The following is a 253,857-nucleotide window of genomic DNA, read 5'->3' on the forward strand; positions in this document are numbered from 1 at the left end:
ACAGAGAATGCTTTAGTAGTGAGAGCCCCTCAACTGCCAAAAAGAACTAATGAATTTCTCTTTCCTCTTTGTTTTGAAGAGGTGCCGTGAAAGTGCAATGTATAGAGCAGGCAGAGCAAACTAAGCCGTTCAGAGATGAAACTCTTCAATGTGAGACGATCTGTCGTCCTCACGCACTCTGACTGCAGCGCTTGGTTAAAGCACAGTTCCACATTAGACCAGAGCGGTGAAACAGTTTGATTTGTGCAAATAAGATTCATACATAAAAAAATGATCATGCTGTTAGTAATGTTTTCCTTTTTATGGAATCCGAGGCACCGGAGGTTATTTTACAACTGGGACTTTTTTCCTGAACGGGTTGTCGAATAAGCCTTATATAAAACCTCCCCACACACAGCGCATGAAAACATCAGTAAATTTTAAATATTTATAAATCGTTTTACTGAAGAAAAGCTGGTGGAGCAGCGAGCTGTCAGCAGATGTGTCGGTGGCTGAGAGAATAGAGGAGTTTCCTCCTCTCTCGAGGGAAGACAATGCCGAAGTTCTTCTGAGGGCCATGGTTTTCATCAGCTGCTTGCTGCACGCCAGCGGCAGGCGCACTGGTTTGGCCCGATCACTAGACAGGAGACAGAGGGAGGGCAGGTCATACATTTCTATTAGTTTAGGATTTCATACATCGTTGGAGAATCGACTGAATGTATTTATCCACGGCCGCTGCTCTGCCAAGACGAAGCCCCCGACTGTTATGCAACCTGAAAGACGGGACTGATGGGAAAGAGGATCAGTTTATTCACTGTAAACACAAAACAAAACCACTTGTTGTAATATGACATCTCCTTAATTTTAACTTTATTCTGCACAACACCACTAACAAGAGCAAACTAAGAGGAGATTATTCAAGTCTTGTGCGAATTTTGCTAATTTGAGGGAAAGTTAAACCAACAAACGTGAATAAATAAACAACCCTGTTCCTCCAAAGACTCCATTCTTCTACATTTCAAGCACTGCGGTGGCTAATTATAGCCTTAAGACAGGCGCTTTGATGCATTTTCCCTCAGCGGGAATCTCTGGCTTCTCTTTTCCTGAAAGCGCTTTTCTGTTGCTCCGGAGGTAAACTGCCTGATGGCGCACAGCAGGTTCTGATCACTCTGAGCATAGAGTGCATTTATCTGTGTGTGTAAAGCAGAGCAGGCGATTGAGAGAGAGTTGACCCGATGTGGTCTGTGTTGTGTAATGGCAAGAGAACTGACACTTCCCCCGTCTACTTCTTTATGCCCATTCTAGACGTTTGAAGCCCTGGAAAGGCAAACCGCAACCCAAGCTGGCAGGGAGAGCGCGTCTCCACAGCAAAAAATAAAACCTTCCTGGTTAAACTTTGCGGACTGTCAGCGGTGTGGCCCTCCACGTCTGCCATTGGCAGGCCGTTTAGCGTGTGTGCAGCGCGAGCCCAAGATCAACAGCGAAGAAGGGGAAACCACCCCGGGTGTCGGCAGACCGCTGCTGTTGGGCCCGTCACACGCAGGAGGGTTGCTGCTGTCACACTCGAATGCACGAAACCGTAAACTTGTCTGGCCCATATGAAATGCTTGGGAGGGAGAGAGGAGGAGATTGGGGGGGGGGGGGTCTGGCCTTGTACTCATGCAGGGGGGGAAGTGTATACCCTGGGCACTGCCGTTTCCTCTTGGCTTGCTTCCCGGCCTGTCTTCCAGCCCACGCCTCGCACAGGAATCCAGGCCGCCTCACTTGTGAAGAAGTGTGAATATAGCTGGGGGGGGGGGGGTGCTGGGGTCACCGTGAGGCTAAAAAGCAAAGCAGTGACGCAGCTCCACCGTGCTCCCCTCTTATTAAAGCCAACCCATGGGTGACATATGACATCCAGACATGCAGGGAATAATTGTTTTCACTGATGCTCCCTGACGATGCCTGGTCCGTGTATGAGGCTCCTTGTCTCGACGGACCGCCGCTCATGTGTTTCCCATCAGGGAAGTCTGTGGTTACCTTCCTGATTTTGCTGGACTGGAAAAACATAGCTAATATGGTGTGATCTGGAAAAAGCTTTGATGCAGGGGCTTTACAAATAAACCTCCGAATGCCATATGGTTTGCATTCATCTCTTAATTTATTTCCTATAAATGTCTATTGAATATTCTGTGGAGCCAACATGTGTGTAACCAGTCTTGGAAAACAGAAGGCCGGGGGGAGCAGTTTGTGGCAAAGTGTGATTATTACGATTTGTCCTTTTTTTTTTCTTCTCCTTGCTTCATGATAGATGAGACGCAACAGCTTCTTCCAAAAGAAGCAAATAAGAAAACATGCAAACAGTTTCCCTCTGAGCGTCACCTCACCGCTCCAGCCCAGACACAAAGGAAACCTGAACTCAAGCTCGGGCAATTAAAATGTAATGATTGTCAGTTGACGATGACTCATCAACTGACTTTTCCCCAGGAAGCTGGATATTGAGTTACCACTGACAGAGAAGTCAACAGACAGCAGGCGTCCAGCGGTGGAGGACATGGAAGTGAGCTTTTTTCCAAACGCAGCAGAATTTCCAACGGACGCTTCCAAACCAGTAAAGATATAACCTGCTTTCTGTGTGAGGCCTCGCTCCAACTGTAGGGAGCCCAACATTTGTCATCAGCAGCTGCCTGTGTGGGTGTCAGCTTCATAAAACACACAGCATTTTGTTCCTTTATTACGCTCGGGCCATCTCTGCAAAAAACCCAGAGGAACAAACATGTCAAACGTTGATTTCACAGTTGCAGTCAACAGTAAATTAAAAACAGACAGATTTTCCACTTGCTTGACTTTTTTCCACGGTGACGTGTTAAATGTGTGCGGCTGTATGAAAAAACTCACAGGAAGTAGCTCGAGTGTCAGACTTTCATTTTCTGCTTGCTGATATTTCAGAGACGCACAGCGAGATGAACCCAGAGTGTGGAGGAGGGGGGAAAGGGGCAGTGGGTTTAGACTAACAAAACAAAAAGATGAGCGTAGACGGAGTGAGAGTGCCGGACACTGAACAGCAGCCTCGGAGGACGTGTCACGAGCCATTTGGTGGCCACTTTAAGCCTAAACAAGACGTTTTGAGCACGTCTGAGGCTCCTGGCGGTGTCAGCGCCACACTGTGCTGTACTCGGAGCAGCGAGCTATTAAAGGATGCATTTGCAGCATGTGACACTTAGCAGCACATGGTAAATATGTACCAGGCAGAATATTCATGCCTATCCCTGCAGGTCCGACCGAGCGCATTTCAGAGCGAGATAGTGGAGTCCAGTATTTACTTTCAGCGGGGTGAGAGGAGGAGAGGCTATAATCACTGATTGAAATGTAAATGTGAGGTAGCTACCAGAAGTAGCAGGGCGGGCGAGCGCGCAGAGTGGGGATATGAATTACAATCTGTCCGACAAATTTTTCTCATCGGACATTATGTAAATGTGGGATAAGTGACTGGTGGTATTTGAAGCAAAAATCAATGCAGGAGGCGATAAGTGAGAGTGGTTGACAGAGTGGTTGTGAATATCCACGTATACTTTAAATTCAGGGAGGATAAATTTGATCATGTAAAAATATGTTCATTACATAAGGGTCTCTACATGCAAATAGAAGAGCGGCCGTTGTTTGAAGTTAATATTTTGTGCAGCTTATTGTTTTTCTGATTTACAATTATAACTGTAACTTTAACCTTTTGGGCTCTGTTCTAAAAAACATCATTCTTGTCATTATATATTACAAAATAAAGCATTATATATCTATATTGTTGATTTAAATCACTACTTCTAATAATAATAATATTTATTCACATAGCACATTTCAAAGCATACCTTCAAGGTGCTTTTCAAGTTAAGAATAAAAAAAATGAAGGCAAATAAGGAATTATTAAAAAGCAATTAGATGATCACACAGCATAAGAGAACAGAAATTTAAAGGTGCAGTGTGTATGATTTAGGTGAAAGGGACTTATTGGCAGAAATTGAATATCAAATGATCAGAGGGATGTTTTCACTAGTGTGTGTTTCATCTAAATTGTACAATTGTTGTTGTTGCTTCTTCAACCTGAAATGGACCCCTTTATTTTTAAAGTCTTTATGTAAATTGATTTTTACAATCGTCCAAACTGGACAAACTCAACACCGTTATAAGACAGCTGAGGCCGGCCACAGGTTCTCCTTCATGTTTGGAAGGTGAGGGGGAGGGGATGGGTATTCAGCTGCAACATTCCAATTCACCACTAGATGTCACTTAATTATACACACTGAACCTCTAAAAGATTTACAGATGAGAAAAGAGTAAAAACAAGATAAATTATTAAAATGGCCAGTATGATCAGAACTATAGGAGAAAGCAAGCCTATAAAGAAGGGTTTAGTGATGTCAGGACTTTGGCTCGCCACTTAGTGAGTATCTTTCTTACAGATTTGATGATGGGTACTGTAATTGTGTTGGTTCTTTTGTGGGGGTGGGCAGGACAAATACATAGTTATAGCCTTAAATCATAGTGGCACTTAATCTGGTTTCAGACATGCACTGAAGTCTGGATTTTCCTGAAAAGTGTCCAGAGCTGCTATGAACACTAATCAGAACTTTTCCGGCCAGCCCCATGGTAAAATGTCTGGAAAAAAGTCAGAGTGATACTATGTGAGAAGACGGCAGAAAAATGTCTACGTTTCTATCACTAGCAAAAGCATTGACAAACTGGAAGAAAACAAATAAGTCAGGATGAAAAAGAAGTTTCATATACACGTAGAAGAGTTGTCAACTTGGAAAGATGAGATTCCAGAGCTTTAGACATTGTGCTGTAAACGACATTGTGTGATTTCCACAGTGAAATGTCCACATCATGTCCTGCCTCCTGCTGCTCTACCCAGACGCCACCCCTCACCTGAATGTTCTCGACATTTTCCTGTTGTTGTGAAATCGTCTGACTCAGACAATCTCCTGCTGCGTTTTTCTAACGTTAAAGGCAAACTACGTGTTTTTGAGAATATCCAGGAGTTAATGTTTGAAAACAGCTGTACACAGCATCAATGTTCTTAGGATTCACAGTGTTTTCACTCAGTACCAGGTCCCTCATGCTATAAACCATAGACTGTATATAAAGATGGATAAGATGACGACTCCCCCGAACTGACCCTTAAGTGTTTCATTCGCCCCCTGGTGGCTGCATAGACTTTGTCCCCTAATGAGCAAGATGGCAGCGTTATTATCTTGGATATTTTGGCTCCATTTCTTAATAGCGGGAGGACGTTGAGACACGTCTAGTAAATGGCATAAACTCACCAAGAGGTTTAAGGCTTTTTACTAAAAACTCTCCACTTATATCCCACAGAAAACAGAATGTAAATCTCTGTTCATATTTAAGTGAAAAGTTGTGTGGGCATTTGCTCATGAGAAATTCTGAACATCACGTAATATTTGGAGGAAACATGAAAACAGATGCTGACCCAAAATAACATCAAAGTAAACTCCTGCTTCACAGTTTTATATTTTTTTGGCCTCTGTTTAGAAATGGAGCGGCCTTGACAGGGGGTGGGGGGGTAATCTGGGCGGACTAGCCCGGTCTGCACCAAGCCCTGTTCCCTGGTCTGTAAACAATAGGGGTGTGGATTAGTTTGGAAACAATGTGTTTATTTAAGAAGCCCACTTCCTGTATGGACTCAGCAAGTCTCCCATTAATTTTATTGGCGGCGGCTCCAGCTCTGAAAATCCAATTGTTTGGAGGGGGGGGCAATACAAAACACACAAGGCAAAGAGGAATGCTTTGCATCTGTGCTCGGTTCCTGTGTGATAGGACGACAGCACTAATAGAATCGGTGCCCACTATTTGTGTTTTTTAATCATCTGGAAGGATCTGAGGTTCAGAGGGAAAAAACAAATGAGGAAACATTTCTCTGTTTTGTTGAGGCCGCTTTGGCACGAGCTCACTGCTGCGTGCACTACGTGTACAAATGCGAGTTTCGTGTAAAAGGAAAAAAAAAGAAGAAAGCCAAACAGTTTTTCTGCTTAGTCTCAACTGCCATGAGCGGTCTACAGAATGTGCCTGCAGGGGCTGAGATTCAGCTGAGGGCTGTGGAGCCCAGGAGCGACGCCCGCCACCCCCTGACTGCCCAAAGCCACATCCTGTCCAAAAGGAAAAGACTTGCACTTTCTCCTCAGGAGGAGCACTCGCTTTAATGTGATCTCGATTACCCATAAAGCAGTCCTGCAGCAGCGCTCGACACCTCACGGCCTCGTTCGGCATCACTCACATCCTGCCGTGCGCGTGTGCTTTAATTTGTAGCTGATCTGAGGTCTGCTGTGGGGAAAGTTGTGAGGCCTCCGGAGCAGGAAACAAACAAACCTCCCGACGTGCTGTCACGCTGAACCAATTTTGTGACATGCGGCGAGCTGCCCCGGTGGAGTTTACGGGTTCATTTCTGAGACTGACAGATATGAGCGGGGATGAAAAGGCATTAAGAATAAGCAGTGCAACCTAGCCCATCCAGGCTCGTGCTCACGGGCCAGAGAGTAACAGGTAAACTGGAGGAAGGGTGGTTAAGCCCTAGTTAGGCATGTAAATCCCACCCTTTACAGGCAAAGCGCTCCAGTAGATCTCTGTCAATTTCCTGCAGCTGTGCTTGGGCGGATTTACATGAATACACTCTATCACCAGCGCTTAGCCTCCTGTGTTATGCATTTACTCACTTTTGGGCGGTTTATAAAAATTGGGTATTTTCTTTTGACACAATTTTTTGTGTGTTCGGTCGAGAAAGAATGGTTTTATTTACGAGCCAGGCAGCACGGCTTCTTTTGTAAATTGACTCCTCAGTTTTGTCAACGGGCCAGGCGTAAGAAGGTTAGCTGCCTGTTCCCTGATAAGCTGGCAAAACCTATCAACCCCGGAGAGAAGATAGTGCTCTGTATTTCTGTCATGCTTTATCATCAGCTGGGGTGAAACTAAACCGGTGTTAAGCGAGAGTAGAGGGACCATTTCCCTGGATTACAGGCGTCAACTTTAATTTCAAAGACCAGTGGTGTATCCAGGGAAGGTGCAGGCTTCACTTGCCACAGATTGGCAGCGGGCTCCTGATAAGGACCGAGTAGCGTTGTTCGCATTCACCACGGGGGCCTATTGATCTCCAAGCCGCTGGTTCATTTCATAAAATACGAGGTAAATGGTGTTTCGGGCGGCGGCGCAGCTCCGCATTCACCAGACACACTGCGTCCTGTGCCAAGTTGTCTTGGCTCGGTGCTGTGACCGACAGGAAACGCTCGGCGGGAGGACGGGTGTTTGTCAGGAGTCATTAAGGATGGAGGGGACAGGTCAAGCTTTTTGCTTTCAGGACACAATGAGACGAGCTTTAGAGGAAAATACGATTTCTCGTAGCAACAAAGCCGAGTCAGGTTACAACCCAAGTTTAATTCCGAGACTGAACCTGAGCTTACAGCGGCGTTATCTTTCACAGTATCAGTGGAGCGCTCACCATCTGAGTGTAAAATTCATATCAACATATTGAGCACTTATTCATACTGAAATACCCCCCTCCCTCCGTTTTTCCAAACGGAATTTATGAAAAGCATAATCACAACATGAGGGCCCTCTTATTTTATTATCAGTGGGTGTTATTATTAGAAAACCATTTCAAATGATATGTCACATGGGAACAAATATCATTTACAAACCACTAATGACTTGCAAACACTCCTCTAGCCTCCGGTGCAGAATGACGCTTTCACACAGTGTGTGCTCTGCTCGCCTCTCTACGGGGACGTGCGGTGGGATGCTGCACGCGCTCAGAATCAAACAGAATAAACAGGAAGACCTCTGTCTCTGGGCTCAGGCCGTACAGTGGCAGTCACACATTAATTCTTAAAAATAAGCCCATTTAAACCTGTCATTACCACGAGCCGTCTAATGGTTTTTAGGTGTGTGTTTGTTGCAAAAATTCAAATGAGACACTAAAATATGTACATATTCTCTGCAGAGATGGATTAGGTTTTGGGTATTAATAATTAAGCAGACATTATTATTATTACACTTTGCATCTTCTGGGTGGATCAAACTCACCTCACCGCCGAAATGCTAATAATGAGTCATCAATAAAACATTTTCATAATGTCAGAGAGACACTTGTGTAGATGCACGGCCTAATTTTACATGGGCTGACTTGGTCATTAGTTCAGTATGGCGTGAACGCCTCGCCATGCAAAACACAGAGGAGGTTACAGAGGTGGCCTGATGTGGCCTGACAGTCAGTGCATCAAGCCGCTCCTTCATTAATGTTAATCATCTTGAAATTGGGAATAACCAAATCAGAGCACCTATATGCAAATATTTAAAGCATTTTACTTTTTAATGGAAAAGGTGTTTTTGTTTCCAGCGCTGTCATTTGCATAGTAATTCTGTCTATTGTGTCGTGTTGCTTTAACCTCAGACTGGCCTGAATGAACGCTGGATAGTCGTCTGTGTTTGGAATGGGGCTGCGAACAATATAAATAAAGGATATAGCGCACAGAGAGGAAAGGAAATCATATCAAATTGCAGTTAAAAGTCCAAGTAAAAAGTTTCCCTCTTCAGATCAGGAGTCATGAAGACGCTCGGAGTGGAAACCTCCCAAAATGTTCACAGAGCTGTAATGAGAAACTGAGAAAAGCAGAGAGCATCGGCAGAGAGCTGCCTTTATTGCCACCCAGATATAATAACTTAATGCAAATTGCAACTAGTTAAGCACAGCAAAATAATATGATACCATTGTCTGCAGCAGATTGGTATTATAATGTTAGCATGGGCAAATAATCACATTTTCCTCCTGATACAATTACATTATTTGTTCTGGTTGTATCATACACCAATAAAAGCAAACATCATATTAGGATTCATGGCACTTTTCGCATTGCGTTATCAATATGTGGAAATAATTGTCTGCTGAGAGATTAAATTACATTATTGTGTATCTTTTTCATGCCTAATAAATAATGATGGATGGCTCTTATTTTCATCACCACCTGCAACCATTTTGTCTTCTTCCCCCCTGCAAGTTAAAAATGAGAGAATAAATAAAGAAATAAAGCGGTAGAGTGAAGAACCTGGAGCAATACCAACCCGGAGGTTTATGTCGCTGAAGTTTTCATCATGGCATCAAGGCGTGGGGAACAGCAAATACAAGGTAGTCTGACTCCCTGAAAGTCAACATGCCTCTGTTTGTTCATTCATACATCTTTTGGCAAGAACACACTTTGAGATGATGAATAACTGATTGACAGGGGAAAAGCCTCGCAGGGGATTTGCTCTTTATCATGACTTTATCAAATATTGTTCAGGCAAACTGCAGCATATTTCAAGCTGCGTCACACAAACCTGCTCCAAGTAAACATCCGCTTATTTTCATTGTCATCATTTATGTATATATAGTGTATTTATTTCCCATAGTTTAGCAATAGTCTTGATCATTTAATCCCTCACTGCTTCCTCTTCCAGTGTGTGAGAGCAGTTCACATGTATAATGTAGATTCCTTATCACCGTCCTATATAGACAGACTCCCTAAAAGTCAACATGTCACTGCTAATGTATTCATACATCTGTTGGCAAGAACACACTTTGAGGTGATGAATAACTGATTGACAAGGAAAGAGCCTTGCAGGGTATTTGCTGTTTATCATGATTTTATCAAATATCGTTCCTACAAAACCGCCGCATGTTTAAAACAGGCGGCCCCCGAGGCATTCAGACCCCATGAAAAAGACTGAAACAAGAAAAACTCTGGATGATTTAACCCCATCACACACTCCTCACCCAGTGTCCGTCCTGCTTCAGCTGTATACTGTACTAATTTAGTATGGATTTACAACATAAATCAATAATATATTAATCAAAGTTTAAATATAAAATCAATAAATGCAAACAGTTCAAGATCACAGTCATCTTTCAGTATGAAGATGTGAAATATACATTTATCCTCAAACTATTTATGTAGCAAAATGTTAAATCAGTCTAAATCTAGAATAATTAGTATAAAGGATAATCTAAATGTAAAAAAAAAAATGATTCTAATGTAAAAAATGCATTGATTAATAAGTAAACTTATTAAAGAGTACACTCGCACATATTTTTGCAATTGTAAATTGGGAAAAAGTCGTTCAGGTTCTCTAGCACGTACGCAATTGACTCGGGCAACACCCATCTCTGAATTTCAAAGTCTACAGTTTCAGAGAAGTTTTTGTATTATATATATTATATTATATTGTGTATTATGGTTGTTGTGTGAATTGTTTTTTTCTAGTTTTCTTTCATTTTCTCAGCATGGTGTTATTGTAATTGCATATATTTTTTAAAGCAAAGATATCAAAGTTTGCCATGTGCACGAACAACTTATCAAATTGTAGTCTTTGAATCTAAATAGCAATTAGACTTGAAAATCTGAATTTGTAACATTGACAAATAAAGTGGAAATAAAAGGAAAAGAAAAACAGATACTGATTTGATAAATGCCAGTTTACAATATCAAAATCAATTTTGCAAACAGAAATTGGAAAATGGGATATTCAGGTTATGCAAGAGCACATCAGCTCAGATTTATGTCAAAGAGAAATCTATATTTACTTTACTTTGTTTCAAAATTAATTAATCAGTGATGGTTGAATTTCACTGTTGCAGAAATCCAAATCAATAGGAGCTTTCTTTGTTACCAGTGTGAGTGAAGCAAACCTCTGACGTGACAAATGTCAGGAGATAAATCTTCACGTTCAGCAGCAGCCAGCTGTGCTGCCGATCGTCTCATTTACAATTCACTTTCCCTCCTTGCTTTTGCATAACCCTAATTTTAATCACTTCATTTGCACTTTGTGTGAGATAAGAGAATTGATTAGCTACCAATCTCCAGGAGGCTTCATGTTGGACTTTCTCTTTTTTTCCTGCAGTCCACCAATCTTAGCTGTCAATACCTGAAACTCCTGTTACACCAGATGCATTTGTTGGCTCGCTGTTATGTGGCGATAAAACAAGGTAAGGACATTATAGTCTCCCCACCAGTTAATTGGCATCAGAGAGAGAAACGCTGTTATAACTTCATAACTTCTTAGGTCATGCCTTGTGCACAGCTAGACGTACAGCGTTGTCAAAAATTTACATTTTAATGAAATATTTGAATAAGCACTTGAAATTCACTCTTGCAGCTCTCGCGGTTCTAAAACCAACATTTCATGTTTGTGTTTTGAATGGCAGCGTCAGAGAAATGAGAATGCCAGTCACACAGATTAGGAGGGCATCAGTGTAAAGGCACAGGCTTCCTCAATCAAGGTTCAGTGCAGGTAAACACCAGCCATGTTTAAATGATAACTTCTCCTCACAGAGGAGGAAACGCATGAACCCGACAGAGGATCTGAATCAGAGCAGGAGTGAAGAGAAATTCTGAGGCATCTGCATTAATACACTGCTGTTTAAGTCGAGCTGTCAGCGAGACACCAAAACACCATTTAAATGTCAACATGCGATGCTTCTCAATCTCAAAGTACAATTAAAGCTTGTGTGTTGTGTTGCGTGCAGCGCTATCTAAGGAAATACGGACTGAATAGGCTGCTTGTTAAACCATTTTGGAAAATACTTTCTCTCTTGTAGTAAGATGAGGAGAATGACCGTGTTTTCTGTACTCTTAGTGTAAAGCTACAACCAGCGGCCCATTCGGTTAGCCTAGCCTAGCTCAGCCTAGCGCAGAGATGAGGTAAACAGGGGAAAACAGTGCTAGCCAAAGTGTGACCAAAAGTAAACAGTAATCAGCTGAAGCTCACTGATGAAAACACTGAATCTCAAACATTTCCCCAGCTAGCCAGGCTAACTGTTTCCATTGTGCCTGCAGGCTTTATGCTAAACTAAGCTAACCGGCTGCTGGATGTGCGCTCGCATTAGCCTACCGAGCGAAGAACCATAGTTGGCTTCTTTCATCATATCGCACTGCAGTCATATGTATAAAAGCATAATTCAGTCTTGAAACATAAGTGTTAGCATGGCGGACAAACTGTGTGCATCCTAACAAATAATCCCTCTGCTTGTTTTAATACACTGGGTTTATTTCTCTCCTGATCATAAATCATAATATTTAAAACCCCTCCCAGCAGCAGCCACTTCTGTGTTAATTCACCATGACACAAAAAGTGTGAGAGGCCGATGTCCTAATTATTCATGTTGTTTTGCATCTCTTCAATTATTCAAAGCAAACATTTCTAATCGTGATGTTGGCTGCTGCGACACGAGTGAAGGCCGGACATCTGCAGCTGAGTGGAGACCATGGTGGAGACCTGCAGGACCCTCCACCATCACTGCTCCCACTGTGGGCAAAGGAGCAGGAGCTCCTCACTACACAGCAGCAGGTTACACACACAACTCTCAGCTGCAACACTGCAACTGGCCCAACCACACAAACAGGATTTGAGTCCGTGGGAAGTTGTCTCTGCTTTCTTGATATATATTTATTGCATAAGATCTCTCTAGTCGCTGGCGTGATGGAATCACATGACTGGTTCAAGGCGTCAGAACGTATGAAGCAAACCGATTTCTGTTATCAACTTTAAACTCTTTTGTAAAAGAAGTAAATAATCTTTGTGATATGATGATAGAGATTTCATGTAAATATTAAAGCCAAACAAAAAGTATGCAAGGGCCAATGCAAGGTATATATGATGGCTGGAAGAATGGATGGTTGGATGATGGATGGATGGAAGAATGGAAGGAATAATGGATGGTAAAAGTATGGCACAGACCTTGCATTTAACTCTTATTGAGAAACACTGGATGTAAAATCACGTTCACAATCGTTTCTTCACAGTTACGACCACAATTACAGTTTTGACTTTGAAATGCTTCATTAGGATGATTGTATTTTTTAAAGTAAAACATGTTTTTCCATATCAGCTCTTATCTTTCTTAGGAATGTTTGGATGCACTGTGTTGATATGTTATGTCAAATTACCATGACATGGTTAAAACATTGTTATGTTTAGTGTTGTATATAAAGGAAAATTTGAAGGCATTAAAACAACCAAAATAGCCCAGGACTCTTAAAAGGATGAAACTTGTTCTACAATTCCTCTTATTTTCAGGGATGGTATTTACAACCTAAAATGAGTTTAATCTCACTTTCTAACCTCTCTAAACTGTATGTGGCTCAGCCTCAAGCCCATTGATTCCAAATGAAGAGACAAATCAAATGGCTCATAGATTAACAGTTTCATTTTCAAACAGCCTCTGTTATTCCCTGTATCATATCAGTGCTGTAGTTTTTACCAGACATGAGAAAACAGTCTATATGTTCCAGATTATTTTCAGCAGTAGATTTATATACATCTCATGCTCGTCTGAGTACTTAGTGTATGGCAGCAAGTCAGTGAATGGCACTGAGACTAAATAAACCACAGTGAGTGGGCTGATGGTAACGAAGGAACATGTGACCCAGTGAAGCTGTGTGGCTCACTGAAGTGTTCCGTATGTATACAACAAACATAAGTACTGTTTGATATTCATAAAATAATGTTCACTGCTTGGCCTTTGTTTGTATTTACTGTCTTCAGCTCAACTGAACTGGGAAACCAGAACAACACTCAATAGAACACAAACCTCCACCTAGGCCCAACAAGCTGCACCAATTTACACACAGTCATATATATTAGTCCTCTCAATGTTTAAAAAAAATCATGAATCATGCAAAGTTATCTGGAATTCAGGTAAATATGTGAAATTGTTGAAAAAAGACATTCTCGCAATTTTAAAGAAATTGAAAATTAAATTCCTGGATCCGCCCCCTGACCCATAATGCTAGATCCTTCTACCAGGGTGTTTTTTGTGCAATGCCGCTTAATAACAGACAAGCTAACAAACAAATGTCAATGAAGACGTCGCCTCCTTGGCAGCGGTCAATAACATGAGTGAGTCTAAAGGTGTTCTCAGTATATAACAGGATCTCAGTGTCAAAAGATCTATCTCCATGACGACATGGCTGACTCTTTGGATGTTCATGCTCTTACACTGTTTTTAAAAAAAGCCTGTGATTGAACTTTAAGTTGAAATAGTTTATTTAAATACGGTTTTTACTAAGGTGAAGAACATACTGGAATGTTTGACATAAGACTGAGTTGGGTCCCTGAATGCAACACGGGAGGCGAACAAAAGTGTAAACTGTCGATTTGGGAGAAGAAAAAATCCACAGAGTTCACGGCCGAGTTTCAGAGAGGAGAAGTTCAGGTTGTGATAATCAGTGAGGGTCTTTAACCAGCAGTTCATCTGCATTCAGCTCCACACGGCTCCTGCATTGGACAGTTCGACATGTTTAGTTAGTGAACTCATCAGTGGATCCAGCAGCTGCCCCACCCTTAACCCCCCGTTACCAAGAGAAGGCGACATCAGAGCGTCTCCGCTATTTACTCAATGAGCGTAATTACCAGTGGCTACTCACACGAGGCCCGCTAACTGATGTGATAAGCACCTTTATACTTTCATCTCGCTTCAGTTCCCTTTTTAATTGCTCGCAGTGTCTTTGAAATGTAGCTGCGCCTTCTAAAAAAGAAGAAAGCGAGCCCAGCTGTGAACCGCTGATTGTTGTGTTGGAGCCGAAACCGGCCTTGTGGTATTGTTGTGTGTGTGTGTTTTTGTGTGTGTGTGTGTTTAGTGGGAGGAGGATGAGGGGGGGGCAGCGAGGCATGCCTTTTCAACAGCAGGTGGTAATTGAAACAAAACAAGGGCTGATTAGGGAAGCGTCTGGCAACTCATGATCCAAACAGCGAGCCGCCGAGGAGCCCCGAACACGAGAGCCCTGGAATAAAGTGGTCATCATCTAATTAACAGAACACATTTTAATTACCGGGTAAACCAAGCAGTGCACTGTGTCAATTTAACTGATTTGGTAAGTGCCAGTTTACAATATCAGAAACAGACAAATAATTGGAATCTAATTACAAGCGGGTCTGTTGCACACCAGCGCCCGCAGCCCGTCTTAATAAACAAATTTTTACATCAAACCGTGAATAACAAACACTGCAGGACAGCTAATTGCCTCGCTGCAACGATGGGATGTTTGCCAGCTTTCCACTATTTGACTGAAGCTCTCGTGTGAATGGATGGAGGCTGTGACACTCCGTAATTAGAATCAAGTGAACGGAGAATCCACATTTGTTTTCTGCAAACGAACGGAGCTCAATAATACGACTGAGAGCCGCCTGGAGTTTGTACGACAGCAACAGCAACATCTCTCTAAAGGTTACACACACAGCAACACACAGGAAGCCAACACTGATATTTTAAAAGTTAAAGGGTCAGTTCACCCAGTTTTCAACGTACCTGTAATGGTATGTAGCCATATCGTTTTTGTTTCGCTAAATTGTATAAACCCGAAGAAATTAATGGAGAAAAAATCCTGCCATGTAAAAAGTGTGGCTTATTAATTGGGTATGATCACAAATTGAAATTCAGAATAATGGGATCTATTGTATGTGTGAACTTACACAACTGGAGATATGACCCCAACATCTGCTGGTGGTCGCTAACATCCGATAACGTCAACTGGTGGTAGGCATTAATTAGTGCAGTAGAACATACTAGGGCTATTTTCTACCTTGTCCTATGTTCTAAAATGGGACAGTGCTCAGTTTAAAAAGGCATAGAGATAATGATGTCTGATCTACTGAGCGGCCACATGGCTTCTTATAGTGCTGCCATACAAGCCAGTAGCCAGTCAGATTCACCTTTAACCTCAGCATTCCCTCAAGTTCGGCCTGTATCATTGATCACCAGTCCAAAACACTTGATGACGCTAATGGAAGTTATGTCCCTAACATCCGCTGGTGGCCAATAACACCTGCTAACATCTACTGGTAGTTAGAAACTGAAATTGTGCAGAAGACCTTCAGACGTACAAGGGAATGTTTAACAACTTGTCCTATATTCTAAATGTTCTACATGTTTTTTTATGGGCTTGTTACGTGTCACTGTCCCATGTCTGATATGATCAGTGATAAAAACAGGTCGTCGAGCTCGATGATGACTCCTGGGTTGGAGAAAATAATCAACCAATCACAGCTTTGTGATTAGACTGGGATCAGACCTTGTACATCGCTATACTGTAAGACAGCAAGAGTACAGCCAAAGTAACGCTTATACTACATTTCTTTAATAAAGATGAAAAATGTTAAAATCACCACTCCCCCCTATCCGAAAAGAAGAACACGTCTTTCTTTAACAAGTTAACAACAGTTTTTTCCTATTTCAAAGTTATTCAGACAAAGAAACAACAGTGATGTCTGCGGATAAATTGAGTTGTTGTTTCAACATGCTGTGGATTTTATGTTTAATGTCTTAAGCTCCACGAGAAACAAAAAAATCTATATCACCAGATACCAATTCCGTTTTTGCATTTTTTCTCAGGTCATTGACTTCTCCACGGTACTGGCGTGATGCATTTTGTTTCAGTGAGGTTAAACATGGACCTGTTTTAGAACTGTCTCATTTCACAGGCATCAAATAACACAATCGTAACTTAAAATGCCATTTTGTGTAAAGCTCTACAGATCAATTACCTTCAGTTAATCTTTAGATTTAAGATAAAATACATTTCTGACTGAGAGAATTAAACATGTTTCATCCAATGTGGTAAATTAACGTCATGACAGATAATTGGGATGAATAAAATATTTTCAGAGGCAGCATAAATGATGCATCTCATAAATCATGACACGTCTCTGTCTATGATGGTTCATTAGTCATTTTTATGATTAAAAAAAAGTATTGGTATTGATATTGATGATTCTGCCTGTTGTATTACTTGGTATTTCCCACTTAAGGGAGCAGGTGGATAAATTAAATAAAACAGCCAGTAAAGTTAAGTGAAATAACACATGAATGATAAGTGATTAATATGGGAACTGACACTAAAAGCGATTAGAAAAATAATAACTTTAACACAAGCTTGTTTTATTTAAAAGCATCTTTTCTTTCTGGAGTTGAAAACGATAATTAATCACACAGAAAAAAATGTTAGTGTGGAGGTTGTGTCATGTCAGTGTGGTGTGTTGGCGACAGAGAAATTCAGATTAATGTGTGGAGGGCCAGTATTGGCCGATCATGTCTCTGTGTCAATATATCTACACTGTCCCCATAATATTTCATCCACCTTTATGGACCATAATAATATCATATGTTGCAGATAATTGATGTGAATGCGTCTGTTAATGGCAGATTTTTTTTCCAACACAAACACTTTCCAGTGCGTTCCCTCTGACTCGCTGTCGTCTGATCTGGTTTGTGATCAGTGTCATGAAAACAACACGGATCCACACGGAGCCCGAGCGTCCAGTGAAATACTGCCCACAGAGAGATTGCTTGTGATTTTATATTGTTTCCATTAAATCTTATCTTTCAAAGGCCTTAATTAATAATACACTTGACATTTATGTTTTCCAGCAATAAGCTCAGCAAGAAACGATTTATGTCGCCTAAAGCTTTTTAACAAATCAATGCAACTATTTGTAATTGCTTGTTTCACAAGATTAAAAGTGCTTAGACTTGATCTTTGTCTCCTGTTTAGTGGCCAACATGACCCGCGCCTCTGTCGTAAAAAACCCTGAGTCCTGGTCATCAGCATTAGCTCCCGTCACCAAATCCATATCGCTATTATTTCTGGAATTTTTAATGCTGTTACAATTTATAGCTTATCAAATGCAGTTACCTAAATTGCTGTTAGGAAAGGACAGTTTAACTGTCTCTTTTTAATTACGATATAATTTAATGCAGAGGCCGAGACGAGGGTCCTGCAGCAGATGACAAACACAGGTTCAACTAGTCTGCAGGTGGAGAGATTGAGGAGAGAACCGCAAATGCAGCGTTAACCCATAAACGTGGAAAATATCAGGCTATATTATTTTGTAACTGTGATAATTAGTTTTTTACATGATTTGATGCATTCACAGTTGATAACAGCAAAACAAATGAAAGCTGCATTTGCTATTAAGGCCTTATGGAAGCTAAAAAAATCTCAATCTCAATTCAACTCTAGAGAACTACCTAATTCTGTATCAAGTATTCTTCTGTCAACACTGGAGAATGATCACATGTTATGAAATACAGACATCGTGCAGCTCGTATTGCCACACCAGACCAAATAGATAACATGGAGAGGCCGGAGGAATTCGTCTGAACAACCAGCATTTTATTGCATGTTTAGAATGCTCACGTCAGTCATCGCAACTGACTACAACAGAGTGGTCTGCATCAGACACACGAGGAATGATGAGGAGGTTACACACCGATGGAAATGATGAGCAATAATATTTCTCTATAAAAAAAAAAAAAACTACAGAGTACATCTTCAAAGAAGAAAAAGAAAGAAAGAGAAAGAAAGACAAGCTGCTGCTGCAGGATGAGAGCACCCTGACAGCTCCTCGGCTGCTACTCCCACCCCCCCTCTCCCCACCACCTCCTCCATGTGGAGAAAATAAAGAGTGTGATGTGAGAGAAGGAGAAAAGAGGAGGAGGGGGGACGGAATGACAGCAGGCTGGATGGTCGCTGATGGTTGAGACAATGGCGTGTTTTGGCTCGGGTGCCAACGTGTGATGTCGGGGGGCTGTGACGCCACACAGCCTCAGTTTGCAAGACGTTAGACTCCACGTTAGCCTCCACCTCTGACCTGCCCATCGGCTTGCTCAATTAAAAAAAAAACATATATATATATATATAAATAAAACCGTGTCTTTTACCTGGATGAGGAGACAGATGATGAGGAGAACACGTCTCCGATAAATGAAGGACATGAAATTGCGCAAACAACAAAGAAAAGGAAACAAAAAAAAGCATTTAAGGATATTCTTTACATCTTGGCACTGCATATTTCTTCTTCTGTTTCCTATTAATTTCATATAAAATATCATTAGATTGATACACCCTTATATTATTACTGACCACTTAAAACATTACCCACCCACCCAACATGTCTGTGACCCTGGTATCAGTCATGCAAGATACCACCGTCTCGTAGAGGAAATATACCTGTGTGCCCTTTTTTCTCAGAGCAGTAATCTTTCACATGGAGCCACAGAAGGCAGTGGTTGGACCATCAAAAGGAAGTATCAAAAAACAGCTTTAACACAAAGAGGGGGGGAATTCTGTACAAAATGCTTCGGTCAATGATAACAGAGAAAAGTCTGTTTTTTATATTACAGTTTAAAATCCAAAATGGGAGATAATCTCCCCCCCGGCCTGCCCCTGCCCAGCTCACCCACATGTCTGCAAGGATGATGTGATTTTTTTTAATTTCTTTTTCTTGTTGTTTTTTTTTAAAGCAAGGATTACTAAGTAAAATACATTTGCAGCACAGTTTGCTATTCCAATACATACAGCAGTTTTTTTTTTCTCATAGCTTTTTCATAGTTAATACAAAGCAGTGGCGATAAAGCAAACATCATAACACAAATGTATTTCTTTATCTTAAACAAAAGAAAAGAGGGCGAGAGAGAAAAAGGAAAAGACAGGAGATAGAGGAGAAGACAAAGGCTACAGTGACATGTATGTACAACCTAATATTGGAACGCCCTTAAAACCACCCATCAGAGGACAGACAGGATGAATGTGCCACACACAGCTGGAGGATATCTCCACCAACAAAAGGCCTGAGGTTTGAATTGGTTTGGCAAAAAAAAAGGATGAAACCTTTTAAGATAAACAAGCTCTAATTTCATTTTTTTATTTTCTTTTTTCTTTCTACAGTATCGGACTACACATGCAAGACATAAGACTAAGTGCAACTGAGTGAAATGTTTGTTTATTTCTATTTATTTTTCTCTCTCTCGTTTAATTGAATCATTCCCTATAGGTTTGAAATGAGGTATGCGTACTAACGGCTTTTTCTCATGCTGTTATCTTTAGTAATGTCAGGCTACACATGCTGAGAATGTTCTAATCTACCAGCGCTGGTCCTCCTCTCTGAATACCAAATAAACCAGCCTGCATGATGACTAGGGGGGGGGGGTGGGGGGGAAATTGTGGATGAGCTCGGCCCCCGTTCTCACGATCCGAGCCCGGCTGTGACTGACCCATCCCACATCTGCCTGGATATTAAATACATCTTCTGGAAACCACAGATTGCCCCTTTTTAGTTAATGAGCGGTGAACACAAAAATAAAAAGGATAACAATAACTGCCATAAAGTACCTTGTACCCAGCTTATTAGTTGACAGGAGTGTTTTTTAATATAAAAAGTAATAAGTTGACAGAAACTAAACACAATCATAAAGTCTTCCCTCATAAAGACACTAAAACCCCTAAAAAGTGGCATACAATCATTTCAAAGGATACAAACATGTAAAGAAAGAAAAATGAAGAGAAACAACAAATCATTGTGTGGTCCAGTTGAAGTATAGAATCCATTTCACATTGTTCTCTGCAAAGCTTTTCCCATTTGCCAGTACATTTTTTTTTCAGCGTTATCTACAGTACACACCCTTGATTTTGCGCACAAATCTGTTCCTGACCAAAAAGCTCCCTCTTTCCACTCACTGGCCCAAAGACAAAAAAGTTTCCCTAATTTGGTCATCATCATGGAGTCAGACTGTCAGCACCTCCCGGTCAGATTTGGTCACTGCCAAACGCAGCTTGTCCTGTCCGGGACGCCCCCCTTTGGTTCTATTTTGTCCTTTTCTAATAAAGGTGAATGAGTTGGAGGAGCTTGGCCCTGGATCCAGTCTGCCACCGGCTCGACCGCAGCCGCTGAGGTCGTCCAGCGGGAGAGAACGGAGGGGACATATTTGGCCTATCTGCTATTGCATGGAACACACAACATTGACTTTGTAGTTTATCTTTGGTAGTCACAGAACACGATAATAAAACAGATGAACAACAACAGAAAAAGCCAAATAAAACATAAAATGATCATAATAATACTAATAATAAATACAAATTTAAAAGTGGTTGATTGCAGTCTTGAAATTCATGGTCTCTTTCAAATTTGACTATCTATCAAAGCTGGAATTTTTGCTGCTGCATCATAAAACCACATGTGGAAATCACTCAGTTCAAAGTGGACTAGAACTCATTGGCTTTTTTTTTTTTTGGGGGTGACACTTAACGTCGAGGTATCCACACTCTCTAACACGGCATGTACTGTACGTCCGGGCGCTTTCACGGTGGCTGTCAAATGCTGGAATGTGCAACGTTTTCGGTCTTATTGCGAGTCTCTGGGACTTTGTTCCCTTGAAGAAGAAGGAGACAGGGGCATTTTGTCATGTGCATTTACATTAACAATCACTAAAACTTAAAAAAACGATCAGACCAAAGCGCAAGATACAAAATAAAACTACGTGGGAAATTATCTTCAAGCTCTGAATGAAATTACAGAGTGGAAAAAGCCAGACATAGTTTGATTAACAATGACGGTTGTGTTCTGAAATCACAATTAATTGGTGGAAATCTTTATCTCGCCGGTGCACACCTGACATTTTCATTTTACATAATAAAAAAAAGACCCCGGAGCTTGTAAGTGATCAGAAATTGTGTTGCGGCTAAGCATGCTCTGTGGCGAGGGCTGTTTTAAAGTAAAGGATAAACCATAACCTGCATGATTTCTCTGTCATTCATTCGCATCTTAAATTAAGCTTCATTGATGCGTGGAGAGAGCCTTCATTATGAGTAGTGCATCGCCAATGGACTTCATGAGGAGGAAGAAGAAGAAGAGCGGGTGAGGGGTGGGCTACATGTCAGAGCGGTGACTTTTTTTTTTTTTTTCATTTCCATGATGATATTTGGAATAAATGACAGAAAAATACTGCTCGGTATCAGACATTCTGCTTCATGTGTGTGTGTTTAAAAAAAGAACAAGGTGAAAAAGAAATCATAAACATTCATCATCAAGTGCGGACCACACAGAATCTCCACAGCATGGGCATGAGGTCTGATCAGTTTACAGAAACAAAAACAACAACAAAATAGATGCAACATCCATATCAGCATTGAATGATGAAGAAAAACACATTACGTTGATATTTTATAACCTCTCACCCCCAACACAAAATACACCCGAATAAAAGCAACATCCCTCCCACCCCAGATGGAATCAAACCAATGAGAAGTGTTGAAGGCAGTGACAATGAACAGAAGTCTGCACTCGCTCTCCCTCACACACACCTACGCACACGGTGTAAATTAAACGTCAGTCATTGTCCGCTCTCTCTCTCCTCAGTTTGTGGTAAGATGTGTGTGTCTGACAGAGGGAGAATGGAAGAGAAGAAGAGAGATTGTGGGGGTAGGTGGGGGAGAGACGCAATCCCTCTCGCAGTCCGCGGAGCGCAGCGTGTCCTGGCTGCGCGGCAAGGGTCTGGGTCGGAGCGCGAACGCGTCGCCCCCCCGTACCAAACAAGTCCATCCGACCCATGGGTAGAAAGGAAGATTGCTTTTTTTAAGCTTTACTTAAACCAAAAGTACAAAGGAATCAGAAAAAAGACGCCTCGTGTGGGCTGTATTCTGTGTTTCTGTTTGTGTGTGTGTTTTTGCTATGTATTGTAATGGCACTAAAAAGTTGACTCGGAGACATTTGAGAGCTGTCATCAGTGGCTGAGACTGCAGTTCAGTGTTTGTTATCTGCGGAGCGCTTCTGTCTCCCAGATGACCCAGACTGCCTCGGCCTCTGAGGCTGGGGAGGGGAGGGGCCGCTCTTAGCCTTACAGCATGTCATCGTGGCCCTGGTCGTCGTCATAATCTCTGTGGTGATCGAAATCCGGACTGTGATTGGCAGTCGTTACCAGGGAGAGGGGCCCTTCGTGGTCTTCGGGGTCCAGTGGTTCCTCCTTAACGCTGATGTGATGCCTGGAGGAGGAGAAGAAAGTAGACATGTAGCTCCAGTTCTTCTTAACTTTGTTACGTACCCATTTTTTATAACACACGCCAACTCAAAGTGATACAGACCTGAGCTGATTCTGTTTATAAAGAAGGAAACAAGGGAACAAAAACAAATGTCTGGATACGGTGAGACTGTGAGTGGGGGCCTCGGCGGTGCAGATGATAATTTCAGCTTTCTTTTGAGGTATTCCAATCCTGGCAAAGCTGCAGGCTTTTTATTTTCATGGCAACCGACAACAGGGTATTCACTTAGAATTGATAAATGAGGAAGATTAACAACGTGAGACGAGGAGAGAAGAGAATGGACTCTGCAGAGCGAGTGGGCTGCCGTTGTCAGCCTCCTGGTGGCTGTGGATCAGTGGCGCGCTGTGTGTTCCCCTTCCTGCTCGTTAACATGCACAACCTGCGAGGCGGGTCTCCAGAGGACGACCCCGAGCCGGCTTCTATCATTAATCAACTTCAAGCAAACACAGCGACCAGACACCGCCATACATGCTTTAAACTCTAGAATTAATGCGAATTTTCAACCAAGTGTCAATAAGGGAAGAAAAGCGCTGGCAGGAGAGGCGCGAGGAGAGCGGCAGCGGCGCACTCGGCACAACACTGTGATAAGAAACAGAGCCCTTATGAGAATAATAACGCTGTCACTTGTAAACAAGGCAAAAACATGAGCCCCCCCCTCCCCTCCCAGCTTACAGCCTGGGCAAAAGAGCCACTAAAGAGATGAGATCTGCCAAATTTCTCATTACAGAAACAGAGCAGGAATAAAGCATACGGGGAGAGGAGGCCTGGCTGTGGCTGAGAGGAGGAGAGAAGAAAAAAAGCATTACGAGCAGCTGCAGGGGACTCGCCGCTCTAACCTGCGGTGCCAGGCTGCCGTAGCGGAGGTAGAGCGGTGTCAGGATGAGGCACCGGGCTCATTTACTACAACAACAAGGGCGAACTGGCACATTCTTCATCACCAAAGCCCACATTTGATTTATTCACGCCGGGATGTCTCATGTAATTTGCAACTGTTGTGATGGAGACGCTCGTATGCTAATGAGCTGACATATTGTGGCGTAAATTATAAAAAGGGGGGAAAAGTAAAGTCAGCTTTTCTATCATTTTCACATCAAAGTAACTCCACAAGTGCTGTTGCCTCAGGTCTCACTCTGTGGCTGCAGGGCAGACATGAAATTGTTATTATTATTCTATTGAACTGCATGCTGATTCTACACTTTGCTTATAATTAGCCTTCTCTGGATACCTAACTCTCTGGTTTGGGAGAAGTGCACTGGGTTTTTCTTTGCAGTGTTAAAAAGCTGCGTGCTGTCCAGCAGCAGCACACAGGCACATGTGGACAACACATGTTCCTCAGCTAACACAGTGGTGTTGAACTTGTACAAGCCAGAGCACCACAAAAGAAGAAGAGGGATGTGTGAGGAGACTTCCAGAAACGCTGCTACTGTATGTAACACTCAACGCTCAATCCGAGGGCATGAAACATGAAACAGCGGGTATGTTTTGTTAATAAGAGAATAAAGTTCTTTAAAAAAGCTAAAGAAAACAGTTTGATCTCATTTTGTACTTGCGTAAAGCTTATAGACATAATTATGGAGAAAGAGTTGGTGTGCTCTATCAGCCTAAAGATAGAAGCAGAGGGGCAGAGGGAGAAGCAGGCTGCCTTTAGGCCAGCACACCCATCCTGTCTCTGCCTTTCCTGTTCCACAGCCACGCTCAGAGCTATGTTCACAGTGATTAGGGATGGCACTTTTCATCCATTTGGCCAGGAGCTCATTACTGCACCTTTTTCTGTTTTCAGGCAGAATTTCCCCCAAGCTCAGACGTTTTTCAGGAGGCCATCCCCGAGTCTACACATCGGTGGTCTGCCCCCACATCTGGAAACGATGCAGCGTGTGCTGTATTATTTTAGGCTTCAAACAACTTAGCAGACACTCCTATACAACAAGTGAACGGGGAGCTGCGGTTTCCAGGCCGACCGCAACTTTCCTACATGAGAATCTTGGATGATCTCCTCCAGACTAATTATCCTTTTGTGTTGCTTTTCTTTCAGCGGCTCAGAGGCGTTTCTGAATGTGTTGGGGCTCATGTTGCACCGCGTCGGAGCCAACAGCTCCGTCGCTCTGCGTTCTGGCATTTTATAAATATTTTAACAAATTGGAATGTTGATTATGGCGAGACTGACACAGACAGCAGGACACATAAAGGAGAGTTCATAAACTCGCTCTTAGAATAACAGAGGGGCTCCTGCCTGGTGATGGAAGCTTCGAAGAGGTGGAGTTTCCCTTTCTGCACGGAGGCCAGCCACAGTTCTGGCCATGACCCTTCACACGACTCCAATATCATCCCTCGTCAATTTATTTATTATCCTCTCTGGCATTGTTTCTCTTTCATCTGATGCCATGCATTAGTTCATTTTAGTGCCTTTTGGGTGGGCACTGCAAAGATTTTCTGTCAACATCTATTTAGAGTGTTATGTCTCAGGGAAGTTGAAACTCTTTCTCTTTTCTTCTCTTTTCTTACACAAACTGTATTGGTGATAGAAAGCGTGTGTACCACTCACATAGCTGGCAGGGGCGAGCGTCCTGGGCTGCTGTCACTGCCGTTGCTGTTTCCATGGTCCATCGCTCCATTCATCTCCTCGCGGATGGCGTTGGCCAGGGAGTTGAGGGTAGGACTTCCAATGGAAGCAGTAGTGTATAGAGGTATGTTGTTTTCTGCCATTGAAGCCTGAAAAGCAAAGCCCGAAGCATTAAATGTGAAAAGGAAGAGAGCTGTCAGCACTTCCTCAGTCGCCCATCACTCTTCTCATACCAGCACATTCCCTAAAAACAAAGACTGGGACACTGGACACATGAAACGAGGGATTTTCATGAATTTTTTCTGACTGAGGATGAATTCACATTCGATTTTTACCTGGAAGGCAGCAGAGAGGGTCGGACCATAGCCCAGGCTGGTCTGAATGTTCTTCACTAAGGCTGGACTTCTGCAAAGAGATGAAATCAAATTACAGCCACAGACTTGTGTCTCACCCAGCATGCATTGCTCAGCTACAGTATCTTATTAAATAAAAATAAATCAATGCACTTTGTATAAGAGCTAACTACATTTACAGTTGTAGTGATATTAAAGCCATAGTTGTGAGGTGTTCAGTCACTTGACGACATCACAACTATCACCATTTTACATTGCATGGGAAGGAGTTGATATTATGAAAGCATGATGGATGGCAAGCGCAACACACAAAGCATGATGACAACACAGTGGATGTGGGGGGGGACATGCAGGTGGGGCGGGGAGGCCTCTGGAGTTTGGAGGCAGAAGTGCTTACTGTACGAGCAGCTCGTCAAAGTTCTCGTCAGCGGTGTATTTCCGAGGGCGGCCTCGCTGTATGTGGCGGCCGCGCTTAAACTCCTCATCATCAACGGTCCAAAAGGACCCAAACTCATCCTCTACTCTCACAAAGCACTTATGCAGGGATAGGTTGGTGCGAATGGCACCCTGGGAAAGCAAAGCAGCAGCGGGGAAGGGGGGAGGCAGGGGAGCCAGATGCAGATGCAGTGATGGACAGGACAGACAGAGGACGCACACACACGGACAAACACACGACACAGGGAGGAGGGGAGAGTGTGAGGATCAAATTGAAAATAAGCCATTGTGGGTTATGAGCCATCACCAAAAGGCTTCTGAAAAGCATGAAGGGGAGGCACCCAAAGCAAGCAGGGACTTTGGACGTTACGGCACACAGACAATGAGATGGAGCAGCAGCAGCCTCTTCAGTCAGCGGTGAGACAGATGCTAGTCGGCGCTAGAGAGGCTGAACCTACCCACTGATCTTTTGAGGCCGTCTCTTTTGGAACTCTAGTTCGTCGACTGTCCACACAGCCCCTTTTACGTTTTCTACTCGCACAAAACACTTGTGAAGACTAAGATTATGCCGGACTGCATTCTTCAGTTGGTGTGAAGAAAAAGAGAGAAAGAAGGTTTCTATCAGAACAGTATATATGCCTGCATGGGAAAAATATGTCAAACACAGTCTCTGGTAGAAACCTGAATTTAAAACAAATAACACAGAATGCTATTCGCATTAAATGATCCTTGAGTTTCAGAAGACTTTAACAACACATAAATATTTCTTGGTCTCCATGGCAATATATTATTCCCAAAGCGGCCTTTTCTGATCTTTCAGAAAAAATTGACAGTGTGAGATGCTGAAACTTAACCTTAAATTCTCAATATTTGACTCAAAAAAAGATCTGGTTGAGTCGGTATTTCCCTTCATTATGTGTTCAAATAAATATGAAAAGTTTAATTCCGCATCAAGATCCAAAACCATTTTGGCAAAGTAGAAAGTCGGCCTGCACGTATCATCCCCTTATGCATGTTTATATTATTTCATGTTATACTGTAAGTGCGCGTGTGTGTGTGTGTTTGTGGTCTGATAGAAAACAGAGTGTTCTCATGTGAAGTGTCAGGGACTCAGCCTGGAGTCTCTGGCAGAGCACTGCGATGTTTAACTCATGCCACCCACCAACAGAACATCCCCACATTTTACAGGCTGTTCGTTTTTTCTTTCATTTTCTTCTTCTCTCTTTCTTTTTTTTATGCAAGAATTCACATATTGCTCTCCTTGCGTGTTTCAATGTGCTCCATATGTTTGTTTAAAGGGCGGTTCATTTGGACAGGATAAGAGGGGATTGTTATGCATTTGTGCAAAGGTTCATTTCTGAAGGTATTACAGCAGGCTATCATTTAATTCTCTCTAACATCAACACAATGTCTCCTTCTCTGGGTTAGGTTTGAAAAAGAAGAGGGAACAGCAAGAGTTACCTTCCACGTCGCTGCGTTGCGTCTAAAATATGCAAACATTCGTGTGAACCAGTTGTAGATTTCGTTTAGTGTTAGCTGCTTTTCTGGAGACTCCAGAATTGCCTGGATGAGGAACAGTGACAGAAACAAACATTTACAATTTTGCTCCCATCACAAAATGATCAATAATTCAGAAGAAGCGTGCAGGTTTGTTTGTTCTCTTGAGGAAAAACACAGACAACACTTGGGAATACTGTCTCCTTGTTTATAAGAGTCTTCAGAACTTTTGAGTCAAAACGGCACATTTAAATATATTTTCTTTTTTGTGGGTGTAAATGAAGGGCGAGCAGAAAACATATCTCAGGCAGATTACACGGCAGCAATTACGGCCGGCTCAGATTAATTCCTGAGATGCCAGATTACTGAGGCCAAGCGATAATTGACTGGCCATCTTAAAACAGGTTCATCTCTACTGTTGTGTGAAATGAATTTGGTGATAATCACGGACACTGAAACGCTTAATCGAATGCAATTGTCGTATCTGAGTGTTTTTTTGAATCCCACATGTATTCTTTCACTCATTTGAAGACGGTTAATCATCTCCTCTGTTTAAATTGTGTTCAAAGTGTAAGAAGAAGCGAACAGAGTAACAAGTTAACCCGAAGCAGTTTGCGACCTTGTGAACAGCTGCTGTATTTCTGAGGGCTGCAGGATGTTAAATGTTCTTACTTTATAAATTATACAGATTAAAAGCTCAAGCTAAATTCTTACCTGTCTTATTAGCGAGGCGTACGTGAACGGTGGTCTTACTTCTGCGTTCATGTAAAACTCTTTGTTCTGAATGATATCTGTGTAAAGGGACCAAACAGAAACTGTGTCAACGGAAACATCCAATCAGAAGCTGATAATACAAATTATAGCAACATTTCATGGCTGTGTGTGTTTGTGTGTGTACACTTGGTTATGTGGTTATTAAGCTGGACTGATGAGTGTGCTGTTCCATGTGTGTATTTGTGTACATCGCACAGTACCTGGAGAGATGGGCATGTTGTACTTTTCCGAGTAGCGCCGTCGCATGGGGCCCACGCTGTGGAGGCTGTTGGCTGTGATGACTGAGTGGGTCTGGGATAGGGGTGTGAGGGGTGTGGTGGGTGTGGTCGGTGTCTGGGGCAGGCTCAGAGGCGGGGAGGCCTCATGGGCTGACTTGGACAACGTGATGCTGGACACAAGGTTGAGCTGAGGAGAGGAAGTGAGACCAAACACACACAAACACAAACAGACAGCAGTTCAGTTAGTCCTCTAATTACTCCCATGTCTCAGACAGCTCATTGACTATGCATATCTCCTCTCTTATTGCAGGCAGGACCTGAGATGATCCATGAACGTTTGCTCAGTGTTTGAAAAACAACCCTGGAGCCCCACTTTCACTCTCCACCTCCTCCATTCTCCACACTCAGCTCTCTCCTCCCTCCCTCTCCCTTGCTGACACGTCAGGCCTGCTCCCAGCTTTCTGTTTCGCCGCCTTTGTTTAGTCTTTTGTCCCGTTTGGACAACACCCCTTCCACCCACTGTGGCTCTGCAGCACGTTAACAAGTGAGGGCTGAGTGGCAAAGGGAAGACGGGGCGACCCAAACCGCTCTGGAAAATAACAGTGAGATTCTCTCCTACCCCTGAGCCACCCTGCTAATAAGGCAGCCAGAAGAAGACGCCAATCTGGGCTAATTACAAGCTGAAATTTTATAATGAGGAGTCTAATTAGGAGCTGTTTACAGAGGTGATCTGATGATTAACTACTGTATCTGATTGACCTCCATCATCAGGGCCACAGCGGCCATGGTAAAGATGGCCTCGTAGTATTCCCATGGACAGCCCTATGTAGAGAATATTTGGTTTTACCACTTAGGCCTGCGTGTGAGGACGGGATGGGCGGGCTGAGGAGAAGGAGGGATTTAAGTAATAATGGCTACAAGGTAAACTAATTATGGCAAGTGCTCCAAAGGTACAGCATGGCTTCCAGCAGCTGTGGCGGCTCGGAGCCAAGTGCCAAGCCTCCGTACTGAAGCAGCAGTCAAGTGGAAAATTCTCGCCTGACCCCCTGCTCCAGCTATTAATTGGCAGGAAAACTAATGACACATATACATATTCCCGCAAAATTGTTCTAATTGCTAATTTGCCGAAGGAAGGCAGTTTTCAAATTAAACATGACTCCGGACTGTGAGAAAAAGAAAAAACAAGAATACCCAAAGAGGAGTATAGAGAGAGGGAGGACAGTGTAGCACTCTCTCATCTTTGACAAGTGTTGATTACGAGGGATCAGATGTCTAATTTCTGCTGATGATGGTGGGGAGGTAATGGTCGTTTTTAACATCTGACTCTACTTAAAAAATGCAGAACCCATTTATAACTAATCACATTATTAGCACTCATCACCAACAGGTCTTACAGAGATATCAGAAATATAAGACGGAAAATCCGTAGAATTGACATGGCACTGTCATTACTATATTTCCTTCTTTTAGTTTATTTTAAACATATTTTTATTTAATAAAAATAGACATTTCCTAATAGTCATCATGACATTTGTGTTTTCTAACTCTCCCTATTTAAACAGACGTGTGTTCAAGTCCTCACAATGTCCGTTTATGTTTTGGAGGATGAACTCTGCCTTTTTGGCATCGTCTGCCCAAATAAATGGATTTTTGCTGGGATGCACAAGCGCAAACTACATCCTCACCAACAGTAGCCGAAGACGTGTTATTCTGAATCACGAGCAAAATAAATCACACTTTGCTCTTGCGTGTTTCTGACACAATGCTATCAATAGAATGGGGCTGCGGTGTTGACTTCTCTTCCTGTGGATTAGCAGGCTTTGTTTCATGTTTCATCCATATTCCCTGGCCATAAACACAGAGAGGCTTCAACAATAGGCCAGACAGGCTGGTAATAGCCTTGCCTTTGTCTGCCTCACCATTTGGGCTCACTCCAGTGCCTAGACAAAATGAGACTTCAGACTGAAATTAATTAAATGGTAATTGGTGATCTAATTATACTGGCTTTGACTCGGCAAGCTGCTAAAGAAAATAAACAAAAAGTCCCCCCTTAATTATGTATGGCGCAAAAGGTCAGATTTCTGACAAGAATGCTTAGTGACACCGAGCGCAGACACCCAGCCACACACACAGGCAAATACAACACACACACACACACACACACACACACACACACACACACACACACACACACACACACACACACACACACACACACACACACACACACACACACACACACACACACACAGACACGTACTGCTAATGTGGCACCTTTTGTTTTGATCTCCACCCACTGCCCCCATCCAACTCAGAAGAATAAAATGAATCCCATTCATTTGACGCTGGGCATGCACAATATCAGTTTGTTTGTCTTTAATTATAACTAAATGTAAACCAGCAAATTCGTTTGAGCTCCTTTGCTTTGACAGCTGGCTACTTAAACATGCCTTTATTATATGCAACAGCAGAAAAGCAGAGCTAGCAATTACTGCAGGAACACAGTTGTTTCTTCTCCTTCCTGTCAGAGCACAGAGAGACTTTCTTTCTGCAGCTACTCAGAAGAGGGTTTTTTTTGGTGGACACCTCCAGTGCCACAATCTCACTAAAGCCGCGTTGGGGCGGTTGGCTTGACCTGTGCAAGTCCACCACTCACCCAGCTGAAGCCAGACATATTTATCATTTCATAGCAGCTCCCAGCAGGCAAAGCGGCATTGGGGAAAAGGGAGTCTATTTATTTGAATAAAAATCCCAGCTTGCCCCCTTGAGAGAGCTAATGCTGTGCTCTGACACAGCCATTCTCACAGGCCCCGGGGAGAGAGGAGAGGTAGCGAACTCAAGATGCTATCTGCCGCCCCTACCACTTTTCATATACAAATGTCCCTGTGTCAGAGCCCTCGTTTTGCACTCTAATCTACACCATCAGTGTGTGTGACACGGGCGCAGCTTTAACAGACAGCCTATTGTCGACATCTCCAGGCGCTTTATGTTGACTGGCTGCGCTGTGTAGAGAGCACACGCAGCCTCCGCCCGTCAATAGCCGCCTCTCTGGGTGTAAATAAATGATCCAAGCTGCACAGTGTTCAGAGACAGGACTCCTGCATGCTCAGTGTATTGTGCATGTGCGTGATTTCAGATTCACTCCCTGCAGTAAAATGATCTTCACACATTTGGCTCTGAGAAGGAACTGTCACACAGACTGAAATATGGTGCAGAGGCCCCTTCTTAAACATGACAAAATAGCGCAGACACTTAAATGCCATATGTTAAGCCCTTGCTCCTATAGGAAAGGGATTAAGCAGTGAGCTTTATGGCATGGTATATATTAGGAGTGATAAGCATGATGCTTGGAATATGTCATAAAGATAATAAATTGATTTGCTATTACATTTATTAAAGATTTATTTGTTCACTTCTAGTATATTCCAGTGAATCACCAGAATACAGCATATAATAAAGACTTTTGTTCACAACCTGCAAGATACTTTTTAATTACATTTGTTCACTGTCCAAAATGTTTAAAGGGCAATCGGAAATTTGGGTCTTAACTCTAATGCCAAACGCATATATAAATAAAAAAGTTAAAACTGAAAATGTTAAACTAAAGTGAAAAATGCTGTTGTTATTTTTCTTTTTTACCTTGACCCTTAGGATTGCTCCTTCTGAAGAAGAAATTATTTAATTCCTGCCAACTTTTACAGATGAGAATTGAAATGTCTCCTGTGAAAATTACCAGGTGCTACTTCCACCTATAGTACGTTTTATTTAATATCAGTTACCAATTTCTGTCTACATATCAGTCTTTAATATTGTGTGACAGGGACATATATTGCTATTAAAACCACTACAAACAGTAAAACATTGTATTATATAATACAATATAATACCTGCTATCTAATATTATCATTTCTATTTTCCAGTGCTCTCTCATCTCTCAGACTCTTGTTCTCTGAGGCTGACGAGGGGGCTGTTACACAGTGTGCATTCAGTTCATCACAGACACCAAATTGAATCTCGGATGTCAGCAGATGTGGTCCAAACAATATTTACTGCCTCCCTCCAGAGAACAGCTGTTTTTATTTAGCAGATAAATAAGAAGATGGAGGAAGGGATTAATGAATACACGTGTGCCAATTAAGACAAACAAAAGGATGGGGGAGGGAGACAGAGAGACGTATGACAGGGTTGCTGCTCACCGGCTGTGGGTTGGCTTTGGGCTCCGTGGACTTGACATGAAGGTGCGTCATCATCGCTTGCAGACGCTCTTTGTCTTTCGATAGCTGTAATGAGGAAAGAGAACATGTTATTAATGAATTCAACATTTTGATTTTTACACTTAATTCATTCCATACATCCCTTTGCGGTGATGGATCTTTCTCAGTGAGTGTGTTTGAACAAATTGATCTTTTTGCTATTGGGACCGTCTAATTATTTGTTTCTAAAAAGGTTTTTAGATCTATCTAACTAATGTTTCCAATTGAAGGTTAAAGTATGTGGCGTCTCATTGCCAATAACAAACCCAGACCCTTTCTACCTGTCTGAAACTCTGAACCGTGTTAGCTGCCAGCTTAAATTATGGTGATAGGCTGCATGCAGAGGAAGTCTGTCTCTGATAAACCTTCGCTCTGTCCCCCTGGATAACACAGCATCAGAGCAGAAATAACAGGATGTTGGTGCGGTGTTATGTTTGAGAAACTCTACTCTCACTGTTTAAGGTGAACATTCTGTAAACCACAACTGCTTTATAGTCATTATCAAGTCATTTTCTGAGGGGAATTATGTGGCTAATATGTGAAACCACAAGTGAATATTGCATGAAATGTGGAATACATTACATTTGATCTTTCTTGTATTTGCTTTGCAACAGTAGAAGCCACTAATTAATAAAAACAGAGGAACAGTTGGTTTTTATTTCCCCTGAAATACTAATAAATAAGTGCAGTCTAACATTAGCAGAGTGGTCATGTTCACCATTTAACCCAGAACCGTCACACACAGACACACACATGTGACTCAGTGGCCGTTATAAAGCCTCTCTAATGGAATGACAGTGAACCTTTTTCCATAAGTGCGTTCTTAATGCACAAATGCATATTTTTCTTTCTCAGATGAAAAAAGACCACTCAAGACTAATAATAACTGACAAAGTAATAAAACTACTGATTACTGCATCAACAGTTTTCTATAGTGGGCTACAATAACCTTTCTGTTCTTTTAACTCACTCTGCCGAGTCATTTCACTGAGTGTTTTATTGTTGGTGCCAAATAGTTAAAAGTCATAAATAACTTTAAAACCCAGTAAAATTCAAAATGTAATTATCTCCTCTACTTAGCCCCGGGTCCTTCATATATCTTTCCTCGGCTGCATACATAACACATTTTTAATGACTGGTTACTTGCAAATGTATAAAATTATTTCATTCCGCTCCCACCACCCACCCCCGCCCCACATGTGAATGACCCCCATGGCTGATATCAGATGGACAGGGAGGGGTTCGGCAGACGCTGAGGAAGTGTCAGGAGAAGACGACACATAAATATTTGGGCCAAAACAAACGGCGAGACAATACCTGCAGCTCCAGCTGTTGTACGACCTGCATTTGCACTCGACACTGGGCCGTGCTCCTGTCATCCAGGGCGTGCTCATTGTTAAGATGCCTGGAAAAATACAAAAAGAGAACAGACAAAAACTGATGTCAATTTGACTTTCACCTTCTGCAGCCTTTTAAGATTGGAAGAAACAAAAGGCCCTGCGATATCGGCTTTAATGACGCAACCTGGTAATTGAGTAAAGCAGAGTGCACAGAGAATATGTGGTATCACTTAGGACAATATCATGCAGAGTTTCAACATAAAACAAACAGCATATTGCAAAGATTACACATACAATGTCTGCAGAGCCAGAAGAAACACTTCTTTTACCGTACGAGAATGACACTTAATATTTCATGACAGTCGTGTCTGCTTCAACTACAGCTCACAGATAAGAAGAATGATTGAAGAATTTCAGGTTGGACTCCTTTGCTAAATTATGCACCACTTCCCTGATGCCATTTCTCCTCGTCGCAGGTTTCAACTGCCACTTACTGAATCAGTCCTGTTGATTTTGTCATTAGAATTAAGGCCATAAAGCCAGTCCAAACACAGAGGACAACAGGGCGAGGAGATGGGATCTGTCACAAACTTGAATTATGGATATAATTATGCGTGATTATTTTATACAGGGAAGATGTTCTCTTTTCCTGTACATTTATAACTAATCTAAATAAGTAGCTTGCCGGGACGCAGACAGGTTCTTTTTTCCCCTGTGATTTATATAAAATGGTGGAGATAAGGTTCACAAGTGAAGGAAATATGATTGGGGGAATTTTATCAGTCGCCGCATGAATTACTGTTTGAAAATGCTTATGCAGGGGCATTTCATTAATCATTTAATCATAATCCGAGCAGGATGTTTGAACTGATTTCACAAATACCCTTTCATTTCACTACTTCATTATGCTCGCTAATGGATCCAATATATTATATATATCATAAATTATATCACATCTTCGGTGACCATGTAGGTCACTGTCACCAGGCTGGCGCCGGCAGATGGGGGAGAGGTGTGTAACGCGTCTGCCTTTTCAAATGCACTTTTTCTGTCATTTACTGCAAATCAAAAATAGCCAGAGTCGGTCTGTGAAGGCACGATGGCAGCGCTGGTGTTATGATAGCCCAATAAATGTCATGCCGTTTCTTTATGTACAGACAACACATTTGTGCGCGAAACACCACACACAACCTCAGAAAACAGACACACGTGAAAGGAAGGGAAAATTGATGGCGCTCGGCTGGAAATGTGGAAGTTTCTCTTCAGCTGCGGCAGTTTCAACCTTGAGGTGAATGATTTAAATCTTTATGGGAACCGTCGTCTATTCCCCCCTTCAGGTCTTCCTTTTGTGTCTCGATAACACATTTTTCAAAATGACTGCGATATACATTCAGCCCCTTGATGTTAATTATTGTGGGGAAAAAGAAATTAAAAAGGCACATTTAAAGGAAGCGTGGGCAATAACCCCCTTTTTTCCCTGAAATCAATTCAGACTTCTTTGGGCTTTCCATTTGCTTGAATCAAATGAATGCCCATTTAATTAAGTAGCTGGGAAAATGAAACTGGTAAACATTTCAGGACATCTTACTAAATTTCAAAGAAGAAAATAATAGGTAAAGACGTTTCAGCTTCAATTTAACTGGCACAGACTGAATTTTCAATGAAGGGTGGCCTACGTGAGCAGCTTTGGAATTTCTCTGTTCATAGGAGACATGTGCCCTGCTTCTTTTCATCCTTTGTTACATTCCACTTTATTTCTTCTAATGACATGGAGAGTCACAGTGCATAATTAATAGGAAATAAAATATTCAAATGGCCCTAATGCAGCCTTGAGAGGAGTGTCTGGACACGGGAGCAGGGGATACGGGGGAATTGACATCGAGAGAGACTATGAACGTTGGCATGTGTCACTTTCTGGACTTCAAATGAAGCCACTTTTAAAACCTCTCTGGCAGAATGACAGTCCCTAATGTAAATTACCACAATAAAACAAGTTAAAAAGACATTCCTGTAACAGTCGGCTTTTTACATATCAGTTAGTTAGCCTGCTGTCTTTTTTTCCCCTTCTTTACAATTTCTAATTATATGGACTGGACACAGAGCTTAAGGCTGTCTCTGAGGAAGGTTTATCTTCTTCACTCCTGGGTGGAATTTTAAATTAAACGCACACATCTTTACAGATGTATTTACATTTAGAATATATTCAAAATTTGATGTCTAAAAAACAATTACCTCCTTTATTTTTAAATGTTTAATTACCAATAAAAATAAAAAATCACAAAAAACATGTATATTTCTTATATTTTACATTATTTGAAATTTGTTTTTATTTTACAAGTCTACATGGTTCGCAGGGGTCCAGTGCTGCATAACTCACAGAACAATACCTACATTGTGTGGAGGTGTGAGAGTCTCTGTGGTTTCAGCAGACAGACAGTGCAGCACTAGAGGGCACTGCAGTGTTTCGCTGCCTCTGACCTCTGACTGGACACTGAAGAGAAGGGTCTTGACCCCCATAAAAACACCAGGCCCTGCTTTGAACCCTACCACACCCTTCTGTCCGCTGAGCCCGAAAACAGGAACCCTGATTTGGCGCTTTGTATTTACCAAGATAGTGCATGTAGGTATGTAATGTTTTCCTTAAAAGATAGAATAAATACACACACAGTTTAAAACAACATTCAGGCCCATGTTAGTTGTTACTGTTGGCATGTGGAGCTGAAATCTGGTTGACGTTAGCGTCCCCCTCACCTTTCTTTCTCTCTGGTACACAGTACACTCTGTTCTGCTGACTGCACACTCACTCACACACACTTCTCCTCACTCATTTCCAACATTTCTCCGGACCTTTTGGGAGACGTTAGTAAAGCATTATAAAACGCTTGATGTATTCTTTGTTTTTATTTTTGATTCTTTTCGGAGGCCTGCAGTTTCAGTTGCTGAGTTTCATGTGGAAGTGCTTAAGGGTTTGAGAGTTAACACCTTGGTGAGCTGCTCGCACTCTCGTCTGCCGCTAAACAAAGGCAGCTTTGTGGAGACTCTCCCCAAATGTTTTCTTAACATGTTCCAAGCAGTTTGAGCAGGCAACTAAAGTAAACAAGATGTTGCCATGATAAAAACACTTGTAAAAACAGAGCAGAGTGCACTTTGAGACTTTTTCAGGCAAAGCTCTACCAGGCGCACTGAATTTAATTCCCCTCTCTTCTATAAACAAAGGGTGAGGCAATGTCAGAATACAATAAATAGTGATGGATTTAAGAGGTCACTCCCAAAGCTGAAATGTGTGTGAAAGTGTCTGTGTGTGTGTGTTTAATAACTCAGTGTCTCAGGATGTTTATTAAATTAAACGTAAAATAAGGAACTGCCTCCTTTTCATCTGGAACAGAAACAGCACTTTACAATCTACTGTGATAGGTTTTTAAAATGCAAAATGTGTACACAGTGGATTTATATAAACGATCAGAAGGGGGTTCAAAACGTTGACAAAGACAGTGAAAAGTTTAAGCAACCCGCGGCAGCACCTTTCTCTCCTGCGTCTGTGAGAACGCTGTGTGTTCGCCCAGTGCTTGTTTTGGGATAATGGAATTGTGTCATATCTTGTTTAAAGTGCGACTAATCTGGGGTGACAGTGAGCCATTGATCTGCTGCCACGAAGCAGATGTTTTCATCCTCTACGTAACCATGGCGCTGTTATGTGTTGGATTACCTAGAGCGCACTGCACACCGGCTTGATTAGTAAACCGGGGGTCTGACTCAGCCCAGGGAGTCATGGTGCAAAACAAAGGGCAAGTGTCAGACTGGACAGAGTAAAACATCCTATACTGAAGAGATGCACGACCAAGCAGGTGCTGCTAATGTAGCTCGAGATCTCCAAGTACACATACAAGCTTGGCGTGTAAACCAAAAAAAGGAAGAAAGGATGACAAAAGGATGAGGAAAAACAAATAGACGGCCAGCGGAAGGACAGTAAGAGCTGAGCAAGGCAATCAGACACACACACAAACACATCCACCAATCCTCCTGTACAGTGACAAGGGCAAACATGCAGAGAGCCCTAAGTGTGGGCTGACACAGATAAACATCCTACGGTTGTTTGTTTGGGGAAAATGGCTCCCTTCACCATGGGAACTGCACTTATCACAGGAATTAGAGGCCCATGCCGTTCTCAGAAGGAGACCCTGCCCCAGTCAGTACCCTTGTCGAGAGAGGACCGACCCAGGCACTGACACTCTTCAATAACAACCAACTGCACCTGTAGTGCCTCTGAGTTGCTGTAATCAACCTAAACACGAGGACCCGCAAAACTACGATGGAAACACCCCTCTGGCTAGATCTTTAACTTACTTGAGGAATGAGTAGAAATCGTCAAACACTGCCTCACATCCGGGCCACTTGCAAACACCGTGACCGTAGAGAGGGTGACTGTGGTGGGAATGCTCCTCTAGCGTGGTTCTGGAAGAGAAAATCACAGGAAGAGACGTTTATCAATAAAAAAAGATCACGACTTTATTGAACATAAACACACTTAGAGGCCCTGAGGTCACATATCATGGCAAGGGGTGTGTATTCTATGTTGTTTCCACTTTGACTTCTACTTGATCTAAGAGCCTCGGCTAGTGTGGAATCAGTGTACCTGTGTGCTCTCTGCTTGCTCTTCTCTTAAGGAGCAGACTCATGCTGTGAAAGCACAACTAAATCAATATGTAATTATTTAGTAATGCTCAGCCATGTTGCAATTCTCTTTGATCAAGACAGCAAGGGGGCTCCCCCCAGTCGCTGCTGTTCCTGCGCTGCTGCCCACTGCAACATGCCTCCCGAAGCCCACCTGGAGCAGCATGTAGCACAACATGAGACTCCCAAAGCACCAGGCACTTTCACACTGTGCGCAAACCATAAACACCGCCCGCCTGGTATCAATTTATCTATTGACCAATCCGTGTCACCGGGGGCTGACGAGGCTTGCATCTACCGGGAGCGTCTGGCTTCGTACAATCAGTCTAAATAGCAGCAACAAACTTTACAACATCTCTTCCATATGGCGAGAGGCGAGCAACCACAGCTAACCACAATCAGCCCTGAGAGAGAGAGAGAGAGAGAGAGAGAGAGAGAGAGAGAGAGAGAGAGAGAGAGAGAGAGAGAGAGAGAGAGAGAGAGAGAGAGAGAGAGAGAGAGAGAGAGAGAGAGAGAGAGAGAGAGAGAGAGAGAGAGAGCTGTGTGCAGGCAGCGTCTGCTAAGAGTGCGAGACAGGCAGCCATATGGACACAGGCACTATACAAGACACACAACTTTGAGCTACAAGAGCCTGGGGGACTGGCCTATATCGCTACCACCTGTGCTTCTGGTGGCTCGTGAGCAGAGCACTGCTGCTTCTCCTCCAGTCTGAGCCCTGCTCTTTAGGACTGCGGACTAAACAGGGAGATTCATTACACCACAAACTGTTTGGGTTGTCATGTGGGAGTAACTCCAGCCACTAAAATCTCATTCATATGCATAGAAATAATAAGAGATCATGTCTAATACTTCTACTACAGAGGAAAAATTTACACTGCAAATAACTAAATATTGCGTTGCTTAGCCAATCATTCATCTGCCAGGGTTTCAAAATGTAAAGCGAACAAGGTAAAAATAAAGAAAGTAATCTAAACGTGCTGTGGCAATTTTGCAGAATTAAGCGAACTGATGTTCAGATTAAAATCTCATTTGTATCAATGTTAGTAAAACTGTACCTCAAGTAGGAAATTTTAAAGGTCGTCACAGGTTTCCTTGTGTTATAATTATTTGCTTAAGAGTTCACATTGTTCATAACATGTGATAATTGCACTGCAATTAGGAAGCAGTCAAGCATTCATGAATGTGGTTAGCAGCTCTTTTTTTCTCCCTCTTTTAAAAGTCAGAATTTTTTAATTCAATTATGAATTATGCATTCACATTAAGACCTCTGTTTTGATACTGCTAATAAATAGATGGCGGAAGACCTATAATAATGAGTTTTTAACAAGGAAATGTGTGGACTGGTGAAGGTAACGCCAGTTTTAATTTAAACAGATCCTTTTTTAATTCATTGCGAGCGGGCTTGTTGGTTAATTCTGTATTAATAAGATATTGAAATGTGGAGTGCGCTGGGAATCAGTAAGCACTAAGCGCAGTGGGGCTGGCGGCAGAAGAGCCCTTTTAAACGGTAGATGGCTAAACAGTGGTAAATGACAGAATTTACACCAAATGAGCTACATTAGTGTAATAGGAGAAGAGTGTAGGATTCATCGGGGCTTTCTTCTATTTGAGAACATGTTCAGGAGACAAAAAAAAAAAATGCTCTGCAGCTCCCTGCACTGAACAGTGTTAAATTTGACTTGCACCAATGACAGGTCTGTCAGGATGTTATTATTGTCAGGCAGCCCGGGGGAAGAACACTGTAATGATCTTGTAACAGCGATGAGGAAAAACCGTGTCATCAGCTTCCTTCAGAAGAGAAAGAACATTAAAGTGCCTATAGAGCCGAACTGGAAACGCGCAAACCTCTCAGGTGTTGCTCTGTGTTTATGTGGAGACAGACACAGAGATGGCTCCGACAGCTGGTATCCAGTTGTTTTCTAGTTCACTTCTTTTGATGAGATGCTTTGGGCCATAAACAAGTCGTGATCTATGGCATCGTGTGCTGATGGACTCAATCTATCAACAAAAAGTGGGAAGATTGATGTCTGCCGTGCTGGGTCAGAGTCTGGCCACAGTGTGTGAAACCAGTCACAACACTCTCCCTCATCGTTGGTACTGATTTTAGCCTATTCCCTCGTGTCCTCCCCCCTCCACCCTCACCAACTCCCCTCCCCTTTTTAACTCTATCCTTTCCTAACGTCGTCTCTGCCACTGCACGCCTTACCCTAAATTATTTAATTATCAGTTTTTTCTAGTGTAAGACAAATGAAAGGCAAGAGAGAGATGGGAGAGCTGTGCCAAATCTGATTATTTATCTCTTTAACAGATTGCTGCGTTACAGTCCCCGAGCTGTGGTTACTGATGGTTGTTGGGAAGTAAAGTGGGCCAAGTGCTTTGTGAGGATGCTCCCCCTTACAAAGCTGATGCAGCACTGCATTGGGAATTTGTGTCAGATACAGATCAGGCACATTTCATTTAAATAAGCAAATCATTGAATAAAGATGACCTGGCTCACAGGGGTATATCTCTATCTCTGCATCACAGTTTCATGGGCTGGGAAACAACAACGCGCCGACAGATTGAGTGACTCAGGTCCTGGTCGTATCAGCGATGATATTCAGACAAACAGAAATCCCAGCCTGCCTTGCCAGAGTGTTCTCTGAGACAACTAAAAGCAGGAACGCACGCCTCGTCTTCGGTGTGTCAAGCCGGCAGTGATTGAATTTCTCCTCCTTCCTTAAGACGGAAGTGCAAAGCCGGTGAGTGATTCCTGTGGATGCACTTAAGGTTTTAGTTGCAGGCGTCGTTGTGCCTGGGCAGATTTTATATGACACATGAAACTAACTACATGGTACTTAGGGCCTGCTGTAAACCAATCTGAAGCCAGCCGGGAAAACAGGCCCATCAGCAGAGAGGCTTGTTTCTGTTGCATGACAAAAGGACTTGCAAAACCGCATCAATTAAAAGTTCATTAAGTTCAGCGCTGGGAGGATGAGTGGATGCTCTCTATTTACGCCCGGGCCGGCCCAGCCCATTATCTTCAACCTGATTATTCAAATCCCTGGATTATAACACAGACGTTTTCTCAGGGCCTTGCTTAGAATAATCATACTTAATAATATTTCATTCTTCTTCCCATGGAGTCTGATTAAAATTGAGACTGCATCTTCAAAAGAGAGGAATAATGCTCTTGATAGTTGTGCAATTTAAAAGTCCCAATAATTGTCACGATGAAGGATTATTGGTTGTGTGAATCAAAAGTTGCTATATTAAACATTTAATAAAGAATGTTTGAGCTCGCTTTGTATCAGTTGTCTGGTCTTAGTAATTGCGCAGTTGAAACTGTGCGTAGGTAATCCACGACTTCTTGTAGCAGATGGGGTGGATGAGAATCACCTGCTCGGTTTTTCTGACAGATCTAAGATACCGGGAGAATATTCAGACAGAGACTGCCTTCCTCACTTAAGCTTGTGTTAAACTGCTGTTGACATCCTCTTTAATCTCTGACAGTCAGCACGAGGCAGAGGGGCTGCCAGCTCTTGTGTTATGTCTTCTCCGATGTTTCATGGAGCCCTCAGATGATGGTTCTCGCCTTTTTCGCTGCTGTCGATGCTCACCTTGTTTGCTCGCTTGCGACAATGTGTGATGGAGTGAGCGAGTCAATCTCCCCTCTGCAATTTGTCTTCAGCCGTGCAAAAAAAAAACAACCTTTGAGCCACATGCTAGATGAAGAAGTGCAAGCTGAAGGATACTGTTAACTGTGGGCGCAACTAACGCCCAGTTTATAATTTTTCTCCAGTGAGGTTGCTGGAAGGCAGCGCTGAACCCCAGTGAAGGAGGATAAGTCTGCACAGGTAGTATGTCATCAATCCATTTCAATCTGACAATGCTACTTGAAAAGAAATAGCTGCTTTCCATTTGTATCACTCAATCACTGGATCAGAGCATTTCCTCTTGGTGTCGCTCAGATCCTCTCTACAAGCCCCTCCTCACCTACAAAGGCCCGTTGGTTTACTGTGCTAAACATGTTCTCATCTGCGTTGCTTTCATAATGACGTGCAGGTTTTGATCACTGGAACACAAGTCAGATGTTACGCAGTGAGCTCATTGTGCCTGGAGGCTCCTCACAAGCAGTTCAAAGATCAGGCTTTGGTGCAAGAAAACAAGCAAATGTTTTAGATGCCAAATTAATTCCTTCCTTAAAGACACACACACATACATAGCTCAGAAAGCAAACACGGCACACAAATGATTCACGTTGAAAATATGATACGCCCAGTGTTTTTCTTTTGGTGTATTATGACTTGTTGTTCTTGTGACTTTTCTTTTCTTCTAACCTGACAGGTTGATTCTGTGAGACAACAAGTTCCTGGAACACAAAGGAATGTTTTCTCTGAAAAGACAGAGATGATCCGAATGTTCTCAAGGAAATGCAACTTCGGTCACAGCTGCACTAGCAAGAGAGGGGTCTTCGCCCTGACCCCACATGAAGTGCATGGCGATCCTATTAGGATACACATTTTTCCAAATCACAGATTTCCTTCCCGGTGCTCCTCTCAAATCCCCAGCTACATGAACAGTGAATCTGTGGTTTGCATTAGACAAAGATGACAGTGAAGTTAATTGCTTCTGTTTAATTACCACTTGTATTTTACAAATGATTTAAGGATCAGGTGTTTTGGAAAACTTTTGTTGCTGATGTAATGTCTTAAATGACTCATGTTTGCATTGTGAGAGCATGCAAAAGATGTAAGAAACACACAAATACAAGAAAGAGAGCACTAAAAATAAATGATAAAAGACCCTGCAGATATAGTGGCTCACCCTTCTCTCTTGTGACTCATATACTGCCCGTTGGTGGAGGAGTGCTGGTTGAGATGTGGGTTCTTTGGCGGTGCCGGGGAGGACAGGTCAAGGCCCCGGTGGCCGTTGTTGCTGCTGCTGTTGTGCTCCTCCTTCACATGAGCGTTCGTCACCTCCTTCCACAGTTGCTGCAGCTCAGCTGGAATCATGCCTGAGACAAACAAATTGGTTAATTAAATCAATTAACAGCTAATCCAACTCTCTTCGTCATCACTTAATTATATCAAAGGGTCTGTAAACAAAGCTGAGTATTAATTAGAAAATATTCCACTACAGGGTAATGAACTGAGAGCTCTCGTATTCCTCCGCCTCTCCCCGCCACCTCCTTCTCTTTCTCCCGTTTTCCCTGTGATCTGGAGCGTGTTTGTATACACAAATCCCTGGCATTCACGCAAATTTCATGCCCACAGTAAATAATTAACATCCAGACAAGGCATGAAATCTGAATAATCACCCTCATTTTCTCTCAACAAGAGAGATGTGTAGAACACACACAACAAAAAGTTTACAATAGCAACACTAGAAAACATCCCACCCCTGCCTCCTTTAGAAACAGGACCCTGGGGTAATATTCTCAAAAGCGCATTAATGTGCAAAATACTTAAAGCTCTGCACCGCCTCCAATTGACACAGAAGACTTAAACCTCATTTAACAAGTCAAGCACACTGCAGCTCACACAGCCCTTTGAAAAAAATCCCTTGAAGACAGAAGACATTTTCCCGTATGCTGGAAACATGTCTGTAGAGTGTGTGTGTTGTTTCTGCCTACGAATGACAGTGATCCAGACACCCAGGGCCAGAGTCAGGATGAAGAAGGATAATGCTGCGTTTGTGCACCCCATTTTCCATGTCTGAGAGAGGAGAGCCTTTGTTGGCACACAATGTACAGTATACGTGTCCATCTATGGTGTGTCTGTTACTGTGCAGGAGAAGTCTGTATCACTTGACACAAATGAGGATAAAGCTGGTTCAGTATGTAAAATAAGATTAAGCCTCTTGGGTGCAGAATCTGTTGCTATTTGTATTTCCAGCCAAAAGAGAACACATCTGTGCTGGCTACCTCTGATATTAATGGCATACTGAGAGATATAAAATATGTGTGGATTTGTATCGAGTATGCAGATATGCGCTTAAATAAGCCGCATGTTTTAAGCGTGGTGAACGAGGCCCTCGGATATGTGTTGAGTTTATCCACAGAACAAACCGGCAAAGACCACTCGTTTAACATTACAATTAATTAAATCCATTCTCAAAATGAGCACTGGCAAATGGAAGATGATTTGCACATGCTTATCTGCTCGGGTTTATATTCTCTGGATCCCCCTCCCCGCCTCCCCGTTTCTCATCACCAGCTCTATAGATACCAGAAGTGCTCCTTTCAAGCACCAGATTGTAATACATTGTGTGCAAAATGCTTAGTCTTAATTTATTCCTGTTGTGGAAAAATAACTATGAGGTGAAGATCTCAATACGATCAGCAAAAATATTTTTAATTTGATAAGCTACTAAAGATTTTAATTATGCTGGTAATGGAGAACATTGGCCTAATGAGGCGGAGGACTCCAGAGAGACGCAGGGGCTAAGAACTGTGAAATGAGTCTGATAGGATTGCTGTAAATTCACACTAGATCGTTTGCATATCAAAGAGCAGGAAATGATTGCAGGACAAATCAATAACCTTTCCACGTTCCAAGGAGCGTCTTTCCTCATTCAGATATTTCAACACACTTGCTCTATTCTGCCTGCCTGTTTTCTCCCTTATTCTCCTCAATGCCTTGATGTGCCCTAATCAAAGTGCACGTCCATGACAGGCTAAACATGCTTAATTTTGCGGTTTGTGTTACAGCATGCTAATCCAATGCTTGCCAATTGGTGGAGGCACATTCTCAGAAGGCTCCATTGTTGTTTTTGATGGCGGGCTTTGGAGACTTTGGAGCAAAACTTATTTTTATTGTTGTTTCTATTTCTTTTGCTGTGATGGTGGGTTTGGAAGGGGAAGGTCACTGGTGATGCGAGTGTCCTGCGTTCCGACAGCGGGACCAATCATTTTCCCCCCACTTGGTGCCCGATGACAGTGGGCGATGTATTTTTAGCCGATGTGCTTGACAGGGCGGCCCGCACTGGCTCAATTACCCAGCAGTCCTGGTGACCCCGACACCACTGTTTACTCAGATGAAACCGCAGCGGATAGACCGGTCTGATGAGAGAGGTAACGGAGTGGGACAAAGCTGTCTCTTTCTGGATCTAGTCCATAGTTTCATTGCCCTCTGTTTGCCTCTTCCCTTGTTCTTCTCGGGTCCAACCCTAACCTCTTCCAAAAACAGCTGAGGCTCATGATTCACATAAATGACAATAAAACACCATTACACGAGCGTCTCAGCAGGTATTCTTTTTTGTGTTTTGACAAAACGCATTGAGTTCCCCTCCATCTGATTACTGTGGGAAACGTAATGACATTGATCCGTAAATCCTCTTTCTTGGGTCCCCAGTTTGTCCATCCTTTAAACGCCAGATTGGTTTATCTTTCCTCTTTCCATTTTTCAGCACAACTATTCCGCTCATTACGATGGGGAAATACAGACAAGCACTTTAAAAAATGTATGTTGTTGGGACACTTGATTGATCACCGGCCTCCCAACTCAATTTTACCTCCGCAGGTAGCTCTGGCACCGAGACAGGCCGAGCTCTTCAACCTTTTCCTGTCCTTGTCCCCCTGTACCCAGGTGACCATGTTCAAGCAAGCAGAAAGTTGATTTAAGGTTCATAATGACATCAGTTGCAGGCCATCATCCCCCAAATAAAAAATGGCCCTCAGTGCTCCGGGCTCTTTAAACCGAGCTGTTACTTCTCACACACAGCGCCGGTGCCATGGGGGGACAGTGACATCGCTATTAGTTTATTGTTCCGTCAGGCTGGGACCTTTACTGCACCCCTGTTTATGTTACCGTAATCACTGGCCTGCTGATATGCACCCCTTAGGCCTGAAATATGTCCTGTCCTAATGCTGCAGGAACTATTACCCGTAGCCCACCGCTGGACGTATCAATCACTGACAGGTCAGCCGCCTTTCCCACCGCTGTCCCTGATGTGCTGCTGTTCTGTGAGCACTTCATGGCTCACCACATTCTTTGCTTTCATATTACCGACAAATTTGTCTTGTCACTGTCCCCCCGGCCGCTCCTGGACAGCTTAAATGATGTAGTGCGGCTACAAGAACTCGCTCTCGTGCAGCGCAACCTCGGAGGGTGAGGGGGGCCATTTTATCCGGGATGTGCACAAACAGTATCCCCCTATGTGATACACACACACAACGTGAGCCTGGTCTACCACTGACTCACTTATCAGGTCAAGAGGACATGCTTTTTGTGGGAGGGGGTGTTGGGATCAAATTTATATTTATGAAAGTTATATCCTCCCCAAACACATTGTTGTAATTTATAACAGATACCGTCAAGCCGCTTCCAAGACTTTGAACATTAATGTCAAAGGAATTTACGACAAGAGAAACAAATTACGCTCCAGATAATGTGACGATTGTTTTTCACTCAAAACTGCTATCTACAAGTTTATACTTAATTAGTGCTATCACATTTTTGAAAGGCTAATTTACACACATTCCTCCAGTCCATCGCTTTGACGTAAAGTGACAAATCGGTCTCAGGCAACAATTTAACAAAGCAGGAAATTGAAAGAAAAATGAGTCCTTAAGTGCATCTTAGCAGCAAAACCGCAAATACAGATTGTACATCTACTTTCCATTCCTTACACTGTTACAGTGACCTATCATTTTGAAAACCTTTTTGTCCCCTTTGTTGTCTTGGAAAATGGATACAGTGGATTTCACGTGGCCTTTGAAAAATAATTATATTGTTATCTAAATGAAATGAAACACATAAAATCATCGGTTACAAAAAGAAGAAAAAGCCTGGCCAATTTACTGCCCCCAAGTTTGAATCTGTAATCGCTGAGACCCAAACAGAGCAGATCAACTCATCACTTCCGACGCAGTGTTAACTGTTAACTGAATATTGCAGATTAAATCTGAGCAGCAGAGGCCTGGCCCGCTGATGCATGAAAGAGTTTAGTGATGTGGAAAACAGAAAGGTCATCAATAACTTCAAACAGTCAAGCAGAAAATATGTAGAATAGAAAGACTAACTGGGGGCCTGCAGCACTGGCCTAAGTGTTGTAACAGCTGTCAGAGGCACAGAGTTAATCATCGATGGATTGCAAGGGCAAACGAACCAGGTTTGACTGGTTGTTGCAACGTGAAACAATCAGCTAATTGTACGTGGGGAGATCCAGTTCCTCATTATGATTGTTGACTGTAAAAAACACCTCAAAGAAACTATGCTGTAAGTTTCACATACAAATCGTTTTACTGCATTTTTAAGGGTAAAACAATATCGTATAAAAATAAAATAATTCCCTCAAAATTATAAGTGCGATTTTCTGTCATGCTTCTTTTGGGAATACATTTTTTCAAAATATTTTCTTTACAGTTCCATTGTGTCTGTGGTATCTTATTAGGTGGTGAATATTTGATAATTTCTTGCTACAGCTTCAGGGTAAACTGAGCATGTGCTGTGATGCTTCAGAGCTCTATGTTAATCCAAATAATCTATCTCAACATTTTGAGACAATAAATTGTGCAGCCCGAACAAAGTGCATCTAAAAAATGATTAGGTAAAATAATGGCATTACTTCAATACAACACCACTCTTAATAAGTTAAGTTTCCTGGGAACAACATTAAGATGACAGTATAAACAGGATATTCTGGTGCTGTTGTGAAATCCATCAAAAGTACAGTCCCTAGTAATAACACCCATATAATGCTTTACTTAAGGGGTGTGTATGTGTTTGCCAGACATCTGACACAGAGCAATTCAGTGGAGCACATTCACAACACAGCGGTGCTCCACGCCTGTGCCCATGGCAATCGTCTGCGAACGGATGAGTGATTCCATACCCAGTCCAAACAATAACACCACTGTACAAACCGTGTTTGTGTTTGCCTATTACCTAAGCACCCCCCAAAACCCTCCCATTTTTATTGCCCTTATCTTGTTTTTTCAAAACTGTTTGTCTTAGCTGGGAATGAATAGTCAATGTCATGTTCTAAATCCCTTATGACGACATCTTTGTCATGAGGGGACCACTCCTTAACAAAATATTAAAGAATAAATAAAGAAATAAACTTCCTGGCCAAACAGTTAGTATTGACTCCATTGATGGAGTAACAGGCAATTTCACTACGACAAGTTCACTGGCAGTTTAAGAACAATAGATGCTGTCTTACTCCAGGCTCAAGGTGGCTCTGACCAGGATACCAATCACAGAAACAGGACAGAGTCGACGAACAAAGTGAGGATGAAAAGAAAACAAAAACTCCACCTTTACTGTCTGTGACGATAATAAACCGAATAAAACCTACAAGAATTAAACAACAAAGGTTGAGTAAACAGTGGCTTTTCCCAGACAAGAGAACATGCCATTTAGTAAACTAAAGAGGTGTTGAGTGAGGATTTACTATAGGTGTGTCCTGCCTCAGTGAAACCATGTACAGTATGTGGTTACATACTTAAGTGGTGCATTTGTTCACTTTGATTAAGCAAATTTGTACAGGTCTTGTAGCAGGGCTACAACAGTGGCAAATCAAACTAATCTGAATAATTATGGTGATACACTTTCATAAGCCACAATGTAAATTAATAAACTGATGGCAAAATTGGTTCCTACAGAACAAGAAGTACATGACACACCAATGGCTGTGCATGGTAGTGACATGAGTGACATAAGTCTGATGTCCCATGTGTCACTCTACCTTTTACATCTGATTGAAATCCTCCCAGTCTTTGACTCTATCATTTATTTAGATATTTAAAAAAATCTTTCTTATTCTGAAAACACAAAACAGTTGTGTTCAGGAGGGAATATCACCTGTAATAACAGATGAAGGACTTCAACTTGCTTTCATATACAATGCCAGGATCATCCAATATAGCAATAAACAATCTTATCAGTACGACCCCATCACCATTGTTTTTGTCTCATGACCTCGACTCAACTATTTTCTCAATATCATCAGTTTAAATCCACAAACAAACTTAAACACTTGTGAAAATAAAGAGGTGTCCCCAAGCACTGACTTGTAGTGTTTTCTTACGACCAAATTCTTCCACTGAGCGATAGCGGACTGGTGGACTTGATATCTAATTGTTGTATAGTCCAGTGGTTGAGGACAGGGCTCTGATATGAGGTACTGACCCTGAGTGAGGGAGTGCAGTGGCAGGCCGGTCTGTCCGGGCTGGATGGTGAGCAGACCCTGCCTCTGAAGGTTGAGTAGATGCTGCTGCTGGACCTGCTGGACCTGCAGGAGCTGCTGCTGGAAGGCCAACTGCTGCGCTGACACCTGCTGCTGTTGGCCCAAACAAACAGACACGTACATTAAAAAACAAGGACACACCATCAGCTAATATAAAAAAGGTATATAGAAGCATAACAGCCAGAGCAAACATGTAAAGATGAATTGCATGTTTGCATATAACTGTATTCATGTAAGGCTGCTGACAGAAACATTTGAAGCTCAAAGCTCTCGAGTTCACGGTTCAAGTTGTAAAAATAAACACTTTAGAACGTCATGTTCATTCATAACAACAGTTTTAATGGACTTTACGTGTGCTTACGCATAAAATACCTCTGTATAAGTTTCATAAATTTTGCCTTAAGTGTGGCTGTGCCAGCGCCCACTTAAGACAGGTAGACTATACATCTCTCTCTCTTAATTAATGAGGAGTCGGGAGGCAAATGACAAACAACGAAACAACATAGTTAATCATTCATAATAAGAGCCACAGGAATTTAATTACAGCCATTCATAATTCAGCAAACAACGTGTGACTAAATCAAAGTGCTTAATAACCACCCTGGCAACTCTCACAACTCTCCCAGGCATGGCGCTGAGCTCAGGGATACACTCTTTCCCCAAACCAGTGCTGCAAGCTGCGTTCAATCACACACTGTGGACTGACAGAGAGATAGTCGCTCTGTTGGTCTCACTGAGCTACAGCTGTTTCATCGAGACAGATTTAATGAAATGCTGGTGTAGCTTTACTGATTTGTGGGGGTGTTTTGAGAGAGTTGGGAGTTTGGCTCTGAAAAGTGAAACGTGTGAACTCTGATATGATGACAAAGTGATATGAGAGTGCAGAAAGAAAATGGAAGTGAGAAGATGACTTGAGAGTCAGAATAATAAATAAAAGGAAATTATCTAATATCCCCAATCTCCTATGAGTCAAAACAAATGAGCGATGCTATTTAGATAACGGGGGGCACGGAGGAGAGAGATGACTTTTCACCTCTTCATCAACCGTCGCTCTCAACAAATTCACAGTCAACTCACTGAGATGTCCCAACAGGATCTATCAGGGCACCGTCTGTATTTCCAACAGATAAGGATAAAATATCCGTGTCTAAGACTCAACAGGATGCTGGGCCTGTTTATGAGTATACAAGGCCAGTTGTCAAGCGGGTGGGAAGAGAGGAGGGGGCACTAAAAGCAGTGCCGGGGCTGCCAAGCTGTGCACCGCACCCTGTTACCAAACACAGGATACACCACTTTTGTTTACTTCTCACAATTGAGCGCACACAAAAAAGGTCTTAGTACAAGGCGGCTGTTAGGTCACTTGCTAGAAGCTCTGAAACAGCCAGATAAACTGCGCCGCCCTCCGTCCACCCACATTCGCCTTGTCAAAAAGGGGTCGGGCGGCCCTCCTCTCCCTTCCTCTGCCTCCCTCCTGCCCCACACCCAGTCTGCTGCTCCAGGAATAAGTGCTGGGCAGCGCAGGTCTATTACAGCGAGAGAGGTCATCTCATTGGATCAATCTGGGGGGAAGAGGGCGATCTGACAGTTGCGGAGGGTCATAATTGAGCAGTAAGCACACATTAATTCACAGGCTCATTTGTTATCTAACCCAAAAGTGAGAATGAGAAAGATAGGGGAGAAACAATGGACGGGTCACAGAGGTCGCAGTGAAATTTTGGATACAGGTGGTCTGTGATTCTCCCTGATCCATCCTATTTCTGTGAGGCTATTGGTGGAGAACTTTCTCGTGTCCTCAGTGGTTTTCTGTTCCCTGACAGCCTAAGACGAAGATAATAGTACCACAGGGGTGGGAGTTCACAAGCAACAATGTCTTTTCTTTTCTTTTTTTTCTTCAAAACGCAAAATAAACAGAGGGCGGGTTTGTAGACAAAAGAAAAAAGAAAGAAAAATCAAGTATTGCAAATTAATCTAACTCCTTTCTCCCTTGACATTTTGTTTCTTCTGGTCCCATCAGCTGACAGCAGCTCCTGTGCGCTCGCAGCATGCAGAGACATTAAAAACCCAGACCCAATAGACCAAATAAGAGGTTAACAAGAAGTGGCACGAGGGAGAGAAAAATACAGTCCCTGACAAATGATAAAGAGTGGCACTGGCAGGCCTTTATTGTCAAGCTTCAGATATAAAGTTAAAGATCTTTGAAAAACTAAATTTTGATGTCTTTAAAATAAAAGAGGCACAAAGCAACAACAGGGGGTTATTGTCTGGCAGCCACAGGGGAGTCACTGCATAATTCTTATTCTGTCTTTTGATGGCTGCTCGAAATGCGACTGAAGAAAAAAAAAAGAGACAGAGAGCGATGGGGAGAGAAAGAAAACATCGGCGGAGAGGGGGAGAGCCTCTCGAGGCTGCATCCATTTCCTGTGATCATACATAATATGCTTCAAAAGTTGCCTTTTCTTTTATTCTCATGCCCCATTCAACTGATCAATTGCACCTCCCCCCACCTCATCTCCTCCCCCTCTTTTCTCCCCCTTGCTCCTCTAGTGTTTACATCAGATGCGAGTTGGTGACAGGCCCTATCTGAGGCCGAGGAGCTCCGCTGTCATGTTGATTTATGGGAGCATCACGCCACAACTTGTCCAAACTGAAGCCCGCAGTTCATTAATTAGGGAGCTACGACTTTGAAGTTGGGAGCTTCGACAGCACGCGGATGTGTGTGAGTGTGGGCATGAGTGGATGTGTGTCTGTTTTTAACACTGGGCTTAATTTTCTATGCTTACCCTTCTCTCCAAACACGGAACTCAATGGGGACAACGGCAAAAAAAAATCCCAGATTGCCTTTGAACTTCTTTTGACCGCACAATAATAATTTTGCTTTGTCCACAGTGATGCCTGTATCCGCCAGTTATTAACACGCATTAAGCTGCTGCCTAAAGCAAGCCCCACTGTACTGGAGGAAGCAAAGGAGAGATAGAGTGAGAAAGATAGAGAAGACAGAGAGAGAAGGAGACAGAGAGAGAGAGAGAGAGAGAGAGAGAGAGAGAGAGAGAGAGAGAGAGAGAGAGAGAGAGAGAGAAAACTCAACACAGGCAACAAAGCTGAGAGCGCTCATTGCACTGATATCTCACAATTACATGCCTTCTCTTCCTCTATCATTTCCATGTTAATTACTGAGAAAAGCCTCTCAGATTTATATGCTCCGTGTTCCTGCCTTTCTCCCTTCTGCCTTTCATTATGTCCTACACGAGGCTCACAGGAGCGGCCATCTCTTTGTTGCGCAGGACACTTGTTTACTTGGAAAAAGGAGAAAAAAAATCTAGAACAATGAAGTAAGGCTCAGGCTCTTTAAAATATTACACGCTTCCAGAAAAGGAGGCTCTGAATTCTTAGCACAGTATCAGTCAGTTTTTACCATTTATCCAGCGAGTCTGACATGCTAATCAGAAGCTTGAGTGCACTTGATTCCCCCCCCACCCCCACCCGCTCCGCTTTAACCACAGTCTGGAAGCAGATGGAGTTAGGAGGGGGTGGAGGGGTGGGTGCACATGACTCCCATATTCTGTCTGGCCAACGGCTTTGGTAATGGCAGGCGGCTGGAGTGATGTCAGCCTACCTCTTTACTCTGCTTGCTGCCTGCATGCTGCTGCTGTAGGAGCTGGAGGTGGAGCTGTTCCTGCTGCTTCTTGTAAAACTCTTGGAGTTGCTGCTGCAAAAGAGACAAGGAGGCAGCTTGTGAGTCAAAGTCTGTCAGTCATAGAAAACTAAGCAGTGAGAACTTTCAATACTTTGAGGAATGCTATCTTTTGGGGCTTAAGGCAAAAAAATTTAAGAGCACTTCAAAGAGATTTATATTTTTTTGTGAAACAATATACACCGATCAGCCGCAACAATAAAAAAAACAGTAACTGGTTTTAATGTTGCGGCTGAAGGGTTCATGAGAAGACATCCACCATCTGAAATGGGATGTCTGACATAACCAGTCGAGATGACGCGTTGTACATTACCTGTTGTAACATGAGGGCCTGCTGCTGCTGGAGAAGAACCTGGAGCTGCTGAGGGCTCAGGACTTGCTGCTGGAGGATTTGCTGCATCTGCTGTGGAGTTATCACTTGAGGTGTCATCATAGCCACTGACACTGGAACCTGCACAGACACACAAAGCGAGCACAGAGATGTCAAGAGACAAAATACAGTAACGTGTCAGGGCACAATGACTCCTTATTCTTGTGTATAGTCACAAGTAAAAACTCTAATAACATGAGTATTATTTTAAGCTAGGTATATAAGCGCACTTTGGTTTTAACTGGATTCTATATTAATCTCAAGAGTCATTCCCTCCAACAAACACACACATATCGACCCCTCTAACCATTATGATACCACACCAGACTAAGGAGGGCTACAGGACAGTTGGTGAAAGAAAGGAGCCAGCTGTATCCACCCATACCGCCATCCTCTGACTTTCCCTTCTCACAAACACAAACCCTTTCAACGTCATCAGACATGACCTGCTTCTGCCGAGAGGCTTCTCAGGGCCAACCATATAAACGTGGCAAAGATGCCGTACCTGCATTTGGACGTGCTGGTTGCACAGGCATGTCATGTCATGTGAGAACATTTCATTAGGAGACGCTGTCAACAGCCATCTATTATTGTGAAGATATGGAGTGCCTGGAGGAGGGGCCACGTTGAAGAACACGCAGGCCACTAACTAACTCCCTGTAGAAAGGTGTGAGTGCATGACTCCTCAAAACAAGTGATTTGTTGTGACACTGAAGGAGCCCCCACAGTTGTCAGGGTGCCTTAATTGCTCCGGCGGCGTAGGGGACTCAGAGTGTGTCTGGATGCTGCCACTCAACGCCATGATGTGCAAGACAATTAAAAGCTCCTTCCCTTGACATTTGTATGACAAACAGCAACTAAGATGTACGCGATAGTGCTGCCTCTTTGCAATTGTTAACACGTCTAGGAAATGGTTCAGTGTACGTGCACCATACATTAGTATGTACAGTATGTGCCTGAGCGTGTGTTAAAATGTGCTCTCTGTCTCTAAGGCTGATGTCAGCAGTTGATAGAGCGGACATAGCCGATGACAGTCTGTCTTCACCAAGGTTACCCAAATTGTGTGGCCACCTTATAGCTAATGACACCCCTTTGAATTTTTCATGCCCCTCTGAATGTAATTTAGCTGTTTAAAACCTTGTCCGGTAACTAAGGGGCTTTTCTTGACACACGCCCTGCATGCATATTACCTTATTCATTCTCCCCATTGTAGCATAAAACAAAAACAAAGCGCTGCCATAATGAACAGCTTGTACTGCTAATGCAGAGGAAAGGGCAGCGACGTCAAATAGGACGGAGCGGCTTTGATGCTCTCCGTTAACTTTACTGTGAACAGTGCCAGACCATATTGTGCTGTGTTCTTCTGGCCCCTGAGAGGATGAGGGAGGCACAGCCGGCCCCACCCAGGACTAACACATACATTTCTCATTTACAGCACAAGGCATATAGGAAGAAAATGCTATATTAATTCCCCATTGTATTAAGTCTTAATATGCAGTTCATCTTGACTTTTGCACATGACTTGTCTTGTCATTTGCATAGCCGCGGCCTCCCATTCCCTAATTTCACAGTCATTATCCACTGAAGTCCTTTTTTTCTGGGCATCGCTAATTTTGATTAAATATTTTGAAGGTCAACTCTCTGCTCTGAATTGCTGCATGCAAGTGTCATACATGCCAGCATCATACGTGATATGATATATAGTTCCCCTTTAAATATGAGCCCCCCCATACACACACACACACACCAAGGATAAATAATAATGCCAGCCTCCTTTTTTGAAGCTTTACTTTAACCGCAAGCGTTAGAAATCAACGCCATATTTGTCATGCTCTATTTTTACTACCATGTTAAAGCTGTAAATTTAGTCATATTTTCAAATGTATAATCATTTTGTCATGCCACATTATTCAAGAGTGTTGACATGCAAGCCTCAACTTATCACAAAGGGTTTACACACTATAGCAGCTCACAATAGCCGCCAATTTCCTCACAAATTACACTGAGATTTTTATTCTATTTAAGCGTCTTAATTCTTTACACTTGAGGTGTGTGTCTCATCATGGTTTCACACTTTGCCTTGTCTCGACCGTCTGGCTCACAGTAACTACAGCTAGAGCAGCTTCCTCTGTGCACAGCCCCAGTAAGAGGCTATTACAGCCCCCCATTTTATTACCCATTACTACTGAGGTCATTAGCAGTAAGAGGGATTGTATGCTTCTTAACCTATTGATCAATGTAACTACCACCATTTAATCCTGTGCTGAAGGAGTGAAAATCTGCCTAAGACTGGGTCCTATTGAGAGTAAAGGCGGGAGGGAGCACTTTAACTGAAAAATATTGCCCCGGCTGTTGTATCGTTCCCATTTAACGCAAACACAGGACGCCAGTCACCATTTAGAGCACTCCCATATGGTGTACTCCCTTATCTCTCAGATAACATCATGAATCCAGATGATCCACAAAAATATATGACCATCTAAAGATAGTCTAAAGAGACGGCTCGCACTGGGCTAATAACTGGAGGGATCCAGTGAGCCCAGCTCTAATCTGCTCTACCAATATGACGGTGTTAAAAAAAGAGGACATTCTGAGGATGCCAGAAATAGCTGATTTTTATGAATTTCACAAAGGTGTGGTGCTCTCCAGTTGCCTTCCATGCATAAACATTCAAACCTGGAACACAGCTGCAGAGTGACTGGAGGCAATATACTGTACCAGCACAGGCCTGCTGGCCAAACACACAAACGCACACACAAACCTTAACTGTGGCATGTTAACTGTCACAAGCACATACAGGTACATGTGCAGCCCGTAACACACAGTATATGAGGAGTAAAACTATATTTCCCATACAGAACACCTAAGTCTGCTGGCACTGTATATTCAGTATTAAATGTATACAGCAAAACATAACATGAATTTAAATTTGAAACATTTTTCAGCATTTAACAATGTTGAAAAAAATTACCTTTTTTTGAAAAATCTGAAAATCACTAGTTCATTTACAGCATCACTTTCTGCACCGTTTCAACATTCACACACAGGCAGTAAAGGAGGCATTTGTCATTAAGGAAACCTGCAGAAAGCCAAATTCTATTATGTGCACCACTACTCGATAAAAAAAAGAAAATTCACCAAAAAAAGACAATCTAATGCAGCAACACGGATCACATGTTAAAGAACTGCAAGAGTCACTGATTCACTGCACCCCCTCTCGTCCTGTCACATGTCAGAGGTCAAAGCCTGGTGAAAAGGAGCAGGGGAGACTCAAGCTGCACGCTGGCTCCTTTTTTTGCATAGCGGCAGTTAAGACAAACCGAAATGAGGGACAAGGGGGTGAATATCAGTGAGACTGGTACAGACGTTTCACCAGCCGCAAATGTGCAGCTTATCAGAAAGAAAAAAAAGGGTGACAAAGAAGAAGAAGAAAAAACGAAAAGAATTATAAAATTTTCATTTGTGCTCCCTTGGGTCATCTTGGTTTGCAGGGGCATCAAATGGAATGGAGAAGCAAAATAAAAAAAAAAATAAAAAAAACTGGTCCGTTTGATTCTGTTGTTTTACCTTGGCCTGCAGAGGCGCATGAAAAACGACTTCCCACCCTGTGATCCGCTGCATGAAAATGTCACCAAAATGAGGATTTCAAGGGAGCTATTGTACTTAAGTGAAGTGTGAACATAATTAGTCGTCGACAAGACTGGAAAGACTAATTCCATGTTACCTACTCAGGTTGATTGAAATCTCTTAGGTGGAGAACATTTAAAAAACAAAATCTTCACACTGACAAACTTTTCCATTAATAATGATCAAATTACTAAATTAACAATAATAATAATATCTTGCTAATGAAATTATTACAAACCAAATGTGTACACAGTAGCGTATGGTATATGTTAAATTTGTTAGTATGCCAAATAATTGTAAAAAGCTGGGCAGAACTACTCATCCCTTCCTCCCTCCATCATTCCTTCCTCGTTTTCCACAATCAAGCCCCTTTAAAAATGTTTACATCTGAGATAAACAGGATAAACGCAGCCACATTTTGTCTCCCTTCATCACACACTATAAGTTCTGTATTTGGGTGCAGGGGTGTGAGGGGGCTGAGGCTCACATTATTTACAGCAACTGTAAAAACAAAAGTCAAGATTGCATTTTAATTAACTTTTCGACTACAAACAAACAGGTTCTGGCCGGAGCTGGTCCCGCTGTCGGGTTTAAACAAACAAACTGCACGGCAAAGTGAGCGAGTTCTCACCCCAACAATAACAGCTGAGCTGCAACGCTGGACGCTGTTTCCCACACTGGAGGCAGGCACCACTGCAGGTGACACACACACACACACACATACACACACACACATACACATTCATACTCACACCGGCCTTTACATAATCATAGTGCTTTAGTTTAGTTTTCCTAATTTGAAATTTGTATTTTTCAAATTCATTTGTGCTTTTGTCTACTATAGTATAATAAATGAATAATAAATGTTCTTGAAAAAAATTATTTAAAAAAATTGTTTTATAAAATTCTAAAATAGCATTGATGCATTTTTTAAGTAATTAAGAAGTCATGATTAACAATTCATGCTCAGAACCAGCGCAGACAAACAAGCTAAAAGAAATCCACACCCTTCATTGCATTTCTGACATGAGACCTAATGTCCAGTCTCTCTGACCTTCGAAGCCACACCTCCAAGTTCACATTTCACAACACACTTCAGCAGTGAAACCTGACGTACAAATTCAGAGTGACAACTACAACTCTGCACTCCACCATTTACCGTTTTCACTTTTCCCTGATTGCAGCCACTGTTGGTGTAAACTGCTGCGCGCCCGTGATCGATGGTCTACCGGCTCGACGCGGCTACGCAACCATGAGCGTTTTCTGATGCATTATTTGAGTCAGTTGAGATTTAATTAAGATCGCAGCCTTTAAAATCCCTTTAAAATGAAACTGTAGTTGAAAGACAATGGCGAACATATCCTCATGCAGATTGTTTCTATTCTTTGCACACCAGCAACGCAAAGCTAATCCTTGTTTCCATGACGGCAGACAAGAGGGCCACAAATTGTGTTGCTTCTTAACATTCTTAATATTGTTGTGTTATGTGACTCATATAAAGTATACAGCCAATTAATTAAATTATATAGAAAAATATATTCAGTGTCAGCTGTAGATTTATAGCATTAACTAAAAATCAAGATGTGCCAGACCAGTTTACGTCCATATACATCCTCAATAATCCACCTTTATTTTAAACACGTCAATACCATCGTATCCCTCACTGTTTTAAAATAAATAACTCATGTCAGAGAGTTGTAGTGAAAAATACCTTCTGCCACAAAACACTCCACACCATGTAATCTCATTATCCTACCATCTCAGCCCTTTGAAACACATGGCATCTCAAGTGTAGAGTTAATCTTACTGAATCTGAAACACAGACGCTCAAAGCAGTAATGACCCTTTAAAAAAACAAATGAATGAAAGCCCTTTTCAAGTAAAAACATGTTTTAGTCAAGAAAGGCAGGCAATAACAGCAGAGAGCAGCTGGTGCTTCACTATATCACTGCTAAACTATTCCTCCGTCTCTCTCTCCTGTCGCTGACTCGCCTGCCTACTCCAGCACAGCGCAGAGACCGTCCCTGTAAAGGATATCCCAGCGAGCCGTGGGGCTCTGCCGGCTAACCCCTTGTTCCCCTCTCTCCGGGTACACAGCTAATATCTGGTTGCCTATGTCATGGTTTAGAAATGACAGGTGCTGGCAGCCCCTCGCCTTGACAGGCCACTGCACAAATAACGCCCCTGCCTGAAAGGGCTAATGCACTACTAATGAACAATAAATCAACTTTGATTACAAACTGTCAACCCAATCAGCTCGCACTCCAGCTCTCCCAAACTGCGAGTCTCTGCACAGCTGCACGGCATTACGGTGCACACTGGCCTGTTTAGGCTTCGCTCTCCTCCCTGACCATCTGATATTCCCCTATGCTGTTTTCTCCTCCATCCCTCCTTTCTTTTAGGCACCCACCTCTTCACCACTGATGCAAGGTGCTGAAACATTGAGCCCCAAAAAATTCAGCGAAAGTAAGTGCAAACAGACAGCACATGTGGATCCTTTCTACAGCTGCATGAGAGTCTTACTTAAAACTGTTGTAGTAAAAGTACTTGAGGCTATTTAACAACCGGACGTCAAAGACATTTTCTGTGTAAAACCTCAAAGCTGTCAAGTAGGGCTCAAAGTTGACAGCAGAAAAAAAAATAGAAGTAGTTGACCAAAACTTTCCCTCCTAAATGTAGTCTGCAATCCTTTTGTTATAAAGCACTAACATAAACATAATACACACACAGGCACGTACCAACAGTCACACACTCTAACTTTTCAGGAAGATATGAGCGATGGCATTTGGAGTGACAGCATGTCTCCGGCGTGGTTATGCGGTGACAGTGTCAAATATAGAGCTGTGCCAGCCTCTGTCTTAATTCACTGTGACACCATGAGGATTAGTCCAGACCATTGCCTGAGAGCAACTAAAAGTCTGACCATCAACCTCAACAAATCAACACAAAACACACAACACACAACCAGCAAGTAACAAAAATCAACATTAAAGTCTGTCTATGAGATTCGAATATCCTACCCTGAGAAACATAATAAATACATATAATTGCCACATAAAACAATTTTCAAAACAACAATGCATACGAGGAGACAAACCTGTCCCCTGTTTTTGTTGAACTTTCCATAATTCAAACAGCAAACAGTGCTGGATCCTGCTTAACTGGTTCGCTCTCTATCAGCAAAGTAAACACAACTAAACAAACAGCGAGAATAGGCAGACGTGAAAAAGGCAAAAGGAATCCAAAGCTGTAACCGGCAAACAAGCAGAACAAAAAAAAGAAGAACAGCTGCATGAACTAAAAGGGAAACAGTCAAATTTCTGACAAGCACGAACATCTCAGTTCACAAATAAAAACAAGCAACTAATCCATACAATCTTATTTCAGATATAATACAGTAAATCTAATGTACATGACACCTACTTTCATGTGTCAGAACAAGACTGTCAACTATCAAGTGTCTCACCGGCAGAGTAAAGCCCTATAACTGCTCCTCTCCTCTCATACAAACTGCATGACAAAAATTTACCAATCACAATGACAGAACATCAACGACAGGCAGACGATAATCCTCCTTTTCTCTTTTCCCTGGTCAAATTAAATTGTGAAGTTTCTTTTTTACACAAGAAAGCTGGCAAAATCACACAAATCAATCATATTGACAAACCTGACAAACTCCATTTAGCTGGCAGGGTAAACAGAGTGCCGGGCCACGCGGTGTGGAGTGAAGCAGAGCGGAGAGCACGGCGGCGAGGGAAGGAGAGAGAGAGAGAGTGAGGGAAGAGAGAGAGTGAGTCAGAGAGAGAGAGAGAGAGAGAGAGAGAGAGAGAGAGAGAGAGGTATCGAGGCTCACAGGCTGTCAGGCAAGGAGGCTGAGGAGCAGGCGCTGCTGTGCTGTGGAGTCTCCAACCTTCCTCGGGATACAGACAGATTGCACGTGCAAGGTTGCTCCCTGGCTGACAAGATACAAAACTATCCAATCAACCACGCCCTTCTCCACCAATCACAAACAGTCCTCTAAACATAATTAATTCAAATGGGGCCACACAACAGGGAGCCGCAGGCTGGGCTGCAGGTGAACCCGTGCCTTTGTGAAGGGGCCGATAGAAAAAAAAAAAGAAGGAAAAAAGAGAGGAAAAAAGGCACAGTTGACGGCTGTTAACCCTTTGACCCCTGCCGGGACTCCGCCCGTGCTATTGAAACAATGGGAGCCTGTAGAAAAGAGGCCCTTTAATTAAACAACAGATAAGTAAACACAGCTATACAGCGGAAAGAAAGAAAAGTGGCCCCCACTATCAGCCCCTTTATTGTTCTCCTAAATGGAAGTGTTTACAGTGCCAGAACAAAGACACAACTCATTTCACATGCCGAAAACAACAAACGCACAAACAATTCAGATGCTTTGTAGTTATTTACACTTTTCTTTCCCTCCTTTTAAATTTCCCATGCTGATACCACATGTTGGCCATTTTATTTTAGAATAAAATGGTGTATTTATGAGAACAGTTTGTTTTTACTCCAACATGCACAGCTACAGTGCCTGCTAACACCATAACAAGCAACCAAGTGCAATACACCAAGTTTATTTTAGTGTGTATGTGTATATTTGGTCATAAAATCTAGTTAATCAGCATAAACTTTCCCCAGTTTTTAAACACTTATAACTACAGTCTGGTCTCAGACAAGCTAAAAGCACTTCCATTAAAAGCTTACATTACACAAACTACCAGGCAATCCATCCAACTCCATCCCAATGAGAGCAATTAGCTGTCATGATATCATCACACTCTTTAACACCCATGTGCACTCAGCGAGGGGAAGAGACGGGAGAGGGAAACAGGACCCTGCCACCTACTGGAGATCTTACTGAACTCACCGGGAGAGGAGGAAAAGCTTGTCTCCTGCCCATTTACATTTCTCTTAACCTTCAAATGAAACAATGCCACCTTTAGGCATTTAATTTAATCTAAACCATGTGAATATTTTGTGGTACACAACATTAAGATATAAGAGATGTTGCTAAACAGACCAACTTTTAGTAAAAACTAAAAAATCAGCTTCAATAAGTTGCACAAGCCCTTTAACATGAATTAGAGGAATGGTATGAAGCAAGATTAACACCTCACTTTGTTAATTATCATAACAATAAACACACAGCTGAATAACAGAGCTCTAAAACACAGCTCATATCAACAGCTATAAACCCTTGGCCAGGGATGAAGGAATGTTCATGGGACGCATTCCAGGCCGCAAACACACTGGTAAAATAAACAGAGCGCCTGCATAACACGCCACTGCTCTCATCTGCTAATAACTAACAATGAGCTCTGCTAAGCTGGCCTGACCTATATAAATTATTGACTGGGACACCTCAAGTGTCAAAAGTGACAATTCCAATGCATATCATAGGGAATAATTAAGTGGAAGAGAGGCCGCTTTTATTTTCTATCTGACACCCTCAAGATGGCTCACACAAAAAGACAGTGACATGCCGGCATGTGCCTACAACTGCACGCACGCACATCTCACACACAAATGCACACACGTGCACGGAGTGGTTTAGGCTATGGCCACACTCTTCTCCCCCAGCACGCTCCCTGGGGTGGCATGTCGGCGTATTCTCAATAAAACACCTTCTTAGCAGTAATAGGCCACTGTTCTCATTTCAACGCTCCCAAAGGCCTCATGATAAATTTAGCAGACACACAGTTCAAGCTTCTCCTCTCCCACACTGTCTCTCTAATCCATTGCCTCTGTGCCTGCGATATGTAAAATAATTACACATATGTGTCGATGCCATTCGCATGCTGTATAGCTTTTTTTCTTCTCTCTTTTTTGTTCCTGCGCTGCGCGAAACATCAATATCCTTGAGCCTGAACCGGCGTCCCTTGTGATAGTTTACAGAGAGTGCTGAGCGATTGTGTTCATGACAGAGTGGATGACATTATAAAATACTCCCATTTCCTGCTCGAGTTAGAGTGAAAGTATGAGTTAATGTCTGGTCTGGCCTGAGCGCTGCTCCGCTCGGCTCTGGCTAAAGATAACGACTCAGCTCCATTTACAAAGCCTTTCCCAAAACACTAACACAGCCAGTGAATAAGCTACAGCGGCATGCTAGCCAGTGTCTTACTGCTACCAGAGAAAGGAGAGGGAGAGAAGCGGAGAGGAAGAGGATTAAAATACAGAAACTACACTCATTCCTTTTCTTGAAGGGCTTTGGTGACCTGGACCATTGTCATGAGAAAACAAACACAGTGTTTCTCGTTGTGTGTGTGAAGTAAATCACTGTTTACTGATGGGAGTCAGCAGGGCAGGTGTGGGACCTATATAAATAACAGCTGCTCTATATAATCGCCAAGGCAACAAAAATACTTTTTAGATTCACATCAGCACAACAATGTGTGATATTTCTAATACTCATTTATTTATATATATATTTATATATATATTACATGCCCCCAATCAAAGTCAATGGAGAAACAAAGCATTTAATTATACATATAAATCAAACACTTAGAGACTATGTATTCTAAGCTATAGAGCAAAGAACCTACATTTGATTTGAGGAAAAAACGAGACCCTTAATTTAGACGCCCGAGAGTTCACTAGTAGTTAATTGGCAACTGTTGTCCCTGTGCGATAGACAATAGATAAATATAAAAGAAACAAAAATAATAAGAATAATAAAACACAGTAGAGTGTCATTTCTCAACACAAAAGCCTTTTTGAAGAGAATATATTTGAAATCAAGGATAACAAAATCAGTTGTGACTTTTGTTATCTTTCTTATGTAATTTTAAGCTGCATTTATTTCATAAAATTTCATTTTTTATATTTGTCTCTGGTCTTATTTCTATCTTAAAAAAGGGGGGATTTATGTTTTAACATTTATTTGAGTTTTATTTATTGTTGGTGATGTGGTGTCCTTCTAAAACTAAGTGTAATTCAACTGTCATGACACATCAGTGAACACACCTTTTAGCGTCCACAAACCACTGCTTCTGCTTCATGACTGAGGTTATCACCCAGAGCAGAGTGGAGTAACAGTAGGTCACACCTGAGTTACCTTCCCTTTCTCTTCATAACTGGGGCTTTGATTATTTACTTTTAACATCATCATTCAGGTTCACATTGTTTAGTCAGCACATGTGAACCCTGTATTTGCAAAGTATTTCCTGAGGGGATTCGCCAGCCAGTTATAACGAAGCTTGTGTTTTGGCGAGTACTGTCAAGTGTGGTTTTTCAATGAGTCAAAACAAGAACACTTCTTGGTTTGAGCAACATCGATTTAAAGGAGGTGGGGGAATTTCTGCCCGTTCTTGTTTGCAGATTGAATCATCTTCGATTTTAATCAGGTACTATATTAATATACAGAAACTCAGAAGACTGTGTTTGTAAAGGGTGGGAACATTCAATATGTGGGGGGACGTGGAGGTAAAAATAACCTGACTGCTTAATATGAAGTTTATATAAAGCTCCGGTAATTTTGATTATTTTAAACTGTAATTAATCTGCTTTGATATATAATCCCGGAAACATAAGAATTATTGTTATAATAAAGTGGCAAATGCATGTTTGTTGGTAGATGGTTCTTATAAGCCTTTTTTAAGGAGGACTCAATATACAGTGCAAAGTAAGCCTATGGCTCTGCTCACCTCTGTGATTAAGTGTTTATCTAACCTTATCAGTGTTATAAAATAACCCGTCCCGTCCCACTTTCCAAACAATTTCTTTCAATAAACAAAGCAAGTGTGTCATTTCCATGGTTTGTGTAGACTGCGTGTACAACATGGAGGCTGTTTGCAGTGATGGTTTACTGTATCAAGTCCAACACAAATATGAAATACAACAAAGTCCTCCTGTAGCTGAAGGCCATTCTGTCTCTGGATCTCTCTGCTGCCGTCCGCAAGAGACAGTATTTCTTTTCCCCTCCCTCTAACTAAAAGTGAAAATTGTCAGCAAAGATTTCAAAAGTTTTTTGTCTCAAGTACCTTGTGCATCTGTAAGCGCTTGTTAATGCAGTGGGATTGTGCATCCATCCATCCCTCCACCCATTCGCAAAGGGCGTGTGAATCATTCCAAACAACATACACTTGACATCAAGATACAGCGCCAGAGGATGACACAAAGATACAACAGATTTTTAGGAGATGGTATGTGTGTGTGTGTGTGTGTGTGTGTGTGTGTGTGTGTGTGTGTGTGTGTGTGTGTATCTGTCTGGGTGGATGACTGAGTGGGGGGAGGGTTGAGAGGGTTCACTGCTTGAAGGGAAACATCAGGCCTCAAATGAAAAGCGCGTCCTGAAAATGGTAGTGTTGCTCCCAGCGCTGTGACTGGAGTCAATTCGACAGTCATCGTCTTGGCTCGGAGAGATCCCCCAACACCCCCACCGCCCTCACACCTCCTCCTCCTCCTCCTTGAGTCTCTGCTTGGCTGCGCGGAACTGGGACAGATGACTTCATTCTGACAGGATTATCCCAAACCTGGTTCTAATCTATATCGTACACATAATACACTTTTACAATATGACAAGGAAAACAAACAGCGAAAGCGACGGCCCGATCCTGCGGTTCCACGCGAAGCATCGGCCCGAATTCTGTGTTGATCATTCCTGACAGATTGTATCACCTCAGAGCAACGCAAGCGTCAAAATGAGATGTCATTACGACATCACCTTGAGACTTTTTATAAACACAAAGAGACAAACTCCTTCTGAGGATCACGCACACGACCGATGAATTATGGGATTTAACTGTTGAGGACATGAAAGCTCTTCTGAAGGATATTTCCCAATAGCATGTTGATATCAACCAAACATTCAAGAGGTTAAGGACAACAAAAAATATATTTTCAGGATAAATGCAATGGGATGCTATAGGGAACGCTATCGTTACTAAAATGTAGGGTGGTAAGTTGTTGAAACGCTTATCACAATTGTTTTTTTCACCGCTTTTTATCCTATTTGTTGAAATCCTTTCATGATAGCCATCAATAAATGAAGTCTTAATATAAAAAAGAAAGTATCTGTTGTCCTCGCAGGACAATAATAAACACGATCAATCATTCATTCAGCCCGAATTAAGCTTTTCCAGCACTACCTACCCCATCTATAAACACATAATATGGCATTTTGGCTGTCCTATCAAGGGTTACATCTACATACTCTGTGAATTATCTCCTGTCCTGTGTGGAACAACCTGCAGAGATTTGAACGTTGACTAGTTAATCTTGGCGAGCTTAAAGTAGTCGTTAAGTGAATCAATTAGAATCTGGCAAGGCTTTGATTTGGTTGACTGATCTGGGAGCAAGCCACCATTTCCTCTGCCCCGATATATTCTCAAATTCTTTCTCTTAGCTCCTGTTTCCTTGCCTTTCTTTTTTCCTTCTAAATCATTTTTAATATATCCTATTGTTATGTTGGCCAAGTCTCCATATGCGTAAAAAGGAATCTTTATCTCATAGTATCTATCGCAGAACATTAATCCAGTCTTGTGCTCACTGTCACCTCGCCAGTGGGCTACCGCTGCCGTGCCACTTTGGGCCACTGGCCGACTGGGCTGTGGGAACACCTCGAAATGCTGCCTCAGATCACCCTGCAGCACTGGCTGAGCTCCAGCTGACAGGCTTCGGCCTAGCGCTCTAATGACTTACAGATTGCAGCGCTGTGGTATACATGTGTCAGGACAATGCCATGGGCCTACTGCAAAAACAGTAGGAGAGGGAGAGAAAGAGAGCCGGCGGCTTCTCCCTGTCCTGTCAGACACAGGCTTGGCCCCTGGATTGTGTCACATCACGCTTCCCCCCAACAGACCACAAATGAAGGATGTGAAGAGCAAACGCAGGGAGGAGGGGCGTTAGAGGGGGCGCTCTACAACTTAAAAGGCTTTCATCCTGTAAACTGAAAAGACATTATCTTTTGACCTGGAGGTGCCCTCTGTGAGGCTGTACACTGTGGTGTGAAAACAGAGAGAGAAAGAAAGAGAAGGAAAAAAGGAAACCCAGAAGAAAGAAGTGTGGACTGTGTCTTCAGCTAGTAAGAGTGCAGATAAGAAAAATGTCTGCTGCCACAGTTTTGAAGCTTTATCATCTGTATTTCTGTGTCTGAGGAATAACAAGTAATGCACCTTTGACATCATGAAAATGTTCAATGCAACATTTATCAGATAATAGTGAATCGAGTATCCAATTTGAACACAAAAGGCCAAGACATGATTATAATAAATACGATGAAACCCAATGCAACCCAAAGTTCTTTACCATGAGCTCCTCACTTTAAGATGAACATGAATAGATGACATGAGCATTTCACTTACATATCTGTATAAGCATTTGTTTTCTGATATGATGTGACATTTTAGGATAAACAATCCAGAAAAGATGTTTACATTGTATAAAAATATGTATTTTCCTAATTCCAGCTCATGCATCATAACATTATTTGTTATATTGTTTTAATTGTGTTTTCTTTTTAAAATGTATAATATAGTACAGCCTCACAGAGGGCACCTCCGGGTCAAACATTTTAAACCAAAATCACATTTCTTTGTGATAAGGGTTTGATAACATCTGCGTCATCCTTGCCAAATCATTTTTATAATACATAAATCAGCCGATATATCGGTATAATAATTCTTTACTACTTCAGCATTGGCCGCTAAAAATCCTTATCAGTCGGGCTCTAGATGATACATAAAAGCTCTCAAAGTAACCTAAAATAAAGTTACCTTACCCTGAACTTTGCAGACTATTTCTGTTTTGAGCACAAGTACAATCTGTACGTTATTACATTTACATTTGTTAAGTTTATCTTTACTTTCCTATATAATATATAATAATCATAATAATATATTCACTTCATGTGTTCAGACATATAACTTTAGCTGGCCACTGGCCATAGCTCACACTGTACCAATGACGGCCAATCCCAGATATTATTCTGGATGTGAAACAAGCATAATCTCAGTATTACAACACAGCAAAGACACCGTGTAGACACAACATCTTCAGCCCAGCTGAATGCCATATAATCCTCTATAGGAGGTGGATGTCTACCCAGGATCCCTTGCAATGATGTGTAGTTAACCAGCCAGGCTCGCTAGCAACGCCACAAATGAGCTTCAATTTCTCCCTCCCCCCTACCTTGGTGCTGGTGGACTATCAGCGAGGGTCCGACAGTGTTGTTCCTAATTACCTATTTCTCCAATCCTGATCCTGCGGCTGGCATAATTAGTTACCTGGGGCTTCAATCCAATTTGAAGTGATGACAAGAAAGTGATCCATGAAAAAGTAATAAGTTAAATCCAATTTCAGCCCGCCTCTAATTAAATGCACATGGAACTAATGAGACAAACCCTACCATTTCACTGATAATGGTAATTAGCGGGGTGGGAGTTGCCGGCTCTTGTCGTTGTGCCACTGTAGGTGTGAAGTGCAAAAGGTAGAAGTGGCATGGATTCTTTTAATTACACGTGTCACTCTGTCAATGTAATTTACTGGCTTTTTGACCAGTCAAGTATGTTTAGCTGCTTTCCCAGGCAGCACAGCAGCTGTTTGTGTATATGGTGTGATTAAAGCACCTCTAGGCTGCTGAGTGTTCAGCGGAGGCATCTTCACCCAGAGGCAGGGGTGGGCGGTGCAGGAGTGGGGGTGCTGCAGATATAAAACCAAAGAGCCATTTAATGCTGATCAAGGATTCTGAGGCTTGTTTGACTCATATTTTTCCCCCTTTCCTGCTCATGCGAGTCATTTTTTTTTTTTAGATGATCTGTATATACTGTGCTTCATTATTTTTGATTTGAATAAGAATGAATTGGAAAGTGAGTCACATCTCCAAATGAGTAAAAGTCTGTGCAGCAGCGCCTCGTGCCTAATGGGAAGGACCGCTGAGATGAATGGAGACTCGTTCGCAGATCAGGTGCTTTTATGGGGTGTCAGCTTACTACACAGCCTCATAATTGTTGGATCATGTCTTTTGATGACCCAGTCCAGCTCAACAGAGAATCATTATCGGGGCTGTGTGATGGAGATAGCGGACGTTCTGCTTACGGAGTGCTCCTCCAAAGCACGGGTTTGTTCTTGAAAGAGGAAGTGAGATGAGACTCAGGCCGTTAGTTTCTGGTGTTTCCCCAAATATGTTTATGTGTGTGAGAGAAAGAGAGAGAGAGACGTGTGAGAAAAAATAAAGCAACAGGATCAAAGCATGAGATGAGGGAAAAAAAACACAAAAACTAATGTAACACATGTAAAACATCCTCGCTTGGAACAGCACACTGATGTTTATGTATGAACACTTGGCTTCAAACTCAGTGCTTATGTGGTCAGGGTGTGTTTAATTAGCAGAATATGTAATTTAGAGATAAACAAACACTTGCCGGGACCTGTGGCTTCTTCTTTTTTCAAAATGGTATTTTCAACCCAGCAAAAATGGAACATACAACATGAGAGAGCTGGCAATTTATGATGTTAGTTACACACTACAGCCAGCCCGTGCTCTCTTCACAGTAACAGGGTAGGAGAGGCGCGGGGAGGGGATGTGGGGGAAAGGGCCCGACTCTCTTTCAATAGCTGAGCGACAGCTTGGCCGAGCTCTCTGTATACATTAATAAATTAGAATTTTAATTTTGTCTTTGTCTGCAAGAGATGGTCTAGTACTTCACTATGTACCAACAACTGGCTGTACGCTGGAATCTGCCGTTGCGGTCCCCTCTGTTGACCTCTGCAGCACAATTCCCTGCCAGGGTGAGGAAACTGTTTAGTTTGATCCTTTCAACTTATTTGAATCCTGACAAATATGCACACAACTGAAAGGTCATCACAGTCATATTTCATCCTCTGGAGCTATTCCGAAGACATCTGCACAACAAAGGGGCTTTTCACAACCTGACATTAGACCTAGCTGCTACAATGGCTCATTAAAAAGGGCCCCCAATGGGATGGTAAGGGCATTAAATATTATATATATACACACATAGAGAGCAGGGCCTCCGTATTAATTACCAAATATGCCCTGGAGTTATTTGCAATTTCACACTGACACAAACAACTGCTCCATTTCCAAACAAAGATATACATCTCTGAGTTTTCTGATCTGAAATTAATGAAAATATTGCATCAGATATGCAGCACTGTTCTCATTAAAAGCAGAAAAAAATATGTTTTCTCTTTGCATCACAAAGGCTGTCCCAAAGCCTCTTTACCTCTCCCAACCTTCACACACTCCCACCCCTACTCCACCTCTCAGCCCTCAACTACCCCTCCAATGGGCCTCTCCATAGCACCTCCTGCTGCTGGTGGCAGGAACCTGCCTCTTCTTTTTAAACATTTCTGCTGTGTGTGTGATGAAAGGCAAACAGGGAGATCATGGAGCTTCCTCTGCACGGCCGGACTCACTTCTCTGTGGGAGGACTGCAGCTCTCTCACTTCTCTATTTCTTCTCCCTCATTTCCACACTTTCTCCTGCTTTTAGCAAAGCTGCACTCCTGAACAGAGCAGCACTGTCGACAACACCTCTACCTGAAATCACGATCAATCGCATACACTGATGTGTATCATGTGTATGACCGTACTGGCCCAGCTGGATGAGCTCATGTGATCTAAACTGGCCACACAGAGGCTTTCTTAATAGTCTGTCCTACATATTTCACAACAGCAACTAACAGCAAGATGGGAGTTGAGATTAGTTCAAGGTTAAGGTTAGAAATAATTTGGTCATGGTTAAGATTAGGGTGAAAGTTTTGGTTATGCTGTCAACGATAAATGGAGGTCAATACAAATTCTTAATTGAGCAAGCTGATGTGCAAACCTGTGTGTGTGTTTGTGTGTGTGTGTGTGTGTGTGTGTGTGTGTGTGTTTGTGTGTGTGCGTGTGGACTGCTAAATCACACATAATGCGTGAGCACACAAGACTGCAAATGTTGCACTGCCAATTCTAATTTCCTGTTTGTGAACATATTCTCGTGCCGGGCTTTTTTCGCACACTGTGTTCTAGAGAAAGCTGCAAAAGTTCTCTCCTTTTTTGTTGTTGTATTTGAGCAACCACAAAGTCAAATAACTGAGCCTGATCGGATAATCACCAGACAATAAATAAGGCGGTTTCTGAGAATGACAAACATATTTACGGTACCTGTAGGCTTTGCTGCTTGTCGTTGGCTTTGGGGGATTTGCGGCCAGTGTTTTGTTGAGACAGTAGTTGATGAGGCTGCTGCTGCTGCTGCTGCTGCTGCTGTTGCTGATGGAGGAGTATCTGCCGTGCCACTTGTAGAGCCTAACAGAGAAACACAAAAATAGTTTTTCTTTAAAAAAAAGTCTAGTAGAAATGATAGAGGCTGAAAGTCCCATGAGAGCACTTTGATGCCTATTATCAGAGCAGACGTATCTGCTTACAACAATATTTCCTTGGCCTTCTGATAGATAACAAACAAACATCACCAATCTTTTCATTCTCTCCCATTCAGAGTCATAGAACTGTGGCTGGTATAAACATTCTCTCCACAAACAGACGGGGGACAATGCTCAGACAGAAAGAAGGCAAAAAATTCAGTGCAGCCATCCAGAAGAAATATTTATCTGTTGATAAGTTGCATTAACAGCAAACACAAATTGTCAAAGACACTAATCAGTACTTTTGATCCTCCATTAGCACCGTCAAACTCCCCTCTGGAAAGCAAATGAAAGGCTTTATGGCTGCTTCAAATTTCTGTTAAAGGACACGGCCTTCTCAGTGGAAAACAAAATACAGTGCAGTCACATGTTTATTACTCCAGCTACTCCCTTTTCCCTTACGATAAATAATCAAACATGCCATCCAGAGCAAACAAAGCCAGAGAGAGAGCTGGGGGGAAAAAAACACAAGAGGTCTTGAAAACGGTCAGTGATACCAAGAAAAGCAAGCGTTGTGTTCCCACAGTGAGCTGGCCAGCCTCACACCTCCACCAGTAAACCATCTGGGTAAATAACTGGCCTCATTCTTTCCATGTTCCTCAGACGATTGCTCCCACAATTAAACAAACAGACAGTGGGACACATCCAAGCTCATCTCACATTCACAGACAATCTATAGGAGTTCCCCACTCAATTATTTCAGTAAGTTCAGAAACTGTAGAAGTAAAAAGTGGAATGTTTAAAAGGAAGAGCACAGTGCACAAAAAGGAAAACAGCTACAGCAACGTGTAAAAAAGTGAAACCTGTGGAAGATTGTGTGAAAATAAGACATCAACAGAGAAAGGGCAAACACAAAGCTCTGTGGATGGACGGGGGAGCAGAAATAACTCAGAAAGTTGGTCTTTTAGTGGCACTGAAGTCACACGATTCTATAACGCAGGAAGGGAATAGACAGTTCGGGGTTGGAGTGAACAGCTGTACGATGGTCTGTGTGTGGGTGTATGTACTGACCCTCCCAAACGCACGGCTGTCGGATGACATCATGATGCATAAATATGACCACAAAGCTACAAAGGGGCCACACTCCTGGCAGTTCACTATGCTAAAGTTTGGAGTACATCAATTTTCCTTCTCCCTCGTCTGTCTCTGAGCCCTCGTGGAAAGATAGATGATGCTAGAACAAGATATCTCACTCTGCATGCCTAATTGTCCTCTGCTTTGAAATTTGTGGAGGGGAACCCCCCTCCTGCATTCAAGTACACTCATAAAGAAAGTGTATGAATTGAAACAGAGAACTTCGGGAGCAAAACTAACTCCCACGCATGATGGCAATATTTGCTTTACTCATTTAACATTTTAGACTAGTTTTGTTTACTCAAGATAGTCTCATAATCTGGATTTTTTTTTTTAAATACGATGTGAACTGAAGTGACACGAGGAGGGAGCCTGAATAGTACATGCAAACGCACTGAGATTGTCTCTTATTGTATGAAATCACATCATGAAGGTTTTTATTGATTTAAAATCATCGAGCCTCGAAAAATTGCAACAAAATGTATTTATGTAAAAAAAACACTATTTATTTTTGCTTAATAAATTAATTAAAGGGCACTATTTTTTGGTGATTATATCATATTGGAGGGGGGGAAAAATCATAATTTGTAAATAATATTCATAACATTTATTTAACTTGTGTAATGTGTGTAATTACTTCCTATTAACACCTCTGTTTATCTAAAAATGATTCAACAATGACATATTGTCTGACTCGGAAACACTAAAGGATATTCTAAAGTAAAAGAAAAACTGTCATGAAACCATAAACAACGCCCATGCATGGCGTGGTGTTACGGGCATGCTGCAGAGTAAACAAAGTTGGCTGTTTTCTTTTCCCTGTAACCGATGACACATGCTGTGAAATGTGTGTGTGCGGTGTGTCTAGGGTTTACAGCCGAGGGTGTTGGAACAAAGAGAGTTGAGTCAACAGGATATGATAGGAAGTTCAGACAGTAATGGATGAACAGATACATTTCTGGGAAGTCTCCCCTCACTGACAGAGTCATAATGCAATGTTAACAAGTGCATTCATATTTTGATATTCATGACAGCTCTGAAAAGCAGAAATTTTCTCATTACATTACTCAAAGTATTAGCATTAATTATGACTGGGGAATGAAACAATATCAATAACTATCACAATATAAATATACATTTGACAAACCTCACTGTGTAAACACAGTGAGGTTTGTCTCCCTGCTCAGAAAGCTTGTTTAAAAACCACAACCTTCACTCACGCCTTTTAACTTAAAGGAATAATAGTGTGACATTTGTCAGGATAATTATCTAGATTGACTGATAAAAATGGAAAACGTTTATCCTGCTATAATTTTATTCCCATATTGTCCAGCCCTAATGTTAACATTCATCAATAGCTTGACCCCAGTGTCCACAGTGTCTAGATGTATGTTTGAAACGCATTTACCCCCAAGTATTGTCTTCATAGTTTACGATTTATTAACAGCATAAAGGTTGCGTGCTACAGACAGGATGATCATGACTGACTTCAGGTCATGCCTAACGAGTTTGGCTTAGAGCAGACGAGTCACATGACAGTTAAAACAACGATGGTATTTTGCAACATGGCATGACAATGTAAAATCAACAAGCCAACTGCTATTCTGGTCAATGGTTTCAATAAATAATTGTTTCCCCAATAAAACTAAGGCCAACAATTATGTAATCATATACAAAACAAGGTCTATGATTATCTTGACATCTAATTAATTGAAATCTATGCTGCATGACATATGGCTGACTTAAACAATTTGGCTTTAGAAAGCCAAGACATGAAACGAGTTAACACTGTTGTTGGTCTGAAATGTAATGAGGCTACAAGGCGAGTGGGATGAAACCATGTGTTGCAGGGTCTGCTCGACGCTTGGGAATGTTCCTGTCATGTTTGTATTTCAAAAAGGCCACTGGAGATGGCATGCCTTCGAGAGGCCTAATGCTGGGCTAAAATAACCTATTGTGGACTGTCACTGCAGTGTTTACACAGCACCCACTCCACTATTTCAGAGCTCTCTGCCTCCTCCTCCCCCTGCTCCTCTGGAATTTATCTTCTTTAGATCTCCCATTCGAAGGAGTGGATGCTTGATAGACATGAAAGTGCCAGACAAAATGCAATAAACTGGAAGCTGATGACAGGTGCGAGGCTTTCTACGCACTGAGAGGTATACTAGTCCGAATCTAATGACAGATCAGCTTAAAGCTACAGTGATACAGTGGGATGTGAGGACGACACTGCACAGTGAAGTGGACAGAATTATACTTTTAACATTTTACAGGGGTTAATTTTGTGTTGTATAAAAGGCGAATGTTCAATCAGTAATGTTTACTTAAATACACAAATTAAAACAGAACAGAGAAAATCTGAGTTTGTGATACCGTGTGTTGATGCGAATTGGTTTTGTGTAATTTCTTCTGCCTAAACACAACAACATGATACAATCAGAAACTAAGGTTGTTTGGGAAGCAAACTTGTTACTGGAAATGAACACAACTGCAGATATAGACGCCTACACCCACACACTATACATACACTCTCAATATCTGTGTATTATATGCACAAACACACACACGCACACACACACACACACACACACACACTAACACACACACCATGGAGGGTGTGAACCCTCCAGGTGTTTTTGATTAGAAAACAGCCTCCGGCAAATGACAAGGTTTTATCAGCAACAAAGGCGTTGCAATTTGGTATCCTTGTCATTTGAAATCATCTTTTATTTCCACCCATTTTAAATGTGTTCAAAGTTCACACCCTCTTCCCCTTGTTAACGCAACTTCCTCAATAAACAACGGGCGTTTTATCTGCATCTACTTTCACGCCATATTAGTGGATAGAGGCAGGAGCGTCTCTTATGTCCCTGGGCTATCACGCTGTGATAAGGGAACTGCTAAGTACTGAATGTCTTTATGTGCAGTCTGCAGATGCGGATTATTTACAGGCTTTGGGGTTTCCTGCTGCTAAAGCCAGCTCTGGGTGTCTCACAAATCCCAACTCAGAGCATCGCCACACAGTCAACACTGCTCTCTGCTGAATCCTCAACTGCACCCTTTTCCCACAATGGCAAAATGCAGACACATTTTCAGATATGTTTCTCCCTGTTCTCTCTTTATGCAACTGCACTGACCGACAGTTATAATCAAACGCTAAAAATCCACGGGAGGCATCTGAATCATGGCAGTTGTTTTGTATGGGACCGAAACACAGGTCCAGAGAAAATAGACTTTGTCGGGAAATGTGATGGGGAAAACATTCAGGGGGAAATTGGTCAGGGTGCCTCCTTCGGGAGTCAGACAGTGGGGAAAGTCGGGGCCAGTGATGTTTGTTCAGGCCCATCAACAGAGAGACCTCCTCCTCTTGCCACAGCTGGGGAAGACCTTGAACGTGAAATGGTTTCAAGCAGATTGTTCCTAATTGCTAGAAGATGTGCGAGCAGGTGTAACTGGATCCCTACGGCCACTCGGAGAAAAGGAGAAAGAACGAGACGTGCATCTGTTTGTGCGTTTCCATTCTTGTGTGTGTTGGCATTGACACTCCAGCGTATTTACTCGGCAGCCATGTTTCGGCAGGCTTTATTAGGCAGGAGAGTGTAGCTCAGAGACAGCGAGCAACAACACGACTAATAGGTTAGCTCTTAATGTAGTCTGGCTCAGTTAACACCAGCCCCTCTGGTCTCGCTCCACAGCCTCAGCGGGGCTTCAACCCCAGCAGCCTAAATGTCAAGGTTATCTGCTCGACTTTCTGACTGATCGCACGTCTCAACTCACCTGACATTTATCACTTCTGCTTCTGCTTCAAAGACGAAGCCCTCTGCTCCTCAGCCGTGACCTAAGCAAGCCAAGAGGCCAGGTTCTTCTTCCACAAGCTTTTACTCATAATTCACCAGCACATATAACTAACTACTAAAGTGCCCCACCTGTCAGGAATCGATTGTTCTCTTGTCCTGTGTTGATGCTCTGGAGCTATTTCAAAAATAGTCCTTGTCATCAGTGAGTCCTCCTCAAACAGTTCTACTATATACTGTCACTTTATGTTGTTTGTTTGTTAGACATTGTGTGCAGAGCTTTTTATAAACAGTCTATGATGCAGTGTGAGGTTAGAAAACGTTGTGTTCATCCTACCTAGTACATCTGTGAGAAGATTTTGTAGTAAATGTTTTTCATGAAATGAAACTGAATTTGCATTATTACTGTTTATTTGCAAAGATTTTGATACAAGTCTGAAATATTTAATTAACTAATGTTATTTTATCATACATTGTAGGGTCTATTTAGCAATCGACACAATCTTTTGACCCAAGTTTACAACTTTTCAAATTTAAGCTCTACAAATCAATGCAATATAAAGGTTTTCAGCAACAAACATCGTGCTTTTAGGCAAATTCCTAAAGAGCAAGTGATTCTAAGAATGTTGTTGCCACAAAGATCAGCACCTTTGACACAAGTGAATGTCTGTGTCTCAGTCCGATATGGTGATATAAAAATATCAGATTTTCATAATGATCTGGAGATTTTGACCTGAAGTTTGACCCAGTTTCCTGGCGGCTTCTTTATTTTATCCTAAGACTTAGAAGACATGTTCAACTCGGTCTACTGACTGAAAGCTCACTGCCCAGCCTCCACTGACACAGTGCACTGGCCGCCTGTTTATTACCATGCTATTAATATTGAAAGTATCATGTGTTCAAATGGCATCAAATTTGACACTGCACTTCCTCAGCCCCTTCACAATAATATATGGTAATAGTAGGTAGATGAAGTGTCCAAAAAAAGCCAAGTTATCCAATCATTTAATTAATTATATAATATACTGTAGTCAGTGACGATGAAACCAGTAAAGCTGGGGGTGGAACTGATCCTTTTTTTCACAGTATGACCGATAGCATATATGGTGTGTTGAGTATGCAAACATGTAGTGATGGAATTCACTTGGAATAATGTCATTTTAATTGAAATGAACATTGGTTGTTTTTTTAGGCAGGGGACGATTTTTAAACATGTAAGGGGATAAGCAGTGAGGATCATGTCTATTTATATTAATTGCATTTTTTTCTCTTCCTCTTTTCCTCTGTAATGCGGACGTTTATCTGCAATGCAAAGCAGGAAAAGTCTGGTTTCCCAGTAAGTATATAATTAATGCCATTTCCAAAAAGCCACTCCACATGGAAAACAGGCCCTGATGCTCAAACCTCGCACATTACAGGGCCCTCGCAACAACACTCTCCAGCCTGTGTTTAGATTTCCAACTAATTCATGTAGAATACATAAATAAATCAATGTTTTATACCCACTTCAAACCATTAGATTCCCTTCCTTTGCTGCGCTTTTCAACTAATCTATTAATATTTATGAAAACACTAAACATTTCAAACAACCACATTTAAACAATAAGGCAGTGTGTGCACTTACATAAGACAAAATTTGACTTCAATGAAAATGTTTTGGTATTTTTTGTCCAACACCCCTCCCTCTGTAACACCCCCTCCCCTCCTCTCTCTCTCTCTCTCTCCCCCAACAGAGCAGGTAACGCAGTTTCCTGACAAATGTTTAAGGAGAAAAAATATGACTGTTGGAAAAACAAGACGAAAGCAAAGTTATTAACTGTGAGTAGAGATAGAGGAGAAGGCTCTGTGAAGCAGGACTGATGATGGAGGGATTGGAGTGAAGAGCAGGAGAGGAGGAGGGCGGGGGGGTTGGACAGATGGAGGAAGAGAATGAGAGTGTGAAACAGAAAAAGAGAGGTAAAATGGAGATGGGGAGGGGGGGTGGGGGGGAATCGGAATATTGCAGAGGGGGGGAGGTTGCAGGGGGCATGGAGGGGAGAGTAAACAGTGCCCCGACCAGGCGTTCGGGCGCTCGGAGCCTGGTACGGAGGGGTCACCACCACCCCTTCCACCCCCCAGCCCGGCGAGGTCAGCTCAGCTATGCTGGACTGACAGCTTCCGTTTGCTGTGTGCTCTGCGTTTGTTTGGATTCCCCAGCCTTGCTTAGCCAGCAGCTTAACAACAGATGGCTAAAGAAGGCCTCCATTCACAGTGGTCGGGATCAGAAAATCACACCAAGGAAAGTACACAAGCTGCAGACAAAACACACAGACATGCCACAAGCTCCACAAGCACGCAGATGCAAATGACATGGAATGTCAAAGGTGCACATGATGCAAATGGGAGAATGGCAAATAAGGTTATGCTTGCTGCAAACAGTTATTTCATTACCCTAGAAAAACGCATGCAGAGGAACTACGATGAGACACATGCAACAGAATGCAAGAACACATGCATATGCACAGCGTCGTCTTATTGTGCCAAACAACTTCCTGGGATGATTCAATAACTGAGTAGATCCCAGTGAAAGCATTTCCGCAGTCTGCCATTATTAAATGAATACTGTGTTTATTACAGCTTTAGTGGGGTGTAAAATCATAAACACCCTCCGAGAGTACAAGAGGAGCTGTCAACTAAATATTGTTTCTCTCATGAGTTGCTCTTCCACCTCAATTACGCCTTTCAACTTCACAGGCTCAGTATGATAAAGTGGCAGTAAAAATCATTCACATTAATACACCATTGTGCATCTGCTGCTAAAGGTAATTAAAGAAGTAAATGACTCATAAGAATAGACATATTAGCCGCAAAATGAAAGGCAACAGGGCTGCCTCATGAAAATATGTACCATTAAGATACTGCATTTTCATATTGGGGTAATCAGCTCCACTAGCCTGATGCTGATTTAATCCACTCCAGTGGAAAGTCTATCAGCGCACAGCCGCGTGTCACTGTCTCTCTTATGTCTGCCCGCCAAGAGCCAGGCTTTCTACATCAGCATTGCCCGTGAATGACTCTACTAAAGGAGGGAGGTCACACACAGGCAAATCAGTTGGAGGAGCAGTCATTGCTAAGGTGTCGTTTAGAGGCAGATGGAGAAAAAGAGAAATAAAAAAGTAAGTATGAAGAGTTGAGAGGAGGATCAAATGAGCTAAGCAGAGTAATAAAAAAATAAGAAGGCAAAAGCACAAACGATCTGGGAACAATGCAGCAGGCGGATCTCAGTAGCCCCTCTCTCCCTGACCTTAGCTTTTTGTTCTGAGCATATGATGCCTCGGGATGCCCACCACTGATTACGCTGATAATATCCGTCAAGTTGTTAAAGTGGGAGGAAAAGAGCACAGGCATTGCCAACTGCGCTGGGTACTTAGATGGACTGTTAGAAAACACACACTCCTCCCGATTGCACCTTTGGTGGAAGTGTTGCATCACTTTTGTAGCGGGGAGTGTTGTGCTTGGGAAAACGGGCGCTTCCAAAAGCCCAGCGTGAGACCTAGAATACTGTGAGCAGATTTTATCATGCTTCAATGATATTGTTTAGAATGGGAAGATCTATCTGCCTTGGTCTCATAGCCGGGAGGACTCAACATCATCGGTACACAGGAGACTTCTGCAATTGGACCTGTAAAACCTCCTAAATCTCCCAATTTAGTTGAGGTGAATATAGATGAATGTAGTCTGCACACGGCTATAGGATGGTGCTTGAGGAGGGAAAGAGTAGACAGACTGTTGGTCATGGTTCACCATGCTGCTCTGTGCCTAAACTTACCATATGCCCTGTGTTGTCAGCTGACCACTCTTCGGACTCGACACCACAGGGCATGTTGATTAACTCAATGTGGATGCGAAAGTAACTCATCTTGATGAATAATCCAGCTAATCAGTGAAGCAGACAACAAGCGTGACACTGCCCAAAGCAAATTTTGGCTGATCCCTTGAAGACGGATGTGTAATGACATCTGGCCAAAGAGCACACAAACATCATCTCCCGCTCATTTCATTAAGAAACTGCAAAACATATCCTTCTTTGTCCCTCTATGGTTCTGAAACATTTATGGTGAGGCTTTCCGAGGTTTGCGACTGTACATCTTTTCCCACTGCCTTGAACCATCCTGACCCGAGACCTAACACATCATGAGCTGCTGAGGGAGAATTCCCTGTGTGTGTGTGTGTGTGTGTGTGTGTGTGTGTGTGTGTGTGTGTGTGTGTGTGTGTGTGTGTGTGTGTGGGTGGGTGTGTGTGTATGTGTGTGTGTGTGTGTGTGTGTGTGTGTGTGTGTGTGTGGGTGGGTGTGTGTGTATGTGTGTGTGTGTGTGTGTGTGTGTGGAGTGAGAGTGAGAGTTTCTCCGAAGGAGAGGATTTTCTATAAATCATGGGCCAGTCCAATTGGCTATGGATTGAGTTGCAGTGGGGAGAGACAGCTCCCTGGGAATAGCAGTGTCTCTGTTGAAGTCATTCCAAGATGGGTAATATGATCCTATGCCGCCAGGAATAAAGGAAGGGAAAAAGAAGAAAAAAAAAATCTGATTGCTGCGGCCATAAAGAGGAATAATCTCCAGCAGGGTCCAGACACATCACCCGTCACACTGGACAGTAATGTATTATCGTCTCACAGACAGACGACGTGACACATGGTGGGCCTCACTTTTTTGGTTCTTCGTAAACTGCTTCTTCTCTTATTCCAGGAGTTATTAACCTTCACTGACTTGGTATGTAGGTGTGGAAGGTAAAGAAACAAACGATTGGCAGTTCTGGTGAACAGGAGGGTGAAGACTCTCACTCTCTCAATTTGAAAACATAGACAACTTGCAACATAGTCAACTAGACTTATTGTGAGCTGTAAAAAAAGCTGTAAACAATGTATTGTAATGAACTGTTTAAAGCATGTGAAGTTACAAAAAACATAAAATAACCAAAAAGATGGGTTTCTGACCAGCTGGATGCTTTTTCCAATAGAAAATGCAATCAAGAAGATGCAAGCACTGTATGTTTGAGTAGATTGATCTGATGCCAACTTTCTGATCAAAATAAATCAAGATATATTCATATCTTATTTTAGTTAGGTTAATGTGAAACCTTTATGAAAAAGACTTATATTGAGGTTTGATATTGTATAGTTGAACCATATTATGACCTTTATTATAAATAACTATAAATAATAAGAAAACACAAATACAACAAACACCTACAGTTATTGATTTTTAAAAAAAATGTTAACATATATTTTTTCAGCATTTTCAATTCTTTCAAATAAACGTTTTCATATTAGCGTATAAACACAGATACTGAAATATCTGTGAAAGGTTATCTGCCACGTTTATCAAAAAAACAATATATCAGTTGGGCTTTACTATTCACCATGAGAGGTAAAATGTTAGGTGCTTGAAGTCCGGGACGAGAGATTAGATTGTCCAACCACATTCATAGTTGGCTGATTTTATAAATCCCCTTTCAATTCAGACTTGTTCTTGAGTGTTTATGGACTAACAAGCAAAGCAAGAAAGTCCATTGAGCGTAAGCACTTTTCTAAACCTTAATTAACATGCAGAGTGCACTGTGGTGACAGAATTGGCCGCCCTCAATCTGCTTGAGCCACCTTCAGCTTTAGGCGCTGAGACCTGCAGGCTGCAGGCTTCAATGAATGTTGCAGGAGAAGATGATCACAGCTCAAATTAAGTTACGCACTAAGCTTGAAGGGCTTGCATAAACATGTAATGGAAATATCACACTATACGAGAACCTGAGGAAACAGCGTAGGAAAAACTATGGTTAAATTAACTGATGCAACTTGTATTAGCGCAACTGGGTGAGTAATTTGTCCAGATGTTGCATTTACATTGATGATAGAACATTATATATATACAATAAATCACCTGCGCTCCAGGTTTGAAGACAGTCTCTTAGCAGCGCCTCGTTGTGAATAAGAGGTTAAAGTGAAATGCAGGTGGCAGAAGTAGCCCAAACAACAAGCACTGCAGGAACCAAGGGCATGTGGGCTATAGAGCTGCTGGGGTGGTGGGCAGGGGAATGACAGACTGCTGTTCAACTCCATTAGCTGCTATGTGAGAGGGGTGCATCTAGCAGCACACGACCTGTGAAGAATCTTAGATCTCACTCTATCTTGGAATGGGGATTGCCGCATTAATTCTGGGAAACTGTAATCTCTCAAGCAAATCAAATTACTCTCATTAAGCGCAAGAAGAAAACTGCCTCCGAAATAAGTATGTATAAAAAGTATTTATTACCAATAATCACCTCTGTAATACGAGCTGGCTTAAAACGGCTTTTATTTTTTGCTGATTAAGTTTAAAAACGGGGAAACAAGAAAGGGCACATGCTCGTGGGCGTGGGCGTACACACACACACACACACACACACACACACACACACACACACACACACACACACACACACACACACACACACACACACACACACACACACACACACACACACACACACACACACACACACACACACATACTGTTAAACACATGCACAAACACACACACTAATACACAGCTCATGGAGTTTATGAGAGCGGTTGATACAGTGATTAAAGGGGAGGGTGGAGAGATACAGTGCTCGAAGGCCTTGGAGAGGACGTGCCTCACCTAGTCATAAAAACACACCTCTGTCTTTAAGCCAGTGCTAGAATTGCTCTCAGTAGGTTCACTTGGAGGTGAATCACTAAAGAATTTACATGCAAAGTAGCACATGTCATCGCCCAGACAGTGCACCCGGCACAAGCAGCGTTACACTGTACTCTGCCTTCACTTGCTGACTGCCACATATTTGCAACATATTTGTGAGGTCACCGGCGTGACCCAGGGCAGCCACTCACGGAACAGTCTTGTTTCTGAAATACAAACAGCTGCTGCCTTTTTCTCTCGGTTACATTTGCATAATGTGTGTATATACAAGACTTATTATTGCATTAAACAGCCAACAGTGTGTTAATGTTATGCAGACATGGTTTTTAAACAGTAAATAAAGTCAAAAAACATTGTGGCTATGAATACTCTTGTGGGAGGTAAGTCTTTGCTCTTCCAGGATGCAACATTATTCTACAAAGTGCAAGCTGGCAACTCTAATTGCCTTGCTGGTAAATGCAAGCAACAAAAAAAAAACTCATACCTCTGTATTTCTACTCTTTATTCACATAACCAATTAACTAGATCTAAAATAGAAGCTAAGAGAGTTAAAAAAAAGTACATCAAAATAGGTGATAAAAACAATTTGCCACAGCAAAATCAATTAGGATTAAGGGTCAGTGGGTCATTCATTTGCTGCTTCAACATAATTACCTGTTTTTCTTTCCCCTCATTTACTTCTTTATTCTTCCGGGACAAAGATGTCCCCGCAAACCAGAAGATTTCACATTTTTTTTGTTATTATTCAAATGAAACACTAATTCCTGTGAGAAAACGTCTGTCAAAACTAGAATGTGGCAAAGCTAATGTGCTATGAAAAAAAAACTCCCCTGAAGCGAAACCAGCTAATTACATTAGATGAGATCCTACATTCTGTTAATCTTAATTTGACTTCCCCTATCAGGTGATAAATACATAAATAGGTAAATAAATAATCATGTTAGAAACCATAATTTGATTTAGCACAATGTAAAATGAGAAAAATATGCACCTCTGCCTGTATCTGATATGAATGTTTGGCAAGAGGACAGGTTACAGCAGTACTGTTTCCCTGTAGCTACAAATCACTAGTGCTTCTTTGACTGTCTATCAAAGAGGCCGCATCCACTCCTGTCTGTCCTGTCTGCTGTGATTCATGGTCGGGTGGGAGGTAAGAAAAGCAAGAGGAAGAGAAGGATCATGGCTGACGATAGATGCTCCCTCCCTCTTTTGAAGAAAGCTATGAGGACATTTATAAACTACAATGCTTCCATATAAAGAAAAAAAGGAGTTAGTCTTTAATAGACAGAAGCCTTTCTCAGGGTTCAACACATAAAAGCTCACTCAGTTAGTCCGCCTGCAGAATATCACATTAACACTTCGTAAACATCCACCCATAAAGATAATTATTTTGATTGCAAGACTCTTGCGAGGCTTTTCTTCCCCTCCTCAACATCTGGTTAAAATATGGGGCAAGTGCTGGCTTCCTAGCTCCCACTCAGGTGGTTTAAATAGGCTGCACACATTACACGTATAAATAGAGAGGTGGGTAACTAATATTTCTTTTCTCCCTTCCTCCACTAGGTAACTATTTCTTTTTTTGGGTGTGTGGCGAGTCAGCGAAAAGGCAAGCTGTGGCTCCCCACATCGCACCTGCCAGGATGTGATCCTTTTCTCTCCTGCCAGAGAGGCTGCGAGGATGTGCCGGGACATGCAGCTGTAGCGTGAGCGTTAAGTGCGATGCTCCTACAAGCATTCATGTGTCATGCAGTTTGCAAACACTGGGAACCACCTGCGGTAAAAATCCAAAGCAAATATGTCTGAGGCTATATATTTTGATTTAGAGACCTATCTCAAAAAATGTTTCACTCTTGTTAAGGCCCAAGCAACCAACCTCGGATTGAGGGCAATTAAATATTTTTTATTATTTTTCTTCTGCCCCTTCCATTTCATTTGAGGGGCTAAGCCCTAGAAAGATATAAAACATCAGAGCAGCAAAAAATATTATATTTGATGGGTCTCCTGCATGGGAGTGGCAAAACAGCTTGAGATTGCCACCCTTTCAAATTTCAACAAATCAGCCCCCTGGCACATGTAGGCACATGTAGCATAGCCAGACGTACAATAGAGCCGTAGCCCACCAGGACCAAGTCAGCCCTTTAGGGTCATAGATTCTTTCTGTAGGATATATCTGATTTACTTCAAAATCGCTGTGTGGAATCTAAAGAGAGCAGCAAGGAAACATCTTGAAAAAATGTATTTTTCTTTAAATGGTGTGTCTGAGTGTGGTGTCAAATCTGTGATGTAACTTGATAAGAGTCCCAACCCGAGTTAATGTTCAGTCACAGTGCCACCTCCTTGCAACAGGAAGTACGCCTGATGTCACAATCAGCATTCATCAATCTGTCCCATTGTACAGGGATTGCAATTCATGATGTCCGCAATGACGCACATAAGCAAGAAATAGCATCTTACTCATCTACGTAGTGTTTGATGGTTGTGGCTACATGCAGCTGTGTCAACTTGCGTCTGCATTCTGAGGGATATATGCCTCAAAATGCGCAGAATTGCTAGGGCCGGTTCAACACTGCTTGCGGCTTAAATTTGTGTGTGTTTCCTTATGCTCTTGGTTCTGTAGTGGGCCAGACAGAGAGAAGCAGAAGCAGAGGAAACAGTGGAGCACAGCAGAGGGAGACTGTGATAATTGACCAAGATGCTGCTGCCACTGAGTCCCCTGTCCCCTCACCTCCAAATCCCAGCAGCCCCGTTTTCAATTTAACACAAGACTTGACCAGATTTCACTCATTGCAGGGGTAAGGCCCATCTTTGACACTTTTAAATCCAAAGACCAGCTTTCTGCTGATTAAAAAACTCCCCTCCTGCCTCGCTCTTTCTCCCACTGTATGGCAAGAGGTAATGTGAGAGGGGTGTCCATTTCCTGTCCCTCCTTTCCCTCAGAATCAACCACAAATAACTCACAGCTTCCTGAGCCTATCTTGATTTCACTCCAAGAAGATAAGGACACCATTTATTGTTTTCATTGAGTTCGAGTGCTAAGACAGTGAGCGCCAAATTACTCTCAGATCGAGATAAATACACCCCAAATCGCTAATTCAATCCGTCTTCCACGCTGGTGATGTTTTGAAGAGAGGGAAATATCAAAAGATCACATTGTGAAACCGGAGTCTGGTGGTGTGATATCAGCTAGAGACCTCATCAAATTGAGAAGAAAAGCTAACTGCAACTTGAGTCAGAATTCCCTCTGGAGGAGCAGCGAGCTGGTACAATGTGTCTGTGTATTAAATATGAAATGTGCATCCTCCATAGCTCTGACAGAAAATGGAGTGATAAGAGGATGAAACTAAATATCTATCATGATTTGGGTTTTTAGCCTTCGTGACACAACATCAAGCTGGAAATCAGTGCATCTGTGTTTGTGGAGTGCAGCGCTGCCCCTGGTAGTGGTGAGCCGAGGACTGTGAGTATTTACTGATGTGGTTATCTTGTCCTGTGACAGGCAGGATCACTCAATCAGCCGGGGCTGGCTGGGCTCAGGCAAGCATTACACGCGTATCCCCATACTTCTGGGGAGGAGGCGTCAGCCAAGCCAAATCTGATCAACAAATGCAGTTCCCCTGTGCCACAGCTATCTGAGATGAAGATGATATTATATGGAAGTGAGCAAAGTGATGGAGACGGTACAGGGAGAAACAGAGAAAGACCTGAGAGTGGAACCTCGTCTAAGGCACGGCTTCTTAAAGGCAAAGTGTCTCTCTACTGGAAAGCAAGAAGATAACATGCTGATATATTTTAATAAGAACCTTATGCCTCGCAACACTGCCTTTACTACATCAAAGAAGAACGCATTTATATGCTGGAGACAGCCACACATTAATTATCAAAAACTTGAATTAAAAAATAAAAACTTGTCCGTCCAGTATAGTTACATACCAATTAAAAACACAATCCTGGCAGTGTCCAACTGACATTTGTAATGATTCTTTCAAAAAATTACTCAATATGTCAGGTTATTAAAAGGTTAAGAGAAATTTGCATTTAGCAATGAGGAAAAATAAATATAGTGTTGAGTGTGCAGATAAGAGCTCAGTAATTAGGAGTAGACATTGCGGTGCTGGAAAACATTTGAAGAATAAACCTGGACTAGTTTGCTGCTTTCCCTGTTGCCCTACAGATATTTTACATTATTCAATCCAAAATACCATCTTTCTGATTCTAACTTTTCTTTTGCATGTTAATGTTTAATAAGAGCCCTTGGCTATCTATGGGCACAATTATTAGATATCCGCAGAGAGAAATTGAAAAATTAATCATTCTCTCAATTTTGTACTTCTCTGATTCATTGGAAATGGCTGCACAAGCTGTGGCTTCTGTCCTGTCACAGGCTCCATCTAAACACAATCGCTCCACTGCCAAAGATGGCTTGCTTGTGCAACCAAGACAATTGCATCAATGCAGTAATTAAGTAATTATTTAGATGTTGGCCCTTGTCCTGGTGTACTACAACACTGATAAGCCTATTGAAAGTGGTTATGATTACAGAGGTGTTTGTCCCTGGCTTGACAAAGGAATACAAAGTCTCTGTGTGTTCAATTATCAAAATATATTAAACAGTATCACACAAAGTGTCATTGTGGGGATTTTCCTGAGAGGAAGTAGCCCCAACGGGGTCCACTGGACCTGTAGCACACAGTGTATGATGACAAGTGAACATACTAACACACTCTCAGAATAACACAATGCCATAATAGGATGCACACACTGACTGCAGTCACGTCTTGTGCAGTTACTGTATATTTCCATACATCTCAATTATCCACGTGTGGCCCTGTATGTTTTTGAACAATCCTTGTTTTGGCCCTTGCCATTACTACATGCAATCTATGCTAATATAATGTGCTGAGCATGAATATGCTAATGTGCAGACAGGAGAGCATTAAGTTATAGTTGACAGGAATTTATTATACACACCATCCAGTTTCTAAGTGACAATTTTAGCCTTTGAGGGGGAGCTACTGTGAGACAGTGAGGCTGATGCCCCAGGATTAACTCTCAGTGTGCATGCATGAGATTTGAAATAAATTCAAGTCAAACAAATTGCAGATTTTTGGTTAGAAGTAAATGCTAACTTATTAAGAAGTTAAACAGGTTACAAGTCAGCAGATTCAGTCGGTTCTCTAGAGGTGGTTGTAGTCTTTAGGATATTTTTGGGCCCTTTATTGATACTACAGAGAGTAATCATGAGAGGGTCAGACCCGAATCTTCATTCACTGCAGCAGTCTCGAGCATCAGAACAACCATCTATGTCCTGTCTTTTAAAGCTTTTTTAAAGTACACAATGTGCTTGAACGGGGAACAATTCTCAAAATATATTGAAAGTGTGGCTTTTCTCAAAGCTACAGAGCTAACGGCAAAGAAGGAATGACTTAAATCTGCACCTTACTGAATCAGAAATGTTGGTTGATTAAGGTTGGATTGTAATTAGCTCCTCAATTGTGGCCCCTGTTTGGCCCATGATTTGGAAAAATCTGCCTATGCTTAGGTTTGTAATTACAATTGATATAAAATATTAAGTATCGTTACAACAAATTAAACTACATCTAAATTGAATCTGTCTTGTTTAAAATTAGGTAATCTGAAGCACTATGAATTCACTTTTGATGCCTGTATACTGTAGGTTACGCCCTCTAGTAAGACCAGGCAGTCTGATTCTTTGACATTGGATAGTAGCAGTGAAAGCAGAGTCAACTATCTTACGGCTGCAGCAACACAAACAGTCCACTACATGTGGGACTAAATCTCAATTCACCTAAACTGGTTGATAAATTGTAAGCAGAAGTTAAATGTGTGAGTGACACATGTGCTTTCTGTGGCCGTCAAACCTCCGATGATACCAGTTTACTTTGGTAAGTTATGCTTGTGTTTTAGATATTAAATGTGGCGTTGGCATCTGAGACAGATTACTTGAATCTGTCTGTATCTGCGAACAAGACCAGTGATTAATCTTGGGTGTTCACCATCTGCCTCCCAATGCACTCCTGTTGGACTTACTCGATTTCCTCTACCATGCTTCAAACATGACCCCACCCCCCCCACCAACCTCTATCCCACCCTCAGAGACAGCCCAGGCGCGCAAACACACACACACACAGAACCGTGGACAGAACCCCCTCCTCCCTAAACAACTCTTTCTTTACGATCTGCCCAGAAGCAGCACTGCTGCCTTTTGTCCACTCACTGTCTCCCAAGGCATGTCATCCAGCTCTAATCAAGCAGAAAATGGTCATAAATATTTCTTTCTGCTAGATTTCACATTCGCATTTCACGCAGGGACATGATATTTTCCCTCTACCTCCAGGGAGTACCTAATGCAAAAAACAGTTACTTATATTCAAGGCTCATGTTCCTTCAGTCAAATGCAGAACATATTCCCTGTTTGCGGGGAAAAAACAAGAAAAAAAGAGGGGAAGAAATAGAGAAAAGTGGAGGGGGGGAGACATAAAGGACTGTCTTATTTTCTGTGCCATTTACTGGCTAGTACTTTCACAGCCATCCCATTACATCATGTCAAAGATTGTAAACAAGCAAATAACAACAGCGCATCAGAGACCACATCGAGGGAGCAGTGCACACTGTCCTGCTCCGGAGGTCTCTCTGCCGCCGACTGAGGAGGAAAAAAACATTTGTTTTTATTGTCCATTTAAATAATATATATCTTTTTTGCACGGAGGGAAAAGATTGCACAAGGATTTATATGAACCATTGTCTCTGGCCGGGCCAAGTATTTATGGCACATGTCATTCACAGGATGCAGAGGTGCCATCACTATTATTTATGACAAGACATCCCATCAGGGCATATCATTCTCTAAATGGTATACAGCTATTCACCAGTGAATACCGACCTGTGCCATTTTTCTCTCAAATAGAGGCCATGTCACTGCTGAACGTGCAAGAGGGTTGTTATTAATCACTGATAGATACTTTGATGGGTGGATGCGTGTCAAACAATCAAATTTACTCCAAGGGACCTGTACATGGTGTGGCTGTCCATGCATATTTACTTCAATGAAGGCTCATTTGATCATCGGCGTCAGTAGTTTATCATTTTCCTACCTGCGTGACAAACACAGCTGTCAGGGGTTTTCAGTATCACAGCATAAGAGATATATACCATGTTGTATGAAATTACTATAATATTTTAACTATACATTGCTGTATGAGATCCAACACTATACTACATGATCATGTTCGTATTGTGTTATTTTCAAACTTATTCGCCAGTTACTTTACTGCAGAGCAAATATCCAATATTTTACTAAGTATGATGATGATGATGATGATGATTATGACTATTATTACTAAAAGGACTAAACAAGCATTTATGCCCTTGGTGCATGCACATTATATCCAAGGCTCATTTCCACCTCAATGCAGAAAAATGCTACAGTCTGGTGAGGACATTATGATTAAAATATCTCTATTTTAATCCCTCTGATTTATAAGAAAATTGTGTGAAACACATCATGAAATACAATGCACACAAAGGGAAAACACAACAGATTCTGTTGGTCCACAATTAATTGTGCCTGATTATTCCATTAAATGTTTCATTCCTCAATGGAATCAATGAATGCGATGGTGCAAATGATCAATCTATATTTTGAATCCACATTCATTACTTGAATAAACATACACATTTACAAATTTATATATAAACATGATCAAAATCATAATTTGTCAACTTTTTGTGATGTCATCATGCTGGTGAATTATGTATTGTTTTCTATTTCTATTTTTCATGGATCTTAAAGGGGCAATCCACCAGTTTTAATGGTAATGAGGAAAATGACTAAATTGATATATATATATCGTCTGTGGCTTAACAATATCTGACCACATATGATCTAATAGGGTTTGGACCTTGAACAATACCAGGGAAGTCAAATCATTGCTGTTTCGGCTCTTTAATGCTATTTGTCACTTTAAAGAGTTCCCCAACTTTATGGGTGGACAATGATAAATCACTGGGATACGTCTGCAATTAAGTTTGTGTTATTTTACAGTATTCATTTGTTTTCCATTAGTGAAAATACATTTGTTTTCATTGTGCTTTACTTAAATGAACTTCTCTGATGTGACATTAGTTTGCCATGTTAACCTTGGTGGAAAATGAGTAAAAACCTGGGGAGGCAGGTAGAAATAGGTCACCTGTTTAAATCTGGTCTTTAACTCTGAGTCCTTTTGGAGCTGAGACGCTGTGGGCACAGTTGTGTCAGGATGCTCTGGGGACCAGTGCCGTCTGTGTGCTAACAAATGGAAGCAGGTGGCAAAACAGGTATTTTGCTACCACTACCTAGCTCCCCCTATTACCCCCTCCCCCATCATCTCCCAGACTGCATGGCCAGGCCTCACAGCCTGACGCCGAGAATGAACTCCGATGTCCGTTAACCACATTGTGCCAGGAGATTATGAATAAGATATCAAATTCAAACTCGCTACAGGATTTTCACATTAGCTGGGCTGAGAAGGTGATGACCTTTATGCATACATGTATACAAGCAGGCGCACAAAATCGGGCTATTCCACATTTGTGGCTGTTTACGTGTAAAAAACCCAAAGATGCTTTAATCTGCAACAAAAATTAGGGTTTAGTGAAACAAATAAGTATTTTTAAGAGGAGACAGTCGGTTTCAATTTCAATAGCTCATTTAACCCGTATCTGCCCAAATCCTTGGGGTCCATTCTATGTTAATTGGATCTACATTGCACTAGCATTGGGGGTGTTAACAAGCACAGCCTATGAATATTAATTACCCTGAAGTTTTATGCACAGGAAAGACTTCACTGATACATATTAATTCTATGAAGTTTTTAAAGTAGTGCTCTCATTAAAAATGAATAGGCCCTGCGCTTGAATGTTTTCCCAAGAGGAGCTGTGCATCCTTAGGTCTATCCCTAATAAATTGGGTCAGATTGGCTATCCTTAAAGAATAGCTTCTCCTTAAAATAGCATTATTATTCAACTAAATGTAAACATTCCAATCGGGTAAAGAAAAGGTTTTGTTTAAACAGTGTTTTGACAATGGCTATTAAAGCCAGTCATGTCTGAGCGTGCACTTTCCCAACCACAGTCTCCTGAGGCCCTGTTAAAACGGTTACTTATTTACAACACTAAACACACAAGTTGTTCGGCTAAACAGTGCAAAATTACTCTGCCTGCCTGCGTGTGTGAGGGGTTGGGTGTGCGCTTGTGTGAGGATTTGTGTGTGCATCTTGATGTGGAGCAGTCATAAGCAGTTGTTGGCACAATGTTTAAATAAAACATTGAGGATGCATTAGTCCTCTGGCTTGCCGAGGCCTCTCTCTCTAAGCCATTTAATACAGAACTGACACAGACGTGTTTCCCTGTCTGCCTCCAGCCAGCTGCTTGAGACACCTGCTCAAAGTTTAGAGTTGCCCACTTCAGCACAAACACGCAGACTAAGGCCATCAAAGAACATCCGGGCGCCACACAATGAAAACCACTTTGGTCTTCCTAATGATACCAGCATATAAACTTGAATCTTTTCCATGGGTGGCATTTGTACGTCCACGAGTCCTGGAGAGATTCCCTTATCCATAAATTCTCCGCAGGGACATAAAGGTATATCTTACCTTAAAGACAGAGGCTGCACAATTGTTTTTATCTGACTATGTTTACATACAAACACGAGTCAGAGTTAATATGAGAAATCAGTTAAGGGCGTCAGATATCTTGCATGTGTGCTGCTGCAGCTGGATTAGTGGCTGTGTGAGAGGATGCAATTGTCAGAGTGAATGACTCCTGACTTTCTCTGGGGTTTCTTTTGCAAGCCGCCTTGTAAAAACTCTGGATAATCTCCCAATGAGCCCATGTGAGAAAACAGCAGGATTTAGGGATTCCTCATGAGTGAGTGGGCATGTTGATGACATTTCTAACGCGCGACAGACGGAAAACTGAAAAACACAAATGTCTCAGGATGAATACGTCTTGCCACACACATACAAAACACCAACAAAAAATGTCACGAGAGATTTTGGTGATAAGGGCCAAACGCTGGTGTTGATGTGCTGTGTGATCTCTGCAGCTGAATTTGTGTTCTCTCCTGCACCACCCCTCACCTGAACACTTTCTGTGTTGCTGTGAATTCATCTGAGCAGAGAATCTCCTGCTACGTTGTTCATGTGTGAAAAGCAAACTCAGAAGAAACTCCAGACCACATTGTGTGGACATTCTCTAAAATGTATGCTTGAAAAGAGCATTTGTTTCGTAAGACATCTGCTTGGTAATGTGAGTAACAGTGAGTAAGCCAACTCTATAGTCCATATGTCCTAATGTTTGAACTCTTTACACACTGCCTTTTGTTTACCTCTAGTTAATGGTTAGTCACAAGATCAGAAATTGTAGAAAACTGTATTAAACAGATCTATTGACCAATTGTTTCCATTTCAGTATGTCCATGCTACGCAACACATTTTCCACACTCAAACACAAAGATTTTCCCAAATGTGGTCAAAATAGAACATTTTCAGCAATGAAATATGTCTGCTCAGCCACACATCCTCTAACTCCCTCTGTAACGTCTCATTTTGCTTGGCATCATACGATAAGACGTCTCATTTGCTTGTATTCACTGTTGTCAAAATAGTTTGCAGCATGACATAGAGATATGGTTGACATCACTGTTAGTTTTTGTTTATAGCTAGCATTTATGAGCCGTGATCAAATATTTGTTCAGTTGTCTGGTGACAGGAAGAGGACATTTTGTCAGGGAGAATAAGTGAACTGTGTGTTTGGCTGCACTGAATGGTGATCATGAGGTGGTGGAGAGCAGGAGGGCACAGACCAGAAAACAGGTATGATTAAACTCAGGGGGACCAGGCTTCAGTGTGTCCCATTCCATAACAGCAATGACTGTTTTTAAAAAGATGATGACATTTAGGTATTTCCCTTTTGTTTCACTGCAGATGGATTTTACAAACTACCTTTACATTGTTAACAACATGAAGACGCTGGTGAGGTTATATATCGATAATATTTTCAGATGTATCAATTCACCTTCTTAATTCCTCCTACCTAATGAAGGAAATATGATTATTAAGTAATTTTGTTGGTTGAATAAGGTTGGTATTAATTAAAAAAGTTGTATCACTTGTTGTTTACATTTCAATTTAATATTTTTTTTTTTCCTTTTTTGCTGTGATGATGTGAGATCTGCGACGTGAGATGAGTGAATGTGTGTTTGCGTGTGTGTGTGTTCTTACTTGAGTCCATGCGAATTACCACAGGGTCAAACAACTCTTGTGATCCCCCTCCTGCTGCCCACATAAGCAGGGTGTGTAAACAGGATGTCGACCCGAGCAACAGTCAACTATTTTAAACCATGGGACTCAGCACAGATGCAACCTGTGCTTCATCTCCTCCCAGTCGGAAAGCGGTGGCTGGAGGTAGACTCAACAAAATGGATGAGTTCATAGGCTGGCTGACTTAGAGACATCATAAGACAAAGCAGAGGTGCTGGGTGGTTTACCTCCCAAAACCTCACCAACAAAACTCTGGTGACAAAAGGATTTGAAAAGTTGCACCTAGACTAAATAGTTTTTTTCCTCTAATAAAAGAATGCATGAAGCTGGGTTTAAAAAAGCAATATGCTTCAAAATGAGAGAAGATTGAGCCTTAGTAAAATATTTGTGATATGTTTTCTGACATAGACTGTGTTTTTTCTTCCTGTGATAATTATTTCCCCCCTTTTTCGACATTGCAGCGCACCACTGTTCAATTTTCACCTCCATCTGTGTGATTATTAATCAGATCACACATCAATTGCCAGAAACAGCAAAAAAATTCAGCCTGTAATAAAACTGTCATGTGCTGTGGTATTAAGACAGATGTTGCCAGTTGTGTGATAACATAATTAAACTGTTCTGTGAGGGATTCCATAAAATTATTCAAATTGGACGAGCACTATCATTTTACCAATAAAGCAATTTAGGGCAATATGCAGTGTCATAACACTGATGTTATCCTCTCCGCCAGATTTTCCAATAAGTTGGAGCCTGTGCTTGGCCTCCTGTGACAATATGAACACTATAAATGAAGATACCTGAGAGCTTCTGGAGATGGAGGCTCAGGTCTTTTCACTGTGATCCGCTCCGTGGATACATGTTCGCACAGTGGATGACTTAGATGACAAGGCTCAGGAAGGAAGCACACAGTCAGTAGGATAATGCACCACTGCTATTGGTCAAAAAGCACCCAGAGCAAAGAAGCACAGATATATAGTTCTGCAGCAGAGTAAATACAGAGATACTGGCAGGAATTCAATTCAAACATGCGGCGATAAGGCTTGTTCTTCTTGTGAAAAACCAAAACAGTGCTTGTATTTCAATCCGGGCATCGCACTCTGTCCCTCTTGCACTCAGCTCAGCAGCAGAGTACATGCGATTAACAGAGATCTGAGGCAGCAAATGTTCTCTGACTTGCTATATGACCTGATGCTGTTAACTCCCCCAGTCTGACCATTAGCCCAAAATATGGCCAGGATGCCAGAAACCAGCAGGCCCTACACTGCCAGTCCTGGCCTTTTGGCCTTGATTCTCTCTGAGCATGTATGTATCCTGTATGTCTGTGTGTGTGTGTGACTACGTCTGTGTGAGTGTACTGTGACAGCGAGGCTTATCATCTAGCACTTCCCCCTAAAGCTTGGCAAGACAGAGCTCTATGACGGTGGCTAAGATGTGCATTTCCACCTTCTCAAGCCTCCACCAGGGACAGTGCCCTTGCATTATGCAAACAGCAAACCGGTGCCCACTCAGCTCTTTCTGCAGCCACCGTGATGCGTGTCACTCTCTCCTCTCTATACACGCAACACGCCAGACACCTCAACCACGCAGGCAGAGCAGCAGATGACAAAAAAAACAAAACAACAACCCATACTATGTCGGAATCATCTTCAGGGTACCAAGCAGCCTGGAGAGAAGAGCCATAACTCATCCCTCTTTTATTTTATCACTCTTTAAGATAGTGTTGGGGTATATTTGCACAGTATTGCTGAGAGAAAGAGACAAGATGATATTTTAAAACTCGCTCTAACTTGATTAAATGGGCTCCTCTAAAAGACAGGATATTAATATTTAATGCTCTACAGTTGTATCAGTTCAACCAAATTTAGAGTGAAGGAACGGTTTGGGTGGTTAAACATGTGAGATTTTATAAAATGATCATACATCACAGGAAATCCATGTAGGGAGTCTGAATGTCCTAAAACAGCAGCTTCAAAACTGGTACAAAGTTCCTATCATCATAATTGTTGCTGCTGTCGGTGTTTTTTTACTACAACAGCTACACAACACAACTTCCTGTTGCAAAATCAGTGAAATCACAAACGGGTTATTGCAAAAGCTCTTCTGTTGTGTTTCTGTTGTGTTTTTTTTTTTATCCTGCAGTATCTTCCTTATGTGGATAGTGACACATGTCTGCGACACAAAAGAAACACAGAGTATTAAAACAATTATTATATTTATGTTGTAAAAACAAGGATGCTCATATATTATGCACAAGGAGCTGCTAAAAATAAGTACAATAACATTATAAGCACACCCAAATGAACAACGGTTACATCACAACAGATAACAACGGAGTTCCTCACAAAGTGAACTCAAAAACAGAAAGGCGCTTTTCTTCATCCTTGGTTCTTAAACAAACAGTGTTTGAATTACTAATAGAGATGCTTAAATCAAGCTTATGGTCCACTTCCCCCAAATCTGACTAGTCTACAAGATGAATTCCCCTGTCAGAATTAAGATGATCAAACAGATTACAATTATTTCATCCCCCATCTTTATTAATGAAGACTGTCTTTCATAGTTATGTCCCCTAATAAGAATAAATGATATGCCACTGCCAGGTTTGTTGTTCCCGCTCACTCAAGGGACTCGCAGACATTTGAGTCTGAGAAGAGTCAAGATTGATTTTTGCCTCACCTAAAGCGGTAATAGCATCTTGGATGTTTTGTGAAGAACAAAGAAGAAAAAAAAAACGTCAGCATGTCAGTTAGAGGCGTATTAGTGTGAGCTCCAAATAAAACTTAAAAGAAAGACTGGGAAATGCTGCAAAAGTAAAAAGTTATCAAGTAATTGAGCGAAGATCGTAATACCCCAGGGACAATTAACATGGTTCATGGTGCATGAGTGAAAATCCTGATGGGAGAATAAAAAGACTGCCTGCCTGCCGTCCCAGTAGCTCTACCATGGTAAGTAGCCTATCAAAGCCCAGTGTCAGGAGCTGAGAGTGAGACGTCTTTTGTCCTCCGCATCCACGCGCCATTTATCACACACAACAATTAGTACGCCTCCCTCTGTTTCAACTCCAACTGTGGGCCACACAAATTAACCAGTGGATTTGTTCAAAAGGCATAAAGCAATAACAGCACGCCTTTTTACCACAGTTAGAAAGCCGAGGGCCAAATATGTGACTGCAATACTTTGAAATGGGAAAGAGAAAGTTTTTCCTTCCTGTAAATGCCACGACAGCTACTGTAGAGTAATAGTTCTTTCTGGATGACTAGAGAACAGGGACCATACTTGGACGGATAGCTCTATTCTAGCAGGGAGTCTTTATTTCCATCCCTTCTAGGTGTCAAGTGCACATCCATGACACTCCATGACATCTCTCCCCCCGTGCCTCAAATACATTCATCAAATTTGTAACCCTGTTCTCTTTGCAGAGCGAATCAGAATGTGCCCCTGGCAAAGAATGAAGGAAAAGTCAACAGGAATTAAGTTTCAGTGCAACTGTTTACTCAACTGTGGCCTGCAGTTATTGAAATTGTATCCATGGTTTTGTGTGACTACTGCAGTAATGAATTCAGTATGGCTGTGATTTTCTCACTGACGACATGCTCGTTTTGGGTTGGAAAAAAGATGGGATGGAGGTGAGGTCTTGGAGCTGAGGGAGTAGGGATGAGGAGCAGATTTGGAAAAGTCTAAAGGACTCACCCTGTCACTGAGGAGCAGGGGGCAACATGCCAACATGCTTGTATCGTCAAAATAAGAAATGACTTTGCTGGTTCTGACAACAGACTTGTACATCACAGAGTCACAATATCATACCATGATGGCAGGATGATTCTGCTGAAAGATGATGAATGATAATATTGAATTCCTGCTCTGCGCTGTACGTTATAGCACCATACCCCCACTCTGTACTGCAGCATGCTGCTTCATGCTGTAGCATTGTTGCCCTCCCTGATGGATGTGCTCTGACAACAGACAGCGGCACAGAGCCTGTGCATCATCACCAAACAGCTCCTGACAACAACCCCAGCCGCCCTGTCGGATAGACCGAGATAGCGGATGACACAATGATCTTTTCAATGTTGTTTCCTTAAACACACTGTCGTGTGCCACACACAATGCTGACACCAACAGAAAAAGCTTGTCTGTTTGCCTCAAGTCTGAGATGGCGAAAAATGTTTTGGGCTTCACCGACAGCAGCACCGCCGCGAATCCCGGCATCTCATTGGTTAAAGTGGCAAAGTGTGGCATTAGTTGTGAGTGTGAAGTGTGTTTACAATGAGCCGGTGAAAAATGCTGTCATCCTGTTGGATGTCACAGTTTCTTAACTGTCTACACAATCCTGCAGCACCTACATACTTAAAATATGTCAGAACACCATTATAAATATTTTACCAAAATGCAGATTCTGCATGCTACGATAAACACGTTCATAACCAAACACAATCACACAGGCAGAGCACTTCCCCTTCTTTAAATATTCAAAGAGAGCCTCAATATACATAAATAATAATAATAATGTGTTTATGTACTAGATGTACTTTGAGATGGAATTAAATATTAAGAGGCACTTTAAAAGGGGAATGAGGCCTGCTGTTGACATGGCTTAATAAAGTGAAGACAGGTGTCAAAGGGGTACTGGTCTACCTGGTGCTGCTGGAGATGCAGGAGGTCAACCGCAGTCACCTCCACTGACGGTGTGGCATTCTCGGGTCGCCCTTCCCTGGACCCACCCTCCATGCTCGCTCCACCATTTTGACTGGCTGGTCCGTTACTCGTCGCCTCCGTCCCAGATTCTTGCATCATGACTTAAAAACCTGAGAGAAGACACATAAAAAAGAAAAGAAGGGGGGACAGAGACGGAGAGAAACAGCTGTTAAAACACAGCAGTGAGGTCGCATTTCAACACCAAGCCAAACTATAAACATCTGTCATATCCTTCCCACACAATTTCACTTTTATTGCAGGTTTCCCTGTTGGTTTGTGCTTCTCTAAGACTTGTTTGTTTGCTTGTAGCATATGCAATGAGGCAAACACACACGCACATGCTCTCACAAACTGCTTCTCTGCAGCGTAATGAACTGCTCCTTTGTTTTGTCTTTTCCGGTGCGGATCATTTTGCAGATGACAAAGTCCTCTCTGGGCTGGAGAGAGAAATGAGAGGGACTCGGGTTCTGTTTGTGTTTTCCATTGTGGGGTGTATATATATATACACAGGGGTGCGGTGGAGGGGTTTGGGGTCCAGCACACATCTGAGAGGAACCCAACCTGAGTTGAGTGAGAGCAGAGGAGCCCAAGAAAACACTGGACCTCCAAAAACAAAACACTTTCTATGGAAATGGATATATTTACTTGCATGGCTCCCAGAAGAACCACGGCAGAATAGCTTTTTAATGGGAAACAGGGCGACTGTGTGAGGCCTGCCAAAGGATCTCCATGAGAAACAGCCAATATGAGGCCAAGCGAAAACAGTCGAATCCTTTAGGGGTGCTCAATTAACACCAAAACAAAGGTCTGAGTAAAAATAAACCGCTTTGAGCAGTTGAAAAAATGTATCCTTCATAACTTCATCAAACTGAAAAAGATAACAAACAAATATCGTCATCGTAAAGTTTAATATACCTTTTTCAATGTATAAAAAATATGACATAAGTAATTACTATTGAATGTGACTACACATTTTACATCCCCTGTTCTGCTAATGGAAACACAAAAGCCAGACAGACAAGCCACCCCTCCAACCCATCTCCTGCCTTCCTGGGGACGAGTGCCAGGGTGACACCAGTGCGTATCTGTACCATGTATTCCTCAAATCAGTGGAATGATTTAGAGCTTTTGTGCGTCGGTGGCCGGCCTCACTGGTGCACTGCGTCTAGCCCCCCAATTCCAGGTTGGCTAATGAAGCTGACCAAGTCAGGCAGAAGCGAATTAACTTGGCTGATTAATTATTTATATGAAGCAGAATAAACGCCTTTAAAACACTGGGCCTCATCATGAAAGAAGGTGAAAATGGAACTTAATGCAGATTTATGGCATTGCGTTTAAGGCGTGTAATAGGAAGGCCAATGCAAGTTAATAAGTGCTCAACTACGGCAGCACAGCGTCTCCAGAGATGCCGATCTAAACAAGATGAAGACGCACACCCAGACACCGTGGGGACTCGCACTCAGGCTGACAGAGAGGAAATTGAGGTTGACAACTTGTCACATAAGAATATTTACAGAGCAGACGTGAGATAATAATTATAGTTAATAGCTTATTAAAAAATAAACAGCAGTATAACAGGCACTGGTTCTCAGTTAAAGTCTCAGAGCTTGGGATTTTCAGTAGCCCTTGTGGGCTTTAGTGAGCTCAAACCAGAACCAGAACACAAAACCTAAACCCAAAGTGCACAATGGTTTACATCTTGTCTCCTGTAAAAGCAAGAAGCATGAGCGCACGAGTCATCTGAAACTGTGGCCTGTGCTGGTTCAGTTGTGTGTCATGACGCCTCCACACTCAGGGGCCTGTCTGAGCAGCTTGGGCCCGGGCCTCCAGGCCCAGTAGTTTGGGCTGGGACTACAGCCGGCCCCCCTCTCCTTCCAGACAGATGTTGACCTGGCTCACCCCTCCAGTCTGGCACAGCCTCCCTCCATAATGGGATTTTCTAAACAAGGGGTGAGCAAGAAGAAGACTGTGGGATGGGATGCAGCCAGCCACTACTCCATCTACAGGCTCCCCCTTGTACCAACTCCCCTTCTGAAACACCAATTAGAAACACACATTCTCAAGCGAAATTAAATGCCATTTGAAATAAACCATGTGCTGATGTTATTCACCCCCATTTATTTTTAAAATAAAAGACATTTTTCCAGATGCAAAAAAGAGGGCTTGCTTTCTTTCTTTTTTCTAAAGCTTCATAAAACTGAAGAAAGTAATGGCTATTTTACATGCACAGTCATTCCGTGCAAAATTTTCATAATTATAACAGAAAGGCGTAAATTTCCAAATGCATGGCATCTCCAAAAGTAATCAAGGGAATGAGCCGCAGGGCTATTTTAATGTATGCAAAACTAGTGACCCACAATAAAGGAGAGAAAAAGCTTCAATGAATGCAAAGTATTGCGTGCATGCTTGGAACCGGCACTGATGAGGGGATGGCTAAAATTAACACCCAATTAATTTTCGAATTGACAAACAAATGAAACCCATAAATCTACCTTCTCGTTAATTTCACCACAGAATAATTCAAAGCTGCAATATCATGAGCGAAAAAATTGAGGAAAATGGAAAATGGGCATTATCCATCATAAATATCAAGCAGATAGGAAAGAGCGTTATTAGAGAGTTGGGCTGATAACAATGTTAATCTGTGAGGCACTGAGGCAGGGACACCATCATCAGCTGGGGCCCCAGCCACTCAAGCCATGTGACTCGGCCTGCGTTTGTTTATCCATGTATTTATTTTCACTTTGCTCAGGGGATAGCCTTCTTCGCCATGACTCAAGGAGCTCCAGGTTTTTCCATCCGTTCCATTTATACAACATGCACAAATTAAGCTGTAATTACAGGTCAAGCGTCCCACTAAAAAGGGTGCAGTTACTGGGGTTAGGAACATATATTCATAAATATATGTTCATGCTCCAAACACAAACATTTCAGCATAAAACAATACACTAAAAGAAACATTGGCATAATAATATTCCTTATTAATAATGGAGCAGGTCGGCTCTTGTTTTTTTATCCTTAGCTGGAAAGAAGTTTAAAGAACAAGAATGAAAATAATGGAAATTCCAGGAGATCAAAACAAGGCAAAGACGGTTTGTTCAAAAAGAAACCGGCTGTGCTGTTGATTATAAGATGCCTCTCTGTTCTTTGGAGGGGGGGTTGCTTGCAAAACAAAACAAGTGTTTGGAAAAACACTGGATAATAAAAAAAAAGGTCAGAGTTTCTGTTTGTTTACAGTTTGTTTTCCCTGCCTCAAATATGAGGAGTACAGTACAAACAAGAGTCTCATGTGTCTACCACCTGACCAGACAGGTTGAAGGTTAAGAACAGCCGGCGGCCAGAGCTCATCAGCCCTGCCTCTCCTTGCCTCTAACCCCCCTCCGTGGAAACATAATGCCTGTCCCCATGTCATGCTTGCCTAGAATTCAACAGCTCAAACAAGTCAGCAATTCGATTCAAGGTAGGGTCGGCCCGCACAGCTGTGCTTTGACCCTTCTCCATGTTCTGTTTTTCTTTAATGCTCATGACAGTAAAGCCTTAGCGGCCACCTGCTTCAACTCACCGAGTTCTCACACAGCCCTTGTTTACACAAGCACACAACAAAAGCAAAACATTTCTTGGGATGGAGATAAAGACTTACAAAAGGAGGAGACAATGGGGAGAGGTTCTCTTTAGAGCTGTTTAGGTTCGGCTTGGTTGCTAGACTAGACAACACATCAGCGTGTACCGGTGGTGCAACAACAGAATGCTTCTCAAGGTTTGTTAAGAGTTGTATGTTTTGCCATATTTTGGCTCCTGGTTCTGGGGAAAAGTCAAAAGACACAAGCTGTATGATAAATTATCCATTATCAGAGGCCTTATCGCTGATAACAAACTACTCTGAGACTCCTGGAAACATCCACTGGACAACAGGCTGATAAATGGGGTAAAATCCCAACAAACTTTCATAGCTGTAGTCCCATGCCCGTGTGTACAGGGTTGGGTACCAAAATCAGGCAGCTAGCGAACCGGATCACGATGCAGATTTCGGTGACTCATTCCTGTGCCTGAACTATGTACTGAACGAGTCGCCTTGTAAACAACATAAACATCACCACAAATCCCTCGTTAACATTATAATTAACTCTGGTGATAACACCCTCTCAACATGGCTCTGGGAGCACGTAACTTTAACCCACAGTTAGCCAGTAGCTAGCTCAATCTCGAGTCGACACAACAACAAAATGCTTAAAGCTAAAGGATAGAAAATGTGGCTGTATTTCCAGTAAAAGGATTCTGACACCAGGGTGTAGAGCACATTCAAAAGTTTTAAAAGAATCGATTGCCCAACCTTACTCATATATGGGCAAGATTTGCATCATCTGCAAAAAGTGAGACTTTTACAAAACCAGAAGCACATCAATCTGCACTCTCAATTCAATTCCCCGTCCACTCTCCGTTGAGATGAACTAACGGCAGGGATGACATTTTGCCAAAAGAGACTTCACAGTCAGACCAAACAACCATGTAATCTTGTCAACCACTTCAACCAAGTCGCAGATAAGCAGAGCATATCTCCAGACTACTGTGACAATAAAGTAGGGACACACACACCCTAACCCCCTGCTGGCAATACCTCCACCGCAATTTTTTTTTTAAGTCCCACATCCCTGCACCACATGAAACACAGAAGCCTGTTCTAAAGTTCTTCCAAGACCTTGTATGGGCTAGAGGCAGACCACTCACCCTGGCAAACAAAGCAGCTGTTTGTTTAATAAGTGATTGCTGCCATGGCTACAGTAAACAAGAGGAGCGGGGGTTTGTGTTTATGAACAAACACATCTCCTTGCAGGAGCCATTTAATATTAACCAGGTGGAAGGATCGGGAGATTTCCTAGGTGACACTAGCGGCAGGCAGAGTGTAAACAGGTTCTGAGAGGAGAGGGGGGCCAGGTGTTAGGGATTCAAGGTCGATGCAAATACAGCTTTCGGCTAAAAAGCTAAGCAGACGTCAAGATAAACAAAAAGTCATTCTTCTGACATTTGAAGGCGCGTTAAGCTGGTGTGTTCCAGCTGCTCGCAAGCCACCGTGAATGAGAAGGACATGGGTGAGAGTGCGGACTGGGCGGCCGGCCAGCGAGGTTGTCTCCAATGGAAACACATTATTGTCAAGCAAAGCGACCCAAGTGTTTCATCCAGTTCCAACAAACAGTGTCTCTTAACAGCAGCGCAGTGTGGAACTTGTAAAAACATGTTAAACATTTACCTTTTTCAATTATTCAGTAACAGGGTTTGTGGAAATAACAAAGGATGTGTGAGGGCGCCCGCAACGTGAGGGAATGGAGCGAGAAAACAACCAAAACAAAAAAAGAACTAGCTGGAAATGAATGAACAGAGATGTTATCTATCATCAACAACAGAGAAAAGTGGATGGGTGTCATGGCTTGATTCACGTGTTTCTCCATTTGCTGGATCAGACATTTCATTTGTTGAAATAAAAGCAGTGATTCCACAAGACAATGTAGGTATTGGAGTGTGGGGACTTTCAAGCAGCATGTCCCCTTGACCATGACTTTTTCTTGCACTCAACAACATCCCATCTGCTGAGCTGGATGGCAAAAACTTTGGATTCTATCTCCACTTCCAGATCAGATCTAATTTAGGTGGGTTCAAAACATATGTTTATACCACATTGTGACAAATATGATAGGATTCTCAAGTGTGACATTTAGATTCAAAACTATTACAACACCAGAGCAGAAGAAAAGGGGCTCTATATATGAATATCAACCTTTTATCATGCTACGAGCTCAAATAAATGATCAATAAGACCAACACTAGAAGGCAGACTCCAATGGAGAAGCTGAGTGGAGTCATAATTTCAGGAAATATATAAACCAGTTTGTCTCCTGTGCACTGAGCCAATCCCGAGGAACACCTCAGCATGAAGGCCTGCTGTGCACAGACAATGACGGAATGTGCCAAAGTAAGGCAGGCCACGGTATTTTTAGTACAACTAGGGCCGATGGAGACTAAGTAAATAGAGAAGTCTAATGAGTTTAAATCTGGTTGTACATGGATGGAATAGTAATTCTGGGATGTGAAGCCTCTTTTAGGAGTGGTTCGCCACACATTTTCTCAGCGACTCTCCTTCATTCGACTTTGATAATCTTGCTCACATGTGGCTCATGCCCATTAACACCACACCACGAGGACAGACACCAGGAGACCGGGGGCCTCGTTTTCTGACCACAGGCTCGGCACGCAGGAGTGGTGCAGGCGTCTCTTCCCTCAAGCTCATCTTGCCAATTAGACCTGTCAAACAGACGTACCCGTAGAACAACACAACTTCAATCTATCAGGATCCTATGGGAGCTGCAGAGGCGCTTATTGTTTTAACATTACTTAAAACGTGTCATATATTTTTAATCATTTTCACTCGAATTCATGTAAGGGCCGCTCCCCTGGGTTTGGGAATGCAAAGGAAATGTGTCAGATGCATTTTCCTGGGAAAATCAAGGTTAGTCTTAATGAACCCGTCTAATTAATATCGCATGCCTACGCAAAGAGAGGACAATATTATTAGAGCTGCTGTCTTTTGCAGAAGGAGGGGGCTGCTTTAACCCTCCAGAGTGCACACTTGTTTTTCTGTGAGCTGACAACATTTAGCCTAATCATTTTTTGGGGGAAAGTTCGGCTAAATTATCAAGACAGACCTGCGGTAAACCACAGCTCCACCGTAGGCCGCTAATTACTGTTAAGCCAGTCGTCAAGTGTGGTAAATGCATTTATTATCATTCCTCTCTCAGTACCATGCAAGATAACTGGGACAAACTGTAGGCGCTAGCACAACCCCTGCTACTTAAATGATTCTCAACACCATTTCATGTTTCTCTCCAGACAAAAAATGCACAGCGGGCGCCATTGGGAGTTTGGGGCCACTCAAACTGAGATTAATTTAGACTATTGATTTTGCGGACACAGTCATTAACCTTTTTACACACAAATAACGGCATGGTAATGTTATGGATATTCTATTTCAATAGTAGCTAATCTACAACTGTCTGCGCTCTGTGACTTTCTAAAGTCTCTTATCCTCTGGTCAAAAAAAACACTAACACCTGCAAACATCTGGCTTTGGCTCTGTATCAGTTTTGGCTCTGTAACAGTTTTAATCCCTGTCTATACTAACACATCTGAAAACGCATATCATGTGACCACTCACGTTCCCATTGGCATATGCAGGCCAGTTTACACAGGAAGCTTTTAGGTAGTTGCAGAATTGTCACAGATTGCCAAATAACAGCTTGTCGCATTTAAGCAGTTGTATGATTGCAAAACGCATTTTTTAATCTGCAAAGCTCTTATCCAAGACATCAGGGTCAGCATATTGCTATTTGATTACCCATGTTGTGCCCTACACTGGTAGCTGAGGCTAATGCCGAATGTTTTCTTGCAGAAGGGGATCATGTGATAGTAGCCTGACGAAGGCTAACTTGTAGTGTGTCTACGTCTTAGTTTCCAAACATCCCCGTTTCTGCCTGTCAAGACTAAACACAGCATGATTTTTCAAAATAAAATAGTGCCAGCAGCATTACCAAACTTCATTTGTGTTTCTCTAAACGTCTATAGTGGGGACGCTAGGTGAATCTGTAGCTCTGTTTCGTTTGTAGAGTAGAACGTGACACGGGGGGGAAAACGGGAAAACAGAAGGAGTCAATCGCCTTTTCTTAACGGGTTTTCCAGCATTTAAAAAACCTGCATATAGCCACTAATTTGGTGTAAAAGAGGCACACGAGTTTAGGCGTCTTTAACAAAACAGCAGTTGTTATGAGCAATCTGATTCACTGTCACTTCTATGGGATTGCCTTTGTTCCCACTGACCCCTCCTGCTGCCTCTAAAGGAGCCATTCTTCCTCGATATGATATCAGGGTCGTTGAAACCTAAGGAGCATGTTATTATTTTAAAAGCTTCCACAGCTTCCCAGGGAGAGGACAGAGAGGGTTAAAAAGGATGGGAGTTTGGGCGTTCCATTAAGCAGTTAAACTGAAGACAAAGGGCGAGGGGGCTAAATACCAAAAGACCTTACATGAATTTCTGCGTTTTAATGGAATCAGGTTTTAACAACTCTTTTTTGTTAAATACAGCCCATGTCAGGAGGATGCATCCCACTCATAAAGCAGCACAATGACAATGTACAGTGGCACTAATACAAGGACATAGTTCATCATGACATTTTCTGCAATTCCCAACTGATTAGGGTCATTATGTTGGAGGCCTGATTTATGTTGTCATTTCCTCTCACCGATCCTGCATCAATGAATCTTAATGAATTGGTAAATAAGGGTGAAGATTACACTGTGTGACACCGCAACATTTCTCACCCTCAACGGCCGAGATTTATGTAGCCAATTAGAGACTAACAGAGAAAATTGGCTGGCAGAAAAATAATATTCTTTATGGGACAAAATGGAGGAGCAATCTCAGTGAAGGGCAATTGTAGTGTCGCTGTTAAAGTCCATAAACCACCCTCCTTACCCACCTTTAAAATGCAAAGGGGAGTGGGACTCTGTAAGCAAGGGGACATTTGGATCATTGTGAGGCTTTGCCTTTGCCGAGCCGCCCTGCGGTGAGCCAGAAGTCCTTAGCATTCAGCGTGGCTCATCTCATATGTTTGATCAACATAAATACACCCCTGTGTGACAAACATGTTTACCTCCTCACTGCAAACATCACACAATCAGACGCCGTGAGGTGCTGCTTCTCTAATGAAGACACAGGAGCTTTTAAATCACCAGCCTCCATCAAAAATACACCTCTTTCATACAGACATCAAAAAGCATTTGTACAAAAAGAAAATAAGCCAAATTATCTGCTCTAAACTTAAAATAGGGCAATATTTTTCAATTAGTTTCTTTATGAGGTAGAGGAAAAATCTTAGTTAAAAAAAATCTGAATACCCTTCATCTATGTTTCAAAGGGGGAATATGATCACCTCTTTGAAGATATCTCTGATCAACACATAGCGGAGGACATATACAATATTATTAGCAGCTCTTTAACCCAGGTACATCATTATTACAGCTCTGATCGTTTTCTATTTCTTGGATGCAGATTAGGAATGTTAAGGATGATTATAGGAAGGGACGAAAACTGTTTTTGTGTATCACTACAAAGCACAGATAGCTCGCCCATACTTATTAATAACAAAGTTCTTAAAAGAGCACTCAGAGTTATAATGAAAGCCTTTATGTATTACATATTGTGACTAGATTTAGTGTGAGGCAGAGGCTCTCCACATCAAACAAACTGGCCTGCTATTAGGCACAGGGGCTGAGGGATGCTGTGTGAAAAGGAGTGGAAAATTAAAGCTGAAGCAACGCAGGAAAGGGCTTAATTTACTGGCATGTACAGTATGCAAATGAGATTACTCTCAGCTTAACTGCATCATTTATGTCCATAATAACAGCATCATCATTACAGGGCTCAAATTAAATTACACTGTAATTAGCATATCAAAGTGATTGGTTAAAGTTTAAAACAAATACCCAATTTTGTTAATGAACATCTGTAATCACCATGTAGACTCTCAGTGAAAACATCCAAAACAAATATGTGTTTTGGAGAAGGGGAGGAATATCCCTCCCAAACGGCACGTCTGTCTCTGTGTGTGTGTGTGTGTGTGTGTGTGTGTGTGTGTGTGTGTGTGTGTGTGTGTGTGTGTGTGTGTGTGTGTGTGTGTGTGTGTGTCTGTGTCTGTGCGTGTATTGTACTGATGTTGGTAGGATGGTGGGGGGTGTTTTACCTGGAGAGCTCCACACACTCAGGATATATTTCCCAAACTCCCGGAGATCAAAGATCCAATTTCCCACAGTTGCCACTTCGGGAGCTCATCAATAAAATACTAATCACTTCACGCCTGATTCTGAGAATGGAGCCCGCAGCCGAAGGCTTAGCGAGACTTCCATATCACAAAAAAACACTTCTGCTGTCTCCAACTGTCTTGACTGTTGTTGGACGTGCACACACTCTCGCACATATAGTTGCACGTATACTTTGCAGTCAGCTTTATCCAATAGCTGTCCAGATAAACACTGTGAGTTTTAACACCCGGTGCCATAGCTCCCATAGCATTTCCTCAGACCTGTGACAGAAATTACGCACACCTTATGTCAAGTGCATATGAATGGAAGCCAATCCTTATGAACTTGAGCTGTCATCGTCTTTATATTATTAATATAATTTTGAATCTTACCATGGATTTAGTTTTGTTCTTTTGCAAAGTGGCAATTATGCCTCCACCTACCCAGAGAATACCTTTGTTTTCCATTTTTCTATTATTATCAACATGCTTTCCCTCTGCAAAGAAAAAGAAAAGGCAGCAGCCAGTGGTGTACATTATCAGAAATGCACTTGTCAAAATGGCTACATCTTATTTTATTCATTAAGAAATCCATTAAAAGGCCTTATTTCTTGCAAGTATGTAAAATATGTGCCTTTCAAGGTAGAGCTAGGGCAAAGCCACTCCATCAGCTAATGACGGCACTCATTACACAGAGAAGCTGGCTAATGAAGGCGCGGTGGCCGGGCCGATCCCCTCGCCCAGCATAAAGCCCTATGAAATGCTAATATCTCACTTCTAATTAAAGGATACTAAGTCCAAATGCACCTTCACGGATAGTAGCCGGCTACATACATTTTATTTTTCAACACTAGACTACACCCAGAGATGTGCCTGAGCAACATTCCATTAATTCATATTTAATGCCCCCACTAGTCCTTTGTTTGCCTCGCTATCTGTCTCCCCTCTCTGCTTCATATTTTGCGTGGGCACATCATTATGCTTTCCAAGAGGACGCTTTTTTTATTTTTTTGTTGGTTGTGATACTTTGAGGTGCATTCAGAAATAAACATATGCACACCACAGGCTGTACGTCTGTTTAACATGTGAAAGGTTGGAGAAAAAAACTCAAAGAAAAAATGGAAAGTGTCCCAGTATCACCCCAGCTGCACCTGTATACATTGAGAGTGCTTATACATCTTTGGCTGTAAATATGTTTACAAGAAAACCTGCTGCCCTTCTCAGAAACTGACCTTGATGCCTGTAAACAACCCTCTCACAAAGTCATTAACATCAAAGAGGGTATAGTCTTTCCCTTCAGATGGAAAACAAAAGAAAAAGAAAAAAAAAGGTCAGTGCAGTTACATTATCAACAAAATATAAACGGATAGAGCAGAATTTATACTTACGACTGAGAGAATAACGAGCAGTGTGTTGTTCTTAGCTAAACGTACAAAACAGGATTGTATCATCATCAGTTGAAACCATTGATGAGGTTAATTATTTGAACCACTTTCTTAGAGCTCCTTCTATGCTTTCACAGGTATCCAATCACTGTGAGTCAGCGCATGTATTCAGTCAATGGCATTTGGCCAATCAGATGTAAACCCCTCCTGTAAAATAAAATGTAGGAGAAAACCTTTTCCAGGAATTCAGGAAAAGAGGCTTTTTTTTACTATAAATATTTGCTATATTCAAAAACATAGGCACTATGACTCTACAGCTTTAATTAAGTTATGTCAACACTGTCTCACTTGTTCTGTATCATTTTACGGAATAAATCACACAAAAATGCATCAACAGCTCTATATGTGTAACCTATATGGAACATCAAACTACGCTGATTATAAAAAGATATAATTTCTTTTACTTGCATATACTCTTGAAATAGTTTACAATATGCAGTGAAATGCGTGAATGTAAAAGGTCAGTGTTAAGAGCATATCACATGACGTCTGTTGATCCCAGCCCAAGTATTTTCCCAAGGATTCTCTGGCTCTGTTCTGTGTAAATCACAAAGTCTGACCTTCTACATTCCTCATGCTCCCTCCTCCCATTCATACACAGGCACAGATAATACTTGGCAAATATCATAAACGTGAGGATTTTAGGATTGAGGTGAGGCTGCCATCATCCTCCACCAACTGGGAAAAAGAAAGCCCATGCATCTGAAAGAACCTTATTTCCACCTGCTGCCAGACTAACCTGCAGTGAGGTTGCCTGACCCTAATGACTAATAGCCTTTATACTGAAAATCTCTGGAGAGGGCATTATTTGGCGATACGAGTAAAATCCAGTTTGAAGGGTTAGATGATATTTTATCTGTATTTTTGGTTTTAAAAGGCACATCTGGTTGTTTTAAACAAACTATTACTGCTGCTGCAAAAGCACATATTAAAACTTTTATGGACTTTTCAGGTTAAAACATTGCTTTATTTAATCTGCATTATGAAATTATTAGAGCAAATATTTCAGAACCATAAAAATAAAAGGAGACGCAGCTTCTAAAATGCTACATTTCCACTGCAGTATCCCTGGGTTTTCTGGTGGGATGACTTCATGAGAGTATCCAAGAGCGGTTTCTAAGAATTTCCAAGATGTCTCCATTTCAAACGCAGCGTCGGCTTCAGGCCAGGGCGTGACCTGCAGCTGAACTGGCCTCGGCTCGGCCGCAGGGAGGAGGACAACAGCCACTCTAAACAGACCACCCCGCCCCCTGATAAATAACTCAACACGACAAACAGAGGCCCATCAGTCAACCTATACACTGCTAACACAAGGACGAGGACAGAGATCGATGGAGAGATACAGACAAATAAAGAAAGGCAGAAGGAAGACAAGAAGAGAGGAGAAGGCAGGCGAGGGAGGGAGGCGGGGGTACATTGTGAGGGCATCTAACAGAGCAGGGTAGATAAATATCACACAGGATCCGGAGCCAAGCAGCGTGGAAGGCCAAGAGCTGTAAGACTGTGAAAGCCAGCCTATTTTGCAGAGCTGTGACATTTGTTTCTTATTGTCTAAGTGGCAGCTGAAAGCATCTCCCTGCGAGGGCCCCTCGGCTCTGTACCGGCCCGCTTTGACAGGGAGGTAACCATATTAGGACGTGTATGGTAAAGTAAACAATAACATAGTTGCAATGAGATGGACATTTTTCAGCTAATGGTGTTTGTCATTCCTGTTTTCAGTGCACTGAGCAGCCCGATGTTTTTACTAGCCATCCATAGAGACTTTGTTTATGAAAACAACGCAGCAGCCAAGGCTAAAACCAGGGCAAAAAAAACTGAAAATAAATATCGGTTTGAAAAATGCCCCCACCTTCATTTGATCTCGAAAATAACCATATTTCAGTAAAAAATACCCTTTCAGGTTCTCTGGCCCTTCAAGGCCATGTCTGCATATGGCAGCTGCATTTAAAATCCTTTATTTTCCTCTCCTGTTGAACCTTCCCTCCATACTCATCCACCAACTTGAACAGCTACTGGACTTGTGCTGGGAGTTGGTCAAATGAGTCATCATCAATTCAGTTGTCGTAAAAAAGATGGATACCGATATATTGACCAATATATATATATATATATATATGACAAAGAACTGTAATTATAGTAAATCATGTAAGGTTTGCTATTTTACAGTGTAACCATCACATTTACATTAACAATGAATTAAAAGGAAACAAATACTACTCAAGAGCTTCAATTGAGAAAATAAACATAAATACATATCTTTTGTTTATTCTGTCGACTAAAAGGAAAATTTAAATGATGGCACCATTGGGCTCATATTGGTCAATTGAGGGCTAACCTATGAGTCGGTCTCACTCGAGTCTATATATGACATCACCTGACTCCTTGCTCCCATCATAATAACTAAGGCCACTAGAAGTCACCTAGCAAGAAACATGGTTTCTAATAAGCTGCTTGCGAAGATAATATGTAACAGGAGGAGTCTCTGTTTAATTCTTAATTCTTTCAGCTGCATGATGAGCTGTTTGAAATAAACGCAGCCTTTATTCTGTTTAATGTTTTTACTGATCACTTATCCTTTTCTTTCTATTTTCCTTAGCTCTGGTGACCAAATGATATTTTCTCAGGTGAAGAAATGATATAAGCACATGTTTTTTGCATGTGCACATGTGCAAAACAAAGACTCAGATATTTTCCATCCCTCATGAACAACTCTGACTGACTCACTGGTCAACATTCAAAGAAAGAGCTTTACCTCAGTATGAGGCTGAAAAAGGAAAGTCTGGCCCAGCCATGCATTTCTATAGACATACACTGTAAAGCACATACAGACAACTATAGCAGGAAGCAGAAGTAGACATGCAAGTTGTCAACTTCAGTCCTATCTGTGTGTTGACTTTCTTTGTTTGGTTCTTTCCAGCTCTCTCTCACTCCCTCACTCTTCGTCTCTCTTCCTCTGTCAGCCTCATTCCTAATCTCACAGCAAAAAATGCAAGCTGTTTATTTGCACAGGGCTGAAGCCATTCCATTAAGTAGCCCCACCAGGTGCTTTATCCCTAAAAGGGATTTGTTTTCAAAAATAAACGCAGAAAGCAAAGGACTGCCAAAGTGTTATTTACCATGACATGAAATGATTGCAACAAAGTCAAAACTATCCAAATAAGAATCACTGCGGCATTTAGGGAACTTTTTTAAATTTCCTTACATAGTCATAGAGTCTAGTGATCAAACAGGAAACCATAAACAAGAGTACTTTAAAATGCGCCATAATATTTAAGCATACACTTTTTGTTATTTGTCTTTTTTGGGGTAGGCAGTATGTCCATAAGTTAACTCCAGGGTAATATTCCACTAGTTACAGTGCAGTATATTGTTTAGCAGTGTATCAGATGCTGGCCAAGGTTACCACAAAAAAATAACCTTCTGTATAGTCATTTTGCTGTGAAGAAAACAAATCAATCCAGGTTATTGGTTCTATTTCATCATTTCTGGGGCAAAGACACAAGGACGAAGCTGAAAAATAGACCCCTGAAATTTTTTTCCTTCTCACTTCTGGGTTTTCTTTTCATCTTGCTCTAAGACAATTCATCTGCCAATGGAATTTGCTTACTTTGGTCATCTCAGTCAATCTCACGCACAGACTGTGTCACGTTAGCCGTCTGCACCTGCAAGGCGAGGCTGACATTATCCAAGTCCCTCACTCTCCCGGTCCAGACCAGAGTTTAGACATCCGTCAATATGTCCAGCCAAAAGAAGACATGTCTGTGTGACGCTGATAGAAAAATAGATTGAACCTTGCCAAACACATTTCCCCCTGAAAAGGGACATTTTAAGTAGCTTCAGGATAACACATCAGTGATAACGCTTTCACTCTACCTCGACAGATGATCAAAGTAGGGGGAGATGCAAGATTAAGAGTGTTGGTCCATTGTGTGACAACAAGCATGAGGCACACATTTAACAGTGCAGCCTGTTTAGAAGGACAACACAGAGGCATGCAATGTGTTGTAAAGCGTCCTCTGATAATATGTGGCCACAGGAGCCGAGCATCAGATACAGCGAGCTAACTGCGGCCAGGTGAGGGTGCTTAGAAGGCTTGGACACACCCTATGATCTCAATCAACACGAAAAGGCGTGAGCATGCTTCATGTCCCTGCCCACGCCTCCATTGTGACGTCTTCGTAGGTGTGATAATTATTCACCCTCACGCTGCCTGTCACTGTTTTTAACTACTGCAGTGGAGCTCAGCAAGGAGATTAGGGCATTTACAGTGTATGAGAAACACAGCAACAGAACTGCCAGTGACAGAAGTGTTTAACTTTCTTGCTAGAAATCTCCCCCATGTGGCACTTTTGCTACGGCGAGTTGTTTATTATGTTCTGAGCTAGGCATAAGCGATTAAAGGAGCTCTTAAGAATCAAAGTGTTATATATGCATGGAAACACAGCCGGCTGTAAATGCCACAGAATTAGAAGCTTACCAAGCCTAATACTAATACATGGCAATTTTCAGCGTGATGCTGATAGAAAGAAATTACTTTTTTTTTTTAAGTAAGCAATAAATGCAGTCAAGGGAACTATTACAGATTCCCTATTTTCATCCCAGTGTAAATCTGAGCTCTACCTTTCTGTGGGTCCAACTCATGAATCCACTTGTTTATTCTTAACACTTCCATAAAAAGTGGATTAAACAAAGCAACATAAAAAGCTAAAGCTGAGGCAATATAAAACGAAGCATTTACAACTACAGGAAAGTTTGCATGCTGAGTTCTCTCCCTGACACAAATTCACAAGATTCCATTTTGGGTATCTGGGGATTCTTACATTGGCACTTTCTTGATAAATACGATGCCACCAGGTCTGAAAAAAAGGGACAAGACAAGTCATACCTGGAGAAAACTATCAGCAAAAACCAGAGGCCGCCCTGCCGCTTAGTTACGCTCTTACATGAAAGTCTCAGAGATAAAATAAAAATTGTTATTTGTCTATATTGATAATAATCCCCAAATATCTAAAATTACTATTCTTTTAATTTTTAAGGCAAACACTTTCAAATCTGAGGTAGAACTTTAAAACACTACATAAGCATTATATGTATTTAACTTTTATTATATTGCTATTGATGAAAATTGTATTGAATATTGTTATTACCCAGTCCTTCCCCTATGATATTAAGTATGATATGTGAATCAAAATTCTTGTTTTCCATCAGTGTACAATTCAGGATAAATACTTTAAAAACAACAGTTGATGCACATGTGAAACATTTGCACAATACATGTTACACACCCTCTTGACTCTACTGCACTTTAAAGGAGCTTTAAACACCAAGACCCACTAATCCTGTAAACTGCCACAGGGATTTCTGCATTAGGGATGCAATCAGAATCACATTGGAAACTTGTGTCAATAATTAGGCTGATTTCTGCACATTCAAATTAATTACACAAGCATTTGAAAGATGTCAGGGCTGATCTAACATCTGGAGCAGGCAGCTGAGGTAATGAAGACATTTAAGTCAGCTTCTTCTGTATGGGGAACAATGACTTTTATGTAACATTGCTACTTTTACATTATATTTATGTAGTTTACTTAATTTACTTACAAATGCATAAAGAGACATCCCTGCATGTGCAGAGTATGTTCTTCTATGTTTTAATAATCATTCATCATAATTACGATGATTCTTGATATCCTTCGATGGGACCGTTTTTGCCAGATCGTCCTAGCCTCCGAAGTTACGTCTCACATAGTTTCTTGCTTAGAACAGTTTATATTTTTCTTCAAACAGAAAAGGCAGTGCATGCAGCCTTTACTTGTCACATTTACATGCACATGTCAGACCTATGGATCTACAAGTCACAACACGTTAGGGAGGGAGAGAGAGAGAGAGAGAGAGAGAGAGAGAGAGAGAGAGAGAGAGAGAGAGAGAGAAAGTAGACGAAATGTTAATTATCTTAAAAAGGGAAGGGAAAGAGAGAAAGAGAATACGGAGAGGTTGAAGCTATAACAGACAGAAAAGAGTCACTCCTCCTCTTAAGCCCTGAGCTCCTGAAGTTATAACCCCCCACCCCCTCTAAACACACACACACACACACACACACACCACTACAGTATAGTCCTACTCCACCTCACCAGGATCGCTCCAGCCAAAGGTTCACATCCGAGCCTTCGCAGTTAGGGAGACGGGTGTGAGAAGCAGACACTAGATACCAACCAGACTGAAGGACGTGCCAACGACAACAAGACTGAGCGCAACAACCCCCCCCATGCATGTTTGGTAAACATGGCATTACCATATTTCAGCCTTTCCTGACAAATGTAAAAAAGTACGAAAGAGACAGACACCTCCACATATCTCTTACTATTTCATAAAAACTAACTGACAACCACTAATTACACAAACAAACTCCTTCTAAAACCTTTAATTACTCACCATGCTACAGTCTCAGATCCGCAGCTTCTCACACCACTGACAGGGTGCACCTGTCATGCATACACACAATACAGTACACAAACAAGACATCCTCACTGCATTCAGTTAATTATTGAGCCAATTCAATGCAGCATTCAAACACACACACACGCACACACACAGACACAGAGAGACTCTGGTGAATGATTGAGTGTTTACCTTCTACAAGGACTTGCTTATTTAAAGCAATCTTCAGTTCCAGCAGAGGTGAAACAGCCCCCTCGCCCTACGGACACAAGATGGAGAATATTTATGGTTATTAAATAATTACCAACACAGACCATAGAGTTCTTGTCATCAGCACCCACAAACCAATTTACAAAAATCAAGCAACAAAATGCTTCCAATAACAAGTAGAGCACCAGTTGCTATTGATTAGAATTTGTACAAACAGCCTCATACGTGTTCTGAGAAATCATCAGGGAGAAATCAATCCTCTACGTTCCTGTGCTGTTTGTGCACGTGAAGCTGAACCGGTCACTGTATTTTCCCTTGCCGCTACGGTCATGCATCCACCATTTTCAGCTCAGAGTGGGGCAGAAGGCACCTTTCGTTTATCCTCCTGTAGCATACTATTGTCACTGTGGCACACATCGTTGCATTTCCATCCGTCTGTTAAGTACAACTACACCCACTCAAGATAACAAGTGAACAATGGCGCTGTCTGATGTGAGTGAGTGGTTTATTTGCAAGACAAAACCTTTTTCATATTGCTGACAGCAGATGCCCTACTTGGCCCCCCTGGTGGTGAATATACTGTACCTGTACCTGCACTGCCCTGACTTAACTCCCCTGGGCAGCAGCCCTGATCTGCATGCACACAGCTTTCCTAACTGAGCACTCAACCCAGACAAGGGAAGATGAAAAAAGGTAGAGAAAAGGAAACAAAATCTTATTTTTATGGTAAACTGAATAGTGACTGGGGGCAATATCTCAGGTGCATTTGAATAAAAGCATTAAAGCATATCCAAATATGAAGGGGAGGAGAAATAAAAGGCTCCAACTCCCTCTCCCGCAGTTCTTTTTTGCCGTTTACATTTGGCAGTCAAAACTGTGGCCAGGCATTTGTGCGAGTGTTTATCTAAAGCAGACTGTGCACAGATAAAACACACTGGTCCAACTTGCCCAGTTTCAGCATTAATTATGTGTTAAATGCCCTCGTTGAAAACGAGAGTCAACACGCAGCTTGCTCTGAACTCAACTGAGGGTTGAAAAATCATCAAAATGGAACATTCCCAAACAACCATCCTATTATTGTGATTCATTACACTTCAATTAACATATCATCAATGGAATCGTAAATCAATGGCGAAGGGTGACAAATGACAGATATTTTCAGTTTCAAACTACTAAACATCATTAATTCCCATCACCTGAAAGAGCCCCGGGAGCCAAATGAGTTTACCCAATGCATAACATCCATTTAGATAAATGTTCCATCATTTTAATGACGGAAAATTTGTATCGGAGAGAAAAGGCAACAACGGGATCCTGATAACAGCTGTACGCCTTTTCTCCTCGTGATATAATGCCCACCTTGTAATACCTAAACAGATAATTGTCTCCATTTCAAACAGCACAAGGCTGTAATATTGCCATTTAGAACAGTGGGGGTGCCGAGAACGTAGGATGAGGATAAACAAGCGCACGCTGTTTCAACCGGTTGGGAAAACTGAGCTCATCACACACTCCCACATTGAGATTTTAGGGAACAGAACAACTCCTGGTTGAGATAATTATCCACCTAGGTGGGTTATGTGTGTGCTCAGTCAGAGGCCTGAGCTAAGAATATGAATCAAATGCAACAATTTCCAAAGACAAAAGGAAACAGCGGAGCATTTTGCAAGGTTTCCTTGTGACGGCAGGATTATGTTGGTGTATTGTCCTATTTTACACAACTAATGTAGTGTCTATTCTAAACTTCCCAGGTCTGTGTAAATGCTCTGGAGCTACCTCAGAATTATTCCTTGTCACTAGTGAGTCCTCCTCAAACAGTTCAATAAACTATACAATATACTATGTGTGTGTTGGATGTTGTGGGCAGAGAGAAGTTAGAGACTTTGTGTTCATCCTACCTGGTTCTGTATTTTCTTTACTAAAGTTATTTACTTAACCGCTTTTTATTATTTGCATTTGATAAAACACGGCTCACAAGATATGTGGTCCACATACAAACAGACAGATATCTGTGGAATTAGTGGATAGCTGTTAAACAAAACAACTTTCGACAAAAAAATATCTCAGTAGCAGGACTCGTGCAGTAGATAACATAACGGTTAGTCAGAGCCGCATAAATGTTTCCATTCTCTATGCAAATACCGCAGGGTTCAGTGTAGTAGTGGTGGCAGTGGTGTGTGTGTGTGTGTGTGTGTGTGTGTGTGAGTGTGTGGTGGGGGGGCATGCAAACATCCTATTTTCAGTGGAAATGGACAATCAGGATGGTTTTTGCTATGATAATGAACTGCTATGGTTACATATGAGCACGAACAAAGACTCATTTTATTCCGTCCACAAACCTGTGAAGTGGACTTCCCTATTTGTGAGGGGGTCACGGCTTCACAATATGCTCTCTAGTCCCAGGTATGTTATCGGTGCCTTTGGCTTTGTTGTAAGATAGCATGTTCAAAATATGAATTAATACCCCTCCACTGAAATGCACCCAATCCCAACAAAAGGCCTGTATTCAGCGTGGACAGCTCTTCAGCTCCTCTAATGGACGGCTCTCCTCTCTCCTCACACAGCGCAGACAAAAAGACGAGTGCCCATGAATATTTACCACTAAGTAAAGTTATTCCATTAATTACTCAAAGCACGCTTAATACTGTATCTGTGGCTACTTCTGCTGCAGCCTGTTAATGAACCTTCACACATCATTACCATATTAATTAATGCTCAACTTAATGGTTGTCAATAAGAGGCTGCAAGAGTTGTCTCTCGGTTCTTTACAGCCCATCCGGGATGTTTCGATCACTTAGTATCAGCATCTGAATAAATCTACCGTATCTATTTATCAGTGTGTTTGAATAAAACAAAAAAGAAAAAGTTGTGATGCAGGCTCAACCCTCCTTGAGAATGATGGATCTGTATTAAGACCAATGTGTAAATAAGAAGAGGATAGCGGTCAACCAATTAATTGTTTCGACCGATTAATCAGCACAGATAAGCAATTTTATTAACAGAATCAGAGGGATTCGTCTGATGGAAAATGGAATTTATTTATATAGAGCTTTGAGTATAAGTCATATCGCCCCATTCACACACACATCTTAATTTAACGCTTCTATGTGCATCTTTATCTGCCATACACACCATTTTACACACTGCCGTCCTAATCACCAGGGGCAATTTGAGGTTCAGTATCTGGTTAAAAAACACTTCAGCGTGTAAACTGGAGAAACTGGGAATCAATGTTAATGTCTGATTGGTGGACGACCTGCTCTATACCTCATGGACCACAGTCGCCCTACTGCCGCCAAATGTAGCACTGGCTCCAACAGTCACTTTGTGATGTGCACATTGCTTGGCTCCATTCATACAATCAAGCCAATATCATTGTGGACATGAGATCACTGGTAGTAGTTTTTTATAGTATAGAATCATTACTGCATTAGACTGAAGACGGCTGCTATTCCACCAAGAGCACGCTGTCTGTTTTGTTAGCAATAGTCGAAGAATTTTGCGAATCATAAAAGCCAGCCTTGCACGACTATGACCTGGTCAGACCCAATGTTAACATCTATCCTGAATGATCCGATCACAATTGCTCAGCACCAAGGACAAATTACACATTATTTTCCCTGTGTGAATGCAAATACATCCCCGGCCACGTCCTGGACCGTTTGCTTAACTGCGTCCTGGACCACGACCAGGACCATGACCTGGACCATGTCCTTAACTGTAACCTGGACCACGACTTGGACCGTGTTCTTAACAGCGTCCTGGACCACAATGTGGAACCTGTCCTTATCTACGTCCTGGACCACGACCTGGACCGTTTCCTGGACCACTACCTGGACCGTGTCCTGGACCATGCCCTGGACCATGTCCTGGACCATGTCCTGGACCTAGTCGTGGACCGCCTACTCAGCTGACGTCCTCTATACTTCTACAGCTTGAACATATTCGTACCCTTCTTTGTTCATAGCTGCTCACATTTGTTAATTCAGTCACTTCTGACTCTGCTTCCTCTCTTTCTCTCTTGCTAGCGCCAACAAAAAGACACAAAAAAACATAATCGGTCACATCTGTTAAGACAGACGGGGTAAAATACTCTTGATAAATTGCATATCGAGACGAAAATTGAGTTCTGATCGCAAGGGATCACAAGAGACACATTCAGGACTCATTGCAATGCCAGGTCAGAACACGCGGGTGGTCATGTCTGATCAATAGAGAGCTACTTGTAAACTACGTATCAATATCAGAAAACACCTCGAGTAACATGTTTATGCCTGACGTGGTTTCAAGTCTTTTTTTCATTGGCTATCAGCTGGAAGCGTCACTTTCTCGCCCTTTAAAAGTCCACTATCAGTCGAACACTGGGAGAGGGTGGAGGAGAGTTTTAGTTGCCACTCAGTGATATACAGGGTCACTGGTGTTTGTTTTTAGGGTGTGTTCAGGATATTTTCCAAGTCACTGTCTGTGCTGTGAAACACAGGAAAATCTAAAGCATGACTCACTTTTCAACAAACGCAGCTGCTTACTGTATGATCTGATCTGTTAAAAGGGCTGACTGCACACTATTCTCTCCCTCGTTTCTTTTGGAATTATATTAAGAAGGACTGATTAAATGAAAAACATGGCTAAGTCTCGTAAAAGAAAATGTCTGCATTTGAAAAAGTGAAAAAACAAGCATTGTTTTTTTGTGTGTGTGTGTTTTTGATGTGATTGGCAGGATCCTGGCATTGTAACACCCACACAGTCTACACTAAACAACAGCACTTTCTGACACGCAAACAGATTCAAAATCCACCAATTAAACCCAACTTCAATCCAGCCGGCTTTTATTCTGGGCACTTTTTTTCACATTCTATTTTTTTTTTTCTAAGCTTAAAAGGCAACAGTGCAGTCTGGTGAATGTCAGGCCTGTCTGATCCCCCATATTCTTTGGACCAGCCCTCACATTTTGCTGAGCTAAGAACAAAGTACACAGAGTGCACATAGAGAGCGTTGCTGTCTTAATAGCAAGGAAGTGGAATTTCACTCCTAAACTGAACCACTTCTATTTAAATGAGCGCATTGTGGACAAAGAGTTCTATCGAGTGGATACCACATACACACCGCTCTCTTTTCAATGATTCTAATCTATTGATCCGCGAGAAACTCCAGAAAGCTGCACTTTGTGAATAATTATTACTGAAAGAAGAACAATTCACAACCACACAGTTAAAATAAAAAAGTCATGAATTTAGATCAGCGCAGTCTATAAGTTAAACTCTGATCACACACGTACGGAACAGCACAGCACACAGTGGCCTAACACACAGTGAACATTATTCAATCCTATTTTTATAACCCACCCCTTTCAATTCTACCCAGCCATATCAGGTTTCCACTCTCGCCCAGGTCCTAGCTCCTCTCCGACCACAGATCCAGTGCGCTATTAATATCAATAAGCTGCAGATTCCATTTCCCCAGACAAAGACAAAGAGAGAACAAGAGGTGATGAGTGAGGGGAGGAACTAATACCTTCATGCATCACCATGGGGTTACCACTTGCTATCACCTCCAACCCTGCTGCACTGGCAAAAAGAAATAGCACAATTTTGCACACCGACATGCACTCACTGTCTTTCACACATTTCCCAATCATTTGTGAACTTTTCACTTAAAGGGGACATATTATGAAAATTCCACTTTTGAAGTGCTTCTACACGTTAATTTGGGTATCTGGCATGTCTACCGTCGCAAAAACTCTGGATGTGTTGTGGTTCCTCTATGTCAGAAACGATACGCTAGATGGCGTCGAATGGGATTACGACCGAAAAATACGTCATGTTCCAACCATGCCCATGTAGGGAGTCTCGCTACACAGATACTATTTCATTGAAAACTGGATATGTTTCAGTAACACTTCTCCCATTAACCCATTGCTCTCTACTCTCTGTCGACAGACTCAATCACTTACAGAACACATCCACCTGGACGTTCACCTACATCCACTGACGTCCCATAAAAGGTAGAAGGAGGAGGAGAAAAATGATTTCAGAAACTGAAACAGTCAAAGAGACTTTCATCGTGTTCATGAAACTGTATGTGTTGATGCAGATTCCCTCCAAGCTCTGAAAGTTTTTCAAATGCACTTCTGAGGGAGAGGGCCTAAGGATAGGGGCAGGTATGGAGTAGCTGAAGTAGTGTGTGCTCACATGTGTGTGTACGAGAGAGAGAGAGAGAGAGAGAGAGAGAGAGAGAGAGAGAGAGAGAGTGAGAAACTGCAGTGTTGAGAGGGACTAAAGGTATGTGGTCTAAACACAACAAAAGCTGGTGTGCCGGGCTTCTACATAAAATATGCAGGAAGAGGCCCCTTTGCATAAACACAAACACTCAGCAAATGAAGAACTGGCACAGAGCAGTTGCCTGCTGAGAGCCCTACCTGTCCTGGCCTCTTTTAATTAGACAAGAGCAGGCAGAACAAATGAACATCGGCACGGTCACACACGGCAGAACAAAAGGAAGGAGAAAAAAGAGAGAAAATACTTCCTCAGTCCTCAAAAATGTCCTTAATGATGAGAACTGAAGATTTCCAAACATGGTTTTCTTTCCTGGTTTGGTTGTCCTGTTTTACACCTTCATGGGAGGCTTCCACATTTAAAGAAACCTTGCTAGTTGCTGTGCTTATAGAACTTTGTAGATTACAAATCAAAATCAGAGAAATCTAATGATCTGATATAAATATAAAGAAAACTACATGAAACCGAAGCAGAGCATGAAGACTGTTTCATGAAACCATTTAATTACAACCTTAAACACTAATTAAATTCTAAAATATTAAATTTAATTAATTTAACACTGTAGATGTTTTGATGGGGGTTCCCATTAAATCATGTACAGCTCATCGTCCTTTTATTCATCTATACATATGCTTCTTTTCTACAAACGTCCTGATGGAAATAGTAAAAAATAAAAGCTGGTTTTTAATCAACAGGAAAACTGATTTATAATACAAACATCAACTGTCCATGTGTTTTCTCTCTCTTAAGTCCACACTTCCCTCCTTCCCTCTCAATCGCTTCATCTATCCATCTCTCCCTCGGTTTCTCTTTTTTCTTATTTAGAACAGGAATGCAGAAGCATGTGGTGTTAGGGGAAACTCCAGCAGAAAACTACCAAGCCGTCACAGCTGAAAAAAAAAAAGACTCAAGAAGAATGGGAGCTGAGACTCTCCAGAAAATCAGCAGCGCAGAGTCAGATGCTGAGTGACACATGCTGACGTGGCCAATAATTGTCATTTTCATTTGAAACCCTCTCATATGGATCAGTTTGTATATTGGAGAGGGGGGGTGGTAGGTGACAGTAGGTGAAGAGAGGGGGGAGAGGGAGGAATTGAGGGAGTAAGAGGGAGAGAGGGGGGAGCAAAAATAAGACCTCTGGAAAATAAACAGCGTGTTGGGTTTCAAAGGCGAAGGGGGACACAGACATTCCATTGTTGAAGCCAATTATCAGTGGAAACTAATAACAACAGATGGATCCAGAGTGGCCAACTTGTGCTGGAGCACCCTGGCGCTGGAGAACAGATGATGAAATGTGAGAGTGCTGTTGGAAGGCCTATTTTCTTTCTGAGGGGGGCACAGTAACACACACACACACACAACACACACACACACACACACACACACACACACACACACACACACACACACACACACACACACACACACACACACACACACACACACACACACACACACACACACACACACACACACACACACACACACACACACACACACACACACCAGATGTGAGCTTCCACAAGGATAGTTTAATATGTGCTCTCTGGCCAACACTTGTGCTGCGTTCCTTTAGCATACCAGACAATGGCCAACACCTCGTTGTGTTCAAAGGGGGCGTCTGAAGTCAGATGATACATATGGCTCCCGTGTTGCCATGTGATAAATTCAAACGTTCCTTTTTTTTGTTCCAACAGAGCGGGGTCATTTTGATGGCAAACATATGCTAGTATGCTGTAAGTACTTTAGTGCTATGACAACATCTCAAGGTGTAAAGGTAAGAATTAAGATACATGTGTTATTTTCTCTTTTTCTCTTTGCCCATTTGATTCAAATCAGCATAATTCCCAGAGAGACCTGATGTGATGTTTCTATCTGATGGTTTTTCCAGCGTGCCTATCCCGTTCACAGACATACAGCGCGGCAGAGACAGCCGTCTTTGACTCTGGCTTCATTCATAGATCCCTCATATCAGACACAGATTGACAGGCAGCTGAGGGGGCCGCATCCTTAAAACAAAACCAATCCTCCGTGTGCCTTGTCAAGGCCGGGAGATGACTGCAGATAGCAGTACAAAAGATCTGCCCTTCCCTTTCTCAACAAAAAGAGAAGTTTTTGTTTCATTAACTCCAGACTAAAGCGTAATTATCTCCCTACAGACCTTAATCACCAACAGACGGATAATAGAACAAAAAACAGTTTCTTCTTCAGTCATTAAAGGTTTTTTTTCATGTTGTTGTCCTTTTTTCTGTCTTCCGCACTTTAGATGAGTCCATCAAATAATGCAAAGGAATCACGGGGGCACGAGTAAAGTCTCATTTTGAAACTATGTCAGCTGCAGGGGATGAACGATTTTTAAATAAGTTGCTTTCAGACGTGAATTAAAGTCCGAACATTTTCATGAAATTTCCCAGAGGGGCTGTATATAAGAACGCAATCGTCTGAGTCAGTCTCTCCGGACATTTTCAGGACACTTTTTCTGTCAGCCTCCTAGTAAAATGCCTTGAGAATGTTTGAGTGAACCCATGTGAGAATACAGCAAGAAAATGTTGGGACAATTCACAGCAAGTGGGCGTGTGGATGACGTATCTAAATACAGGACGGTCAAGAAACTGGAAGAAGACAAAAACCTCAGATTGAACTAGAAAATACAGAGCAACCTTGAACTTTGACTTTTGACCACCAGCATCTAATCAGTTCAATGAGAATTCCCTCAAAGCCTTTCTGACATATTGTGTTCACAAGAATGGGACAGACAGAGGAATGGACAGTGGGACATCCTTTGCTTCTGGCCACTGGCTATCGCCGGGGCAGTGGCAAAAAAAGACGTGCAATAGACATGAAGACACAGACTTAGATGTCAATTTAGAAAGACAGCAACATTTTATGACCTGATGTGATGTTTCTATTATTTATTATTAAAATTTGAGAGGTTTTGACGGTAAGGGCCAACGCTGGCATGGATGTTATGTAAACAAAAACTTGATTTCTGCCAAGGAAGTTATACATCAAGTTCTGGCTCCTGCTGCTCTGCCCAGTTACCACCACTTACCTGAATGCTCCAGAAATGTTTCTGTTGTTGTGAACCAGACAATCTCCTGATGTGTTCTTCAAACTCTGCTAAAAGTCAAGACCCAATTCTCCAACCAATGGAAGCCGGAGTTGAGAGGGTGGAGGGTAACGCAACCAGCGCACACACATTCAATGGATGTGGTAAATAACTAAGATTGAACACGCTTTAAAATAATATCACGTTAAAAAAAAACACAATACAACGTTAGTTCTATATAATCTAAATGTCTAACATTGCTTGGAGGTGCTTGTGATACTACACCCCAAATGATAAACCCCTGGGGAATTGATTTCAGATTTTCTATGGGGGGAGGAAAAAAAGGACACTTTTGCCTGGATTTAATTAGCTTACAAGAAATAATTGCCATTAGCAAAACTCGTCAAATGGGGTTGAGGCATTTTGCAGTGGAAAAAAAAAGTCATATTTTTGGATGATAAGGAGACAAAGCGTTTTCAAACAGGAACTGGCGGGCCATCAGCCGTTTTAGCTTGCTGACACTGAGGTCGAGTTAATTAGACTATTGTCATTTTAATCAGGACAGCTCGGCGGCCATCACTTCCTGCAAGAGCCAGTGGACTTTAAACGGCTGAGGGGTTTTGTGTGTGTGTGTGTGTGTGTGTGTGTAATTGTGTGTGTGTGTGTATGTGTGTGTGTGTGTGTGTGTGTGTGTGTGTGTGTACTGTACATGTGTGTTGGGCCTGAGGTGTCACCCAGTTATGGATTATGGAGTATAGTCTGGTTCTCTCACATGCTTAGAACATTAATGAGCTGGAGACACACCAAGGAAACAAAGAAGCCTGGAGGATCACCAGGGGAAACTACTCGCCTCTGCTCTACTCATGTCTCTGTTCATTTGAAAATAATTTAAATATCAAATATTTGAAATAATTTGCCTCTCCCTGGCTATCAGATTTTGAATAGGGAGTCTTTCATGTCTTCGTTATTATGTTCTTCACTGGCATTAGCATTTAAAACATAATTAATGTAGCCATATTTTCTTGGTGCTTACCATTATGTTACAATTATGGTTTATTTTTTTTCGGATTTCCATATTTTATGAATACAATGGGAAGATCGTAATAACACACCAGAGAATGACAAATGATAAATCAAATCTTTGCTGAATATCATTAATCTGAAGAGTTTTTAATCAAATCTGACAAAGGGCTGGATTTAACCTGCTCCACACTCTCTAAATGAAATTCACTTTATGCCACCTCTACTGAAAAAAATTATGTAAAGATGGAAAAGCCACCACAGCCTCATTTGAGTTTGCCCAGAAGCCTTCAGAGAGAGACTTGGGACGAGGAGCTGAGTACTTCAGAGAGGTGTCAGTAGAGCTCTGCCAATCAGCAGGGGCGATCAAGAGAGCAGGCTTACTATTAACATCAAAACATCTTTCTAATGCTTCCCCTGGCCATAGTGCAGGTCGTTCGTGAACAAGGTGACACAGGTAACCTGCAGAAAAAATGCTGGTGAACTTCCCCCCACGTGACTTCAGCGTCAGCCCCGGGGCAGGACTGGCCAATGACACGAGCCACGTGTCTGAGTACAAAGTTGACCACTGTAATATTGAATATTCACAGACCTCAAGGGAAAGTGCAGTATTCAAAGAGGCTGGAACCAAGCTCATTGACTCCATGGCACTTTTTTTTTTAACTATGTCTGTTTATGATGATATTAATAGTTCAAAAAGTTCATCGTTTTTAACATTAAAATTTTACAGGGAGTTAATATTAATCTGATCAGAAATTATCGTCCTTCAATAATTCAATATACACATTAATAATTCAACAAAAAGAATGTTCAGCATAGTCGAGGGGAGAAAACCAGAGACATCCAATAAGTAAAAGTAAAAAATGGAGCTGAAAAACTGCATTTCAGCAGATAGTATAAATAGAGCAGGAGCAAATTCTAAAATGCCAGTAACCAACTTCAAATTGACTGTAACTTATTTGTAAGGAAAGCTAACAAACTAAAGTCAGTGTTCCCATGGTACAGCATAACTGTTAGAATCTATTGCTGCTTGTAAATTCAAATAGCCCCTAATGCATAGAGATATCTTTTTGAGAAATGCCGTTAAAAGAGCCTTCCAAGATTTTTCAGATTCTGATTTGTAATTTATATTATTAATTGCCTTTGCATTTCACATTGACAGACAACCTAATGTGCCAACTGCTGATCAGAAACACAATGCCATGTTAAAGACTAGAGGTCGCAGCTTGCGTGTACGTACAATTATAGCAAAATACTTGTTTCCCCTTAAAGGGATAGTTCACAGAAAAATGAAAATTCACTCATTATCTGTGCACCCCAATGCGGATGGAGGGGTGAGTGAAGTGTTTGAGTCCAAAAAACCCTTCTGGACTCTGGAGTTCTGTACACACTTACAAACCGGAAAGCCGCAAGCATTGCCACCTACGGTAGCAGACTTTTAGGATTAAAACATATGAAGGTCAGGGCTTGCAGACACTTGGATGAAACCACATGAGCAGTATGGAGTCATGTTGTGTTTTTTTTGTTTTGTTTTATTATGTCTGAAGAAGAGGACGCCCTGGGTTAAACACTGTTTACCCTCTGAAACTCCTAAAGTGTTTTGTGGACTCAAACACTTCACCCACCTTTTCATCTGTATAGCGGTAGATAACGAGTGAATTCTTATTTTTCAGTGAACCATCCCTTTAAACTGGTTTGCTACCCACACTTGAAAAGAGTGACAAGGGCCCGCAGGCCGTCATCTCCACTTGCGTACTTTCAGGAATAAAAGATGACATCCTCCATTAAAAGCTCCACTCTAACCAACGTCCTCCATAAGAGATTTACAGGGATTAGATAGTGAAATAAAGCCTGAAATAATCAAATAAAATCTGTATTTTAAAGGGAGGCCAGCACACTCTCTCTGCTCCACACCTCAGGCCTGTTTAGGATCACATTTAGGTTGTATAAATAAAGTGTCTTGTATGAGGTTTTAATCAAATTCAAAAAATTTAAAAGGTCACATTTTTCAGGAGAAGACTGTTCAGGTCAGATATGTTCACCATAACAGGAAAATCTCCAGGGCTTTCAGGTGAGGGATCGGTCAGAGTAGAGCAGGCAGGAGGCGGGACGTACGGTATGAATCCACTGCAGAATTCATGGTCTTGTTTATAGCACATCAACACCAAAGGTCTGGCCAAACTGACATCTTCATCAGTGCTTTCTACATAAATGACAACTCTTTTCATCCTGGTATGTGTCCTTTGTTTTTTCTGTTTTTTGTCATGTGAAAGAACCATCATCAATTCCTTCAGAAAATCTCCTCTCAAGAGTTCACTGAATGTCTTAAAGCATCTCAAGTGTTAGACTTGTTCTACAAATGATGTATTATATTGGATCACAGCGTTACCTGCATGTGAGTGCATCTCAGTGGCTATTTCGTTTAATTTTCCTTTTTCTGGGGCTGGTGTCTAAGCTCTGCCTGATTGAAAATCCAACCAATTTCCATGTGCACTTTCATAACAGATGAAAAGACATATTTCATCACGATGTATAGTCGAGACTGATAAACTATTAATCACACCGCTGGTCAATGACACCAGCTAAATTTAAACACACTTCCCTCTTTCCTTAAATTATTAATTACCGGGGAGGCTGTTGTAGCAGAGCATATAGAATTAAACATTTTTCACCTAATTACAGGATGTGTCGATGCTGGCACAGATGTCACACCTTGGACGGGCAATCCTTCACTATGTTTAACCCTGTCAGACAGTGGTGGAGCCTTTTCCTGCCCCCACTGTCCCTCTTCCTCTCGCCATCCCTCTGAGACTGTCTGCTCAGTGTTTGACCTACAGACAAGACGAGGAGGCTAGAGAGTGATGGAAAAGACATGATTATTTAATGTTGTATAATTCTACACTTATTAATAACCCCAAAAGTACATTGTTAACACTCTCGCCCAAGGGCACTTGCGGGGTGCGTGTTCACATCGCTACGTCTGATAGTGGACTTTTAGGCCTAAAACCTGGTGTAAATGACACCGTTTCAAGTTGATTAAATCATGGAGGGGCAGTGTAGCCAATAGTTCAAGTGAGAAGACCATAAACAAATGGAAGCAAGTGGGCAGTGATGGTAACAAAGTTTGAAACGGACATATCTTTGTTTGTACGTAAAGGCAGAATAAATGAGCCTTGAATACTTCGGCACTGCATTCCAGCACATTGTTTCTGTTGGTGACACAATTTCATCTGCATGTTTAGCTACGTTGAATAATGTATTCTTATTCAGTTTAAGTACATGCACTAAACCTAGTGCATGTACTTTCTGGTACATGCACTAGGTTTTCTGATCAATCTCTTATGGTTTTGTTTCTCCGGAGCCAATGAGTGCAATTGCAATTATTACGCATAGGCTGCTTGAAGATATTGAGCGTTTTGTGTGGCAAAAGTTGCTGCTTTTTAGAAGGAGAAGTTATTTGTCAGGAAGTAGTCCGAGCCGCTGCTGCTACAGAGCGCTGGTCATTTGTTTCATAGAACTGCTCTTCCTTTGCCAACAACAATAAACATGCCATTTGTAAGGCATATAAGATGAACGGTTCTCGAGATACGCGAGTCACAGACCGACAGAGATTTCTGGAAGCTGTAGATCAGGGGTGTCCAAACTTTTCATCCCGAGGGCTACATACAGAAAAAAATTTGAAGGTCTGGGCCACTCGCGCCGCCACGCCCCCCTGCCCTGGAGCGGACTGTTGACAGTGCACCTCAATCGCGTCGCTTAGGGCGGGGGGGCGTGGCAGCGTTCTGAGGGTACAGCTGGCAGGTCAGGGGTGAGTTGGGTGCCACCTAGTGTCAAAACTGAGAAGTACAATACAGTGGGCCATAGTCCATTACATTGTAGAAAAGCCATCATGCCAAGAAACTACACCAGGAAGACAACCTGGGGCCAAGCACCCCTCCCAGAGATGGAGAGTGTAGCTGCTGAGGTCATGCAAGGAAAGAAGTCCTTAAGAAAAGCTGGAAGGGATAGAAATATTGACAAGACAACCCTCAAAAGATTCATAAAGAAAAAAGAGAAAGGGGAAGTAAAATCAGTAGCCTGGGGTGCAGTAGCTGAGGTAAAGAGAATATTCACAGATGAGATGGAGGAGGAGCTTGCCAAACACTTGAAACAACTAGCTGACCAGTTCCATGACCTTGCTCCAGTGAACTGGCATTTGAATACGCAGAGAAAAACAATATCCCTGTCCCTGCCAATTGGACAGAGAAACAATGTGCAGGTAAGCTAGGGTGTGTAAGAGATCACATGTATCAAAATAATCATAAATGTGCTTAATTTACCTATTACAACATGTGTTGTTATGGTAGTTTTAAAGTGGAAAAAGTAAGTGGATCACTTTACCCCCTTGATTTCTCTGGTCTGTCTCCCTTTACCCCTAAGCTGGGGTAAAGTGAGAAACAAGACCACTTTTTAAAAAACAATCATATTTTAACTGCCCTTTGTCCTGAAGACATTCTGATCATTTCCATTGCTAAGACACATCCTGAATTAATGGGAAATGTGTACATTTTACTGATATATAATTTGAGCTTGCCTAGAGGGGAGCAAATGTAAAAAATTTCTCACATTACCCCGCTATCCCCTACCCGAGGGTACAAACCCAGAACAACAAGAATCAAGAAAGTAAAATTTCTTCAAAAATAGAGCAAAACTAAAAAGTGATATAAGTAAGTGCCATTTAAGTGCTACTAAATTGTTAGTTTAAAAAAAAAAAATAGGCGGGCCAATTTAAAATGGATGGCGGGCCGCAGATGGCCCGCGGGCCGTAGTTTGGACACCCCTGCTGTAGACGGATGACAGAGGAAGCTGGTTTTGTTTTGGGATGTAAAGACAAATCTTATCAAACAGATACTGATGCATTATGCACAATTGTATACACTCAAAGTAAGGTCGTAAATTAGTTTTTAAGAACTACCACACAAAGTTTGTGCAGCGATCAGATATTATTTTCCTGTATCTGACAGACAAAGGTCTTGTTTGTGATTTCCACATCCTCCATTCAGTATTACCCGCTCTCTTCCTTATATTGTCCATGGCTCGTACCAGCAAACAGAGTTGTATGCAAATACTAAAAGCCATAATGCATTATATTGTTTGGTGTTCACATTTGAATATTTAAATTGTCCGTTTTAGATCTAGATGTCCCCATGTCAATTTCCATATACAGTACAAGCTGAATGCAGCCTGCCGAGCTTGCCCCTGTAGCAGCAGGTTGAAGACTTTGGACAATGTATTTGTTTAACACGCCGTCAATTTCATGACTGAGTTCTTGCTGCACACATAGTTGTTAGAAAAAAAAAACTAAGCTACTGACCCTAATGTATGACTGCTGTGCATGGCCTGTGTCAGAACCACAGAGCTGGATATGTGAATCACCCACGTCCGTGCCACTTAACCAAATTGCCAAAGCTGATAAGCCGTATTTACATAGCAGCGAAGCCGGGCGTGATTACTATCAGAAAAAAAAATTCCCCCACGCTTTAATGGAAAGTTGGGATATAAGTTAGTGTGGGTTACAGCTGCCCTCGGGAAAATAGCTCAATTACACCCGTGAATACAAACACTCATGTGGCTGTCGGAGCGGTAAACAGATGTGGGGTGACACTGTGACAGTCTATAGTACGTGATCAGTCAAGCAGCTGTTGCGGCACCTTCATTTATTCACTTGTTCTGATGATGGATTCAAACCACTACCACCCCACTCCCCTACCGTCCCCCCCACAGCTTAACGTGAAGGTACACTATTTGCTTACAGGGCAGTGGCAATAGGCAGATTAAGCTGCTGACAATATCAATAACAGGTACCCTGTAATTGATGGGTTAGGGTTATTAACGCCTGCTGCTGCTCTAACTGTCAAACGCAACGATCAGTTTGCGTTTGAAGTGGACATCATGGATAAACTCAGAGGGACTTTTATCCCTGTCTCTGTGTGCATGCTTGAGAAAATTGTGTTACCAACTTTTTTTCAGACTGAAAAAAAATATTCAGAATGATGTCATATGATGTTATTTTGTCTTCCCAAACTCTGCAATTGTACTCGCACGGCATATTGAAAAGGACATCCCCCTTTGGCTATTGTCTCTTTGGGAGCCTACCTGTCACCCAGCTGATATGACACTCTTTGAATGCAACATGCATGTGTGATCAGAGCTGTAGCGAGCGCCCCACATGACAAAGTGACTGCGAGTGTCAAAGCAGCCTACAAACAGGCCTGTCCTCTCACAGACAGGAAGCTGGGAGCAGCAAAGGCGCTGCCTTGTCTCATCTGCCAGCAGCGCTCGCTGCCTCCCTGCCTCATCACAGTAACCACGTCTGATGGTGTGCACAACTCCAAGCCGGACGGCTGTTTTGATTTCAGCCTGTGTGACACATCTGTTGCGTGTCATGTTGTGTTGTGCCTGTCTGCGAGCTGAGCGTGACCGGGGCAAGGGTGCTTCTCATCTCCTTCGTGCATGTTTACAGGGCTTGCACTTACAAACAGGCCCGGCATGGTACGCATGGTGTGGAAGGTCAGGAGGCCTTGCATGCACCTGTGCAGCCGCTGTCACAAGCCATCAATCCTCATTGCCTGCTAGGATGTGTAGGCTCTCGACTGAGAGTGCTCTATTTAAAAGATGCATTATCTGCTAATAAACCTGGTATGAAATCTTAAGTAAAAGTCAGGAGTAATTGCAGTGTTGATTCTGTCTAATATAAAAAGAAAAAGGTATGGATCTTGGTCACTTTATCAACCTCTAAGAATTCCCCATCGTTGTACACTGCCTCCTGAAAATCAATTATTTCCCTCCCATGGCTAATTGAGATAATTTGCTACAGTTGTAAATCAAATCTCCATCACGGCCACATTCTTACAACTTGCTCTTTATGGGCTTTTAAAAGTACTTTGCTAGAGCATCTCACAAAACTACAAAAATCAAAGATATTCTTCTATATGCAAGACTTCCACTGTCAGCTTAATCACATGAGCGATGACCATGGCTAATTGGATCTATCCAGTCCACCCATCTATGAAGTACACATGCTATATCAGCGAAAATCAAACGACATTGTTTCATTCACTGGCAAGCCCAGCACTAAAGAGCCAGAAAGGTATTTATTAATGGGGTGTTACAGTAGCCTAGAAGCACTGTGCTTCATTACTATGTCCTTGTATTTTCAATCAATATTCAGAAGTGCCTTGTAATTACATGTTTAAGATAGATTTACATTCAAAATGTGGCCATAGATTGCAATGAAAAGTTCAGTCTGATATTTTTACTTATTCTGCTGTGAGTCGTATTGATTTTAAAGTTTTTTAAGTATGCAAGATAGGATGGCACAGGCGTATCTTCATTGCATAGCTATGATGACAAAGCGTGTATAACTACACCTGCTTTTTATTTAAAAAAGTTCTATATTGCTTAATGTTGTATCAGCTTCAAAATCATATCTACACATTCACAACATTCACTGTTTGCACTTTTTGGATTAAAAAAAACTTAATTTTTCATATTGGATTAAAATTTGTCTTTGTGTATCTTTGGATCCAATATGCTGATAAATGAAGTCAAAGTGAAAAAAAATATTGTCTGATCAAATATGGTATGTACTGCTAAAAAAGATACCAAACCATAGCATGTTAAACATTTTTCAGGGGGAATGTAAAAGCAATTTCAAAAGCATTAAAAAACAGCCAAAACAGCCCAGGAGAGGAAAGGGTTAATATACATTTAACAAAAGAAGTACAAAATAACTGAGAAAAAAAGGCCTTTTCTACATCCTGTGTTGAGTATCAAACCCAAGCCCTTTATGGAAATACAGTTCATTCTGAAGAGGGCGGGGAAAAATCTGAGATGGCTCATTTACATTGTCAAACGACAAAACACTCACGCTTACTATGCAAAAACACCAAACGTGGAAATGATGTGCATCAGTCCTCACCACCAAGTCAGTGCAAAAATCTGATTGGATGGCAACTAACGTGATCGAACACCGTGACCGCCATCACGACCGGCCTCGTCAGACCACAAGACAACACGTAGGAGCGCTGGCACGGCGGGGAGGCACGACTCCACTACGTGGCTCTAATATATTCAAAGAGGGATCATTTACTTAAGGCTTGGATCCAAGGATCAGCCTGGCCTTCATTAGCCTCAATCTGACACGGATGTGAACAACATGTTGGCTTGCCACATGAACGCTGCCCCTCCTCCATCCAAACCCCAAACACCCCCGACTCTGCTGCCTTCTCCGAGACCTGCACAACAAATTCCTGTGGAAATGTATCACAGGTTGTTAGCGTTCCAGAGAGAATTTTACACGGGTGTACACTCAGGCCTTAATTAGAGACACTATTTGATCATTCAGCAGCTGCGCTTTATTAAAAATGCGGGGTTCACATCACCCTACAGTCACCCCCGGTTCAGTGTGAAAGGGTCTATGAAACCAGAATATGAATATTCATCATTTGATAGGTAGGGTCCCTGTACGGAAAATCCGTGCTCCAGCAAAGAGGGATGTTTTTCCACTTATTGTGTTTCATTTTTAAAAATAAGTATTGCCTTCGTTTCCAATCAGAGCTTTGATGAGGGTCTAAAGGATTTTATTAAAGCTATTTATACGCTGACTCTGTATAAAAATACATGATGTTTTTCATCGGCAATATCCATTTAACATGAAATACAACATTATGAGCCTTTGCTGTACATTGAAAGCCAAAACCTAAATGCAGAAACAGAGCAACATCAACTTGAAAAGAACTGAAGAGATGTTAACTTCATCTGACCAAGGTCAATGGGGACCATAAAACAAACAGCGGGTTTAAGGTGAAGTCTTCCCTGTGTGAAGGTTAGCCATGTTTTGTGTTTACACTACACTGCAGGCTTTGAAATTGTTTTGCAGTGTGGAGTCTGCCCGCGGTCATTGTTTGTTTTTGACATGTTTATACACCACACAAGGAGTAATGACTTCTAGGATAGTCAGGGGGTGCCGACAGGGTCGGGAGCACTGTCTACAAGCTCTCTTTGCTTTTCAGGTTCACTCTCGATGGTCAACGGGCGAGAGGAGTCGCACTGTCGGGACGGCGTTGCTGTAGCCAAGTTAGACCCAAGTAAATAAGCAACAGCATCAAAAGGAGAAAATCTGACACTATGTTAAACCTTTCTCATCGTCTAGTGGCATTCAACAGCCTTCTTTGAAAAAACATTAAAAAGTGTCCAAAAGTTATGAGAATAATGAAGAGTTCGATGTAAAGATAATACACGAGTGCTGCATCCTTGTTGCCGCTTTTAAAACTGTCATGCATGAGAACTACTTACTTTGATCTGTGGCTCCACAGGATGTCACCACTGGAGTCTCCTGGCTGGAGCAGCAGGCTGCAGACAGGAGGGGAGGAGAGAAGAAGAGGAGGAGAGGTGTTAGGAAGGAAAGTACGGGGGCGGGGGTGATGGAACGATTAAAAAAAAAAAAACAGAAACAGTGGAAATTATTTGAAACTTGAAGGTGACACACATTAACCATTTTCCATGGTCACCTTTGTCACCTCAGATTGTTTTTGTGTATTGGTCGTCATGTTGTAATAGTATAAGGACGCAAGACAGATCCTCCTTCTCCTCACACCACTACTTAAAAATATTGGAAGATATATATTTAGCCCCTCTAACAGAACTCCCTCGATTAAAACAAATTATGACAAATTCACAAAAAAATAAATAACTGAGAACAAACTAATTTGAGCATTGCTTTAATTGCATTTAAACACTGCTCCTCCCTAACCTTAGATCAAGCACTTTTTAATTACTGGCTTCTGAAGACTGAATCCCCACAGTGTTGATGAAAAAATAAAAATAGGGTTAGCGTAACAGCACATTTTTATTTTTTCAGTATAAATTAAGCTGCACCAGAAATGGCTTGTTCTGGGTATTGAAACTGCCCATTACAGATCACTATACATAAGCACTGGCAGCTGAGCTCTGTCGTTCAGTCCCACTGCCCCATGGCCTCTTTACCTCAACTCCTTCCCTCCATTTGCACACACAGAGGGAAGAAACGGTAAAATGTGTTTCCTGACAGGGAGGAGAGGTGGAAAAAGCCCATCCTGCCCCGAGAATCATCGCCGCCCCACCAGAGCCGCCGCCACTGGCCTTTCTGCAGAGGCAGCAAAAGTTCCCCGAGAGGGGAGCGTCTGCCAACTCAAACAGGGCTCATTCTCCTCTCTGTGGGCCGCCGGCCGCCCATGTGGGCCTGCGCTGGGCTTCCTGAGGGCTCGCTGCAGCTGGAGCACTTTGAATAAAGGTAACAGCAATGTCACCGCTACTGTAAACTTGCTAGGCTGCTCCTGTCAGCAGGACGTTGCCAATCAAAGCAGAAACAACCCCACCTAAAACACAGCGCATTGTTTTTTCCACTAGCCCCAAAGTCCAAACTTCCCACGAATCACAAAGAGAGCGCACAGGCGAGAGGGCAACCGCTGTTCCCTGATCTTGCCAAACAAAATGCCGGGAGACCGGGAGTGACATTCATCACTGAGGTTTAAAAATACGAGCAATTTGAAAATGATTAGAGTCTTATTTTATTGTTGAGCGCCTGACACAAGAGAGGAAACCAGAACAATCAACCCAACTGACTTTTTTTATCCAGCTGAATTTAGAAACACTAATTAGTTTTACTCTCATAAAGCCAACCTGAGAACGACCAATTATAAAGTGAAAATGAGACGTGCGGTGGAAACAAGAGCTTGTCATTTACACTCTTTACGTCCCATATGCACAGCTTTACTGTGATGACTCTCACACTCAGCCCAGATGATTGGCACACCGCCTTCTCAACTTGATGTCACGTTCAAATTCTGACCAGTTAATGGCATTATATATCAAATAGCCCCTTTGCTTGGTTAAAAGAAAACGATTACAGATCTGTACGACCACATCAAACCCAGGCTGAGCAGCTTGGGCATGCAGATGTCTGAAGCACCCGGCTGGGGAGAGGATTCAGCCCACCAGGCTGACCACAGCACCAGCTGGTTTCAGCTGCCTATACCCCCTCACATGTGCCTGGTTTCTATGAATATCCTCTTTTGAGAGTACTAGAATAATTATTTTGTGTGTGTAATTGTTTCATACAAACAGCATGTTATTCTAAACCTTCAGGTAGATATGTTTCTCTCACAAGCAGATATGTTATATCTCAGACTTTAAAAATTGAGGTAAAACTTGTGAAAATAATCTGCAGGAATTTCTCTGCTATTCCCCAAGCACACAGTGGCAAGTGTTTCATCACTGTCGACCTGAAGACGGATGAGCTGTCAGTGGCTTCCCCTGACCAGGATCCAGCTCCTGGGCTGAGAAGTGGCTAAAAAAGGCCGGAGCAGCTCTTTCCAGACCTGCGCCTTTTACTGGGAGTAATTCTCAGATGCCAGGTCGCTGCCAACGTCCTTGCAGCCAATGGCAGAGAGGCCAGTAAGTTCACATTAACTAGAGAGTGTAACTGCGCTGAACATCTGCTCATGAATGAGAGCGCTGCCCACTAACTCAGCGAGTTGCGGCCCACTGATGAAAAATTCAATGCTCTCCTCGCTGGCACGCTTGTTTTGCACTATTCTCCTGAGCCCTCAGAATTATATTAAGAGAATTTCAACGCGGCCTGGTGTATCTGAGAGAACAGCTGGCGCTGAAAAGAGATCTGCCCGCTCGCAGAGAGCTCGGGGACTTCACACAAGATCTGCCTTCTCCTACACCATTTGTCCTTGAAGGGAAAAAATATCAGTGTTAAGCACCCAGGTAATAATAAGAAAGCAGAGGCTACATTTAGCTGATTACACCACCCATGTGTTGTGCAGCGGACGGAGCATAACCGATGAAGATGTGAATCGATATGGAGTGGAGAGAAAAGACAGAGGGCGGCAGTTGTGACAATAAGTAGCTCCCTCAGGAGACCTATTCACTACACCTCTCCTTTGTTTGGCTTGTTTATCTCATTAGATTGTTAACTAGGAAGGACCTGCCCCCAACCCCACAATATGGAATCACTCTAATCAGAAACAGAAGCCGTCTGTTCGGGGGGGCTGCATCAAAGACTTTGGAAAGTATGAGTGCAGTCCCACAATCATGTCCTTGAATTGCTGCAATTATGTGCCTCATAAGTTTATGATATCACCAGAGAGAAAACATGGAGCCAAGGAAAGCCATTCACCAGAATAAAATGGAGTCTGAAAACCAGTAACTACGTGTTTACAGTGACACGTTGAGTCTTTCCTGTTGAGATGATGAAATAGTTTAAAATGTTAAAATTAAGGAAGTGAAGACTCCTACCAAACACCAAGAATAAAACATTACCACACTCTGTAATTTCACTTCTGTCTTTCTGTGAAATACAGTTAACAGATTTCTATTTGTCAGTACAGTGATTTTGCCAAACATTTATCTCATTGTTTGTTCCACGGTTTCTTCTTGCCTTTTAAACAAAGCACTATATAATGTGGAAATCATGGCAAAAGCACAAAGAAAAAGAGGGCATGTGTGAATATAATATTGTCAATGAAAACTGAGAGGATGTCGGCAGCGAAGCTCATTTAGCTGGTGACAAATGACGGCACTTTGTCTTCCTGACAAGATCCCTCCTTCATCAAATGTCCAACTTCACATGGAAATAGGAAATCACACATTATCACACTGACAAACAATTACAACCATGTCATTAGCGGCAACCCTGGGTACGAAACCATTAGCAAAACACAATGTTGCACACCACGCTAGCCATCAGAAGAAACACAGGATATAGATGAAAAGACACAGATAAATCAATCATGACACAAACAACCTGATGCTCAGAGTTTGCAAAGGAGCTAAGTGAGCTGCGATAAGAGCCCTGTGTTCCAACTACATAAATCACGTAATCATCTCGGGCAATCAAAAGTTTCTCATCTCTGAATAAAGATTTATGTCTGCATTGATGACACAGCAGTGCACCCCTCATATTAAAAGTCAACACTTTGGAGGAGTTTCTATTCAAGTGACTTAATCAGATACGGAGCATTAGTATCTTTTTTAATACATCTGCCAGTGTCAGGCAGCAAATGAAAATGCTTTAGCCTCTGTAAATATGGCTGCTTACTTCTCACACAAACATTGTTGACACCTAATGTAATTTCAGCGGGACATCCAGCTGAAAGCGCACCGGGGTAATATAATGCTCTTAATGAGAATTCCTTCCAGCTTGAGACCTCGGCAAGATAGCCATAATGCATGGCTTCTCTTTTTAATAAAATAATTGTTACGGTTATTAAAGATGAATCTCATCACAGTCGAGATGACAAAATAATTCATTACCAAAACCGAGGCTTTAAATAGCTGCAAATTATGAAGCCCTGCCCCCCACCCCCGGAAAATACACTCGCAGATAAATGGCTTCGTTATTTCATATAAATATTAGATGTATGCTGCCCTTGAGTGGAAAGAGTTATTGCAACTGTCCATTAGGAAGTTTGTAGACACACGGTGCACCATGTACATTAAATCAATAACAATACTGAGCAAACAATAAACAACAGATCTAAAAACTATCATTAATTTGACTATATTGTTACATTACAATTACATTACACATACAAGTTGGAGCTGAGGCTTTATCCTTATTTTCTAAACTAATACATTTATTATTTTGTTTTCTCTGGATGATTCAGATGGATGATTGACTTATAATCCTTTTCATCTATTGCTACAGTTTACATAGCTAATAAAGCCATTTTGTGTTTTGCATAAAATTATTACACCATACAGTATGTACGTATCAATATGGTCATTGTGCCCATTAAACACCATTTATATTATATTTACTGTGCTTTATTATGTTTATCAGCTCATTCTACTAATGTTAGACCATATTCATGTTACACTTACTCAATTGATTTTTGTATTTTAATCATGTTGTGTGTTGTAGTCAGACTTATTTAAGCTCTAAAGAGGCAAAGACAGTTAGACAAATGCAAATCACAAGTTATCAGATCTAAAATGTGCATAAATTCTTCTCACAGCACGAAATAGAATTTCTAAACTGCCAACATAATGCTGTATAAATTCCGGTTTGTCTTTTTATGGAACGTGCAGTGTTCCTCCTCACAGCACCTCCACAGGGAAACCACCCGGGCACATGTTTGTGCAAACTTTCACCAATCTCCCACACCCCTTCCCGTTCACAGCTACCCTTCCAGCTTTATTTATGTATTCAAAAGAGGTAATTTACAGTGATGGCATGGAAACTTCCCAGCATGCCTTTTAACCTGTCGTTTTTCACTCTCTCCGCAGCAGGATGTCCAGAGGAAATGCTTTATTAAGATCCTGCCGACATGAAGAGCTGCTGTGACTTACTGGTGCATTACTGTCTAAAAGGCAAAGTTATTTAGACCAATAAAAGGCTAATATATTGTTGGAGTGGAATTACACAGAAGTTATCTCTGCCTTAATAACATCACCGCAACCCCTGATGTTGTTTAGATCAATAAAGCCCATTAAAGTACAGACCTCGAGCACAGATAAGGCTGCATTGCCAGAGAAAAAATACTGTTGGCTGGCATCTGAGTGAGCAGAGGTCTTTCTCCGGCGAACAAAAAGTGGCCAAAATGAGAAAAAACACTTAAAACTTAACACCATAAAAAACTTTCAATCTAATGAGGTTCATTGTCTGCCTTATGGAGCCTTGTGACCTGCTGGCAAGGCAGATGAAAAAAGTGGAAAGATGCTAATGGATTTTAGATATTGGTCAGAAAAGGAGGGGAATCTGATGTCAGTGCAGAGATGAACCTGTACTACCAGCCAGCTGCGCTTCAGGGCTTTAAACTGTTGTGTTTTTTTGCCCTTTACCACTTCAAACTTAAACCTCTTTGATAACCCCCCACCCCCCTCTATATATCCGTCTATTTTCTCATCCACTGTTACATAAGGGTTTTTTCTATTTATTTTCAAACTGGGCCTTTGGTAAAGTGTTAGTGTCTCTGAGATGCAATGTATCTAACATTTGACAGAGAGAAAGAGAAAATATACAAATGAGTGAAAGTATACCAAACAAAAAGTCCCTGTCTGAAGCCGTGCACAGTGGTATTGTCACCTCACTAAAAAGCCCGGTGTTGTGAGTATGGCTTCCCATCATACTGTGCTCATTCTAAGCATTGTCCACCAGGTGATGCACTAAATCATTGGTGTAGGGGCTGTCCATCACTGCTGAGAGGTGCGATGACCACAGTCTGGCCACTCCCACGAAGCTACACCCCACGGTAGGATGACAACACAGAAAGGAGAAGGGAGCTGTGTGTGTGTGTGTGTGTGTGTGTGTGTGTGTGTGTGTGTGTGTGTGTGTGTGTGTGTGTGTGTGTGTGTGTGTGCGCGCGCGCGCGTGGATGCGTGTGTGTGTGTCCGTGCGTGCGTGTGTGTGTGCGCGTGTGTGTATTTGTGCAGACTGTGTTCACGTGCACTTGTAAATTGCAGCACACAGAGACACCACAGTTCTCCACAGGAAACCACAGCTTTGACGATATCTCTGTAAGCCTGCGAAATGACAAACAAGATATTTTTTCTTCTTAAGAACAACATGTCCCCTGTGTTTTATACACCGTCAATAGGAAGTTTACAGGCAACGAGCTGCACAGGTGGGGGAACTACAGCTCAGACACTGTTCAAAAACAAAAAGAAAGAAGGAAAGAACAGGGGTTTGAAGGTTGTCTGTTGCTTTTGGGGCCCCTTTCACCTAAGTGTGTATTTTAGAGCAGCACTGTGGGCACATACTGCAACTTTAGCACTGGAGAAAAGTAAAAAGTCTCCCATAAATGTTGACATTGTCGAAATTTGTTCGCTTAAATGCTTGTGTGCATTATACTGTAACACATTACTGTTATCACAAGTCACGACATTTCATCAGCTAATAGGAGTTTGTATTTACCCTAACTTAACCCTAATGCAGTAAATAAATTACATGAAGTTGCATTTAAGGAGCTACACTTTTCCTCAATTAGAAGACCTAAAAGGAGCCTGAATCTATAAGGACTCAGTGTGTCAGCAAGCATACGTTTACAGATGCTGGTAAAAAGCTGTTAAATTTCAAAGTAAAACCAAGCTATAAATAATTTGCAGTATCAGAGCAACACAACAGAGAGATCTTGAAGAAGTCTGAAAAAGTATTTGTCAAACACAACATCTGAGAATAAGACCATTAAAGGCCTTAGGAGGCTGTGGCCGTGAATACAGAAACAGGACAAGATTCCTGTGTGGGTCTGAAAAACACGCACACAGAGGCCACAGTGCTGATTGTGAATAATATCTAAGCAAAATGATGAACTCTGACAACTGTAATATTACCCAACATAAATGCACTGCAGACAAAAAAGAGAGAGAAGAAAGAGGAGGAATAAAAAAAAGAGCAGAATAAAGAGAGGCAATCTCGGAGCAGCTCCAAGTGAAAGCATAAATAACGTGTGGCACATCTTTTACCTTCTTCAATTATCTGGCTTTTGACATGCAAGCCGAGCACAGTGTAATTAACATCTCAGGAGATAATGGGGTCGCTACTCACTGATCAATCTCTCACATACATTATCTGCCTTTTACCAATCCAGCCTCCTGTTATTCTCCTGCAGGAAGAAAATATCCCACGATGGATTTTTTTTCCTTTTTTTGGGGTAGGGGCATTTAATAAAACTCTGGTAATAGGCCTAATGACTCATCCAATTGAGCTCATCTTCCAAAACATCAATTAGATTCAGGCCCAGCTTACACACACACACACAGAAGCTTTGTCTATCACCGTAAATAACAAACCTTTCCAGATTCAGGCGGTGTTGTCATTATCAATTACAGACAGCATGAGCAGACAGATGAGGAGGAAAAAAGATGTTGCAGGTGCTTTAATACAGCTCCCTCTATGCCTTCAGTAGTACCAGGTGTTTGAGCTACACCATCTGACCTGTTGAAAATACTTAAGAGAACAATCTAGAATATTTCACCCTCTTAGCACTGGCTTAATTCACGCGTTTATGAAAAATATTAGTTTGGCTTTCGACTAGAAATCTGCTGTGAGGTGCTTATTAGCACAGAAGATGTGTGTTTTTACTCCAACATAAATATTGCACATGCACCCAAACCTTTCACCAGCTCAAAATGTGTATACAATTCATGCTGAGGCTCAAGAATTGATCAGACTTAAAAACTAGTCATCATCAAATCATTGGTGTAATGTCCAAAATAAGGCAACAGCAGTAAAACAGGTGATTTTATAGTGTGAAGTTATTTAATATATTTTATTTACAGGAAACCCTGTTCTTAATGATGTGTTTTACATGTCTCAAATCTGCCATTGTAGTCATAGATACAAAAATGCACACTATAAAAAAAAATTACTTTATAAACTCAATCTTTTTTCGAACAGTTAATAGCTCATTGATGGTTTCTGGTCTACACCCTCTTATCCAGAGGAAACGGTGTACACACTGTGTTTGAAGGTCAAACACTTTGAAAAATACATAAAAATACAACTATACAAAAAAAAGATATAAGAACTGATCAAAAGAAGTGACTATGAGGCAATCAGTGTTGTTGCTGCTGTGGGGGAGTGTTAAAAGCTGCACTTTGAGTGTATTATTAACTCCACGCTGCCTGGACACGTGGGGGCTGTTTTACAATTTGGGCTTTAACAGATGTGCGTTTTATGTGGCAGGTTCTCCAGAGTTTAGATGCCACTGTCCACATAGATGAAGCCGTAAGGCAAGCCATAAAACCTGCCTTTGAAACTTTGGGCGGATTAATGCCGACATGACAGCTAGTGAGCAGAGATCACACCGGCCTCACCTTCTCAGCAAACTCACATGCTTTGCACTCAATATCTCACCAGATGAAAGTAGGCCAGGCACGGCTGGACTGGGCCGCTACATGTTAAATTTTTATCTGACTAATAAAGTCAATTGTTCTGGGTATTTCCTCCTGGGAAGTATGAAATTATTTTGCACAAGCTTGCATCTTTAAAATGATCATCCTGATTGTAATGGCTATGCTGTATTGTAGGGTGACGACAAAGGTAATTGTACTCCAACCAGAGAGTAAAGTGTAATTATTGGGATTTACACACCTTCAGCTCCCCCCTAATCCCTGCTTTACAAGGTGGAATTCCTGGCAGGGTAAACACACACACATACACAATTTTGGAGTGCCTTAAAACACACACTCTGACTTGCACGTACGCACAACATGTCTAGTTATCTCTTCTTCAAACACAGATCCATATAATGCACATACAGGCTGTGCCTTTTTTAATGCAACACCTAGAGACAATCTTAACTTGCACAATGCAATCTTAATGCTCCACACTCCTGTTCCTCAGTAACCTGTGTTGACTTTGGTACCACCCCCTGGTCCAGGCAGGAAGGCATGCTGAGTGAGCTCTCTCCTGCTGCCTGTGTCCAGACCCAACCTCTTACACAATACAGGCTTCCTGGCCACCGCCGTGCACCCCTCCGCCCCAATAACCCAATTCCCAGTCTTGATCAAACCTAGGGATTGTAGTGTGAGGTTGGATATGAGACATATGAGAGTAGGAGGAGGAGGTGTGTGTGTGTGTGTGTGTGTGTGTGTGTGTGTGTGTGTGTGTGTGTGTGTGTGTGTGTGTGTGTGTGTGTGTGTGTGTGTGTGTGTGTGTGTGTGTGTGTGTGTGTGTGTGTGTGTGTGTGTGTGTGTGTGTGTGTGTTTGTGTGGAGGGGGGGGGACACATCCTGCGTGAAACCGCATCCTGAACAAGCATCGCAGCATCTCACTGTAAATAAATACTCTCTCCTCCGCGTAGTTTCCGTCAACTGTCACCGCCTTGGCTCCCAATCACCTTCAAGTCCAAACAGGAAAGTACAGGGAGGCAAGTGAGATGGCAGATATGAGCTTTAATTTGCTTCTTGCTGCACTTTAGCCCCGGTGCACACCGCTTCCTATTCTCCCGCTCAGACCAGCTGCCCCGGCTTCATTCCAGACCCAGAGTCCTTCCTGTCACCTTTCATTACCATATTATCCAGGAGGATGCTCCCTGCGTTGCTGGGAATTCACCATTTGTTGGTGCACTCCCCTCCTTGAGTTGACTATTGTGCGAGACCTTCAAAGCCACGCGCGACATCCTCTGAGGAGTGCTGCTGCCTTGTTACCTGCTAATCCCCTGAGCATTATCACAGGAGATGCAGCTGAACAACAGAGCATGACGAAGCCAACAACTGAGACACGAAAAGCTCTCAGTCCATAAATTGCTTTGTGTTGGAAGACTCTCATCAGACAGGCTCAGAGTGTGAATATCTTGATTACGCGTGCTTGTTGTGATAACAAACCGACCTGTGTATTATATAACAAAATGTTATTGATAAAAGTCTAAACCAGACACAGAAACCACCGCTCCGTGACGGGGAATTTATACAGTTGCACCTACACTTGATGCATAGTGTTGTAAATGTCCTGTTTCAACTTTTCCTTCATGAGTAGGCTGATCCAGGCCACAGCTCTCCTGCATGTCTTTCATTCTTTTATTACTTTTAATTGAATGAATTGAGCTTAAACGTGAATCCAGCTGCTGACAGCAGAGCCTTCAGTGTTTGGTCTGGTCTTTACTTTGCCCTCCAGGCTTGAAAGAAGTCACTCATTAACTGATGTGTCAAAACAATGATGTATGACACATCTATATGCTTTCTGTAAGGGATGCTTCAAGGTTTATTCATTGTGATCACTGAAATGTATGACGTACAAAAAATGACATACATATAAATACTTCAATAAATACATCAAAACAGTTGTGATGAATAAAGGATTTATGTATTGCTACATTTATCAATTAATTATCTATGTCATACATTTATTTGTTTCTATATTTCTATATCTATTTATTTCTGTATTTCATATATTGTTTTTGTTATGTAATGTTTTTATACTCATTTCTGTCCTTCACAAAAAAATTCAAATTGGCATTTCATTATATTTCTTGTGTAATTCATGATACTGAAGAGGGTGATACATATTCTATAAAATTGCAAATTGAATCAACAAAATTCTTCATCACAAAAAATTAGTCATCTGTGGTGCAGATGGGAATGGCCCAGGCCTGAAACTGTTTAATCCAAACACAAAACCGCTGCAGCAGCATTTCATTCTTTGCAGTTTGCTGCTTAAAACATGATGACATTCTCTGAGCAAAGGATGCAATGTGAGGGGACTTTTATTCAAAACTATAAAAACAATAATCTCAGGGGATGAAGAAAGGAAGACAAATAAAGATAAATAAGTCTGGCAGTTAAATATTCTGCTTTCAAAAAATTTAAATAAAAACTAACACAAGTTAGTTATTTCTAGTCAAATTTGCAGTGAATACAGGTACTTCATATAAACTCATTCAAGGGAATGTTTTGTGAAATAATAAAAACTGCCAAGACCAAATGACTTCTGTCCCTAGTCTGGTATTTACATTTTATTAGAAATCTGCTGAATGTGAATGAGTGAGTTAATTATGTACCGGGCTTCTCTCTCTCTCTCTCTTACATTTGTGTTAAGCTGTGCTATCTCCATCAGATGGTTATAGATGCCCTCCTCTTTGCCTGAGGAGAAGGCTCTCTGGCCAGACACATTACTTTAAAGGCAACATCTCGTTGAGCACATCCTAACCTGCCCGGGGGGGGTGTGAGTGTCTGCATGTTTGGCTGTTTATTTTTTATCCTCGGGACCCTCGATTGTTGTTCATTTCCTGTGCAAAGACAAAATAGACACATAAAGGCCAAAATGTGCTCTTCCCTGGCCTTCACCCACATCACAGCGCTTTTCCGCACAAGTGGCTAACCACAGATAATAATACAATTAAAACAATTTTCCGCATCTATCTGTCAGACTGATCTAATTCACCATTCGAATGACACTAATGGAGTGAGCCTCTTTTCCTTTCTTTCCCCGAGCAAAGCCCCTTTTTTCATGTACTGTATCACACAGCGCCTCAAAGCCATCTGCAGCAGAGGAAGACAGACAGAGCCAAGAGGAAATGCACTGTATTTGTTTAGCAGGATGTTAGTCAATAAAGTTAAGACCCGGCAGTTTTCATTACGTCCCACAGTGCAGCACAGTGCAGCGAGGAAACAGGGAGGCTCATTCAATTGTTGGTTCAAATTAACCCTTGGCTACAGAAAAAGGCAGAAACAGAGTGACCCTCTTATTTTCTGAGACAACGCTCCCTTCAACCAACGCTGGCATTAATAATTCATTATGACAAAACACATTACCAGGGAAGCTGAATGTGAAAATACAGAGTCAAACGTGACAGAAAAAAATGTCACATTAAAGCTGGGTTCAGACATTTGGCAGATTGTGGAAAATAAATTGTGATCTTTCATTGTTACATGAACTGGAACATACATTTCCATTTCAATATTCATGTTGAATATTAGGTCGATTACACACACACACACACACACACACACACACACACACACACACACACACACACACACACACACACACACACACACACACACACACACACACACACACACACACACACACACACACACACACACACACACACACACACACACACACACACACACACACACACACACACACACACACACACACACACACACACACACACACACACACACACAGGGTGTGAACCACACAGGGAGGATTCAGCCAAACCTTGATCTGGATATCCTGCAACTCTGTCCACCCAGTGTGGACAAGGAACCAGATAGGAACTACTCCTACACAAGTTCAAGGGAAGTGCTTGTGTGGCGCGGCTCTTTCCTTTTGCAACCATGCTTCACCAAATACAATGGCAGCAGAGAGTTTTATGTTTATGAGCTATCCTGATGGGAATACACATATCCATTAGATATGAGTCTGCCTAGTGAGGGGGTCTGGTATTAACCCATAAGCAAGTGCCCCATCAGCAGACAGAAAAAATCTGCCTTTTATGGCAACAGTTCACAGACTCAAGCCATTGGCCACATAGCCCACAAATGAGGCGTTAAGTATTGTGGCAGGGCAGCAGCGAGATACAACCCTCCTCTCATCCGTGCATGAATCTGCCCTCTACCTCGCTTTCCTCCTCTCTGTCTTGTGTTCTACCTCTGCCCCTATTAAAAAAGACTATCTAAATGCCTGACAACACTCGCTACACAATAACAACTGTCATCTGCAACAGAATTCATTAATCTCATGTAATTTTTATAACTGAATGTTAATTCGTATACACTATTTAATGGACATTTTCTGTAATTAATTGCCAGATGGAGGCAGGGCTAGGGCAGGAAAATTAAAAAACACAACCTGACGTGGAGATTGGGAAGGAGAGCGCAGCGATGGGCCTGCTGGGATGGTTTTATCATCATGCCTGACCCCCCCTGCTGCTGGGAATGGCAGGAGATGGCGGGAGCGGGGAGGAGATAGACTCCTCTTCACAGTCAGAGATTTAATTGCACGCATATTCCATTACCTCTGCACAAATGTCACATTCTCTTCTGATCAGGGGGCACGGCCGCCACCGGCAGCATGGATGGCGAGCAGCCAGACTATAGTGCAGAAACTGTTCAGCCAATCAGGGCTCCATGGGCAGACAGAGGTGAGCAGAGGGACAGAGAGACTACAGTACGCCAAAGATATAAAAAAAAGTGTGGGGGGGGGGGGGAGACCATGAACACAAAGCAGCTGACAGAGCCGCATTCAGCCAATGGGTAAAATGCAGTGTTAACAGATGTCAAATGTTTATAATATTATTATCATTAGTAGTAATAGTAGTAGTAGTATATATGTTTTGGATGGTAGAACTTATTCGATTAATATATAGTATTTACATATATGCAATATAATACAGTATCGGAAATAGCCAAATTACCTTTGAGTTTAACCTGAAAACTACTTTCGTGAACTAAACATTTTTGTTTAGTTCAAGAAACGATCAGTGGTCCAAAACCCAAGATATTCTGATCACGTTTGAGAGGCTACAACCAATGTTTTTGTTTTTACAAATTTTGCTTGAATAATGTGATAAATTGATTGATTCCATTCACTCCAACTGGTCGAGGAAGATACTGTGTCTGGTTCTGTTAAACGTTTCTTCAAATTACAATTGAGTTCATTGTCTCCACAGTCACCAATGCTGCTATTTGGGGGAACTGTTGGGTTTCTCTGTAATTTTCGAAGGTCTCGACCCTATTATGTAAAGTGCCTTGAGATCTTTGTTGTGTTATACAAAGAAAATTTAAGTGAAATGACCTTGTCAAGAGGTGAAAGCATTTCAATGCTTGGAATTACAACTGTTGCCTAAAAATGTAACGAGGATGTACTATGTACTAATAACATAGTGGTTAATATTTCTCAAATAATTTCATCAATTTCAGACCAGAGCTGTAGTTAGCAGCTAGCTAGATTATTAAAATAGTAGAATTAAGTATAATAATAATCTTGTTTAAAACGAATTAATTTAAAAGCTTAGAATCAGGACCAGCGGTACCAGAGGTTGTGATTTAGACCTTACTGGACCTACTGATTTTAAACTGGGATAAGTGCCTCTTACATGAGCAGCCCCAGTCCTTTTCAAATCAATGACACAAATCTGACTTGTCAGCAACAACTGGGGCCTGGAAGCAGTTTATAAAAAAATACAGTGGTGGAATTATATTTATACAAAATAGTTGCAACATCAGTGAGTGAAATTACTCATTTTCCCCCAAAGATTCAGTGCGACTCTACTATTTGTGTCTTTATCATTCAGGCTCATTCTAAGCTGAAATATGAAGCCAATGAAAAGCTCAGAATAAATCTGCTGGGCTCTGCTTCAAACTAGTTATGGACCTATACAAATAAGCCTAACAATCAAATCCACCAGTGCTTCGGAGTCATTTCACAGACTGACAGCACACACATTACTGTATGAAATAAGAGAAGGGTAAGTAGGAAGCCTGCCACATACCCTGATCAATGGTGCTAGACTGATTGGCACTCCATTCCACCAATAAGAATTCAGCTTCCAGTCTTGAGGGCACGACCACAGAGGGTTTCAGAGAGGACACAAACACAGAGAGAGAGAGAGAGAGAGAGAGAGAGAGAGAGAGAGAGAGGGGAAAGATACAACGATTATACACAGGAAGTGAATAGGTGGGGAAAGCCCCTTCCCATGTCCATTGAGCCCACATGTACAGAAATGATGTGAGTACTGTCAAACGTGAACGTGATCCTCGTCATCCTCAAATGACACACTGATTCCTGCTGGCGCGCCCTGGCCTACATGCATATCTAACTTTCATATCTGAACATGCAGATGAGCAACTGTGACAGAGGCACAATGTAAAACAGAGGTTGAATCACAGTAACTTGGCTCAGTTTGACTTTAAAACAGTTTCCCTTTGGTAACCTGTGAGAGCCCACATAAAACACATTCATTTCAAATGGCTGTATGTGATGTTAGTCATAATAAATGTACAGTATAAAGGGAGAAATGTCTTACAACAATTGAATACGAAATACCAGACTAGCACTCAATGGAGCGGATTCCCGAGCCAAGGAAAAACAATCGCATTGATATCCACGTAAAAAATGCATGTGTTCTTTTCTGACCCATACCACATCCTTCCATGAAATTGTGTTAAAATCGGTTGGGTTGATATTGTTTAATCTTTACTTACAAACAAACTAAAAAACCAACAGACTGGGGGGAAACATTATCTGCTTGGCAGAGGTAACTACTGAATAGTTTTGTACAATTTAAGTTCCCAAATAGGACAAATTAAAATATGCAAGAAAATTATTCATTGTCCTATTAGATACACTACTGATGTAACATTGTAAGCATGCAAATAATATAAATAAGATGTGATGAGACAACATTTCAGCACTGTAAAAAGGCTACACAGTCAAGTCATGGCATGATATAAAATTGGAGATGTATGATTGCTCTGGAGAATGAATTCACAATCATAGTAGTGTACGGACCCTTCAATGGTCGCCACCTTAGAATAATATTACACAGTTTTTTTGCATAGATGATGAATGGCTGGCACCATAACAAAAACATCTGAAACTAGCTGGACGTTTTGCTTATTCAAAAACCTGGTGTTAAGCTCAAAAGTATTCATCTGGAGTCAGATAAACAAGTGGAAAGATGCTAATGACTTCCACATACGATTCAGATCATGCAAATGAGGCAGCAGAATGGATGGCTTCTGGTGTTGTCCCTGTCACAGAAGTCATGGCCGCATGTGTGGCTTGTTGCCCCGTGATGTATGTGTGTGCGACTTTGTTGTTTCATGTGGTGGCGTCTCCAGCAGCACTGCAAAGCAATCCAGCTCCAAGCTAATTGGTCCCGCTCTATGAGTAAGCGTGTCAAAAAAACGAATCTTTAACTCTATTTGTGTGCGTAGCGGTCTAGCTGTCCAACCAGACACAACAAACCACAGCACCAACGTCCCAACTCCTCATAATTCACCAGTGCGGAATTCCACTAACTCCTTTACTGCAGCCGTTGTTTCCACAGCCTGGCCACATTCCTGGGCCAACCATCGGCCCCAGATAAGACCCTTCTGATTACTCGCGTGCATGCCTGTCATTACTCCCAAAAATATGTTGATCCCACAAGACAGTTCCCCTCAATGGATTTATGGCCACAATATTGTATCTCCATGCCCAAAATGGAGCTTACTTTTAAAAGTCCCCTCACTTCGGGATCAACGACAGAGGGCACTCAGGGTCTTCAGTTGAACTTGCTGCCATATCTCCAACATCAGATATCTCCAACAACAAAACTGAAGCTTTCGAAAGTACTTGAGAATATACAGAAGAGATTTGTGTGCGGTTTCAAAAAAGGGATGTTAAAACAGCATGGGGGTAAATAGAAAATAGCTTTGATCTTAGGTCTTGGTTGGACTAGTGCACAAGTGGTTATGTTTTATAGTGTAATCTGTCCATAAAAATGACTAAACAATCAAACACTTCAAGATTTACAGCAAGCTTAGATGCCAACATAAAGTTTAAAATGTTCACCTTCAACAATAAAGCTCTCTCGATTTGTGGTCGTCCGCTGCCAGCTGCTAAACTCAGATCACACTATGAACATGTGGTTGTAATCCTCCCCCTTTTCACTCAAATTACAAACTGTGTCAGTTTCTGAAGATAATCTACTATGAGCCACTCTCCAGCATGTGTGTTAATTGCCACTCATTTGCGAGGTCATACACAAACTAGACAGGTTTCTGAAGCTGTCTGTCCTTGTTGAAAAGTATGAGTAGGGTGAGAAATTAGCACGCGGCAGGTGATGACACATATGGTCAAAATAGAAATAAGTATGGGTCACATGATACACATGCGATAACTTAAAGTTGAACACAAAAGACACGTTACAAAATGTTTGTTGCATGATGCCATTGTTGTTTGTCCTGATCACCCTGATGGACCCATGGGAACTCAACAAAACGTCTAGGAGAATTTGTTTTGTCAATCCAAGTAAACCTCTTCTTCAGCGTTTTCCAAACTCTTTTTCATCCTGAGATATGTGTTATCTTCCAGTACAGCATTGGTCACATGTTAAACGTCATCGACCCATCCGCTCGTTTTCCACAGACATTTTCCTGCTGTATTGTCACATGGGCTCACTCTGACATTTTTCAGATATTTTCCTGGGGGCTGGAAGGATAAGGTCCAGAAAAGGTTTGGAGCAAACGACTTAGACATTTGCATTTTATCACACAGTCCAAACTTGAACCTCTGAGTCTTATCTTAACAATAGCTCTGTATCAATACAGCTATAAAACGTATATCTAGATATTATACGTGAGCAAATATGGCATTGTCTGAAAATATTTTTTCATAACTATTAATCGAGAAATATTACTCACCCCACCAGCTAAACTTCTTTCAGAAGTGTATGTGCATTCACAAGCTACAATATGTTGCTATACAACCTTTATGTTTTTACAGTACAATATCATTCATAAATATATTTCTACAACAATCTCATATTCTATCACTCGCTGCTGCTGAGGGTGTTTCATTAGGAGAGAGGTGATTAGTTCAGATGTGGAAGTGCCATCCCTGTGCCCCTGATCATCATAAAACAAAACCAGAACTTTGGACTGGGTGTCTATCGTATTGAAAAGTAGGTGGCCCTTAGTTCCATGGGCATCAATGCATGCATGATGCCTTAAATCTGTGCTGTGTTGCCATGTTATATTACAACCTGAATAACAATAAGGAACTTTTGTAACCTATTCAAATTCATTAAAATGAAGGAAATCTGAGAGAGAGAAAGACAAAGGGCAAAATAAGCCATGCATAAACCAGAAACAATATTCTCAAAAGAACTAAAGACCCCACACATCCATAAAGAGAGTGAGATAGATATCCACTGCAGCTCACCTCACCCTCACTCAACCAGTTTCAAACCAGTGACCAGGTATTACTGACACTGCGTTGGGGGGGGCATTGGTGTTGTATCGGATCAATGGCTTGACCCATTAAGTCACACCACTCCCAGCACCTCATCCACTAAGGGCCAGTCTTTGGGAGCACCCCTAGCTGACCCATGCTGCTGGGGACAATTACTAGAGAGTGGTCTTTCAGGGCCGACGCCCACTTGACCCGGTAGCGTAAAGACATGGAGGAGATCCACATGATTTAAACTCCTTCCCAAGACGTGGTGACAAGGTTAGAGGGTCAACGCAGACATTAACAGGTCAGTGTGTGGCCCACTTGGGAACAATTACTCCCAGTCACAGCTAAGTGGACACTTGATTGAACACGACGGAGGCAGGACACACTTCCCACAGATAACAATCCCCAGAGCCATTTAGGATAAAAAGCCCTTGTGATACAGCCTTTATGGGCAAAATTCATCTTCCTTTTCCCTTTTAAAAGAATGTGAGAGTGTGATAGAGAGCCATTCTCTAGAAGAAATTAGTCTCTCAAAGCATTACCATTTTCTAGCAATACTAATAGGTACTTATGACACAGAAACAATTACAAGGTGACTGGGAGAAAAAGCTAAACAATGGGACGAGCTGTTGAGATTCCATTTTTCATTCATGGAAAAAAAGTTATCTCACGAAAGAAATATTGCTTGCTCACAACAGATTTTGACTTATATTTTATAATCTGGCTCAAAACAACAACAGCAAAGCTCGACCCATAGTAAAAACTTAACACAGGGACATGAACTCAACAATTCATAAATCTCTCATCTCTAAATAACTGTGTGGGTGCTGCGTTTTTTGTTGTTGTGCTGGTCAACCTTTAACCTACTGACCGCTTGACCGTTTGACCGCTCTCCCGACACACAACTACAACTCTGCCTTGAACATTTTGTGTCATGCATACACTCACCAAAAAAACACACTCCCCAACTCTGAGTTGTTTCATTTCACAACTCAACAGTAAATCATTTGTATAACTTTAACATATTCTGCAGTGGAGAAAAAACTAAGCAGATGTTTGAGGGTAGTTGGAGCTGATAAAATAGTAATGTGCATCTCTGTGTCAAATGGTCACTCTTGTCCCTTAGTCTCTTCGTACACAAATGGGGCTTATCGATTCGCGAACACATTTCCCAAGCATTTGCATAATCTGTGTGTTGTTATTGAGGTATTGTTTCTCTTTTTTTCTGGGTCTTTGTTTGTTTATTTCGTTCGAAAATCAGTTCCACGTTGTCCCTCGGTCTGCAGGTTGGTGCAGCAGCTGTTGGTTGTTAGTGGCTGGCGATGACACAGTTCACCACTTCTTCAAGAGACACCCAGGAGTCCAGAGACCAGCACAGCTGCAGTGCAGGGAAACTGCTCATCACTCTCCCTGCTAACTCTCACTTTTCTGCGGAACCAACATTTGCAGGGAGAAGAAAAACAAACTCCAATATCTGTCTCCTGTCCCAGTTCATTAAGGGGGTTATTTCAAATTTATGTAGGACCCCTGAGATACAACCTTACCAAAGATTTCGGCAAGGTGATACAACATTAAGCCATTTGCACATGCAGAGTGCAAAAGCAACAGGCCCACGGGCTGACCCATTGGTTGTTGTGGCAGTAAGCTTTATTCCCTAGGATGGTTTTGTAACCAAGTGGGCATCATGTGAATACCATCTGGGTACCACTTATTTAAAGCTGGCAGAAGTCCCGTGGCAGGCAGCCTGGCAATGAGGAGAAGGGAATAAATTGCATCATTTACTTAACATGCATTTACCGTGGCGCCCTTTAAAAGCCCATGACTAAATAATTTGTTTTTTCCGGGTGCCAGTTTCTGCTGTCAGCCAATTTGTGTTGTAGTTGTGCGACAAACAGAGCGACTGTCAAAGGGCTGATAAAGGAGGTACCGAGATGTTAACCACATGAAATCGCATTTAACACCAAGTATATTAAAAGCCCTCAATCCATTTACACCAAAGAAATCTCCCAGTGCATTGTGCACTGCACAGAATCCATAAACAGACAATAAACACATTGTAATTATAATGCCAACTCTTTAATTACGTGTGTCATTTGGGGATGGTCGAGCTCACTAATTGTCAGACTGATGTGAGAGGACTGGGGGAGGCAAAAAGGAGATCAAGCCTCGGGCCCAATGAGAACCATATTCCCCGCTCTCCAAGCGTGTTAGAAGGCAGAAAATTCAATTGGCATGGTTCCAAAGAAGAACAGTCCAAACAGCCTTAATCAGCTGGGAATAACTCCATGCAAATGATTTACATTAGCGCAAGTAAAGAGAGAAGAAAAATATCTAAGGTTTCACTCCCAGAACATGAAAGCAAAGAAAATCTTTGTTTCCTATAACCACACTGCCAGGTTTCCTTGTTAGAAACAGGTAGTTTAACTTGCGACCATAAAAACGTATACTATCTAAAGAGGCATTAAAGGACATTTAAAGACTTTAACCTATTTTTATTGGACAGAGAATAAGAAACAATTGATAAACAGGTAACTACTTCACAACATAGATTATGTGTAATGCCTCCTCACTTTGCTTAGACAATGCATATGCAATATATCAATTACATATCGAATCTTTCTCTTATTGCTATTGATGAAAATTATACTGCAATAACTATTGTTATTGTTTAATTGTCCAGCCCAATGCACTAATAATACAATTTGAATAATATAATTCTAACTGAGGCCCTTCTTGCTGTTAGATGTTCACTGCACCTCGTGCAACCAAGACCATATCAATATTATAAAATGTTACTTTTTTCCCTTCAAAACAATATTCTTTAAAAGTTAAGTTTTATTTCAGTTTTAACTTTTAATTCAGGGTTGGAGTCCCTGTGCATTTATTTTCCTAGTGGGAAAGTGACATCAGCAGCATTGTGCTGAAACCAGACTAGGACCAAGAGAGAGAATGGATTGTTTATACCATGTTACTGAGACAGAGTGACACGTAGGATAATAAAGATTTAATTTTCTCCATAAGGCCATTTTGCCATTTTACTGTCAGAATGTTAAGAAGATATTTGCCAATGAATAATCTATTTAATATTTGGTGAATTTAGAGCGAAAGGACTGGTCATAATCAGTGCTCATGTTCTGTCATTGGCGTGAACAAGAGCTCATACTGAACCGTCGCAGGTTAGAGCCAAAAGTGTTGACATTTAAGATTTGAATTTTCTGAGACATAAATCAAGGGGTTTCGAAATAAATTTCACCTTCCTTAGAAAGCACATGACCACATGAAAAAACAAACTAAACTGGTTGATTTTGGAGTCATTTATCATCGGCCTAATGTGTGTCCTTCAGTAATCCAAACCAGAATTGTGATACGAAAGCTTACAGTATATCAACACCATGCACAATTATCTGCTGTGTATTTATTAACTTTTCGCTCTACCTGTTACTGATGAAAAACAGTCAACGTCTTTCAGCAACAGCATTATCTGTTAAGAACTTGTTTTTCCAAGTCAGGTATGTTGTTGCCCATTTGTGGATCAGAGTCCAAACGAGAAGTGAATGTCCTCAGATAGCCTCCATTATTAGTCGATGCAGTATATGGCAGTGGCTGTGGTGGACAACATCACTGGCTAAATTATTTAAACTGCCATAAGTACAGTGCACCCTGAAGATACTTTTCTCAGATGAATCATCGGCAAAAAATGTCAGTCAGGCAATGAGAAACTGTCTCTGCCATTGTTTACATATTTACTAGCACTACGCGGTTGGCCTTGATGAGAACAACAGTCTCACAGCTCCCAATCGCATGATCTCACTTGGTCGGAAAAAAAGAGCTGTCACTGTGAATCTGGTCTTAGGGTGTGGCATTGCAATCAATGAAGGTGGAGAAACACAAACAAAACAAAGCTATTATTGGTCCCGTAGCATGAAATCATGCCTTAGCTAAGCTGAAACAGTCAATCCTGCACCAGTTGGTCTATAATTTACTGCTCAAATTGTTCTCACCTCTGATTTTTCCATTCCTGTTTCTATGTGAGGTTCAACTGAACACTTCACTGTGCCCCGCAAGGTCTTTTACACAGCACCGCTATTGATAAAAGAGATCAGAGCGCCTGAGAGGGGGAGAAAGAGTGCATGAAGGATACAGAGTTTTCATCTATTATCCATCTCCTATTCTAATGCAGCCATTATGCTCTAAAAAGAGACTGCTCATCTATTCATTTTATGGGGCATTTGAAAAAAGATGACACTGCAAGAGGGTTGGGCTGAGTGATTAAAATTCTTTGAATTAGCCCTTCAATCACTGCTTACAATTGTGCATAAAGTACACAGAAATGCACTCAGAAGCCTGGCCCAACTCCTCTCTGTAGTAGGATATGAAAAGATTGATTTATTCATTCCTCTCTGCTGGTTGTTTTCAGTGTGAGGTATCGATTGGTCAACACATTAAAAGCTTGTATATTATGCACTCCATATACACAACATGAAAAAGCCTTTAGAAAAAAGATCCAATAACTATGAACAGCTGATTGCTTAAACTGCATCATATTTACAGTGTTTAGAACAGGTGTAGAACATTTTCAACAAAAGGCTAGAAACGGTTCATAGTAAATGGCAAACAGTAACAAACATGGTGGAAAACAACTCTGGGACATGCTAAGTATGATGCTGAAGCACTTTGATGTCACTTGTTAGTATATAACTATTACTCTTTAACTAACTCTCTAGGCTACTTGTACACCATGTTACTACAGCAGGAAAACACTGGAATAATGTAAATAATTTTTCGAAGTGATAGTATTGTTACAGTAAAAAACTAATCTGTTTATTTAAAATTTAAATAAAAGCTGATATAAAGGAAATAATTAGCAAGGGCATTTTAATAGATTAAAACACAATAAATACCTCCACAAACATGGTGTTTTTCTTTTTTACATTTTCAAATTTCCCAGGAAATAATTTATGTATCTGGCTGAAAAAAGACAGGCATATTTAGAGAACTGATATCTTTAAGTGTGTGCATTTTCTTGTGGTTTTATTGAATAAAAGGGGACTGTTGGGTCTTAGAAGGGGACCTCTCCAAAGTCATTTTCAGACATTACCTCTGGGTAAAAAGCGGAGAATTGGCGACAGAGTGTACCCGTAGTTTGGCTTTCACACATGGACAACAGAGCGGGTGACTTTCTGCACAGAAGCATTCACAACACCAACAAATCCTCCACATTATTCAGGCGATAGTTGTAGCAGCCGGGTTTAGCAGAGCGAGGCAGGAAGTGACATATTAACACAGCTGCGGAGATCACATGATTCTGTTTACAGCGCCCCGACACCGTTGTCAGCTCTTATCACCACAATCTTTCCTGACATATTGTACCTTTTTGTTTTAAAATGTTTGCGTCTATCGCGTGTTAGAAGCGTCATCAACACCTTTTTCCTATTGAGCAATTTAAATTTATAACATACATTGGGGGCCATACTTACAATGTTTTACCCTACTGTACCTTGTACTGAAGAGATGCGTCTCAAATCTATCATTAAACTCTCTTATACGATGGCGGAAACTGCTCATCTTTGGTGAAGTGTCTGATGTCATATGGTAATGGTGATGATACCACCCACAGCATGTTTTCTTGGATTGAGTCAGTCAGTCCTGGGCAGAACTGACTGTGTAAGAGTCAGTTTTGAAAAGACCTGCTTACAGCAGCAAGTCATCGCAAACAGAGATGAAAACTTCAGTATATATCTCCTCAGAAAAGGAAAATCCTAGAGACTTACATTCAGTTTATAGAGTTCTAACAGAGGAAGTTGTTGCACTTCACTTTGAGCTTCTTGTTGTATTGCAGTTTGATTATTTCATGTCGGTTGTCAGGCACATCAACAGGTTGGATGGATTAACAAATATTTTCAGCTCCTTTTGTCTACTTGTCATGTCCTGAAACCTCTCGCTAAATGCCTGAAGGGCGTTTTGCAAACTCACAAGCAAATTCAGATGTCACCGCAGGTTGTTGTTCTTGCATAGTTGGAAAATGCACAGGGTTCGTACACAATGTACAATCTTACTCTCTCTGATTCCAGCAGCTGTGCAGCACTTACAAGGCTCCTTCACAAATTCTCCCAGTATTCAAAACTAGCGTTGTCTTTTTCAGAATGTTGTCATCTGGAAGATGCTTGTTGGACACCCAAACTCGGCCACAGAGTTGTATTTAAAGTGCATTCGTTCTTGCAATTCATCTAGTTAAGCTGCATGTTTCCATATGTAATCATAATCGAATCAGCCTTCTCATCACTGAAAAAATGTTTGTTTCCTCTTGAAGAGAAAATTCAGCATACACTTTTTTTCTTGACAGGCTCCATGCTGCTCGTCAGCAATGAGACAAAACCTCTACGTGTGTTTCATTCAACCTGATGGTGACATGACAACCACAGAGTCAAAAGCATCATACCATCTATTTTATGGGTTTAACCTATTACCGACGGGGAAATGCACTCATGAGAATTTTTTAGAGTTTTTTTGTTTTATTCATAAATTAATTGTGTCCTGGGTCGCAGGTTGGAGGTTCCCCGCCCCTGGGTTGACCTCTGGTGGGATTGGTCATCATTACAACTCACTGAGACACAGTCTAGTAACAACTGTGGTAAAGTACAGACCTTTTCTAATGTTTTTTACTCCAGTGCCTGGAACAAAATAAGTACTGCATTAAGTATCAGTTTCAGTTGAGTTTCTCTCTCCTGCTCACCCACTCGTACGCTCACTCTCTGTCTTTATCTTGGTCTGTTTTTAGATGCGTAGTCACTTACATAAATGTCTTGTAAGCCACAATAACATTCAGCAAAGTTTCCATCCCTAATATAAACGTGTGCTCGCCCATTCATAGAAAGGCACAGCAGCACCAGGGTCAATAAGTTAAGTCACCATTAACCCATTCAGATTAAGTGCAAATGCTAGTTTATGAGACAGATATTCAAGAGCTTATGTGAATGTTTGTGCACTTGTACAAAAGCTCACCAGTGAACTACACATGGTCGATCATACATTACAACATCAGCTTGTTGCCGCTGGCTTTTTCCTCAACTGTAAACACTCATTTTGTTTTTGACAGGTCACATTTTAGACTCTAGTGGCTGTTGTTACTGCCGCTGTTGTAATGTCACCTAACTGTGTGTGTGTGTGTGTGTGTGTGTGTGTGTGTGTGTGTGTGTGTGTGTGTGTGTGTGTGTGTGTGTGTGTGTGTGTGTGTGTGTGTGTGTGTGTGTGTGTGTGTGTGTGTGGTCATGACAAAAAGCTCATGGGTCTTATGAAACAATAGAATACGACCAGTACTTTGTTATTACACAAAATGCTGGGGAAGTTCCTCTTGTAATCATTCAAACTGCACTTGGGGTGAATTGTCAGAACAATTCAAATGTGATAAATCTTGGAGCTAAGATGGATTTGTTCATTACATGTCAGTGAAGTTTTGAGGTTGTTTTTTCTCTTTAAAATATATAGTTAAGCAAATTGCAAGACTCAGCTTGTGTCGAGGATTGACAACTACATTTAATAGTGAGACTGAACTTTGTGTTGTGTAGATCAGAGTGAAATGATATCTGTATGTGATCAGGTTAACATAACTGTTAATTTTTTGCTTTCTTACTCCAATCTCTCTCTGTGTAAAGACTAAATCTATTGCTGTAGATACTGTTATATTATATATATGTGTGTGTGTGTGTTTGAGCAGTGATATATGGATCATTTTTTAATGTTTATCACTTTTGGTCAATGTAATCTGGAGCAATACTTTATTTAATTTGGACATTTATTTGTCTATATAAATTAGAATCTATAAGTTTGATTCCATAAAAGTATTGCTTATTAAATAAAAGAGTAACCATGTCTCCCTTATGCCTTTTATGATGGAAACACATATTTTTATCAAAACTAAAAGTCAACTCGATGGCTGAGTATTTTCACCGAAACACTACAGTAAACAAACGCCAGTCTGAAAGATTGGACTCAAACCTAAGGCAGTCCTGTCAAATTGTGGATGGGGCTCAGTAGCTGGAAAAGAATCCTCAAATGTACGTGAGCTGTAAGGGGGCAGACGGGGCAGGGGGGGGGGGATTTTAGCATTTTTATATATTCCCGTCAAGAAATAAGGAAGGGAAGTATAGAGTTACATTTAAGCCATTTTTAGGCCACGAGGGAATTTCTTTCATGAAAAACCTTTTGAATATGTAGTTTTGAGGAGCAAAATTGGACTGTAATTTAAAATAAAAAACTTTCATGAGAAACTTACATTACAACATGTCATTGTGTTTGCTTACTTAAATAGGCCGAGATAGAAGAAAGACTTAAGGCCTACTGTATGAATAGGATTTCTTATTCATACCAGTGAGTTGTAACACCCCTATTAAGCTGTATGATAATATCACGTGCAGCCCCCCCCCCCCCCCCCCCCCCCCCCCACCCACCCACCCACCCACCCACCTCTATTTAAAGTGCTAACCAGACAGTATAGTATAGTAGTGGCACATCAGGAGGACACATTTTCTAGTCACATAACAGAGAAGCGGTTTTCCCAGTTTCTGCTGCTGACCATTTGAAAACTTGCTACTTACTGCACATCACACAGCCGACCGCTGTGCGAGCTGCTGTGTGACTCTGGTGAGACCTTAGCAGGATCAGCAACAGCCACAGCGGCTGTCACCTCCTATCTAAAAGAGACTTTACACACATCCTCAGTCTCTGATGCTGAGCCACTCTATGAAAGCCACAGATGCATCATACCTGGTGTGGATCTCAAAATAACACTCAAAATACTGTGCAGCATGCAAACCTTTAGAAATCCAATAATACTAAGACATTTTAGGTTGTGTGGTTTCAGTCATCAAGCTTGGTGTTCTCTACCACGATATAAAAGGTAGGGTTTGTCATTTGTTTCTGAAACACATTTTGTCTTATCTGTTGAAACCTGTTGAAATCCTCTTCATAGCCATCAGTAAATAAAGTTGTCTGAAAAGACATCCAGACAAACAATCATTTAATTCTGACTAAATCAAATCACTGGTGAACCTGTCTGTCACTAACTGATCTGCCATCATGCGCGCACTCGGCCCGTGCTCTGACTGCACATTATTAGTCGTCAACCTAATACACCACTGAAGCACAGAGAATAGTCAGAAGTTAACAAGCGAGTCATGGAGTGCGCGTCCATGTGTCTTAGGGGCGTAGTTTTGTCAAGGCGGACGGGGGGGGGGGGTGTATCAGTTGCATATTGTAGCCTTCTCTTGCTAACATGTCCAGGATTTCTAATTTCACTTTAAATCAACAAAAATGATGTGTGTAAACTGGATGTGAAATCATTTCTAATAAAACGACATCTGAACAAATTTTCCTTTCAGAACATTATGCCATGAACTGGACAAAAACTATAGTTAGTGTTAAAAATAAGTAAGGTTATTATTATTTCACACTGTCCAAATTCTCCCTTTTACTCCTACCTGGACAAAATCGATATTGTGAGAATGAATGAATGGTAATGAATATCTTACAATATTTTAAAAAGTATTCAGAATAATTAGCTAAAGGATACCCATTAAGACTGTTAATAAAGTAAACTGTTTTAAGTTTTTTACAAGGTAACACAATGAGACACGTTCAAGCAATAAAATGCAAAATGAGACTTCTGGCACAGTTTAATGAGCGCAGGAAATGCAACAATATCACCAGTGAATTATCACCCAGCCATAACAAAGTCAGATATATCAGCAAAACCAAATCAGAGAGCTTCCTTAATCTTAAAACAACAGTGACAATGTGTTTATCTACTCAACACATGCAGCAAATTGTGGCCACACTATCTGCTTAAACACATAACTCCATCCAAGGCTAATCTATTGACCAGAGTGATAAACAAAAAAATAACTATCTCCAACTGAGTGGTTTGGGAATGGAGCCCCACCCTGTTTACAACAGCGAGAACAAAAACAAACTCCCTCCAAGGAGCCCTGGCAAATGCAAGTCACACACACTCCAACCAACACAGGCAAACAACAACAACGTCTGAAGATCTACTGGGAGAAAGCGGCCTATCAAACAACAGCCGTCTGCACACAAACAAGGTGTGCATCTCTGTGCTTTCGAGAGGAGTAGATTGAGGAGCGAGAGAAAAAGACAGAGAGAGAGAAAGCGAGAGTTGGTGTGAAAGTGGAACTGAGCAGAAAGTAAAATACCTCCCCCACCACCACCACGGTCTCAGGTCAACTGAATCATCAGGAGTCAGGGAAGATACCGTCACCACCTTCCATGAATAGCTCTCAACCACATCGGTGTGACTTCACTGTGGCAAACTCAGTCGTTTGAGAACGTTTTCCTCTCAATAACCAGGGGAGTCTGACTGAAGAGGTAATGAATCTCAGTTAACAAGGCCATTATCAGTGAAGGAACTACATCATCAGGAGGGACTTCAAATCCACCAGGTCCTTACCTCCACTGGCCTTTTTAATGTTGCTATTAACTGCTCAGGTATACCGCTAACAACTGTACCAAAAAGAGCACAAAGATAAAAGTGCCACGCTTTTGATTCCGCACTGTACATCCACACGGTAAACAATGACAGTGTATAAAGGGACACAGGCCCAATTAGCCATCCCCGCTCACTGCTGTCAAGTGTTTAAACAGCCAACTAGGATGATAATAGTAACCTGTATACTTTCATCTGTGCTCCAGACTCATCAGCAAGCCAACACCTCTCGGTGCAGCGCTGCACTGCATCTTGGGTAATTACCGCTTCCCAATTACCACCCAGCTGGTAAATATATATCAAATAAACAAGCAACAACCCGTCAATTAGGAGCACCCTTTCATAATGGGGGTTCAAAATGATGTTTCATGTGAAGACGGAGGAAAGCGGAAAGAGAACGGAGTCCATTTGGCTTCAAAGTGAACTTGTGTTCGTTATACACAGTCAAGAGAACATCAGAACATAAAAGTTTGTAGAATAAAATAATTAAAACCTGTGTGTATTTTCGAGGCGATCGCCATGCACCTCTCATTAAAAGGTGTCTTAATTTCCAACAGGGCAAATGTACAGCATGGTAACTAAAATATGGCCTTTTTCTTCACAGATGAACGAAGACGGACAGTAACAATGTTGAATTCAAAGGCAAAGAGAACAGCTGCAGTAACAGTCTGTCAACAAAATTTACATTGCTGCTCTCTCCTCGTCTCCATTACTCTCTCCTGTCTCTCCTCGAGCCCATGGAGCTGCCGGCTCAGATCTGAGTACTCTGATGGCTTATCACATAGCGAGCAGCAGGCTAAGCTGGAGTGATGCGCCCAAAAGACATGATCAAAGCGCACCAACTTTTCCACACAGCGATGATGATGGAAGAGCAGGCTCTGCCATGTTATGTTTCTTATTAGGACTGGGGCTGCCAACTGAAAACACAGCCAAGGAGTCATGGATGAGGCCCTTAAAGATCTACTGCTGCAACCTTATTTTGCATTACACTGTCAACTACACTTAGCAGGGTTTAAGCAGCAGTCTGTGACATTTTTACATTAGCACATGTAAGTTGTGCTGCTCTAATTCTCATACTGATAAAGCGTAGCACTGATTTAACCTATAGCCAGATTACGAACGCTTGTATTTTGAGGCATCCAGTTTATGATAGGTCTTAAGAAAAAAAACGTCGGTCCAAAGTTTGAAGACTTTCAAACATCCGGCAGCATAAAACAGATTTGTTTGGCATATGGAAGAACTTGATAGATAACAGAATCTGCCACCACCGTGGAACAGAAGATGAATCACCACTAGAAACGAAATATATTCACTTTGAGCTCGTCTTGTGCCACACATCTAACCACACTTGTTTGACTAATCAAACCACACCACTTGTCGTCAAGGAATGGAGGATGAGTAAATTTAAGTAACCGCTCTTGAATCACGTAAATATCACATCACACCTCTGTGGAACACTCCACCTTTTCAACCCACATACTTTACCACCATGAGAGTTCAGGAACAGTCTCCAACATTAGACTTATGAAACATTAAACTCATCAGTCACGTTATTTCTCATCTTCTTCTTCACACAGTGGAAAAATGTAGTCAAGATCACAAAAGGAAGAGATAGAATGACTATTCTTTTAGGAGGTCCTTGCTGCCAATTATATGTCAGTGTGTGAACATAAAGTTTTGAAAACAATGTAGAGTTCAAACAGAGAGAAGATTCACTCACAGTTCTGACGTAATCAACTTTCACTAGGGGCTTTTAGTTTCTTCCCAAAGTTGTCAACTTCACTTCCTTTCCATGTTGCCCTGAAACAACAAACAGAACAACCTGTGAGTATCAATATAGTAACAAAACTTTGGTGTAAATATTCATTAAGAGGAACTGAAAGCTGTGTCGACCATCAGGCATCCAAAGGTGCATTATAAACATACGCAGACTGAAACAAACAGACCCTCACGTCTAAACCAAAAGACCTGAAGCTTACCTGCATCAATCCCAAACACACACAAGTCTTGTACTATTAAAGAAGCTCTCTTACAGGCCTACAAGAAGCATCTTGTACATATTCTAATGGAGTTAAATCATATGAATAAAAATACATTGATTAAGTTATAGAGTACAAAACAAATTAACAAGTAGGACGTGTTAAAAGAAAGAAGAAATGAGACAAAACTTGCACTTGCAGTCTAGCAAAGACACAATTCATCTCATAAACTATGTTATACATTTTCTAACTATATGAAGTATTGTATATTTAATTGTATTAATGTGTGAAGACATGCCTGGATATAAATATTTAAAAAAGTATATATCTTGTTCACAAGAAAAAAAACTGACTAGGCTTAGGAGTTTTAGTATGCTCTCAACTACAAATGTCAAATGTCGTCGCAACTCAAACCACAGTGTAACAACATCTCTTTTAAGGTTTTTTTCTTCTTTCTTTGGTAAAAATCACGTTTTTTCCTTCTGTGCTCTTAAGTATCAGATGGGTATTTACAAGAACACATTTACCTAAATTAAAATAGAAGATTCAATGAGTCTTAATCTTCTTATTTAAACTAGTCTATAGGGACTGACCAAAATATATTTATTGAGTAAATTTTCCTTCTAATATCCTGTTGATATAGGCTGTTGCAAAATGTGATGCAGCCCAAACAGGGCGTTTATTTATTAAAATAAAAAACACCACTTTAATCTAAAATCAGCACACCAAAAAATAAATGACAGAACAGATACTTTGATTTTTTCCAACATGTATTCCTGAAACACAACATGAGTAGTAAATTTGTTTTGTAACTCAACTTAATTGATTGTAATTGCATGCTCCCTCTCTCTCCCCGAGCACACGGATGACATTTTTTGCCAGCATCCCTCCTTTTTATTAAGGACAGACAGTAGAAGACAGTAATTAATGACTGCCCGAGCTAATGGCCGTCCTGAGCATTTTGCAGTGTCCCCGCAGAGGCTGAGGAGGCTGCACAGAGCTCACCTGAAGCTCACCTGAAGCTGTCCCCCCTCACTGACCAATCGCCTTCCCTGGCACTGAGACCCGTCTGCCCAGGCACACCACAGGGGCTGGGACACACTAACCTTTACCCATCGAAAAAATATATCGTTCTGCTTATCCTTTTGTTATCACTTTCATTCACTGCTTCTTCCCCTTTTCTGCTGTTGTGAATCAAACACGCAAAAATCACATGACCAATTCATTTGCTAGAAAATCCTCTTTATTTATCTGTCACTCGACTTGCTTTGTGCAACAACAAAAAAAAATGTGTTACAAGCAACTGGTTCGAGGTTATCTTGAATATGTAATCAAGTGAAGGGTGAAGCCAGTAAATAAATCTTATATAAATAAAATACGGCAAATGCAGAACCGTATTCCCACACTGGACCGAAAATAACTCTCCTTATCATTCAGCTGCAAGCAAGGGGGCACAGTCAGTTAACAGCCCCTCCGTACCCAGCACAGGGTATTTCAATGTGTGTTCACAAATACTGAACCGTCAGATGAAAGAGGGCTGCTCCACTCAGGGATGGGAGTCCTCACACTGAATGCATGAGTGACTGATTACTTTCTTACCAGTTGAACCTCAACGCTCTACAAAGAAGAGCCTCAGCCCGAGTCTGAAGAGGCCAAACTAGAAACAAGGGCTTTCCAGATAACACAAAATCACAGATTGGTTAGTGTTATGGATCTTTCGTCATTAAAATGTATACAGCTGCCCTTCCTCAAATTTCAAACTCTTTTTTTTCTCCTTTTACTTTCGTCCCTGCCAACTCAATTTATTCACTTGCAGCATGGGGCACAGAAACTACAGTCAGTCTCGTTTCTAGACGCGGGGGGACGGTGTTAGGTTGTTCCCATTAGAATCAGATGAAGGCTGAATGTCTGAAGGTAATAGCCCTATCAAAACAGCAAGACTGGAAAACAAAAAAAAGTTGCAAAGAAAGTTCATCCTGTGTTTTAAAACCTGGGTCAGCGTTTGCGAAGGTCCATTTCTGCATAAGTGAGCACACAAACCCCAGTGCCTGTTCAAATAGTCTGCAGCTCTCTCTCAGGCAGCTCATGACAACAGCCCAGCAGCAGCACTGTTTGATCTCCAATGTTTTCCTTAATCTGGGTTGTCAAGGTTCGCTTGTTGGAGGCTGTTTACTTTACTTCTCCTACAAAAAAATTGTTTCCCCCCCCCCTTCAGACAATGACTAATCCAAAGACCAAGAAGGAGGGAGCACTGCCAGCAATGGTTGTTAAAGCTGCAGTTTCCCTTTTGTTAAAATCTTCAGATGGTTTGTTGTGCTGTTGCCAGCTGCCGACTCACTGTGTAAAATATTAGGGTGATATTTCATCCCCACTTGAATGCTATTCACTCTCAGTAAACATACATAATTATAACTATTTAATATAAAATATTATGAAAATATTCATTATGACTTTATAAATCAAAACAAATCAGTGTAGATTAAGTATATGAGACGTGTTTTTATGTTAAATATAAATGTAAAAGCTGCACAGTAAAAAATAAGATAATGTTGGTTACTGCTTGGTGTGTATTTATTCTGTAATACACCAGCTATAAAATGCTGTAATTAAAACGTAGAATTAATTCAAAGTATTATAAATACTTGTTTACTCAGCAGACTATTATTGAAACAGTTTAAGAGAACATAAAGTCGATGAAAATATTGAAATCATATTAGCTTTACATTCGCACTGTAATAAAAACTGCAATTTGTTCATTTAAAAATAAATTGTTTCTATATAGTGATAACGAGGTCCTCTGCATTTTCAGCTTATTTACGGTAAAGACAACTGTAACTCCCACCCCATCTGACTCAACAAAAGCACTCACGTCAAACTTTGACTGGAGCTCTAATAAAGGCAAACGTTTTAAATAAACGCGTCGAGGTAGAGGTGTGACTCCACGCTGCCACAGTTGCGAATAAAACGTTAAAACAAAAAAATGTGTCACCTCTTTGAGTTAAAAAATGAGAAGTTGAACTCTGAGGTGAATAACCGCCTTATCGCAGGGCACACTCCACAGCACACACAGGCAGCCTCGGTGGCTTACAGTGATGGACAGTCTGCGGCGTGGAGGAGAGACCGAAGCAGGACACACCGGCTCAAGAAGCGACGCTACGGTTCCGAGAAGTGGAGTTTGGTTGATGTTTGGAGGTGGAAATGTCCCTCTGGTCTGTGGGAGTGTGGCGGACAGCGAACACGTGGGGGGGGGGGGGGAGAAGCTCCTAAAGAAATCACGGCACTCAAACCTCCCAGCTTCCCTTCCACTAAGCCTAACTTTACAAACTTTTATTACGCAGTTATCCATCAACAGGTATCTACTCACGGCTACAGCTAGTTAGCGCTTAGCATTCAGAGTGAAACTGCCTTCTCCTGAAAGAGGTGCATTTCCCCTGGGGGGGGTCTCGTGAGCGGCGTGAAGTTAGAAACCCGAACTTTTTAACCAGAAATAAAGAAAACACTTGTAGTTACACACTCGTAACAACCCGATGGTCGCTTGGGTTAGAAGAAGCTAGCATCCACGCTACGTGACAGCAACACAGGTGTTTGTTTACTTGTTTATTTGTGGCGCTGAGAGAAAACAAGCAGCAAAGAAGCGCCGGAGACAAACTCTAAGTGTGTGTGTGTGTGAGAGAGACAGAGTGTTTTAGCAGCAGCTACACAGGAAACAACAAAGCTAACGTTAACAATAGTGTGATAATAGTGAAACTTACCAGAATGAGGGGCCACGCGCTTTACGGCAGGTCGAACAGGCGCACGCGGAGGTACGGATTCGCTCGTGCGGGCGGAGGACGAACCCGTGCACGCGAGTCCGCTGTGTGCGGCGAGAACGCGTGCGACAACAAATCACAACCGTAAACACAAACAAGATTACTCCGCCCGGGGTGGACGAGGCAGAGAGGGGACTAACTAACTAACTTAACTATCCGCAGACAGGAGCAAATATAATCTTACCGAGGGCGTTGAGGAAAAAAAGAAGAAGAAGCAAAAAAAAAAATGGAGTTGGACGTTCGCTACCTCCCAGTGTGTCTCGCTCGAGCTCCCTTTCTTTAATGTTGTTATTAGATTTTAACACGAAGAAGAAGAGGAGAGAGAGGGAGAGGATGAGGAGGGGAAAGGGAAAGAATCGCGGATTTGGATGTTGTTGTTTTGATGTTCCAAGTCCGTGACGTCATATCCACCTGCTGGGTAAACAACGTTCAGTGCAAACACACACATCGCAGATCCTTCACATGCAGGAACATCACGGTGCACGAGTGCAACTTAGTAGTGGCTCCTTTCAGTGTGTGTGTGTGTGTGTGTGTGTGTGTGTGTGTGGCGAGGGGGGGGGGGGGGCAGTAATGATATGCATTAGTTTTAGCAGAGAGTGTGACAGGAGAGAGGGGGCTGTCAGAAAAGCTAAAATGTCTGAGCTGACTAATTACAACTGAGGCTCAATGAACTTCTATTATTTCAAACGAACTCCATCCATGCATTTTCTTTTCTAAATAAATGTAAGGTTCATCACGACTGGTCCAAAGCTTTGCAGCAGAGAGATGAAATGATGGTTAATAACTTCTCTGATATTATGGTAGAAGCAGGTTCTTTCATTGTTCTGTGCGCACACTCTTATCTCACCTGTGGCCCAAGTATTCATAGCATCTTTAATGGCAACGTGACTAAAAAATACATTCATCAAAAGTTATAAAGAAACTCAGCTTCACTTGTTTCTGTCGACTTTGACTGATTCCTTAAAAGCCTCCTGTCACAGAGAGAGGGAGAATTATCACAGTCCAGTTCACACTCAAGTTAAAGTAACAGTCATTCTCAAAAGAAAATATTAAAGTTATTTTTTTATTTGCAAAAGCACAATAGGCTATCAGGCTAACTACACTATATCTGACCTGTGGGCCAACACTTCATAGTATTTTGAAATGCAACATGACTGCAAGTAAATTTCACCAAAGGTTTTTACTATCTTAGCTTAGAAATTTGTTGCTGATTCCATTAAGCATTATGACAGTAACTAAAATCTCATGTCAGAATTATCAGGGGCCATTACAACTATCCAGTAAACATTAATTTAGTCTTAAGGGAATTTATTTAATTTTTTCATTTATTTTGTTGTCCTTTTATTCAAATCTCAGTTCATCAGAGTTTGGAGGCCTGTAATGCAAAAAGCACAACAGCCTCTATTCTCTAGTTGGCTCTAAGAAATACCAGAAGTCCACTATCAGCTGAAATAAGATGGCCTATAGGCTCTTAAGGCGTTAGAAGATCATTGATATATATCAAGCCCCCATATATATATATATATATGTTTTAAGCCTTAAAATGCATTTTTAAATACATTTTCAATATAAAATTGTACAGGGAGCCTATGAAGGGAGGTAGAATTTATTTTATATGGTCACTTTTTCTTGAATCTGTAATCCTATAGCAGCATATTGGACCAAGTGAAGCACGTTCTTTCAGTTTACTGGGCTGACACTATATCTGACTTGTGGGCCAACACTTAATTGTATTTTAAAGGCAACATGACTGCACATACATTTCAGCAATACTTACAAAATAATTCTCTCAACATTTTTCTTTGCTGCTGTGAAGGTTTTGCTGATCCCAAAACAGCCTCCTGTCACAGGGAAAAGTGCACAGGCATTATGACAGTAATTAAAATCGCTTGTCACCTTCCCTGAAGAGGAGAATTATCATGGGCCGGTTCAACAGTCCAGTTAACACTCGTTTTAAAGCAACATTAATTTAGTCTCAAGAGAAAATAATTTACGTCAGTGTTTTTTCCGTCTTCTTCTTGTCCTTGTTCAAGGTCTTAGAAACCCTGCTCATTTCACTGTGCACGTAAATACATATATCATGGCTGCATCTATGACACATTTAGCAGATGAATCCTGCGAGGGAAGATTGTTCGTTAGTAGACAGCGCCACCCTCTGACCATGTGTCGTAACAAGGATAAAATACCAAACGTCCAGAATCAGAATCAGAAGTATTTTATTGCCAAGTAGGTTTACACCTACAAGGAATTTGCTCTGGTAATTGGTGCTTACAATTAACATAGAGACATAAAAACGCAATAAATACAACATACATAGGAAAGCAATGAAAAATAGAAAACCAGTATATATTTACTCACTGTTTACTTCTTATTTACTCACTTTTTTCCAATATCTATACAAAGTAACATTTATTTCGACATAAACATTTCTGAATAAAAATATATAAAAGATAAAAGATGTAAAAAGTGATATGCAAAATGCAAAACAATAAACAGTGTCCGATTGCAATATGCAATGTAATGCAGAGCAACCACTTCTTCTGTACCATGTAGGTTTGTGGATGTGGATTGAGGGGTGTGTTTTTCTTTTTTTAATATTTTTTGTGACAGATCATTTGTTAAGATTATCAGAGATCTTCTTTATCACTACTGTGCTCTGTAAATACCTTATTATTACTTATTATAGTACTAACTGTGTGGTTGTTGTTATATTCTGTTTCACGCTGCAGCTCTCAATTAGTTAGAGTTAGAGTTGTGGCTCTTCTTAAAAATGTGTGGTTACTCACTGGCCACAGAAACACAATCTTCATCGAGGTTCAGGCAGGTTCTCATTTTACTGTTATCAAACAAAATAAAAACATATACGGTTTCCTGTTTCCTTCCGACTGTCAATTCAAAAAAAGGTCATATACACACTTCAGGTTATAAGGTATTTTAAAGGTTTTGGAGGAAATACATCTCGAATATATCAACAATTCTCAACCATTGTGTAAAACTATTTACATAATAAAATGTATAAATTAATCATATTGTTAAAGATGTATCAATGGTGTTTTAAATGTTTCTATTGTACGTGTGTGTGTATGTGTGTATGTGTGTGTGTGTGTGTGTGTGTGAGAGTGAGAGAGCAACAGAGAGAGAGCAACAGAGAGAGAGCAACAGAGAGAGAGCAACAGAGAGAGAGCAACAGAGAGAGAGCAACAGAGAGAGCATGTGTTTGTCATTGTCTATTTTAGTGGACAAAGCGTAACAAAAATGGATAAATACAATGATAAAATGTCAATGTAATGAAATTAATTTCAAACAAATGAAAGCTTTATAAAAGAACATTTAAATTTTTAAGAAGGGGTTTAAAAGCATTAACATATTTACAAAGTCTGATCTCAGCTGGAAAGTCAGATTTCGGTCCTGAGAGGCCGAAGCATGAAAACCTTTAGTGACCGACTATACCCAAAGTAGTTGGGAAGTACCAGAGGTCCACTTTTTAGCTCATCTGCAGACACCCAGGCTTATATGGAGCGAGAAGATCCTTGACAGAACCAGGGTCTTGGTTGTGTAAAGCCTTAAAAGTCATCAATACAATTTTATAATCAATATGAAAACATACAGGCCATTGAATGAATTGAGGCCAGAGCAAATTTGACGAGCTAAAAGAAACATCATATTCCCACTGTAAAGATGCCCTCTATATATGGTAGCAAGTAGCCAGGAGGCAAACGCATCAGTATCTCCTATACCTCCACTGTGATGTGTTCAATGACCTCTGGGCCAATGAAGCGAGAGCAACAGTGATAACTGGTAAGTCTGGAGAGTTTGATGTCAACATGTGAATTAGGAAACGCAACACACATGCATTCACATAAACCCCCTAACCAGACCTGGAATAACTGTAAAATGAAAATTACATTTTTTTTGAATAGTTACAATGCAGACATTTTCTACTTTCCATGTCCTTAAGAGAAAACAACTTTCTCATCACACTAAGATAGTTTTATTTACAATCATTTATTTTATTAATATATTTAATCATGACTGTGGTATTCAGTGGTGAAATAATAATGACTTTTTTCACTTTGTGAACTTAAATCTCCCATGTTATAACTATATTATTTCAATCCTTATAACAGGATTTGTAGTTTTCAATGATTTGTACATTGAGCCAATCTTTCACTGGATTACACTTGTTTTTATTCATAGTGTTGTAAACATTGTTGTGTGCTGTAATTAATGAGGACAATGCATGTGTACTAACGGCGTTATGAAGGCAATCTCACACACCATCTAAGCTTTCTAATTCTTCAGTGGCTTGATCTGCATGTCAACACTGGATGTGTCAGCTCAGCGGTGCCCAACAACAGCCTTGTGTGTGAATTTATTATCCGCTCTTCCCCTGTCACGCCGCTGATGTGTCGCCTGGATTAAGGCCCTGACTTGATGGAGTGTAGTTGCAAATTAATTGAGGATCGCTATCAGTTACATAAGGTCCTCTCCACACACACGCGTGCACACAACAAAGTAATTAGCTTTCTGTTAATTAGGTAATTAAGCAAATGAATAGGAGCTCCTCTTGATTTCCAAAGGGGGATGGATGGCTTTCATACTGTGTTACGCCCCCCCCCCCCGCTGCCGGAGGCTGTAGCATTCCACGTGTAATGAAAGGATGAGGACTTCTGATGGAGCCCCAAAGACAATGACCAGTTTAGAACTGTTCAAGGAGTGAAAGAGGAAAAACATGAGATTATGATAGATGTGCTGTGCTGTATTCTGCCTTTCTAAATATACCAGAGCACTGTTATAGCAGTGTTTATCTTTCTAAACATGCATGGATAAATACCAGTAATAAATTTAAATCTTCATTTTTTTTTGTTTAGTACTCAAAAACACATCATATTTGAATACCTTGTTTTGTCTATTTTAATACATCAAATATTTGTTGGACATTCTGCAACAACAACTCAGCATTTAATGGATGTTTTGCCTAAATGAAACAACATCATACATATTAATGCATGACACTTGTAGCGTAGGTTTTCTAAATTGAAACAATATAAGAGTTGGGCTCCAGACAGTGATTATTCACCTGCCAACATTTATAATATATCCCGGAACGACAGTTAACCCGGATGGCTCATTTACCTAACTACACAAAACATCCAAGGAAAATAAATCACACACCATAAATTAGGTTATCAGTATCTCTTCAATTATATTATTTACTCAAGTCAAATCAAATATGTACAATAGATAAACAGAAAAAGAACCCTTTTAAACCAAAATATTCAGTACTCCATGAAATCAAATTCTTTTCACAATAAGAACAATTAACCGTCCCTTCAGTAAAAACGTGGAAGAAACTTTCATTAAGAGTTCATGTTCAAGGGTTAGTTGGTGTGTGTGTGGGGGGGGGGGGGGGTTTGTTGGAGAGGGGAGTTAGGGTCCAATGAAAAGGTGCAGTAAGGGAAATGTTTGTTCTTTGTGTTGGAGGGCCTTTATCTCCAGGTAGAGGGAAGATGAGGGGGGGGATTTTCCAGAGCCAAGAGAGCTCGGTGAAGCCAGGAGAGTGTCAAAAGTGGACTTATCTGGTTAGTTCGATCCAGGACTGAGGGAATCGCGTTCTGATCCGAGCAGGTTAGATGGGTTTAAAATCCACTTCCGGCTCCAGGGATTAGTTTCTGTTCCTCAGGGTCCCGGACGTTGGTGCCATCAATCCATCCAGTTCTTGGTCAACTTTCTTTAACTTGTTTAGCTGTTTTTTTTCTCCTTCCTACAGTCACTCTCCTTCACCTGTTTACACTCCATACTCCTTTGTTTGAGTTTCCCTCTCTTTTTTCCTCACAGGCGTGTCACCTTTATTATCTTCCTTGCCCCTCCTTTTCCTGTTGAGGCCTAAAGGCCCATTCTGTCCTTTTAGTTTTTCTCCAATCTGCTACACACTATGTAAGTGTCAGTATTTTTCATTGTCTTTGCTTTGTTTGGTATGTTCCATATGTGCTGCATCTCCAGAGACTTTATGAAAACATTAACATCTCGGAAAACAAATGACATGCACTACATGGAATCATTTAGAAATATAAAACAAGGGAAGACTCAAAGGAATTACATGTTGTAGCTGTTTATTTTAAGTGTCTTATAAACATATACAGTGTATACTGTGTTGTATATGTATGTCTGTAGTGCTTCTCTAGTTATGATGACCACTTACTACTTGTTTTGCCATCCACACATTCACACAATGCATCTATGTGCAGTACTAGCGTATCACACATTATTCACACAGTGGTCAAGAACAATTTGGGGTTCAGCATCTTGCCAATGGAGCCTGGGATTGAACTGCCCGCCTCTTGTTAGTGAACGACGCGCTCTACCTCGTGATCCACAGCATCCACTTAACTAATGTTTGTGTGTCCATGTTAACAGGATTACATTTTTGTACACAACCCATACAAACATTGTGCATGAAAGTCCGCCGTTAAATGCCAGTGTTTATAACAAACAGGTACGATGAAAACTAATAACATCACGTTCTGACCAGTACTTGCAGCGTGTAGTGTAAAACTATAACACTTCCCTCATTTCACAACAATGCAGGTGATAAACCTGGAACAGTTCTCAACAATACTCTTACACAGATAATTAATTCTGGCAAAATCGATCGATATAACAACTATTACAGTTTGAACAGCATCACTGGCTGTTGGGCTTTAACGGAGGTCCAAAGTGGAAATTATGTGTTTGACATGAGGTTTGTAACAATGTGTGTGTGTGTCAGTACTAATCATAGAACAACCGGAGCCCTTCCCTGAAACATCAATGAAGCTTTTCTTTAAACACGCTGCTGTTAGCAGGGTTAGCTCCTCCATCTGATCATTAGAGCAATGTTTCTTAACTGCACGAACTACCGGCTGGTGAATCCTTAAAATGTTTGACTTTGGACACAGTCAAGTTTGTATCCAAATGTGAGCCAGACAGAAGGATTTTTTAGATGTGCAGCATGTAGCCCTCATTAGAGCCGAGTGGAAGTAGATGCACTCTGCTCTGGTTTTCTAAATTACTGACAAGCTTTCTGAATGTGTTTTATAACCCCAGGGGACACCGAGGCACTCTAAAACCCAAGCATGCTGTTCATGTAATTGCTCACCCTCGGCCTCTTCGCAGGAGACCTTCACATCATGTATCTGCCTGTCAGACACGTTAAAAGATCAAAACAGCTAATATTATGTGGTTTGGATGAACGTCTGGTTTGGTTTAGTTTTTGTCAGATATAATGTGAAAACATTGGAATGCAGTTATTCTAGACTGACTGAGAGAATTTACATCCAGGAAGTTTAAACACGAAGGACTACTGTTGAGGTTACACATTGGAAAGTTTATATCTAACACTGACACCGTAGTGACCCGACGAAAGCCACACGGCCAAATATTGACATGAGCCAACCCTGAACTCCACTAAATTTAAATAGTTTTCTTCTTGCATCACTATAATATGTAATATCAAAAGTGTTCCTCATGATGATTCATTAAAGAATGCAGGTTCTGGGATTTTATTCATTTTATGGATCTTATTTTATTTGTCTCATTACTATTTTACTTAATTTAATGTTGTTTAAGGAACAAACAATAAAATGAAGAGTCATATCACAAGAACTGATTTAAATTGAGTACCTATAACTATATAAACCCAAAAGCGCCCAAAAGGAGGAGCCGGACGTTCTACAATCTATGTTGACATATTCAATCAGAGTTACAGAGGCCATGTGGTCCCAAACACAGACTTCTTGGTAGACATTTAAGAAAACTTAATAGCACTGCTAAAAAATTAGCATATCTCCCCACTGATATTGACAACACAGCTAATCGGCTGCCTAAAACCAGAAACAAACCAGGGACCATCAAGTCTTCAGTCTAATGGTCTCTAAAATGAGCTCCTTTGGCATGTGAAACTGTTCTTATGGAGGCTATCTGGTGCCAAACACAGGAACTTTTTAATCAAGGGTTCAAGAAACTCTGGAGCTATGTACTGTAGGGGGACTATACTTCATCTGAAATACTGTTTGCGCACTAACAAGGCACCTTGCTCTACTTTATTCTTATTCTATCTGATGGCAACGGGACGCAAAGATTAAATCATGCTGCATATTTTGTTCTTAATTTTTAATCTGTGTTTGTTTTAATCTGCGTCTAACCTTTACAGTTTCCACATAGCTTTGAGGTGACAATTTCCAAGGCAGCTCATGCTTGGTACTTAGCTTCACCAGAGGTTATATTTACATTGCTGTTTGCCTGTTGGTTATTTGTTTGTTTGTAGGATCACACAAAACAACAACTGAACCAATTTCCATGAAACCTATTTAAAACCTAAGAACCTATTTAATTCTGGAGCAGATCCACACAATCAGGCATATCCAGGACTTTATTTTACCAGAGTCCCCTCTGGTGTGTCTGTGTTTTTCCTCCTACATTTCAAAGGGTCCACAGTAAGAAATAGAACTATTGACAATAAATCGAAACTTTGTGAGTTTGAGAAGTTTGGAAATTATTTTTCAAACTAGAATGGCACACATATCACGGGCTCATATCTCCACCAAGGTCCAACACTCCCCTTAAATTTAATCAAGATGCAACAAATAGCACACACTCTCAGATATCATTCCTCTACATCATCGGTTCCCAAACTGGGGTACATGTACCCCAAGGGGTACACAAAGTGGTTTAGGGGGTACGCGGGGAGAACATTTTATTTGCGTTTTCAAATTGAAAAAGCCCATTACTTTTTCAAACTGAGCAATAAATAATCATGCAATATTAAATACTCTGAATAGCCAAGTAGCATTGCCAAAAATACTCATGTATACCCATATTCAGCGAAATAATTACAAAAAAAACAGGTAGGTTAGTGACCGTTAGTCAAAACTAGGGATGGGCATAATTAATCGACAATCGATTAATTGATCATTAAGAATTTCGTCGATGACATTATTTTGGCATCCTCTCAAGCACTCCCGTCTCATTAACCTGTGCCGTGGTGATTATTTCTGGCTGAACTCCGCTCCGGCCACGCCCCCCTTTTAAAAAGGGGTACGCAGCTGGAGATTGAATGTCTGAAGGGGTACGGGACTGTAAAAAGTTTGGGAACCACTGCTCTACATACACCAGATTTATTTTCATTTAGATCCATTAATCATTCCCTGGTGAAAACACCAAAATCTATTGATGCACTGATCTGCACCAATATGTAATGGGTTCTTCCTGAGCCATATAAGCATCCTTCAAGCAAGTCTTGTGGTAAACCGTATTGTAGTTTTCATGTAACGCTGCTAACCAACAGATAAACAAATGCTGATGAAAACACAACCTCCTTGGTGGAGATTAGAACCCATCTTACATCTTAGGCGCCATTGCTACACACCTGACCTTTACATTTTTCCTGTCTTGCCTTACACAATAAATACACTGACGCAGCACAAAGGGTGTAACGTAAGACTGGAAGGAATCTGCACATAAAATGGCTTTGCTATAAGTGAAAGATGCTGAAACACTGAGGTATTAATACATCCGCAACATTCCAGAATAGAAACACTGTTCTTTAATAGATCTAAGCTGCAAGAAGAAACACAGATGAGAACATTTCTTTTAATTTACCTTTTATTCACTTTGTCCTTGACACTACAAAATCCTGTTTACAAAAGGAAATATCATTCCCTTATAACCAACTCATCAACCAGTCCAAAGTTGAACTATAAAAGTGGTGAGACATACAATAACACGAGGCCTCCAGTTTACTGGAGCCTACGCTGTAATAAAGTAATAGTAACTGTGTCAACTGTGTGACTAGGACTGGGTGATAAAGTGTCACATAAAATGACTGGAAAAATATGTGTAAAATACATGATTGCACTATCTCTGTTAGAGTGCTTTACTTTAAAGAAACATGCTGCACTGACTCATGATCGGGGGGGGGGGTTTTCGGACGAAATTTGACATGTTCCACCGACATATAACCATATATAAGGGAAAGTGCAATCCACATGAGGTGAAAACTCCAGCCGGGGACGCTAAAAAGTGCTTTGGCACTAAATAAAACAGTTAAAAACATACTAGGCTATGTAGCTGTTACCTCTATACCAGATCCTAGTTGTGAGGTCAATGGCCTGTACAGAGAGCAGGAACATGGCAGTGCAGGTCAGTACAGGAGGGAGTCCAAACCGACATGTGCTAATGAACTGGGGGCGAGACACATGGTCTGAAGAGCTCAGAGCTTCAGGACCCACATGGAAATGAAACAAGGCATCAGTCATTAAAGGTTATAAAAATATATTGATAACATTTGCTTGTTGAATGCAAAATAATATCCTAGATTAGGTTGTGGGCAGAGCCTTTATGAGTGTTACAGAGTTCAGGCCTAAAAACACAATCAAAAGTGCGTCACACTCTAACGTCTTGAGCGTCCTCCCTCGAAGGCATGATGTTCCATGTGAGCTGAAAAAGTCAAAATGATACATGGTGAAACCGTTGATGTGTTCAGCATAGATAAGGATCATTTTACACGCAGTACACATTATAAACCTGAACCACAGAACGTGTTATGAAAAGTAATTCATCCAGAATTATGAATGGGATATACCAGATGCAAATGTAGGTTGAAAGTTAAAAACAAAATCTGAGGCTGGTGCAAAGTTCAAGAAAATCCTCTGTACTCCTTGTGGTGTACACAGAGTTACATATTATTGTTTGTATTATTTTGGCACTTAATTTTGAAGAGGCAGTGACAGGACATCCCTGTTTGACTGATATGTGAAGCAGGTATGAAGGAGTGTAATGATATTTGTCATATTTGCCCTGCTGCCTTTTTCTCAACATCAGTAAGACCTGATTGGCTTACAGCCGTCTCAACTCCTCAAAACAGGGGTTTTGAGGAGTTGACTTTAAACTCCTGTACACGTTTCCTAAAAATGGGAAAGTCCTCAGTATTTCGAGTTGCTTTGCATTTTAGATTATTTTGTGTTGTTGGTTGTAAGGCTTGTTCCACATTAAAACAAATATTTTCAGTTGTTTATTTTTCATGTCCTGATACCTCTCCAAATGCCTGAAGGAGTTCTGCAATCTCACCAGCACATTCAAGCACACCCTTGAGGAAATATTAGCCTTTTGTTTTGGGCCATTTTCTTCTAACAGGATTAAATATATTTTTTCTTCATTAGAACTTTTTGTCCAAGTTTGTGTATTAATGAATTGTATCATGTGCTGGATTAAATAGGCCTGCAGGCCCAGAGGCTCCCAACCCCGCTGTAAATCACGCTCGGAAATTCTTACATGCTCTGGTTGAAACTATCTCTTTTCAATGTGCAGAGTGTTTTGCTGTATCATGACAGGCAATGGCATCTGACAAAGCATATGCAAAGCTTAACCTCACTTCTGTTTTTGAATCCAAATGTAGAATAAATAGAAGTGATGTGCAAAGAGATGTGCATACTTACACTTATAAAAAACATGCTTAAAAGATGTGTTCGGGAGGAGTTCACGGACTTTTCCCAAGATATTGGCTTCGTTTGCAAGAGACGCATCTTTATTCCAGACTTGCACCACGTCTTCCCGATCTCGCATGCTAACACTGACCCCAACCACCTCATCATCTGTGAAACACGAGGAGGACAAAAGGAGCAGCAAAGTAAACAGCAGATAAATATTACATTAACACAAAGGCTATATTTAGAAAAACAAATGAGTGTACCTGAGGCACAGTTATCTGCAAACTGCTCCCCAATAGTAGCAAGTAACAATTCTTTCCAAACTGCCAACTGAAACATGAAGAAAGACAAGATGAAACATTGTTTATCATTTTATGTTTTTATGTGAAAATTAGCTAAACAAAGCATGACACCTACAGTGCTTTCTTTTGGTATTTTCATCTTCCAAACTCCTCCTTTTGCATTGCTTTCTTCTTCCCTGGTAGAAGAAAAGAAGAAAGAAACACTAGAAACTGTGCAGAGGGATCAGTTTTACATTACAGATCTTACTTCAACTAACAGACATAATGTTGTCTAATGTAAACAGCTGTCAAAAAGCTAAAATGTCTAATCTCAACCAACGTGTTAATGTAAAAATGTAATTCTATACCTGACCATTTATTATGTAATGTGTTAAACAGTGGGTCTTTTAATAATGACTATGGTTCCAAAGTACAACAATGTCATACGTTAAATACACTTGACAGTTAATCAGTTAACCGTGACCAAAGCAGCTGGAGGAAATCTTTTATTATATTTTAACTGGTTACCAAACACTGCACTGATACTTAGATCGACCCACTTTTTATTCTCATATAATCAAAGTCTGTTTCGGGCAAATTTACACTCATGTGACGCACGATAGTTCATGTTGTGCACACAGGGGCAAGGACACACACTCACTCACACACTCACACACTCACGAACAGAGTTTAACTGTGAACCTGAGGAAGAATGTTGGGACACGATGCAACCGAGGGCCTCTCAAACCTCCTACAAAATAAATCTAACTTGATCATATCACCACTCTGCTAAACATGCCCTGTTCCAAAAATGCTAGAAAAGGCAATGCAGCTAAAATGAGTAAGAGAAAAGCTCAGAGTCAGCCACAAATTATCAGACTCTGCTGTTGTTCCTCAGCATCGAAGGGACCAAAATCATTATGGGCATAATTCATGGGACTGGATGACCTGTGGTCCAGGATACAGATTCCAGAAGTGTAATACATTAACTGAGCCCAAGTTTCTGAAGTATCAAGTAGGCGATTTTTCTTAGAGTTTGTGATACTCAGAAATGTCAAGTAATATCAGGGTCTCCTGCTACATCGAATGTTGCAGTGGTGCGTCACAGACAAGATTAGCATTTGTGTGGTTTCGCGAGAGGACACTAAAAACATGACCAGAGTACCACATGATGGCAACTTGGCGAGTTTGTCCTCCAAGGCACATGCACTACAGACGGCTCAGAAACAACCACAGAATGATTTTACAAAATGGAAGAGCACCTTCTGTATTCTGCAATCACTGGTGGGGCACCGACGTACTGATACATCACCGAACATGAGCTGCCAGCCCCACTCAACACGCATCCTTCTGGGGCGAACTGATAACATGTTGAGCCTCCTTACACCTCCTGAGGAACTTATAAAAGAAACAAGCTCCTTCTTCCAACCATTACTGCCCTGAAACAGCATGTGGAGCAGACACAGACCACAGAGTCTATCTCTAGTTGTTTCATACCAGTTGACCCCATACTTATAATTTGTTTTCTGTTCAAGCCGGTGAAAAGAAATATAATATTCTAATAATAACAATCTCACCACAGTGGCCTCCGTTCTCCGCGCATTAAGTGATAGCTACATCTCAGAGGCAAGGCTGTGGCTGAAGGGATGTTGTTGTACACACTCCAGAACAACTGTTAACACAAGAACACACACATGAGGCTTAGTATCTAGTATCTTTTTTACACCACAACACAAACATTGCTTTGTGTCTTTTTGGATTACAAGATACTAAACAGCACATTTTGAATTTAACATGAACTTGTCCGAGCTCTTTATAAAGCAAACTCTTCTAAAGTGACAGTGCTTCAGAACGATTGGCCTCGTTGATTTATTAGTCAAGCGCTAACAGCTAAAACTTTTTGAAAGTAGAGCATTTCCTCCTTCATACAGTAAAAATCACCCATATTATATAATGAACAATTATATAATATGTGAATTATATAATGAACAATTATATAATATGTGCCAAGAAACTAATAAAAAGAGGCACAATGTTAAAACTTAAAAAACTATAAATCAAACATAAACACAATTATGTCACACTGTCAGTCTGTGTCTTTCCAGGTTGTTATGTTGTTATTTACTCCACTATCACCGAAGCACTGAATGTTACAGAGTGTGACCATCTGTTCAAAACATGGCATTAAAGTGTTCTCCTTCTTGAAAGTGAAACTACAATCCTGTTGCACTTCTTTGTTTACAGGGACAGTGTTGTAAACAAAACACCATCACTAATGCTGATTTAATGTTCATCCTACTATTGAAACATCTGTTGGTTAATTTGCACACAGTAGGTTTCACTACTTTAGTTTTGGAGTTAGATGGGATACATCTTCTGCTCAGTTGACTTTAGTCTGCAAACTGATAGTCTACATGAAAACATGAGAGGAACTTTCTCTGAACATTTCCTGCAGCCATCAGAGCATCGTGTCACTAAGCAGTAATATATGCACTGTAACAAACAGCTCAGTGACTCAGCTGATGTAACATGGCTCTATCTATATTTACATACTCCATGATGTGATGATGTAATGGTTAGATTTGTTCCACCATTTGTGTCGACTGTAGCTCTTAACTAACAAAGAACTGCTTATCCCTCCTCACATTAATCACTCGCGAGTCTGACGCTTTGCCGAGTCATGCACTCGATCTGTTTGCTCTTCTGATGATGAAGCTCTTTAAGCCGACACCACGTCTCACCTGAACAGATTGTACAGTGTAGATCTTCTTCAGGTTGGATTCACATTGTGCAGCCGTCGTGCCCGGTAATGACCTAGAATGACAAGAGAAGACTGTTTATGCCGACAGGAGATACAGAAGACACAGGTATACTGCTAACACACATATACAGACCATAGACTGATTACCCATTACCCAAAATTAAATCTAAAATACCCAGACCATTCAATGTTTGATTTAAAGTTTTTCTACTCGTCTCTCCCACAAGTCATCAATGACATTGACCTTCTCCTCACCTTCAAATCCCACCTTCGTGGATTTGTTTACTCTGTGTAACCATGCCCTGTATGAAGTAATGTTTTTAATATTGGTGATTTTACTTATTATATTAGCCTATTATTGCATATTGTTGTATTAATGTCCTGACATTTGCTGGCTTTTGATTGGTGCTATATCTGTATGGTGTCCTTGTTTTGTAAGAATCATACCTCTGGTACTTCTTGACCTCTTTCTGCACATTTATATTGATTATATGGTGCGTAAACCAAGATCAGTAAGCTATAAAAGCATTCTACTTAAGGGACGGCGTTGTTTGGGGCAGGTTGATCACATTCATTACTTTTAACTCTCAGTTGGAAGCCTTTGTTAACATGCACGTTTAATGGTTCATAATTCCTCCATGAAGAACACCAGTGGTAAACGTCCTAGTGCTAGACTAGTGTTCAATACACCTATATTCGTTGTATTATTAATTGCACTGTTGACTTGGATATTAACTAAACTAAGTGGTTCTGAGTAATGTTAGGTGCTCACAACCCAAATAAACAACATTTTAAAATTCATTAACTAGTACTTGAGCGTGATGCGTGTTTTAATGGGTCCCACGGTCCATGGGTTCCTCACTTTGACATTACGGTGTCTCTCCTTTAAAAGATGACAGATCCAATCTGACCGTCTTCTTGAGTTTGGAAATTGCTCCACAGTGAAGCATTAAACCAATGGATCCTGTGACCTCATAAAAGAGGAGAGGAGGCAGAGCTTCCCAGCGAGGATGTGTTTGAATGTCTGTGATCAGATCCCGGACAAAAGGCTGTTTTCTCAACAGAAACTGGAAACACTCCCCTGCTGAGACTTGTTTGAACATTTCCCTCTTCGTGACCTCGATGATATAACCTTGTATAACCACACAGCCTTCAGTGGAATAACTGTTCTGCTTATAAATGGTTAAAAACAGTTACATTACATGAGCTCCAGGAGGCCTGTTGTGAGGGGTGGCCTTCACTAACACGCCCCCCCCCCCCCGCTCCGCTGCAGCTGCTCCTGGCCTCTGGGCCCCTTCCGCCCGCAGAGCTGGAGGACATTGACCGTACCTGTCCAGCCAGAAGGTCCAGGGTGAGTGCAGAGGAAGAGTCGCGTCCTCTCGGTGTTTCTTTGTGATATTCTCCAACTTTTCTTCGTCGATGTCTATGTCGCTGTGAGAGGAAACCGTCTGTCCGCTCAGCGCCGCTCCGTCCATCTGAGCACCCGTCTCCCCCCCGGGAACCTCCATTCGTCCAGGCACCGAGCTGAGGTTGTGACCGCGGTCCCGGTGACGACCTGCTGGAGACGACGCTCAGCGGCCGGTTCTCTGATCCCACAAACACAAACACACCGCTCTTCCGCCTGCCGACCGATTACGTCACGGCGACGCCGTGGAGAGACGCAGTGGTTGGTCGAAACCACAGAGAAGAGAGGGGTAACAGGAGCAGAGGTCTCACTCTGACTGAATGTCGGGGGGGATGAACTAGATTGAAACGTCAACTATCAGTGAACTGTAAATAAAAATGAATATGTTGAACTACCAGGCAGACAAATCACCATATATAATGTGTGGCGTTTTACATTTGTTTTTTGGCTTTTACACTTTAGCAACGTTTCTGTTGACGGTCATTTGCACTGTTCTTCACATACATACATACATACATACATACATACATACATACATACATACATACATACATACATACATACATACATACATACATACATACATACATACGTGCAAACAAGAAGAAATTTATGTATAATGCTTAACATGACAACCATTTAAACCATTGTCTTTCTCACTTCATTGTCCACAGAGCACACACTTTGTTTATTTACCTGGGAAGAGTCTCTCTAATATTAATAAACATCAGCTATGCTGAATGTAGATAATGTCTGTTTGTTTGCCAAGATACTTATATCCATAAATTCCCCGCTGCTCATTTTTAGTTTTGTTGCCTGATGTTAGTTCTTAAGCATCCTGTGTTTTGTGATGTGTATTAGTACAGTGAGATACAAACAAGTTTAAATGTTACATTTGTGTATCGATTCTGAGTTAGAGCATCATTTCGCCATCATTATTCTTTTCAGCGCATACTGTCAACATTTTTAAGACACTTTATTTGCCACAGGGCACCAGCAAACTTCCAAAGAGGAACAGAGTTGCTTATTTTAGAATATGGGACAAGATGGTGAATATCGCTTGTACGTTTTTATATTATGTTTTACAATGCAACTGCGTCCTTTATCTTGGAAGGAGAAAGTTCAGTACTGCTAGAACACAATCTGAAGTAGAAATTACTCTGAACATGTGGAGCAGTATGTTAGCCAACAGGGAGAGGAGGGGGAACAGGGTACTCAGATTGTATTAAGTACAAGTATCAAGTGAATTGATTGTGTCCTTTCTCTCTTCTGCCCCCATTAGAAGAGAACATCCTAACCAGTCAAGAGCCAGATCCTCTTGATTGCACTCTTCGCAGGCACAAGAGAGTGGGAAAATCCCCGTTATGCAGATCTGTCTGTATGAAAATGTCAAGTTTTATTAGGCATTGCAATGCACAGACTCAAAATTAGTGTATTTTTTCAATATTATTAATATATCAAGAAGGGTTTCCAAGGTCACAGATAAAAAACTTAATCTATATATCAGCAAAACTAGTGCCCAAGGATAATCTTTTTTGTATAAAATCCTAGTTTCCCCACAAGGATATTAGCATAACATTACCTGTCTTAAACATCAACACTGTCTCACCATAGAACCCCAAATATGTAGAATATGTGTCTAACATCAATGCTGAACTGGGCCAACCTAACTACTTGACAGTTGGAGCAATATGAATGATCCACTGGTGTCATCTGGATATATACTGTTTCTGGTAGCATCTTGAGCCTCTAGCTCATCTTTGATTATTGCTCTGGACTTGATTAGATCAGCTTACCAGTGATCAGGGTCAAATATCATAACCAGGCCAAACTCTGAATGGAAAGTGGGAACTATGAAACAAAGACGGTCATTCCTGGTCCATATATGGGTATTAAATCTCCCAAAAAGCCAATATTTGTCAGTGAGACAGTTTTATAGGTTTTTGTCCTTGCTCATGATGCTGCATGCAGCGGGCTCCAGGGGGTGCTGGTGAACCACCGCAGAAGCAGCAGCATAAAGTTCAGCCTGGTCATATAATGGAAACTGTACTTTAAAATCCTGCTCAGAGAAAGAGGTCTTTAACATATTGATATGACATCCTCTGGATTATTTAAGAGTGTATTTTCTTAATGCGGAGTTGTGTTGAAGTCATGTTTTTGAGATGACAGCGAATCTCTCCTCTTCAGCTGTTTTCAAGCCACTTGTCAAATCCACTGTCATTTCTGTAAAGGTCATCATCTACAGTCTTTGTCAAACCAACATCCAGACCAGCCTATGCTGAAACGTCTCAGACACCACTCTGTCTGCTCTCTGCAGACAAGCTGCTGCTGCATTATGCAACCTGTCTCCTCGGCTGAACCCACACAGTTAGCTCCAACGGGTTTTTTACATTGCTTTATCGTTCAGTGGTTTACTATGGTCTGTTTGTAAGTGAGTCATATTATTTTCCAACGACCTCAACAAAAAGAGTCACTTCTTTAGTTTCCAATCCCAAGAGCCAACATGGACAAAGTGTGTGATCAAGGTCTTCAATTCAAAATTTAAAATCTAAACAACAAAATCATGTCATTACATTTCATTTAGCTGACGCTTTTATCCAAAGCGACTTACAATAAGTGCTTTCAACCATGAGAGTACAAACCCACAACAACAAGAATAAAGTAATTACAATTTGCTTCAAGAAAGCCAAACTACAAAGTGCTATAGGTAAGTGGCATATAAGTGCTACCTTTTGTGTTTTGTTATTAAAGGTATAGTCAGAAGAGATGTAGACTTTCTGCGTGGTATAGCAAACAGTCATGATTTTGTTCAGTGTTCAGGCCAGTGAGGGAGCAGCTAGCCGATTGGCAGATGCAGAGCGGAGTGAACGGGCTGGGGTGTAAGGTTTCACCATGTCCTGGATGAAAAACTGTTGTCTTGCAATAATAAATACAAAAGTTAAAAGAAGAAAAAAACAATATTTTCAATATACCAAATCTATTTTCTGTATAGTTATTTATGTTATCATTAAAATTCCTTGCAGATATTACTGTTGTAACTCTATTTATGGTTTATATTTAAATATATGTATATGTTTTCCATATGTTGTACCTGAGTATAATGACAATAAATATATTTGAATCTTGAATATGGTAAGGTAAGGAAAGGAAAGGTAAGATAAGATGAGATGAGATAAGATAAACTTTATCCAAGGCTGGGGCTGGCAATCAAATTAAAATAATAAAAACCTTTCACTATATACATAAATATCACATATGAAAAATAATGTTTTTTTCTCATCATGATCTTCGATCTGTAATAAAGCCTGACATTAATAACAACAATAATAATAATTGGTACATTAAATACAGTGCACTGATAGAGGACCTCAGTATTTGCATATGATGTGTGCATGGAGACATGCCCCCCCCCCCGGCTGATCACAGGCATAGACTGTATCAGGCCTGCTCTCCCAACATGCAGGGAGACGTGCGTCGCATCCTGGGCTACAGACGCTGCTGTGCCATGTGATATCCACCCCACAGACCCTCAGCAAGCTTCCGACCAGACGTCTGCCTCTGCGGGCTCCACCGCCTGGAACCGAGGCTGTGCGTGGCCGTCGTCGCCGAGGCTGCGGGCGCGTAATGTGCGCCATGCGTCCGGTATGTGCTCCTCAAAACGAACGGCACGGCTCCGCCATCGGTGCAAAGTGAGATGTGTTTTCATGTCTGTTGCTCCAGAGATGGTGCGTGAACCTGGACCAGGCGGCTCTGGTCCTGCAGAGCGAGGAGCATCACACCGCGATGGTTTCAGACTCTAGTGAGATGAAGGACAGAAAGAAGAGGAAGAAGAAACATTAAATACTTTATTTTGTTTGTTTCTTTTCAAGGGGGATGAGCGCACTTCATCGAGACTGATGTGATCCGATGCGTCTGAGAGGATTTGACTCCTGCCTGTTTTCTCTGGATTGTGCTGTGTTTCCATTCAGCCCTGGCCGGATAGCACCGCTGGTGGATGAATGCATGTGGGAGTACGCACCAGCTCCCAGGCTGCACAGATGGCAAACACAAGTGAGTTTGGGGAGAGCAGCCCGTCCTTACAGAACTATGCGTCCTCGGCCCCTGCGGTCCAGCTGGCCTCCCTGGGTCTGATCATGGGCTTCAGCCTGCTGGGCAACGCGTCCCTGTCGCTGCTGCTGCTGAAGGACAGTTCCCTGCACAAGGCTCCGTACTACTTTCTCCTGGACCTGTGCCTGGCGGACGTGCTCCGCTCCGCCTTGTGCTTCCCCTTCGTGATGGCCTCGATCAGCGGTGGCTCCGTGTGGCCGTACAGCGCGCTCAGCTGCAAGATCGTCGCCTTCATGTCGGTGCTCTTCTGCTTCCACGTCGCCTTCCTGCTCTTCTGCGTCAGTGTCACCCGGTACATGGCGATCGCCCACCACCGCTTCTACTCCAAGCGGATGAACCTGTGCACGTGCGTGGCGGTGATCTGCATGGTGTGGACCCTCTCCGTGGCCATGGCGTTCCCGCCGGTGTTCGACGTGGGCACCTACAAGTTCATCCGTGAGGAGGAGCAGTGCACCTTCGAGCACCGCTATGTGAAGGCGAACGACACGCTGGGCTTCATGCTGATGCTGCTCTTCATCGTGGGCACGACCCATGTGGTTTATATCAAGATGCTGTGCTTCGTGTACGACCACCGCAAAATGAAGCCGGCCCAGCTGGTGCCGGCCATCAGCCAGAACTGGACCTTCCACGGCCCCGGGGCCACCGGGCAGGCCGCCGCCAACTGGATCGCCGGCTTCGGCCGCGGACCCACTCCGCCGACGCTGGTCGGCATCCGGCAGGCGTCTCATCCAGGGAACAGGCGGCTGCTGGTGCTGGACGAGTTTAAGATGGAGAAGCGCATCGGGAAGATGTTCTACATGATCACGCTGACCTTCCTCGTCCTGTGGGCTCCGTACATCAGCGCCTGCTACCTGAGGATATTCGGGCGGGGGGCTCCGGTGCCGCCGCTCTACCTGTCCGCCGCGGTGTGGATGAGCTTCGCCCAGGCGGGAGCGAACCCCATCATCAGCTTCCTGTTCAACAAGGAGCTCCGGGTGCGGCTCCGAGCCCGTTTCTCCTGCTGCCTGGGAACACAGACTCCCATGGAGCCATACTGTGTCATCTGAGCCTCCAAACCCACTCTGGTACCCTGATTCAGAATGTAAACACTGCTGTGCACATGCAGACTGGGACTATAGGCTGAGGCCACACGTACTACACGCGGCAGAGTTTACCAAACATTTTTAAACGAGCTCACTACGGTGTTCATTTCTAACTTAATGTTTGCCAGAACATGATCCGACTGATACAACATTATTGTTTCTCTCACCAACTGGGCTTCATTATTTTAATGTACACCTCTGCATGGACTGTAGGTGACATTCATTGCCAATATAGCCCATATAACAAATAAGCCTCATGATTGGTTGCCTTATTTATCGCTATATAAACTTATAATAACCTGTTTTTATTCACTGTTGTACCTGAATGTCATTTTGACTATTTATTTGTATATTTTTTAAATTATATTCGAACATGTCTGCAGGTTGTTTGCCTTCTGCAGATGACTGAAACACAACAGAACTTATTTTCAGTCCGCTGGCTGGAGACCATTTCCTTGACTTCTGCGACCCACCTGATGACTTGTCACATCAGTTTCACACAGACACAGATCTCAGTATATTTTTAGTCAGGACAATGTCACCTTTGTAAAAATGTAAATCCCTATTCCGCTTTTTCCTTATTTATTTTAAACAGCTACGTTGTATAGTTCATAATCTCTCTGATTTCTTTGTGTTATTGCAAAATGTGTCCAACCTCACTTTAAAAAAGGGTATTTTGCTATTTCTTATCCATCTTATTCATCTCATGGGTCAGTTGTGATGAGAAATGGGTCGATCCAACTTCCAGGTCTCATTTTTCTACGATTATGGACGCTGGGACGAATGTTAACAATCTGTTGCTTTGGAAAGGATGTTTTCATCATTTGTATTTCTTAGCAAATAAAAAAGAAATGGAGGATAAGCTCTTTTGGACTCTATCATCTGTTTTGAACAAGAGCTCTCTGCTTGATTTATCTCCTGTCTTGAATGCATCACGCTTTATTTCTATATATGAAAACTCCACTCTCAGTTATCATCGTGTAATTTACTTCTCCCCCTGCCGTGTGTCGCTACTCTGCTTTTCTTCCTTGCACCTAAAAACGATTTAACAAGTTTTGAGGTTTGAAAAAGTGAGGGTTGCATCTGGGGTTTAAACAAATTGGCTGATAAATTAAAACCGACACTGGTATTGTATTAGTGTAGTAGTTTCTAACTTCTCAGCCTGTCGCTATTTATAAGAGAACTGAGGTCATGTGTTGAATAGCATTTTTCATCAAACTGTCCTTGCCTCAGAAAACCCTCCACCTCCAGGTTGTAACGCAGACTTTCCCTAAATATCATATAATTTCCCTTCAATATCGTTAGGCTGGTTTTACGGTTAAATATTCATGTTGATTTTATATTTCCGTACCAAGATTGTAATCCTTTAGTGTAAAGAATTCTTTGAAACATCAGTTGGACCTTCATGTTGGGAAATAGACATTAAAAAAATTAAAGAACCTATGTGTGTAAGATTTAGCTAAAGCTTCATAGAGAAAATAATATTTGCATTACCAACTGATTATCAGTGGAATCAGTGTGACCAATTTCTATCAATTCTTTGCTTCTACATGCTTACGTGTAGCCCAATCTCATCAAAATACGAGACCGAATCACAGAGCACTCAGGTCTGATCTGAAGAAGTTATAGCCTCTTGTCTTGTTAATGCAACAATGGCTGAAGCTCTTCCTAAGTAACCACTTTCTGGAGCAGAGAAAACGTACAAGTAGCAACTTCAACTGATTAAAGACACAGACTTGGACTCATGATCTTCTTGAATATATTGAGTTCTATATAGAGAACTATATAGTTAGCTCAACAGTAAAGAAATAAATGCTTTATGACACTACTCTGCGCATTTTTGCGCCAGTAATGATGTCATTTTCTCCGGATTATGACGTATAACAACAATAACTAAGGCAGTGGAAAATGTTTATCATACACTTAGTTTAAATACTTTATTGTAAAAAAAATATTTTGAATGTTGAAATAAACTTGTTACCCGCAGTTTGTGCTATGATGTGCTTCGCTGCTTGTATTAACATTTATAAGACGGGTCGGGCTGTTTCTTCTGCCCTCCTCCTCTTGTCTCTCCGCCCTAAGCACAAGGCATGATGGTAGATGGTGCTCGGTCAGTGACCATCGGTTGGACACTATTTTTCATTTTGCACTATGGGAAACGAGGGCGCTGTATAGGGTATAAAACACTTCACTGAACATTGGGACACCACTACAAAATGATGAACACACCATATAGTGCACTACATAGTGATGTGTGAGTGATTTTGGATTTTGAAGTCAAATAATCTAAAAGGACACATTTGTTTGCTTCGATTCTGACACCAATACTGACTTTTTACCACCAATGTTTAGTATCACTGAAAAAAATTCGTTTTTACGTTGAGTTGATAATACCTGGTGTAACAACAGTAAGGGAGAGCGGGGTAATGTGGGACATTGGGTGATGTGAAATACCCCCTGTATCTAGGCAACAGAACACATTTGTGGTCATGTGACTATTATGTTTAAAAGCCCCTCCCATTCCCCCCTTGCCATGAAGGAGAAGTTGGTGCTGGTGCTGTGGAAAGTATGTTTTTTCACAAAAATGTGTTTTTTGCATGTAAAAGTAAGTTTTCTTGCTTCGAACTTAATCAACTGTTGTGTCAAAACAAATTGAATCAGGTAGAAAAACTTATATCATACGTGTTGGTGAACTTCCAACATATAAAACCATGTGATTGATGCTAGCTGAAGATTAGCCTGAATTGATAAGAGATGTTGTTTTTCTAAAATTGTGGCTTCGGGATAAAGTGGGACAAATGCTGTGGGGTAAAGTTGGACACTGTCTCACTTTACCCCACCATTAAGCACCAGTTAAGTTTAGTCTTAAACATATTTTAGTGCTATATTACATTATATATGTTTTATTTTTAATGTCATAAACATTGTAGAAAAGCCATCATGCCAAGAAACGACACCAGGAAGACAACCTGGGGCCAAACACCCCTCGCAGAGATGGAGAGTGCAGCCGCTGAGGTCATGCAAGGAAAGAAGTCCTTAAGAAAAGCTGGAAGGGATAGAGATATTGACAAGACAACCCTCAAAAGATTCATAAAGAAAAAAGAGAAAGGGGAAGTAAAATCAGTAGCCTGGGGTGCAGTAGCTGAGGCAAAGAGAATATTCACAGATGAGATGGAGGAGGAGCTAGCCAAACACTTGAAACAACTAGCTGACCAGTTCCATGGCCTTGCTCCAGTTAAGTGCCATGAACTGGCATTTGAATACGCAGAGAAAATCAATATCCCTGCCCCTGCCAATTGGACAGAAAAACAATGTGCAGGTAAGCTAGGGTGTGCAAGATATCACATGAATCATAATAATCATAAATGTGCTTAATTGACCAATCCTAATGATTTTGTTACTAGTCCGATATTAGTGGTTGTCAATCTAGCTGTCGGGATTTTAACTATTACAACATGTGTTGTTCTGGTAGTTTTAAAGTGGGGTAATGTGGGACATTTTTTTTAAAGTGGAAAAAGTAAGAGGTCTTGTGTCCCACTTTACCCCGTAGCCGGGGTAAAGTGGGACACAAGACCACTTTTTTTAAAACAATCATATTTTCACCGCCCTTTGTCCTGAAGACATTCTGATCATTTCCATTACTAGAAAAAATCCTGAATTAATGGGAAATGTGTACATTTTACTGATATATCAGTTTAGCTCGCCTAGAGGGGAGCAAATGTAAAAAAAGGTCCCACATTACCCCGCTATCCCTTATGTCAGTGTTACATTGTGACAGGTGGACAGAGACCCCCGGTAAATCCTGCCTAGTGGGAAGATTGAATTGTCCTTTAAATGACTGACATTCATGGATCTCTGCAAAGCACTTAACAAATATATAGATTCATTTTGATAAACTGTTTTTGTCCCACCTGACTACTAGTGAGACCTCCTTGAACCCCAATCCCGTCCTCCCTCATTAGCGGTGGGTTATCGATCCAGCTAACTGCCGCTGGATTCATTGACGTTGGCCTCGTTCACACCAAACTGCAGCGTTTAAGGACTGAGCACATCGCTCTGTGTTTAATTGAGTGACTGTTAGGTTTTCCGGAGGTGCGGCCCCCTCATGTCACTCTGATCCGCCATACACCCCCGGGCTCCTCCACACATCGTCTGCCCCTCAATGCATCCATAACTGTTAGCATCACAACACGCCTGCTCCTTCCTGACAGCTGGCCGCGCTCGGTTACCAGCGTGCCGAGGTCTCACGGTGTAATTGCAGAGGCTCCTCGGCTGCAGGCAGGAAGTCTCTCGCCCACACGTGTTCTCGTGCAGCACAGATGCAGGTCGGGTACATATTTTTGGTACATCGTGTTGTCTTCAGGGCACGTGGGCTCTGCTGTGATGCTGGGAGAATGTGACTCTCTTTGCTGGGATTTCACTGCTGACTCTTTCCCTGACCTTTTTAGTGTTTCGGTCCACTGAGCCACAATGATGACCTCGTCACTGGGTTTTCCCAAAACAGTTCGGACAGCTGGAAATAGTTTTAAATATCATCAACCAAAAAAAAATAGAAAAAAGTGAAGGTATGCAAAAAAGTCACACTGTTATTAACTCGAATAGAGAAGAAACTCCATTCATTTATTGCACTGCTTTAACTTTTTTAGACTCACAATGGATAAAAACTGTCAAAATTGATCAAGCAGAAAGGCAGAAATAATTTTATATTTCATTCATTTTTCTTCCTTGTCAAAATCCGTTTGGGATTCATAACCCACAATTCTACAGTACAGTTGAGATTCAGGTTCATAATAACTAGAGATGAGGAGTGGGCTACAGAGATCAAGCTCACTTCTTTCTAACTCCACAACATTTTACCTTTTAAACTTCAGCTCAAACTAAAGTGGTCATTTTATCAGATTTCATAGTGTTTATAGGCCTTTTTTAAATAATGACACAGGTGGAAGTAACAAGCTGTATTCACTCTTGTTACTGAAACAAAGTATTTACTTATACCTTTTGGAGTATTTCTTTTTCAATGATCAGTAATTTATCTCTTACCTCAGTAATATTTTACAATATTTTAAAGTGGAAATCTTTACAGAGTATAATCTCAAATTAGTAAATAGCATAACTTGTCAAGGCCTAAGACTACGCTACAATTAAATCAAGCTGCACCAAGTTCCACACAAAACCAGTCCTCTAAATAAGCTTGATTTCCTTTATCAAGATAAATGAAATATTCCCTAGGAAATCAGTGAATTCCTTGATACAACCTCTGATCCGGATCCACAACAATATTTAACGAGTTCTTCCCTGATCCATACCTCGCCCTTAAATTTCATGGTATCAGTCCAGTAATTTTTGTGTCATCTTGCTTAACATACCAAACAAACATACCAAATAACCAACAATCAAACAGACAGGAGGGAAAACATAACATCTTTGGCAGAGCTAACAAAAGACGCATGATGAAGTTCAGTCGTGTGAGAATGCAACAAATCGGCAGCTGCAGCCGAGAATAACATTTTGATTGGATGCACCACCCAGCGACCATGGCAAGTATCCCAAATCAAACACAACAGGCATGACAAACAGGTGGTTGCTGGGTCTAGGTAGACCTTAAATACAAAAACTGACAATGGATCCTTCAGCTGGGATCTCTACCATCGATTCTACCATCAGTGAGGTGTGCAGCACCATTCAGGTGCACTAATAGTAGACTGTGGAGGATGTGGTAGTGCTCAAGGTTTAAAGAGCTGTGTTAGGGTTTGGTTAGTTTGTTGGCTGCACCTGAAATGGCAGGCTATATGATTTATTTATAGTTTATATTGCTACTTACAGTGCGTAGACACCTGCAGTGGTGAGCGCATGGCTTGTATGCAGTGAAAGACCAGCAGCGGTCTGGAGCCTAAATATGTGCTTTAATTCAATACTTTCCATCATTATTATCAAAATACAGTATTTGACTCCCCCTTTAAAAAGTTTAACAAAGTTATTTACACAGAGTTTACCTGACTAACTCTGAACATTTTAATCCAACTAATTAAAATTCCACTTAAGTAAAGTTTATTTTAAGTAACAGCACTTTGTATGAGTACAATTACATCCAGTGCTCTTTCCAACCCTGTACATATTAATTTAAGTGTCTTATTGTTTCAACTGTAATCAAGTTAACAGCCAACAAGATCTTTGAATCACTAATTAATTCATTTTAACACATGACGTTATACTTTGTTATTCCCATGTAAATAAATCAGACCTAATTCTGTCTGAAGTCATTATGATGCTTCCAGTATAAACATTGTATGTTCCCTTTCTTTCTCTATCAACCTCTATATATTACGTCTATCGAGCCATCCAGGACTAAAATACATTTCTGTCAGACAACTCACGTTTGATCATGTAATATATTTATTACAACAGATTTAGTGTTTGGCGTCTAGGCTCCAACTTAATCACTCCCCCATATGATTACACAGGAATGATGGGAGTGATGAGCAAATACTTGTAACCCCCCCGTTGGAGCCTACAGGTGGATGCTGGGCCTACAGGTGGATGCTGGGGTGGTGGAGGGACTGTAGCAACAGGTAGCCATACTGCAGCAGCAGTGCGAGCAAGAGGGGTTGATGGGAAATGTCTCTCTGGTTAAATAGACCACCTGATAAGGTGGGTGTGTATTATAGATGGTTGTGGAGATTGAGGTATATCACATGATGTATGTCACATGATGTATGTCACGTGATTGGCGCAGCGCAGCTCGAGTTGCCTGCCAGAACTAGCTCGCAGGCGTCGCCATATTTCTGTCAGACAACTCACGTTTGATCATGTAATATATTTATTACAACAGATTTAGTGTTTGGCGTCTAGGCTCCAACTTAATCACTCCCCCATATGATTACACAGGAATGATGGGAGTGATGAGCAAATACTTGTAACCCCCCAAAACTGCACATAGTCGGAGCCTGACGTACGGATCGGTATCTGCTATGTGTGGCCATTCTCTGTAGGGGCATTAGCCTGCAGGAGAATATGCTAACTAGTGAACCTGTTATGTGAGCCATTCACCGCCGCGGTGTAGTCATTCGCTGTAGCCAAATTGTCTGCGGGGGAATATACTACCTGGTGAGGTTCCCTATACGGGAATATAGTGAACTTGGCACATGGCAACATATGCACCGGAATTTCCCCTTTAAGCCCAGCAAACCACCTGAAATGTAATAAAATAATCAGTCTGCAGAGCACATACAAATTATTCACTCACATGTTTTGTTTGTATCGCCAATATTCAAAACATGATTCGTTTCATCGGGTTTAACAAATGCGACATCCTGTCCTTAACCCTCGATAAGAGTAAGGAAAAACTACCAAAAAAAACCCATAAACAGGGGAAAATGTAGAAACCTCAGAGAGAGCCACATGTGAGGGATCCCTCTCCCAGGATGGACAGGAACAGATGTATGCCACGGCAAGGGTGCAATGAATCCCTTGGCATCGTTCGCATTGTATCGTCACCATTTGAGGGGATGAAGGCGCGCCGAAACATGCCTGTGACTACCCCGGACGCAGAGACGTGATGGATCCCGAGATCTGATATGCAACAAAGGATTTATGCAGCGGAGAATACATATTAAAACATCAAGGCTGCAGATGATGTTTGAGAGTCAATATTCCTTCTTGTGGTGTCCAACATAGCATGAGTAGCATTGATGATGGAGTGTTGCAGTCCTAGCGGTGCCACATCTTAGTAAGTGCGGGGACAGCATCCAGGTGTTAGGCCTCAGCTCTGGCAGGGATGGCGAAGCTTTGAGGAGATCTCGTCATGCATTTTCGACCATTGATTGGTTGAAGAGGGATGCGAGCGTTTGATCATAGAGGAGAAAGAACAAAAAGCAGTATTATTCTTAACAATGATAATTCAGAAGTCTCGACAAGATCTATCAGACTTGTTGTGAACATGTGTTCTTCTAAGACTAGAGAGGATAAGGTCATGTAGAGGATTAAATAAGCGTCCTTGTCAGATTTCCTATTAGACTGCTTCCGTTATCGTATACTCTGACTCACCTTGACAACAATTCAGTAATAAGGAAATATAAAGCCAAGGTAAATGTTAGGTAAGACTGTCATCATTGAGGATTCATAGCTTTTCTATTGTAGCAGCGTTGACACATGACAAGGTTATTGGTTCTTGATCTATTCACTGTTCTGTAGGAATTGGATGAATAACATGGGGTCAAGACGCTCGGGTATGGTTGGACAGATGGGATTTCCCTCTGCTTAAACAGACCGCCTAATGCGGTGGATGAGTGCTGTGGCTTATTGTGGCAAGTGAAGTATGTCACCTGATATATGTCACATGATTTATGTCACCTGATGTATGGCACATGACTGAAGCAGCGCAGCTCGAGTTGCCTGCTAGAGCTAGCTCGCTGGCTTCGCTCCATTTCAGTCCGACAACTCACGTTTGATTATTTATCTTATTTATTACGATATTTATTATTCACAGTAGAACATGTTTGTGTTTGGCGTCTAGGCTCCAACTTAATCACTCCCCATATGCTAACACAGGAATGATGGGAGTGATGCGCTACTACTGTAACCCCCCAACACTGCACAGATTTGGAGCCTGACGGATGAATCGGTATCTGTTATGTGTGCGCCATTCAACGCCGCGGTGTGGCCATTCTCCATAGGCGCATGCCTGCTGGAAAATATGCTACCCAGTGAGCCTGTTATGTGTTCCACGCCACTGCGGTGTGGCTATTCTCCATAGGCGCATGCCTGCTGGAAAATATGCTACCTAGTGAGCCTGTTATGTTTCCACGCCACTGCGTTGTGGCTATTCTCCATAGGCGCATGCCTGCTGGAGAATATGCTACCTAGTGAGCCTGTTATGTGTTCCACGACACTGCGGTGTGGCTATTCTCCATAGGCGCATGCCTGCTGGAGAATATGCTACCTAGTGAGCCTGTTATGTGTTCCACGCCACTGCGGTGTGGCTATTCTCCATAGGCGCATGCCTGCTGGAGAATATGCTACCTAGTGAGCCTGTTATGTGTTCCACGCCACTGCGGTGTGGCTATTCTCCATAGGCGCATGCCTGCTGGAGAATATGCTACCTAGTGAGCCTGTTATGTGTTCCACGCCACTGCGGTGTGGCTATTCTCCATAGGCGCATGCCTGCTGGAGAATATGCTACCTAGTGAGCCTGTTATGTGTTCCACGCCACTGCGGTGTGGCTATTCTCCATAGGCGCATGCCTGCTGGAGAATATGCTACCTAGTGAGCCTGTTATGTGTGCCATGCCACTGCGGTGTAGCTAGTCGCCATAGGCGCATGCCTGCAGGAGAATATGCTACCTGTGAAACTGTGATGCGCACCATGCACCCCCGTGGTGTGGTCATTCGCTGTAGGCACATTGTCGCGGGAGACTATATACTGCCTGGTGAGGTTCCCCCCAACTGCCCTGGCTGTAGGAGAATATATTGTGAACTTGGCACATGGCAACCTATACCCCAGAATTTAACACTCTAAGTCCAGCAAACCACCTGAAATGCTGGCAATCATGGACAATCCGTCTCACCCCTCCACAAAACACTGGACAAGCTAAGGAGCAGCTTCAGCCAAAGACTCATTCAACCCCACTGCTCTAAGGAACGATACAGGAAGTCGTTCCTCCCAACCGCAATAAGACTGTACAATGCATCTACCTCTGTCAGAGCCACCATCACTAAACTAAACTAAATATACCTGTCTCAATTCATCATTTTATACAATAATATTGTCTTTTGCACACTCTGTCTACATATTCTTACACTCATAGTACATTATATTATCTATTGCATCGCCAAATACTTATATCCGTACTATATATTATATCATACTCTTTGTATATATAAGTCTATATACACATATTTATACATGTGTACATGTTATTATTATTATTATTATTATATTTGACTATTATTATATATACTGTTACTGCTATTATTACTATATACTGCTATTATATTGGTATAATTACTATCATATATAAATATATATTATATGTACTATACAATTTTTATATACTATCTAACAATAACATTACCATCATATCATCAGTACTATTACCATCATCTGCCACTGCACCTTATCTACCTATTTATCTTGTGTTTCTGTTTTTATTCTTTCTACCTCAATATTTTATTCTATTGTATTGTATTTTATTGTAATCAAATGTACCGGCTGCTATGACGACTTAATTTCCCTTCGGGGATGAATAAAGTAATCTATCTATCTATCTATCTATTTACAGACCTCAGAGTGACAAAGGGAGCCACAACAACTAGGGCTGCACAATTAATCGAATTGCATGATTGTCAGCGATATTGACATTTAAAATGCGTGCTTTGCTACATATCAAATCAAGCGCTTTCTCGACTAACATTCGCTAACCACCAGAGGGAGAACAAAATGTGAGTTGTCATGCACGCACCCTGCAGCGGTAGCCAGAACAACGTTTCGTCTGCAGCCAGTTCCGGTATTTCTTAGAGCGTAGAGACAGAGAGTAGCCAATCACGGTGTCGTGTGAAAGGTAAATCAATTATCAGGAGCAGAAGGCGAGGAGCTAGTCCTTCGAAAAGGATCATCAACCGTTGTATGGTAGTTTTGGAATTTAGGGCAAGTGATGATAACCAAGAACAAATCATGCCAGAGTGCGTTTAGAGTTGTGTTTGCGCCGCATAGCAATACAACTACCTTGTTTAACCACCTGAAAAAACGACCCACAAACCATAGTACATCAAGTGCATCAAGGCCAAAACTAACATTACCTCCCTGAATCTCCGTCCATGTCCAACGTCAACAGAGAAAACCATAAACGACCATGCATGGTGCGACAGCGTATCCATCCCCTTCCCGAAGACACACTGGAATAACTGATGCGATCGCATTTCATTTGGCCAAAGACATGTGTCCAATAAATACTGTGAGCAATGATCAAGCACAACAATGGAGCCGTACATGTCCCTGACAATTCACTGCATTGATTGTAATTTGCAATGAAGAGTCGATGCTTACAGACGTCATTTTTTCCCATAAGAACCGACAGGAGAGTCGATTGCCCAGGACCTAATGAAAGATGTGTACATTAGCTGGAATGTAGCACAACATGGAAGTGAAGCAGTGTTCTTGTGCCTTTAAACATGAAAATGCTATAAAAATATATTGTTCCTAAAATGTATGAATAATCATGATATTAATATTGATCTAAATAATCGTAATTATGATTTTGGCCATAATCATGCAGGCCTTACGACAACGCTGCGCACAGAAGTGTTGTGGTGTCTTGACACAACAGTAAACCACCACTCTCTCACATCCAATGAAGGATGTCCAGAATTTTCTGGTGCACTTCCTCAAAGTGCACCAGATTGTAGTTGACAATCCGAAGACAAATAGTTGCCCGCGAATTTAATATTCGATCATTCGTTAGTTACCTCATGCGCGTGTTATTCGCGCAGCTGTAATAAACTTTGTTTTACCGGAGGTGCTGATGGAAGTAGCTGAGGAGTGAGCCATCTCGCTCCCTTCCTATCCCTGAAACTCGGGCATGTGCAATGCGATAAATATAGCACATGGCACGTCCGTTGCGAAATCATTGTATTCAACATCTATGAGGGCCCACCTGAGGGCCCAGCACCCTGCACCAGATTGAACCCCAACCCTTGGTTGGAGGAAGACCACTCCACCCACATATATATTATATTATATAATTGAAAGTTTCCGGAATAACAAAACATATTACCTGCTAGCATTTGATTCCTTTGGGAAAGGTACTGTTGTCAGGAGACAGAAGCTTCAGACCCATGGCTGGAGATTGGACTACAACTCCCATAATCCTGCTGGAGTGACGTACCAGGAAGTACTATAACACGAGCCGGTCCCGTAATTTTGTTTACATCACGTGCAGGGAAGATGGCGTGTGATTCCAGCCTGAATTGTTTCATTCATAACGTTCAGTGCAGACTTCATTCAGCAGAGGAGACAGGATGAAAGCCCCAGCGGATCCAGGCGCGCTTCCTCTGCCTCCGAGGGACAACATCCCGCGGTGAGGGAGAAGTTGGTAGAGCAGAGATGTCCCGGGAAGAATCCGTCAGCGAAGCTGCCGTCAGTGACGCTGCCACCAGCGTTTGTTCGGCCTCGCGGAGCCGCCTTCGGTCAAGAAGTAGTTGAAACTAACTCGTGGCTCAGACCCGATGAATTAAACGCTTCGGGTGCGCAGCTCCTCCAGGATGTGGTGCGCGCTGAGAGGCCCGCGGGAGTCGTGGCGCAGACGCTTGACGTCCGATTCACACGTAGTGAATCTTGAAGGACCGAGCCGAAATTTCGGAAATAAAGCGAACTTCTTCAGAGGAGGAATTACTCGGATTGAGAGAGACAACGACCCACGGAGGAACAACGGTCACTTGGTCAACGGCTGAGACACTGTAGCAACAGGTAGCCATACTGCAGCAGCAGTGCGAGCAAGAGGGGTTGATGGGAAATGTCTCTCTGGTTAAATAGACCACCTGATAAGGTGGGTGTGTATTATAGATGGTTGTGGAGATTGAGGTATATCACATGATGTATGTCACATGATGTATGTCACGTGATTGGCGCAGCGCAGCTCGAGTTGCCTGCCAGAACTAGCTCGCAGGCGTCGCCATATTACCTGAGTGTATGATTGATACAAGTCAATGCTTCATACATTAGACGAATTAAAATATACCCTGGAGTCTTGAACAAATGCTGTGAGTCACTGACTAACAGTGAAATATTTCCTAGACGTTGGTCTAGTGTTGTAAAGACCTGCTGCAGAGGTGAAGGTGAGAAAAGACGTGTCTCCCATCTTTTAACAGCAATTAAAGTGCCCTCCTTTTTTTTACTTTTTGGTCTTTGCACTTAAGAATGATAAAAAAAACTGTCACATCTGCTGTGTGGTAATGAGTGGACAATGAAACTGTTACCCAATTTGTACATCTTAGTCAGCATGTCATGTTATTATCAGTGAAATAATGTACGCTTCTCCTCATGTATCCCTAATCTAAAAGATGTATGTGTCTGTGTGTGTGTTTGTGTGTGTGTGTGTGTGTGTTAATTTATGCATATTAATGACTCACTGAAACTCTACTCACAGATTATACATGAAAACCGGTGTAACATGGACTATTCAGAGGGAAGATTATTCTGGCCTTTAAAGGCTGGTTGCAACATGTGCTTTGATACAATTTACCATATTAAATTAAATCTAATTAGTCAGAGAAAGGATCACCATTATTCAATATGACAAAGGTGGAAGTCCTCACCCTACTTTACTCCAAGGCCATCCTACATTAAGTCAAGTAGAGTTGGTGCTATAAATTAAGTCAAGTTGGGTAAAGCAAGTCACATGAACTTCCGATGATTTATCCCAGTTTCCACGTTAAAATCGATATCGTCAAAAACAGTGGCATGTTTATTTTCAGCAGCCTGTAAGCAGCCAGCTCACATTTTAAACATCTTACGAGCATTTTACATTTTCTGCCAGTCAATAATAAGCTAATGTCAGATGGCAGCATGTGAAACTAATGGTCACAGTCAACGTTCCCTATGATGACGATGACATGCTGCAGTGGTAGCATGTTTGCTTCTCTATCTAGTTAGTTAACCGTGTTCATTTGATTATATTCGTCATTACAAAAGTAATTACCCTGGGGCAGATACCATGGGTACTGGCCACAACTGAAATATGATTGGTCCCTGAAGTGCCCCTGTCCTGTCAGGAGTCTCTTTTTTCGTTTCTAAGCTTTTTTGAAGCTGATTTGTGAGTTGAAGACCTTGCATACCACTGAGCACTAACATCATCCACAATATAATCCCAACATTTTTTGGACTGGCCCCCTTTAATTGTGTGTTGGCCGATGCTAGACCGGTTGAAAGGTTTCCACATGTGCAAACTATTCTGCAGTCTTGCAGTCTTTTCAAGTCATGTATCTGAAGACTCTATCAAGTCCGGAACACCAAGTCAAAGACCAGTATTCTTTCCATGTCAGTCAAGCAATGTGTGCGTTTTCAAATTTGTGACCTTACTTCTCCACTACAAGCTACTTTTTTTTTGCTTTGATTTATAATTCGCAATAAGGTAACTGCTTTATCCAAAAGGGCTAAATATTTAATAAATATGGACATAAAAGATGAATTAGTCAAACCAAATCCAGTAAAGTTAATCCAATCAACATTCAAAGTGGTAAAGTGTGAACACAGGTTAAGGTAGAAAATGTAGTATATGATGAAGTTGGAATCGTGGACATTTTTTTAATTGGTTCGAAAACTAAAGCGTTCATCAATCAGCAACTGTATTCTCCTTTATATATATTGTGTAACTTGACTTAAAACAAAAAATGAATATGCCTTATTAAATATATCTCTTTATTCAAACTAAATCAAAAAGTGGAAAGATGCTTTTCAAAGGCAGACAAAATAGTTCCAGTGCAGGTTCTGAACAGTAGTGTAACTGCTGTGTTGGTCCTCAGAGGTAGTAGTCTGGATACTTGTACGGTGAGAGACACTTGGACCTGCCCTCCTCAAAGGTGATACACGACAGATTGGGCAGACAGGGGCAAGTGTGATGGAGTCTTTTGCCAAAGAAAGGAACCTGGAGGCAGAAAAGGAAACACCCCTGATATGAGACATGCTTCAAGCACATCCGGTTTAATAAATGCAGTGAAAAGTGATGACGCAAATGACAGCAGAGTCCTTATTAACTGCTGCTTTAACATTGACTTTTATATGGCTTCCTTTGCCAGTTTGAAGGTGAGGGTCCAGGGGATAAGTTTGGACAAGAAGACAGTTCAATTTACAAAACCCTCTCTGCTGCTCTCTTTGCGAAGGAGAACATGTCTCGGCTCCGTTCCCTTTACCATACAACTTGTGTCATCGCCACCATGATATCAGATGGATGGCGTGATACTTCACAGAATAGAGTGGAGAACAGAGGGGTCAGACGGCGGAGGTGGAGAGATCTCACCTTGTGGCTCATGGGGTGACAGTCATCTCCCTCCTGTCCCATGGGCGTGCATATACGCAGGCTGCTGATCCATAAACTCACAGCACAACACATCCCTCCTCCACACTGAGAGTCCTTCTCACAGGCCTGCACACACACACACACACACACACACACACACACACACATACATCGTTTAGATGCAGTCACATTATTTATTTATGCTTATTAATGACTCATGCAGTCATGTAATAACTTTAAATTTTTAAATCCTCATGCAAAAAATAACATCAGGCTTATAATTAATGAATGTAAACCCTTTCCTATTCATTTTGTGTGAATTTATATCCATATAATATTAATTTCAAATTATGGGAACATTTCAGTTTTTAGATTTAAAAGACTGGATTTAAACTGGAGTCCCTGGCTCCATGTCTTATCAGAAATCAAAGCAGTAGAATAATTATGAATGCAATAACATAAGGGACACATGTTTAAAATGTTATGTAATGAAATTAAACACATGATGGCCTGTGTGAGTGGTTTTACCTAAAGAGTGGAAAGCGCTCATGGTTAAATGTTGTCACACCATTTGTAATATCATACCTCTACAAAATACGTCAGGAGTGGTGGTGATTTACAGTTATGAGTGTTGGGATGAGACTGTGAGTGACAGCTCTCACTTTGGATGAGATGAAGGGAACACGATGAAGAGGAGCACAAGCGATTTCATGTGACAGAGGAGGATGAAAATCCCCCTGTGATTTATGGCTGCATGCTCCTCTCTCAATTCACATCAGCAACGCAGCGGCACAGCGTTGTGACAGGAGCGATGTTTTATTTGCAGGTTATTGCCATGATGTGCGCTCGTAAATCCTGATTTGAAAAAGGCTGATCATTCAAAGAATAACCTTACACATTCAGATATTGGTTGTTACAAATAGTGTACTAACATTGCATTTGCTACTTTATATTCTGGTCATCCCTCATGCATTTGAAATCCTAATCTCTTACAAACCCAAGAACCCTGTGTATGTGTGCCTATTCTGAAATCACTTAAATTTTACCTTTATATATATATAGTTAAACACAAAACTGTATAATTAAACATTTTCAGTACAAGGTTTTTTTCCATAGCTGAACTTTTAAAGTAGCTTAAAATGAAAACCCTTCGATTTTTATTTGTTTAATAATTTTCCTGTTCTTTAAAGATATCTAAAGATTTAGACATTGATATATGTTAAGCACAAATTAAAGCTCTTTACTTTAGGGTGCCTTTGCTGTAAAATCTTGACTCCTAATTCTTTATAACTTGAATGAATGAATTGTTCATATTTCCCATTTAAAGTTAGAAAATCATATATACTTGTTATATACTGCATATTTCCCTCCTGCCGAGAGCTTCCCCCTGCCCTGCGAGGAATCTACCTGTTTGCTTCCACTTACCCCTGTGATGACGGCTGACGATCCATGGGACACCAACAACAGGGTGAAGAGCAGTAGGACGAAGGACCTCATGATGAAGAGCTTTCTCTGCGCTCCCGTACCCGCCGGGGAGAGGAGTAAGGATGCTGAGGCTGATGGACGTCGCTGCATACGTGACAGACGGCAGAGACAAGTGGCCTCCAAACTCTTGTTTGGCTGAGGTTTATAAACCCAGCCCGCCGTTCAGAAACTCTGTGACTCACTCACACGAGCATCGCCTTGCAAAAAAAAAGACCAAGGTAAACTTAAACACGACAATACCCCTGCCTTCAGTTCTCTGACAGTGCCCTTTGCCATTGCTTCAAATTGTCATACCAAAAACACAGCTCCTTATACACTCACTTCTGCTGAATCTGGTCAGAATCAGCGCAGAATACAACTGGATGTTGTATTCTGCGTCCTTTTTTTTCTCCGCCTCACCTTTTCAGACTCCAAGGCCACAGCTTTGAAAATATCTTTTCAAAGAAACTGTTCACAGTGGTCACAATGACAGCACCTCTAATTAACAGATGTCAATCTCTGAGGCATTCCTGATGATTAATAAACTTAAGTTACTGAGTACACACAGTGAATTGCATTGAAAAAACGAACTCCAACACCCTGCATGAAGAAGAGGCTCCAGGGTCTGAAATTTCATCATCATAACTGATAAACCATAAACCATGAACCATCAAAGAAAGGTTGGAATAATTCTAATGTCCTGATTTCAAAACAGCAGTATTAGAACATTTTAGATACACAATGTGAGTGACAACCCTCATAACCAGTTACTTGAGTAAGTAGTTTTAAGTAAATTAACTACTGATATTATTAATAGGGAAATAATGAATATTTGCAGGCATGAAAAACTTCTGCAATGTGAGAGTTTCACAAATGTTCTGTCTAATATTTAAATCAATCCCACTGATTCATGAATGAAATAATAAAAGTAACCGTTTGCTGTAGCCCTCCCTTACAGTGTATGATTTGTAATAGATGGTTAATAGATGGCAGACTAAGAATTACCAAGCATAACTGCACTCATTTTCAAACATTTTCAGGTTTTTCTTTCATCGGGTTTAGCAGCAGAAATGCTCGACACATGTCATGAGGTGAGACCTGTAGAGACTTCTCATGAGGAAATAGTACTATCGAAAGAAGTGACGTGTTTCAGAACTATGGCATCTCTTGTAAAGCTCACCGACATGTTCAATCAACACTTCTGAGCTAAATCTGTCTTCGTCCGGCACATTGGCTCTGACAGCTGAGTCACACAAGACAAATGATGACGAAGAATCCAGCATTCAACGGTGGCCCATTACTACAATATGTATATATCTATATAATGTATATATCTATATAATGTATATATATATATATATATATACACATTACATAACTTTTCTAGTTATTCATCTGCAAAAGTATTGTGTAACATTACTCGTTACTTGTTTGAGTTTTGTGACACAAACGTTAGCTCTGTCAAACTGTCCAGAGCTCCTCTCTTCCCACATGTGTTCCTGTGTATTCTTTATAGATTTTGAAAGAACATTAACCGGCAAAACATTGCTGTGCGTTGGTGAGTGCACACAGCTCTCCAGACGTACCATCCTCAGACAACTGGTTACATTCCCATCAAGACATCTGTTTGTGGTATTTATATGATATGGCAGACTTTTGATTGGTGAAGCTCACCTCAATGTCAATTCAAATGCAATGATGTTTCCTTGGGCTTTTGAAGGGATAGTTTACTGAAAAAGGAAAATTCTGTCATTATCTACTCACCACTAAGTCGATGGAGGGGTGAGTGAATTGTTTGGGTCCACAAAACACTTCTGGAGTCCCAGGGGTAAACTTTATTAGACCAGAATCCAATACAATTGAAGTCAATTGTGACTGATTCTTCAGACGTAATAAAACAACACAAAAAACACAACATGCCTCCATACTGCTCCTGTGGTGTCATTCAGGTGGCTGCAAGCGCATACATTTATATAAGGGTACAGTCAGAATACAGTAAAGGCTATAATCAGAGTTTTTCACAACACAAGCCTCAGTGCATTGATGTGAAATAGGAAAATAATGACATCAGTTCTGATTTTATCATACATTTATTTCTGCTGGTAAAAAAAAATCCTAAAGAAAACACTGGTAAAGCAAACAGGAATGAGTTGATGCCCAGTTTAAATCCACGTATCTGGCAACCGACGTAATCCTGTCGGACATGACGTCTGTCCGCGACGCACATAGCAGCCAAAGATTTCACAACTCTGCCATCTGAAATCATTGAAGCAGCTGTGCACCTTATTCTGATTGTATCAAATAGAAGGTCTTGGTCAGAAGAAAAGAAAAGGTGGTGCAGAGAGGAAGAGAATTAAGAAGAGAACAGCTCTTTCCTGAGATGCAGCTTAATACAGCAAAATAAGCAACACATTAGCCAGGAAGGGACCAGGTCAGTGAAGAGACACTCACACTGTACAGGACTGCGGTCAAACCAGCCTCCACTTCAAAACACATGTTACATGTGTTCAGTCCGTGAACGCATGAATTAATTAATTAATTAATTAAAATACACGAAACTAAAAGAAGTAATGGTAAATAATAAATATGATTTCTCATTACTACTGTATGAATCAACTTCATAATAAAGAAAAACTTCAATTCAAGCAGCAAAATAACAGACTGTCATTGAGAAACTGCCTGTTTTTTTCACATTCTAATTTCCCTTCAAAATGACAGTTCAGAGTCTCACTCTGACAATATCGGGACAATCTGAGGTATTATTTCAAAGTAAAAACCCTTTGGGAATATTGTATTTTATTCTCAAAAGAGAGGGAGATTCTTATGTGTTTGAGAAAGGTGATGTTATTGAAAGATGGAAAAGGGCGGTGAGTTACTGTGCCGCCCACTTGTTTACTAGTCTGGTAACCATTACATCAACCAACAGGGTTATCCTACAAAATTTGAGGTCTAATACCAGTATGAAAAGGGTGGCCTGGAATGTAGCCTGAATTATTGTCCCAGTCCGCCCTTGCTTGTGTCTTGCATCATTCATCTTCGTCTTCACCACCTTTTTCTTGTGTCCCTGCTCCCTACCTCTATCACACCTTTTTGTACTGTTTCCCATACCTCATATTTCTTCTCTTTTCTTCTTTCTTCTTTTCACCTCCCTCTCTTCCAGCTTTTTCTTTTAATCTCTTACATCCTCTGAATCTCTTTTATATATATCTCTCCTCCATGCCATCATCTCCTGTTATTCTTTCTCTCAATTGCTCCACCTTTCCACCTCTTTTTTCTTTTTCTACACTTTTCTCCATACACCCTAGTTACAGTTAGACATCTCAGTACGTTGTGTGAATTTTTTTTTTTCTTTACTTGTTGAATTTCTTTATTTGTGTTTGTGGTTTATTCGAAAACTTCCGTAACTCCCACATGACTTGTGTGGGAAGAAGCAGATTCGACCAGTAACAGGCATCCTCACACAGCACACACCCACAACATTATTACAGTAATCATGTCGACAAAGAATTCTGTTAAGCACTGGGAATCTCTATATAAATTACTGGCAGCATGTTTCTGGACACAGCAATATATTTATTCCAGGATCCAAACTGATTGCCTGCGGCTGAAATATGGCGACTTTTCCACTGCACACTCACCCCTTTGTCCATAAAGCAGTATATGTCTACATGTCATATTGACTCAAAATAAGAGGCGTTAAATTAATATTTTTTCTTACTGGGATTTTTCTTCTACAAAAAGGGCTGCAACAAGTTGCACATTTGTGGGATAATAATCTACAACAGCAGAACAGTTGTAGCTCCAAGTGGACATCCAATTGTCACGTACACCAACCCCTTATTTCTTTGGAGGACAAGATCTCCTGAAAGACGCCTCTCGGGAAGCAGTTGAGGCGTATGAAGAAGAAGGCCAACAGAGAGGACCTTGGCCTTCAGATGGAATTGTATTCAGCTTGTGTTGCCTTATAATGGAAGAGAATTTCTTAATTCCACCTACCTCATCAGATGGAGCCATAGAGCTGTATCTCTCCCTGAGAGACCACATACTTAAACCCTTATGCAAACTGCTGTACAGTGACAATAATATATTATTGAACAATAATATATGTGATCTGGTTAAAACGTATGATTATAAAATAGGGTTAGGGTTAGGGGCTATGTGGTTGGTAAAGGGCTATGTTGCTCTAAAATTTGTAGATTGAAGATTAAAAAAAAATTCAACCCTGGGGCATTCTAGTTTTGAGTCATGTTTTGTGCCGGACGCAGTTGTGCATGTATTGGGGAGTTTACTTCCACCCGAGACCTGATCATCTGATAACAGGAAACGCTAACACCTTATATTCAGATAATTTTTCCCTTTACAACGTGATAACTTTGAAATATTTCATGTTATATAAGACCTTGAAAACTTACAGGAGCCAGAACAACGTGAAAGTGTTTCGCGGGATGATGTGATACAAAACGATTTTGTCGTTTTCTGGCATGACAGCAGTACGATTCTGTACAAGGGGAAGAGTGACTGCTATTATAAAAGTTTTTAGTGTAGTCCATGTTGGTAGGAGACATAATTAATACTTAGTGCAAAAACACATAAGGCATAAGGCCGAAAATTCAAATCTGTAAATTCAGGACTGTTTAATATTAAAGGAGGTTCGTAAACGCTTCTCTTAGCTGTGTTTCATACTTGCACTCAAAAAGCCAAATTACATTTAATTTAATGAAAGAAAGAGAGTAGTGGAACATCGTTTGTGGTGTTTTTCAATCTTTTAAGAGGATGCGGTTGATGGGGGTAGGGGGCGTTTAGGGACATGAAGAGCCATCAAGACAAGAGTGTTTGGCAGCCTGACAGACAGGCTTGACATCTGCAGCTCCTCTCTGTGACGGCAGAGATTTCTGGCTCCCAGGACCCCCTCCCCCACTCTTCCTCCCTTCTGGCGGTGTGTGTTTCAACAGTAATGGCTTTGCTCAAACGTAGAAAGATCAGCATGAACTTGTGATTGCATCTTTGACAAAAATCATTTCTCTGGGTTGCAGGTCCAACAGAGTGCAGTGGGAACTAACGTATCGTTTTTCACTGGAATTGTACAAATATGTTGGATTTCACAGGCTGCATTGCAGCAAGAGGTGCCGCCATTCGCTCATCCCCTGATCTGAGCCTCCTCCGCAATCTCCAATCCAATTTGCTCTACATTCAAAACCATGTGAGAGGGACACATGCCACTAGAATATGGGGTTGTTGCGGACATCATATCCTTGATGCCAGTGCATGTCATCAGAGGATCAGATCATTGACATAATTTTGGTGCGGCTAAAGCAATCTGTGTATTGCCCCCACCTGTTGGGACAATCCCAGGAGATTAGGGAGAAGCATGGGTCGACATGTTGTCTGCCTCTTCATTAGTGTATAAACGATCAGTGCACTGTGTCATTGAACAATGGGGAAATACAAAATTAAAACACACTATTGAAAAACAGACTATAAATTAATTTCCTTTCAGAAGTAGCACTATCATGCTATATTGTCACAATCTTTGTGGGAAATTAACATTCAATCAAAGCAGCTCAGAGTCTGCAAAGCCTCGCCTTGCTCCCACATATTAGTCTTTCATACAGTAGCACACTGGCAGAGCATGAATTGTGTCCTTGGCTGTTGAAATAACAGCACAGGACTGGATGTACAAAAACCGAAGGACAGCTGCAAATTGTATGCCGGGATTTTTTTTTTCGAGCCACTCATTCAAGGTGCTGAAGTTCAATGTTGATGCCGTTGGGCAAAAACATTTTGCACATGGGAGATCTTTCAAAGCACAATGGCATTCTAGACTTTCATCTCATTTGTTTCTGATCCTGTCGGATTTGCTTACATGCACCACATTGCAGGCCATGGGATTCTGCTGGAGCTCCTCGCTTCAAATTAACATGAGCACAACTTCAGAGTTGTTGGGATGTATTGATGGCATCTGCGAAATGGAACACATTCTTAGCTCAAGTAAAACAGCTGTCCTTCACTTTACATCACATTTATACCACAAACACACATACAGTAGTGTTTCCATCACTTCACAAGGTCACAGCCAATTCACCTTCGGAGATGCCCTCCCATTAATGCTTTCCTTCTATGAATACTTCCACTCACGGCCATCACCTATTCACAGCTCATACCCACTGACGTTGACTGATGATGATTCCAGTCCTTGGGTTACAAAAGCACCCACAGAGGCGTTGGAGTTCTCACAATGAGGAAGATCAAGAGCAGCTTGGTCGTACGAGAAAGAGCCAAAGTTAGAGCAGAAACGGCACAATGATGATTACTTCTCATTGACATTGACAAGTATACAGTATTTTATGATTTCATGACATTTCATAGGCCATTAAAGAAGAATTCTTCAAATGTGTTTTATGTCACCACTACTGATCTCCTAACCTCAAACAGTAAATCACATTGGTATCATATTGTTGCCACAGCAGGAGGATGATGTGTCTGCAGCATTCTGCTGATTCCCACTGTAGATCCTAGTCTCACAATCATTTTAGTTTTAGCACTTGTTTGATACATAAACATTTAGCATGATAGGACATTTTCTTTGGACACATTATAGCTAAGATTAAAAGGAAAACATCACTATAAATATTTCACAGCATGACAATTATTTTACCTTTATCAGCATTCGTAGTAAATGCAATATTCAGTAGCCTATTTGAAGTAATAGGGATATTTAATGTCAAAACGTGCGTCTCACTTGGGGATTAATAAACAAAAATTAAACCTGAGACTAAAATGCATGTGTATAGGCATATCTACTCAATACAGTATATATCTTCTAATATTCATATTCACCCATCTATGTATGCTTATTTGTGTTTTCATACAGTTGTGAATGTGAGCTAAAGTTCAGAAAAATGAAGTATACCTGCACCATAGGAACTACTACTCAATATTCAATATGAGTCTGCAATTATCTTCTTTTTCTGTCTGATTTTCATTTTTTCTCCCGAGGGGAGTGAATGGTGCTGCCACGTTCCGCTGAGGTTTATAGCTGTCTGTGTGAGTCAGTTGATCAGGCTCTGAAACAAAAAGGGACAAAATCCAACACACCTTTTGAAATAGAAACTGTGAAAGGGTGTGTATGGGCTCACCGTGCCGTACACTTTTTAATTTCATGACCTGTAGTTACAAAAATGATCAAAACAAAATGTCACTCATGACTGGAGTTCACTAATGATGAAGACATTGTTAGCGATGTACAGAAGTAAACAAGTCTTTCAGCTTTAGATGTCTCATTAAGATAAAAATAGCCAAGTTAAGACACAGATTTGTGCTACAGACGCTCATTATCTCACAACAGCTGTGTTTTAATGTGTCGCAAAAGCCACTGGAGACCCGGAGGTGGTGTTAGTGTCAATCCTTTCATCACATGCTGTGCGACGGGACCAGTGGGCCGAACCCTCCTAATACTGAAGTAGTTTTTAATAGGCACCAACTTCAAGTTTCAAAGGCTGCAATGCATCAGAGGCTGCTGCAACTTTAACATTGTTGTTTTCATCTCAGGTTGACATCAAACTCAGTTTCCTCTTGTTTTCTCCATCAAAGAGAAACTTGATATAAATCATAATTCATCTTGTCCACAAGTACTTGACCTACACAGTTTCAACCATGGCTGTCTGTGCATGGTCAGGACGTGGACATGAATCATCAGTGGCACACAGGAGTGACTGAAACCAACAGATGCATATTGTGTTTTTCTGCACCACAGCATGATGATAACAAACAGCAGGATGATGCTAACACAACAGAAAGGGAACCTCACATTGCCACTGGGCCTGACTCTTCCTCTCATGCACCATTAATGTTGGCAAAAACATGAATCAGAGCTGAAACATGTGGGCTGAATGCTATTGTATAAAGGGGATGAATATGAAACCACACATTTTACTGTTCATGTCTCTGTCTCCTGTCTTAGTGTTGATGCTCTCAATCTCTGCTCCCTGTGTGTATATGTATGCATGTACAGTGCCTTGCATAAGTATTCACCCCCTTTGGACTTTTCTACATTTTGTCATGGTATAACCACAGATTAAAATTTATTTCATCGTGAGTTTATGTAATGGACCAACACAAAATAGTGCATCATTTGGAAGTGGGGGGAAATATTACATGGATTTCACAATTATTTACAAATAAAAATCTGAAAAGTGTTGAGTGCATATGTATTCACCCCCTTTACTGTGAAACCCCTAACAAAGATCTGGTGCGACCAATTGCATTCACAAGTTACATTTGCAAGTCACATAATTAGTAAATAGGGTCCACCTGTCTGCAATTTAATCTCAGTATAAATACACCTGTTCTGTGACGGACTCAGAGTTTGTTGGAGATCATTACTGAACAAACAGCATCATGAAGACCAAGGAGCTCACCAAACAGGTCAGGGATAAAGTTGTGGAGAAATATGAAGCAGGGTTAGGTTATAAAAAAATATCCAGAGCTTTGAACATCTCTCTGAGCACCATAAAATCCATCATAAGAAAATGGAAAGAATATGGCACAACCGCAAACCTACCAAGAGGAGGCCGTCCACCCAAACTGAAGAGTCGGACAAGGAGAAAATTAATCAGAGAAGCAACCAGGAGGCCCATGGTTACTCTGGAGGAGTTGCAGAGATCCACAGCTGAGGTGGGAGAATCTGTCCACAGGACAACTCTTAGTCGTCTACTCCACAAATCTGGCCTTTATGGAAGAGTGGCAAGAAGAAAGCCATTGTTGAAAGGGATCCATAAAAAATCCCGTTTGGAGTTTGCCAGAAGCCATGTGGGAGACACAGCAAACATGTGGAAGAGGGTGCTCTGGTCAGATGAGACCAAAATTGAACTTTTTGGCCTCAATGCAAAACGCTATGTGTGGCGAAAACCCAACACTGCCCATCACCCTGAGCACACCATCCCAACAGTGAAACATAGTGGTGGTAGCATCATGCTGTGGGGATGCTTCTCTTCAGCAGGTACAGGGAAACTGGTCAGAATAGAGGGAAAGATGGATGGAGCCAAATACAGGGAAATCCTTGAAGAAAATCTGATGCAGTCTGCAAAAGACTTGAGACTGGGGCGGAGGTTCATCTTCCAGCAGGACAATGACCCTAAACATACAGCCAGAGCTACAAAGGAATGGTTTGGATTAAAGAATGTTAATGTCTTAAAATGGCCCAGTCAAAGCCCAGAACTCAATCCAATAGAGAATCAATGGCAAGACTTGAAGATTGCGGTTCACAGACGGTCTCCATCCAATCTGACTGAGCTTCATCTTTTTTGCCAAGAAGAATGGACAAACCTTTCCATCTCTAGATGTGCAAAGCTGGTAGAGACATACCCCAAAAGACTTGCAGCTGTAATTGCAGCGAAAGGGGGTTCTACCAAGTATTGACACAGGGGGGTGAATACTTATGCACCCAACAGATGTCAACTTTTAGTTCTCATTATTGTTTGTGTCACAATAAAATTTATTTTGCACCTCCAAAGTACTATGCATGTTTTGTTGATCAAACGGGAAAAAGTTTATTTAAGTCTATTTGAATTCCAGTTAGTAACAGTACATAATGGGAAAAAGTCCAAGGGGGGTGAATACTTATGCAAGGCACTGTATATATGTATACTGATGTATGATACAAATATGTATAGTTTTATGTTCATGTGATATACAATTATGAGGAGATATCAAATGTGTATAAATAACCCAATATCAGTGCATTGGTTTGTTGAAACCAAATTAACATTATGAATAAATAAGTATATAAATAAACCCCAACTCTTTTTATATAATTGATCTTAATACATATTCTGAATAAAATGAATCCGGATTTGTAAGGTAGAGACGTCAATGATTGTGAGTCAAATTATATAAATTTTTAATTAAGAGGCAATTACAAAAACAAATCACTTAGTTTAAATTGAATGTTCCCAGTTTTAAACCCAAAACAAAATACATGAACGCCATCTCTACATGTCACATAGTCAGCAATTACTGTTTCCGTTCTTAGCTAACACCACTTTTTTAAAACTTTTTGTCCCGGAAAGACAATTGTTTATGCTTTAGGAGAATCATTGCCATGAGCATATCCCAAAAAGTAACATCATATGGAGCAATTAGACACTACTGACAATTGGGTGTTGGATATAAATGATGTGAATGGTCCCCCTCTACAGTGTCATCATAATCTAATTATTATGTAACATCACTGTAAAGCTCCACCCAAATCTGGAAACTGTTCGCAGACCATTGCAATATACAAGATGAGGGCCACATAGTCAAGGTCGCAATAGCTGGCTGATCTCCTGTAATGCAATCTTGTAACGTGTTTTTATTTAGTTTGATGATGGAGTTACCTTTTGTGGGGTTTTTAATTTCGAGAAAATGTACAGAAATTATACCAAATAAAATTTACAACTGGGGAGGCATATAGCTCACCTGATAGAGCTGCCGCCCCAATGTGGCAAGGCTTCAACCCGCAGAGGCTCGGGTTTGATTCTGACCCACGGGCATATATGCATGTCCTCCCCCACTCTCTCTCTCTGCCCCCCACCTCTCGGCTTACTCTCCATCCTGTCCATTAAAGCCTATAATATGCCCACAAATTCATGGTTAACACTCATTAGTGTAAAAAAATATACAATTAAGATGAAATTCATTAACACTGATGGTATTTATTAACGTATAGCTTCAGTGCACACTACAGACAGTATTAGCTGTGACTCATATTTAAGTAGAAGGGCACTCTGAGAGCAAATACTTCCACCAAGGCTAATGCCCTATGTTGCCATGTCAAAGCACTGTTTCAAATTAATTATCTAGACTGTGGTAGTCTGTAGAATGTGAGAGGGACCTTTGTGTGCGTGCACATGCACCTCCATTACTGCCATAGATTAAAATGATTATGTGGTAAATGCTGCAGAGGAAATGAAAAAAAGTATTCCTGGATCTGCACATTTATTCAGATCTGCCCAGTGGGTTCTTCCTTTGGCCATGTCCCACCCCTCCACAGAATTTCATGGAAATCATTAGTTTTTGTGTGATCCTGCTGACTAACAAAGAAATGGAGACGACAACATGGTAATAAGAGAGCACATACACAACAACAGCAGTGTTTATTGTAGGAAATGATGGTTGGTTACTGATCACTTATCGAAGTGCACGTGCTTGTTTCTAAATGTATGAACATCAGGATGAGCTCACAGTTGACCTGTTTATCGCTAACGAAGACTAATTGTGCCCTTGGGTTTCATGGCCATATTCTGTAACAAACTACAATCCTCACTGTACAAACTTTAGAGTTTTTTTCACATGCTGTAACTTTGCAAGGTTGAGAAGTCCTAAGTAGAAATACCACAATCATACACAATCCATGCAACTCACAACACCCAAACATGTTTTTTCACTTTTTCTTTTGAGCCACAGAGAAATTACTTTCTATGCCCTACATATTTTTGCGATATGTTCCAAGGCCTTTTCTACATTTGCACTTTTGACAGAATCCCCTTACTTTAGGCTAACTGGCTTTGACTTCGTTGACGACACAAGGTTTAACCTTTAAAAATACCCAGCTAACCCTCAGTAGAATCTCTGAGGCACAAACTAACTCAAAAATAGCTTGTCTATCATCTGATGAGGCAGAGCTGGAAGAAAACTGTAGGGAGAGTATTTGAGGATGCAGACCAAACACTATTTGTCCCCAGCAGCATGAGTGCAGGTAGGTCAGTGAGTTCTGTCCATTGAGGTAACCATAGCCTTAAATGTCTCTCATCCTCCAGGAACATTGGAATCCAGCTGTTAATCTGCCATCTATTTATCTCTGCCTCCCTTTCCTCTGTCATTTGAGGTTCATTTTTAGAAGAATGAAAAACTCAGGATGAACTCAGCTCAGTAATGACCAAAGTTCAATGCAGCGCTCATAAAGCTTCACAACTTTAAGGTTCAATTAAAAAAAATTATCTTAGGATTAAATTAGAGAACAGACAAAGAATACATGTTCTTTCAAATCAAAAGCGTATAAAAGCCAATTTCACTTGGACTAACTTGGATAATGGGGGGGGGAAATTACTTCTTTATCTCTATTTAACCACAGCCATGGTGCAATTAAACCTCCCCAGGCAGGTAATATAATAACAAAATACGCTCCTAAGATTTATTCGAAATTTAAAAATGTGATTGCTTTATGTTGGAGAACTTGTCTTCACTTAAATAGCATTAAGGCATTTCAATGGGAATTATGAATAATGTCCTGACCATCACATCCATGTTATTCTACAGTCTCTGATATCACCTCCTCTCCCCATCTCGGGACAGATTGGTGCTCAAGTGGGTTCTACATTTTTCAGGAATGGCACCTTTAGTGAGGCTATTTTAGGGTTTGATGCAACTGCAATGATTAAAGAAAAGGTTGGTTGGTTCTTTCTGAAAACCTTTTTATTTTATTTGTTAAAATTCCTCTTCACGTCCCGATAGCCATCAATGAATAAAGTCATCTGGAAAAAAATAAGAAAAACAAGGGCAATCATTTCATTTATTGCTTACTGTCAAAGTGTAGCGTGTTCTTGCAAACTTAAAAATCGTACCTATCCTACTTTTAACGTACACGCTTAGATCTTTATTTGATTTTTTCCCTTGTAGCGCAGACATAGACAAGAAATGTGGGAAGAGATATGAAATGCGACAGAGGTAACCAGCCAGAGTTAGAGAACATTATGATCATATGTTGTCTGTCACCACCTACATTTCACTTATCTTTTACCTCTGTATGTTTAGTTTTTTCTTGCTACCTGACCTATGTCAACCTGTTAGACAACTTGTCCAGGGTAAGAGATGGACAGTTTACACATGAAGAGAGTAACAAGATACTTACTTTGCTAAAGACAAGACCGCCAACCCTCCCCACCTGAATGTGTTGAGTACCACTCCTTGCGTCTCCCCTGTCCTCAAGAGTGTCAGTGTCTCTGAGGGAGAGCGTGAAAACTGTGACTGAGAGATATTCAATGTTTTTCATCTGTATCTGGATAAAGCCTGGGAGCTTTATCTATTTTTTTATCTTGTTATCGTATCCTCTAATGGGATCAGAGCCCAACAACAATGTGTTTTCATCCCCGCTCAAACAAATGTGTTTGAACGGGGATGAAAACATGATGCATGGCTGTATCCTGAGATGTTGTGCTGCATGTCAAACAGCCTCAATGAGTAAACACAGGGTCTGTAGGGAGAATCAGAGCAGAAGTTACTGAGCATAAACAGGCAGACTGGTCCATAGATAGCTTCAGTGGGTGGTAATGAGTGTTGTGATGCATGTAAAGAATTACGGCGGGTCTGGCTTCTTAATTAGAATGTAAGCACCACACTTGAGTACACAGTCATTTGTAGAGGGAACAGAACATCACCGCAGCTTGAAGATAGCCTGTGTTGTGGTTGTAGGGTTATAATGTTTGACAGTGAGGAATACTAAAAACAGTCTATTGAATAGAAATGAGGATTCATTCATGCAGTTATTTCAACTATGAATCTTAAAATACTCATGAGGCCTCCTCTTACATTATGATGCATAAACAACAACCAGACAACACTGTATTACCCCATTAATCAAAGCTGCATCATAATTTTTTTGGGGAATGTATACAAACACACAGTAGGCCTCCCGGCAAGGAGGTTCCTGGTTTGAATCCAATTTTTCCGGGGTCTTTCTCTGGGGAGGTTTCTCCAGGCCGCCTCCCACAGTCCAAAGACAGGCAGGTTGGGGAATAGGTCAATTGGAGAATCTAAAACGACCATAAGTGTGAATGTGAGTATAAATTATGGTTTGTCTCCATATGTCTCTGTGATAAACTGGCGTCCTGCAGAATGTACCCCACCTCTCGCCCCATGTCAGCTGGGATTGGTTCCAGATCCCCCCAAACCACAAAGGATAAGCTTAAGACAATGAATAGAGGGATGAACAATAACACACACATCCAAGAATGAATAAACACAAGGTGCTAAACATAAGTGATGAAAATCAGAGGCCAAGAATTTCCACACATCTCCCTTGTATGTAACGTCTCAGGCACATGCCCTTAAAAACTGACAATGTATAATATGAAAAGTTTTTCTAACAGTACGAGACCTTGTGTAGTTTTACAATCAATCATTTTAAGTGGAAAGGGTTTTTGCAGTCGCTTCACCAAATTTTCCGCAGCTCGCAGCTGATAGGCCCACTGTAAACTTTCCAAATGCAAAGCATCTAATGACAGGCAAACATTTAGTGACTAGCCAATGAAGAAAGTTAAACATCAATAGAATACAAATTTAATTAGAAGGTTATGTCCTCAGGAGTTGGTAAAACAAAATAAAAACTAAAAGTATTGAGTAAAGTATAAAAGTATTACAAAAATGTATTCAAAATATGCAAAAGGCTCTACCTAGAGCCAGTGTTTGGTTTTTGTGTTTGTTCTGGGTTACGCTTGAAACATACTGGTGCAACACGTCAGTCTTTGAGGAACAAGACATGCTCATGTAGATATAAACATTTTAGTTTCAGAAGATCAAACAGAATTTTGAACATCATATTCCAATTCTTTCTCCTAAACCCTCACATTAGAGCTTCAAAGTACTTTGAATGAAAAGCATAGATGACACACAAATGAAACGTTTAATTCATATGACAAAAAATACATAACTCGTGTTTTGCTCGTGTTATGACCGGAGGCTTATGATCACTGATGTTAGCAAACATTTCTGAGATATTGGAGTTTAACATATTGCAGACTTCTTGACTCTTCTCTACCACAGTAGGTTGTGTTCAGCAGACTCACTTCAGTCCATCATTCCCTCTGTTCAGCTTCAACCTGATATCAGGGTCTAAGTAGCAGGAATCATAAAGAAAACTCAAAATGCAAATATATCAGTGTCTGATGTCATTGGGGATATAAAAATGTATTGTTTATTGTTATTAATGGAAAGGAAGTATTTATTTTCAGAGACTATTGTAATGGCTGAGGACACTGCAATGCCACTTTTCTCTGTCATTTCAGCCTTTACTTTGTCCATCAGCTACATACAACTTTATTTTACCCTCAGAACTCATGACTCTGGAGATGAGATGAAATAATTTACTCTGCTTTTTTGTTTTTTTGAACGAGTCGTACGAATAATGTGGGAAATTGAAGTGAGATGTCTGAGTGTGCTGCCTCAGTCTCACACAGTGAGATTTCTGGAACACATCACACTGACCTCAGTGTTAGTTCTCTGAGTCAGAACTTCACCAGGGTATAAGCTGCTCCAAGTGCATTCGGCATTTAGGTTTGGTTAAGTTTTTCTCATCACTGACTAGATTTCTGCTTAGCACCATGTATAAGATTATTATCATGAGTGTTTACAATAGAGAGTTAAGTTATACCAAGATGGTTCAGTAATTTATACGTAATATGCAGATTTTTAACTTCTGAAAATGTCAATCTAACCATAATACTAATCACAAATGTAATAACTTGTAGCTGTTTGATTTGTTTTCTGATAGAACTATTTGCCTTAAAGGCAGATACAGAATTTCAGGATCTTACAGTATCTCACACATGTAGCAACATATGATGAAATTACTCGTTATTTATTTTATTTGTCAAAATCTATTAGTATATAGTTCAAACACTATGTATCTATTCAGATTTAGCTAAATACTATGTGGGGAATTATAATTATCCAAAATTTGGTTATGGTGTCTGCTCAAACTTCAGTGCAGAGTCAAAAACACTTTGAGATTGAATTAACTGAATCACAAAGGTACAAAATATAACTTAATTCAATCTTTCACAGAAAGGGAGAAAATATAAATATCTCGTTAAAATTTGGCTATCAAGGGAATGCAATTACTCCTCACCACCCATTCAAACACATTTCCCTTTATTCCATTCAATAATTTTAGAAAGACAATTTCCGCCCTGTACAAGGACATCACATATATTATGCAAGATATCGTGGAATAGTACATTGCCCTTCACCTCTTCTCTTTGCAGCTAATTTGATGATCCTTTCATTTGATTCTATTTCCAGAAAATCCTTTTTGTTCATTTGGGATACAAATTCTCTTATGTAAAAATATACAATCTGTTTCATGAGCAGGGCTTCCTCACTTATAGACAGTTACAGTGTGGCCTGATCTACATAAGGGTGTCACAGTTGAGGTCGACCATGGAGCAAAGTTGTTCTTTATTGTTAGAAAGTCAAGGTGTAAAACAACATGACGTTTTGTGTTGATCTTTTGTGTGAATATAAAAGCTGCACATCATGTTATTAATGGTTGACATGTGGCGTGATGGAAATGATGGACGCTGAAGGCCCACATCGACATGTGTTGGTGGGACCTCACTTCAGGGACTCCATCCCCACATTGCTACACAGACTTTGGTTCCAAATGCCCAAGATGGCTGCATTCATGCTCAGGATATTTTGGCTTCATTCCTGGATAGTGGGAGGAAGTGGAGACCAGTTGTCCATCTGAATATACATTCTATGTTCCACATCAACTGCTCTTAGTGAGTCTCACTTAACATACATGTAGTATACTAATAATCAAAGTATTAGTATAGGGTATTTTCACCTCATCTTGGAGTATAGCCATTAAGTGTTAAGACCATTATTCCTCACTGTTGTTTCTTTAATGTTTGAAATAAAGACACAAAAGTGTATTAAAAACCTTTCATGCAGGAGACAGGAGTTTACACTACATTACCACTGAATGCAAAAAGAATGTTACAATCCTAAATTAATGACTGAAACAAACTGATGTTCTGTTATCAAAATTCTGCCTAAGCATATATAGGGAAGAAGCACCTTTACTAAAGAGTGATTAGTCCTAATTATTGTTCGGAAAAAGAAAATCTTCCTAAAGCCATCAAAGATTAAAATGTCATACCATTATTTTTTAGCCCTCTCACCTTCTTACCTCTCCTCTCATTTATATGTACGGGCTAAATGTTTGTTTTTTTTGCTTCATCTATGAAATGAGGCTGACTAAAGGAAAGTGTCTACATGTGATGAGCGTTCCCAGCTTTTATACATGATTGTGGATCTGTACGCTCAGTGTGGATAGTGATAAGACATCAATGTTGATAATGACCATTTTACTGTTTGATTTCTAGCTCTTTCATCCATCAAACGACTTAACTCTTTTAATCTTGAAATATCCTGTATCCTCCTAACACACGATGGACTGTGACAGCCGCACAAGGGGGATCAAAGATGCTCTGAAGGCAAACGCCGTCCCTGATTCTCACACTCACAATGACACATGCAGCTTTGTGTGTATCGGTGATATGAAAATTCAAAGATAGCTGAGCGCGTACATGTGCCTGCAGGGGAACAGCTGGCTGCTTTGTCCTGGTTCTCTGACAGAAGATGCCATGTGCGAGGCAGATGTGCCAGTCTGACAGTACAAGGAACATGAGCACAGACAGAAGAAGTTTCACGAAAGGGAAGTTGTGAAAGTTATTTATATTTATGTGTCTGCGCTCAGAGTGTGAATTGCATTTCATGCTTTTTGGCTTAAAATCGGATGAATCAGAATAGCACTATATCTTTCCTGACAGATGTTACTGAATGTGACGTGGCAGGACATCACACACACACACACACGTACACACACACACACACACACACCCACACACAAACCCACACAAACATGCTCTCCACTCTGCTGCTAAGGTGATGCGACACTTTTCAAACATTTCAAACCAAAGCCTTCACTCTGTCATTCTGTATAATAAGTACAAAACTGAGGAGATATCTCCAAAGCAAACTGTGTTTCTATGGCAAATCTTTTCAAAATATAATTAACTTCAGCTAAAAGGTTGAAACCCTCTGCTTCAGTGTGATTTATGAAAAGTGAGAAGTGGGGATTTATTACTCTTTTGATTCCTTTTACTCCTTTTGTTCGTGTAATTAAAACCAGCAATTCAATATTAATCATGTTAAGGGGATATGGGAGTTAATTGTTTACTAAATGACTCACTTGTCTACCTTTAAGTGAGAGGTGTTGACACAAACCCACAAAGAATTGTCATAAAAACCAGCAGCTACCTTCAACTTGATGCTTTATAGGCATCCTTTACTTTATTATTTTGGTTTTTGAACCGCAACTTTACTCTTTTGGTTCAGTATATCCGCGGCCGCAAACACACTACCTGCCCAGAAACAAAGAGCAGAAAGACAATCATTGTGTTGATAAGATATATTAGCATTGTGCCAGTGAACACAGTGAGCATTTAGCAGCAATGCTAAAATATCATATATTTTCCTTTTGAGTTGGTGAAGACAAAAATTGAGCTCACGGGATATGAATAGGTGGCAGACTTAAGTTTGCTTTGTAACGGCTGGATGTATTAATAAGGATCTATTTGTAAATCATACATAAATTAAATGTTGTATAAATAAAAAATGACTAAATTAACTTACATTAAAGGATCAGTGTGTAGAGTTTAGTGATATCTGGTGGTGAAGTTTGATGTTGCAGCTGAACACCCCTTGACCTCACCCTCCCTTTTCAAACTAACTCTTTTGTATAGTTAAGTAATTTCTATTACATGTTTATATTTAGACAGATTTAGGTTATCAACTCAAAATTAAGTGTGGGTTCATTGTAAGGAAGAAACATGCAACAATTTAACTCAATGTGTTTTGGACAGCAATGGAGATGTATCCTTTAAATGTTTCCTTAAGCTACACTGCCTGCATGTACAGGGTGTGTGTTTGTGTGTGTGTGTGGGTGTGTGTGTGTGTGTGTGTGTGTGTGCGTGCGTGTGTGTGTGTATGTGTGTGTGTGTGCGTGCGGGTGAGTTTGAGTGCATGTGTGCGTGTGTATGTAGTTACATTGTTATTTACTTCACCCAGGCATTGATATAACATTCATCTCCTCTTCAGTCTCATTGGCTCTAAACACTCAGCTCACACGAAGCAGCCCCAAGACGAAACATCCAGTGTTTAATTTCTCCCAGATCTCTGCCTTTCACCTGACGCTGGGCAAAGCTATCACCTGTAATACACCCCCTTCTCTCCAGATGATAACTGTACTTCCTACTTTTTTGTCAATGTCACTGTAATGGCTCTTGCCCTATTCATCAAACCATCCTCCTATAAAGGACTCCTCTGAGTACAGCGTACACCCTCTTTCCACTCGCCTTCATGCTTGAATCTGGCGGCTCGCTGAAGAAGAGCCCACTATGTTTATTCATGTTGAACAGGGGAATGGTGCTCTTCAAGTGTTTCTTTCATATTTCAGGGCTAAGTGATCTGTGGCATGACGTGCTGATGATGATGTCTCAGCGCTCTTGTTCAGCCAACAAGGACAATATGAACATAAGAGACTCAAAGAAGCAGGAACAACATGATTTATTCATAATGTTCTGATCATTGCATGTCCTCTTCCCTGTGTCTCTGATGGTTTATTTAATTTTGTACGATTTATAATTCTATTAGAGGACACTGATCAATATATTGGATAGGCCACAATAGCTCACATGTTTCATGCAAACTCTGCTTCTAATTAAGCAGTTAATTGAACCTGCTTCCACGGACTTACTGATCACAACAGGGCTTCCATTTAATTAATCCAGCCTGGCTGTTAATATAGTAATGCAGTTCAACAGACGGGACACTCCCAGTCTTTCTGTATGCAGCTAGGAAATCTATCTGAGAATGGATTAGTCGTAAAATCAAGAGTGGTGCACAGAAGTTATTTCTCTACCTGAGAAAAACTCAGTTTTTCATCCATTTATGGCTCAATTGTTTTTCTGTGTGGATTTTCAGAAATATGCTACAGATGCTTCTTTCTTTTTCTTCAGTGAATAGAATATTTGTGTATGTATCAAGATACCTAAGGGAGGCTTTTAGGTCCGAAAATATAGGCTACACAGACACACACACACACACACACACACACACACACACACACACACACACACACAATGCAAATGTAATGGCTGTATTCAACATCCAACTAGATCACATGGAAGCAAAGACGCAACTCACATTGTTCAGCTAAATTGCCAGAGTGCTCCTCTAAAAATAGGGCACACAGCTGAGAGCTCTGGGGGATGTGGCAAACAGAAGGAAAATAAATTGTGGGCTTTCACTGGAAAGCAAGAAAGAAAGCGATATTCTTCTACAGAAGAAGGATGATGTAAACTGTATGTCAAAAAATGTACTGTCAACAAAGCGTTTCTGAAAACCCCTGCTTGCCCTTTATATACGCTGAGGTTTAAAACGGATGGAGGCATCCCACTGAGTTGCCTGTGGGATGAAGGCAATTTAGATTTTCAAAATTTTGTCAAAAATTTGATTTTACAAAGCCACATGAGAGCGTGAGCATAGGGGGGGTTAGGGTTAAGGTTAGCTTTATCTTTTACATTTTAATGGTTCCGATTCTTCTTATCGATTCTGGTTCTTAGCGATTCCACATTTCGATTCCAGCTCGCTCTCCCTAGCGACCTGGAGGTGCTAGTGTAACGGTGTAAATATGTTGTTTGTTAAATCCTGTTCAATGTGGGACAGCAGTCACTGTTATTATGTATTTCTTTTATTTTGCCGTGTCTTTTATTTTGAAAACCTATCGCGGGAGCTTCTGGGGGATTAAGTCTGGCGCACTTTGTTTTTATCTCAGAAGCAGGTGCTCTCGCTATCGGTAGGTTGTCTTTCTTTCGTGTTAGTGTTTTAGTTAGTTGCTTATGGTTAATTTAGTGTATGAAACCTGTAAAGTAATATGCAACTTTCTTTTGTAGATGACTGTGGCTGTTTGTCCCATATATGTTGCAGGTATGTTGTAAAGTATAAATTGTCTACCACTATACGACCACGTGTTACGGAGAAGCAGGTGCTCTCCCTATCGATGACTGTGGCTGTTTGCAGATGTTGCAGAATAAAGTTACACTGCTTCCATTAAACCTGACTCCAGTGAAATACATAGAAATAGCAGCAGAGCAAAACAGAGACCGTCACATTGGTGCCGTGACCCGTCGATTCTCCTGCTGGATGGTGGATTCATCAGCGCCGATCTGGGGATTGTTCTGCTGCTGCTGATCTTCTCTGTGTGACCAGGTGGACATGTAACTCGATTTGTGTTGAGCTGAATGCACATATATAATTTTTTTTCTTTTCGCCACTCGTTTGTGTTTAACTTTTTACATTTTGAGTGTTTCATTTTTATTTCTGATACTGTATATTTTTTTATTTGATGATGAGTGCTAGTGGGGAAGATATTAGCACACCCCATAGCTTTGGCAGGGGAAGGGGAAGAGGATTATTGAGTTCTCCTAAGTTCTTGCAGTTTGAAACTCCTGTTCGGGGGCATGATAATGTAATTACCCATGAGTCTCAAAACGCCAGTTCGACTATTAGTAGCCCTGATGCTCTTGCCACTGAAATTGTCAGTCAGATGGGAGATGTGATCCAGCAGGTTAGCCAGAAGGTATTACAGAACATTATGACTCAACTTAGTCCATCTGTTAGCACCCCTTTAACCAATGCTTTCACCCCACCGCTCAAAGATGACATGTCAACTTCAAACATGCTAGATGCCTCCCATGTGCAGCTTGTGTCTCACAGAAAGCTGAAAGATCCACCATGCTTCAGAGGGGACAGCTCTGACCCTGTTTCTGTGAGAGAATGGGAGGATCTCATGAGGGCTTTTATTAAGAGAGGAAATCTGAGATCTGAGGAACAAGCCGAGGAAATCCTCATTCATCTTAGAGGCAAAGCTAGAGATGTTGTAAAGTTTGGTACCAGAAACAGTGACATTGACCTCACCCGTGACCCTGAGGCTATCTATGGTCTCCTTCGAAGGCACTTTGACTCAGCTCCATGCTCACCACTCCCATTAGCTGACTTTTACACCACTTTGCCTGAGAAAGGTGAGGGTGCATTTGACTACTGGCTCAGGCTGCACCGTGCCGTTGACCTTGCCATTGAACGTCTTAAAGAGCAGGGCAAATCACTTGACTGTCCTGGTACTGAGGTGACGCGCATGTTTATAAGGAACTGTCCCTCTCCTGAACTTTCTATGACCTTTCGTTCCAAGACGATGGAAAAGTGGACTGCTAATGAAGTTCAGGACATTTTGTATGAGTATCATTCAGGTTTGACCTCCACACTGAGCAAGGCAACTAAGGAGAGAGTAACAATGAACACGCAGCACACTGCCACGCCGACAGCTACTGGGGGGCAGGGCTCACCGCAGTCGCAGGCCACGGACTCTGCTACCCTGGAACGCCTTATTAGCATGCTGGAGAAAGTGCTCCTGCAGAAACCTGTTCACTCGGGCCCAGCCAGACAGTCTGGCCCACGGCGGCCTAGGATTGAAGGGTTACATGAAATGCCTTGTTCTGTTTGTCATGATGCTGCTCACTCCACCTTTACCCACTGTCGTGACCATAGACTCTGTTTCCAGTGCCATTCACCGAACCACTCTAGGCTTGCTTGTCCTGGCCGGACATCGTCAGCCACTCATCAGCAGCAGGAAAACTAGTGGATCCGCACCTTAGGGAGGATAGTGTGGATTATGATAGGGACCCTCCCAGCTGTGATAGTGATGACATTGAATCCTTATGTGAATCTCTTTCTTCTTTTGCACCATCTGGAAAGACTGTTATTTTTCAATTGACACACAGACTTCAGAAATCTGACAGCTTGTTCTACACCGATGTTTGCGCCGCAGGTGGTGTTCAACTGAAAGCGATGATCGATAGTGGCTCTATGTCATGTTCTCTAAGTGAAACTGCTGTTTCACGCCTTCTGTTACAATGCCCTGATTTGAAGAGTAGTCCTGCTGATGATATTGTTGTTGTTGGTGCTGGAGGACACCATGTTTACCCTACAGCTGTCTACGATTTGGAGGTGGTTATTTATGGGTTCAAGTTGCTCATCCCAACACTGGTCATCCCTGGACAAGTGGATGACATGATTGTCGGTAGCAATGCTATCAAGCTGTTAATACACTTGATGAAAAAGTCTGAGGACTATTGGAAACTTCTGGCTGCACCAGTTGACATTGCTGATGATGAATGTGGCCAGTTTTTGTCCCTGCTCTCAAACACTGAGAAATGGCGGGGAGGTCCCATGCCTGACAAGATCGGCACCGTAAAGTTGAGGCAGAGTGTTAAACTTGAACCCCTTCGTGAACACCTTGTCTGGGGTAAACTGCCCGCATCTGCACCTTTATCAGTAGGTAGCACAGTGATTGTTGAACCGACACAATCAAGATCCAGGCCCAGAAATGTGATGGTTGGCCGTGTTGTCACGCCTATGTGGGGCGATAGGTGGGTTCCTCTTAAACTTATCAATCCTAGCAGTAGGGCAGTGACTCTCAGGAGAAACTGCAAGATTGCAGATGTTTTCCCATGTGTCGCAGTAGAGGAGTTGTCTTCACCTGATAAAGTGTTTGTCAATAACCATAGTGTTACACAGGCCTCTGTGACAGCAAAGTCCCCTGAGCAGAGAAAATATTCTTTAGACAAGTTGGGATTAAAAGACTTAGACTTAGAGGGCTGCGAGGTTTCTGACCAGTGGAAAGATAGACTTTTGCAGCTTGTTGAGAAGTATGAGTCAGTCTTTTCCAGGGACAAGATGGACTGTGGGGAGGCTACGGACTTCGTCCACAAAATACACCTCGTGGATGAGAGACCATTTCGCCTGCCCTACCGCCGAGTACCACCAGGCCAGTATGAGAAGCTGAGGACAGCCAGTATGAGATGGAGGAAAGAGGCATCATCCGGAAGTCACACAGCGAGTATGCATCCCCACTGGTCTTGGTGTGGAAGAAAGATGGAAGTCTGCGCATCTGTACTGACTTCAGATTGCTCAATGCAAAGACTGTGAAAGATGCACACCCACTGCCTCACCAAGCCGATGCCCTTGCTGCACTTGGAGGGAATGTTTTCTTTTCCACCATGGACCTTACTTCTGGATTCTACAATGTACCACTGCATGAGGCACACAAGAAGTACACAGCGTTTTCCTCACCATTTGGCCTCCATGAGTACAATAGGATGCCCCAAGGTCTGTGTAACAGTCCTGCGACCTTCATGCGGATGATGTTGTCAATCTTCGGAGACGAAAACTTCAGCAGCTTACTGTGTTACCTGGACGACTTGTTGGTTTTCGCCCCCAATGAGCAGCTTGCCCTTGAGCGTCTGGAGATGGTGTTTTCACGTCTGAAGAATCACAAACTTAAGCTGGCCCCCAAGAAATGCCATCTCCTGAAGAGCTCAGTTAAGTTTCTTGGACATGTCATCTGTGCAGATGGAGTTAGGACAGATTCTGATAAGGTGAAAGTTATTGCTGATGTAGGAGAGACAGAGTTGATGGAGAGTGATGGTGTCACACCCTCCTGGAAAAAGATCAGATCATTTCTGGGCATGGTCTTTTACTATCAGCATTTCATCGCTGACTGCTCTGCAAAAGCCAAACCTCTGTTCAGGCTCATTTCTGGGCGACAAGTTCAATCACAGACCAAGAAAGGCAGGAAGCCGAAGAGGAAATTCTCTGCTCCAGCAGCTCTTACACCAAGTGACTGGACAGCTGCATGTCAGGAATCCTTCCCTGAAAAATGAACTTGCTCATGGTGTCACATTGGCTCACCCGAACTTCGACGAACCTTTCATCCTTGCTGTCGATGCTTCTTTTGATGGCATTGGAGCTGTCTTGTCACAAATGTCACCTGGTGAGACAGTTGCGCGTCCGGTCGCCTTTGCCAGCAAGACGCTGACCCGGTCTCAAATGAACTATCCAGCACACAGGCTTGAATTTTTGGCACTGAAATGGGCTGTATGCGACAAGTTTGGTCATTGGTTGAAGGGAAAACACTTTACAGATAACAACCCCTTGTCCTACATCCTGACAAAACCACGCTTAGATGCATGTGAACAAAGATGGGTGGCCAAGCTGGCGGCGTACAACTTCGATCTTAAGTATGTTCCAGGAGTTAAAAATATTGTAGCAGATGCTCTGAGCCGTGAACCATTTGTCCAGTCATGTGTTGGTTATCGTTTGCTGAAAGAGCCGTATGTAGCACTATTGGATGAGGTAAATGGCGTTGTTAGGGGTACAGTGCAAGATGCTTTTCGGCTTACAAACAACTGTCAGATTTTCCAAGGCACAAGGTCAAAGACACAGGACCCTGTTGCTGACCCTGCTTTTCAGCCTGCTGGAAGTTCCATCAGTTCAGATGAGGTGTCAAATGCGCTGAGCGCTCATGCTGGTTGTGCTTTGCTCGGTGCTAATCTACCACTACCACAGCTGCCTGAGGAAGACCATTCCACTGCTATTCCCCAAAGCCAGCTTTTGAGTCTCCAGGAGCAAGACCGAACAATAAGCAGGGTCCTCTACTATGTTCGACGGAAAAGGAGAGCTACCAGACGTGAGGCCGCATCTGAACCGGATAGTATCTGTAAGCTCCTCAGACACTGGAAAAAGCTGAAGATACAGAATGGGATTCTGTGCAGGGTAAAAAAAGACCACCGGCTGAACAAGAAGCTGTCTCAGTTCATCGTGCCAGATGGCCTTAAGTCTCAGATTCTCCTTGGCCTCCATGACAATGCTGGTCATCAGGGCCGTGCACGAACTCTTTCCCTCGCCAGGGAGAGGTTTTTCTGGATCGGAATGGAAAGAGACGTAATCAACCATGTACGTCGATGTGAGAGATGTGTTGTTGGAAAGACCCTCGAACCTGAAGGCCGTGCACCCCTTGAAAGCATCCAGACATCCGAACCAATGGAACTGGTGTGTATCGACTTTTGGACCGCTGAACTGAGTGACAAGAAAACCGTTGATGTTTTGGTCATCACTGACCATTTCTCCAAAATGGCACACGCCTTCCCCTGTCATAGTCAATCTGCAAAACACGTTGCCCGCCGATTGTGGGATGACTTCTTCTGTGTTTATGGCTTCCCGAAGAGGATCCACTCGGATCAAGGTGCCAATTTTGAGAGCAAGCTCCTGAAGGAACTTTTAGATATGGCAGGGGTGCGGAAGTCTCACACCACACCTTACCACCCAATGGGTAATGGTGTCACAGAACGCTTTAACAGGACACTAGGGAACATGTTAAGAACCCTTCCCCCAGTAGCAAAAGCCAGATGGCCCCAGGTGTTGCGGACGCTCACTTTTTGCTACAACTGTACGGTACATGAGACAACCGGCTTTGCCCCGTTTTACCTCACATTCGGTCGGGTTCCACGTCTTCCTATTGATATCATGTTCCAGTATGTGTTACAGGATGACAAAGTGATCTGTCAGAATGAGTTTGTCTCTCGGTTGAAGCAGGACTTATCCGAAGCGTCGCGGATGGCTCGGAAACACAGCCTTGATGAGCAAGCACGTCATGCCAGGCTCTATAACCGCAAAGTTAAAGGCTCTCCACTGGCTGTGGGTGATCGAGTTTTGCTGGCCAACCGTGGTGAAAGAGGCAAGAGGAAGCTCGCTGACAAATGGGACTCTACACCATATGATGTTGTGTCGGTGAGGTCTGGGATCAATGTGTACAGGATAAGGGATGCTCTAACTGACAGAGAGAGAGTTGTGCACTGGAACCTTCTTCTCCCAGTTGACTTTCTTACCTTGGATGTGCCTGAAACTCCTGCTTCTCTTATCGACTCGGATGTGGCATGTGGAAGTGGTCAAGACTCTGAGGAGAGGGATAATGTGGATGGCTACAACAGGACTATGGATTGGCTCATGGACTCACCAGATCCCGACCCTGTTAGTGTAGCTGACTCAGCTGATCCAGATCCTGTCAGTGTAGTTGACTCAGCTGATCCAGATCCTGTCAGTGTAGTTGACTCAGCTGATCCAGACCCTGTCATTGTAGCTAACTCACCAGATCTAGACACTGTTAGTGTAGCTAACTCACCAGACCCAGATCCTGTCAGTTTAGCTCACTTACCAGATCCAAACCCAATCAGTGTAGCTCACTTACCTGTTTCAAACACAGTTGGCATGTCTCATTTAGCTCCCACAGATGATGTTGGTGGGATTCCTGCTATTTGCACACAACCTAATAGTGTTGATACAGGTCAAGATGGTTCAGTTACTAGCAGATATGGGAGACGTTAGACCTCCTAAAAAACTGATCCATGAGATGTCACACAAGGTTGAGAACACCTTCTCTGTTTCAAATCCTGTTTTTGCTTTCTTTCATAAAATACTTGAGGTTTAGACGATCTAGGATTTTTTTTTTTTTCCAGTTTTGTGTTGGTATTGTCCAAATAGTATTTGTTTTTTTGTGAATTTGGAGTATGTATTGTGTATTGCCTTGAGTGTGATGTTCAGGAGATGTAGATGGCATCTTCTAATAGTCTGTAAAAAAGGTATTGGGCTTGGTACCTCCCTATCCTTTTACACTCCTTCAGGGAGGATTTGTATCGACTGTATTTGACATCTGTGATTTGGTTTCGCACTTTAAGCAGCTCCTAATTTTTTTTTCTTTTCTATTTTTTTTGGTTGATGCTCAGGATTTGTCTGGGATTGAACAGAATTTAAGAGGGGTGTATGTAACGGTGTAAATATGTTGTTTGTTAAATCCTGTTCAATGTGGGACAGCAGTCACTGTTATTATGTATTTCTTTTATTTTGCCGTGTCTTTTATTTTGAAAACCTATCGCGGGAGCTTCTGGGGGATTAAGTCTGGCGCACTTTGTTTTTATCTCAGAAGCAGGTGCTCTCGCTATCGGTAGGTTGTCTTTCTTTCGTGTTAGTGTTTTAGTTAGTTGCTTATGGTTAATTTAGTGTATGAAACCTGTAAAGTAATATGCAACTTTCTTTTGTAGATGACTGTGGCTGTTTGTCCCATATATGTTGCAGGTATGTTGTAAAGTATAAATTGTCTACCACTATACGACCACGTGTTACGGAGAAGCAGGTGCTCTCGCTATCGATGACTGTGGCTGTTTGCAGATGTTGCAGAATAAAGTTACACTGCTTCCATTAAACCTGACTCCAGTGAAATACATAGAAATAGCAGCAGAGCAAAACAGAGACCGTCACACTAGCAAGGTGCTCCTGGCGCTAGCTGAAGATGACACACTCAGGCTCGGAGACGCAGGACATTAAACTCTGTACGTTGTCTTTTTTAAAGCGAAGCCACGCTTCTGACGGTTTATCACGGATCATATTAGCTACGTTAGTTATAAACTGTTACATCACCAGTAGTCATTGCGGGAACCAGACACATCATGAGTAGTCATGGATGTTAATAGATATATTAGTTACTAAAGTCTCAAATCTATTATATCCAAATAACACAAAAAGCTCAGGACATGTTTAGCTGCTCTCCCTCCGTACTGTAGCAACAATCTTAAAGCTCAATGGCATTTCCCGTTCATCCAATGGAAAATTAAACGCTTGGATGCTCTGCATTATTTAGTGTAATGTAGCATATCATAGTACAGAATAGATAATGCATTTCTAAGGTGTTTGGGTCCAAGTAATAAAACCTCTGTTTAATAGGAGAACATTGCGGGTCTTCCAGGTTTTTACGTCATTTCCAACACCTCAGTTGCCTCTTTGTTATTCTCATCATCTTCACAGTGACTATGGTAATGTTTTGCATCACGTCTTTCTTCTTAGTTTTGTCTCTGTACTTGCTTTTAGTGATTTATTCATAGATGGAGCCTGCTTGTAAAACAGACTTCAGTCTCTGAGGGATCTCTTTGTGATGAAAAAAGATGAATAAACAAACACATGTCTGGATGTGATGCAACAATGTGACACACGCAGAATTATTTATTTTTGTTGCAATAGTTACCTAGCAGTGTGTATATGTAGTAATTATATGTAACTGATGACATTCACATAGGTGGATTATAGACAGCATAGCCTCTTGTGATGGGATGTGTTTTTGTTTTCAGTCGTAAAAATGTGTCTGTCATGCTTGAAAGAAGTATCTCAATCTTATGAGGGGCCGTGAGGGACATTATTCAGAATATCCTCTCACACACACATCTGAAATGCTCTCACAAACACTACTGAAAAGCTCTCATACACACTAGTGAAAAGCTCTCACACGCACATATGAAAGGCTCTCACACACACATATGAAAAGCTCTCACACACACATATGAAAAGCTCTCATACAAACATATGAAAATTTCAGTTGAAACGGAAGGTGTTTCAGTTGAAACGGAAGGTGATCAAGGATAGTTATGTGAGGAGGGGGGGGGGGGCTTGTGAGCGCCGCGTAGCAGTGTTTCGGTTGCGGTGAGGAAGGACACACGGTCCGAAGCGGAGTGACCCGGCTCTGCCCGGTCCTGATGCGGCTACGAGCGCTGGGGCGGGTCCCCTGCTGCTCCTCCGGTACCGGAGCGACGGGGACCCGCTGCCCGGCCGGCCCCCACGCGGTGCTGGCCGGTCGCGTCGCTCTGGTGCCGGAGGACCAGCCGGAGGACCAGCGGGGGCCCCAGCACTCGTAGCTTTATCAGGACCGGGCGGAGCAGGGTCACTCCGCCTCGGACAGGCTCTCACCGTGTGTCCCTACTCTCCGCACCCGAAACACTGCTCCGCCGCGCCAACAAGCATTTCAGTTGACCACGCCGCGGTGCCGGCCGGCCCCTCCGGGGAGGCCGGTAAGCTCCACAGGCTTCACCGTCAACATCTCCGCGGAGCAGGCACGTGCACAGACATTTTGAGGGGCAGCGGCTCAAACCCCCCAAAAAGGGCACCCATCGCCCAAAATTATTTATGAAATTAAAAATAATAATAATAATAAATAAAAAACACAGTAGGATATTTTCAACTGATATATTTATTGTTGTTAACAAACTAACTCAAATTATCAAATTGAATGAATAACAGGCAAAAACAGACAAAACAAGGCCATACTGAATAACCAAATAATATGTAATTCCATGATGTGCTTTGGGGGCTTGTGAGTGCCGCGGAGCATGTCGGGGCGACATTATCACAAGAACTCAAATACATGCCCATCAGTTTGGATGATTTGAAATGGTCATTTATTATCACACTAGCATTTAATTATCACTGCAAACAATTACGCTTCACTGAACTGTAAGTAAAGTACAAGAAAGTTAAAATAACAAAACCTGTAATTATTACTTGTGAACGAATATCATTCACAGTTATATTCCACAATACTATGCAAGAGCATTTCAGTTGTGTATATGAGCACATTTCACTATTGTGTATGAGAGCTTTTCAGTAGTGTGTGTGAGAGCTTTTCACTAGTCTGTGTGAGAGCATTTCAGTAGTGTGTGTGAGAGCTTTTCAGTAGTGTGTGCGAGAGCATTTCAGTTGTGTATATGAGCACATTTCACTATTGTGTATGAGAGCTTTTCACTAGTGTGTGTGAGAGCATTTCAGTAGTGTGTGCGAGAGCATTTCAGTAGTGTGTGCGAGAGCATTTCAGTAGTGTGTGCGAGAGCATTTCAGTAGTGTGTGCGAGAGCATTTCAGTAGTGTGTGCGAGAGCATTTCAGTAGTGTGTGCGAGTGCATTTCCGTAGTGTGTGTGAGAGCGTATAGTTTTTCAGTAGTGTGTGTGAGAGCATTTCAGTAGTGTGTGTGAGAGAGTATAGTTTTTCAGTAGTGTGTGTGAGAGCATTTCAGTTGTGTGTGTGAGAGCGTATAGTTTTTCAGTAGTGTGTGTGAGAGCATTTCAGTAGTGTGTGTGAGAGAGTATAGTTTTTCAGTAGTGTGTGTGAGAGCATTTCAGTTGTGTGTGTGAGCGTATAGTTTTTCAGTACTGTGTGTGAGAGCATTTCATATGTGTTTGTGAGAGCTTTTCAGTAGTGTGTGTGAGAGGATATTCTGAATAATGTCCCTCACGGCCCCTCATACAATCTGGCAAAAGGCATAAAACTGAAAAAAATCAAAGTTTATGACTAAGTACCATTTCTCCCATTTAAAAAATGATAAATTTTGTCTAATTTGTTTAGTTTGTTTGAATTGTTTTCTTACGTATCGATGCTGGCAGCGGCTGTGTCCACCTGTCCGACCTATTTTCATGAACATGATATTTCAGGGACACTTTGAAGGAATTTCACTACATCTGGCACAACTATCCTCTGGGACGCAAAGAATTGATAAGAAGGTGATCAGGGGTCGATATCCCTGTGACCATATAAAACTAGATTTGAGCAACATTTCACACAAATGTTTAGTAGGATCAAATTAAGTCATGAGACTTTCTTTCCAAAAGGTCAAAGGTCACGGCAATTGGCATTTTACCATGTAATGAAGATCTGCATCAATCCTCTGTATTAATTTCATCAGAAAACACACTTAATGCCTTTTATTAAATTCCTTCAGTCTTAACTATGAGTCTGGCGCACAGCAGTGAGGCTGTAATTTTATTCTTTATATATTCTTGTGAGTATAAGTTTCTCTTTATTGGATCAACTTCCACCTGCCATCAGTGTTTCATTGTTTTTGGCTGATTTCCATCTCCATGACTTTAGTGTACAAACAGAGAAATGACCAGAAGGCATGATAATGATCCTTTGCACAGCAGTTGTGTTTGGTGTTGTGCCAACAACTGGCCCACTGTGATATTCAGTTCTCTGGCTGGACATTTCACTGCCAGAGGAGAAAATAAGACAAGAGAAGGAGAAGAGATTCCCTACTACATTTTAGTAGTTTTTTTTCTGTTGGCTAAAGTCGAGCTTCACTTTCCTATTTCTTAAAATAATATGTTTAATATGACTCACATCTTCTAGTCTTTTCTCTAACCTACTGTGGAAAATCTATCTTTTTGGTTACAGATTTGAGATGTTAGCATTTAGCTCACCATTTAGTGCTATTGGGGGTGCTATGCTGGATACTCCCTGTATTATATGCCATGATTTTACATCAATGATGAATTTGGAGCACTGGAGTTCATGATTTTGCAGAGATCATATCATGCTGCATTGTTGTGTGAATTTACTGTTAACGACACTTCAATAGGTTGCACCCTTTGGTAAGTCAGCCTTTGTATTCCTGTGATTCTGATAATGTGCACAGTTATTATCTACTAAAAGTTCAACCAAACACAAATATTGGATTGCTCCTGTGTGAGCAGTTAAGAAAAAGCATTGAGATTTCCCAGATTCTTACGTTGACATCATGCTCAGGGGTAACAGATGAAAAAAATGCCATATATCTGACATATTCTGTATATTTGCATATACTCTTCTGCTTTATCTGCTTTACCTTGACAAAAAAAGAAATATTAAGTGTTCAGGCCTAAGGGGATTTGAGAGCTTTTGTGTTGCAGGAGTGTTCACAGAACAATGGGTGATTTCTCAAGGACTCCCCTCTCTGACCTGGGTGAGAGAGGAGACAGCATTAACAGAAGCAGGCCTCGTTCTCCCTTCTCTCTCCATCTATAAACACACCTTTATACACACTTTTGCGTGGGAAACAAGCCCGAGCTGTGAATCACTCGAATGCTGCACCGCTTCATCTTGTCTTGCCTCTAGGGTGTCTTCAGGGAGGCGTTGGCGTCAGCACATCTAATTGAGCAGAGGATGTATCGTCACAGAAAGCTACCATCAAACCTCCATGTTACACAATCACAAATAAACCCTGTCCAGCCTCCAGGGGCCAAGGAGACAGGGAACTTTTTACTTATTTAAAGTGGTTTTAAAAGAACTCTTCTTACTGCTCAGGGAGGAGAATTATTTAAATGTGAATTCTAAATGAACACCTGGATGTGCACTGTCGATGTGAAATACCTCTGTTAAATCACGAGGTGATACAAGGAGATTTATCAGCAACTCTTTTACATACTTTGAGCTTATTGACTCATGCAAAGATCAAGCTTGATCAATGTTGAATTTTCCAGGTCAGAAAAAGGGAATGTAACTCTGGTGTCATGGGTAAAAATACCAAGCAAGAAGTTTCATGGTTCAATCAAAGTCTGGGAAGCTGTGGTATATACACACACAAAATATTGGGTTGTTTATCATTCCAATCATGGGATTGAGCCTTTTTGGCCAATTAACTGGGTTATTTATTGCGTTTTTGTTGTTTTGTTTGTTTCAACAGAATGGAGTGTCAGAAATTGTTTTAATCTTGGTGTCTATGTAAAAATAGTAATTGAGAGAGATGCCTCTTCTCCCAATTTTCCAATACCCAGCTGCTGTGTCAACTCTGTGGAGTTCTGAAAAACTAAACATTCCAAAATGTCCAACTCTGTGTAAAAGTGCATTGTTTATTGCATATTTAATTGCTCAATTGATTGTGCTTTAAGTTTAGTGTGAAATAAGGAGTGAGGTCCATTAACTAGAGGGTCGACTGTGCCTCCTCTAGACTGTGGTCAGAAAAATTGACCCAGGGTTGTAGATGAAAACTGTATTTTTAGGACATTTTACAACATTTCATATTTATTTCAAGTTTAAACAGTAATGTTTAGTTTGTCAGTTCATTAAAGCTATTTTCCTACTCTCTTAGTATACCAAGGACTTTTCTTTCCTATGGTACCACCCTGATCCGTAATGTCATTCTGAGCATTCCGCATTTACCGTTTAATAACAGGAACCTTTGCCTGGGATCTGGGGCTGTGTTTGTGTGCTTTCCGTCTGTCAAAGTCGGGTTTAGGGGCGGAAATGAAGAGACATCAGTGTGGCTGCATCACACACCTGCCTCCCATTCTCCGAGCCCTGAGACGTGATGGGAGGACAGGAAGCTGAAGAGCCTTTTAAACATTTATCACAAAGTGACACTCCAGCACTCACTTCCTCTGTGAAATTTCATCTGACATCACTCTCTAACACTGATCCTCGAGCAACCTCGACTACACTAGCCTTGACTACACAGTGTAGTTCCCTCCCTGGCTCCAACACTGCCAGCCAGGATTAAATGTTTGATTCGCTGCCACGCAAAAAAAGTCAGATCTCACAGAAGTGCGAGGCACTTTGAATAAAAGCAACCAGCAAATGGCAGCTTGTTACATTATATCCTCATCGAAGGCAGGAACAGCAGCCGGTGTACTGCATATTTATCCCCTGAAAATGTTATGTTTCCTTAACTGACTTGGTTTCACAGCTTGCCTCGCAGCCCCAGCTGACGCCTTCCAATGCTTACAACTGTCAAAGACTGAAACCCCCTCCATATGCTGCAGTCCTGCATCTCGGCACTCACTTGAGTTAACATGCATGATGGGCCCATTTCGTGCATGTGTGGTCCAGGTATTACTCATAATATGAATATGTGGGCTTGTCTTCCTTGTGGGGACAAAATGCAAGTCCCAATAATGTAAATCATATATTTTAAGGCAAAGGCATTTTAAAGTTAGAGTAAGGTTTAGGCAAGGTTAGAGTAAGTCCTCAGCAAATCAGTGTTACTTAAAGTTGTTTCCTCATTGTGTGTGAGTTGAGTGTGTCCACATTTTAATGCTGGCTGCGGTGCATGCTTGGACTGAGAGAGGATTTTACCTACAAGCCAGTCAGAGAGGCAGAAAGAAGAGACGAGCAGAGGGAGAGAGACGGAGGGAGAAAAGCACAGAGAGATAGAAAGAGCGACGATGATGAATTTGACTCCAGGCAACAGATGCCCAATTAACATATCCCCATAAATAGGATTATGAGGAGGGATGAAGATGTAAGGGGCTCAGCGGTTGTTGTCCATCTCAGGCAGCATGGAGCCTCCTGAATATTCATGTGACATTTTTATGACTTTTTAATTTCTTTCTGCACAGCATCATGATGCCGTTGACCAACTGCACGATCGTGCTGCTTACATTCATACGATGAAGGGCATTTATCAGAACAAACCATTGAGTTGATGAAATAGGGATGTATTGCACACCCATAGACCGAAATGTTTTGAGGGAATACTGTACCCTCTGCCTAGTAGCACATTTTCTACATTGTAAAATGTTCCTACATCCTCCTACGTCAATTTCACTTAAGCAATTGTGTGCAAATTTATACCAGTGTGCCAGAGTTCAAACATTTGTAATAATGTGGTTAAATGGAACATTCCACAAGAGCCACTGTGATGTTGAACATATACATGGGGAGTATAATGAAGATTGAAAGTAGCCAACCACAAGCTCCAAATAGCTATGAGCTCTGAGAGCATGAACAGAGTGCTGCACTTACTCTTCCATCTTTGTTAGAAACTCTCTGCTCCAGTGACTCCATCCAACCCAGCCACCAGGCTTTTCTTTGTGCCCTTGTGATGCAGCGGCCAGCTACTTCAACTTCCAGATCAATTATTCACATGGCCTTCCTATAAATACCAGTGTGATAAAAGGGGGAGATACCCATCTGACGGTCGGGAGAAAGCTATGTGCTCTAAACTTAGAAACACTATTTCATGTCAGTGGGGAAATTACAGTATTTAATCCATTGCATGACATTTGGCTTTTTAAGAACACACCTTTAAAATCCAGTATATTGAAATAATGAAATCTTAAGGCCTCAAGGTTGTGGTTTTGGGTTCAAAGGATAGATAAACAGACAAAGAGGCAGACACTGTTTTAAAGAGATTATTATAAAACCTTGTGAAAGAGGTGAAACTGGGTTTGCTAGTGTTTGACTGAGATGAATCAGAGGGTAAACGTTTACTAGAGTTACATCTCTAGAAAGTCATCAAGGAAATACTGGTAAGGAGATCCAGAAATGTAAACATCAATCTGAGCATGTATCACAATGCATTGTAAAAAATATAGTGTATATATAAAGTATAGAGTATAAAGTATGGATGTTTGCTGATATGTGAAGTGGAGTCAAATTGAAAAGTACTAGGAAATCAATCTTCCTTAAGTAATGCAGTAGATGAACTAAAGTACAGTAATGAAATAAATGTACTTAGTTGCATCCCACCACTGAACCTAGGCAACTAACTTTAACTGATATATTTTAATAATGCAACAGTGAGTTAATGTTATATCACAAACGGAACCAAGCCTCAAGTACACTCCATGCTAATGTCTCTGTGAGGCTAAATAGGCATACATAGGTGCTTGGAGCTAAATGCTAAATTGCTATTTAGAGTTTTAAAATGTTCATCATTCCAAATAAACATGCGTAAAATACAGTTTGGAAAGAAGGAACAGTGATACCTCCTGACATTGCGTTAGCAGCTCAGAGCGTCAAACAGGTGACAGATTAAAGAGCAAAACTGTGATAAATAAATGAGAGAAAGGCAGATGCTTCCATTCAAATCACAAAGAGCCGCTAAGGGTTTCATTAGTACCAGAATGATGAGAGTGTATCTCATAGAGCTGAGCACCTATGGGAGAGTTATAATGATATTTTAGACAGTGATCCTGAAAACACTAATGAGGGAATATTATCTTTTGGTATAATAAGGTAGAACCCTTTGATTGAGTTTCACAGATGTGCATTAAGGCTCCTTTGTTATGTGTGAAAACAAGTAAAATGTATTCAAGCAAGAGAATTAGACTGAAAATTTTTTACTAAGGAGATTTAAAGTCATATTTTCTGGTTGTCTATTCTTTTCCATGTGGTCAGCCGGAGCTTTGATATTTCCAGCAGCAGTAGCAGGCAGCGGGAGACAGACAGACAGTAGGTGAAATGTCACTTCCTCTACTGGTGAGAAAAGGAAAGACAGGATGACAAGAGTCTGGAGAGTCTCCCACTGACAGAAGTCGACACTTCCTGATGCTCGACACTGAAAGCTCTGTCCTGCACCAGCTCTCTGTGAGAGACAACTTCCAATAAATTGAAGCAGATTTGAGGAATTATTTTCACCAAAAACTCTCCAAGAGTCTTAATTTCTTTCTGAAAATGATCAAATATTCACAGTCTGTTTATCATAACGACTTGATGATGAGATGTGAATCTAATCAGTTACTTTGGGGAGCCTCAGAAACCGTGCTGTAAAAACTGCTGTACCATCTGATGGTAGCTCCAGTTCAGAGCCAGAGTGCTGTCAACAGACTCATAAGTGGCATATAATGACTATTAACACGCAAATTAGACATCTGCTGTGCTTCTAAGGATGTCTTGAGAGTAATGTGTTTACAATTAAGAGGAGAGTTGAAATGAGCAAAGACTGCACATCCTCCCCCTTAATGGCCAACGTTCAAACAGGACACTCGGCCAGGGTGCGAGTCTTCCAGCCGCTCCTGTGATTGTTGTGTAAGTAGAGGCCCGGGGAGCTTGTCATATCTGATTAAGTGGATGGAGATGCAGGGGCCAAGCGAGCTGGATGGAGCAGTGAGCACCAGGAGCGACACATTACCACTGGGTGTCACCACTGATCACATCATATCATTTGCGCTACTCCACCCTTGACAAATCAATCAATGGCCTAATTGCTCAGGACCAGGGCCACTGTCACAACAGGTTCCAGCTCCGAGGGAGCAGCCAGGCTGTACCACTGATTTATGCTGGGATTATAAATTCAAGGGGATTTAATTTATTTTTACTTCTACTTTAACCACAAGATGGCATAGTTGGATTATGAAAGCTATGAAGCTCCGCTCTCCTTTCCCAAAGGATGTTTCTTTCTCCCTTCGTTTTGCTTTTCTTCATGTGGTTTTTACTGTTTGTGGTCAGTCTGTGTAAGCATGTGACACTATTTAAAACGACTTTCAGCAACATGAATTTCTGTTCGTTTTTTTATCCTGAGTGTCAAATCTTTATAATAGTTCCTTGTCAACATCATGACAACAACAGCAGTTTTTACAGAGATGATGGCCTTTGCACTCTAGTTCATTCTTAACCTTAAAAACATAAAGCAACGTTTTCAAGACAACAGGACTGTGGCAGTTGACCATGCCACAGGCTCACACCACATCAGCCAGAGACAAACCAACTCAGGCTTTAACATTTTAACTTTCTTTATTCAGAGACCAGTTGCAAACATAAACTTTAACTGCTGGGTTGTTAGCGTTGAAGCTCACACTAATGTCTCTCCTGTGCGTGTCTGTGCGTGACTGTCTGTTTCTCTGATTCTCTCTTGAGTCAGCTCAGCCGCTGCCTTCCAAACCTGAGGATGTGTCTGCAAACACCTGCAGACTCACTGTCAGGACCACACAGCTGGTCTAGTATTCTCTGAGGATTGTCGAAGGTAGACTACGTTCTGCAGCCTATTACATTGTGTAACTAGCAATGTAATTACTTTGTTCATCAATTAAAGAGGTTTATTTAGAAAATTTAGCCTATTCATCATTTTATTTATTCTACCTGGTGGTGCACAGACAATCTGGCTCTGCTTGCAGACCTAGCCCAAGGGAACGTGTTCTCTGGCTCCCCCGCTGGTTGGAAGCAACAACAGATACATGGTGTTTGACTGATTGAGCCATTCCTGCGTTTTTTCAGCCTGTTTCTTGGAAGGCCGCACTGCATAGGTCTGCCAACAAAGTCACGTTCAAGGACATCTGCCACGTAGTCTGTCCCACTATACATACATTTATTTGTTTAATAAGCCTAAAGCCACACGCTAAAACACAAATCGGACAGAGCTTATTGTCTAGAAATCAATTTGTTTTCTGAATTTGATATACAAAGCTAAATCTTAATCTTGACTGCGAAACATAATGGTGCATTAGTGCATTGTGTCTTAAGTTTCCTCTTTGACAAAGTCCAAACCAAACTGCTAAGACGGAGACCAGTCCGAAACAGATTTTATCCTGCAGTTGGAGAAAAGAAGAAAAAAGTAATATATGTTTGGTACTGTTTTGTGTGTCAGTTGTTAAAATCATTCAGTCCCTTACCTCTCCGTGTTTTGACTTTTATATGTTGTGCTATTAATGCAGCTTTTATCAGAGCTGTATGTTTTTTAATAGGGTGAATCAATGTCAGTAGGTCAGACTCTGCAAGAAAACAATCGCCCGTTCTGTCCAGGTATGAGGGGGGCGGTTGTCTTCAGGATATGAATTAACGTCAAGAAAAGCCATTAAGCTCTCGATTTAATTTTTCAACCTTCTTTCAACCTTGACATCGTCAATGTTCACAAGCTAAAGGTTACTGACTGTCTGAAAGAATAAGACTGAAGCAGCTAATACCTGGCGAGTGTAACACTCCAGAGATACATGAGGACCTCTGTGTCCAGATGACACTGCTCCACACTCCAATGTGCCTCCGGTGCCTGGTAAGGATATCCCTGAGGCAGCTTGCTTTGAAGGTGTTTCAAGCAAAGAACCCACTGGGAGGAGGAGGAGACCCCAAAGAAGACCCAGGAATTACTGAAGGCACTATATCTCCCATCAGGCCTCGGAGAGAGTTGATCTTTTGACCTGACATCAGGGATCAGTAAAATAATGCCTGTATGGACTATTCCCGCGGGTAAACCTGAATGCAGGGTCAAGGAAAGATGACGTGTATTTTTCACACATTGGTGGTGAAAATGGAATATAGAAATTTAATTAAAGGTGCTCATTACATAAGTGTAATTACCTTTGCCGAGGAGGTTTTATTTTCATGCATTGTTTCTCTGTTCGTCAAACTTTTTGCAGGATTGCGCAAAAATCTGCCATACTGAAATTTGGTGGAAGGATAGAACATGGGCTGATAAAAAAATGCGACTCACTCCTGCAGAATGATCAATTTCTGGAAGTGCCAATGGCTGTTTATGACCTCAAAAAGCCTAACTGAGGGTTCAAGAAATTGTCTGACAATTCGGGTACTTATTTGCTTTATTGGCAAGAGTCGGATGAAAAGATCAATATTTATCGCATATCTTTCCTATATGCGGATAAAGCTGGAGCCAGGAGGTGAACTCAGCATAAAATCTCCTGAAGAACACTAAACTAAGGCTTAATTCATCCAAGATCAACTTTAAGGGTAAAGTTGTGGTCACATACTGGTGCAGTCTTGCTAGTGAAGTCTGCACTCGTTGCCTAGCAGCACTCAGACACAACAAGAAATACTTGACACGAATATGAGAGTGATCCTCACGTCCTCTCAGTTAGGAAGAAAAGTTGGTGGTTTTATGAGGGATAGTGACAACGACACTCGTGTGAGGAATTGATCCATCTGTACATTGAAGGTCATCGGGGAAACAGGAGGCCATTCAAGCTGAAATTGGGCAAGAGGCTGGTACACCATGAACAGGTCACCAGCGTATCACAGGGAAAACATACACACACACACAGACAACCATTCACACCAATTATTCTAACCATAATGTGTTTGTCTTTAGGAGGAAGCAGGAGTACCTGGAAAAAAAACACACTGACACTGAGGGGGCACCTGAGAACTCCATGCAGAAAGACCCCAGCCGGAATTCAAACCAATGACCTTCTTACTGTGAGGTGACAATGTGACCCACCACATGCATGCTACCCACAAGGAACTCAACCTTAGAAAATTCATAAGGTAGTTCAGGGGGGAAAACCTGTTAATAAATGAGTCAACAGTCAGCCACCAAGTGTCTCGTACACCAAACCCCTGGTGTGGTTAAACAGAATCTGTTTATATTATTAGACTGGAGCAACTAAAAGCCTCTGCAATGTTTTACCAAATTAAAGAGACTGTAAATGTACTAGCATAAAGCATTACAGAGAGTGTAGTCTGACTGAACTCACTGAGACAGTACCAGTGTAGTTTAGATTTTTGGTTGAGGGGCTGTCTGCTGAAGCTGGCTGCCTCTCCCTGTTTCCACGGCAGCACAGAACAGCAGAGGTGCAAAACAGCACAGCAGCCTGCTTTCACATTCATAGAAATCCTTGCCATTAATTCCCAAGAATGAAGCTGAGTTCCAGTGCTGATGAAATACAGTATGTGAGAGGAGCAGAGGCAATTTCTATCTTTAAGCCAACAGACCTCCCCCTCTCATCATTCTGTCTGGGCTTAGTGTGGTGTGGCATCCGCACACTGATGAAGAGAGATCGGGCTGATCATCCCCTGCATCTCCGACTGAAAAAACATCAGTCTGACTGAGGCTGACACGGAAGAGAGAGGAAGGATGTTTGGCTTGTGATGTAAATGAAACATAGAGCTGTTCAGGCTTGGGCTCTGATCATGAGACAGAAGTTTGGTGGTGACAGGACAATGCACAGTGGAGTTATGACAACATCGTCTCCTTTGGCAAAGGATGAACCTTCGCCGTACGTCAATGTTTTACACGGTTTGAGGTAATGTCCCAATTCTGAGACAGAGAAAGAGAGAGGGAGAGATGTCAGCTTTGCAAGACATAAAGATTCCTTTGATCTTTGACCACTGACACTGAAGAAGTGGAGTTGTGTGTTTACGGCTCAGCATCAAAGGATTCGTGGTCCATGTATGTCCGCGATACAGGACATCGTGTTTTAATGGCGTGTAATCAAATTTTGAAGCCATGCCACGGTAACACTGTGTGATGAAAAATCTATCTTTTAATAAGTTTGTATCTCTGTCTTGTTGTGATGACACTCATCTCAATTTGAAATTGATCTGATCTGATGTAAGCCCTGGTACAAGTACACTCCTGATCAAAATCTTAAGACCAGTTAAAAAATTTCATGAATTTGCATTTTGCACTGTTGGATCTTAGGAAGGTTCTAAGTAGAGCTTCAAAATGCAAAAAGAAGAAATGGGAACAAGAGACCAAAAGTTGTGAGCAGGCAATTTATTGAAAACAACAATTTAACTCAAATAGTCTGTTCATCAGCTGATCAAAAGTTTAAGACCCCAGCCTTTAAAAGCCAAAATCTGTGCAAAAATTTGGATTCCATGTCATTTCCTGTCAAGTAATCACACTGTGAAGATCTCTTGATGGCAAAGGCAAAAAAGCTCACCGTCTTTGAACGTGGTAGGATTGTTGAACTGCATAAACAAGGCCTCTCACAACGTGCCATCGCTGCTGAGGTTGGGTACAGTAAGACAGTCATTTTGCATCTCTTAAAAGATCCTCAGGGTTATGGAACAAAAAAATCAAGTGGTAGACCCAAAAAAATCTCACCGGCGCTGAGCCGGAGGATCCGGATGGCTCTCCGTCAAGATACGGGACGGTCCTCGTCCCAAAGTAAGGCCATTACTGGTGCTGACTGCAGCCCAATAACCATCAGATGGCATCTGCGAAGGAAGGGCTTCAAAAACAAGAAACGTCTTCAAAGGCCACGTCTCCTTCAACGCCACAAAATTGCCCGTTTAGACTTTGCAAGGGAGCACCAAACATGGGACGTTCAAAGGTGGATGAAAGTTTTATTCTCTGACGAAAAAAATATTTAACCTTGATGGTCCTGATGGCTTCCAACGTTACTGGCATGACAAGGAGATGCCACCTGAGATGTTTTCTACGCGGCACAGTGGAGGGAGCGCCATCATGATCTGGGGTGCTTTTTCCTTCAATGGAACAATGGAGCTCCAGGTTGTGCAGGGGCGTCAAACAGCAGCTGGCTATGTGGAGATGTTGCAGCGGGCATCCCTCATGACTGAGGGCCCTCGTCTGTGTGGTAACGACTGGGTTTTTCAGCAGGACAACGCTCCAATTCACAATGCCCGTCTGACCAAGACTTTTTTCCAGGAGAATAACATCACTCTTTTGGACCATCCTGCGTATTCCCCTGATCTTAATCCAATTGAGAACATTTGGGGATGGATGGCAAGGGGAGTTTACAAAAATGGACTTCAGTTCCAGACAGTGGATGCCCTTCGTGAAGCCATCTTCACTACTTGGCGCAACATTCGCACTAGCCTTTTGGAAACACTTGCATCAAGCATGCCAAAACGAATTTATGAAGTGATCAACAATAAAGGTGGAGCTACTCATTACTGAGTCAGTTTTTGACACTTTAATTTCTGTTTTAGGAGGTTTTTTTTTTTTTTTAGCTGTGGTCTTAAACTTTTGATCAGCTGATGAACAGCCTACTTCAGTTAAATTGTTGTTTTCAATAAATTGCCTGCTCACAACTTTTGGGCTCTTCTTCCCATTTCTTCTTTTTGCATTTTGAAACTCTACTTAGAACCTTCCTAAGATTCAACAGTGCAAAATGCAAATTCATGCAAGGAGTGTACCTCAAAGTAAAAATGTGGAATATGGCCAAAATGGCCACTAAATGCAAAATAGCAGGCTTCCTGTAGCGTTTTTCCAATTGCTCCTAAGACTTTTTCGTTTATCTGGTCATGATACACGACATGTATCGATTTTTGTGAAGATCGGTCAATGTGAACACGTTCCGGGGGTCTCGGGGGGCACAGTTGAGCCATTTTGCGACGCCCATTGAAAATTCCTCCAGAATAAGTAAATTTTCACCACTTTCTAACTTTCTGTTTTTGAGCATGTTAAAGCCCTCAAAAGCCAATTCATTTGCCTGAATAATAATAACAATAATCCATACAATTTCAATAGGGCCTCACGTCTGTCAGTGCCTGTCAGTGCTCGGGCCCTAATAATAATCCTTACAATTTCAATAGGGCCTCACCCTGTCAGTGCTCGGGCCCTAAAAATGTAATTCCTGACTGTTGCAAGCAAAGCTGGGCTGCAATATTTTCATTCTGACTTACACTTAAATCTCCTTACAGTACATAGCAAAAAAGGGGGTAATGTGCGTCATGCAAGCGTTGGCAAGTAGGATAGAGAACACAAACGATTCACTGGCTCGCTGACTCTTAAGGGTCCCCACGTTGCTTTGGCGATGCTGCAGCAGAGATGCTCAATATGCAGCGCTGGTCGTGCCAGTTGGCAGCAGGGTGCCGTCAGTTGGCACTGCTTACAGCCCTTGTAGGTACTGACATCTTAAACAGGATTGTAACATCCCATATGCCCCCACTACCACCCCCACTCTCCTGAATCTAGAAATCTATTCTCACCAGAGCCTGAAATAAGACTGGGGATCACACAGATTGTGCTCTATATCTCCCCTCCATATCTCATTATGCTCCCTGCTGCAGAGATGAGGGGTTTTCACTGCTGTGCATAAAACCTTGGGAAAAATGATCAGGTAGTAGCGTAAGCGCTTCTCAATCACACTAGTGCATAACAACCATTCATTTGTGATTTAAATGTCCCAGCAACAGCACCTTCATTTTTCCTCCCCTCACATTTCTAATCCCCCTTCTCCTCATCCTCCTCCTTCTCGTGCATTGTCTTCATTATCAGTTGCTGTTAGGAGCATTGCAGCTGCAGCGGCGCAGGCAGTAGCTGCCGTGAACCTCGTCGCCTCTGTGAAGATCAGATGCTTACAAATCACTGACTAGAACATGACACAGACAAACAGTGCAGTGTTGCAGGCATCTTCACAGGCACTGAAGGGTGAAATCCATATAAAACCCACCAATTATGATATCTGTGAGCTGATAATGTTCCTCTCTCCCCCTGATGTCAGGTGTTTTATTACACAAGGTTTCTCCTTGTGTCATAGTGAGCAGCACTCCTTCAAACAATCTGAGCTGTTGGTGCTCAGTCTCCTGCATTTTGGGGTCTGTCATTATAAAGCTGCTTTCAGACATGCACTGATCTCCAAATAATCTCTAAAGATTCTCCAGAGGGACTGTATGTGTGAACGTAAGTGAGAGACTCCTGGCAAGATTCTACTTACACCCCTAGTAAAAATCAGCATAATGTCCCCAAAAAATCCACGTGAGAACGCAGCAGGTGATCCTCAGGGGGGTCCACCACTAGTGAGCGGGTGGTGTGAT

General features: G+C 41.6%; 4 protein-coding genes across 21 annotated transcripts; 1 reads left to right on the plus strand and 3 right to left on the minus strand.

Annotated features, from left to right (window-relative positions):
* Positions 1-20,171: 20,171 nt before the first annotated feature.
* On the minus strand, positions 20,172-172,275 carry foxp1b (forkhead box P1b). Of its 18 annotated transcripts, none has more exons than XM_053432069.1 (21): positions 171,953-172,275; positions 167,701-167,780; positions 152,031-152,092; positions 137,393-137,449; positions 117,698-117,764; positions 99,721-99,890; positions 71,945-72,085; positions 54,140-54,277; positions 53,749-53,841; positions 50,078-50,228; positions 43,770-43,959; positions 38,637-38,744; positions 34,270-34,357; positions 32,896-32,979; positions 28,682-28,886; positions 28,422-28,498; positions 27,672-27,773; positions 26,669-26,790; positions 25,758-25,827; positions 25,405-25,571; positions 20,172-22,805 (listed from the first exon to the last, which is right to left on the minus strand). In XM_053432069.1, exons 6-21 carry the CDS (start codon positions 99,877-99,879, stop codon positions 22,661-22,663), a joined length of 2,040 nt encoding a protein of 679 aa, XP_053288044.1. In that variant the 5' UTR covers positions 99,880-99,890; positions 117,698-117,764; positions 137,393-137,449; positions 152,031-152,092; positions 167,701-167,780; positions 171,953-172,275; the 3' UTR covers positions 20,172-22,660. The 18 variants fall into 18 exon arrangements, with proteins under 18 accessions (XP_053288044.1, XP_053288036.1, XP_053288053.1 ...); XM_053432061.1 differs by lacking the exon at positions 171,953-172,275 and adding an exon at positions 171,712-171,865; XM_053432078.1 differs by lacking the exon at positions 171,953-172,275 and adding an exon at positions 171,048-171,626.
* Positions 172,276-181,392: 9,117 nt separating this feature from the next.
* Positions 181,393-187,888, minus strand: LOC128460449 (eukaryotic translation initiation factor 4E type 3). The gene is made up of 7 exons (XM_053445657.1): positions 187,605-187,888; positions 186,256-186,328; positions 185,092-185,186; positions 183,651-183,711; positions 183,497-183,563; positions 183,243-183,398; positions 181,393-182,244 (listed from the first exon to the last, which is right to left on the minus strand). The coding sequence occupies exons 1-7, from the start codon at positions 187,781-187,783 to the stop codon at positions 182,198-182,200; spliced, it is 678 nt and encodes a 225-aa protein (XP_053301632.1). The 5' UTR covers positions 187,784-187,888; the 3' UTR covers positions 181,393-182,197.
* Positions 187,889-191,717: 3,829 nt separating this feature from the next.
* Positions 191,718-193,731, plus strand: gpr27 (G protein-coupled receptor 27). Its single transcript, XM_053442538.1, has one exon. It carries the CDS (start codon positions 191,718-191,720, stop codon positions 192,831-192,833), a length of 1,116 nt encoding a protein of 371 aa, XP_053298513.1. The 3' UTR covers positions 192,834-193,731.
* Positions 193,732-207,378: 13,647 nt separating this feature from the next.
* prok2 (prokineticin 2) lies at positions 207,379-209,637 on the minus strand. Its single transcript, XM_053429485.1, has 4 exons — positions 209,602-209,637; positions 209,302-209,496; positions 207,877-208,002; positions 207,379-207,504 (listed from the first exon to the last, which is right to left on the minus strand). The coding sequence occupies exons 1-4, from the start codon at positions 209,635-209,637 to the stop codon at positions 207,379-207,381; spliced, it is 483 nt and encodes a 160-aa protein (XP_053285460.1).
* Between the last annotated feature and the right edge of the window lie 44,220 nt (positions 209,638-253,857).

The sequence above is a fragment of the Pleuronectes platessa genome, chromosome 2 (assembly GCF_947347685.1).
Source record: "Pleuronectes platessa chromosome 2, fPlePla1.1, whole genome shotgun sequence".
NCBI lineage: Eukaryota > Metazoa > Chordata > Actinopteri > Pleuronectiformes > Pleuronectidae > Pleuronectes > Pleuronectes platessa.

Coding starts and splice junctions, on each gene's coding strand:
- foxp1b (XM_053432026.1), bottom strand. CDS start 99,879: ATGATGCAAGAATCTGGGACGGAGGCGACGAGTAACGGACCAGCCAGT. Junction 53,842..54,139: donor AGGCCCTCATGTTACAACAG/GTAATGTACAAC, acceptor TCTCTTTTGCAG/CAGCAACTCCAAGAGTTTTA. Junction 25,828..26,668: donor CGGCCTCAAAAGATCAGTGG/GTAGGTTCAGCC, acceptor ATCTCTTTGCAG/AAGTCCAGCCTTAGTGAAGA.
- LOC128460449 (XM_053445657.1), bottom strand. CDS start 187,783: ATGGAGGTTCCCGGGGGGGAGACGGGTGCTCAGATGGACGGAGCGGCG. Junction 185,187..186,255: donor ACACTGTACAATCTGTTCAG/GTGAGACGTGGT, acceptor TTGTGTTAACAG/TTGTTCTGGAGTGTGTACAA. Junction 183,712..185,091: donor GGAGAACGGAGGCCACTGTG/GTGAGATTGTTA, acceptor TTCTTCTACCAG/GGAAGAAGAAAGCAATGCAA.
- gpr27 (XM_053442538.1), top strand. CDS start 191,718: ATGGCAAACACAAGTGAGTTTGGGGAGAGCAGCCCGTCCTTACAGAAC.
- prok2 (XM_053429485.1), bottom strand. CDS start 209,637: ATGGCAAAGGGCACTGTCAGAGAACTGAAGGCAGGG. Junction 209,497..209,601: donor TCAGAGAACTGAAGGCAGGG/GTATTGTCGTGT, acceptor TATAAACCTCAG/CCAAACAAGAGTTTGGAGGC. Junction 207,505..207,876: donor GTCACCCCATGAGCCACAAG/GTGAGATCTCTC, acceptor TTCTGCCTCCAG/GTTCCTTTCTTTGGCAAAAG.